General features: G+C 35.7%; 11 protein-coding genes and 1 long non-coding RNA gene across 15 annotated transcripts in view; 8 read left to right on the top strand and 4 right to left on the bottom strand.

The window, feature by feature from the left end:
• Nucleotides 1-13,307, bottom strand: part of abhd17b (abhydrolase domain containing 17B, depalmitoylase) — an 18,822-nt gene extending 5,515 nt beyond the window's left edge. The window contains exons 1-2 of the mRNA XM_056457782.1: nucleotides 12,976-13,307; nucleotides 9,441-9,908 (exon numbers count right to left, since the gene is read on the bottom strand). Coding sequence (XP_056313757.1) covers nucleotides 9,441-9,907 — 467 coding nt within the window. The 5' untranslated portion in view covers nucleotide 9,908; nucleotides 12,976-13,307. The remainder of the gene's footprint in view (nucleotides 1-9,440; nucleotides 9,909-12,975) is intronic.
• A 187-nt stretch (nucleotides 13,308-13,494) lies between these two features.
• c5h9orf85 (chromosome 5 C9orf85 homolog) lies at nucleotides 13,495-22,193 on the top strand. Its single transcript, XM_056457781.1, has 4 exons — nucleotides 13,495-13,805; nucleotides 16,055-16,161; nucleotides 16,274-16,387; nucleotides 17,901-22,193. The coding sequence occupies exons 1-4, from the start codon at nucleotides 13,704-13,706 to the stop codon at nucleotides 18,061-18,063; spliced, it is 486 nt and encodes a 161-aa protein (XP_056313756.1). The 5' UTR covers nucleotides 13,495-13,703; the 3' UTR covers nucleotides 18,064-22,193.
• Nucleotides 22,194-25,200: 3,007 nt separating this feature from the next.
• On the top strand, nucleotides 25,201-42,599 carry gda (guanine deaminase). The gene is made up of 14 exons (XM_056457780.1): nucleotides 25,201-25,394; nucleotides 25,629-25,717; nucleotides 25,926-26,097; nucleotides 26,609-26,696; nucleotides 27,078-27,183; nucleotides 28,759-28,786; nucleotides 28,884-28,991; nucleotides 32,563-32,670; nucleotides 35,391-35,488; nucleotides 35,603-35,670; nucleotides 35,931-36,077; nucleotides 39,557-39,675; nucleotides 42,033-42,060; nucleotides 42,160-42,599. The coding sequence occupies exons 1-14, from the start codon at nucleotides 25,269-25,271 to the stop codon at nucleotides 42,225-42,227; spliced, it is 1,353 nt and encodes a 450-aa protein (XP_056313755.1). The 5' UTR covers nucleotides 25,201-25,268; the 3' UTR covers nucleotides 42,228-42,599.
• Nucleotides 42,600-56,205: 13,606 nt separating this feature from the next.
• zfand5a (zinc finger, AN1-type domain 5a) lies at nucleotides 56,206-68,060 on the bottom strand. Of its 3 annotated transcripts, none has more exons than XM_056457777.1 (6): nucleotides 67,560-67,866; nucleotides 65,390-65,548; nucleotides 63,267-63,369; nucleotides 63,062-63,165; nucleotides 61,420-61,551; nucleotides 56,206-57,621 (listed from the first exon to the last, which is right to left on the bottom strand). In XM_056457777.1, the coding sequence occupies exons 2-6, from the start codon at nucleotides 65,544-65,546 to the stop codon at nucleotides 57,473-57,475; spliced, it is 645 nt and encodes a 214-aa protein (XP_056313752.1). In that variant the 5' UTR covers nucleotides 65,547-65,548; nucleotides 67,560-67,866; the 3' UTR covers nucleotides 56,206-57,472. The 3 variants fall into 3 exon arrangements, with proteins under 3 accessions (XP_056313752.1, XP_056313754.1, XP_056313753.1); XM_056457779.1 differs by lacking the exon at nucleotides 67,560-67,866 and adding an exon at nucleotides 67,905-68,060 and having other exon boundaries at nucleotides 56,207-57,621; XM_056457778.1 differs by having other exon boundaries at nucleotides 56,207-57,621; nucleotides 63,267-63,366; nucleotides 67,560-67,858.
• A 14,673-nt stretch (nucleotides 68,061-82,733) lies between these two features.
• Nucleotides 82,734-103,236, top strand: tmc1 (transmembrane channel-like 1). The gene is given in 23 exon segments (XM_056456783.1): nucleotides 82,734-82,767; nucleotides 84,392-84,481; nucleotides 84,484-84,563; nucleotides 84,566-84,635; nucleotides 86,509-86,529; nucleotides 86,604-87,066; nucleotides 89,108-89,293; nucleotides 90,179-90,269; nucleotides 90,353-90,434; nucleotides 90,520-90,626; nucleotides 91,213-91,311; nucleotides 91,860-92,002; nucleotides 92,405-92,549; nucleotides 94,059-94,253; nucleotides 94,331-94,510; nucleotides 94,655-94,807; nucleotides 96,568-96,696; nucleotides 96,770-96,837; nucleotides 96,940-97,179; nucleotides 99,358-99,483; nucleotides 99,566-99,644; nucleotides 102,303-102,414; nucleotides 102,614-103,236. Coding segments are annotated over 23 exon segments (3,090 nt in total). The 3' UTR covers nucleotides 102,811-103,236.
• A 5,183-nt stretch (nucleotides 103,237-108,419) lies between these two features.
• tmc2b (transmembrane channel-like 2b) lies at nucleotides 108,420-131,711 on the top strand. The gene is made up of 20 exons (XM_056456910.1): nucleotides 108,420-108,555; nucleotides 109,706-109,747; nucleotides 110,383-110,806; nucleotides 112,760-112,909; nucleotides 119,020-119,110; nucleotides 119,187-119,268; nucleotides 119,349-119,455; nucleotides 119,619-119,717; nucleotides 121,757-121,899; nucleotides 121,998-122,145; nucleotides 122,222-122,416; nucleotides 122,501-122,680; nucleotides 124,329-124,490; nucleotides 126,397-126,525; nucleotides 127,042-127,109; nucleotides 128,836-129,075; nucleotides 129,341-129,466; nucleotides 130,533-130,611; nucleotides 130,701-130,821; nucleotides 131,278-131,711. Exons 1-20 carry the CDS (start codon nucleotides 108,513-108,515, stop codon nucleotides 131,514-131,516), a joined length of 2,868 nt encoding a protein of 955 aa, XP_056312885.1. The 5' UTR covers nucleotides 108,420-108,512; the 3' UTR covers nucleotides 131,517-131,711.
• Nucleotides 131,712-134,846: 3,135 nt separating this feature from the next.
• LOC130229134 (cytochrome P450 1A1) lies at nucleotides 134,847-145,997 on the top strand. Its single transcript, XM_056457776.1, has 7 exons — nucleotides 134,847-135,011; nucleotides 135,753-136,591; nucleotides 138,942-139,065; nucleotides 139,639-139,728; nucleotides 142,351-142,474; nucleotides 142,580-142,666; nucleotides 145,111-145,997. The coding sequence occupies exons 2-7, from the start codon at nucleotides 135,761-135,763 to the stop codon at nucleotides 145,391-145,393; spliced, it is 1,539 nt and encodes a 512-aa protein (XP_056313751.1). The 5' UTR covers nucleotides 134,847-135,011; nucleotides 135,753-135,760; the 3' UTR covers nucleotides 145,394-145,997.
• A 4,024-nt stretch (nucleotides 145,998-150,021) lies between these two features.
• Nucleotides 150,022-170,404, bottom strand: si:dkey-96l17.6 (uncharacterized). Its single transcript, XM_056456909.1, has 10 exons — nucleotides 170,336-170,404; nucleotides 169,735-169,850; nucleotides 168,152-168,340; nucleotides 155,337-155,529; nucleotides 153,588-153,768; nucleotides 153,289-153,499; nucleotides 152,279-152,439; nucleotides 151,759-151,961; nucleotides 150,211-150,289; nucleotides 150,022-150,121 (listed from the first exon to the last, which is right to left on the bottom strand). The coding sequence occupies exons 2-10, from the start codon at nucleotides 169,832-169,834 to the stop codon at nucleotides 150,074-150,076; spliced, it is 1,365 nt and encodes a 454-aa protein (XP_056312884.1). The 5' UTR covers nucleotides 169,835-169,850; nucleotides 170,336-170,404; the 3' UTR covers nucleotides 150,022-150,073.
• Nucleotides 157,986-158,648, bottom strand: LOC130228479 (uncharacterized). Its single transcript, XR_008837767.1, has 4 exons — nucleotides 158,552-158,648; nucleotides 158,410-158,459; nucleotides 158,244-158,327; nucleotides 157,986-158,080 (listed from the first exon to the last, which is right to left on the bottom strand). It is a non-coding gene; the product is annotated as an uncharacterized LOC130228479 (long non-coding RNA).
• Nucleotides 170,405-172,632: 2,228 nt separating the features above from the next.
• anxa1a (annexin A1a) lies at nucleotides 172,633-177,687 on the top strand. The gene is made up of 13 exons (XM_056457774.1): nucleotides 172,633-172,737; nucleotides 173,164-173,266; nucleotides 173,523-173,607; nucleotides 173,687-173,781; nucleotides 173,863-173,976; nucleotides 174,495-174,585; nucleotides 175,217-175,296; nucleotides 175,484-175,540; nucleotides 176,482-176,575; nucleotides 176,672-176,767; nucleotides 177,078-177,136; nucleotides 177,239-177,361; nucleotides 177,496-177,687. Exons 2-13 carry the CDS (start codon nucleotides 173,192-173,194, stop codon nucleotides 177,547-177,549), a joined length of 1,023 nt encoding a protein of 340 aa, XP_056313749.1. The 5' UTR covers nucleotides 172,633-172,737; nucleotides 173,164-173,191; the 3' UTR covers nucleotides 177,550-177,687.
• A 1,874-nt stretch (nucleotides 177,688-179,561) lies between these two features.
• Nucleotides 179,562-228,077, top strand: mfsd3 (major facilitator superfamily domain containing 3). Of its 2 annotated transcripts, none has more exons than XM_056457771.1 (6): nucleotides 179,562-179,647; nucleotides 184,226-184,958; nucleotides 197,295-197,442; nucleotides 209,435-209,535; nucleotides 217,017-217,126; nucleotides 222,557-228,077. In XM_056457771.1, the coding sequence occupies exons 2-6, from the start codon at nucleotides 184,268-184,270 to the stop codon at nucleotides 222,758-222,760; spliced, it is 1,254 nt and encodes a 417-aa protein (XP_056313746.1). In that variant the 5' UTR covers nucleotides 179,562-179,647; nucleotides 184,226-184,267; the 3' UTR covers nucleotides 222,761-228,077. The 2 variants fall into 2 exon arrangements, with proteins under 2 accessions (XP_056313746.1, XP_056313747.1); XM_056457772.1 differs by having other exon boundaries at nucleotides 179,577-179,638.
• Nucleotides 199,332-204,322, top strand: LOC130229132 (uncharacterized). The gene is made up of 2 exons (XM_056457773.1): nucleotides 199,332-201,095; nucleotides 204,128-204,322. The coding sequence occupies exons 1-2, from the start codon at nucleotides 199,871-199,873 to the stop codon at nucleotides 204,142-204,144; spliced, it is 1,242 nt and encodes a 413-aa protein (XP_056313748.1). The 5' UTR covers nucleotides 199,332-199,870; the 3' UTR covers nucleotides 204,145-204,322.
• Nucleotides 228,078-288,358: the final 60,281 nt, after the last annotated feature.

Below are 288,358 nucleotides of genomic sequence, written 5' to 3'. Positions count from 1 at the left end.
CCTCCAGAAACTGTATTTGGATGATGGAAGCTTTCAGTGGTGCTTCAGACTGAGCAGAGCCCAGTTTGATGAGCAGATGTCCGGTGTCGGCAAGAGGATTTCCCCCTTGGGACACCAACAACAGGCACTATATCATAATCATGCCCCTACAAGAGCAAGCTTGGAGCGCTGAACCCAAAGTTTGAGAAATAACAATAGTAATAGCCTACTTATATTAACCTTTATTTTTACATCTACTGAATCATAAGAAAAAAGAAAATCGTGATCTTGATTTGAAGTGAAAAAAAAAAGCCATGATTCTCATTTTAGCCAGAATCATGCTGCCCTAGTGTTGTCAGATTGAAAATACAGTAAAAATATCGGTATAAATGAAGAGCGCTTTTAAAAATGCAGTTTTAGAATTGAACACACAAATGTAAAAGCGGTCTCAAATAACCACATTTTACAACAAAGGTCTGCAGAAGAGATTCACTGATCAATACACGTTTCAGTACCTTGAAGCAGATGAGCAACAGCAGCAAAAATACAGCAGTGAGTGCCACTCATGTCACCTAAAAACTGCAAACTGAAACTACAATTCCCCATGGGCTCACAAAAAAAAAAAAAAAAACAGTTTGCTGGTCTAACGGGTCCAGATTTCTGCTGCAACATTTGGATGGTAGGGTCAGAATTTGATGTACACATGAGAGCATGAATCCATCCTGCTATTTATAGATGGTTCAGACTGGTGGTAAAAGTGGTGCAAAACTGAGATGCTTTCTAGCCACACTTTGGGCCTTTTATTTCCAACCAATCATCATTTTTAATGATTTTTAAGCCCTCCTGAGTTTTGTTGTCGAACATTTCAATTCCTTTATGACCACAGTGATTACATCTAGTGATGGATACTTCCAGCAGAACAACATGTCATGTCAGAAAGCTTGAAATGATAGTTTCAGAAAGGGAACTTTCCTTTTAAATGACTTGTTTCTTGAACATGTATTGAGTTCACATGTGTTTGCTAAACTCAAAAGACCTTTAGGATTTGATTGAACAGGATGTGCCGTTGACAAATGATGCTATAAAATGGAAATATGGACCAAAATCCACGAAAGATATTTCCAGCACCTTGTTAAATCTATGCCAGAAATTACAACCGTTCTGAAGGTAAATTCATGCTGGCCAGGTTTACCTGATAAAGAGGCTGGTAAGTGTTTGCATTGTGTGTTCAAGAGTGAGGAACAGTGAACTAGATCAGTGGTTCTCAAACTTTTAAACCCGCGACCCCCATTGTAAGATCGTCAAGAACTCGCGACCCCCCACTACCAAAGCATATACAAACAATAAAAATAGCTTTTTTAAGCTGTTCACAATATTTTAACTATATTTACTATAGATTACAGGGCTCGAAATTAACATTTTTTCTTGGTAACACTGGTGCTTCTAACTTTAAAAATGTAGGCGCACCAGCCAAAATTTAGTGGCTCCCACCAATTATCGCACTGTTACTACAAGTTTTATAAACAGATTTATTGCATTTGAAAATCAACACTAATCAAAACTAACAAGCAAAAAAATAAATATGCATGCGTGAGGAAAATATGTCTCAATGAAATCCCGTTATCACAAGAAAAGACATTTTTATAACATAATTGAGTGACCAAAAGATACACGGACGGATATCCCAAAAGATATCCCAGACTTTACAGTGAATGCTAGTTATTTTCATAGCAGACTTGAAGCCAATGGAGGTCTTTTATCCACTCTTCAATAAGTATAGCTGGTGGATTAACATTCAGCACATGATCAGTAATCAGATGTGCCAATATTTGTAGCTTTAGGTGTTTCTAAGACAAAATCTGTCAGTGTTGTTTTCATTCTCTCGTCTTCAGCGCTTTACATTTTCGCGGTTGTAGCTCCTGTCATCTGAAGACAGGGGGCGTTGACTGAGTGATTGACAGCTGATTTTAACCAATCATTCGTGTTCAGTTCTTAGCGCAGTGGGCCAATAAGAAGAGCGTGAAGGCGGGGCAAGCGTTGAAGGCTTTGTTTACTGCGGCAAGTTGACATGACAACAGTTTTAAACTGTTCCTGAGCGCTGCGTTCCAAGTACAAAGATGCATTCTGGCCGAATGTGTCCTAAATACTTTATGAATCAGTAATATCTTTTTAAAAATCTGAAAATATTAGCTTTCACTTGTAATACTGAAAAATATTTATTATAATCACTGAAAATTACACAATTTTTAAATAACTCTCGCGACCCCTTGAAATTATTCTGCGACCCCCGCAGGGGTCGCGACCCCCAGTTTGGGAACCACTGAACTAGATGACATCAGTGAAGCACTTTAGCTTCCTGCATGAGAGTCAAGAATTAATCAATTACTGTCTGCAGTGAAAAGCCATGCACAAAGACGCTTTCCAGAAATCCAGTAAGAGGTTCAATTCAATTGTCAGAGTTTCATTTCTCTTGTAGAGGGAAGTGGGCAGGAACATTTGTTCTTAAATCAGCAAACAATGTGACTTTATCTAATTGAGCTCTGGAAACATGTAGATGGTGGTGGATGACTTGGTTTTCCTAGGGGGCAGTGTGTACACATTCCATGCCTTATTATAAAGCGCATGATCGCTTTAGTCAGCTGACTGCGTTACCACAAAGCACTGGGTGAAGAGATCATGGACCTGAAATATAGTCAAAAATTACTCCTGAATCGTACATATAGTGATACGAAGGCTATATTAACATTTTTAAACAACGGATGCTTCATGTACTGTGTCCAATGTGCATTTATACAGCAGCCTAATGCTCTATGAACGATGCTTTCAGTTCTTTTGTTCATTCTAGAATGCAGTCTTGGTGGCAACCAGAAGGTGACAGAACTGGTTTGAAATTACATAAGCAAAATAAATATAAATATTTACATCTGGTACAACTAAATATTTATGGGACGTGTAACATTATGGTAAGAAATAGGCCATTGAGACAGATACGATCATCAGTTTTGTCCTCAGGAAGGAAAGAAATAATTCACATGACTGTACATTACTCGGTGTGATCATGTGAGAGTAGGTGGAATGCATTTCGGTAAAAGGACAGGACTCAAGTTTTGTCTGAAGTGACAGATACCACAAAGCTGTTTTCATTCTCAAAGGAGCATTCACCTACAATTGAAAATAGTTCTATTTGAATCATTCATTGCCCTGATATTTTGTTCCAAACATATTAGCGGTTTCTAATTTTTAAACTCTTTTCTAATTGACAAGTTGAAACCTAAAATTTGTACACTTATCTTGTCATATGAGCCCTGTATACACAGACGCATCTGTGGCAAGCCATGCAAAAATGCATGGCACACATATCCAAATCCACACATGACCTCATACAAAGTACAACTTCACTGTGGACTTAATTCTTACATTTCTTTTATATTGACAATTTTATTCATTAAATAGAAGTAGCCACAGCAGAATGAACCGCCAACTTATCCAGCATATGTTTTACGCAGCGGATGGCCTTCCAACAGCAACCCAGTACTGGAAACACCCACACACACACACTATGGAAATGCCAACCGACCCAGCTGGGGCTCAAACCTCCTTGCTGCGAGGTAACAGTGCTAACCACTGAGCCACCATATTGTCAATTTATTTGTTTTGTTTTTTTTACCATGTTGCTCTATTTCTTGTCTCCTTTTATGAGCACTTGTTTTGTTGTACTTCCATGTATAATGGCAAATAAAGTCTATTATATCTGATGAATTCAACAAGGATTCTCACAATTAAATATTATAATGATATCCATTACACAGTCTTGGTGTAAATTTACTTTTCATTGGGGTGAATGAAGTCTCTTGGTAATAATATGCAAATCACCACACACCAACACACACGGTCTGCTCTGAGCTAATCATAACTGGAAGTCGCACGGACCACACAAACCATATCTGACCCATTTGAATTCTGCAATGAATGCTGCATTTTAAAGCTGATAATGGTTAGACCAACTCAGCTAAAATATTAGACTATACGTCTTATGCAGCTTTAGCTCAATGGCTCTGCCTGGCCAAGCTGTGGAACACAAAATTTCATTGGGTATTTTTTAACAGAGGAGAAACTCCTTAATGTGCCCAACCTGTCTTCATGTTCAGCTGAAAGTAAATTAACAAAAAAGCTGCTAATTCCAAGACACTTCAGTGGACCCTTAATAGAACTCAAACACTTAAGCAGTTTCACGTATTGCTTTGATTTCATTTCAAGCCATTTAATACAGTGTCACCTATAAGGATCACCACTTGCTAGCATGACAACAAATCATAGCATGACAACGGTTTTGATAAAACAGCAACCAATAGCAGATTACCTTCATAACTTAATATAGCAGCTAGCCGATGGTAAGGCAAAATGATAAAGGTCCAAACATAAAACCCTGCTGTTTGGCACCACCAGGAAGTTATTTTTCACTTCCTGGGTAGACAATGTTGATATGACCGTAATCGGGCCTGTCCCTCTAGGACTCAGTGGGAATCAGTTGCTAGGCAACCGATCAATATTTGACTTGGAGAACAGGCTTCTGGCACCTCCCCCCTCACCTCTCAGAGGAATCTGCACTCAGTGGAACACTGACACCAAATTCACACACACACACACACACACACAGCTCCTCAGACCAAAAATACTCAAGCACAATGGTCATTATGTCACTTCAGAAGGAAGCCTTAATCAATACGTCTGCTACTGCTTGTTGCTGTGGTGTTTTCTTAATGACATCACAGTCATCATCTTCCCAAGAGGAAATTCAGTCTCAGACAAAAGCCTTTTCCTTTGCTTCTTCCTTCAACCGGAATGGTCTCAGACTTCTGGACATGAAAGACAATACACATCATGGCTATATTGAAGACAAAAGCAGATGGTTCTGTTTGACAGAAATTAGCGACATACTAAGCTTGGTTGCATACAAACTAGCTTATTGCAATGGCTAGCTGTGCTAACAGATGGTATCATCCGGACCAACCCCTTAGATACGAACCAGACCCATGTCAAGTCATTCAGGCTGTGCCAAACATTCCACTGTGGTTTTCTGTATCCATATGCTCTTCTTGTAAATGCTTAACAAAAGTGTGTGTGTGTGTGTGTGTGTGTGTGTGTGTGTGTGTGTGTGTGCGTGTGTGTGTGTGTGTGTGTGTGTGTGTGTGTGTGTGTGTGTGTGTATACGCGCATCAGCCCCACCTGATGTTTCAACACTGACTCACCTGGGTGAACAGACAGAAAGGTGTGGCTGTCCAACTAACATAACAGTATAAACAATATCATACCAATATGCTGGCAAAGTTGAATGATACCAGACTGACTCTACACTCAGAAAAAAAAATGTAAATATTCAAGTTTGATTTGGAAAAATCACCAGGGGTGAACAATAAACTGGTCCATCTTGGTTATCAGCAAATACAATATACTTTAAATATTGGCATTTTATACTTCACTATTGTTCTTCATTTTAACAGTAAAATCAACTAGCACCAATTCTAAAATTTTTAAAGGATACACATCTTTAAAACATTTTTCAGAGTCTCTCCAGATAAAAAACAAAAAAACGTCTCTTAATATTTAAAAAAATTATAATAATAATATATATAAAAACATAACAAAATAACAAAACATTTTACATATCTAAATAGATGGCGAAGATTGCATTTCTGTATGTTTTATTGATCATGTGACTGATTGTTGTGATGACTGCGCAGTTTGTATAAAAGTACTAATCTCATAAGCTGATTCTCACATAATAAGTGTAAAGATAAATCAACATTTAAATGTTTTAACAAACAAAATAATGTTAACTTTGGATATATTTTGTAAAAAAATATCAGTAATCAGTACAAGCAAACAAAACTGTGTTCTACCTGATGTAACAATTGCTTTTTTGTGATTCCAAATCATACATCACTGGCCAGTGAACAAAGGGATGAGCAAAAAAAGCTTTTCCACATGCCTCGCTGAGTCAATCAACATGGTCTGATAAGCACTCTCGTCTATTGAGATCAGATGGAGAATTTCCAAGGCAAATATTTTCAACAGACATCTAAAGCCAGGTGCTCTTTATGCTAGCTGTTCGGTGGATTATATTATTGAGTAATACAACAATACCTAAAAAAATCTGTGCCAGTAATTTTTTTAAAGCTTCTCACTTCAGTGATGCCAATTAAAAGGTTTAAAAACAAGGAATTCTGTTTGAACACTGTGATATTATATATGTTAGTTTTTTTTCCTGATTTAACTCTTTCTAATCTGAAATCTCAAGAACCTAAAATCATCCATTTGAGTGTAATTTAATTTGTAAAAAGCAGGCCATGCTGGCCATCCCAGACAGAATTAGATTAAAATGCCAATTATCCTCCAGAAATGGTGAGGAAAGCAGTGAATAGAATGGCAGCCTACCAAGCTTTTGCTTGAAAAGGACAAAAAATGTGTTTCTAGCAATAGAGGAATAATCCCAGCAGGAGTTAGTTATTTTGCAGGAATAAAAGAAGATTTGGATAGGTCAGCCTACTTACTCCCACTAATCTAAAAACATACAAAACACCTTACGCAAACATACACACGCAAAAGACAAAAAGGGAAAGTCTTCTGTCAGACTGGTTTATCTGCACTTTAATATGAATCATGTCCTCATGTGGGACGATCCGACCAGATGCATCTTCCATAGCTGATATGGCAACGCGTGGGAACATCGAAAGTGACCAGAAGAACAGCGTGGGACTGCTTCATGAGGTTCAACCCAACCCTCAGGGATATGACTTGTCAAACAGCATGGCCTGTGTTCAAGAGCATCAGCTGTGCTTTCTGACACCACATGCATGCATGCACACAGCAGCAGTATGGGCACACGGCTGTTCTACACGAGGACCCAAAACATTCACATGGTCACAAAACCTCTGAATGTTTAACTCTGTCTTGAGTCTTACATGAACAATGATGTTGCAACATCCTGCTACATTGAAACAGTCAAACAACTGAAACCAAGTTCTCATGACCAACAAACACGGATGACATGAATACATGAAAAGACAGGAATTTGGAGCACATGATACAGTGAATGGCCTTGAGATAGTTTCTCCATGTTCTCAGTGTCTCCAATATCCAGCAGTCACACTAGAAAAAAACATTTCTGCTGAAGTGTATTTTTGAGAACTACGAAGAAAAAAAAAAACTTTCCTTTGCTGAACACTTCAAAAATCTAAATAAAATCACTGTCTTAACCATAATATGACTATAGACAGGTCCACTGCATGATTCTTTCTTAAAAGGACATTAATGCCTTTACATCCAGTATTAAAACTCCTGTGAAGTGCTTTGAAATGTGGATTTTTTTTATTTTGGGGTGGTGGGGCATAGAATAGCTCCCCTTTAAAAAAAAACTGCCAATAGACCTTCATTTTTATCACAGTTCTGCCAGTGAGTGATTGAGCTCAAGCAGATCAAATTAAAAGCCAATGAGAAGCATCTTGTAGGGGCGGGGCATGTCAGATACTAGAGAGCATTTGATTGGTCAAGAACATTTCGATTAAGGTGAAAGTGACAAACTTCAAGGTTTGGATGTTTATATCAGTTTTATATTTTCTAAAACTCAAATTGTCAGCATTTTGGGGCAAGTGGTCAAAAGAAAGGTGAATTTATGCTAATATCAGGTCATAATGGCAATGCATATTGACTGGGCACTTACGATTGAATCACTGAAAACTCAAGAGGCACAGGACAGGCAGTTGGGGGAAGGGGTCCGAGGGATATAGGAGATATTAAAAATAACCACATTCCCCTTGAGAATCACAAGTACAAAGGCAAAACGGATACCAAAGTGACCATACAAAACCTACCACTGAAAAAGGAAATTAGTTGCTTGGGGGAGGTTCACATTTTGGATGTACAAAATTACACAGGCTTATTTTGAAACCCACCATTTGGTGGATTGCTGTGTACAAGTGTAGTCTGAGCTTGACCTGACATATTTGTGCTTTTCAAACACATTCTTGCACTTAATAAGATGCAGAAAAGACTAAAAGAGTAAAAGAACATTAGGTCTTGTGTTAATAAAAGTCGTCAAGCCCCTCTTTTAAACTTTTAAAGATTAGTTACAGCACTCCATGTCCATGAAGAGCACGTTAAACAAAGAAGTTCAATGAGATTTAACAAATAAGTAACAAATAAGAGATGACAAATAACCCCCATGGATGTTCTTAAGAGTTTAAAATGGCTAGACGGTATGTATCAGAATAGTTTCTTAAAGCTGGACTACTGTTCTTTTATTATACAGTGACCCCGCACTATAACACAGTTCACTTTTCGCTGCCTCGCAGATTTTTTTCATGTAATTTGACATGTTTTTTTTTTCTACAGTGCATTGTGTTCTGCATCCTGACTGGCTGTAGATCATTGTCAATCAATCTCCTCCGTGCTGTGTCTCCTATACAGTACAGAATGCGTTCAGCTTGCCAAATTTACATAAATCTTCGATCACTAGCAGTGTGACTTTGAAGCGCTGTACTGTATGTTTGCAAGTTTTCTCCCCACACTGTCAACGAAACGTTCTGCACCGTCAAAGGTACCTGCGGTGGCACTCAAAAGGCAGAAGAATATGCTAACCATCACACAAAAAGTAAATAAATGAAGATCAAATGGTTTTGATTTTTGGTTTCATTCTAAAATACTGGACTTATTTTTCTATAAAGGTTTGTACTTTGAGAGTGTTTAAACAAGAGAAAGAAAAGTGTGAAAATGTTAAAGCATGTCTGAGAAAAGTGTATAAAGTATGTAGTGAGGGGGTTTTACAGCCTTAAAACATCTATAATAATTGTAAAGAAAAGAGAGAAAAAAAAAAAAAGGCTGATTAGTTTTCGGATTTTGCCTACTGTGGGTTATTTTTAGTACGCAACACCCACAAATAACAAGGGACAACTGTATTCATCAATTAATCTTAAAAAAAAAAGACTATCATGGTATGAAAAAAAGCAGTAATATTTTCACAGAAACAGAAAATGTTTCTTGAGAGGCAAATCAGAATATTAGAATGATTTAAATGCTGAAGATTTAGTTTGCTATCAAATAAATAGATTATTTTTTTTATTTTATTTTTATATTATTTATATTGATATAATATTTAGAAAGGCTAATAAATCATACAGTCTCCAAACTTTGGAATGATAGTGGATTCAAACTGTTTTCCCTCTATTCATACGATAACTGGCCAGGTTTGGTGGACAGTTTTTGCACTATTCTGGGGAAACATATCCAGGACACACAGCGAATGGCAAATTAACATAAGTACTAAAAGGAGTTACTCTTAGAAAATGTGTGTGACAAAAACAAAACCCAAATAAAAACCCAATTGCAGACAATAGTGGAAGACATATTTATCTGAACAATCTCAGGAAGCTTTCAAAATGAAGTGGTTTTAAGCGGACTCTTACCTTGTTCGTAGTGCATGCCAGGCTGCGTCCACGTCAGCATACAGATTCTTCTCTGAAGGCTTCCCTGAGCTAGCCCCATAGCCCGAATAGTCATAGGAGAACACATTACAGTTGATCCGGGAGCCCAGGCCAATGTAGAAACTACTCATCTGACCCAAGTCTACAGCATTACCATGTGAAAACAACAAGGTGTAGCGAGCATTGGGGGAACATCGTACAAACATACAGGCGATTCGGTTCCCTCTAGAAGTCCGGGTCATGAAGCATTCAATAGCATCCTTCTCCCGGGCTGAGTATTGCCAATCAGCACGCTCCGAAAGATGGAGTGTCCAACGGCTGCCGCTCTCATCACACATCAGGGTGTAGGTGGGTTCCGGTGGAAGGAAGGCCAACTTGGAGGCTATTCTGCTTGGGCATGGTGGACAGCAGAAAAGGCAACACAGCTCACTCAATGACAGGTGATTCATCCTTAAATTGAAAAAAAAAGAACACGGCAGATTGTTAAATGACTGGGGTGAATGCCCAAAAAAATAAAATAAATAATGAAACCGCTGTATCTTTAAGGAAGAGTTAGAAATGAAATTCTGCCTTTTACTTGCCCTCGGACTGTTTTAAACGTGTGACTTTAGTTTGAGAAACAAAAAGAAAATTATAGATTGAAAAATCTAAGTGTTTTTTGTTTATACAATAAAAGTCAGTTTCCAATTTTGTTGTAAACCCAACTGACTTTCATTGAATGAGCAAAAATGTACATTTTCTAAATATCTCCTTTTGTACTCCACAGAACTTTTTACGTCAGGCAAATTTGAACAATTAAAACTGTCATTTTTGGATAAGCTACACTTTTTAAAAGGCGAAGCATTAAGTGTAATCTGAATAGTAAAAGACATAGAAGGCAGCATAGTAAAATAATTACAACACACCACTGTAATCAGCTTAAAACGACACACCACATATGCAAACAACATATTTACTCAAGGACTGTATTAATTACCGTCAAAAGACTGTATTAGCTTACTTTAAATAAGTAAATATGCAGACATATTGCTTGAAAGGACACCAAAACAGAAAGAAAAGAAAGAAAAAAAAAAGATGTAAATCTACTCCCCGAGGCCATCTGAGATGCAGGTGACTTTTTTTTTTTAATCAGTAGAACAATAAAGATTATTTTTAGCTGAACCGGTTTCTTGGAAATTTCTAAAACGCCAATCAATGGCTATCAAGATTTCAAGTCAAAAAAGTATACACAGACAAAACTAAATTATTATCTATAGTTCATGATATTGAGGTTTCATGAAGCGAAGTTACTGTACTCAGCACCACAGGCAGTGGATTTAATGCAATAATGTCGAAATCATGCTCAGTTTCTTGCAAAGACTGATCATTTCTATTGTCAAGAGTCATGGGTATTAATTTAGTTTTCCTGTAAAGGTTTTGTAAACTATTGAGAGCTATTTACTTGCATTTTATTAATTGCCACAACCATGGCTTCACCTAAAAATCTACTTTATTACTGTACGGATTACAATTAAAAATTTCCTTTTAAAAAATATATTTTTGGATACTTTGTGACAAAACTCAACAAAACTCAACAACGTCTTAAGATGTTAATATTAGGTTAGATTTATGTCATGATGTCGAGTGACCAAAATTCAATATCTAGCCAGCATCTAAGGACAACATTATTTTGACATCCAATAATGACATCAAATGACGTTGATATTTGGTTGATTTCAGGTTGTGTTGGAAAATTATTAAAATCAAATATTGAGCCAACATCTTAAACCAACGTCATACTGAGGTCAAATATTGATATTAATTCATCAGCTATGGCAACCAAAATCCAACATCTGACGGACATCATAGTAGTAATGGCCACACAATGTCAAGCTGTAACAACATTAGACGATGATATTTGTTCCCTTTTAGGTTGCGTTGAAAAGTAACCAAAACACACGTGTTCGACATGTTCATTTCCACCCAAAATGCAACATCCCACAACAGTGGGGTACAAAGTCAATCTGACATCATGTTGACGTCCTGTGCCTGCTGGGATATATAATATCTAATAATTCAGTACAGTGAGCGAGTATGATCTTAAATTGTTTTATTCTATGTCACATAAGTAAGTGCTAGAGTGTGTGTATTCACAACAAACAAAGTTGTAGTTTTTACGCTGCTCTGGGCAGTGTAATAAAACACACAACATAAAGCGTCTTTGGTGGTTCCCTGTTTTCTATCAAATCAAACTGGGAATTGAGGCATGGCAGCAAAGGACACAGATTGTGTCACTACTTAAAATAGTTTCTCTCTCTGGATATGAAACGTTTGGGATAACAGAAGTACATAAGTCTGTAAAATATGTATAACATTCTTTCAGAAATTTTAAAATGGAAAAATCTTACATATTTTGCCTTTAAATACGCACTTTGTCAGGATAAAAAAAAAAACAACCTAAACTGTATCTGGAATAAAAATAGATTTCATTAACAAAAAAGGTTCAATATCCAGGCCAGTTGTGCAGCACGGGCAACAGTTTCTATCTTTGTGCTAATTGGATGCCATTGATAATAACTCTCCAACTTTGCCCTTAGGATAGTTGACGTGTGTTATCATCGATCAGCTCACTTTATCTGTGAGTCACAGCAGATGAAAAACCACCTCATTATATTTTTATTCATTCGAGATTTTAGTCTTGAGTTTAGACATCTTTGGAATATCCAAAGTTACACAAATCTGGAAAACGTATCATAACCCATCCACATCACTGCTTTCTAATATCCAAAAAAATGAGTCTATAATTTCCTGGAAGGCATTTATATGCCAAGCAGGTGACATCACAGTGGTATAGTACCAAAAGAGCAGTTTAACAGCTCTCTGGCAGACCGCAGTTTGGAAAAAGATTAAAAAGACAATACAAATCAGACCTAGATCTGGCCTATGATAATCAAACCCCCGCTTTCAGTTTCATTAGACAGGAAACCATCTTGTTGTTTAGGGAAATTTGGACTTTGAGGGAAAAGCAAAAGCAATACTACACAAAACTACATATAACACAGGGAATCCCAAAGGACTGGCTGAGGTGCATATTAAAGTCAGATACAAGTAAAATACAAGAAGCTGTTGTTTCACTTACTACAAATGGTTTTATTTAATAAATTATATATATATATATATATATATATATATATATATATATATATATATATATATATATATATATATATATACTTAATATAATTATATACATTTTTTCTCCATATATAGTTCTTTCTCCTATATATAGAAATAAACCTCAAAATTAGACTAGACAACTGCCCCATAAAACCCTTTATTCAAATAAACAGTGACATTAGATCCTTCTAGTTTTTTTTAGATATAACTAGTAATCAATAGTAAGTGTTTGTTACTAAAAACAAGCTTAGTTAACATGCTAATCGTGTTATTTTACGAGTGTGACAGTTTAATTGTAAAGCTGGAACGAATTATTTGATTAGCATGTTCAGCTAATTAGCTAATTAAATCTGTACTCTACCTGTTTTAGAAGGTCCTGATCCTGGAAACGGATTTGTGAAGGCAGAAATGCTTTGATCTGCTGAAGTCACTGTATATGCAGAGGAAGCAAATAAAAAATAGCCTTTAACCGATCACTCCGTCTACCAAGCCCAAACAAGAGTCCCTCAAAGCCTGCCTCTGGTCCGTCCGATCTTGTCAACATGTGGTCACTGTTGAATTATCAAACAAAATCAAAAGCTGACAGCGTTAATATGGGGGTGACGTTATTAAGTGGACCGGGATTTCTACTCTGATCCGTCCGGTACGGGTGATCTCATCTCACACCAACGCGTGCCCACTGCTGGCTTTTCTTCTAATTTTCTTGCGGAATGCCGGATATCAACGTCAACACTGAACGCTCTAATGGCCAATCAGATTAAGGGTTAGATATGCTCGACCAATCACACGCGTCTCTTCTGAGCACGAAACCACAATAACATGTTGATTAATGAGTTTATATCATTGTTTATGTATAACTCTAGATGTTGCTATGTTAGTTTTATCACCGGGATTTAACCACAAGAGCTCTACATTTGTACCGTTTGTAGTGTTTTGTAAAGTTAGTAATCTTCTAGGTTGACAGGCTTTAACCAATTGCTATTTACTTCCGCTGTTTTCGCATTGCGTCAATAATAGTCCGTTAACGTGGGAAGCCACGCGGTTTCTTTTTTAGGCGTTTTAATATCTTGGAGGCACTTTAGCTTCAAGATGAGCTCTCAAAAAGGAAACGTTTCCAGATCGCGAGGACAGAAACACCAGAATGTTACTGCCTACAAAAATGACAAGTATGGTGCAACCGCACAAGTTAAGGTAAGCTCGTGCTAACAAAAACATAGCCATAGTGGAACCAGATTGTCAGTTTGTTTCCTTTAAGATTGAGGTAAAGATGCTTTTATATTCGCACACTTATTCATATTAACAGCCCCTATATTGTTTATTATGCTACTTTGAATATTTGGTCTGAAACCGCATGCAATTATGACTTTAAAACAACATTAGCCCTATTTGATTGCCTGGACAATGTTGTACTTTGATAATAGTTGGCTGCTAATGTGGTTTTACTATTTAAAATGTTCAAATAATACTTTTCTGAACATATTATTATTAAGAAAGTCCAAATGTGCGAATATTTAACCAACTCTACCTCATCCTTTAAGCTGTTGGACTGTTCAAGATATATAAGCGTATGTGACTCTGGATCACAAACCCAGACACATAATCATCAGTTTTAGGAAAATTTCATTTATACATAATCTAAAAATTGAATAAACACGCTTTCCATGCATGTTCAGTTTGTTGGGGTCTGTTACAACCCCTTTTTGTCTAGGGGAGTGGGGTTGCTTATTTAACTGAGGAATTGGTTTTTGGCTGAACTCAAGTAAATTGTGTTACAAAGTAAAAATGGACAACAAGATTTATTGAACAAAATGATTGTGATTTATTTACAAAAAGTGAGGGTGAATCAGTGAGTGAGATATTTACAATACATACAATGTCGAAGACAAAAGACTGACTATGGGTGGTGCTAAAGAAAAGAACCAAACAAAACCAAATAGTCTTGCTAATGTTCACAACAAATCCCCTATAATCTACTTCAATAAACAAAAGATATGAAAATGTATAGTATTTAGCTGAGGTGCACTTATTTGGGACATTCTGCCAGAAATGTACATTATCTGTCCCTGAAATAAAACGCATAAATACAGTGAATAAAAAGTATTTCATCCCATAAGTTTCTAAAATGGACTGAAGGCTGATTTCTGTAAGTTGTTCTGTAAAGGAATATGTTATTCAATTGGTTCTCAGATTTTTGTTCTTTACTAAAAACACTTTGTACGCAAATGTACAAACCCTGTCATTGTCCTTGACCTACAGCTTTAATAGTTTTGTTGTGCTAAAAACTGTTATTTAGAAAAAAAAATACTTCAGAAATGGCAAGTTTAATATGTTATCATTCACATCAATTGATTAAAAACATGAAATTACATAAATTCTACAAATAAATACTACAAATATATAATACAAATAAATTTATAGTTGTCCCCATTGCATTAAATTTAACATAAAATGCATGCATTATACGTTTAAGGCTATGACTCTGAAGTGACCTCATTTGACAGAGACGAAGTTGACCGTGATCAAGGATGTGTTCTATCATTGAATTGTATGATTTTATGCGTGTTTTATATGGGTTTGTTTGAGGACAAGTTTAATCAGGACCTGTCAGGTTTTTTTATGTGAAAATGTACATTTCTGGTAGATTGTCCCATTTAAAATATGTCTGAGGTTCAATAAAATCTAAATATTGAGAAATTCAAGTTGTCCAAGTTCATAGCAATGCACAATATAAATAAAAATTTGGGTTTTGATATGCTAACTGTAACTTAGAAAATGTCTTCATGGAAGATAATCTTTACTTAAAGGGTCAGTTCACCTATAAAATTAATTTGTACACTGACCATGCTATTTAAGGTTTGATCCCCCCAAAGGACGTCATAATGAGATGTATGGGGGGTCCCCTTGAATCTGAGTTCACAAAACTGATTTTTTTTTTTTTTTAGAAAATAGGTGTTTGCTTCTACATAAAGCCTAAAAGGTAAATTAGATGCGTCATCTGTATAATTTGATTTTAAGATGAAAATAGCTAATCCGGTTACAATACACTCAATAGCCTATCCCACAAAACACTGAAAACTTATATATATATTTTATTAATAAATTAGATGTACTTTAAATAAACATATTCACTGAAGATTCACTGAAGCATGTATTACACAAACTAACATTACTGAAAACGTTGACACCTCCCTCCAATGTATAATTCGCACACTGCATAAAGGCATCTAATTACTTTAGGGAGAGAAATTGATGAGTAAATTGTCATGTTTGAGTGAACTTTCCGTTTAATCTCCTAATGTATTTTAGAAAATAAAAACAATTTCTGACCTATTTGCATATTGCCAAAAATGAAACAACATGAGACATAAGTTTTGTGGTCCAGAATCACATATTTTGTTCGTATTATTTAATCTATTTTTCTTTCCACACGGTGTGTTCAGAAAGCCAATTCTAAGGTTCATGATGGTCTCTGCCAGCACTGCAAAGATGTACTAGAGTGGAAAGTCAAGTACAACAAATACAAACCTCTTACACAGCCACGCAAATGGTAAGATGAAGGTGGATTTACAGCATAGCAACAGACGTTAAGCAAATAAACTCCTCCACAATAAAGGTCACTGCATTAACCTATTCTGAAATAATGTTTCTGTCTTTTCTAGCGTAAAATGTCTTCAGAAAACAGTGAAGGACGCCTATCATATCATGTGTAAACCATGTGCATTAAAGTTAGAGCTTTGTGCCAAATGTGGGAATAAAGAAGAAATTGTCATTCCGTAAGTCGATTGAAGCATCTTTATGAAACATTAGATTGATCATGGTGTTTTGCACTATTTTGTGGTCTGTGTGTATACATTTACAGTTTTAAAGGAATAGTACACCCAAAAATAAAAATGTATTCATCCTCAAGTGGTACCAATGCTTTGAGTTTCTTTCTTCTCTTGAACACAAAGAAGATATTTTGAAGAAAGCTGGAAGCCTGTAAGTAATGACTTCCATAGTAGAATAAACAAATGTTTTAGACATCAATGGTTACAGATTTTCAGCTTTCTTCAAAATATCTCCTTTTGTGTTCAACACACAAATCTAATAAAGATTTGAAAGATGTAAAGAGTGAGTAAATTATGTTTGATTTGATGATTAATAATTATATTTTTTATTTTGAGGTGAACTATCCCTTTTAAACAGTTTTTCCCTTGTAAATTAGTATGTTTTTGATTATTTTTTTCTTCTAAAAATATATATGACTTATGTAGTTTCAATAAGTACAGGTTAGAATAAGTTTGCTGTTTAATTATTACATTAATCTGTAATGCTGACGATGTATAATACAGATCGACATTTAAAATTCACAAATGTATTTGAAACATTGTTTACAAACTTTGAGAATGTAAAACATGCCCTGCAGTATTGCTAAATATTTAGAACTAATTTATGTATTTATCATAAAAAGATTTTAAAATTTGCTCAGTGCAGCACATGTGCCATACCAAAAATTGTGAATTTATTGTTTTTCTGTAAGAGTTTTCCTAATTAGGTTTCAGGTTACTATTCGGATACTCCTTAAACGATACTTTTAGACAATTAGGCAAATTAATTGCACTGACTTTAATGTATATTGAATAAAACCTTTGTATACGCATTACAAGGCATATATTAGTGTATACATTTTGCAAATGTAAAGATAAGAATAGCAATTCAAGCCTCAAAACTATAAAGTTTTAATACATGTTGTTATGCTGTACATTAAAATGTGTGCTGGATTTTTTTCTTCTAAGCAATTTGAATGTTATATTATATTTTAACATTGATTTAATGACCCCCCCAAATATCTTTCAGTCTAAAAGCAACAGTTTAAATGCCAAAATGTATTTTCATAGTAAGCAAATGTCAATATAAGTATGTTGTTTTATTTTTACGCTGAATGAAGATAGAGCATTATTTCATTTATGCTGTGACATTTTATTTAATTTTTTTAACATATTCAAAACAATGGCACTTTAAATTCATTTAATGTTTAAATATTACACCTGATGGCAAGAATCACTTATCAGTGCAGCACATGTGCCATCTTGTGGACATATACGGTAAGTGGCAATTTTCCATGTAATATAATTCTTTGATTGTTACTGAAACCTTGTTCTGTTTTTCCTCTGAATTACAAGACAATTAATAAAACTCACTGGAATGACATATTTCATACATCAATGTATACATTGAACTTTTAACAATGATGGGGGGGGGGGTTGTTTTGTTTTGCTGCCTACCTGACAGCTCTTTGTTTTATAGGCTTGACCAGAATGATAAAGAAGAAGAGGTAGAGGACATCAGCGAGCCAAATAAAGGAAAGAGGTCCAAAAAAAGAGATGAAGATGAGGATGATGAGGATTTTGATGGCATGGGTATCAGCGACGATGACTGTGATGGTGATTCAGAAGCTGAAGAAAATTAACATTACCATCAAATGTCTAAACTTAAGACCAGAGAATCTGAGGAAACCTAATGGAGGTTGGACTCACCTGTTCCCCTGAAAGACTCCAGCAGGTGTTTTCCTTTTGTCTTCATGGACTGTTTGCTTTCTGAACCACTTGCAAGGAAGGATCCTGCAGGAACTGACACAGAAACCTGAGGCAGAAATCTTTTTAAGTAGATTTTTTTTAAAGATGACATTCAGGTTATTTGTTATGAACGATTGATTCATATTGAGAAGCTATTTAAATGAAAAATGTCTCATATTCAAATGAAACTCATTTGGTCTTCAGATTGTTTTATGCAAGTAAAAAAAGCTTAAGTAAATAGAAAATAGTAATGAAATAGGCAATTTTTAAGGAACAAATAACCAGTGGGAACAAACAAACAAAAAATAATAAGACATATATACATACAAATATGCAAATACATGCATTCCACACATGTATATCCATATTCGATATATCCATGTATCCATATACATTCATATATAGAATATAAATTAACCATCAAAATAAATGAATAAAAACAAAATATAATAAAAGGTTGCCAAACATTCTCACAATGATGCATAACCTCTAGAATTATGTAAATGTTGAATTATAGATAATTATATTGTCGTTGTGGAGAGAGCCAGCCATTTACTCCATTTCTCTTCAAAGATCTCTAATTGTAATCGAAGTGCATGTCATTTTTTTTCCATTTCCTTAACTTCAGCTATAATTTTTTCATCCATTCATCTTGGGTCTTCTTTATACCATTTCCAGGTTATAGCTTTTTTTACTTGTTGCCAAAAATATCTTAAATAGATATCTATCCTTCTCTTCAAGTTTAATAGGAATATCTCATAGATAAAGTACTTCGAATGGTCTAGGAATATGAAGTTCAAAAATATCATTGATGGCGGAGAGCACAGTTTCCCAAAAACAGTTAATTCTTAAGCACTGCCAGAAGAAATAGTCATTTTTTTATTAAAAATAAAAAAGTAAACAATGTGACATACTGCTTGATTAGCTCTGTTTATGAAGAAAATAACTTTTTTCCTCACCATTTACAATTCTTCACCATTTACTCACTCAGGTGCTAAATTTTTATGAGTTTCTTTTTCTGTTGAACACAACAAAAATCAGCAGACATTGGGCCCGTTTCAGAAAGGTTTCAGTAAACTCAGAGAATTTTAACCTTGAAATGAGAGAAACTGAGTTTTCCATTTCAAAATGGCAGGTTTGTCGATCTCGAGAAAGCAGGGTAAGTCAAGCCTGTTTCTGAAAGAGAGGTAACTTTTACTCGGAGTCAGTTACTGTGGTAACTTACTCTGTGAACCTAACCTGGTCAGGAGCAGGTTTTATTCTCTAAACTCTGAGTTTCTGTCTCCACCCCCTTTTTTTTAAAGGTTTTTTTTTTTTTATTTCTCACATTAGCTTTACATTTCCACCCATTGATATTAATGCTTATTTTGGAGATGCGCATAAAATGATTGATGGAAACGTCATGATGCACATAACTTTTGAAAATACGCATAAAAAACACGTGCATAACTGAGCAGGATAAACGTTTATTCGATAGAAAAGATGCACATGAACAGCAATGAAAACACTTTAACTGAACAAATTACAGTATGTGCAATAAAAAATGTTTGTTATAAGAGATCATATGATGAAAATGTGTGTGAATGGACAAACCAGCTGGCTGAGCACACTGTAACATCTTAAATGTTGTTTTGGTTATTCTAAAATGCCTTAACCGTTTCAGTATTAATGTTATTATATTATTATAATGAACTCCTGAGCGTCTGGAGCGTGTCAAGAGCGTCTGTTCCCCGCGTCTCATGGCTTCAAACGCCCCCACGCATTCATTGTGTGTCAGCATTGTCTTCTGAGCTGCAAGTACATTTAATAAATAAAGTAAAGATTGACGCAGCTTCTTCTCCTGCAGTAAATTCTGTTTTTACTGGTGATATTTGGCACCAGTTGATCAGGAAGTGATGATTTTGTCCTCTTTGATTCGTTGGACGGAAAACGCTGCTTTATTTGCATCTTTTATGCGTTATTCCAGGTTTGCACATACATTTTATTAATATATTTGAATGGAAACATAGCTATTGCCTACATTTCATTCACACAAAGAACAAAGTCTTCTTTCTAAAAACTATTGTTTAGTTCTGCTTACATTCTAAATGTCATATCAACCTCTGTGACTTGATCAATAAAAAAAGGCAGACACAAGTGCAATTTTAAATCTATTAAAACTGATCAACGTGTATAAAAGTGGGAATGTGTAAAAAAATTTGTAAACGTAACGCATAACATTACTTATATTATACTTAAATATTTAAATACTTTATATGTAAAATAACACATTAACTTGAGGTGTTTTCCCACGCTGTCTCTGTTTCACTGATGCAGTGGGGTTGCTTTTTAAAATATATGCTCATATTTGCTTTAACTTTGCATGAGCACATCAAGTTCAGCTGGAGGCAGAAATGCTGATCTCTTTTCTTCAGATGTTGCCATGGTCACTCGTAATATCTGTGCTCCATTGATAATGCCTTTTTATAGTCACGGTGTGTGCACTTAACCCTGAGTTGGTCTACTCAAAGTTGATTGACCCAACTCAGATCTGCTATTCTGAAACCAAAAACTCTTGAGTTTTTTAATCTCTCGGTAAATAAACTCGAAGTTCAAGTTTAAACTCCGAGTTGGTTGAACCTCCTTACTGAAACAGGCCCATTGACATCCATAGTCAACCATACTATTATGGTAGGCAGTGGCTACTGGTTTCCAACATTCTTCAGATTTGAATATCTTGTTTTGTCTTCAAGATATTTGTGAGCAATATGTTCATGTTTGAAACACTTTAGCATGGTAATATAAGCGGTCACTAAATATTTAATGTACAATGTAAAAACATTTATATTACTAATACAGTGCATATACTGTGTAGCTGCATGTATTTCCAGCTCCAGCTTCCAAAAGGTTTGGCCATTTTGTAAAAATGCAACATGATCAAGAATTGTTAAATTTTTTATTATATTCATTTAATTTTCAAAAACACAAAGAAAAGATTTCCAGTGTTACATATATCGTAAATGAAAACAACAAATGTATTCTGATAACCCAACACTCAAAAGTGAAATCGTGAAAATTTTAGCTCTTTCACCTGAAAAGATTCAGGTAATTCAGAGAAATCATAAAGTCTGGGAAAGGCAAGAATCCAAAGCTGAATCTGCACAACCTTTGAGCCCTTAGATTGCACTGTGTAAGAAAAAGTCAAGCTGAGGTGGTAAATCGAGTCAAGTGGAGCTTTATTGTCATTCCGCTACATAAGTGGATCTAGGACCATGGTGCTACATAAATAAACAAAAATATAAACACAACACTGGACCTTAACTATAAAGCTACTTATAACCTATACATAACTAACAAACCAAAATATATCCTAATGGTCTCAAAAGTCTGCTGCCGCATCAAGAAATGCAAGTTACTCAAAGAAAAAGCAATTGATCAGTTCTATGCTGTGCAGTGATGCCTCTGTTTCCCTGGGCCAGAGCTCATATACGCTTTCCAAAAAGACAGTGGAAATGTGTGCAGGGGTCAGAAGACTCCACATTTGCTGTTTTTAAACTCGAAAACCAATCTCAAGTTCTCAATTTTAAATGACCATCCAGACATTCATGAGCAAACATCTGCCATGGTGTGGGTAACTGTAATGAGCATGATTTTTATCATTGGCATGGAGCTATTTATTGGGATAGTACATTTACTGCCATCAAGATGTCATTCATGGAAAGTCTATGTTTATTACATGAAGTCTGATTCTAAATTTAATGGCATGTTTTCATAAAGATGGAGTGAATGTACCTGTTGTCCAACTCTTGTCTTCTATTGAAAATGAAGATGAAAATCAGTGACTGTGGAGTAGCTGAACTCTTATTTCATTTCAGATTTGGAAAAAATGTTGCTTCATCTGTTATACTCAATACCCAAAACATTAATGATGTTAAACGCCTCTCATTTCCATCTTTTTTTGGACTGTGCTGCAGCCATCAAAAATAAATTTGATTTAAGCTTGCAGACATCCATTTATTTGGTCAATAAAAACACTGGAAACCTTTTCTTTGTGCTTTTGTCAATTAAAATCGAAGAGATCCTGAATTCACAGATTCTTGATATCGCATTTGGCAAAATGTCCTGACTTTTATGTCATTACTGTTGTATTTATTTACTGTAAATGCACTTTTGATCTTGCCCCTAGCCCATAACCACCCTTAACCACTAACCCAGTGTTTCCCAACCCTGTTCCTGGAGGCACACCAACAGTTCATGTTTTGGATGTCTCCCTCATCTGGCCCATTAACTTCAGGTTTTGGAGTCTCTTCTAATGTTTTGATGAGTTGTTTCAAGTGTGTTTGATTAGGGAGAGGATGAAAATGTGTACTGTTAGCGTGCCTTCAGGGACAGGGTTGGGAAACTCTGCACTAACCAATTTCTAACTTCAACCATATTCCCACTCGAGCACAATAAGCATATTGTACCTAACAGTTCATCTTTTTTGATGAAAGTACATAGAGTAGTAGATAAAGACATGCACAGTAATATAACGTGTCACAAAAACATGTCTGCAGAATAATTTATCTGAATGAAGAAATGGCTATTCAAAGGTTGAATCACCATGTGATCGGAAAGATTATGCTATGAGATCACAGTCAACTATTTTGAGATTTTCTGGGGAATCTCTCGTGATGTTTAAAGGACTTAACAAGAACAGCCTGTTTGAGCCTTTGTGCAGCATCTGAGCCACCTGTGACACACAAATCTGGAGAAGTTAATAATGCAAGTGTTGGTAAAACAAACAAATATAGACTTTTTGGTGAAATATTTGAGGAACTGCAACAACCTTTATCCCTGGGTTTATGTAATGGAGTTTAACCACAGTTATGAAGCAAGAGGGGAGACCAGCATCACATGTCTGATGGCTTTATCATAGATGTCCAAATCATTGTGTTTTATAATGACTTCATTTCTATTGTTTTATATTGGCTAACACAACCCAAAAGGAAAATCAAATGCTTTCAATTTCATTCATTCTTTTTATTTTCAGCTTAGTCCCTTTATAAATCTGGGAGTCGCCACAGCGGAATGAACCGCAAACTTATCCAGCATATGTTTTACCCAGTGGATGCCCTTCCAGCTGCAACCTATCACTGGAAAACACCCACATACTCTCATTTACACACATACACTATGGCCAATTTAGCTTACCAAATTCATTTGTCACTGGGAAACACTTGTGGGGGAAACCAGAGCCCTCTGAGGAAACCCACGCGAACACGGGGAGAACATGCTTCAGTTTATATATTGAAAAAAGTTTACATCATGAAAAGTTGTTGCTGGATGTGCACAGATCTGATTGTATTCATCTTAATTTAATAATGGACAATACACACTATTTTAATCTGTATCATTGCCTTGTGGCCTCTAACATATAAGAGTTTGATGACTGTTCGCTGACTTGTCAGGTGAGACTGTGATGTCCCAATACTGGGTGATTCCTGTCATGTGTTCCAAAATGTTGCACAACTAGAATATAGGCAGTTCTTGTAAGTCAGATTTCTATGTATTTTATCATTTTTGAGTGAACTGAGTGCAGAACAGTTATCTCTGGTTAATATAAGAAAAAATGTGTGACCCTAGACCACAAACTCTTTTGTTGAACAGTTATTTTTTAGGGAGAAGCCAAAAATACATTGCATGACTCAAAATTATAGATTTTTCTTTTATGCCAAAAAAACATTGGAGTATTACATAAAGATCAGCTTCCATAAATACACTCTTTCTTTAAAAACACAAATTTCTTTTCTTATAAGAAAGTAATTACTGATTTTTTGATTGTCAATATGCATTAGTAAGGACTTAACTTGATTTGCAGGTTATTTTAAATGGGTAGTTTACCCATAAATGAAAATTTTGCTGTAGATTACTCACCTTTTACTTGTTCAAAGATTTTTTTATTCTACTTTTTGTTTCTGTTAAACACAGAAGATATTTTGAAAAATGTTGGAAGCCTGTAACAATTAAAACAAATAATATGGAAGTCAATGTTTTCCAACATTCTTCATTATATTCAGTTCTTCTTTATTTCTATAGCGCTTTTACAATGTAGATTGTGCCAAAGCAGTTTAACATATAAGTTCTAGTAAATTGAAACTGTGTCAGTCCAGTTTTCAAAGTTGAAGTTCAGTTCAGTGTGTTTTTTTACTGCTGAAAGTCCAAACACTGAAGAGCAAATCCATCGATGCACAGCTACACAAATCCCAAACCAAGCAAGCCCATGGCGAGGAACAACACTTCACCAATTGACGAAAGTAAAGGAAAAAAAAACTCGAGAGAAACCATGTCAGTAAGTGCGTACTAAGGAGAAAGAAAAATCTGAAACTTATTCTTAACATTCTCTCCTGCCAGTGATTATTCATCCAGTAAACGGGAACACCTAAACTTGACTAAAATAAAACTTGTCATTTTGTCTATTGTACTGTGCATTGTGAAACCTTTTGAAGAGGTAACTGTGGAAACTTGTTTATAGATGTGTTGTCTTTTCAATGTAATGTGCTTTCAAAATCTTCACAAACAATACAAGTCCTTGTATGACTTTAGAACACATAAGTTTCGGTAATCACTTGCAATTAATAAATAATTAAACTACAAAGTAACCAGAACTTAATTCATTTCCAAATGAAATATAATTGTAATTATTAATCACCGCACTGTTTAAATGAATATCGACAGTTCATATTGTCTTATGTAAAATGTATTATTTTAAATATATTGATTATTTGTTTTAGAATTATTACAGTTCTACTAGTGTATGACACCTGTACATGCATCATGTCGCCTCTGATAGTGAAAAGCACAATTAATAAGGTAAGAGCCTAAACACACACGCACACACAGTAGTGTCGTGACTGTAACTATTAATTAATAAATCAAAACCACCAGCTAGTGGTGCAGGATCACCAATTACAGAACGTCCCTTTGGACTATAAGAGTTTGATTGGATGTATTCCGTGACGCGTTAGAGCTGTTGTAATGATTACCGGTTTATGACAATGTAGTCCTCCTAGTAATTTTGCAATGCCTTGTGTCGTATATAAAAGTTCAGGCAAGACGCATATGAAAATTTGTGGCAATAATGAACCGGAACGAGACAACCAAGCGCATTGCGCAGGTCTTCAGAGGGACATTTGTTCACTCCACACCGCAAACAGCAGTGGAAATACTGCACAACTCTGTCTTAGGTGTCGACGATGAAGGGAAGGTATGTTTATTACGTAATTTACACTATATGCAATTTCATTTTCGTTATCGATTTTTATTTTTGTCACAAGGCTTTACAACTGTATTATAGCTTATATAACAGACAATACTGCTACACTGTACATATCAGTATGATTTGTATTATTATTATTATTGTTATATATTATTTAACTGGTCGTTCCATATGCTATATCTCAAAACATTTGTTTATAACGGTGATTTTCCTTCTAAACAGATAGCATTTGTTGATAAAGATCAAGATGTGACCAGACTTTCAAAATTATGGGGTTTTGAAACGTCAGACATAAAACAGCTTGGACAATAGTGAGTACAATTATGGTTGTCGACAAAAATGTAGTTCTTTGAGCAGGCTGCATATAGTGCTGAAAAAAACACACTTTGTGAAGCAGTTTTGCAATCATCATGTCAAAATGTGTGAATTAATGAGTACAGGGTTGAAAACTTTCCATATCCATTGCTCTCCGCATTGCCAGTGCTTATTTTTGCTAATTTTTGTATTTATTTTCTGCAGTGAGTTCCTTATGCCAGGAATGGTTGATACACACATCCATGCGTCTCAGTACAGCTATAGTGGCACTGCTTTAGACTTGCCTCTGCTCAAATGGCTCAACACTTACACCTTCCCTGTGGAAGCCAAGTATAAAGACTTGGATTTTGCTAACAACATCTACACTAAAGTTGTGGTAAGTTCCTTTAAATGAACGATAAATCTAAATGGAAAAAATATAACTCTAAAATTAATTAGTGTAGCGTTATTTACCAAGTAAGACAAACCATTGACTGATGCTTTTTTCAATTATGAATGTAGTTACAATCTTTAAAAAATATATTTAGATTATTAAGAGATTCTTGACACTGAAAGGATGGTTTGCTCAAAAACTTTTTTTTCAAATTCTGGTTCCTCTTCATTTATTCCTTTAGCAGACACATTTATCCAAAGCCACTTTTATTCAAATGAGGATAGAAGATCTTTAGAGAACAGAAATATATAGATCCCATGACACACAGACAAAGAGAGAGAAGAATACCTGTGTGAGGTACACTCAGAACTGCATAATGTTTCCCCAAATTTATGTTTATAAGAAAGTGTCTGAGTGCGTATGGAGAGGAAAGAGTATGTCTGTCTCTGTGTGTTTTCCATTGCAATACTGTAGGTTAAAAATATGTAGGCTAATCAACTGTTTTGTGTTTTAGAGAAGAACTTTAAAGAACGGCACTACCACTGCTTGTTATTTTGCCACCATACACACTGATGCCTCACTTCTGCTTGGAGAGCTTGCAGGTAAAACACTTGCAACCAAACACACACACGTATATTGACAGATTATCCCTTGCTACTGGCTGAAGCGTTGCAGTGGCAAACACAAACACATCCTTTCTCTAACCTTTGGAGTTTGTCTTTCTTTATCCTATCTTGACTGTTGTTCCCACCAGTCTGTTGAGTAACAGCATTTATATTTGCCATTTCAAATGATGTAATACTATACAGTAAGTGCATGTGAGGTGTCATTCTGTGAATAAGTCTGCCCAAATGTCTTTAATGTTATTAAATAAAAGCTCTTTATCCGTCATGTTAATGCATGTAATCCTTATCTCACAAGATAAAAATTCAGTCATTGATTTTAGAGTGTGATATTTGGTATTTTTGCTTCTTTTTCACTAGTCAAGTTTGGACAGAGAGCTTTAGTGGGGAAAGTTTGCATGGACTGCAATTCTGAAGTTCCACAGTACAAAGAAAGTCCAAGCGACTGTAAAAGAGAAACTGAACGGTGAGTTGAGGACTAAAGTGTCAGTCTCCTTCTAAACAATTAACACTCTAAAGAATAGACTTTGAAGATTCACTCTCACACAAGCTATACTTCATAGAATGATGCAGAGATGACATCAAACCCTGGAATAATAATTCTCTGTAAAGTCCATCAAAATTTCCATAACTTAACTTGACAATACTAGAATGTTTTGCTATTTAATGTAAATTAGACATACCTAAATGAAAAATAGGATTTTTTATTTGAATAAAAATGTATTCCTAACACGTCCCTACACAGACATATACATGTGCCTGTTTACACATGTGCCTGTTTTATTTGTACAATATGTCATTTAAAGTGGAAAACTTTTTTAAGATCATTCATATATTCTTCATCTAAGAAATAAATACCGATAAAGTTTTGGGCAACCAAACATAGTTCTTTCTATGGCATCACTGTGAAAATCTTTGGAGCCATTATTTAAAAGTATAGAAAGAGTTCTATTTAGAACCGCATTGACCTGAAGAATCATTCATGTTAAAAAGGTTCTGTTTTTTTTTGAGTTTTTGGTTGTATATTCCAAACTTTATGTGTTTTAAATCTTCAATGTTCTAAATATCTTTTATAAATCCTTTTTTATACCCTCAGTATCTTTTATATCCTTCTATTTAATATATATATATATATATATATATATATATATATATATATATATATATATATATATATATATATATATATATATATATATATATATATATATATATATATATATATATATATATATATATATATATATATAAATAAATAATATCAGAGCAACACGGTGGCACAGTGGGTGGCACAATCACCTCACAGCAAGGTCGCTGCTTCGAGCCCCAGCTGGGTCAGTTGGTATTTCTGTGTGTAGTTTGCATGTTCTCCCCTGTTCACGTGGGTTTCCTCCGGGTGCTCCGGTTTCCCCCACAAGTCCAAAAACATGTGGTATAAGTTAATTGGGTTAGCTAAATTGGCCATAGTGTATGTGTGTAAATGAATGTATATGGATGTTTCCCAGTGATGGGTTGCAGCTGGAAGGGCATCCACTGTGTAAAACATGTGCTGGATAAGTTGGCGGGTCATTCCACTGTGGCGACCCCATATTAATAAAGGGACTAAGGCGAAAAGAAAATGAATGAATGAATGAAAATAATATGAATGAAAACAAAAACAAATAAGGTTGTCTATATAAAATTATTATGACATTATGATGACTATATAACATTATTATACACTTTTGTAGCATTTTTATATGTTTCTGTTTTTCACCAAAATCTTCTGCTGTTGTTAAAAACTAAATAATCCTAACCTAGTACTATTTTTTTTTTTACTTTTTAAATTTATTTTAACCATTTTTAACACAAAAAAGAAGAGGAAATGTAAGTAAATAAAGAATGGAACAAACAGGTCACCATAACTTAGTGTAAACAGAATAACTGATTTGCTTTGAGATTTTGTTTTTACCTGATACTAGGATATAAACATAATCTAATGCCCAAATAGCATGATCAATGATCTTGAAGATATGATCCTGCTTCCTCTTGTCTTTTTCAGTTTTATAAAGGAACTTCTCAAGAAGGAGGTAAACAGGGTTTATTCTTTTTAATTGAATTGTAGTACTGTTATGCTGATCACAGTAGCTTTAAAGCAATTCTGACTTAATTATCTGACTGTTTTAGTACCCGAATGTAAAGCCTGTAGTCACTCCTCGATTCGCTCCCTCTTGTTCTGCTGCACTGCTCAGTGAACTGGGTGAGATCGCCAACAACAACAAGCTTCACATTCAGGTTTGTCCTCCTTCATTTATGTTAACTTGATAAACTGGATTTTTTTAAAGGATAAAGAAAAAACAACTAACACAGTACAAACCATTGCTCACATGACAGAAGCTGAGATATGTGATAACTAAGAGTTTTTGATTGACACATAATACATGTTATGGTGTTAACGTTCACTTCTTTGTGTTTACAGTTCTTGTAAAAGTCAATAATGAAGTAAACTATGGGTGTGTTCAGGTTTACACACTTCTTGTTTATTGAGAATTCTGAACATTCAAATACTGAGGGCTCTATTTTAATGATCTAGGCGTATAGTCTACAGCACATGGCGCAAATGCATTAAGGCCATGTCTGAATCCACTTTTGCTATTTTAAGGACGGAAAAACGCGGTGCATGGTCTAACAGGGTTGAGCTTATTCTCTTAATGAATTATGGGTGTGTTTTGAATATACAGTGCATGCAGAAAGTATATATAGCGCTTTAATTTTTCCAGTTTTTTGTGTTACAGCCTTATTCCAAATTGGATTTAAATTCATTTATTTCCTCAAAATTATACACACAATACGACATAATTACAATGTGAACAAAGATTTTTTGAAATTGTTGCAAATTTATTAAAAATAAAAAACCTGAAAAATCCCATGTACATAAGTATTCATAGCCTTTGGCGTAAAGCTCTAAATTGAGCTCTGGTATATTCTGATTCCACTGATCATTCTTGAGATGTTTTTAGCAGCTTAATTGGAGTTCACCTGTGGTAAGTTCAGTTGATTGGACATGATTTGAAAAGGCGTACACCAGTCTATATAAGGTCCCAGGGTTGACAGTGCATGTCAAAGCACAAACCAAGCATGAAGACAAAGGAATTGACTGTAGACCTCCGAGACAGGATTGTCACAAGGCACAAGGCTGGGGAAGGTTACAGAAAAATTTCTGCTGCTCTGAAAGTTCCAATGAGCACAGTGGCCTCCATCATCCGTAAGTGGAAGATGTTTGGAACCACCAGGACACTTCCTAGAGCTGGCTGGCCATCTAAGCTGAGTGATCGGAGAGAAGGGCCTTAGTCAGGAAGGTGATCAATAACCTGATGGTCACTCTGTCTGAGCTCAAGCATTCTTCTGTGGAGAAAGGAGAACCTTACTGAAGGACAACCATCTGTGTAGCAATCCAATCAGGCCTGTATGGTAGAGTGGCCAGAATTTGCCAAAAGACATCTGAAGGACTCTAAGACCTTAAGAAACTAATTTTTCTGGTCTGAAGAGACTAAAATTGAACTCTTTGGAGTGAACGCCAGGCATTACGTTAGGAGAAAACCAGGCATCGCTCATCACCAGGCTAAAACCATCCCTACAGTGAAGCATGGTGGTGGCAGCATGATGCTGTGGGGATGTTTTTCAGCAGCAGGAACTGGAAGACTAGTCAGGATAGAGGGAAAGATGAATGCAGCAATGTACAGAGACATCCTGAATGAAAACCTGCTTCAGAGTGCTCTTGACCTCAGACTGGGGCGATGGTTTATCTTCCAGCAGGACAATGACCCAAAGCACACTGCTAAAATATCAATGGAGTGGCTTCAAAACAGCTCGGCGAATGTCCTTGAGAGGCCCAGCCAGAGCGCAAACCTAAATCCTATTGAACATCTCTGGAGAGATCTGAAGATGGCTGTACACAGTCCCTTCCCAGCCAACCTGATAGAGCTTGAGAGGTACTGCAAAGAGGAATGGGCAAAAATTCCCAAAGACAGGTGTGCCAAGCTTGTGGCATCATATTCAAAAAGACTTGAGGCTGTAATTGCTGCCAAAGGTGCATCAACAAAGTATTGAGAATACTTATTTACATGTGATTTTTGAGGTGTTTTATTTTTAATAAATTTGCAACAATTTCAAAAAATCTTTTTTCACATTGTCATTATGGGGTAGTGTGTGTAGAATTTTGAGGAAATAAATGAATTTAATCCATTTAAAATATAAGGCTGTAACATAAAAAATTTGGAAAAAGTGAAGCGCTATGAATACTTTCTGTATTTAATGCACTGTAACTTGCATTAAACCAATCTCATCCCGCATTCCCTTTAAGAGTCAGTTGCGTCCATGCATTTGCTATTTACAAGGCAGACTTTGTAAGAGGAAAAAACTAGCGAGAAAACAGTTAAACAGATCATCTGCAGCGCTAGGATAAAAAACGAGCTTCCTCTATTTGGCCTCTTTACTTTCTCTTTACTTTACTTTTACTGTTTACTTTACTCCTTTACTTTCGTGGATAAGGAAACGGTGTTGTACGCACTCCACTGAAGACATCCATCAGCCTACATATTTAATTTTGTTTGTTAAGTGCAAAGATTTGTTTCAAAACAATTTCAAAATTCATTTCTTAATTCCAGCAAACTAAGAAATTAACAATAATAAAGAAGGGTGAAGAAAATTAGGGTTGCGTCAGTCTGAAAATAGCAACAAATAGCGCCAAACACGTCATGCGCCTTATTGCACCGGGTGTATGATATGGCCCTGAATCTTACTAGGACACGGTTGTGGAAAAGAAATGTCATTGGAAGAAAATATATTTTTCCAATCATTTACATTCTATCTCAAAGATCTCAGATCGAACTAACACTTCCTGTTCAATTTACCAATTTACAGAGTTCATAGACTTTTATGCTGAAATTTGACATTTCTGAAAAATGTCCAGAGAACCAAGAGGACCTTCTAAAACACTTAGCAGGGCTTAATCTATTAATAAAATATTACAAAGACCAAATGCTGTATACAGTTTGTTAAAAATATACTCTGCACAAAGGCAAACAGATGAGCTCATAATATAAATGCATGCAGAGCGCTACTGATGTTACCCGTTAAACATTTTCCTCTCATTTTGAAAAAAATATTTAAGAAAATGTTTACTGGATTTGGTCTATTTTATAGACTATCACTTTTCACCGTAGTATTGGAATTTTTTTGTTGTGAATTATAAACTCTTATTAACGAGTGCTGATAAATGTAATCTGAAATTCCACATTCAGTAATAGTGAATATTCAACAGTTAAGCTGTTATAGTTTTTATGATAGCCACTACTTCACTATACTTTTACTTTTACTTTATTTATTTGCACAAAAAATACAAAAACATTGCAATAAAACAAAAACAAATTAGCCATAATGTGCAGGAAGAGGCAAAAAGCCCAAAAGGCTTATTTAGAGCCTCTACCTAAATTATAATAAAAAAGGGACAATGACAAAACAATTGCATTACAACAAATGCCATGTTACAGTTATTATAACAGTAGTACAGTTACAAGTGAATAGTAATACGCACAAATGAAATTACAAAGTCACATAGACACACAACCATAAAATAAAATGAAATCATACATATGATAGAATTCTTACAAAATTTCAGAACATTAAAGTGATTCCTTATGCATCTCTTAAAACCTCTTAAAGAAAAACTCTTTTTTTTTTTGTTTGGGATAAATCATTCCATAATTTAATACCCCTAAATATAATCGAGTGTTGTGCTCTTCTTGTATGACCTTGCGATAAAGAACTACGACTAACACCTGTTTCACAATCATTAAAACTACAGAGTCACATCAGTGAGAACAAAGAAGAAGTGAAGCTTGTGAAGAGATTGTTTCCAGACTGCAGATCTTACACTGATGTTTACCTCAAGCACAACCTGCTTACAGACAGGGTAAGAATGTCCGGTATAAATTTAATACCTTTACACTACAAATCTACTACATTCAAATACTTTTATATTAAAGATTCATTATGTTGTGAGCTGTATTGTTGCAACATATAAACAGCTTTATAATATAATATAATATAATATAATATAATATAATATAATATAATATAATATAATATAATATAATATAATATAATATAATATAATATAATATAATATAATATAATATAATACAATACACTCTCAGAAATAAAGGTACAGGAGCTGTCATTGGGGCAGTACCTTTTCAAAGGGTACATATTTGTACCTGAAGAGTCCATAATGGTACCTTTATGGTACTTTTTAGGTACATTTGGGCACTAATATGCACCTTTGAGGTACCACTGACTCTTTGGATACAAATATGTATCTTTTAAAAAGGTACTGCCCCAGTGACAGCTCCTGTGCCTTTATTTCTGAGAGTGTATAATATGATATGATATGATATGATATGATATGATATAATATAAGATAAGATAAAATAAAATGACATGATATAATGAAATATAATATAATATAATATAATATAATATAATATAATATAATATAATATAATATAAATTTTTTAAAGTTTTTTAAAGTTTCTATTTCACAGTTTCAATTGATTATTCACATAAATCTTATTTGAAGATGCTATCTCAGCAGTCCACTGTAAAAAAATGAATGACAAAAAGTCAAGTCAACAAATATTTATATGTTGATTTAACTTATTTCAATAAGTTAATCAGGTTATGCAAAGTTTAACTTAATATATTTAGTCCGTTTGATTGATGCAAGTTGACTAAAAAAATTCATCTGATTCAACTAAAAATATTTAAGTCCGTAAGATTCTTTTACAGTGTGAGATGTTTAAAGCAATTCTTATTTTAAAGTGTAGTAAACCTTCATTAGTGGTTTAAACCAAGTTTGCACATAAAAAGGAAACAAATAGAGTTATATATGCAGCTTGTTTGGCCATATAGAGTTTCATGAGTTTCATTTAGGACATTTATGTGAATAAACAGATTTCATGCTGAGCACATTTAGTAGACCAATAGTTTTTAAGAGCTTTTTTTTGCAGTATTTTGCTTTTTTGTTGGTTGCCCTGTGGTTGTAAAGGCCTGGCATGAGAGCTTCAGAATCATGTGCTTTGTAATATGAGTTTGTGATCAAGAGTTCAGTACAGTGGAGTGCATTGTCATTTGTCTGAGTTTTCACATTCCCTGCACTGATGAATTCTGAGTACAAGATACTCTACCTCGATCTAGAACCAAGTGCAACCAAGTCTTATTTTTGACTTAGATCTCTAATTAAGGCTAATATTCCAAAATAAGGTTATTTATTTGTATTTATTTCATTATTTATTCACCCTTATATCATTTCATTCATGCGGAACAAAACGTTTTGATTTTGGTTAAGAGCAGATTAGAACAGCCAACTTTAAGGGAGAGACCCTTATGTACAATTGCAAAGCACTTTGTGTGTATGACCATACACAATTTTGAAAAAACATTTTTATGATCATATACAATAAATGTGTTATATAAATGCACATTACATTACATATTAAAAGCGACCTATTATGTAAAAATCGCTTCTATAAGAGGTTTAAACTTAAATGTGTGGCGACAGTGTGTGAATATAGCCAGCCTCTACTGGTAAATATGTATTTATTCTATTTTTTATAATAACACTTCATAAAAACAGTGTACAGAAACACTTTGGTTGACATTCTTTCTTTGTATGTGTCATCAGAGGAGAAAAGTCTCACTAATTAATGACAATCTATCCTTTATTAGCATAGACAGCTGTCCGCCATTAGAGTTTTCACTGCACCTGCCGAAGATAATGTCAGTGACTAAGAGGCATTATAAATGTGGGGTTTTAGGATGAACAAATGAACACTGTAGTCTCCATAGACTGCTTATTTTTAAATTATTTAAGATGGAACTTCACATAACCATAGATTTTACAATATTTTTAAGTCATAAAAGTTCAAAAGTCTTGAAATTTTTATTCTTGTTCTTTTAATGAGTATCAATAGTACATTTTTCAGCAGTAGTAGCTGGAAGAGACATGCCTGATGCATATGGCACACAAAAGTGGAAACACTTCAGAAGTTTTGAAGTCATTATCTGATGAATGGATGCATTTTACAGGGTTTCTGTTTGATGTTAGTCATATTCTTTAATGGTCCACCTGATTAAAAGCTTTCTTGATGACAAACTGCCTATGGATGAAAAAAGCTGTTGACATTCAGAGCTTACCACGATCAACAAAATGCTGTTTTTTTAAAAAGTATGTGTAGTTTACAGCATAGACGTTTCAAAATGCATCTGAATGGCAGATTAATGCTCTTGACCATAATTGGTTATGTGGAATGTATATACTTGTTAGTTGGGATTAGCATACTTTCTTATTGGACAGAAACGTTTTATTAAAATAAATGTATTTTTTGGGCGTTTTTTTACCTCTATTGTGATAAGATAGTAAAAAAAAGCCAGCGAGCCGGGATTTGATCTCATGACATCTGAAGTACAATTACGCTACCTTGGAAGTCTTATTTTTGTGGGTTTTGAAACATGCTGTTCACACATTGCCATTTAAAAAAGCCCCTTATTTCACAAAAAGCCCCTTAAAGCTGGATTAAAATGAAATAATGTAAACTGATGAGGATGTTAACTGTGATGGTGTAACTATTGCAGACTGTAATGGCTCATGGGTGTTACTTAACTGATGAAGAACTGAAGATCTTTCATGAAACTGGATCTGCAATCTCTCACTGTCCTAACAGTAACATTTCGTGAGTATTTCTTTACTATTAGCTTTTAATAGTTTATTAGTCTTTAACTACTAATACTTATAATCAATATATTATAATAAATGGGATACATTTATCATCTTGTTCTTCTCCCAGGATTTGCAGTGGGATGCTGGATGTGCGCAATGTTTTGAACCACAAAGTGAAATTAGGATTGGGAACAGGTACGTTTTTGTTTGTCTGCCTGTTTTTTGCGTTTGCATTACTGAATCACTGCTAAATTTGTAATTGCTATGCCATTATTTGCTAAAGATAATAGGTTATAAATGTAAACTCACACCACTTGCCTATTTAATGTAGTATATATACATATATAACTATTTAATGTGTTGCGTGTAGATAATTAGATATGCATAATCCATTTGTCATTATCTTCATGATGAAGCTGTGTACTGATTTCCCATGTTATGGTTTTCATATCTAGATGTAGCAGGAGGATACTCTCCATCCATACTAGATGCTATGCGAAGAACTCTGGACACATCTAAAGCCCTGACCATCCAGGACCCTCAGCATCAGACTCTGACCTTTGAGGAGGTCTTCAGACTGGCCACACTTGGAGGCAGTGAAGGTAGTAATTTAACCCTTAGTGTTTACATGCACACAACCATTAAATTTATAACTCGAAAAAAGTTTATTAGAGTTTATTAATAAATTAGTAACGAGAAGTGGCATTAAAATGTAGTGTCACACTCTCTGTACATTACACATTTTCTTTCATTGCTAAATGTCAGCAGGAAACATGGCTCATATATTATTCTCTCAAGATGCAGTGTTTTAGCACTTCTACTGCATGAGATTTTTTTTTTAATAAAAAAAAATCAAGAAAGTGTTTTGCGGTATATTTCGTACTGTCTTAAATGCACTTAAATATGCAGCATGGAAATGGTCATGTCACGTCACACATGCACACTTCAATAAACCCACAGAAATGAATGAATGAATTAGTTCACAGTTCCCTGAAGTGCTTTAAATGTGCATTTTTTATTCGATGTTTGGGTAATCTCAAATACAACAAATACAGGGCGGGACATAGAGTAGCTCCTCCCCTTTTTGAAAAACAACCAATAGTTGATAATGAGAATGGTTGACATTAACCAAATGAGAAGCCTTTGAAAGTGGGTGGGACATGTGAGATACTATAGACCATTTGATTGGTCAGAAGATTTAATAAGAAACTGGTTAAAAGTAGAAAAATATGTTATGTACACATATGTTCTGTACACACTAGCTTGTGGATATCCTTAATGCCGAGTTCAGACTGCATGATTTTTGCCTTGCCAGCGGTTTTATGAGAAATTGCCAACAAATGCCTGAAATCACAGGCAAATCGGTGCTCGTTCACGTGAGTACACACAGTGTAAACTATCAAAGACACAATCTGAGAGAATGGCCAATGAGTTGCCGACACCTGTGAGATATTTGCATGCTAAATATCTGGACCTGTTAGCGATTCAACTCATGCCATGTGGAATGTGTTCTGATTGAAAATAACATTGGCGATGACCTACAGCCAATGAGAGAGCAGCATCCATTAGTATGGGTATCTGCAGGCAAGCGGGAGGTTGGGGGAGTTGTTAAAAGCACTTAGTTTCGATCTATTTGGACCCAAGAAATGGAGGAAAAACTAGTGGAAATTTGGCCGGAGCACCTGTGTCTGTTTGACGTGTCATCTGAGCAATACCACAACCGGGTCGAAAAAGAAAAAAGTTTGAGAGAAATTGCTGATTCCCTTCAAACACCAGGGACCTCATGTACGAAGGCTTGCGTTGAATTCATACTAAAATATATATGCACATTTACAGCTTTGTGCGTACGCAGTAAAAAATTCAGATGTATGAAACACTGCGTACGCGGAATCCCACGCATATTCTCTTTGTACATCCTAATTAACGTGAAACTGAGCGCACGTGCACGAGCGCAAAACCCCTCCCTGCCTCCTCCCCCTAATGAATATGGTAATGACTTTACTTTGGCAAAACCAAACAAAAAAGTAATGGCAAAAGCAAGCAAAAAGAGAAACTTTGAACAGAATATGAATTGGACATCCTGAACATCGCACTGCGAGTGAATTAAAAAAGAAATGGTCCGATGTAAAGGTGTAAAATTTTGTAGTGTCTATTTAGGCTAAGTGCAAATAGCACACCTCGTTGGAATGAGCTAGTTGGGTGATTCCCACCCATCACCGTTTGATTGACAGAGACAACATAATTAAAGAAAGCGGCAAATAGCAGCGTGAGTGGCGTAGCTCGTAAAGTGCATGGCAACATGTTTTGACACGATCAATCATGAACCCAGTTTGAATCCAGCGTCTGATGAACTCATTCTTCTTTCCCCCACTACATATCAGATTTTGCCTTCTCTTCATCACGAGGAAGACAAGTAGGAATCATTACTAAGTGTGTGTATTGTGTTAAGCACATTTGAGCATCACATATTATTTGCACATTTATTGAATGGAAATGTTTCCGATTCACGTATGCAAATTCGTCTTCAGATGGCACCTTTATAGCAATGTGCGTGCAGTCGATCACTCCGATTACATTGGGAAAACCGGCGATCGCTGCAAATTGCACTTTAATATTTGGCTGGTCAACTGCATGGTATGGAAACCTTATATACCTGCTAGACATGCAGATGATCCCGTCCCATACACGGCTCAAAGATACTTTGTAGTGTGCAATTTAACACAATTGCCTCTAGGAGTCGCCAATGGAAATAAAACAAACACACACAAGAAATGCACGTACACCAGACATGAAGTTGGCGTGGACCAACGCATGTTCTCATGTTAATTTCATCGTTAGTAAATCCAAACGTGAGTGTGACATCTGGCGTACGCAAAGTTTTTGTTCGTACACAGCGTTGATACAGAAGGCCCCAGGTGAGCAAAATAAAAACATTTTCTACTTAAAGGTTTCTTTGTCATTATGTAGTTAATAACACAAGATATACTACGTGACTTCATGTTGTTTCTGTGTTACTTCTCACGTATGTAGTTTGCGGACAGAAACAAAGTTATCAGAGATTCTCAAAAGTCATGCAGTGTGAAACCCCCCTGTCCCAGATCCATCTTGCAGTGTAAACACAGCACAGACAGAATGCTAGCCCAGATAGTCATGCAGTGTGAAAACATCTGTGACACGACTACTTTAAAAATCGTGCAGTCTGAAATTGGCATAAGACTGACATATTGTTACTAACATTTAATGGACTTTAATGCATTTACATGCTGTACAAAAACGGTATACGGTGCCAAAATCTAGCTGTGAGGATTGGTTGATGTAATAATGTAATTCCAATCATGTTCATCTTCTGAATACAAAGGTGTTTTAGATGAAATCAGAGCACTCCCTCATCCTCCGTAGACCACCATGGTCACTCAAAGTCAGGAAAAAAGAGGCCAAAACTTTGTCAAAACATTCTGTGTGTCTTTAGTGGTTCATATGTAATCATATGAAGCTTCATGAACTATTTCATGCACCAAAAATTCTGAAGAAACATTTTTATTCACCATTGTGTCGTATCATCAGGATGCACGTTTACTACTACTGTCAATACGATGCTTGCGTGTTGCGCTGCTGACTCTATTGGCAATAAATACATCATATTGCTATTGTAAACAAGCATATTGACATGGGAGAGAAAATATAAAGGAAAAGAATCATATTGACAATGTTTTTGGTTCTTTTTCTTGACTTTGAATGTCTTGTGTGAGCATTACTGTCTGTGAAGAATGAGAAAGCTCTTGGATTTCATGTAAAATATCTTCATGTGTCTTCCAAACATGAACGAAGGTCTCAGAGATTGAAACGATATGAGGATGAGTAACTAAGAATGCAATTTAAATTTTTGGGTGAACTAACCCTTTCATTTGTTTATGCCCTTTCGCTGATAAAGCAAAGTGTGTTGACCACATATATTGATGGCTCATTAAGTATAATCAGGATACGCACATGCATGTAAACCAACTCGATGACAAACATGTTATGTAATAATAGCGCAGTACACTATATAAACCTGCCTGGCTGTTTTCCACTATGCCTACAGCGCTCTCATTGGACGATCAGATTGGAAACTTTGAGGTGGGGAAGGACTTTGATGCCCTGCGAGTGAATGTTTGCATTTCTGATGGACCGATCGATGTGTTTCCTGGAGAAGGCCCAAAGGTTTGATGTGCTCCTACTGATCACCCTAATTCCATCACATACTTAGAGAAAAACAGAGAGTGCTTTAATGCTTTTAGGCTCTGTTTACACCTGGCATTGATTGACTGATCACAAGTAGAGATGCGAGACACATTTCTGTTTGCATCTGATGTTTATATCCATTACATTTGAACACTTTCCTGATTCCTTTGAGGAGAGAGTGTATGTATGAGCATTCTCTGATATTTGAGTATTTTTGTTTCTGCTCTAATTGCCACAAACAGAAACGACAATGTATGCTATGGGTCAAAATTAATACTAATAAGAGATTTTTGGCTTTAAAGTTTTGTCCAAATATATGATTTCAAATGATAAAGACACTTTTCAAATTTAATTTGTTTGATACCATGCATGCATTGATTTTTAGACATTAAAGGGCACCTATTTTACCCCTTTGTGGTGATTATAGCGGTCTTTTACTGTCTTTATTATAAACATGCTCTGTTTTAAAAACGTTTTAAACTTATAACACTTATAAAAATCACAGAGAGTTCTAACAAATATTTTAATCCCAGTTTCTTTGCAAAAAAAGGTTCTGTGGACAAGTGTTTACATGTTATTATAGAAACATGGCATCTGTTATTCAATTCAGTGGGCGGGGAAAAAAGCACTCCTATGTTATGTTGCGGTGGGCCTTAAAATCACTTGGATTTGGGTCCTATTTTAACGTCAGGAAATTTTAAAAAAGAGACTTATATCAGAGGTTTACATCACTCCAATATGACAGTGGACAAACTATACGTACAGACAGTTCTGTCCAAACAGCTTACAAAAGTTGATTTTCATCATAGGTGCGCTTTAAAACAGCTTGTTATGCTGCTTGATGTTGCAAACTGATATTTTCGTATTATACTTTGTATGTATAGTCATGAACACTTGTTTGTAGGGCAAGCAGATTGACCGTTTTCCGACGTTTATTATTCCTAGTCATTTCTCCCAAAGGCAACTGAATTGGAAGTTCTAAAACAATCGAGAGCACTTCCACATTGCAGAATACTAGATGCCGAACTGGTCACTCTAGGTTGGCTCGTTTGTATCTATTGAAGAATGAGACAGGGTGAACATGTAACTATTAAGCCTCCCTCACCATAAAACCATATTTTGTTAGAATGTGCAATTTTAAAGACTACTAGACAAGGATTGTATGCTGAGAGTACTTTGATTCACGTTTTTTTGTTTGTTTGTTTATGATTCATACATTTGTTTTCCTCAATGATTCACCAGTACCATCACAAGTCATTTTAACATCTCCTTTCCCTATCCCACCCAAACACTGTTTCAGACCTACAGTTACATATAGGTTGAGATCATAAATCCAATAAACACAAATAAATAAATCTAAAAATAATTACAGATTCGAATAAAAAAATTATATTTAAAAATGTGTCTCATCGCAAAGACATCGAAATAATGCCAAATATTTTCCCCATGCACCTTCTTTGATAAACATCCAGGTGGTTTGTACATGTAATTGTTTTTCATATGCTGCCACCGTCCCCAATTTTGTACTCCATTCTTTTGTTTATTCTTTTGCGTTGACAGACCAGTGGTATAGGTGTCTAATGTCATCATACACAATAATGTAGCCATCTATTTTACAATCATCCACTGGCTAGTAATTCATGTCTTTAGTAAAAATAAATAAAATAATAGTCTTCAATATACATTCTCCAAAAACTCCCATAGAGGATTCCAGATATGCTAGAAATCATCAGATGTCTGATGTAAGTCAGAAGTCTAAGGGTAAGAAAATGGCAATCTGATTCATCCACATATTGACCGAGGGAATGTTTAGAGAGGACCACAACAAAAGATTACATTTTCTTGCTAGATAAGTACGTACCCCCATTCTTGAAATGATAGTGAATCTGCTGACCGCTGTTTGATAGATGTTTTTGAAAATGCCTCTCCAGGAGGCATTGAAGTTTTTTTTATCATATATCGAAGTCAATATTCATAGTAAATGTTTGTATAAAACGTAAACTGTGAAGTCTCTTATTGATTTATGGTACTTTTGTTATTATTATGTAATGTGCTTTTTATCTATTGCCATAATCTTTCCATAAAATAATCATAAGTTGTTGATGTGGCAATAAATTAACAAACAAACAAACAATTTCAGATGATAATAAATCCATTCTGCCTAGCTTAATTCAACATCACATCTCATAATGTTTAGTATAGTTCTTAATGCCAGGTGTAAATGGGGCCGTTGTGGTTAAACGGTCAATATCTTTCGCATAATTTACAAACATTTATTGTGTAGTACTGATAAGATTGTCCAATCTGATGTGCGGATTTTGTTTCCACCCCAATAGGTCATTCTGGAGAAGTTTTTAAATTTAGGTAAATTGCTGATTTTTCTTTCTAAATATTATCTTTTTAATGTAGTTATGTCAGATCTCTTGTTTTATCTTAATTCTTTTGCGTGTTTGTTTTAAACAGGCGATGATCGGAACATTACTGAAGTCTATGTGGCTGGAAGGCAGGTGGTTCCGTTTCCAGATACTTAGTTGTCTGTTTCAGTTGTTTTTATCACAAATATAACACATCTACTCAAGACGACAAGCTTTTTACTCAGATTTATTTAAATACAATGTTGATTTACAGCATAGGTGGTTCACGTCTTGTTAAATGGCTTGCTTTAGCAAATATGTTTTGTATTTACTTGTAAAATAAGAATAAGACTTGCCTGGTGTTCAAATACTTTTTATTTTTGTATACAATGATTGTTGTCCATTTACTAGTTGTGTTGAAGGAAAAAAAGAAATAGAATGTATCTGGTAATATTTTAGATTACTTTTATTACCTGATTTTTTGATTCAATTGATTAATTAATTTTAATCAATTTTAATTGCAACAAGCAATAAAAGATAATGATTTAAGATGTTATTATCATCATTCATTGGCGCAGTGGGTAGTGCCTCTTGCCTCACAGCAAGAAGGTCGCTGGTTCGATCCTCAGCTGGGTCAGTTGGCATTTCTGTGTGGAGTTTGCATGTTCTCCCCGTGTTTGTGTGGGTTTCCTCCGGGTTCCTCCGATTTCCTCCACAAGTCCAAAGACGTGGTACAGTTGAATTGGGTAATGTCTGTAGTGTATGTGTGTGAATGAGAACGTATGGGTGTTTCCCAGTGATGGGTGACAGCAGGAAGGGCAGCCGTTGCGTAAAACATATGCTGGATAAGTTGGCGGTTTATTCTGCTGTGGCGACCCCAGATTAATAAAGGGACTAAGCCGAAAATAAAATGAACGAATGAAAAAAAATTGTGACAATCTCTCTCTCTCACACACACACACACACACACACACACACACACACACACACACACACACACACACACACACACACACACACACACACACACACACACAGAGCTCTCTTCAAAGACCCTTGGCTGCCGGTTTCACCTGTTCTTTCACTGTTAATGACAGTTCTCTCAAGTACAAACACAGCTTTCAATTGTACTTTGAACATACAGCACTTACAATTTAGTACACTGCAAAAAAAAAAAAAATAATGCTGCAAAACCTTTGCCAGTAGGATGAGGGAAATAATTTTATTTCTTAACTGAAAACAAGATTATATTACTTACTTTACTGGCAGAATGTTTTGTTTGTTTTTAAAAAACACTTAATTTTTACTTATTATTTCTGAAAAACGAACTTTTTTGTAGCCTATAGAAAATGCTTCCTGTATGCCTCCTGCAATTAAGAATTAATACGAATTTTTAGATATTTTGACTAGAAGCATTTTTTGTAGTGTAGATGCTTTTCTGATTGATATTAATAGATGGACTTTTAATGTATTTTTGCTATAAATAAGAAGTCAACATTTCAGGCAGCGTCTCGCCATCTGAAACTGTTTTAAAATCATCTTGATTATTTTGTCATTTTATACATATTATTTTCTGTCCAATATTAAATCAGAGACTTGGGAATATTTTAACTTCATTCATTTTCCTTCAGATTAGTTCCTTTACTCATAAGGGGTCGCCACAGCAGAATTAACCGCCAACTTATCCAGTTGCAACCCAGTACTGGGAAACATCCATACACACTCATTCACACACACACGCGCGCGCGCACACACACACACACACTACGGCCAATTTAGTTTATTGAATTCACCTGTACCGCATCTTTTTGGACTGTGGGGGAAACCGGAGCACCCGAAGGAAACCCATTCAAACTCGGGCAGAACATCCAAACTCCACATAGAAATGCCAACTAACCCAGCCATGTTTTAACTTAAAAAAAACAACCTGTCGCTTTTTACAGGCTTTAAACTGTTTATCAAAAGCAAAAAGTAATAAAATATCATCTGGAATGTGCTCTGTCACTGACATGTATGTTGTTTACGCAGAATCCTAGGTAACATGTATTTCTATGTAATTTGTCAGCTGTTCTTAAATAATTTCTAACCACAATGAGGCGCTAGAGACTGATTTATACTGAACAACTCTGACTTCCGTCTACTGGCCTACAGTGATGATGTCTCATTTACATTAATCACACTAATCATTTAGACACAAACCCATAAAATCTGAATCGATTTAGTGAGTGTGAGTCATATTTGACTCATATTTCCCAGTGTTCTCATATCTGACACATTATCAATTAAAACGTCTCTGAATGTGATGGTTGTTACATAATTTTCTGCCGGTGTGTTGTTTTGTTTCTGAATGATTTGGAACAGTTACAGCATTATTTGTAACATGTTCTATCTGTGGCGATGCGGTGGCGCAGTAAGTGCTGTCGCCTCACAGCAAGAAGGTAGCTGGTTCGAGCCTCGGCTGGGTGAATTGGTGTCTCTGTGTGGAGTTTGCATGTTCTCCACACGTCCGCGTGGGTTTCCTTCCGGGTGTTTTGTTCAGAATTTAACCTATGAGGGACAGTTTTAGTATGTTATTATACTTTACAAAGAACATTCGATTCAAGGCAATAAAAGAAGAAGAATATCTCAATAATATGATGATACCTAGTTAATGTAATGCAGTATAAGGCCTAAATTAGATATTTTGCTAGTCATAATTTCATAGACAGAGATTTATGATTAGAAGCATATTTCATAGGTCAAAGTTTAATTCATTAATTTTCCTTCGACAGTCCCTTTATTCATCAGGGGTCGCCACAGTGGAGTGAACCGCCAGCTATTCCAGCATATGTTTTACAGTGCAGATGCAACCCAGTACTGGGAAACACCCATACACTCTCACATTCACACACATGCACTACGGCCAATTTAGCTTATTCATGTCTTTGGACTGTGAAGGAAACCCACGCGAACGCGGGGGAAAACATGCAAACTCCTCACAGAAATTCCAACTGACCCAGCCGGGAGTCGAACCAGCTACCTTATTACTGTGAGGCAACAGTGCTAACCACTGTGCCACCCTGAAACCTTCAAAGTTTAATGAAAAATAAAAATAGAAAAGTTATTATTGATATATCAAATTAAAAGCAATACAAATAATATAAAAATACAATATTAAGTACTGCTATTTTATTGGCTGTTTCTCTTGACATGTTTATTGTTAAGATTTTGGCACCATTACCCTTCCATACAAATCTTACTCTACATTATAGACTCAGATTGTCACTATGACAAATATCAACAGACTATAAATCAACATTGAGCTATTTTAATTCGCAGTGTTATCCCTCAGTGTTATTCCCAGTGATTCTGTTTTACAGCAGTATATGTGGTAAATAAAACGCAACTTTCTGTGACAAGCGAAACTGTCAGTTTTTTTTTTTTTTTACCCCTAGCCCAAGGGCTTGAAATACAGACATCCAGCAAACAGCATAAAGTGCAGCTGTCAGAGAGCAGGCAGACGGAGAGAGTGTATAAACACGGGAGAGAGAGAAAGACAAAGAGGCTCACAGTCGAGAGAGAGAATGAGACTGAGCGGAGAAGAACAGGCATGAGTGAAGCACATGTGAGGGGGCGGGGCCTAGAGCACAGACGCGGCGGCAGCATGTGAATGAGGCAGGACTGTGTGTGTGTGTGTCATAGGTGGTGACGTCATAAACCCCACACAATCCCCGCCCACTTCCTGCCTTCAGAAGTGCTGAATCAGTCAGAGCTGGATCAGTCTGGATGGGAGTTTCCTGGTATAGACCACAGGAGTATGGCAAGCCTTGTTGACGATATCATTCCCTGGATACGAAATTTTGATGTCAACAATTCAGGTTCTGGGTCAATCTTGATATATCGCTTTGAATTAGTACTTGTAAGAGTGGCTGTTTTGATATCAGGAATTACATTTCCACTAGTTAAAATATATAAACAACGATGCCATCGTCAACAGAAATCAAATTGTTGATATCAAAGCTGACCCTGCTGAGAAAATGATAATGGGGTATACTCGCAGGGACTTTTAATTTTCAATAAATAATCTCAAGCGCTACTGGTGAACTGTTGCGCTGTTATAAAATCACTGCCTTTAAGATCTGGTTTCTTCAATAATCAATGATCTTCACTGCTTGATTGATATACGATAGAAAGTGGGTCTCAGACCGGACAAGAAGCACTGCATGAAATTCAATTGTTCCATGCTGTGTTTTTAAAATATTATAATTTTTTTATGAATTTAATGAAATTATAATGAATTTAATTATTTTTTAGTTTGTGGGCATGGAATTGCCCTCAGAATAACTGCCCGAGACAATTTCACATCATTCATTCATTCACAAATGTCTTTAAAAGTTTATAACAATGATGCATAAATATTCGAAATGATCTGTCAGTAAAACATAGGAAATCAGTAGGATACGTCGAATATTTTGATGACACTTTTCTACATTTCTAGAGTTTACACTTAACTGGTGATTGATAATAAAGCGAGTTTGGCATGCTGTCCCGGGAGAGAGCCCTGAGCTCCCTCTTATTTGAAAGGCGAGAGGGGAGTTTGGGCTCAGTTAGGTCTCAAAAACTCCCCTGCTTGAGAATGTGTTAGGAATAGCTAAGAGGTATAGCTGGCTAGGAGTTTAACTTATGATGCCACTTTGACTTATGATGCCACTTAAGGGCTTGAACCAGTGGCATTCTTGCTGTGAGGCAACAGTGCTAACCACTGGGCCGCAGGGCCGCCCTCAGGAGAAGGGGGAGGAGTAAGGGTGTAAGGAGGGATTCTTCAAGACGAAGTTGACTGTAGTGAAAAAACTCTGGTTATTTATAGTGAGTTAGTGTTCATCTGATTGGCGCAATGTGTGAAGCTGATGCAGGACGAGCCGTGATCAATCATAAGCACGTGATCCTCTCAAAATTAGTTTATAAATAAACCGCACAGAGATCAGGCAGACTGAGATGACAGATGACTGAGTGAGAGTTTTCCATTTTATAACAGCAAGCCTTTGTTGTATTTGTGAGTTTACTGTTTTGAATGATGTCTTTTATCTTTATGACCAAAATCACAGAATATCTGAAGGTTTTTACTGCTAATAATAAAACAAATGAGAATATAACAGGGTATCCGCAGGGTCTTAAAAAGTCTTACATTTCAAAAATAAAATGTAAGGCCTTAAAAAGTCTTAAATTCACTGAAATATTGAATTGTAGGTCTTAAATCATTCTAAATGGGTCTTAATTTTCCAATGTCCATGTTTAGCTCCCCAATCAGGCCAACACCCGCAGTATACAGTCACCGACAACACATCTCAATAAAACTTTGAACAAAGCTCTATTTAACAATATGGTTCCTCACAATAACATTTGTAAGTTCTCCATGCATTTGTAGACCATATGGGGTGAGGACACTGACCTGGAAAGACTGTTGTACATTTAGGTTATTGTAGTTTTTAAAGCTTGTCAAAGAAAAGTATGTATGGTTTGCTTGTTTTGACACATTATTTAAGTATTATTGAAGTAATTAGATTTTTTTTAATGGGGCAAGTAGAAATCCTTACAGTTTTTCCCTGTATAAGTCTGAAATTTCATTCATAATGGTCTTAAAAAGTCTTAAATTTGACTTGGTGAGACCTGCAGAAACCCTGATATAAGCATACCTGCTTGTTTGCCGCCATCACTGGTTGAAGCATGTTTGCAGTGAGTATTGTATACTTAATATTCCAACGTTTAAGTCAAATTGATAAATGTTCATTATCACAAATCGATCCTCACAATAACAGACGGGTGTGCAGGCAGTAGATCACTGATTCATGTCTCACAATGTAAACAACTGAGCTTTTTTATCCACTCAGACTTGTTTCCAGGCAGACTGGTTAAGATTGCTGCACACTTAACTCAAAAATCCTGTATATTTAAACCAATCAGAGGACGACTAAGGGTGTGCAAAAGCATTTCCAGTAAAGTGTGCATCAGATGTTTATCCAATGCTTGGTGTGACATCTGAGGCTGAGACTAGACAGCAGTGTGCAATGTCAAGTTAGCAATGCTATGACATTGTGTGCATGGATTGATTTCTGTGAGTATGTCCATTGTTGATATTAGGAAAATACATTTTAACTAGTGGAAATTGAATTCCTGGTGCTAAAAACGGTCAACATTGCTAGTAAAAATTACATCCCAGAATTAGCATTTTAACTATTGAAAACAGAATTGTTAATATCAAAAAGTCATACCATGGAACTGATTAATTGGTAATATGGCTTGCCATACACACGCTACTTTAAATATTTTTGACTGGCATACATACACACAACACACTAAGACCCAACACTGTCATTAAAAACTGTTTTTCCACAAAATATACTACATGAAGGCGGATGAATCCTTATATAACACTAAATGAGTCAAAGATGTTACTGTATCTTTCATAATCTGCTTTCTCCATATCATTTGACTTACTGACTGACTGAACACAAGCTACTTTGTGAGTCACACCCAGACACACAAGTTGTTAAAGGGTGTTTTTGCTCTGTACTGTTAACTGATTACTGTCTTCCTGACTACGCCTCGAGGAACAAATGCTCAGCACACAGCAGGGAACATCATGGAACCTTCCGGTGAAGTTGAGAAACCGAGAAGATGTAAGTTTGTGCTTTCCTGTGAACTGGAGTTGAGCGAGGTGTTGTTTGGTGGAGAGGGACTGTGTGAGATCACAGGCAGACCTGGGAACACTGAAGTCCACTGCTTCTGTCATCAGCTCCTTTGTCTTTGTGACAGCCAGGCTATAGCCACTCTACACTGTACACTCCAAAAAAATAAAAAGATTATGGCTCTAGATGGTCCAAAGAATGTTACTATGTTTAAATTAAACAATTCACTTATGTTTGTCTATTAAAATCAAAAGAGTTAATAAACAGCTCGCTTAATTAACATGAACGAAAGGGAGTTGTGTTACTTCTGCAGTACCGCATTTCGCTCAATAGGTCTACATAACATTCATAATTTAGCTTTAATCTATTTCATTATTTAAGTTCAATAATTAAATAGTTTAGTTTAAAGCTAAAATTTAAATGTTATGTTGATTAAATTAAGCAACATTACCTTTATGTAACTATAAGTTCACTAAAATAAATAATCTTTCTTTAAGGTAACTTAACTCAGTTAAGTGGAACCTGCTGACATAAAAAAGAGTGTACACATTTAACAAACAACATCACAAACGCTGGAACTTCCGTTTACTAATTTACAATTCTCCTTTACACTTCGTCTGTCACTTTGAAATGCTGATGGAGAAAAAACAGGAGTCTTTAAAAAACATTGGAAGTTTAAGAAGAAATGACAAATTATTATGGATCATTTGATATTCAAATACTGAACTTGAAAATTTGAATTTGATACCCTTAAGAAAAAACAATATAAATAATTCAAATGTAAAAAAATATATATATTTAAAATAGTTTAATAATGCAAACTACACAGTAAAAAAATGGCCGTGATTTCAACAGTAAAAAAACTATAAAAATGCTACAGTAAAAATCCATAACCTGGTGAACAGTATGTTTCCTTAATATATAAGGCGAATAATTGTAAATGGACTTTACCAGTATTCCCAGCATAGCACATCACTTTTTATGCTCTTTGTTGACATTACCATGGATCTTTTTAGTTGTTTCCCCATCAGTTATGTACATTAGAGATTTATGTTACATCTAATGTTGATAAACAGTGTTTATTTAATGACTTTAATTTTATGCGTGTTACCATACTGGTGTTTCGTAGCTGTGTGAATGACACTGAGCACATTCTAAATAGTGATACACTTTTCTGCTTGAGGGAAATGTTGTTTATGATGAGCATTGGTTCATTATGTAACTTACTCATCACCACCTGCACATGGGTGTGCTAATGTGTCTGTTAGCAATTCAAAATACAGACATATTACATCTATAAATTAATGAAATACGGTAGTTTACTGTAAAAATGAGAAATTACTTTTACAGTTTGTCCCGTATTTTTAAAGGTGAAACATTGGCAACCACAGCTGCCTTTTTTTCACCATAAATTTTATGGATTTTTTTTACAGTGTAGGCATGGACTGGTATAAGATTCTGATGGTATGATAACCTTGGATGATAATGTCACAGTCTCATGGTATCACGGTATTGTGATCACTGCTCTAAAATATGTAGTTTTTTTAATGTCTGGGTAAAAGACAACAACATTTTTACCTATTGAACACACTATATAATTATTTTAAGAAACATTAAAATATTTTGGAACAGTAGCTTTTGATGTAGTGGTTCCTTTTCAGCTAGAGATACTATCACCCTAAAAACTAAATTAAATAGTTGCAAAAAACACGTAAATAAAAAAACTTACATATACAGTAGAAACAGTACAATATAAAGTTTTGCAGGTTTTAAAACCTTGATGGTGTTTTTTCTGAACCGCGGTAAACCTTGTAAACGATTATTGTCCCATGCCTACAGTAAACATGGTAAAAGTGCACATCAGCCATTACATTTCACCAACAATTAAATTTTGATTAAAAATTTTTTTTTCTTGATTAATCGTTATACAATATGCTCATATTCCCTACTATGTTAAGCCTAATTTTCACTTCATTGTTTGTGAGACTTGTTTTCCAATTAAAATAAGCATCATTTAATTAATATTAATATCAATATCAATTAATACTGAAATGTCTGAAAGTGTTTATTATGTTTATAATAATTTTACTAAACATATACATTTTAAATCCAGACAAGCTGAGAATATAAAAAAGTACTGTATTAAAATCTAAATGTCCTCCCTCTCAAGACTCCCCAAAATCTACAATGTTGTATGATTATGATGCCCATTCCCATTTCATTCCTTCCAGCCCAAGTTCCATAATTGCTTTTATACAAAACTCTTTCTCTCTCTGTCGTGGTTTTGAGCATTTCCCTCATCTCCCAAGCTGAACCCGTGACTGAGAAGTCATTTTTCAGTCTTTGACTCACACAAGGATAAATGTGAAGAATACACCGAACTCTGTGAAAGAACCTGTCTGCTCCCCCACTGAACAATTCTTATGTCCTGCTGTTATTTCAGCCACAGGTCATGTATACTTCTGCTCTCGATACAATACTCAAGGGCTGTGTCTGAAAACTGGAAAATGCAGCCTTCAAAAGGACATATTACAAGATGAGAAGATGCGAATCCTACTTTACACTCTCAGAATAGGACTCTTTTCACAAGGCTCATTCAATGGTCATCAGCATCTCAAATCCTTTAAAATTTGTAACATTTAGATTTTTTTTAAACATATGAACATTTATATGTATTATTATATGTAATATATCATCTTTGCATCCAATTACAAAAAACGAATTAAAGCTTGTGCGAGGAATTTTAAAGTGTGTATGGGGCAGGACAGTAAATTTGGCTGCCGTTATTAGTCTCACACCATTTTTTCTTTTCCTTTTTCCCAAAGCCTTGACAACACCACTGTGGAGCTTTTCTTTTATTATTTCAGCAAATTATATATAAAAAAAAATTGTTGTACTGTCCCATTCACTTTGCTCTACGTTTACCCAATGAAGACTTCCATTACTGAGAAACCCAGAAATGTGGAAAAAGGTCCATAAAGGTAAAAAGCTATCACCGAGGCGGTACCTTTTAAAAAGATTTGATACCTGTAAAATAGTGGCGTCAAACTCAGTTCCTGGAGGGCTACAGCTCTGCACAGTTTAGCTTTAACCCTAATTAAACACACCTGATCAAACTAATTGAGTCCTTCCGGCTTGATTGAAGCCTGTGTTGAAGCAGGGTTGGATGTAAACTGTGCAGGCCCTCCAGGAACTGAATTTGACACCCTTGCTGTGTAGAATAAAAGTAAGAAAATGTGACAGCTTGTGTATCTTTATTTGACTTCCTGTTTCCTGAGATAGCTCCATCCAATAGATTTTTTTGAATGCAGCAACAGTGTCCTTCACTACCTTTAATGTCCAACAATCCAAAAAGATGGCATCTGAAATCTGCATTTGGTGGGCATTTAGTGTGTAAATGTATGTATTTGACCACCTATTTCCTCTTCTGATTTCTAACAAGATGTTAGTATTGTAGTAATTCAATATTTTAAGCCTCCACTGCACGGTGTCACCATATGGCAACATGATACTTGTGTTCATTTCCCTGCAACTGTTTCTTAAAGACCAACATTATTGTTATTATTTTGTTGGAAAGAGAAGACCTTAGAGTAGCCAATGATGTGCTTTAGTTAAGTAACATGACATGCAGTGTTTTTCTGTAGCGCAATTTCTGACAGACTGGCGATTATTGTGAGTAGTTGCTGAATGCAAATGTAAACATCAATATGTCAGATCCACAAAAAAATCTGAAACATCACCTTCAGTAAGTTATGATGATATATTCACAACAACATTTTTTAAAAATCAAATTAGTTTCTTGTAAATCGATCAAATGTATATGTTACCAAATGGCAGCACTGTGCAATAGTGGAACGTGCAATATTGCAAGGGGTTAGCTAGCTAGCAAGGTCAGCTGTGAACTTTTAAGTTGTAACAATAACAACATGAATGCTAGTAATATAATGTTGATTAGTTAATGACTTTGCATTATGGATAAAATCTAGTTTTAATGGTAATACTACTTTTGAATAGATATGAATACAGGGAACTGGCTCTTCCTGCAGATGAAAGTGAGGATGAGATGCGTTTTAGTGACCATGAGAATGATGCAGACTGGACATTTGATAGAGACAGTTCAGGTAAGTTAGCTCAGAGGCAGGTAAGACAGGTGTAGTAGAGTATAATAAGTATAATATATAAATATTTATAGCTAGTAGCTACATTATTCTGATGTATCTGGATATAGTAGACTTGTTATTTATTTGCTGTAATATTTACTGGAGGAAATATTCATACCATGTTGTATACATGATAATACAATATTATGTTTGTTTTTAATAATATTCAGCAAAAAAGAATGAAATAAATGAAAACTGTGGTAATGAGTTGTTGGAATAAGGTGCATAAGGTATGTATAAGGTGTCATTTATAAGTTCTGTGTTAAGCTTATAATACTGTAACACCAATTAATTCATTTCAAACAACTAAACACAGACACTGACTGCAAATTTACTCCCTAATAAAACAGAGGAAACAAGCCTAAGCTTTCAGACACAACCCTATAATCATAATCAATCTTCTTTCCCTGTCTAGTCTACATATGATCGATTTTTAAATGTAGCAAAGATGTTTCCTTCTACCTATGAACAAATCCTGTGTGCTGATGACTAAACTAAAAACAATATGGCATCCGAAAGCTTTGTTTGGTGGTTATTTTATGTGTTTTTGACTAACTTTTGATTCAATTGATGTTTATTTCTACAGCGCTTTTTTAATGTAAATTGTGTCAAAGCAGCTTAACATAGAAGATTATAGTAAATTGAAACTGCGTCAGTCTAGTTTTCAGAGTTTTAAGTTCAGTTTAATTCAGTGTGGCTTAATTTTCACTGCTGAGAGTTCAAACACTGAAGAGCAAATCTATCGATGCGCAGCTCCACAAGTCCCGAACCATGCACTTTTGCACAACTTTTGATATCAGTTAGTACTGTAGTAATTAGGTATTCACTTCATTATCACTGAAGCTAGCTCGCTTTATCACACTCTAATAAATGCTGGGTTATTTCAACCCAGTTTTGGGTAAAATGTGGACAAAACCAATCACTAAGTTGTAATTTTACTGTTTTTGTATGTGTGATCATGTGGTTTTGATTTTAGGTTGCCTTTTAAAATCTGGCAAGGGACAACAGATGAAAATTAGCCCCCGTGGCTAACTCTGGCTTATTTACAGTCTTACTGTTTATTAATGAGCATTGTCCCTGTTAAATGAATAAATTACAAAATTACAAATATAGAAAATCCAACAGTTGGGTTAAACATTTATTAGAGAGTTTTAATCTAATGGTTGGGTTTGTCCATATCTGACCTAAAGTTAGTTTAAAATAAAAGGAATAGCATACTGTCCTGTTCTAAGCCTCAGTGTGCCCTCAGAATACCTTTGTACCCTCTGCCTTTCTGCCCATCTATACGCTATTGCGTAGTCAACATCTGTCACCAGCCGTCACTGTGATGTCAACAGAGCAGATTAACGTTCAGCCCCTCGAAACACTAACTGAGAGACTAGTCAGAGTCTAAAACAACTGCACAGCGACACACAAAGTGATGTTCCTCAAAAAAATGTATGTGAATGTTCTGCTTGACACTGAGGGTCCCCACCACCTGTTGTCGCTCCTCAGAGGGGTGACACACACCTCTCCAGCTGTTCCTGGGATTGTCAAATCTGCTTTGTTTGCGAGTACAGAAGTGCTAAAGGTTGTCAGGACAGCTGCTGCCAAAACAGGATGTCTTTGAGTCAGCAGCCGGGACAGGTGTGCAAAACAAATGACTTCTGAAAGCCATTGAGCTGTCAAAGGAATCTAGAGTTTGGGCCTTCCGGTTTAAAAACAAAACAAAACACGTGGCTCTGAATTGTTGGCCGCTAAGTTGCTAGAAGTTTTGAGGAAACAGCTAAGGATGTATATATTTTTAAGTCAACACTAATACTCTTTATTCTATTTTCGATCTACTTAAAGGGCACCTATGATGAAAATCTGCTTTTGTAAGCTGTTTGGACAGAACTGTGTGCAAGTATAGTGTGTCCACAGACATATTGTTGTGATTTAAAGACAAGTCTTTTGTTTTATCTCTTGACATTATTATAGGATCTAAATTCCTCCCATTTTGAGGCCCACCCCAACATGACGTAGGAGTGTGGTTTCCCAGCCCACCAAATTAATTGACAGCCGCTTATTAACATGTCTTCGTAGAAACACGTATAATCATATCAACAAGACGGGACGTGCGCAAAACAACTGGCATTAAAAGATCTGTTCAGCTCTCTGTGATCATCAGTCATCATCAAATGTGAGCAAGAATGAGTTTTAAAAGTTTAAAACAGTGCATGTTTGTAATAAATTACAGCAATTTTACCGTCTTTACTTTATCACCACAGCCGCGTGTCAGTACAATTATAAAGGCGACGCTTCAATCCCGGTTTGTGGACGATAAATTGGGTTTATTTTGTACATTAACACAACTGATATCCATACAGCAGTAGATAATAATGTGTATCCTGTCACATTAGCTGTGCAAAAACAGTGCATGTGTGTGCGTGAACTTTGTAACGACATTGTGTGTGACTTTTCGAAAGGCTTGAATTAACTCCACAAAAAATACATCAAATACTCTTTGGGAAAGTTCTTACTGTAGTATTTCTCTCAAAAGTTGCGCGAAATCTTCCTTCGTGTCTGTCACTGTGCTGTTTATCTGTCGCAGCCTAGGCGGAGAGTGAGGCACAAGCCTCATTCACACTACAAGCGACTCGCAGCTGCAAATCAGCAAGCGACCGCTCATTTCAATAGAGAGTGAGCGATTTCCGGCGACGTTTCTCCATGCGAACGACAGCACTCGTTGGCGACTAGGTGTGGTGAAAAAAATTGAGAATTCTTCAACTTTTTGCAAATAAGGAGCAACTTTCTTGACCGACAGCCAATAGGAGCACTAGTAGAGCTCACGTGATCCTCACTCAGAAGGCGGTTGTTTTCATGCTGTATATACCTACACAGACCGGTGTTTGCAGCAGGTCGCCACCCAGAGCGACAGTCAGCTACAAAGTCGCTGCAAGTGTGAATGAGGCAACACTGACAGGCACGTGAGAATGGTGGGCGGAGAGAACCAGCATTAAAGGCACAGGCCACAAAAACAACTACAAGATGCTGAGAGCTGAAAATTATAAACTTCTGAAAGGTAATAAATAACCTGATGGGTGTTTTGAGCTGAAACTTTAGACACATTCTGGAGACACAAAAGATCTTAAATCTTGAAAAGGGGGTAATATAGGTGCCCTTTAAAAAAATATGCTCAGTGTAATCCATTAGAACAACTGGGACCTTGACTTTTTATTACTAACAATCTCTATTCTATTTTCTACTCCGTCTATAAAAAGGAAAGCTTCGGGCATCTGTCAATCACTCACTTATAAACAACTATATGCACAGTGATGAACATTTCCCTCCAAACAAAAACACAAGCAGCAGAACAGGATGCCTTATTTTCTCTCTCTGTATATTTTTATTTACAATACTTTTTTCTTTAATGCCAGGTAAAAGGATTAAATGCAATAATACATAAATATGAACAGAGCAAGGTGTTTTCCATACAAATTTGCATATAACTAAAGGCTTAAAACAAACCTCAAACAGATACATACTCTCAACAGATACATTTGCTTTTAAGAAAACCTCACTCCCTACAGAAGACGTTTATATACACAATACATGCACTCAGACTCGCTAACGTTAACATATGCAGACACACACACAAAATGACAGGTGCATTGTGGGTGCATTTCAAAACAGACGAAAAGAACCAACGTTTCACAGACTCAGGTCTGAATTAATGCGTATACTATTGCGGTGTTGTAAATGCACCTAAGGAGGAGGGTTAGCTCATCTCACTTTGACAACAGCAAGGGCCTGTGCGCAAAAAATTCCCCCCGTACGCACAAATACACTCACACAGAAAAGGTCTGTACCACCTCACAGCCTTATTTTAAAAAAGTCTACATGACATTCACACAAAAGGAACAAAAATAAAACTCCCAGACCTCTGATACTAAAACGAAGACCAAAAAAAAAAAAAAATGGAGGTTGTTGAATCTAGAATGTGAGTTGATAACAACAACAACAACAACGTAATAATAATAAAAATAGACTTCCGATGAGTCTCAAACGTTCTTTCAAAAGGTATGATGTCACAGTAGCAAGTTCACATTCTAAAGTTAATGCTAAATGAACGGCATTGACGACTGGGCGGCCCCACATTCCTGTAGAACTGCAGTTTAACAGACCAGCACATGCAGCGCACATCGTCAGGTAGAGCTCTGACGCACCTTCTGACAAATCTGCCATAATTCATAACAAGGCTGAAGACTCAGAAACTACACGGCCACGGTTTGGCACAGAGTATCTGCCACTCCCATTGCACGAGGGCGAGAACAGGCAAAAAAAAAACAATAATAAGAACAGCTAAAAATTCCTGAAAGGTGTCCTATGCTTTAGGAAACAAAAGAATATGCGAGAATAACTTGCATAAAACACCACGGCGAGGAGAGAAAACAAATCTGAAAAGAAATTAATACCTATTAGAAAACAAACAAACAAAAATAATCTGCCATATCGTTCATGCATGAGCCTCAGACGGTACAGTTCTCTCGTTTTCTTCTTAAGGTGATCGAAAAACACAAGTCCGTTTTTCAAGTCCATTTAATCCACCAGTGTTCTTGGAGAAAAGGGTAAAAGCTTATATTCTCTGGATCTTATCGGCCACCACTATAGGATTTTCCTTGCGGATCTTGGCGGCGGCTTCCGCCTTGTAATCGTACGTGCAGTTGTGCTTGTCTGAGTACCGGTGAATTCCACAAAACAGATTACCACATCGACAGTCAAAACCTGCAAAATAGGAGAAAACGTAAGGCCTCTGATCGCAAGCTATGTGTTCATCCACCTATTTTTATGCGCATTTTGAAGATACGCATAAAACACGACTGAAACGGCAAGATGTGCATCAATTTTGAAAACTGTACATTAAAAATGTATGTGCATAACTAAGATAAACTTTTTATTCGATAAAAAAGATGCGCATAGACTATGATGGAAACACTTTTACCAAACAAATTCCAGTATGTGCATCAAAAAAAAAAGTAATGTGGTTTTAAGTAGCTATGTTTCCATCCAAAGTTGCGAATTTAATTTGTGTGCATAACTAGAATATCGCATAAAAGACTTGCGAATAAAGCATCGTTTCCATCCAATGAACCAGAGAGAACAAAATCTTCACTTCCTGATTAACTGGCGGCAAATATCAACAGTAAAAACTGAACTAGCTGCTGTAGGAGAATCTGCGCGAATCTTTTCTTTATTTAATAATTGACTTGTGCCTCACAAGACAATGCCGACATGCAGTGAACACGTGGTGGCATTTGAAGGCATGCGGAGCACAGACGCTCTTGACAGCTCTGAAGGTAATTAATAATATAATAACACTAATAGTGAAATGGTTAAGGTGTTTTAGAATGACCAAAACAACATTTCAGATGTTTTACAATGCGTTCAGCCTGCTGGTTTGTATATTTACACACACTTTTATCACCACATGATCTTTCATAACAAAATCACATGACCTTTTCAAATGCACATACTGGAATTTGTTCGGTAGAGGTGTTTCCATCATAGTTTATGCGCATCTTTTCTTATCGAATAAAAAGTTTATCCTACTCAGTTATGCGGTTTTGTGCGCGGTTTCAATTTTAATGCGCATCTTGCCGTTTCCATCAACCATTTTTAATGAGCAAATGCAAAACGCACATCAAAATGGGTTAATGGAAGTGTAGCTAGAGATCATGTGATGACAAAAATGTGTGTGAATGGAGAAACCAGCAGGCCGAGCACATTGGAAACATGAAATAGTTAAAAACATTGGAAATAGTTTTGGTCATTCTAAAACGCCTAACCATTTCAGTATTAGTGTTATTAAATTATTAATTACATCTAGAATCTGCGTCCCATGCCTTCAAACCACGTGTTCACTGCATGTTGACATTGTCTTCTGAGGCACAAGTCAATAAGAAAAGATTCACGCAGGATCTCCTACCGCAGCTAGTTATATTTGCCGCCAGTTAATCAGGAAGTGATGATTTTGTTCTCTTTGACTCATTGAATGAAAACGCTGCTTTATTCGCACATCTTTTATGTGAAATTCTAGTTTCGCCCATAAAAATTTTATTTGCGTCTTTGGATGTAAACATAGCTACAGACATACAGCGGAGATCAAAATTAGAGAACAATCTACAATTTCCTACATTTAAGATCCATTTAAGATGCTTTGGCTTGTTTAAAGTCATCCTAAGAGCAGTTTTAGGTATATTTTATGAGTTACATATATTCCGAAGCACAGTATAAAAATTGAGATAATTGAGAAAGAACACTGATCAAAATTAGAAACACTTTCAGACACCTCCCAGTTATTAGTGTTAATCGTTCATATGGTGGTAATTTCCTTTATCCCACAAACCCTATTTATAGGGATAGTTCTGCCAAAACATGAAAATTCTGTAATTTGCTCATCATCCACTTGTCATAAACTTGTTTGAGTTGCTTTATTCTGTCGAGCACAAAAGAAGATATTTTGAAAAATGCTGAAAACCAGTAATTCAATTCAACTTTTTTTCAATTCACCTTTATTTGTATAGCGCTTTTACAATGTACATTGTGTCTACGCAGCTTAACATAGAAGTTCTAGTAAATTGAAACTGTGTGAGTTCAGTTTTCAGAATTAGTTCAATTTAGTTCAGTGTGGTTTAATTTTCACTGTTGAAAGTCCAAACACTGAAGAGCAAATCTATTGATGCACAGCTCTACAAGTTCCAAACCAAGCAAGCCAATGGTGAGGAACAACAGTAACCATTGACTTCCATGGTATTTGCTTTTCCTACTAGGGAGCTCAATGGTTACAGGTTTCTAACAAAAGGTTTTTTAAAAAAAACGTCTTCTGTGTTCAAAAGAATAAAGGAACTCAAAGGTATGTAACCACTTGAGGGGGAGTACATTTTCATTTTTGGGTGAACTATCCCTTTGATTGGCAGCTTAACTTTACACTTTGGAAGAAAGCGGGCCATTCTCAAGTGACTGAAACCTTCTGACAGCACTCTCCAGATGAAGGTCAAATGGATGACCCTTTCAACCCGTAACAAAAGTCAGTTGTCCAAAAATGTGATTTCTCAAATGCTGCATCTTTAAAATGTCACACATTCAAGTCGGCCAGAAAGGCAAAGGAAATGACATCATTTCAATAGGCAACCAGTTCAGAGCTGAAACTGTAATTGCTCTTCTGTTCATAACTGATCAGGGTAAGGATCTATCCAGGCATATAGCATCTTGACCTGAATGTTACTGCTAATTTGTGACTGGATTACCTTCAGAAATGGTAGTTGTAATCTTATATTGAGCTAAAATCATTGCTGTTCTCTAATTTGTGCTTTTAACACTGTTCTGCTAGCTTGGTATAACCACTAAATTGAAACAACTAAAATTACTTCAAATTTGGATGATGAAGATTAAATTATTCATATTTACAATGCCTATAGAAAATCCTCAAACCCCTTTGAAAGAATTACTTTATTTGTCACACAGCCTGAAATCAAATCACATTCCAAGTAACTTTTCCAGCCTTTGAAATGTTTTTTGTAGCCTTCTAACCTGTGCCTTTCTACAACTTTTACCTGAAGGTCTTTTGAAAGAAGAGTGAAATGTGAGTAAAGGTATAGATTTTCACAGGGTATGATGATGGTTTTTCTATAGGCACTGTAGCAAAACACCTTAAGCTTTCATTTATAGATCATATATTTTTATTTAATGGCATGTCAGTAACGAACGCTATTTTCATAGCAAAAACAATTCATTAAATAAAAACGCACAACAACAAACAGATAAATAAAATAGGATACGATTTTTAACATTAATATATGATAAAAATGATAAAACTTTTACTGGTAAAACTTGCTGTAGATCTCTCCAAGTGAGTTTACTTTAATAAAAAAAACTTCTGCCAGTCGAATAAAATGGTTCACAGTTCGAGGAATTTTGCAGAACAAACACTGACTGGGGTCTTCACCTTTATGCAGTAAAATCATAAGTGAGTGTTGTATGTCCATTTCCACGAGGTCAAAATCACTCAAATCAAATCTTGTCTTAAAAAGTTATTCAAATCAGTTGCAATGTACAATATATTATTCGTCCATGTATTCCACTCCTATTGCCACTTATTTAATAAATAACCATTGATGATAGGTCTGATCTCTGTGGGACGAATTTGGCATTTGTTTAATAGTTTAAATCAAAAGTTAATAGAGAGAGTTTTGATTTTATTGCCATGTCAGCTTCTCTGGCTATTTCATGGCAAAACCTGATCAACTGATTTACAACATTTTCTAAATATCCCTTTTCTACAATAATAATAATAATAATAATAATAATAATAATAATAATAAACATCAACAGCAATAAATAATACATGAGCTAAAAATCTAAAACCGTTTTTTAAGATTTACTTTTGATAAAAATTCTATCATTTTTGAAGGAATCTCAATTCAAAATATTTCCTTTAAAGACTCTCCTTAAAATGAACAAACTGTTTGCCAATTTTGATTGTATACATCCTGAACATCAAAATGAAAAATCCACAAATCTCACCTGTTAGGCCGACTCTCTTACGACAGGTAAAGCATCTATTTTTCTTAGGTTTGGAGGAGTCTGGGCTCTTGGCATCATCATTGGCCTGAGCCACTGGGATGGGGGAGTAGGAGGAGGTGGGCTGTGTTATAACTGTGGGAAGAAATGAGAGTAAAATGATTGAAATGGAACAATTGGAATGTGGCATGGGTGCATTCTGGAAGCAGTCTGAGGCCGATTTCTGGGCTTTAAAAGGAAATGAGTATGGTCGCAATTTTAAAAGGGCTGATCTCTAAAATAAGCTCCGCCACAAACCCCAAAGTTCTTAACACTGCATAAATTCAAGACTGTCATCAGTAAACAGCTCACACTGAAACTGGAGCAGGGCCAAAGATGGCTTTGCTTGCTCTTGGGTCTGGGCTGACAATGGAAGTGTTATCGGTCTCAAGAATCATGGCCTTAAAATACTTCTAAAGACATATTGAAACACTTCAGCAATCAGCAGAAAAGTCAATTTTGGTACAAAGAGGAACGAACCAAATGGAGCTTATTGTCTAAAGGCCCACTGACCACAAAACCACACTGCTTCACATTTGAGATTCACATTGAAGATAGATAGTCTTGTAAATAAACACACCTGTACTGCACACCTGAAGGGTTGCAGATAAGGCGGTAAGACAATGGAAATGTTATATTGGTTGATATTTTTTTTTACATTTGGTAACCTGAAATTCCATTACAGACACAAATTGTTTCATAAAGAAGAGAAATTCAGCAAGTGTATTTTTAGTACCTAAAAATGATATAAATTAATTATATATTTAACAATTAATATTTTTATGATATTTACAATAATAAGACTATTATTATTATAATATTTTTACAATACCTTTCTCTGAAGAATTGACCATAAATCAAAATGTATTAAACTGACAATTTTTTTTTTATTGTAATAATATGATATATAATAATATACAGGATGGGCCATTTATATGGATACACCTTAATAAAACGGGAATGGTTGGTGATATTAACGTCCTGTTTGTGGCACATTAGTATATGTGAGGAGGCTTGTAAATAACTGAAAGAATAAAGTTAAGTTTAAAACCAAGCACACCATTGTTTTTCTTGTGAAATTCCCAATAAGTTTATTAAGGTGTGTCCATATAAATGGCCCACCCTGTATTATATATAAATAAATAAATAAAACATATTCTGAAATGTAGCCTATTTCTAAAAAGGCCAACTCTTACAGATTAAACTTTATAGAAAGTAATAACTTAGTAACAAAGTGTAAAAAATAAAATAATAATCATAAGTTTAAATTTAGTTAGAGCACTAATTCATTTTATAATTAATACAAGTTAGAAAAAGTACTTTAGATTAATGTTATTTAATGAAGATTATTTAATGTTAAACAAAATATAACTAACAAGATCAATTCTAAAACAATTATTTTATGTACAGTTACTTACAAATTTAATAGTACTCATAATAAACAAATAAAAATGTCAGAAAAAGTACAATTAAAGTGTGCAGCAAATCATTTAATTTTAATAGGAATGCACAGCAATGATAATTCTGGGCTGACACTGAAACTTCTGGATGAACTTGGCCAAAAACCAAAATGTAAATACATTTGATCATATTTAATTGCAATTACCTGGTTCAGCTGTCTCTGCTTTAGGTGAGAGGGTCTTTTCCTCTCTAGAAATACTCATTTCAGTCATTTGCTGTGTCACCGGTAAGGAGCTTGAAGGAATACTTCTACAAAAAAACAAACAGGTTGGGTCAGCGGACACACTGGCTTTTCCTGAAACACAGGTGATCATTCAAACATTGAGAAGCAAAAGACGTGAATAACTCACTCTCTCATGGTATCTGTGCTGAGTGCAGGTAAGGTCTCTGCTTTGTTTATGCTGGCTTCGAGTCTCTGTAGAGCGGAGGCCTCTGCTGAGGGACTGCCAGCTGCTTCAACAAAACACAAAGACACAAATCACACAGGTGCAGCTGTGTTACAGTGTACAAAAGGCCTGTGACATAAAACAAGTGCTGCCCATAAAACAAGAGTAGCTTATTACAGTTTCAGGGAAAGGCCCAACATTGGGCTTGAGACCAAAAGACTAGGCTTGAAAACTACCATGTTAACACTAGTGCATTTTCATTTAGACACAGTGTTTTATAATAAAAACAATCTGTCCACACTGGCATTTCTGAAAATATATTCATCCACACTACATGGCTGTAGCACAATATTGCAGTCTACATACTATTGTTAAATTAAACAAATTATAACAGTATTATTTATAAACTAAAAATGTTATTAGCTAGTATTAAATTGAGAAAATGAACCTTTAAATTATTAACAAAATGTAAAAAATGAAATGAAAATTCTGAGCTTTGTACCTATATTATGTTATCAAATATTATAATTTTGTATGGCTTTTCAAATTTAATTCTTAACATAAAATGATTTCAAGAAGCACAAGCCAATAAAATTACGTGTTATTGATGGGAATGAGTGGAGAGGCAGCATTTTACCAGCATGACCATGACAATACTGCGAGCTGCAGGAACAAGTACTACACAGAAATATTCTGTCAGGACTCTGCTAGCTTTTCCCATGAGCATGTGTGCTTTGTGCATAGATAAGTTTATAAGTTCATGACTGAAATATCCACAGAGGGCAAAATATTGAGCTAATTTGAGATCTTACACTTTGGTCGACACAGCAACAAACCAGCATTTGCATAGTGCATCGAAATGAAAGGGTTTCATAGTGCAGCTCTTTCTGTGTCTGATGTGAAAACCACTTCAGACTGTGCAGTGACTATAGTTGGAAGCGGTGTAAAACCAGCACACTGAACTGCTTTTTTGGGTCATATTTTTGCCCTGTTTTGTCTTTCAGAGAAAAAATAAATAAAATAAAATAAAAAAAATAATAAATTTTTTTTTGGATGATACGTATTTGCAGATGCATCCCTCATTTTTACCATTATTTGGAAGTTGCAGATTTAAAAATGTATAATAATTTAAATAAAAAAAATGTAATTACAAAAATAAAACAAATTATAAAATGCCGTTAGTTATAAACATCCCATCCAAATTTAATTAAAGCTCTCTTCCTGAACGAAGACAACTGTTGTCATAATAGTTTAGCAAACAAATGTTGTACTGTGAATATTTTATGGAAACAAAGTTTTGTAATTCACCCGTGCTCCAATGTCCATTTAAAACACCATCATTTGGCAAAACAATCAATTGGTGCAACCGGACATAATAAAATAGTTTGACTGCAGGCTTTTGGGGCAATGCCATGGTATATTGTGTGAATGCAAGATGCTCGGCTGAGCATCATATTTGGTCATACAACTGGAATGAGATTTTGTGTAAACTCAAACATGAATAAAAACTAAATAATAAATAATAAATAATTTATTAAAAATAAATAAATAAATTTATTTATTTAAAAAAATAAAAATGAAAAAACTGTAATGGTCATATGAGTGGGTCTTGATGAATCAGGGAAGGATATGCAATGATCCAGATCAGGTAGGCCAATGCAGGAAGTCATGCCTTCATTTTCATAAGTCTGCATTTTGGTCCAACATGGACTCACCTCACCAGAGTTTTCAAAACAAAATGGGGTCTGCAACATTTCCAAAAGTCTCAGTTTCCAAGGGTCAAAAACCTTAGAGTACTTTGGATGCCCGGCATACCCATAGCAAAGGTTGTTCATTATAAAATGAAAACACTAGTATAAACATAGCCTCAGAGTAGCATGCCATCTCTGGGTACTGGTGGGGTCTGAAATGCCTAACAAGCAGTAACTCTTGTCTGTTATAGCAATTATAATATCAACGTCTCCAAGAGATGCAATGAATGAGAGCCCTTATACCATAGTATAACCATGTTGTTTGTGTGGTCTGTAACCATAGAGAGCACTACCCAGGAGGTTAGACAAGCAGGTTAATGTTTCAGAGTGACTTACCCAGGGGGCTCATGGGACTGCGATCACTGCTTTGCTGTCTGTTCAGGTGCTCCTTATAGCACACCGAGCACATGCCATTGGTCCTAGGGTTGCCATAGAAACCACAGCCTGTGGTACACAGTATAGGCACGGGGCTCTGGTTTGTCTCTTGGGCCATTGCTAATATATCACAAAGGAAAACGGAGACAGGACAAGAGTGGTCTTGTTAACAATGGCAGCATTGTGTTCAGCTTACATGCATGAGGAGAGGAGATCATTGTTTTAAAGGTGCATTGAGCAAGTTTTTGTTGTAAGACTAGCTGTTAAATTGTCTGGTCTGTTACTAGTGGGGGTAATGTTATGTATAGATGGGTCAAAGACAGGATGTCCCATTTTGGTGTCCACATCATAGTAAGTTTACAAAGTTGGTTTTAATTTCATTGAAAGCATGTTAAATCCAAGTGAGGTGTCTCAGCAACTTTTGAAACGTTACATTTAAAAAAATGGGGGAAAAGTTCCACTGCCGATGTGTGTAGCAGATAAATGAATGTAAAAATATTTGTTCTGAACCATCTGTACTTATTCAAATATATGGAAGTATAGGCTATGATGCAAACACACATTTGGGTATTAAAAACTTCTTGGTGACAAACAGGTGCAACTTTGAAGGTGGTTTTAAGAGCTAAGTTTGTTGCCTGTCATTTTATTCTTCTCTCTCAAGGCTGCATCCGTAGTCTGTCTACATTTATCATCTTAACACTTTAAAAAATGGTTAATAAAATCAACTTCAAAAATAACCACTACGAAATGTATACAAACACCTTTTTTTTCCCCCAAAACAAATTGGAGGAAAGTAATTTAGCCGGTCATGTGACCTCAACATGGTGGCACCCATGATGCCAGAACCTGCTTCATGTAGTAAAACAAAGGAACTTTTCTCCTAAGTTGTCTAAATGTACATGTCAATAAAATCTCACAAAAAAATGTCATTTATATCTTCGTGCGTTTAACTTTTAATTAGCAAAATGTTACCATGTGCAGCTTTAAAGCTGAAGGGTTTAAACGTCTCCAGAGCCTCTAAGCCTGAACACACAGAAATACCTCTATAATTAAAAGGCCTTGTTTTATCTCAGCCAAAAATAAAGACACAAGCTCCTCAACCACCCTCATCAGGACAGAGTAATTACAGTCAAGTCAACCAAATGACCAGACTAATACCGACTTCAACGGCATCTATTCCCAACCACATCCAAACGGAAGTAAACTCTCTTCTAATCCGTCTGTCTGACTCCCTGAATAGTCTACACATGAAACGGCACGACAGAAGATCTTCCACCTAACCATGACTAACCAAACGAGTGGGTGTCCAGCGTGATATGCAATTTCAGGAGGCAGTAAAGGTGAGACATTACATCTCGAATCTCTCATTTGTAAGCAAAAGCAGCACACAAGCAGTTAGGACGTTTTTCACGTGTTCAACCATGCGAGTCAGAGCACCCACACCAGCTGACAGACACCACTGATCAATAACCGCTAGTCAGTAAGTGCTGGCGGTTAACATAACTTTAAACCGAGAATTACATGTCGCCAAATGGTCCATTTACAGCACAGTCCTGTCCGCGATGTAAACAAATGGCAGTAACGTTTACGTTAAGTTACTCCAAAACATACCAAGCTGACTATCTAGACAGCATTTTGGGGCGCGTGGGTATCTAGGTAGGCAGTCGAATCTCTAAAACTAAACGGGGTGGATTTGAGAGGACAGGCTGAACTAGAACAGCCAAAAATAGCAAGACATTAAATATCATGACACATCCAAACGCTTAGCAAACATCACGACTACAGAGTAGCATTGGCTTTGTTTAATCTTCATTCTTTGTCCTTTTGCTCCAGGATTTCCTCTCCAGACAATCTGTCCATTGAACAAGCCTGAAACAAAAAGCTAACAGGCTTAGCCAGTTGTTTGTCCAAGTAACTAGTACCACATAGCAACAAACGCGCACACACACAAAAACTAAACGAGATTTCCTTGAAACACGGGCAGGATTGAACAATAAACAGTCCACAGTACATCAAAGATATGGTTAATCCGTTTGGTTGTGATTTTGTTTCAAAAACCACCGATGTACCTACGTTACTTAAAGGAAGTAACGTTAAATAAATAAAAATCATAACAAATCAATCGACGTACCTACAAAGTTAAAATAAAGTTAGAGATTGACCGTGTCTTTGTTTTGTGTCCAGGCGAGTCACGTTCTGGGGCTTGTGATGTTCGTGAAGGTGCTGCTGACAACTTGGTTCACTTTTCTTTTTTAGGGAACCACCCGTCAAACCAATAAAAAAGAACCAAAATCCTCGAACAATCCTGGCTTTTATAGATCCAAACGACCGGTTTAACCCAGTGAGGTACACGTTCTGAATCGATAATCGTTAATCTCTCATTTTTTCGGGGTCAGCCAGTCTTTCCGTGATCACAGCGTCAAATCTCTCGCGATTACAGCAAATATAAAATTCAAACAAACGTCGTTGCGCTTACCTTGGAGGCTTTTATAATCTAATCGGTCGGTTAAAGAACAGAAACTCTTCGAAAAGGAGTTTGTCGTCCTCTCGAGGCTTTGTGTCGGTGATGTAAATAAGTGAATTCCTCTCCCCTTCGCTGCTGAGCTCTCTCTTCTTTCACTCTGTTTGTTTCCTTCTTTAGTAAAGGGGAGTTGCTGATGATGCCGTCACACAGTGGGAGCTGTTCATTGGTCAGTCGACTATCGGGGGCGGGGCGTGCCCTTCATAGAGGCAATCCTCTTTAAAGGATTGCCACCTACACTGATGACGAAATCATACCTTCTTGATGAAAGGCTCTGAGTCTGAAGACTGAAGGCACCCACAAAGTAAACAGGTTCATGAAATGGAGACGTTTAATAGGTATTTATTGTGTTTTATGAATGATATACTTATTTTATTAGCCACCTTTGATGTGGCTGACAATGATCAGTTTGTTATCCTACATTTGTTTTTACATTTCGCAGCTCTTTTTTTGCATTTGACACCACAACATTTGGCATGTGTTGTTGACACTCTAATGCCATCTTTACACTACAAAGGTGGCAAGGGAACTGCATCTCAAATGGTGCATTTGCACAGTGATGGATGTTAGGGCGTGTTTACAGTTGACAGGCCCTCTTTACACTTGGTAGTAATGCATACAAAATGTTTTGGTCAGTCATATAGACCATTTTAAAGGAGGTAAACGTATTTCCTGTTTTACATTTTAATTTTCTGTAGCTTCCGACAATCTAAAAAGAGCCACATATTATCAATAAAGTCATGATAGCTGTTGTAACATTAGATTATGATTGAATTGCCTCTTGTTACAGTTATGAAATAGTTTGATAACAAGCAGGAAATGTTCACGGGCCAATGACATGACCACATTAAAGTGATCTGTACCAAATAGAAAAGGGAGCCATTTCTTTTGTCCCCTCTTTGACCACTATCTTAGAGGGCAGTCTATGTGTAGACCTACAGTATGTTTGAATTTGGTTTTCAATTTAAATTCGCAATATGCTTGAACATGAAAGGAGTGAAACAGAAAATGAGAGCCACAAAACTATGACGAATACTGTGGGTTTGTGTGAGATTTGGGACTTGAATGAGAACACTGAGCTCTCACATTCAAACCAAATGAGACGTGTTTGTTTACAGCAGATCTTTATTTGTATGTGAGATGGAGTTCCTATCAGCACTGTTACGTCTCCTTTACACACTTTTTAAGCTTTTAACTAGTTTTAACTTAACTGAAGTGCCATAATGTACGCACATACAGCATGATTGAGGTACAGTTGGGTAAATATTCACACATTTGGACTTTCTCAATAATTATATATTTTCATTAAAGTATCATTTGAAAATTGTAAATAGTAAAATCATATTAGCAGCCAACGACTATCAAAGTATAACATTGTTCACAGTCAATTAAATAGTGCTAATGTTGTTTTCACGTCATAATTGTAAAAATTTCAGCTAAAAAGCCAAGGAGCTATCATTACTGTAACTGTATTGAACAACATAAATGACTAACATTCGACAATTTCTTATTTTTGTGCTGATGTGTGTTTAATGTAAAAAATATTTAATGATCTTGCACCACCACCTTTCAAACTGTGTGTGATTGTCTTCAAGGACAATATAAGACAGACTAGATCATTGGTTAGAAGTGATTGTTCAGTTAAACCCAAGAGATTTGTTTTTTCAGTCAGAGCAGCAGAAAGATGGAATAAAATACCAGTGCATATCAGAGAGAGTACCACTTTTAATCATTTTAAAACTGTTCTTGAAATTTGGCCTAAAGAAAATCCAATATGCAACCACCGATTTTATTTTATTTTCATTGACTATGATGTATTGTATGTATTGCACTGTAAGTTCATATTTTTTAGTGTTAAACTTGTTATAACTTCCTGCCCAGGGACTACAGATGTAAATTAGCTTTATAGCTAACTCTGGCACAACATGTCATGTTGTATATTGTCCCTGTATAAATAAATTAAATAAAAATAAAATAATTGCATGTGGTTTCAGACTAAATATTCAAAGTAACATAGTAAACAATATAGGGACTGTTAAAATGAATGAATGTGCGAAAATAAAACCAACTTTACCTCAATTAAAGCATGCAGGTTTAGCCAAATCACACCACATTATTTTGGCTGTTTGATAAGGTCCAACAAAAGATAGAACATACAAGTTATTTTTTTGTTTTTGTATCTTAAAGTTTGGACTTAAAGTCTGTATGAACTAGAAGTCACTAAGACTTTTATTTCAGTATTTTAATAGGGGTAAAGTTGGTTTAATATTCACACTTTTGCCTTAATAATGTATTTTCGTTAAAGTATTCTTTGAAAATTCTAAATAGTGAAATCATATTGTCAGCCAATGACTATCAGAGTACAACAGTTCACAGTCAAATGAATAGTGCTGATATTGTTTTCAAGTCATACTTTCATGTTAATTTAGACTGAATATTCAAAGTAACATGGTAAACGATATAGGATGCATGTCACAAGCTGTCACTGAATGAACGTGTGAATATAAAACTAACTTTAGCTTAATATGTTAATGTGCTTCCACCTGAAACTGAATATTGAGTAGGGGACGGAGCTTTCTTTTTTCCCATCATTCTCTCAAAGCAAACTAAAGACTGGTGGGGATAAGAATATTGTGGCTGAAGCCGTCAAATGTGGTAGCAAATGGTCAGATTTTGATTGAAGATTACCAAATGTATATAATTCATACAGATGAATTGCTGAATTGTTTTCCTAAAGAATAACAATGTGTGCTAGCAAAATAAACCGTGTAAATTTTGATTTCGCATGAAAATGGGAATGGTATGGAAATCTGAACTACGCAAGTGTGAACGAACCCTTTGCTGTTGTGAACACAAACTGCTGTAGGGTTTAACTTTTTCTAAGAAGTTCATTCATATCCTCCTCACCTCTGTGCCTGGAGAGGTTGACAGCTCATGTGTTTTTCACTGTATTCATCACTTACAGTGTCAGTCAGCAAATGCTCACGTGAACTGTACAGACCGTGAGTCTTCAAGCTTATGTGAGAGAGAGAGAGAGAGATTCCTTTCGGTGGTGTAACTCAACTCTGTGTGTCCTGAGGGTGGCTTCGCACATGAGCAGAGGCAGACACCGCCTGGTTGTTTTTGAGAAGAAGAGTTTGAAGGGGTGGAGGAGGGGGACGAGTTTAAAAACGGCAAATTTTAGGGTAAATAAACCTGCCTGAACTAGTTTGAGTTTGGGTTAATCACACTGTATGTGTGTGTGTGTTCGTATACATGTGATGTGTGTGAGCAAACATGATGTACAAGCTTAATCTATGGCACGTTTCACCTTTAAACTAGTCTTTTTGTTGTGTCAGGGCTTAAGTAGAGATTTCAGCCCAGAGAACAAAGCAAAGAAACACCATGTGATTTTTGCACTTTTATTTCACTGCACAGATAACAGTAGATCATCCCCAAAATAAATATGTGCAATAAATGTTGTCTTATCTGTATTGATCCTTGAGCACACAGAAGCTTGTTGCATTTATTATGCATTTTGCAGAAACTTTAAGGATATCTGTTTTGTGATATCTAATACAATATGATTTTCTTATCTACATATAACAGCTCTTCATGGACCAGTTAGGCGTTTTGCATGTGATTTGGATACTGTTCTTGGAAAATGGTTCAGTTATATGTGCATTTGTTTCATCATTAATGAAACATGGTGAACAGGAAGATATTGTTTTGTTTAGGCCAGGGGTGCCCAAACTTTTTCTTATGAAGGGCCAAAAACCAAACTTGATTGGTGGGCCAAAGATAAACTGTATTACATTAAAGTTGCCATGGTAAATTCCTAATTTATTGATATTTTTAAAATTGTGTAATCATATAAATAAATAAAAAAATAATAATAAAATAATAATAATAATTATTTATATATATATATATATATATATATATATATATATATATATATATATATATATATATATATATATATATATATTTTTTTTTTTTACATTTTACATTGAACTTCTTACAATGAAAACATAATCCTATTTAGAACACAATAAAGTTCAATGCCAGTGTCTTGTGCATTGTCCTCTATCCGTCAAGAAACTGTATTTTATTTTGACATAAAAAAACTGATTAATTTACAACATTTAATTGAAACATTTAATTTCAGTTGTTTGTAGCTCAACAATTAAACAAATAAACAAAAGGTTATGTTAACCTTTAACCTGCGCCTCATTTTTGAGCATTTTACAGAAAACGACTTACCCAAATATAAATGTCTGTAGCTCTTGAACCCTGTGGTCTATGTTCACTAGTCTGGTTTTGTTTGAAACTAGACATTGGCTAGTTTGGATAGGCTAGTTTAAGTAGCAAAGAAACAATCTCTGTTGAAGGCATTTGCCCCAACCTTCCCCATCATTCTCCTTCTCTTCTCAAATGGGGTGGTGGGCCAAATCAAAGGGCCAAATCCAAATCACGCGCCCTAGTTTGGGCATCTCTGGTTTAGACCAAACTGTGAAGTATAAGATAAGGTGAATTTTTGCTCTTCCTTTTATGATTTAACATTTTATAAATAAGTTTGCAATGGACTGAATAGAAGGGTGACACGGTAGCTTAGTGGTTAGCAATGTCGCCTCATAGCTAGAAGGTTGCTGATTCGAGTCCCGGCTGAGTCAGTTGGCATTTCTGTGTGGCGTTTGCATGTTCTCTCCGTGTACGTGTGGGTTTCCTCTGGGTGTTCCGGTTTAAACCCACAATGCTTAGCATCAGGATTGGATAAACACTCTGAACATCCTAATACTCTAGTAATGGCAGTATTGATCTAATGAGAATTTACTGCACAAAAAGTCATTTGGTAAACCAAATTCTGTATTATTATGGAATGACATGATGATTAAAACAAACAACTAAGAAAAAAAGTTTTACTTGCCACTTGAATCTATTTTTTTTTTCAAAAAAATTTGAATTTTTCAAATATCACATAAGATTAAATATTTGTCAGCTACTTTTACTAAAACTGAAATAAATATGATTAAGAAATACAGATATTAACTAAAATACTAAAACTTAAATAAAAACAATATATAAAAATAGCAAAACCAATATTAACATTGATATTAAAAAATGTCAATAAAAATGATAATACATTACCTGGTCAATTTTTAATTGCAATAAATGTAGTGACATTGCATAAGAATGGTGAAACAATGGGCATGACAAATGTACACCATAAGCAATGTGGGCTTAGTCCCTTTATTAATCAGGAGTTGTCACAGCAGATGCCTTTCCAGCTGCAACTCATCACTGGGAAACACCCATACACACTCATTCACACACATACACTATGGCCAATTTAGCTTACCAAATTCACCTATAGCGCATGTCTTCGGACTTCTGGAGGAAAGAAGAACCCGGAGGAAACCCATACGAACACGGAGAGAACATGCAAACTCCACACAGAAATGCCAACTGACCCAGCCGAGGCTCGAACCAGCGACCTTCTTGCCGTGAGGCGACAGCGCTACTCACTGCGCCGCCCATGTAGTATCTTAGTGATACCAAAATAACACAGAAGGGAGGTGATCCAGTAAATCAATGCCAGATTAGTAGCATTCTAAGCTGACAGAACATATTTTAATTCATCAAGATGAGCTGTTTTAACCCGTTTTGATCAAAACCATTATACTGCTACTGCACAGCTTTAGTTTGACAGCTTCTTCCTTGTTTCAAGCATGCTTTCTTTTTCAAAACCTACTGCCTCCTTAAAGGGAAAATTAGCTTAAAAGTACCCAGCATTCTGACAGTGTTCTCAGTTCGCTTTTACATAAAGATATTTTTAAACATGACTTCAGCACATCAAGGTATAATCTGACAACATATTAAATTTATCAACTTAAAGGCAACTGAATCTTCTTATAATTACAAACTGTACAGTTGTATTCACAGTTCTGTTAGTCAAATTCAGAGGAATGTTGTCCAGCGTACTTGAGTGTGAAGATATGTAATCCTCTATCAGCAACGTGATGTACACAAACATGAACTATGTGACACTAAAAAGCTGTCTTCACATTCTAGACGTACATTCATCTAGATATAATCATAGGCTTAGTATTAACATGCCCTGTCACAAGAGTTTGAGCAAACTGACACAGAGGACTGCAAAACATAAATGAATCATCCTAAAATACCTTCTAGTACCAAGAATACAGCCTGAATGAAAACGTGAGAGTAACAGGGCACCAGCCCTTCTTTAAATATACACTTCATCCACCCAGAGTGTATTAAATATCCTGACTGGGGATTCTTCAGAGTAATGGAATGCAGCTAATAGTCAGATCACATGATTACCTGAGGGTGGCTATGATGACAACATTAAGGACGTAACGTGGTTAGAGGCTGACTCACAACAATCACACATCAAACCAAAGCTGCCAGCTCATAGTTTTAGTCACGTCTGTTGACGCTAAACAGCACTTTTTGTTCTGATTAAAATATGTATTGTACTAGCACTGATCTTAAAGTCTGAAGGTGTGTAGTGCTTCGCTCTTTAAGCAAACTTGAAGATATTTATGAGGCACGAGTGGAAAAATAGTAACGTTTTATGTTTCTCTGATCAAAGGTGTGTCAGTGGATGAGAGAAGTAGACATGCTCAGAATACAGTTACGGCTTCTGTCGATTCTCAGAAGGAATCCCCTAACGGTGCTGCTAAATTTAGCCGAGGAAAACAATCCAGCTCTCGTACAAGTCCAGAGATAGACCGCAGGCCAACAGAATGACACTCACAGGAGTCTAGTGGCACATTATTTGCATATAGCCATATATAAACATTAATATCTGCTGATTGACTGAGAAATGTTCAGAAAAACTGGGTCAAGCAATGAATGTAGCTTGACATCATCTGAATTCCCCTAAATTACTCGTTCATTTCAACAGAACAAGCTCGAATGCGTATCTTTAGTGACATCGGGTGGTCATGATGTGAATTTCAATGAATACGAACGCTTTTGAATTTCTATTTAGTGGTTTGGAGATTCTTTCACATTTCTGTCAACATCACTTGTAATCTACACTTTCTTACAACAGTTTCAATGAGATATAGTCCAGTCTTTCAGTCTCTTATACTTTTGATTTATTTATTTATTTTCGAAAAGAAATTGCATACATAAAAATTCTTTAACATAAAATACATTTAAACATGGTCGAAAATGAAGTGGGATGAAGCACAAGCTTATTATTTTCCCACCCCATTACCACACACATCATTCGTCTATTACTTAAAGTTATTTCTTCTTTTACTTATCTCTTCTTTTTACATGGGACACGAGCTTTGCATTTTGGCATGTGTTTGATACCCCCCACCCCCCCAAAAAACATAGTATTGCAAACAGAATATTTCATCATACTTTTCTCATTCAATCCCTTATACACAAACTTTTTAAAGTTATCTTTGTTTTCAACCTCCTAGAATTTTGTTAAATTTTGATTATATCCCCCTTGTCTTTCTTCAAAAACTTTTGTATGCACTTCGGAAGTAATTTATTGCTAGCTTTAAACATCAATTGTGCTGTTTTAAATTTAACCAGAGCATTGAACTTAAGTATCTTTAATTAAAAAAAATAAAGGATTTGTATGCTCCAAATACCCCACATTTTCCATCAGACTAAATACTTTTGCATTCTGCATTGTACATAAGGACCGTAAGTTGGATTCATATGTGTTTCCCCAAAATTCAACACAATAACCCATATGTTGTATTTTTGCTCCTTAAGACACCCACGTTGGCTTTTTCTAAATTAATGTTAATATACTGTATTCTGAAAACATAACATCAGTGCATTGTACAATGTGGTTTTATTTTTATAAATTTTTTTTGCAAACATTTAAATGTTATATTTCAAAGCACAATATTGGCATATATTCGTACATTAGAAATAACAAGCTTGCACGCGGAAAAGACGCAATATGTGAACGGCACGCTGCTATAATTAATCCAGTGTGTGTGCGTATTAGCCTCGGTGTAAGTGCTCGGAACTTTTAACTAGGGCATAGTTGGCAACTTGGCATAACTTTAATTGCAGCAGTTTCATTTCGTTCCGTGCAACAGAAATGCGGCTTAGAAAAGCCTTTACGATTAATTAACTGTGACGAATTAAAAAGCGCAGTTAACAGTGAAATCGGCTAATCATTGCATCCCTCTTAACGATATGAGTGCATTATACAAAAGGCCTTTTCTACAAACATCCAAATGTTTTAGGCTGCTCGTGCCACTCGCTTATGGTGATTCACAATCTGTGCAGCCTTCAACCGCAGCTCGTGCTGTGTTGAACAGACGCATGTCACTTCATAACTATAGCGGCTGTTTTTTGACTGAACTAAATTTATTTTTGATGTCTTGGTCACTTTATTTGAAGGGCCAATTGAATAGCCCTGTACTAAAGTATAATCATAAGAACTTTACATGGACGCCTTGCAGTAATCAATTGCTCTGATTTAAAAAAAAAAATTATGTGTAATAACAAATATCTTTTAATATATGTACAATGATATTTAGCTATATATTTTTATAAATGTGCAGTAAAAATTAGGGTCTTTTTGGCCATATTATACAGATAATTCCAGACAGAACCTAGTTGTATTATCACAGTTTTTTATTTTTGATTGCTTGTTGTTTTGCATTTTGGAATTTGGAAAATGTATTTGGGCCAACTGAATTCATAAATTCATACTGATTTAGCTTATGCGGTCCATGATTTATCAGAAAAATCAGAAATAAACATTAACATTTTAGCAAAACCATACATTTTACTTCCTGTGCCTGTGGTAACCTTAGCATTTTTGCTGTTGGTATGTCCATAGCAGTGGGAAACACATAGTTTGCGTTCTTGCTGTGTTTTTTCCTTTGACATGTAACGAGACAAATATTACTGAAAAATGGCCATTAATGCCTTACACCCCTGCGTTACATCATAGAAAAATTAGTTACTGAAATGCAATATAGCTAATTACTCCCAACACTGTTCCTTTGTGGTCAGCAGAAGAAGAAACTCTGGTTTGAGAACAAGTGGAGGTCCATCCCTTTATGTTTTTATAATGTACTTCAGAATATTCAGAAGAAAACTCACAACATTAAAAAAACTTTTTGAACAGCTTTAAACGGGACTAGAAGTGACCTCAACATTCAGAAAGTATAGGTTGTTCTCTAATTTTGATCTCCACAGCACATATCTTTAGGGATAACATTATAATTATCATCCTTGGTGTGAATTGGCTTATATACCCATTATTAAATATTGCTGGGATCATTTAGGCACGACAAAGATAATAATAGAAATTCTTAATAAGATTCACTATAAATATGACAGCATATAAAGATCTTTTTATAGAAGCTAAAGTCTGCTCTTTTCTCACAACTCTAATATCTCTATTTCGCTGCTTCTTCCATTCTGTGCAGCTCACTCCCACAGGACACCTCAGGCATATATGAGTAAAATCTATCTTCTTCACATTAATTTCTCCGGAGACGCCTCTAGAAGTTGTTTTTATCATACGGGAGCATTTGCTCTGCTACATACTGTACATTGTTGAATTGCATTCATATCACAATATATATCGCAGACAAAACAAGACATCACAATGTCAGATTTTTCCAATATCATGCAGTCCTAGTTGGCACTGTATAGCTCCTAAGTAGTATAATAATACTCTGTCACATTGTGAGCCAGATTAAGCTGGTTTTAAGTACATGACCATCTTATTTAAACAGTTATGATTTGGTTCCAAATTAGGGATGTTTAGAACAAGACAGTTGGCTGTTTCAAAATCAGGCATTAGAGGAAATAATCAAATTTTTATTAAACTAATTAGAATAATATTATTAGAAATATATACATTTTCATCATATTTTGTCTGTCTTCCATAATCTAATAGCAGGTTGATTTTTTTTTTCAGTTAATGTTTGCTATTATTATTGTAATGAGATTCTTTTGTGCACACAATATCAAGTATATGCTAATATATACTTTTAAATGTCTAACACATAATATATTGCTCATAGTAATGTAATATTCCACTATACATGACACCTGCTCTCTGTGAGTGGCAGTGATACCACTGAAACCACCTGTGAAAGTTTTTATAGACAGTCAAATCCCTAAAATTTAGGAATAATTTGGAAATTGTGTATTAATCATGCAGCTGTAACTAAAAATAATGAATTGAAAATATCTGTCATGCACCTCATAATATATTTTTGCTCCATTTTGGTTTGTCAGTCTTAGGTCACCGTCAATAATAATAATTGTTTAATAAAAACCTCACTGTTGAAACAGCCTGGAACCATTTTTAACAATCTCATTTTGCATTTTTCAATGATATGATTTTCTTTTCATCTCTTTTAGAAAAGAGAATCATCAAGGAGATTTGTTCCTTTGAACGGTACGGTTATACCTTTTCCCGACTTAGCTGACATTCACAAGTGCATTAACTCAGCATTCCTAAACGTAAAGTTGTCTTTGTAAAATTGTTACATTTTCAGATGAAGAATCATTAAAGAAACCCTTAGATTTCTTTGAAGAAATGAACACCCATTATTATAACCAATTCTTCAGGTTGATTGGACTGAATGATAATACAATCAAAACGCTGAGTCTCTTTTTCCAGATGACAGTTTATAAACTTAAAAATCAGGTGTGGAAATGGAGGAAATGAAGACAAATTTCAACAGTCTTATTGAAGCATTCATTTATTTAGACCAGAGGCTGTCACCAAAACATTTAATCGCAAAGGCAATGAGTAATAGTAGCTTTAAATATGAAGAAGAGTGAATAAAACAATTTTGCATTGCTTCTCTTATGTAGTGGCCATTTTTACCATATGTTGATTAAAATAAAGTCATGGTGGTGAAGAACTGATATAAAACTAAAATAAAAGTTGATACTTCTTATTGATTTTAAAAGTCTGCACAATAGGACCTCTGCGCCCACCCACCACAGAGGGGCTCATTTGCAGACATCACCAACTTCCACCCCCTACTATTAGTATTATTTATTATTATTTAATTTATTTTAATATTTCCAAATTCCAGCCAAGTTTTCATGACCCTGTATTTAGACTATCATCTGACAACACAGACCAAACTCTATTTGTATCTAATAAAAAGTGTGGCCGAATGCATATTCGCATATATAGAGAACACGAAAATTATGCACAAAATGGCCTGCTGGCCCAACTGGAACTTGAACCAGAGACCTTGAGGCAACAGTGTTTACAGAGTGCTGCACTATATGCACCATTCATGTAACCTATTAATGCTTAATGTAGCCTATCACTAGCCTACATGTGTTTCTCCATCAGCGCTCTTTTCTGTTCGTTTTCTCTCTTGCCTCCATTAGTTACATTTAAAATGATAAAGTAAAAGTCATCAGATGTTATGAAATGTGTAGTTGGCAAATGTTTATATATATATATATATATATATATATATATATATATATATATATATATATATATATATATATATATATATATATATATATATTTAATGTGTGCCATGTATTAATTTCGTTAATAAAGGAATAAATTTATATGTTTGTTTTCATTAATTAGCATCACTAAACATAAATACTCTTTACAGTTAAACAAATGCTCTTTACAATCGCTGTTGTAAATGCTCTGAATATAGTGGCCAAAGCTCTTCTTGGAGGATGTTTATTAAAATACAAAAATTGCACTTTAACTTAGTCGCCACAAGAGGTCACCATCATGTTTCACAGTTAGGTGACCGTGTGTTATCACATTTTTTCTTTTGCCAAATGAAATTCATTCACTGATGTTGTTCAGATAACACAACATTTTTTAGCTTATGTTGATTAAAATAATGTCAGGGTGGTGAAGAACTGATATAAAATTAAAATATTAGTTGATTCTACTAATTAATTTTAAAAGTCTGCACAATGTAGGCCCTCTGCGCCCACCCACCACCCACCGCAGAGGGGCTCATTTGCAGACATCACCAACCCACCCCCGCATTAGTATTATTTAATATTATTCAACTTATTCTAATATTTTCAAATTCCAGCCAAGTTTTCATAGCTCTGTATTAGACTATCATCTGACAACACAGAACAAACTCTATCTGTATCTAATAAAAAGTGTGGCCGAATTGAGTTCATATTCCGACAAGTGGGCATGTATGATTTTTTATTGAAGCCCCGGAAAGCCTGACAGAGTGATGGCATTTACAGAACGATATTCTCACAGACTTTCCTTCAGTTTTAGTCCCTGAGCTATCAGGGGTCGCCACAGAGAAGGAACTGCCAATTACTCTGGCATATGTTTTACCGGCGATTGTGAATACACTCTCTCTCTCACACACACACACACACACACACACACACACACACACACACACACACACACACACACACTGCATGTCTTTGGACTTTTGGAGAAACTGGAGCACTCAAAAATTATGCACAGAAAGGCCTTCTGCCCCAACCAGAACTTGAACCAGCGACCTTGAGGTCACACTGTTTACAGAGTGCCGCACTACATGCACCATTCATGTAACCTATTAATACTTACTGTAGCCTAAATCACTAGCCCATCAGTGCTCTTTTCTGTTGTCCATTCTCTCTCTTTTGCCTTCATTAGTTACATTTAAAAAGATAAAAAATAAAAGACATCTGATGTTATGAAATATGTAGTTGGCAAATATATACATGCATTTTATGTCTGTCATGTTAATTTTGGTAACTAATAAAATAATTAATTTATACGTTTGTTTTCATTAATTAGCATCATTAAACATAAATACTCTGTTCAATCGCTGTTGTAAATGCTCTGAATATAGTGACCAAATCTCTTCTTGGAGGACGTTTAATAAAAATACAATTATATAAAAATTGCAGTTTAACTTGGTCATCACAAGAGGTCACCATCATGTTTCACAGTTAGGTAACCGTGTTACCGCATTTTTTTCTTTTGTCAAATGAAACTCATTCACTGAAGTTGTTCAGACAACACATTTTTTTGGGGTTATGCTTATTAAAATAATGTTATGGTGGTGAAAAATTGATATAAAATTAAAATATTAGTTGATTCTGCTAATTGATTTTAAAAGTCTGCACAATAGGACCTCTGCGCCCACCCACCACAGAGGGACTCATTTGCAGACATCACCAACTTCCACCCCTTACTATTAGTATTATTTGTTATTATTCAGTTTTCCTAATATTTCCAAATTTCATCCAAATTTTCATTGCCTTGTGTTAGACTATCATCTGACCGCACAGAACGAACTCTATCTGTATCTGTATCTGTAGCATGTATGATTTTTTTTTGTTGATTCCCCAGAAAGCCTGACAGCGCGATAGCATTTACAGAACGATACTAGCGCATGTCTGTGATGGATGCCCTATTCTCACAAAATTTCCTTTGGTTTTAGTCCCCGTTATCAGGGGACACTCTCTCAAACACACACTGCATATCTTTGGACTGTTGGAGAAATCGGAAGCACCAACACTCAGATAATTCTGCACAAAAAGGCCTCCTGGCCTAACCAGGACTTATGACTAGGGCCAGATGGAATCTGCGGATGTTTTTTTGCTATTTTTGCGGAGATTTTTGGTAAAAATCTGCGCAATTATTTTGGGACTATCATAACTGTGAAATAAAAAATAATATCTTTTAAACTTTTATTTAATGTTTAAAATGCAAATCCAATTAGATTCACTTTATTTAGTAAACGAAGCAAATCTCTCATATAATATCTCTACTAAAAGACAGAAAATATGACTTTACAAACTGTATTGTAAATAAATCAGATGAACATTTTCATATTAGTCAATAATATTACTGTAATTATTAAAAAACTGAATAAATATTTATAAATATTCAAAGATTTACACACATTTACTCAAGTAAATAAACAGAATTAATGATGGGCTAAAAATCTGTGGAAAATCTGCAGAATTCTGAGTGCACAGATTCCATGTGGGCCTACTCATGCCATGACCTTGAGTGCCGTCCTTGATGCGCCATTCATGTCTCCTATTTAATGCTTACTGTATATGACATGGGTAACACTTTACAATAACAGTGCCTGATTAATTCTGTACTAATATGTAAACTACTATAGCTTTTTTATGAACTAGTAATGAGTTAAGGCATGCACTAACCTAGTTTAAACTGTTCTGTTTGATGTAGCCAGAACACTTTTCTATTGTTTTTCAATGTAAACATACACTAGACTTATGTGCACAACTATAAACACAAGAGTTCATGGGTAAGAGTTAATGATAATGTGCCCCTCCAAGAAAAGTCCGAGATCATGCTATTACATTTAACTAAAACTAAAATGTTAATCAATACTTTAATTAACAAACATGAACTAACAAGTAACTGAGGTGGCCATTATTCACACATGAACTCATGTGTTGTAGTTAAAGTTAGTTTATGATTAGCGCATAGTGGCACATCTTAACTCATCATTGGTTCATAATGATGTAATGTTGAATTGATATATTATTATATTATTATTCATGTACTGTTAATGTAAAGTGTTACCCTTTGGTTTTCTCCATTGGCCCTCTTTTCTCTTGCTCTTTCTCTCTTGCCTCCATAATTCCGAGATATTAATTTGCAGGAATCAGGAAGACATTGTAATCAAATAGACTCCCAGAGCTTCTTGAGTGTCTGCATTTGTTGATCGCGGCTTCCCGTGTTTCCATGAGAGTCATTGGAGCCGTTAGTAATCACTACCAAGAGTAAACCGGGTGTCAGGCCAGGCCAGTACTAACAACCGAATGCCACTCCGCAGCACAACTGAGCAGCAGACACGTAAAGCCCAACACGGGAATCGCGGTTGTACGCAAAAACCCGAGAAGAACTAGACACGCCGCAATGAAGCACTCTCACTTCAGCTATCTGAGCTCGAGAGAAAATTCAGCGCCTCATAAGAGCCCGCATCGAATGTTTAGAATTTTTTTAATCGAATGTTTACAATTTTTTAATCGAATGTTTAGAATCAGAATCGAATCTTTGGAACTCGACGTCACTGACTGAGGCCGGAAGTTAACGTATGTTTATATAATTTTATAAGTATACTATTACAAAAATAAAGAGGCCGGAAGTTAACGTATGTTTATTTATATAATTTAATAAGTATACTATTACAAAAATACAATTACCACACTACAATAAGTACTGATTTTACATTACTGCCAGTGCGACGGTTGGTTATAGGGTTGGGGTAGGCTGTAATAAAATAACATAAAAGTGTAATTTAATAAATTATATTAATAATTCTTGTTAACCGGAGATGATCCAAAGATAAACTCAACTTAATTCTTATATTTCACTAAGGAGAATCACCACACTGTTACCATGTAAGTTAGGCTACAAACCAGCCAACAGTGCAAAAGAGGGCTGTTTAACTTTAAATGTTTGAAAAACGCTCACTAAGGTTGAAATTAGAAAGTTTATGCATTAATAGCAACACACGTTTACTTTATTTATTTAAACGCTATATTGTGTTTTTTTATTTAACCTCAAATGGAGTTTAAAAATGCGTACATTAAATGTCTCTGCATCTTGAATCGAGTTTAGGCTATCAGTTTGCAAGTAAAATATAGCTGTACTGTGTCTGAGATGAAAATCAAACTATTAGTACACAGCCACGCAGTTAGCATTGCCGATACAGCCATATCACAGTGCTACTCATGTGATATAAATATTCATTCATTCATTTTCCTTTGGCTTAATTCCTTTATTCATCAGGGGTTGCCACAACGGAATGTACTGCCAACTTGTCCAGCATATGTTTTATGCAGTGGATGCCCTTCCAGCTGCAACCCAGTACTGGGAAACATCCATACACAGTCATTTACCTATAGTGCATCTACTTGGACTGTGGGGGAAACCAGACACCTGGAGGAAACCCATGCCAACACGGGGAGAACATGCAAACTCCACACAGAAATGCCTACCGACCCAGCCAGGGCTCGAACCAGCAATTTTCTTGCTGTGAGGTGACCATACTAACCACTGAGCCACCGCCCTTTTTAAAAGACATTTAAAGTGTCAGTATCTAAAATCATTCTCTTAACATAGTGCTTTTACCATAACTGATTTTACCACTGCTTGCAAACTAAAGTAGTATTTACTGCTTTGCATTAGTACACTAAAATAATACTGAACCCAAGATGAACCCAACTATTGGGTTAAATTTAACCTAGTTGTGTTAGAGCAAAATTTAGCAACCCAGCATTTTACAGTGTAATGTTTGTTTAAGTGAAAGTTCAGCTCACAATGACTCTGCTTTCCCTGAACCACTAATCTATTATCATCTCTTCGCTCTTTCTATAGCCACTCATTAGACTATCATCCTCTATTTTGGCTTGGTTCTGTTTGACCCCCATTCTTTTTGAAAAAAAGAGTCATAATTCCGTTCAATAATTCAAAGGGGTGAAATGGAGAGGCTCTAGAGTTTCGAATGGTTATTGTTCCTGGTTGAGGTCCCTGAATGCTAGTAAAAGTGAACTCTTCATGCACGCTATCATCACCGGCAGGCTCTGTTCAGTCAGGCCATGGTCTACTGCTGCGACATCATCATCATCACGCACACACACGGGCACAAGGTCAACCACATGCAAGGCTACTCAGGAGAAGGATGCCACGGCATAAACTCATCGCATCTGAAAGTGACGGTAAAGATCATTTTTATTTTCTATGTGCATTATTTATGCATGATGCTGATGATTTGTTTAATGCATTTTATTCCCAATGTAAATGCAAAGCACTGCATGTTTGTTCATGCATCTTTGTGAGATATTGAGCTTTTTATATTGATAAAAAGAGATATCCAAAACACTCTTTGTTATAACATTGGATTCGAATATTTAAAAGAAAAAATTAAACAACAATTTTGACGATGACTTCATCCACTGTTCAGATTTTTAGAAATGCATGAAAATAAATCATGCCGCATTTGCATATGTAAACAGTAACATTTAAAAAAATGTTTGCAATTCTTAATGTAATCAATCACACAGGTATGTATAGTGATATATTAGTTATTCTTTATCCATGAGCCAAAAGTTTTAGCCATGAGTGATTAAAATAATAATTTCAACATTATAATATTATAGGCATATGCAATAAAGCGAAAGCTCATTGTCGTCCTCAGTTAAGGGCATAGATTCGCTCTTGACATTGGTGGGGACATACATCCCTAGAGCGCATGCATGGAACAGCACAAATTCAGTTTCACTTTTTTAAAAACACGATTAAAGCTGCAAAAGTCATTTTACATGATTTTACTGCAGTCGGGCTTTGAGGAGGTATGATGTAGAGAAATTTAGAGAGGTGTGTGATGCAATTTACTGTTTTATCCCGATTATTGTTTTTCATAATCATGGAGGCCAAAATCAAAACTGAATTTTAATTAATTGCACTTCCTTGGTATATAGGATTATGGTGAACTAGTATTAAGTCGATTAAATTATTGATAGGGACATTTCAGTAATTGGTGGATATTGGTGGGGACACGTCCCCTCCGTCCATGCCAATTCTACACCCATGTCCTCAGTATTTAAAATCGGAATATTGGCTCTGATGAAATTGATTGAATATTTTGAATAGTCACTTCATGCCGGAATGTAATCATGATATCAATTTAATGCAAACCTACTTCATGTACAGTTGAAGTCAGAATTATTCGCCCTCCTTTTAATTTTTCTTCTTTTTAAAATAATTCCCAAATGATGTTTAACAGAGCAAGGAAATATTCATAGTATGTCTGATAATATGTTTTCTTCTGGAGAAAGTCTTATTTGTTTTGTTTCAGCTAGAATAAAATCAGTTTTTAATTTTTTAAAAAACATTTTAAGGTCAAAATTATTAGCCCCTTTAAGCAATTTTTTTTCGATAGTCTACAGAACAAACCATCATCATACTATAGCTTGCCTAATTACCCTAACCTGCCTAGTTAACCTAATTAACCTAGTTAAGCCTTTAAATGTCACTTTAAGCTTTATAGAAGTGTCTTGAAAAATATCTAGTCAAATATTATTTAATATCATCATGGCAAAGATAAAAGAAATCAGTTATTAGAAATGAGTTATAATACTATTATGTTTAGAAATGTGTTGAAAAAAAATCTGCTCTCCGTTAAACAGAAATTGGGGATAAAAATAAACAGGGGGGCTAATAATTCTGACTTCAATTGTATTTTCAATACGCTGTACTAGTCATCATCACATATGAACTTTAAGTCTGTGCATGCAAACTTATGAACATTGCTTTCATTTTCTTGCCCTTTGACCCCTTTGAGAGGACAGTTTGCACTGACACTAAAGATAAAGAGCCTGTATTGTGTCTATTGTACAACACAACTAAGCATGTAATGACCCGGTCAGCACTTACCGGTCTGGTTACACTGTGGTCACAAACAATACAGGAGACGCTCAACAGCTGCTGGGAACCCTACATGTTTGACCTTTGAGGACTTCATGATGTCTTATCATAAACTTGTTACTTTTTAATTTCGTTTCACTTTTTTCATTTCGTTTACATTTGCAGTGAGCATTGAGGTGGATGAAGGTAGGAAGGTTTTATTTTCTGCATGCATTTTTGATGTATTTTTATGCTGTAACGGAAGAAATATCTTCTTTTAGGAAATGACAAAAAATCCAGTGTTTATTATGTGAAAGTGGAGGAAAATTGTGAGAGAGGTAAGATAAAGCACGCTAGTCGAGATGGCAAACGGAGGAGGGAGAGAAATGGTGAAACTAGGAGAAAAGCTTCAGAGAAAAGAACAAGTGAAGGGGAAAGTAAAAAAGCAGAGAAGAAACATGAGAAAGGCCACAGAACGGCAAGGAAAGCGGGAGAGAAACATGGAAAAAGGCAAAGACGAAAGAATGCAGATGAAGAGGAGGCTGAGGATGAACCCAGCAAAGAGAAAAAGAACATGAAAAATGAACAAAACAAGACTTTAAAACTGGAGGAGAAGGAAAAGGATGTGAAGAAAATGAAAAGGAGGCATGTTAAAAATGAAGAGGATGAGGCAAATCATGGAAAGACAACACAACATTTGAAGGAAGAAAAGAGAAGAAAGAAAAGAAAAAAGCCAGAGACTACGTAAGTTTGTTACATTTTCAGTCTTTTAAGTGAACTTCAGTCAGTTGCATTTCTGTGTGGAGTTTGCATGTTCTCTCCGTGTTGGCGTGGGTTTCCTCCGGGTGCTCCGGTGTCCCCCACTGTCTAAAGGCATGCACCATAGCTGAATTGGATGAACTACATTAGCCATTGTGTATGTGTGTGAATGAGTGTGTATGGGTGTTTCCCAATACAGGGTTGCAGCTGGAAGGGCATCCGCTGTGTAAAACATATGCTGGATAAGTTGGTGGTTCATTCCGCTGTGGCGACCCCTGATGAATAAAGGGACTAAGCCAAAGGAAAACGAATGAATGAACTTATCCAAGTTTGTTTAAATAAGTTTTAGACAGTTAAATACACTGTAAAACCCAAAAAGTTAAGGTAACTCAAACTGTTTGAGGAAACAGATTTCAACAAACCATTTAAGTTCAAAAACTAATCCAGATGAGTACTGTCAACTTAATCCATTTGAGTAAATGAAGTAATTTGAGCACAGTAAAACCTGATAAATGAGAGAACTCAGAGTACTGTAAAACCTTATAAGTTAAGGTAACTCAAACCATTTGAGGAAACCGATTGCTTCAAACCATTTAAGTTAAAAACTAATCTATATGAGTACTGTGAACTTACTCCATTTAAGTTGAAGTAATGAGGTATTTAATTAACTCTTTACCTTCAACACTGAGTTCAAAACTCTTTTCAAATGAGTAGGATTAACTTTCAGTCAATTCAGATGAAAATCAGCGATGTAGCGTGAATTTGCTAGTGGAGTGGAGATGCATCGGTTTCTCATTATTATTTATAGCAGAGTTTTCTTATCCTATGAGAAGACCCTGCTTCTTAATTATTCATGAAAGCATGTGCTTTCTGAAGGCAAGGCAGACCTGTGAGACCCAATGAATGGGTGAGACTGTGTCCGCGCACGGCATAGGTTGTTTGTGTTTGTTTTCATGATCCATGGGGTTTGTTGCATGTTTTTCCTCGCGATACTGTCAGCGCCGATACAGCAAAGCTGTTGGTTTGCAGCAAGCATTTTTGTCGAAAGAGCTGTACGAGAATTGGAGAATGGCGGACTTTGTCTTTTATCAGTTGAGTTTGTTACCATTCAGACACATCACCTATATCTGTGCTGCTGTGTTCGCCTATGCTTAAAATCCTCCAGATTACCAGCAGGAGTAATGGTTGGAATAGACAGGGAAAGAGACCTGCTGCACTGCTATCCACTGTGTCTGCATTCAGCCCTGGGATTCAGGAGGAGAGAAGTCTTCCTCATTTATGGTGTTTATATAAACCTGATTATCTGTGGTTTGTGTATATGAAATTACGAATAACAAATGTAGCAGGACATTTAACTACTTACTGTTTATTATTTTGCTTTTTAACTTTGTAAACTATAAAATCTTGGGTCTCCTCACGGTTTGTGTCTCATTTTGTGAACCAACTGACAGTTGTTCGCTCACCTTTTTTTCCCCTGCTCTACCGGCCATGTCCACTCCTCCCTCTGCCCGCAGAGCTCCACACCCACCTCGGACCATTTTTAAAAAAAATTCAGAGGTAGACTTAAACCGAAAGAGGGGGGTTTCATGACCCTTTAAGAACATCTCTGACTTTGGAGTCACTTCAGAGGTCGCTGAAAACCCACTTATTTTCTTTCCTTTTCATCATGTGTTGTCAGTTTATGTATTTTGGCTCCTTGCATGTTTGGATGTATTATGTGTTTTTATGTACAGCACTTTGGTACCCATTGTGGTTGGTTGAAAGTGCTCTAGAAATAAATTGAGTAAGTTTATGCACATTTGTCAATACATTTTTTTTCCTGAAAGTTTTGTTAATGTAATTTGTTGAAAAATTCCTATCTGCAGTCGGTAAACTGAAAAAAATAAGTATAGAAACACTATCACTCCTAGTACATTTCACAAATTATTACCAAGAAACATAAAGTAACACTTAATTAAACATTATATCTTAAAAAATGTACATAAAGTGATCTTGAAGAAATCATGATAAAATTTGTCCCTCCCAGCTCAGAGTCAGAGTCTAAATCTGAGTCTGAATCTGAGTCAAAGAACAGTCCGGCAGTGGGAGTTTTGGGTTCTCTGACTCCAGAGGAGCTGGAAAAGTTAAAAGAAGCTGTGGAGGAAAGAAAAAAGCTCATCACAACACTAAGAGGAAAACCCTGGCCCATGAAAAAGAAACTAGTGGTCCTCAGGTACGTTTTGCTGATACACATGTGGATGCCTGCCTTATAGACATGCCACCAGTGCTGCATTTATAATATGGCATTTTAAACATGTGTAAATATGTTCTTTGCCTATGTTACAAAAGAAAGTAAATCTGACCCTGGATGACACCCAAAAATGGAAATTCTGTCATAATTTACTCATTTACCTCATTGTTCCAAACCTGTTTGCAGGGTTCCCATGGGTTATCTAATTTCTGGAATATCAAGGAGTTTTAAAATGTTTATTCCAGATATTGACAGACATTTTTCTTTTTTTGGTCCAAGTCATGGAATATCATTGGCCAAGCCATGGATTTTTTGCTTATCATTTTAAATTTGACTTTTCATTTATCAAAATGTAATTTTTTCCCCCATGTTTTTATTGCATTATAATACATATTTTTGCAGTATAGCCTATTTTAGGTGGAGCAAATTTGAAGATGTAGCTAATATAATATAGCAAATATAGAAAATTGAAAATATAGCAAACTATAGCTATAGTTTGTTTTAACTAATAATATAGCTGATTACTGTTAGAGTTAAAGCAATTCAATAGAGTTAAGGGGTTTAGGCAATTCAACGTACATGCGGTCTTTAGCATGGTGTCCTAAACAGATGCGATGTAAAAACTTTATTATAGTAGGCCATGAAAATTCAGCCTTCTAATCCTTGAACGTCAGGGAGAATTCAGGAATATTTGACATTTGGGTTGAGTTTTGTAGTTTGAAGGACATAAAATATATTTGGAAGAGTAATGGTTAGCCAATGACTAATAAATAGTTTACCAGCATTCTTCAAAATATCTTCTTTCATGTTCAGTAAAGATTGTGAAGGTGTTATAAGTGGTAATTGTTAGTTTTTTGTCTGTCTCAGGGAGTCGCAGGAGTTTGTGGAGAAATATGAAGGTGCTTTGGGGAAAGGCAAAGGCAGAAAACTTTATGCCTACAAGGTCATGATGATGAAGGTGAGGAGATATGACTATGTGGAGTGTGAATATGGAGTCTTACAGCTTCAGAGGGATCATTATTTATCTTTTTGTACTCTAAGAAATGGATGAAGTTTCAGCGTGATTTTGAGAACTTCAAGACTGCCTGCATCCCGTGGGAGATGAAGATAAAAGAAATCGAAAGTATGACGATTCTCTGTTTTAGCTTCCTTCTCTTTCTTTCTGTGTTTTTTTAACTGCGTTAACTTTTTTGAAAATCTTCTTTTAGGCCATTTTGGCTCTTCGGTGGCCTCATACTTCATATTCTTGAGGTGGATGTATGGCATCAATATGATTTTGTTTGGACTGACATTTGGGCTGGTCATGGTTCCAGAGGTGAGAAATATCAGATCCTGCAAAGTTTTAAGTTACATACTATATTAATAGCAGTACATGGGCTAGCTCCAGATTACATTTGTGATCTGGTGACTTTTTCTACTAACTGTCTTCGTTCTGCATCTGGACTCACTTTGTATCAGCCGTGCTGTAGATTAAAAACCATGGGAGATAGGGCTTTTTCTTACTGCGCACCTAAATTATGGAATGCATTACCCACAATTATCCGGAATGCCATTTCTCTGGATTGTTTTAATTAGCTTCTTAAGACACATCTTTATAGCAAGGCATTTAATTTGTGATCATCACTTTCACTTTTATGCAATTTATAACATGTTGCTTTTTTATTGTTTTATTACTCTAGTGTGACTTCTGGGTTGTCACTGGGATCTTGTGCAAGCTTGTAATTCTCTGCATTTTTATTTGTTATTGTATATCTTGTAGCGCTTTGAGTTTAGGAAATGTGCATCATAAATTATTATAATAATAATAATAATAATAATTAACACCACTTCATTTATTTTCATATCCATAATACAACCAAACTTTCTTGGATTTATTTTTATTTTTCTCATTCACTGTCTAGGCTCTTATGGGAAAACCATATGGCAGTTTACCAAGAAAGACAGTGCCCAGAGAGGAAGAGGCCAGTGCTATGAATTTTGCAGTCTTATGGGATTTTGGGGTAAAGAAATAGATTATATATTATGTTACAATTCAAACTGTAATAATGGTATATTACTATAAAGTCAGCAAGGATGCATTAAATTGATCAAATGTTACATGAAAAACAGTTACAAGAGAATGAAAAAAATACTGTACTTTTGAAAGTTAAATTCATCAAAGAATCCAGACAAATAAAAATATATATCACAGTTCCTTAAAAATTGGCACAACTGTATTTTAACATTGATCATAACAATAATTATCTGTTATTTGAGGATCAAATCAACAAATTACAATGTTTTCTAAAGGGTAATATGATTTTGAAGACTTCAAGACAGCAACTGAAGACTGCTGAAAATTTTGTTTTGCCAAAAAAAAAAAATTAAATTACATAATTATAAAAAAAGATTTTAATAAATTCATTCTTTTTGATAAAAAAAATGTAGCCTTGAAAGCATAAGAGACTTTATTAAAAATGACAAAAGCATGCAGATTGTATATACTACACATAATAAATAATACATCTTGAATCATACTCTAAAACGTGTTTTTGTTTTGTCTTTGTAGGGCTATGCTAAGTACTCTGTCCTCTTTTATGGCTACTATAACAACCAGCGGGCCATTGGGTGGCTGAAGTTCCGCATGCCGCTGTCCTACTTCCTGGTTGGAGTGGGCACAGTGGCCTACAGCTACATGGTGGTGATCAGGACGTGAGTGAGGACGGTCTGCTCTATGTTTAACCTTCATTGTAAATATATCTGTTAATTAACAGTTGTTTGAGTGTATTTGAACAGTAAGCATGTGAAGCTTGGTTTATTTACACTATTGGATTGGTTTATGGAACCTTAATGTCTGATCCATCAACTTTTGGTGCTGAAAATTTTAATTAAATGTAACTTTTTATGCAACTTAATTGAAATTATATATTGTCAAGGTCAGGTATGTAAATTACAGTACAAAAAAACTGGATAATGAAATGCCGCTACTTTTTCTGTTGTTTTATAGATTTATTGTTTCTACTTTTCATGTCCATAAGCGTCTTTTCATAGACAAAAAAACAAAAAAAAGCAAAACTAATTATTTCTGTATTGTTTCTCACTCTTGCTCAACAGTATGGCCCGCAATGCAAATGAAGAAGGTGGCGGAGATGACACCAGCTTTAATTTCAGCTGGAAGACATTCACAAGCTGGGATTACCTTATTGGAAACCCTGAGACAGCAGACAACAAGTTTGCTTCCATCACCACCAGCTTTAAGGTCTGGTTTTCTTCATTTTCTTGATGCTGGGTCCATTCTGTGAATAATGAATAAGTCATATTAATTAAAGTAAAACTTTATAAAAAATGTTGGATAAATAAAACATAATATACATTTAAGAGTATATACAATCAAAAAAGCACTGGCAGAAATTGCTCCTTTGCTAGAAGTCTCTAATGCTCTCCAAAGCTAATTAAATAATATTAAATATAAAAACTGTACAAATTCTTTTTTTTTTTTTTTTTTTTGAAAATGCTTGTTATTTCTGTGACAGCAAAACTGATTGTACATCAGCAGCCACAATGGTGACTAAATTATAAAAGTCTAAATATTTATTAATTCATTAATTTTCTTGTCAGCTTAGTCCCTTTATTAATCTGGGGTCGCCACAGTGGAATGAACCGCCAACTTATCCAGCAATTGTTTTTACGCAGCAGATGCCCTTCCTACCGCAACCCATCACTGGGAAACATCCATACACACTCATTCACACACACACTCATACACTACGGTCAATTTTAGCACACCCAATTCACCTGTACCACATGTCTTTGGACTGTGGGGGAAACTGGAGCACCTGGAAGAAACCCATGCGAACGCGGGGAGAACATGCAAACTCCACACAGAAATGCCAACTGACCAACTGAGGCTTCAACCAGCAACCTTCGTGCTGTGAGGCGAATGTGCTACCCACTGCGCCACTCGCCTCTAAATATTTACATAAAGTCTAAATTATTATAAAATAATAATGAGTTAGATATTGAGTCATTGTTAAGACAAAAAATGTTTTATTTTCCATGATGAATTTTTCTGTCATAACATTTCATTTTATTTACATTACTATCTTAAAATTAGTGAGGGAAAGTGTATTCGCTCATTGGAAATATGTGCCCAGGACTACATTTTTGAGAACTGACAAAAATGTACCTTGGACTATTTTTTCTTGCAGTTATTGTTTTTACAAATCCACTAGAGGGCGTCATGTACATTTTTGACAGTCAAAAATGTTACTGGTGCGTATTTTCAAATATGTGCCATTCCTCTTAAATCCACCAGAGGCAACTGTATATATTTCTGCACAAATAAACATCCTTCTCATGCATAAAATATCAGCTTGATATTGACTGACCAGCACACCCCTTCCCTAAACCCAACAGATGTGTTTTCTGGGTTTTTGGGTTTCGTTTTTTCTGGTCTCTGAAACCATCCTTTGTATGACTTGCACTCTGATCTGCACTTCTCCGCCTCCCAAGTCTAGCACTGTACACGGTGAGCTACTGAGCAAACCAGTCACACCAGAAAAAGTGTTCTAATGGAGGTAAACAGACAGCAATACTACCCTGTAGTGTTCATTTTATACATAAAATGCAGCACATATTTCTCGGTTCTCATAAACGTACACCATGGCACATTTTCCCAATGAGCCTGAGTTAATAATAATACAGGAACTGAGGCAACCACTTTAATCTGGCCTCTCTTGGCTTCATAATAAATTCAGCAATTTAACAGGAGGCCATTGTGGAGGAGCAAGAGAGCAGAAAAGATGACAACATCCACCTGACAAGATTCCTCAGAGTGCTGGCCAACTTCCTGGTGCTCTGCTGTCTGGCAGGGAGTGGGTACTTGATCTACTTTGTAGTACGCAGGTCTCAGAAGTTTGCACTGGAGGGCCTGGAGAACTACGGCTGGTGGGAGAGGAATGAGGTCTGACTTGTGAAGCAGAGCAGAATGATAATCCTCTGCTTCAATGGCAAAAAAATAACCTCTGCATTAACCCGCAGGTCAACATGGTGATGTCTCTGTTGGGAATGTTCTGTCCGATGCTTTTCGATGTGATCAGCACTTTGGAGAACTATCACCCACGCATCGCCCTCCAGTGGCAGCTGGGACGCATCTTCGCTCTTTTTTTGGGGAACCTGTACACGTTTATCATCGCCCTCATGGATGCCATCCAACTTAAGGTACAGCTTCACTTAACAAAGCACTCACAGTCCCATCTTCTGTCTGTCTTTTGTACAGAATACTAGATCCCACAGAATCTGTGTTAAACGAATCATCTTCTTTATGAGGGTGATTTATCCTCCTAACTGTCACTTATTTTCAAGAGGGCAGAAGAGGAGATTGTGAAGAAGAATATGACAATCTGGCAGGCCAACTTGTACAATGGAACGGTGCCAGACAACTCGACTGCTCCTCCGCTCACTGTGCATCCTGCTGATGTTCCCAGAGGGCCTTGCTGGGAGACAATGGTGGGACAGGTACTTGAGAAGTGTGCTTCACTTCAGTTCAGATTTAATTGTATTGCTCTTTTCACAAATTGGAACACAATATGTCCCATAGCTGCTTTGCAAAGTATCAAATAACACGTAAGAAAGCACAACGTGGCAAGGGAAAACTCTAAGACATTTTGGTGAGATTATGAAAAAGCCAGTTGCTGGAGATTTCTCAGCTGCACATCCATGAGGAAAATCTCCTATTCCAGCAAGTGCCAAAAATTCCAGCAGCCTGATCTGTTGATACAATGCAGAATGGATCAGGTCATACCATTAATGCCAAATTCTGAATGTATCTGCAGAAATTGCAATAAAATCTCACGGCAGTTTAAAATATTTTGATTTTGTGACCAATTCTTGTTATTTTCTATGATCTCGTTCATCCATTTTTGTGTGGTCATCCTCCAGTGGTTTGGTGGCACACCTTCTTAAAAAACGTATGTTTTCATACAAATAAAATGGTATAAATTCATACAAATTAGCCACTTTCTAACAGTACATAGTTACAGTTTCTCATGCGATTGTGCAGGAAATCAGACTCATCAGACCAGATGAGATTTTTTCCAGTCTTTTGCTCTCCATTTTTTGAGAGCTTAAGAGAATTATTGCTCTATTTTGCTGTTTTTTTATCTGACAGGAGTGGCATCACTGTGCCCTTCTCTGCTGCTGTAGCTCATCTGCTTCAAGGTTTTGTGTTGTATGTTAACAGATGATGAATACTAGCTCTGATAACGTTGTAGATGGTTGTACAGTATATGAATCCCACCAGTTTCTGAAATACTCAGATCAGTCTGTCTGACACCAGCAAACACACCAAGTCACTCAAATAGTCTTTCTTCCATATTCTGATGCCCGGTTTGAACCTTAGCAGATCGCGTTGACCTTGTCTACATGCCTAAGTGCATTGAGTTGATGTCATGTTATTTGTTTGTTGGATATTTACATTAAGGAGCAGTTGAATGGGTGTGCCATATGGTGCATTCCAAATATGATATATCACCTTCCGAAGGACACTTAGGAGTGAAAACAATTATGACTTAAAACTGAGGATTAAGGATTTCGAAGGGCACAACTAATGGACACTTCAGGCCCCCATGATCCTTTGTGCCGGGAAGTTGTTTGGTGTCGGACATTGTGTTCCATTCAGAAATGCTTATCCCTATGCCCAAATCCATTCGAAGCTGTCTCTCCTAAACCTTTGGGTTGGCCTTGGCACCTTACTGCACATCTAGTGTCACTGAATGTAATTGCAAAAATAATGTCTGAACAAAGAGGTTTCCGAAACTCTTTCCAAATATGAACAGCAGAATGTTTTTGTTTAGCAAAATTATGCTTTTTTATAAATAAATTTGTGTTTGTGTTTATATTCACAAATTTAGGTACATTCAAATCTAATTTAAAGCGTTTTTAAACTGAACAAACTTTGAGTCTCCATTCTACCAAATAATACAAGTTTGAAACACAAGCAAAAATAAAGTTTTAAAATCAATTATCACCCACAAATAAAAACCATTGACCCTCCAATTGTTCCAAACCTGTTTGAGTTTCCTTCTTCTGTTGAACACATGACTTTCATAGTATTTGATGTGAAAAAAACATTCCAACATTCTTCAAAATATCTTCTTTTGTGTAAAAACAACAGCAGATAAAAGAGATTCACAAAGGTTTGAGGGGGAGTAAATGGTGAGTATATTTTCATTTTGGGGTGAACTATCCATTCACATTAACATTCCTTGTTTCTACAGGAGTTTGTTCGTCTGATAATTTCTGACACAATGACGACTTACATCACTCTGCTGATTGGGGATTTCATGCGTGCCGTACTGGTGCGGTTCCTGAACAACTGCTGGTGCTGGGATCTGGAGTATGGCTTTGTGAGTGAGTGTCCACCATACATAGGAACATATGCATCACGGCTTCCCTAATTAAGTTTGCTTTCTTCATTAGCCATCTTATTCAGAGTTTGATGTTAGTGGGAATGTTCTGGGGCTGATCTTTAACCAGGGAATGATCTGGTAAGTATTATCACCATATTATGTCGCATGCGCTTTCTCCTTTTTCAAAACTTAAAAACCATCATATAATCAAATCTTTGTTAATCTGGGTGTTTGTTTCAGGATGGGTGCATTCTACGCTCCATGTCTTCCAGCATTAAATCTTCTTCGGCTTCATGTGTCCATGTACCTGCAGTGTTGGGCAGTGATGTGCTGTAATGTGCCTCAGGAACGGGTCTTCAAAGCTTCAGGCTCCAATAACTTCTACATGGCCATGCTGCTGGTCATTCTCTTCCTCTCTACATTACCAGCCATATACACCATTGTCTCCATTCCTCCCTCCTTCGACTGCGGGCCCTTCAGGTTCTGAAATCAATTCTTTTATATGCATTAGGAAAGTAGTGTTTGACAAATTAATCACTTCAATCACATCTTGAATCACATTTTAAGGTTTAAAGTAACAGGTGATGAATAATAAGAAGTTGAGGGATGTTTCCAAATTTTGCAATTGGTAAATCTTAACACTAGGGTGCAGTAGAGGGCAGGTGTAAGAGTTTCTCACACCCTCTTTTCTCCTCATGGATGTTTTGAAAATTATTTTAGGATTTACAAATACATGGAGAACAGAAAAAATCTAAATTTAAAGAGAGAAATAATTATAATGGGTAATGTTACATAGTTGTATTTATTTGTCTTTGTCATTTTGATATTTTCAGTTATAGATTTGCAAGATTGTTGGTTTACATGCTAGTTACAATTAAGAGTTAAACAGCAGCTAAAGTGAACATTTTTGACACAGGCCTTGTGCTCTTCTGAGAAGTGTTTTTTAGTATCAAGTAACTGCTGTTTTTAGTAATAGTTTGAAATTAGTTATTAAAAAAAAGAGAAAGATTTTACTTAAAATGATCATTTTCCCCCCAGCTAAATTTAGGATTTTATGCTTTGAATTTAATCATTTAAAACATACAAAACGATCACTACATCGTTTAGTGGATTATTTGTATTTTTTTAAATCACTTAGATGTTTCGATTTTTGTTTATTTATTTATTTTTATTTTTATTTTTTTACTTTTTTGGGGCATGTAATGACAGTCAATGGCAAATTGAGATTTTTGTATTCAATAATTAGTTAAAAATAATAATCATAGCATTCATTCATTTTCTTTTTGGCTTAGTCCCTTTATTAATTCGGGGTCACCCCAGCGGAATGAACCGCCAACCCATCCAGTGTGTTTTTACGCAGCGGATGCCCTTCCAGCCGCAACCCATCCCTGGGAAACATCCACACACACTCATTCACACTCATACAATACGGACAATTTAGCCTACCCAATTCACCTGTACCGCATGTCTTTGGACTGTGGGGGAAACTGAAGCACCTGGAGGAAACCCACGCTAACGCAGGGAGAACATGCAAACTCCACACAGAAATGGCAACTGACCCAGCCAAGGCTTGAACCAGCAACCTTCTAGCTGTGAGGCGACAGCACTACCTACTGCGCCACTGCGTCGCCCAATAATCATATCAAATTTTGTCAATTTACAGAATTCAGTTAGAACCTATGAAGAAAATCAACTTTTGGAAGCTGTTTGGACAGAACTGTGTGTAGATATAGTGTGTCCACAGTCATATTGCGGTGATACAAACCCAACAAGTCTCTTTTTTTTATTTCCTGACATTAAAATCCCAGTGATTTTGAGGCCCACCGCAACGTGACGCAGGGGCGTAGCAACCACGGGGGACGGGGGGATACGTCCCCTGCACTTTTAGAGACAGAAGAATGTAAACCTTTGGATTTCATACAGCTGTCCCCCCCACTTTTAAAATGTCCACTACACCCCTGACGTGACGCCATGTTTATATAATAACATGTATACACTTTTTTTTGCAAAGAAACTGGGATTAAAACATATTACAAGTCTCTGTGATCAACTGCATCTTAATAATTAATTATATTAAGAATGTTTAATTATTAAGAATAATTAATTCTAAGTTGAGAATGTTTTTCAAATATTTGTAAGAGAGTAAAATCGCTATGTAAATCTTAACTGCTATAATCACCACGACTGCATGGTGTCAGTAAACGTGCATATGTGTGTACTGTAAATGGCATTTGTGTCCGACTCGTCGTTTCAGAAAGAAAGGCTTTAATAGACTTCACCACAAATATATCAAATAAACTTAGGCTACTTGGTATTTTTGACTAATGACCTTATTTCAGCTTCAACCGTGTCTGTCTCTATAACCGACGGCTGTTTATCTAACGTAACGCATGAGAAGCAGACACGCAAGTTGGAGCAGTGGACGGGGAGAAACAGCTCATTTAGATTTAAAGCCACAGGCTACAAAACAGCTACATTGTCCACACCAAAATGGGCGGATTCAATATTATATTATAAATAATCTGATTAGTATTTTGAGCTGAAACTTTACAGACACATTCTGGAGACATATCTTACATCTTGTAAAAGGGGTAAAATAGGTGCCCTTTAAGGGTTTTTTGGGCAAACTGATCATGGTCTTGTATATTGTTCATGCAGTGGGAAACCCCGCATGTTTGATGTGATTCAGGAGACTCTGGAGACAGATTTCCCTGCCTGGTTCAGTAAAGTATTCAGTTATGCCTCAAACCCCGGTCTGGTGCTGCCATTCCTTCTGCTTTTGGTGTAAGTGGAAATAATTACATCCATATACTGTACTTCTGTAAATATGTGGTATTGAATATGTACTTTTTCCCTGTCAATTTAGTCTCGCAATATATTACCTGCAGTCCACTTCTAAAACATACAAAAGAGTAAACATGGAGCTGAAAAAGAAACTTCAAACAGTAAGTTAAAACGTTACATTCACAATGGGAAAATATTAAAAGAGAAAATTATGTAAAGGCACCACCAGGTGGAAGCACTAACATTGAGATGCAAATTCTGATTTCAAACACAATTTTTGTTGAATAATATTTATTATAATTTATTATCTAAATCATGAGTGCCCAAACTTTTTCTTATGAAGGGCCAAAAACCAAACTTGATTGGGGCTAGTGGGCCATAAGTAATTCCTTAATTTATTGAATAAAATGTAAAAGTAACTAGAAAACATTGCTTTATATTAACTAATACAGCATATACATTATATAATGAACTTATTACAGTAAAAACAAAAACAATCTAATCTATTTTGCTTTGATTTGCTCACCGATGTCTTCTGCATAGTCCTCTGTCCGTTGAGTGACATTATTTACATTTTTAAACATTAGATTTATTTACATTTAATTAAGACATTTATTTCAGTTTGCTTTTATTGTAGTTCAGCAATAAAATAAACAAAAAAGGTTACGGCAAATTGTAAATGATCTCTTTTAAAGGCATTGGGCGCCATCTCTCCATCATTCTCATTTGGCCCGCAGGCCCTACTTTGGGCATCTCTAATCTAACTACACATTTAAGTGCTTGGAAAAAAATTCAATCATGATTAATCGCATCCAAAGTAAAAGTTTGTTTTGACATAATATATGTGTGTGTGCTGTGTATATATTTTTTGTATATATAAATACACACATGCATGCATATATTGGAAAATTGTTTTAAATATTTAGATATAATATATATGTATGTGATACAAATTATATATAAATTAAAATATCTATGTAAAAAATATTTTGTATTGTTTTATTTCTATGTATGTTTGTGTACCACACATACAGTCAGAATTATTAGCCCCCCTTTGATTTTTTTTTCTTTTTTAAATATTTCCCAAAGTATGTTTAACAGAGCAAGGAAGTTTTCACAGTATGTCTGATAATATTTTTTTCTTCTGGAGAAAGTCTTATTTGTTTTATTTTGGATGGAATAAAAGCAGTTTTAGATTTTTTAAAAGTCATTTTAAGTTTAAAATTATTAGCTCCTTTAAGCTACATTTTTGTTTGACAGTCTACAGAACAAACCATCGTTATACAATAACTTGCCTAATTACCCTAACCTGCCTAGTTAACCTAATTAACCTAGTTAAATCTTTAAATTTCACTTTAAGCTGTATAGAAGTGTCTTGAAAAATATCTAGTCAAATATTATTTACTGTCATCATGGCAAAGATAAAATAAATCAGTTATTAGAAATGAGTGATTAAAACTATCATGTTTATAAATCTTTTCTCCGTTAAACAGAAATTGGGGGAAAAAATAAACAAGGGGTCTAATAATTCTGACCTCCTCTGTACATAGAAAAACAATACAAACATACAAAAACAAATAAGTATGTAAATAAATAAATCTATACCTCAACTCAAAAAAGTTGCATACCCACCTCCGTATATACACACATTAATAAGTAAAAACAGAGAGACCTTCAGTCTAAGCCACCAATAGTAGCTTAACGTTTTAATCTAGAGTTTAATCTTCAGCAAAGGTACTCTAAACCTTTTCCCCGAAGGTAGCAACTCATACTTAACTCATTATGCAGAACATGTGATATGTCCCAAATGATTTGTTTAGCATGTCGTAATGTGTCCTGTTCATAAATATGCTGCAGTGACATCTGTTCTGATACACCTATAATTTTCCAAGCAGTGTGAATCAAATGGACTTCTTTAGTTCTCAGCTGCAAAGACAAGTTGCCAAACCAGGCTGTGATGCCGTATCTTATTAAGCTCTCAAAAACAGCCTGATAAAATATGATCATACATTTTTGATCCACTCCATGAATTCTCAGACGTCATAAGAAATACAAACGTTGCTGAAGCTTACTGCAGAGATTGTCTACATGTATATTCAATTTCAGTGAATTATCAAAGAAGACACCTAGATATTTATATAAAGTGACCTGTGTGATGGTTTGATTATTGATGGTCACAGGCCTATGGAATCTAGTAAAATATTATTTACTGTCATCATGGCAAAGATAAAATGAATCAGTTATTTGAGATGAGGCATTAAAACTATTATGTTTAGAAATATGTTGAAAAAGCCTTCCCTCCGTTAAATAGAATTTGGGGAAAAAATTCAAAATAAAACAAATAAGAATTTCTCCAGAAGAAAAAATATTATCAGACAGACTGTAAAAATGTCCTTCCTCTGTTAAACATCATTTGGGAAATATTTAAAAAAGAAAAAAAATTCCAAGGGGGCTTTCAACTGTAATTGTATTAAATTGTATACTCTCAGAAATAAAGGTACGCGAGCTGTCACTGGGGTGGTACCTTTTCAAAAGATACATATTTGTACTTGAAGGGTCCATATAGGTACCTCAAAAGTATATATTAGTACCTACAAATTTTAAGAGGAACACTTTAGTATTTTTAGGTACTAATATGTACCCTTGAGGTATTAATATGGACCTTTTAGGTACAAATTTGTACCTATTGTAAAGGTACCACCCCAGTGACAGCTCGCGTACCTTTATTTCTGAGAGTGTAGCACTGAACTTTGGTCTCTTTGCTTCTGTTAAACATCAGTAGGTCATGTATAGTCATATATCCAATTTTGTATTGACAGCAAAATGAGGAAAACAAGAAAAAGAACAAACTTGCAGCCTTAAAAGCGGCCAGTGACTTGGAGCAGGCAAGAAAAGCTGGAGAGCAACGCAGAAACAGCATCTCAGATTTGGGTGAGAGCACACAGGACGGGTCACAGCTCCCATCAGTCAATGCACTAGACAGCAGCTTGGAGCTGATGCAGGGAAACTTTCCATTAATGTTAAAGAGTCAATGTGCTGTGCTTAGACAACGGACCACAGTCTTAAATCAACATGCCCTTGCTTCTGTATATAAGCAGTTAAAGGTCTTATCGTGTCTACTCTTTCTCAGGAGTGAATGAAGAGAGCGGCAGTGTAGATGAAACAGGCCATCAAAGACAGACTGGACACAACGGACACTTCATTCATCCTGGACCTCACGTCTCCTCTTCCCACACATCCAGACCCCCTGTGTCCCGTGGCCACACATCATCTGGACATCTTCCAGGTCACCCGCAGCAGCCACAGAAAAATTCGAAGAAGAGATAAAAATCACACATAGATTTCAGTGTGTTTGTCACAATAACAACATTGAGCACTTATTTACATGAGCATTTTATGTCTGACTGATACTGTAACATAGTGTAAATCCTTTGGGCAAGCCTACAGCACGTCAGGTATGTGTCAGTGAAGCTCCAGGTCTTGTTGGCTATGTAACCCTAGAATGATAAGTCTTATCTCTGTCACTGTGAAACAGAAATGACTGCTCTTGTTACACACAAGCCAAATGCAGGGTCAAGCTACGAGGCTCTTGATTTGTTCCTTAAATTGACTTGATGTTTTATATATATTTTTTTAGCTTTAGATTTGCTTGATTGCCGTTTATATGCCAGATGCAAGCAGGCATTAAACTAAAAGCAGCTAAAGTGAGCATTTGTTTTTTATTATCATGAAGTAACTGTTCATAGTTTTTAAGAATAGTTTGAATCAGATATTTTAGTTTTCATTTTCATATTTTTAGCATATAGTTCAAATAAAATAATTATAAAATATTTTATTATAAAGTACTATTTATTCATATTAAATTAAAATATTTTGTCAGCCAGTTGTCAGCAGTATTGTGGAAAGTTACATTAGAAAGTAATGCATTACAATATTGAGTTACTCTAGTTGCAATACTTAGTTACTTTTTATGAAAAGTAATGTGTTACGTTACTTTTGTGTTACTTTTACTGACCTGGCTGAGGCCTGATCTGTTTCATAACTTGCAGGATTTTTTCTTCTTCTTTTTTTTTTTTTTTTAATGGAGGACTTCTGCAGTTAACAACACACTTTACTTAAAAAAACACATAAAAAAATAATAATGTAGGATAATCTTATCTTCTGAAAACTTCCTCACCCTCAAACTATACATGCCATATATACAGATTAATGAAAGTGTAAAGCAATGTGTTCGCTACTTTTGTACTTTTTGTCTTATTAGTGAAGTAAAATCACTGTCCGTTGAGACAATCCCCTTTTCCTTTTCGTTGATTTGTTCAGAATTATGAGAATACTTCCATCACAGAAATGTAAGGCTTTGCCATCTTAGTTTCTGGCTGTTCATGCATTCTCTGATTGAGTGTGGGATTCAACGTGACTATGTTTATTTTAATTCAGCAAATGATTTTTATAAGCTAATTAATGAAACTAAAAAGTAACTCAAATATTATTGCTTAATTTTAAAAAGTAATGCGTTACTTTACTTGTTACTTAGAAAAGTAATATTATTAAGTAACTTGCGTTACTTGTTATGCGTTACCTCCAAGACCATTTTTGTTATTTTCAGACAAACAAATGGTTGTAGGGAATCCTTGGATTATGTTTAAAATAAATATATATAAATATATATAACTTATCATTTTGGATGTTGCAAGGCACTAACAAAGTTAAGATCAATGTTCGATTTCCAGCTAAATTAACAGATCCATGAATAGATAAGAATGTTATGCCAAACACATAAATGTCAATGAAACACTGTAAAAGGCTACATATTTTTTTTTTTTATGCAACTGCTTTAAAACATAAAATAAGTCAAGCGTACCTATTTTTACATTATTTGACTCAATTGAAATATTTTATCATAGATGTTACATAAAAAGGTTGACACTAATTGTGTAACGTTTCGAGTACATGGCTCTTCATCAGACAGTGTTCATTACTGTAAGGTGCTCGTTTTTACTTTGTGTCAGCCTTTTTAATGGAATAAATTAGCATTTTTGGAGCTTTGGTGTTGCCGCCTTTTTAAATATATAATTTGCACTTTTCGCGTTTTGGCTGAGCACCCAGTTTAAAAGTAATATGCGTGCTTTTGTACATTTTATCCTAGATGTAATAGAAATTTAGGACATATATTTTGAAACATTGACTTTGTATGCTTTGTTCTTCAAAAAAAAAAAAAAAAGAATTACATTTTGACAAACTGACTTAATAACATAATACACGAGGAAGACCATGTGACTCTTATTTACAGTGGAAAGTGTTTAGACATCTGCACTATGCCTAAAAATGCATGAATGTTAATGCATTCTTTAACAAATGACCAAACAAAGGGCATTTACTCAAGAATAACAGCGGAAATACAATTTTAAACAGAATAATTCACAAAAATAAATTAAAACCAAAATAATCTAAACTTAAATTCTGTTTTATATAAAGACAAACATGACACTTGGCAGAAAAGCTGTGTTAAAGTCATTACAAAAGCAAAACTAGTTCTAAAATCATTTGTTTGCAGATTTCAGTTTAACTCAAGTGAGCAATTTTTTTGATACCACCAGAAACCCCAATACCTCTATAGATCTGAGCACTAAATCATTTTTGAGCCAACTGACTGCGTTGACAGATGGAGATGTTGTCACCATTTCATTATTTCCTCATTGTCAAATCCATGCCGCTTTTATCTTGATCAACGTGTCAGGTATCCTACACATTTCCATGCGCTGTACTGTATTCTGAAATCAGCTCTCAGCTCTAGGGGTGTCTGATGTCTCGGATTCTTTTCCAGCAACCACAAACTTGGCAGCGAAGATGCATGTGATTCACTTATCATTGCTCGGCCCACGCTGCTCTGTTTGGGGTTATGCTGTGTACCATTTAAGGAAGGACATTGTTTTAAACCCACTAGAGGATAACAAAATACTATTTGAGCACAAGCTTAGTGAATAAATCGAAGAGGTCTTACTGTCTTAAGAACCTTTAAATAATCCTGTATCAAATCTCTACCATTATGTATTGGATAAGAGGCAAATAAGTTTCATTAACATTGCAAATGGTAATGCATAATGCATGGACAGACTTCGTTAAGTATTAATGGTAGTAATTTTAGATTTTGTTTATTTGTTCATTTAGGGAGCCATTGTTAAATGAAGATACTGCTCTATATTATGTTCTTGTGTAAGGTAAATGGAATACATCTATAAATAGGGAGTTCATTAGACTCATAACAGTATTAACGAATGATTTATCTATTGAATTATTCAGTTAGTCAGTTGTACTTTCAGTGCATTATGAAACTTCTGGTGAACCTTGATGAGGACTGCACAACCACTTTTATATGCTAGAGTCAGACATCTGATCTGTTTGAATGTAGTTCTGTTATCGGATGTTATAGTAGTAGTAGACCTTCCTACATAATTAACTCAAAACAATGAATAGTATTTGGCCGCTGTGTCTAAACAAGAAGGTTAGTGTCCTTAAATGTGCCTGAACTTTACATTTCAACATTCCTGTTGCATTTACACACTTTTTGAAAAAGCATTTCAACATGTCTTAATAACTAAAATGTAAGTTAAACCATCTTGTAGCTCGAGTATGAATTTAGAACCTGAAAACTTGAATCAGAACCAGAAAAACAACTTGTACTAAACTCAAAAGATTAGTTATTAAATATTTAAAAATACATTTTATTTAAGGAAGAATAATGAGCTTTTCACTTTAGTTTTGAGTCATTGATGCTTGCAAAATTCAGAAAATGGGATTATAGTCATGTTTAAAGTGTTAAAAAATAGAATTGATTTAATTTTGCTACTTTCTTGTATTGTTATTCTTATTATTTGAAGTCTAGAATAACTCAAGATTGCAGCATTCAGGTAAACTCTAGAGCAGGGGTTGCCAAAATTTTCATTCCATGACCCCCAAAATAACAATGCCAATGACTCGCGCCTATATAAACACGAGCATATTGACACAAAAATGCGCAATAGTCTAACAATCATATAGTTTTTTTTATAGTCATTTTTTAATTTAATATTAACCTAATGAGACTAGTGTGCACAATGTTTTCAGCACACGTCTATTCTTGATTTAATTTTGGAGACCGCCGATCAGAGATCATTCTCAATGTTCAGTTGTGGCCTTTATTATTATGTGATTACAATAAAGCTTCCAGAAAGTTTAACCTGGTGCTATAAAATCAATCTGCTGTAGCTAATGCTATTGCTGTATTGTTAATTTAATGTAAAAACATTGAAAAGTTGATGGCTTTTTGTTTGCATGTTGTTGTTTTTATGTAACTATTAATTACTATTTTTTTAATCTTCTGTGGGTTTTGGATTAAATATGGTAATTCTAATACTTTAATCAAATTTATTTGACTTTTGGAAATAACCAAGGGACTCCCTGTCATTGTCAAGTTGTGTAACTCGTTTGATATCAAAAAAAGTGTAACTTTCCTTTCCCCATATACATATATTAGTATGTGTCCTGTTTTAAGTTTTTTTTTTTTATGAGAAAAAAGCTATGATAGTTTTGACATTTGATTTACAGAATACACACACTAAAATGTCCTTTGGTTTAACAATAAATTAATATTATTGTTATTTTTTTTTACAAAAATATAATAATTATTATTAAATAAGCTGATATACTGTCAGGCTAATAATTAAAGATCACAGCACAGCCCCAAAATACACATTAATTGTGATTTAAAATCTTTATATACCGCAATTATTCAAACTAATATGTTTTATTCATTTTATAGGAAAGGATGTCTAAAAATCTAAATTATAGTAACATTTTGTATGATCACTAAATGTTTACATTAAATCACGTTGTATTATATATTAGAATAAAAACAGGTTAGAATAAGTTGTATTCCTTTATTTATTTATTTATTTATTTTCGTTTTTACATATTTAGATCACTCTCTCCATGCCAGATAAGTAAGATCTAGCCCTGGAGACCAGATCCTGTCAGAAAATGTCTGTTTCTCTGGGTATCCAGACAACAAGCCAGCAGATACCCAAGCCTGTTAACCAGTATAACGGAATTAACAATCTCTTATCAATATAGGAGTTGACTGAGAAAGCCAGAAAGGAGCAGAGAAAGTACTGATGATAATGAAAGAGCAAAGTTTATTTAATAATCTATAAATATAGCAAGTGTTATTATACCACAAGTAACAGCAATGGAAAGTTACTGCTTCACAACATTGTCCAGGGCCAATACAGAACTTTAAATGGAGACATTCCCTTATCACATATTCTTGAAAACAAGTGTTGCTTGAATCCAATCTTGTCATAAGTTTATAACAATATGAAGAAAAGGAAATAATAATAATAATCAACTCATTAACTAATAATCACTAAAATGATATAATGATAGTTATATAAATGACTAATGACCTTATGATTAAATAAAATAATTAAATAAAGAATAAATTAAGTAAAAATAAAACCCAACACAAATAAATGGTTGTTTTCCTAAAACAAAACAGGCTTGCAACAAGTTTTCTACAAGGATTCTCAAATCCTTAGTTAGATTCTTCAACATGAACACATCTATTATAAATGGATGATGGCACACTATTTCACCCACACTTTGATATTTTGCTTTGATAAACATTATTTGAAACATTAAGACATACACTTTGCTTGCATTTAATGTATTCATTTTTATATGTAAAATCAGTTTTGTAAAATTCATTTCATGCAGACATCAGAATGGGACATTTCGTCTTTAATCCTTGCATTTAGCTATCATGAGAGACACTTTGATTATTGTAATCTTTGATCTGCCCTGTATCCTGGCGTTTTGTTTCCTGGCTTTCGCAGCTCGGCTTTAGACCTTGACTACCATTTACTGTAGTCAAGGAGTCATTTGATTCCTCCTGTAGGAGCAAAGCACCTGTTAACAGAGACCCACTGACAGTCAGGTGTGCCATCAGCACTAGATGCTCCGCAAGTCTCAATAGCATAACTTATACTGGCAAGATGCCTCGCAGAAAAAGTGATATTGAGATAACCATGGACGATGGTAAGTATATTTATATTTTCTAAGAGATTCATTCTATTTGGTATGTTGAATAATTTTTAGTGAGTGTGCACAGCTACTTTCAGACTCTTACATGTGAATGTGTTTTTGTTAAATTATTTTGCTGCTTGTTGAAAGTACTTACTTAAAATGAGCTGAATCAACGCAATTCTTGAGTTTTTGGGGTAGACTTAAGTGTTTTTTACAAATTTAAGTCGATTGAACATAAAACCATTAAGTTAATTTTATCAGTGTAAGTTGGGACAACGTGATGGACGTGTGTTGAACCCAGCATTTTTTTACAGTGATTTGCAACTGTTCAGATAGTGTTTATATTCTGATATAGTGCAATTAAGGATTTTAGTGCTGATTATTATTCGTTATTACAGTGCTCAGCATGATTAAGTACATCGCATTTTGAAAATTAATATTTGTATCCATTTCTCAGTGAATATAGACAATGTATTTTGGTGCATTTAAACAAAACAGATTTATTAAACAGATATATTTATTAAAATCATGTTAGTCACCAAACATATTTGGAAATTGAAAGATAATACAACTAAATATTACAAAAAAATTACAGCCTACAAAATGTCAACAATTTTTTTAAATTTTTTTGCTTCTTGTGATTTTTCCTCTTTTTTAACTGTTAAAATATTTTTCTATAACATAGAAATTTGGGTGTGCTAGTTTTTGGATTGTTATCGAAAGTTAGTTTGTTAGATAAGCTCCAGATTTGGCTTCAGTACTAATTAATCTAATGTATACGCACAAATATAATATTGTATAGCTTCTTATTAAAATATGAATTTAAAAGATTTGTGAGGGGTGTACTTATATATGCTGAGCACTGAATGTGCTTCAGTTTTTGTGATTGAATATTTGAATAATTATTCCTTTTTAGAAAGTCAGTATAATATAATATAATATAATATAATATAATATAATATAATATAATATAATATAATATAATATAATATACGATAAATGCTTTAATGATTCATATCAGTATGCATTAATGTAATATATTTTGTCATAAACTCCACTTAGTTGACAGGAATTTAGAGTTACTGTCTTACTGAGTAATTTCACAAATTAAAAAAATGCATAACCTGATTATTAACATCATGTTTGTATGTGTGTTTTACAGTTGGGATGGAAATGGATGCAGAAGTTGATAGTGGAAGTGATGGTAAGATTTGAAGACGGTTGAAATTATAATCTTTATTCGTTATTTTATTGTAAAAATATTAATGAAATATCATTTTATTAATATTATTTATGCTAGTGTTACTTTTTAAAATAACTTATTTACCTAATTTACAATATAATATGTGATTATAAATTTTAATCTATATAATAATGTGATTGGGCGACGTGGTTGTGCAGTGGGTAGGGCAGTCGCCTCACAGCAAGTCAGTTGGCATTTCTGTGTGGAGTTTGCATGTTCTGCTTGTGTTCGCGTGGGTTTCCTCCGGGTGCTCTGGTTTCCCCCACAAGCCCTTATAAATGAGCTATAGGTGAATTAGGTAAGCTAACTTGTCCGTAGTTTATAGTGTGTGTGTGAATGAGTGTATGGGTGTTTCCCAGTGATGGGTTGCAACTGGAAGGGCATCCGCTGCGTAAAACATATGCTGGATAAGTTGCCGGTTCATTCTGCTGTGGTGACCCCTGATTAATAAAGGAACTAAGCCGAAAAGAACATGAATAAATGAATAATAATGTGATTAAAGATTTTTTTATTGTTATTATTATGATATTAATTTTATATTCTTTAAATATTTCTTGAATTACAGTCAGTTTATCTTCCTATCCATTTCTTTGCAGTGGACTCAAAAAGAAGAGCAAAAGGCAGGAATAAACCGAAGCCTGCAGCGCGAGGAAGGAAAGCCAAACCAGCAGACAGTGTGGAGGAGAGCGAAGAAGAGGAGGATGAATCTCCGCGCAAGAGGAGAGGCCGGAGGAAGAAGCAAGAAGATGAGGACGAGAGTGAGGAAGAACAGAAAGGAAGAAGAAAGAAAGCTGTCAATTCCAGGAAGAGAACAGCCAAGAAAGAAGAGTCAGAGGAGGAGAGCGAAGAGGAAAAAGGAAATAAAAGAAGAGGAGGGAGAAAAGGAGCAACTAAGAAGGACAAAGAGGAGGAGAATAACAAGGAGAAGAAAGGGAATAGCAAAGCCGGAGGAAAAGGAAGTAATGATAAACAGGATGATAAGGATAAAGATAAGAAAAAGAACAAAGGCAAAAACAGCAGGTGCAGTATTCTCTAGTCTCCCTCTTCATGTCACACACACACACACAGAGTGCCGTTCAACAACCTCATTACCTCAGAATTTTAATTAAAACAGCCATATACATCTATTGCCATAAAATAATTTTAAATGTTTGTTCATATTACATAATAAACTTGAATATTAGCAAAAGGCAGCTACGAAACTAAGGCTTATAAGCACATGTGTCAATAATGTCTCTAAGTGATTGTACGTTATTTAGGGGTGTAGCAGTGTAACATCTAAAATTGATAATTGCAGGTATTTTGATTTGGTACACTTTAAAGTTGCAAACAACTACAGTATTGTTTTAAACGCAAAAAATTATTAATAAATAATATTGATTTGATGCTCATTGATGGCATACAGGTGTCTTACAGTAGCAGAGCGCAAGTAAACAAGATCATTTATTCTTTTTTACTACTCATTATAGCATGACATAAACATGATTCGTGTTTATTTCATACTGTAATTAGTAGTATAGAGGAATTAGTGAACGTGAATGAGTGTCTTATAAATCCAACCTGAAGTCTTAAGGAAACGTAACTATTTTTACATTTTGTCAGTTTAGTGGCTAATTCTAGTTCAGTTGTATGAAAATGTTAGATTTTAAAAAGGAGGCGTGGCACCCAACCCCACCCCTAAGCCCAATCATCATTGGGAGATTATCAAATTGTACTAAATTGTACCAATGATATTGTACGAATTCATACAAATTATCCACTAAAACAAAAAAGTTACGAATAGCCGTGAGATCGTGTTGTACAAATCATGCAATTGTACATTCAATATTTCAGCTGCAGAACGATATCAATAAAATAGTTTATAAACATTATGCGTTATATTTACACTTGGCAAGTTATTCGGTGTCCTCAGGTTGCTATAGTGTTTAACTTGCTTTTTAAGAGTTCCCACTTAGATATGCTTAGCTTTTATAGCACGTTTGGCATGCTGTCCCGGGAGAGAACCCTGAGCTCGGAGATATTTGAGCCCAAGGCTCCTGCCCGGTCAATTAAGCATATCTGGAGATCCAAGATAGATCTCGAGAACTCCCCCTTGGAAAAGGGAGGAAAAGGAGGAGATGGGGTGGGAGGGGGGTATTCTTCCAAAATGAAGATAGAGCAGTAGGGAGAAAACGATCCATTTATTGTAAACTAGGATCACTCTGATTGGATTATTACTGATTACAGATGAGCAGCCAGTCATGCTCAATCATATCACATGCTCCTCTCGAAATTAGTTTATGAAATTCACTTAGGGAAAAGGATTTCTGAAATATTTAATTATGTTAGCCAATATATTAATTATATATAACCATAATGATGTATAATTATGTTACACAATATGTTTTCCTAAATATGTCATGAAAACAAGTTATGAAACCTTAAATGATTACTTTTCAACAATGAATTGGAGTAGAAAGAAAATTTAAATGTTAATATATTGCAGTTTACAAATACTGCATGTATTACTGCGCTGAAAATATATCAACATACTTAACTAAGACTGGAAATATATTGCGTACTACGTACCAAAACACCATTTCTGTGTATACTGCTAGACCCCTGACATAATTCATTTTGAAGATTAGTCATTCAGTAAATGTATCAGATACAGTACATTTGACTGACTTACTAAATAATTAAATCTTTAAACACAGTATTATAGATCACAGCCAGCCATTTGTTTCAGCATTCAATGAAATTCTGTACTATTCAGTCATCAGCACTTCATTTTTGGACACTTTTTTTTTTTCAACGCTTTTGATCAAACTTTTGCCTTCCAACTGATGATCTGGAAGTGCTTTTCATGCCCATCCTGTTCACTTGACCTCATTTCATTCACCAAACCAGCAATCATTTCATTATGGATTGTACTGTATAACTGGACTTTAAGGACTGACTGGTTACTCTGGGGGTCTGGGCTTTGTTCTGCAGCAGTTCATCATCGGACAACAATTCAGATGACGAGTCTATGTCTGAAGGAGAGATGGCCCGACTAAAAGAGGAGGTGGAAGAAAAGAAAAAGCTGATAGCAACACTTAGGAACAAACCCTGGCGCATGAAGAGGAGACTCAAGTGCTTGAAGTAAATAGGATTTTCTTACTTGCTGTTTGTGCTGTGAACCTGCTGGCTTTTGAGTCTGTTAGAATTACCTCACCTGAAGTCCATTTATTTAGCTTGGGTTTCATGTTTGTTTGTGTGCGTCATTAAAACTTATAAGTTGCTGTGCTTCTGTTTTGTTTCATCTCTTAAAAAACTCTTATTGATTATGTTTATTATGCTGCATTTCCCTTACACTTGAAATTTCATTGAATTTATGCCCAATTTCATGTCAGTTTCACAAACAATCACAATTATCACTAAAACGTTTTTACTGTCTCATGAGGTGTTTTATAGTCAAGCAAAAAAAGCAATATTTTGCAAAACTAAAAATCTTTTATTGCATTTACAAGGTAGATAAATATAAGTCACATGTTCATTTCTCAAAAGAGGCCTTACATGCCAAAAACAGTTTATCTCTTCACACAGAATTCCTTATTCTTCTGTGAAATCATGGGCTGCATCCGAAATCGCATACTTCCATACTATATAGTACGCTAAAAATAGTATGCGAGCTGAGTAGTATGTCCGAATTCATAGTATTTGAAAAAAAAGTATGTGAGAAGTGCACCGATGACCTACTACTTTCAATGAGCAAGAATGTAGCAACCGGGGGAGACGGGAGGGATATGTCACCCTCACTTTTAGAGACAGACCATTTAGAAACAGGTGATTAATAATTATATGAATGTAAACTTTTGGATTTTATACAGCTCTCCCTCACTTTTAAAATGTCCACTACGCCCCTGCCAACGAGATTCTGAAGTGTGCATCCGATGGGCGTTACGCTATCCAATGATGCCATGCGAGAGAATTCATGAATGGGAATGAAGCGATGCAACTATGGGTAGGTCATTTTATAATGACAAATGGTGGATTTAGTACATCCAAGTTTCATTCATACTACTCACATTTATGTTGTATAGAACATCCATTTTTAATGGTCATGTAGTAAATTCAAATTCAAACGTAGTACATACTTGAATAGTAGGGGATTTTGGATGCAGTCATGCTCTATAACCCAAACATGCCCAAATTCTGTGTTTTGTATAGTTTCCAATCAGACAATCCTGGACAAGCTAATTAAGCTCTTACTAGATTTGCTAGAAACGTCCTGGAAGGTTTATTGAGGCAAGTTGGAGGACTCTGCAGGACACTGGCTCTCTGGGACTGACTTTGGGCTCCCCCTGCTCTATAAGCTCCCAGATACACCTCATATTTGGCTGCTCCCAAGTATAGTTGCCTAAAAAACACCTCATATGATTTTAAAACTGTGTAATTGTATGCAATTTCACATTGCACAATATGTATTGCATTATATGCAGCTAATGTATCACATTTATGTACAATCACTATTGTACATACAATGTACACACTATTGTACATTAACCCCCGTGATTGTGAAGCGCTTTGGGTGTATGGCCATACACGATAAATGCGCTATATAACTACATACACATTACATTACATTACTATGTACAATCAAATATAATTTTTTAATAAATACTAAAAACACATACTAAAAAACTGGACAACAGGGCAATATCATCCACTATCAAGTTTTGGGCTCAACATTTTTGAAAGTCCACACTACAGCAGAGAAGCTGTGTATTCAGATTCATCCATTTTTGACAGCATTTGGAAAAAGCTAATTTTTTTGTAACATCAGTGTTTAGGGAAGCCCAAAAGAGAGAAAATGTGCATTCAAACAAAAATGTGTGTAAACCCCTAATCAAAACTAATCAAAATCACACACGAAAAGCATCACTGTAAAAAAATTTTGGGTTCCACAAAATTGTTTGTTGGGACAACATGAAGGAACTAAGTTAACTTATTAGTTCTACAAGTTTAAGTGGATTGAACATAAGACAATTTAAGTTGTCCCTCCCCAAAACCTCAGTAATTGTGTTATTTCTTCTCAATTTAAATAAGTAATTTGAACAAACAGCCAACATCTTTTTTTGAGTGATGTTTGAAGCATGTGTGTAGTGCGGAGTGGCTCTTCAGCACTTCAGCTCTTCAGCACAGCTCAGTGGTTAGCACTATTAGTCTCACAGCAAGAATGCCGCTAGTTTAAGACCTGACTGGGCCAGTTGGCATTTTGTGTGGAGTTTGCATGTTCTCCCTGTGTTCACATGGATTTCCTCTGTTTGCTATGGTTTCCCGCACAGTCCAAAAGCATGCAGTTTACAGTTGAAGTCAGAATTATTAGCCCCCCTGTTTATTTTTGTCCCCAATTTCTGTTTAACGGAGAGATTTTTTTAAACACATTTCTAAACATAATAGTTTTAATAACATCTCTAATAACTGATTTATTTTATCTTTGCCATAATGACAGTAAATAATATTTGACTAGATAGTTTTCAAGACACTTCTATACAGATAAAGTGACATTTTAAGGCTTAACTAGGTAAATTAGGTTAACTAGGCAGGTTAGGGTAATTGGGCAAGTCATTGGATAATGATGGTTTGTTCTGTAGACTATCGAAAAAAATTAGCTTAAAGGGGCTAATAATGTTGACCTTAAAATGGTTTTTAAAAAATTGAAATCTGAATTATTAGAATTTTATTCTAGCTGAAATAAAACAAATAAGACTTTCTCCAGAAGAAAAAATATTATCTGACATACTGTGAATATTTCCTTGCTCTCTTAAACATCATTTGGGAAATATTTAAAAGAGAAAACAAATTTCAAAGGGGGTTTAATAAAAAATTCTGATTTCAACTATAGGTGAATTTAATAAACTAAATTTACCATAATGTTCGAGTGCATGAATGAATGCAAGAGTGTATGGGTGTTTCCCAGTACTTGGAAGGACATCCAATGTGTAAAACATGCCAGAATAGTTGGCGGTTCATTCCACTGTAGCGACCTCTGATAAACAAGGGACAAAGATGAAGAAAAATAAATAAATGAATGAATAAATTCTAGTAAAATTCCAATCACTCATCACAGCTTCTCTCCTATTAAATAATCAACATATAAATGTGTAAACACAAAATTGCTAATAATTGACATAAAGAAATTCAGCCATATTATTCATGGTTTTCAAATATTGTTTTAGAAAGCATGCCTTTATGTCATTTTTGAAAAGCTTTAAAAAAGCTTCGGCATTATAGAACGCACTCGATTGTACAAGAGATAAACCACTTGACATTGATACAGAGACTTAACCCCTGCATACATTACCTAGTGGCCTCGATCTGAACCTTTACCTCAGATTGCCCACAAAGGCAGCACTCACTTGGCAAAGCTTCTAGATGGCTGTGAGATGTGTTACGGTTTTATGAGCTTGACGCTGTTTTATGCATGCTGTTTCCTGAGGGGTGTCTCTGTGTACGTGTTTTGGTAGAATTCCCTTTCAGAGATCTTATGTACAACATGTCGTAAGGACATACAATATGGAAACACTACACATAGGTTTTTTTTCTTTCAGGTTATTTACCTAACTGGTCCACATTAGTAGCTGAGACACACTCTAGTACTTTTAGCGCACGATCAGGTACACTAAAATGATTTTTCATGTACTAATAGATAATTATTATATACTATTATTATATACTAACTAATAAACATTGTAAACACAAACGTGTTCCTTTTGAAAAGGAACCACCCCAGTGACAGATTTTGAACATTAATTTTTGAAAGTGTTGTACGTTAGGTGGGCGACATCATGGCTCAGTGGTTAGCACTGTCACCTTACAGAAAGAAGGTCACCGGTTCCAGTCCCTGCTAGTTCAGTTGGCATTTTTGAGTTTGCATGCTCTTCCCATGTTAGCGTGGGTTTCCTCCTGGTGCTGAATGGAATAAGCTAAATTGGCTATAGTGTACAGCAGTGTTTCCCAACCCTGTTCCTAAAGGCACACCAACAGTACACATTTTTAATGTCTCCCTAATCAAACACACCTGAATCACCTAATTAGAACATAAGAAGAGACTTTAAAACCTGAAGTTAATTAGTCAGGTAAGGGAGACATCCAAAATATGTACTGTTGGTGTGCCTCCGGGAAAAGGGTTGGGAAACACTGGTGTACAGTATGTGTGTAAATGAGTATGCATGGATGTTTCCCAGTACTGGGTTGCAGCTGGAAGGGCATTCGCTGTGTAAAACATATGCTGGATAAGTTGGCGGTTCATTCTGCTGTGGTGACACCTGATGTATAAAGAGACTAAGCTGAAGGAAAATGAATAAATAAATGAATGTAAAACTTAAACTTGTTTACATTAAACTGTTTTCTTTTAAATTATCTGCAATTATTCTTATTATTATTAATATTATTGATACAACCTTTTTTAAGGTGTTTTTGTTTAAAAGGTATAACAAAGAAGACTAAAATTTGATAAATAATATTGAATTAGAACTAATAAAAAAAGCTAAACCTGGAGAACACTCTTCAATCCTCAGTCCCAGAGTGAAGAGTCAGCACAAGGTTTAGAAAAATTAAACAATAGAATTCATTTAATAGAAATATAGAAACTTTAACAGAAACTAGATGTCAAACTGAGTGAGTATAGCCTAAAACAACAAACAGAAAGCAGCTAAGTTTAGAGGCTTAGCTTACCTAATGCAAAAATCAAAGATCAAAATAAACATAAACTTCCCTGAGCTTACTCTCTCAACCAAATTAAATACACAAAATAATAAATAGTAATGGAAATGAAGGCACAATAATGTTAATTTGGTATTAAGGATTAATCCAACTACCACAAACACTAGTGAACAATATCACAACACAACCATAAGTGAACAATATCACAAAACCAACTGTTACAGAGAGAGAGAGGGGTAAGCAAGGTGGAGCACAACACAATATGCAAGGCCTACACATAAAATTATGTTTTGGCTGGAACACCCACACCATTAAGAACACAATCCAGAGTTCAATAAAGTTACTGTCCCACCTTTCCTCCACTTAAGCAGTGTCAGTCACAGATGACCCCTTTGATATGCTGGTTTGGGAGTTTAAAACCTTCAAGGCCCAATGTAACAAACACGGGTTTGAGGAGGACATGTTGGACAGGAAAGTTAGTGGATTGTGGTCTGTGTAAACAATACTTGGCTGAGCACTACTACCAAGGTAGACTTCAAAGTACTGTATAACCCACAGTAAAGCTATTTATTTATATTTTTAATTCTTATTATTAAGTTCAGTATAATAACACTGGTGTCTATATTGTTTACACATTAAAGTATTAAAGTGCTCATCGAAATTTTTAATCTTTTAACACAGTTTTAAAAAGTATTTTAATACCATTTCAGCAGATTTCAATGCAAATCAGAATCTAAGGCAACACTGATTGAAGCACACTAACTTTCATTATAAAATGGGGGCAAAAATCATAATAATCATAATTTTCATAATATTTTCTCTTGCATTCAATCAAATATGAAAGATAGGGTTATTAATGACACAAAGGTCAATAAATATTGGCAGAATTTTTAAGTTTACATAAACTACCCCTTTTCAAAAACATCCATTTGGATTATATTTCTAGTTAGTGAATTAATACTTCCTGCGTCCTTCCCATCTGCACTATTCACATTCATTATGCATTGATGAGTTAATTAATTGGCTGTGAGCTCAGGTTACAGGTTACAATGAGTGACGGCTGTGAGTGAAACATGATATTTGTCCCGGTGTTGTTTCTTGTGCTTAAGGCGAAATGCTGAATGATCACGCTGCGTAATGGAAGCTGCGCACATTGGTAACTCAGTGGAACGGTACGTCACTTGTTTAGCAAATGTGCGATGATGTCACACTTAAACACACGTGACAGGGAGAAATACTTGTGCCATGCTGAAATACGGGTCACACTTTTTATGATGGTCCATTTGTTGAATTTAAGTTACATTGCAACTAATTCTCATTAGATTATAAGTAGACTGTTAGGTTGGGGTTAGGGTTAGTGTAAGTTGACATGTACTTGCAAAGTTTCTTATAGTCATTTAAATGTTTATTGAAGGAGCAGTATCAACAGATATTAAGCAGTCTACTAATACTCAAATGGACCATCAAAATAAAGTGTTACCGAAATATGAAATCATTTAAAGTCACTCCGCTAACACAAATGTCTATGTATCTCCATTGTAAAGAGAAGCACAGGAGTTTGTGGAGAAGTTTGAAGGAGCTTTGGGCAAAGGAAAGGGGAGGAGGCTGTATGCATTTAAAGTCATGATGACCAAGGTACAGCACTATTTTTACTATTTAAGTTTCTTCCTAAAGGCAATAACTGAACATTTGTGTTGTCTTTGCTTTTCAGAAATTAATCAAATTCAATAGAGACTTTGAAAACTTCAAGACAGCTTGCATTCCCTGGGAGAGTCGGATAAAAGAAGTGGAAAGTCTGTTCATCTCTGTTATTTCTCCCTGATGTTTCTGTATTTTATATTCATTTCTCATCAATGTCATCTGTTTCTTGTAGGTCATTTTGGATCATCTGTTGCCTCCTACTTTATTTTCTTGCGGTGGATGTATGGACTAAACCTCGTTCTCTTCGGCTTCATGTTTGGACTTGTGGTTATTCCAGAGGTGAGATGTGATACTGTTATTAATGTTTTGTTTATGGAGAATGGGAGTGTTTGTCAAAGTGTGTGCAGTATTTGTAATGACCGCAGTATTGATGGAGATGCTCAGGTTTTAAAATGTTCATTCAAAAGCTATGTTAACACTCTCTGTGTTGTTTTCTTTATAGTTATTAATGGGCATCCCTTACGGCTCTATTCCCAGAAAAACAGTCCCCAGAGAGGAGCAGAGTTCGGCCATGGACTTCTCTGTGCTATTTGAGTTTGGAGTAAGGGTTTTATACTAGCAGATTCTTTGTATAATAACTTGTAAGTTTCTCCTCATTATGCAGTGCTCAGCATAACTGAATACAGACCAGGGGCAGACTTAATGATTTGGGGGCTCTAAGCAATTTCATATGGGACTCTTGTATTTTTAAAAAACAAACCGCATTTTAAAGAGTATATATATATATATATATATATATATATATATATATATATATATATATATATATATATATATATATATATATTTTTTTTTTTTTATTATATGTTTTAATATTTAAAGCAACCTTTATCTTCCTAATGTAAAATTAAAAGCAATAAATTCACAAATAAAAAAAAAAAACAAGTTCACAAAGTACAGCAGGGGTGTCTAAAATCAGTCCTGGAGGGCCGGTGTCCTGCAGATTTCAGCTCAAGCTTGTTTCAACACACCTGCGCAGATGTTTCTAGAAAGCCTAGTAAGAGCTTGATTAGCTAGCCCAGGTGTGTCTGATTGGGGCTGGAACTAAATCCACTGGCCCTCCATGACAGAGTTTGGGCACTTGATGTACAGTTAATTAGCCATTTTTGTTATTAGATTTTTTTAGTAATAATAATTTAACAAAACACTTTAAATCCCAATCCATCAAACTAATCTTTTCACCATTTTACAAATGCATTGAGTAAATGCTGTTTGTGAATGGGCGGCCGTTTCACTTGGAAATGTTTTGTGAACAGGCCCTCGATCTCTAAACCAGCTCTCAAAGCTCATCATATGACAGCGGTTTCTGTCAGACAGCAGGATCGTGGAGGAAGCTGCATTTCGTTGTTTGTCATATTTCTACTTTTTCCCCAAATGTTCTCAAAATTCTCACTGTTGCACACTCTACCTGATTCTACTCTGATCGCTGGCTGACTGTTGTCAGTAAAATTTCTGTGATTGTGACCAACAGTAAGAACATAATAAATGGTCCATTTAAATTATTACATTTAAAACAGAGGAGAAGCAGATCGGTACCAGGGAAATACCTCACACTCGTGGTGCTAAAACATTTGCCGTTGATATGCAGAGGAATGATCTGCTCTTAATGCTGCAGGTGAGAGACAGCTGTGTGGCACTATGCCGCCTTCAAGTGCTCTGTGGCAGGGTTGAGATCAACGACATCACCTGCAGCTTGTTGCGAAGAGTAATGTTAGGACGGCACAGACAAATGAAAGTCTTTAAAAATCTCAATTAACACCTAACAACATTTGCCAATCGCTTTTTTGAAAATGTAGCTAGGGGAATCTGAAAATTCAAGTTGGCAACACTAAGTTGGCTGGCAGTGGACATGGCAACGTTCCATTTTTCATGGGGATCCCCAGTTTTGAAAATAAATACCAATGTTAAAATCTTAATGGTTATAGACAGATTTTACAACATATGATAGAAATTGTATAAAAGAGCTATATTATTAATATAGGCTTCTTGGCATTGGTAGGGGCCTCTAATTCCCCAGGGGCTGCTTACCTCGCTTATTGATTAAGTCCACCCCTGACTACACCCCATTTTGAATTTTTTTTATTTGTATCCATTTCTCAGTGAATATGGCAATGTATTTAGTTGCATTTAAACAAAACAGATTTAATAAACAGATTTATTTATTAAAAATATATATTTTAGTCACCAAACATTTAGAAATTGAAAGATAATACAATTAAATTCAAGCAAAATATTGCTAAATTAAATTAAATCCTACAAAATTTCAACTAAATCTTTCACATTTTTTGCTTCTCTTGATTTTTTTTGTCTTATTTAAATTTGTATTTAATATTTTTCTATAACATATAATTTTTGGCTGTACTAGTTTTAAAACTGTAATCGTAAGTTATTTTGTTAGATGAGCTCCAGATTTGGCTTAGTACTAAACTAATCTAATGTACTAATCTAGTACTGACTAATCAAATGTATATGCACAAATATAATATTGTATAGCTTCCTATTAAAAAGATGAATTAAAAAGATAGATTTGTAAGGGTATACCTATATATTCTGAGCACTGTATCTTTGATATTTTTACAGGGTTATTGCAAGTACTCCATTCTGTTTTATGGTTTCTACAACAACCAACGAACTATTGGATTCCTGCAGTTCCGGTTACCTCTGTCATACCTTCTGGTTGGTGTTGGGATATTTGGCTATAGTCTAATGGTGGTTATCAGAACGTGAGTCTTCTGACCACATCTAGAGCTTTATGTAACAAGGAGTTTGCTTTAATTACTGACAGTGCAGAGTTTACTTGCTGATCATCTGCATATTTTAGAATGGCCAGAAACGCCAATGAAGGAGGAGATGGAGGAGATGAAGGGAACTTCACCTTTTGCTGGAAACTGTTCACTAGCTGGGATTACCTGATAGGAAACCCAGAGACAGCTGACAACAAGTTTGCCTCCACCACCACAAGCTTTAAGGTTAATAGTGATGAAGAAAGGCAATGTGGAGCTAAATTGATCAAATCAAACTTTTAACTGAGTTTTATTTCCTTAGGAATCGATAGTGGATGAGCAGGAAAATCTAAAGGATGAGAACATTCACCTGCGCCGCTTTCTCCGTCTCTTAGCTAATGTTCTCATCCTGTGCTGCTTGGCTGGCAGTGGATACCTCATCTACGCTGTTGTTAAAAGATCACAAGACTTTGCGAAAAGGGACAGAAATGAATTGACATGGCTTCAAAAAAATGAGGTACCCCCTTGTTTTTCACTTTTCATTTATGTTTTAACGTAATGGCATGACTTGTGAAAATCTGTTTCCCCTTTCTTCGGTCAGGTTGAAATTGTAATGTCGCTGCTGGGCTTGGTATGTCCGCCTTTGTTTGAGGCTATAGCTGAGCTTGAAGACTATCACCCTCGAATCGCATTAAAGTGGCAGCTGGGCAGAATCTTTGCCCTCTTTCTGGGCAACCTGTACACTTTTCTGTTTGCCCTTTTTGATGAAGTCAATGGAAAGGTATGATATATTTTCCAGTAACCATTTTGTTCTGCTCTACATTAGCAAAGTGTATGTGGAAAGGCAAATTTATTTATTTATTTAGCAGGGACAATGCTCATTAATCAACAGTAAAACTGTAAATAAGCCAGAGTTAGCCACAAGGGCTACTTTTCATTTGTTGCCCCCTGCTAGATTTTCAAAGGCAACCCATTATCATTATCACATAGAATAACAGTAAAGTTACATACAACAAAATTATAAAACATGTAATCAGAATTTCATAAAAAGTTATAGAAAAGAATTACACATGATTGCAAACTTGATTTGCATTTAGCCATTTTAACTTTAACTTGTATTTAAATGTTGAATACTTTGTAATACCCCTTAAATCAATAAGAAGTGTGTTCCAGAAATGACTGACAAGACTGAGAAGACTGACCGTGCAAAAGTTGTACATCTAAATTGCACAGCACAGTCTCCTCTAGTAATAGATCATGTTGCTAGGCCATTGTTATTCTTTTGTGTCACAATCTCACATAATGGAGGTGGATCATATCCATTTAAAAATTAAAAAAATCAAACAAGCATCAGCCAAATATTTCATATTATCAGAGCTCAATAAATAATGTTTTTGTATTGTTTTGTATCATGTGCAAATGATCATATGCATTTGTTTATATGGAAAAACATATCTTTTTCACCAAAAAGGTTCAAACTGATTCTAATTGGTTTTACAATGTGGTCACATGTTGATTGGTCAGTTTGTATATCTCAGTATTTTGGTCACATGGTCAAGAAAAAGAAAAATATGTGGTAAACTTTGCTCGGGCCTCTTTTCTTGCTCTGCTCCTCTCCAGCTCTGCATCTTCTCTGACTCTACTGCTATCTAGGGCCTACTCTCTTCGTCTCTCTCTCTCCCTCCCTCTGTCTCTCTCTCTCAGGTAACTTTATTTTACATTTCCAATTAATGCATGGTCCAATTAATATCATATGTTTTTATTATTTCATGTTTTATCATTTTATACAGTTAATTTGTAACTAATTCAGTTGTCAGCATAGCAAATTATTGTCATTTAAATAATTTCATTTTCAAGTATTTGTGAATTACTTTTGATTAAACATCAACACTTAACTGTTCCGCATTGCAATACAATAAAATCACATAATAGCAATGCTCTCCCACATTTTTAGCTATTATAATTTTCCTGATTTTTGTTTTTTGGTATAAGCTTGCAGAAGGATGGTTTGACTACTAATGTACAGTTTTTCACCATCATGCTAATAACTTTTTAGTCATTCGGCAAAACTACAGTTCGAACTGCTGTAGTTTAAAACCCCATCTGTGTAAAATTTTGCAAAAAAAATAAGGTCCATGCGTGTTGTCAAATATGAGGAAGCTTTTAATGTGTGACCAACTCGATCCTGTTACAAAGTCTGTATGGAGAAATCTTTAACCCTCAATTGAAACTCTCACTTTGTTGAAATCTCAGAATTTTGCTCTTGAAAATTCAGTGAGCAACAGTTAATGTTATGCCTTTTCTTTTATTAAATACAGATCCCGTTTCTGCTACATATGAAATACAATCAGGCTTTGGTAAATCATAATTATGACATAACTCTGTATAATCACCTAACCTTTTATATCTCTGATATTGTGTGTTCACAGCTGGAAAACGAGAAGCAGATCAAAAATCAAACCGTCTGGGCTCTTAAAGAATACTATGCCAATTACACCTTACAGTACAACGTCACAGAAAACATTCCCCCTCCAAACATCGCTCCTGCTGATGTCATTAGGGGGCCTTGCTGGGAAACAGAAGTAGGCATTGTAGGTACCAGAGGGAGCAGCGTTGTCATTAACAAGCTATCATATTTTTTTGGGCCATGCCATAATTGCCATCATTTTGAGATGACAACATGTGATCATTTAAAGAATCTGAGTTAACATGAACTAACAATGAACAGCTGTATGTTTGATTAAAAAGATTTACAAGATTAACAAATACTGTTGCAACTGTATTGTCTCTTATACATTAGCCTCTTTCACACATGCAGACCTTTCCAGAAAATTACCAGCAATTTTCCGAAATAGGATCATGTGTGAACAGGCCCTTTTTGAAAATACCGTTCCAGCAATTTTCCGGAAAGAGAAGTTGTAACATTACTGGTAATTTGCCGGAATGCTGCTTTGTGTGAACACAGAAGGAAAATTGCCGGAAAGAGCGCGTTCATGTTTAGAAATTTTTTGGATGTTTACTGGTATCACTATGTGAAAGAGGCTATTGTTATGTAGGGGATAAAATACATCCAGGTGGTTGTTATCACAGAATAAAGCCCAACAGGCTTGATAGGTTATCTGTGCGTTCACTCCGAAAGCAGCAAGAGTGTCGTAGTAGCCGGAAGTCATTCATTTTCAATAGGAGCTTGTGGCGATAGGCGGCGAGGAGCAGCGCGGCGGGTCTTCACCTGTGGGTATCAAGGAGAGTTGAAATCAAATCAGCTTTATGGTAATGAGCTATGACATGATTCGGCGGCAAGCAATCCGAATGTAGAAGTCCACTGCTTGAGAGGATTCCAGAGAACACAGCCCTGTGAACTTTAGTTCCGACCACAGTTGTTCCCAAGGGTTTGATTATTGCAGTCACCAGATTTCCAATTATTTACAAAGTTTTCCTACAGGGACATACATTAAAAAAAGTTACTGCCGAGTTACTGATGTGCATTAACATTATATATTTTTTTTCTTTAAAAAGCGGTAATCTCATGCAACAGTACAAAACAGTATCTCTGCCTCAGAATATTTTAGACATATGGACACATATTGGATAAGTGGAGCAAAGCCACACCACACGCAACAACTTGATCTTCCATTGTTATATGAATTTTATAAAAAGTGTGCAACATTTTCACACTAGAAAGCGTGTTTTTATGCAGGAATGTAACTCATTTGCTGATATACTGCAATGACCCCTTTAAATTCAAGATCAGTGTAGTGAATTTTGACGCTCTCGCTGTAAAGGCAGACAGCGTTGTCGCTAGGGCCGGCCAGAGCGAACTGTGATGTTCTCGCTGCCCTCGGTGTAAGTGCACAGTAATGAGCTTTATTCTGCGAAACAACAATGGTACAAGTTGTACATTATCCCATTTTTTACATGCCACAAAAGATAAAAATTAGACACATAATCTAACATTTTTTTTGAGCTGTAATAGTTTATTATTTCTTCAATTAAAGACTAAGTTGACAAAAACAAAAATGCTCCTGATTGGAGCATACACTGACCTTTGTATTATTTAGTCACATGATGGTGCCAAAAAGTCTAAAAGAGTGGTGTGACACAAGCATATACTGTATATGGACCTGCACTTATTCACTGATGGCCAAACTGATTGGAAGAGTTATTAGTTTCAGCAGTTGTTGTCTTCAGACAATAGCATACTTTGGAATGTCACAACTGACCAATTAAGTATTCCAATGAGCCTTGTAATAATGATAGTTAATGCATTAACTAATGTTAACTAATTAACCTACAACCATGAAGGATTTCACAACTAAAAGACTCCTGCAACCTGAAGAAAGACATTTTTAGAATTTAACTAAAAGGCTTGATAAAAATATAGAAACTGTAATCCAATCAACAAAAACAAAGTAATAAAGTTTGTTCATATTCTTTTGGGTTAATTTAGAGAAATTCATGTATCAAATATAACATATGTACTTTCTCGTCTCCTCACAGGAGTTTGTGAAGCTCACTGTATCTGACATCCAGGTGACATATCTGACCATCCTGATAGGTGACTTTCTACGAGCCTTGATTGTTAGATTCCTCAACTATTGCTGGTGTTGGGATCTGGAAGCTGGATTTGTAAGTTAATCCCCACATCCTGTAGTAATTCAGGTTACTCGCGTTACACAGTGTAAACAAACTCCACAAAACATAATGACCTAACTCGAGAGCACATTTTAGTTGACTCTTTAGCCTTTTTTTTACAATGTTAAGATGATCACATCAAGAATAGGACAGATGGTAGGAACCTGACTGCTTGTGGTTGTTTTATTACCTTATATTTTCATCAGCAGTTATTTTTTGTGCTCAGAAATGACTGATTCATATGACTTTGCCCTGCCACCCTAATTTTCCTGTCACTCGATATAGGTAACATACTACTCACTCGTCCGAGGTCAACTGAACACCATGAGAAGGTGGCAGGATAGGTGATAGGGCTGCTTTACAACCAGAGTCACAGAGAGACACACTACACCATTCAGGGCACTTAATTACAGTGAGAGAGGTATCGTTCACTGACATCTCTTTCTGGGCTGTTTTGTTCACAGATATTTATGCATATGCATGCATGTGTTTGTGTTTATGTTGCTGCAGCCATCTTATGCAGAGTTTGACATCAGCGGTAACGTACTTGGGCTCATCTTCAACCAGGGAATGATCTGGTAAGATCAGGGGCATATTAGACAAAGATTATTAATTACGCCAGACAAAAGAAAAACAATGTGACAGGTAGACTATTGAAGATGACTTTTGAATGACCTAAATGATGTGTTGTGCTTTGATGATAAGAGTAGTTTTTTTCTACAGCACTTTATGCAATGAAAATAGTCAAAGCAGCTTTACAAAAAAACAAACAAAAAAGGCTAACTTGGTCATGTGAAACATATTAGCCAATCTCATAGAGGCTTTTAGTCTCATTTGCGCATTGGCATAGAGGCCATGTTAGCATTAGCCATTATGCTTTTTAGGCTGAAAGTTTCAGGTTTGCCTTCAATAGGCATTGATAAGACTTTACAAAATAATATACGCACACCGGCCACTCTGTTAGGTACACCTTTACACCTTAATAGTACCGGGTTAGACCCCCTTTTGCTTTCAGAACTGCCTTAATCCTTTGTGGCAAAGATTCAACAAGATACTGGAAATATTCCTCTTTTGAGATTTTGGTCCTTATTGACATGATGGCATCACACAGTTGCTGCAGATTTGTCGGGTGCACATTCATGATGCTTATCTCCCGTTCCACCACATCCCAAAGGTGCTCTGTTGGATTGGGATCTGGTGACCGTGAAGGCTATTTGAGTACAGTGAACTCATTGTCATGTTTGAGAAAACAGTCTGAGATGATTCGTGCTTTATAACATGGCGGGTTATTCTGCTGAAAATAGCCATCAGAAGATGAGTACACAGTGGTCATAAAGGGATTGACATAGTCAGCAACAATACTCAGGTAGGCTGTGGTGTTGACACAATGCTCAATTGGTACTAATGGGCCCAAAGTGTGCTACGAAAATATCCCCCACACCATTACACCACCAACACCAGCCTGAAACATTGATACAAGGCAGGATAAATCCATGCTTTCATGTTGTTGATGCCAAATTCTGCCACTACCATTATAATATCGCAGCAGAAATCGAGACTCATCAAACCAGGCAACATTTTTTCAATCGTCTATTGTCCAATTTTCATGAGCCTGTGCATATTGTAGCCTCAGTTTCCTGTTCTTAGCTGACAGGAGTGGCACCAGGTGTGGTCTTCTGCTGTAGCCCATCTGCCTCAAGGTTGGACATGTTGTGCATTCAGAAATGCTCTTCTGCAGTCTTTAGTTGATTGGTTAATTGAGTTACTTTTGCCTTTCTATCAGCTGGAACCAGTCTGGCCATTCTCCTCTGACCTCCTTCTGTGCGCCCACAGAACTGCCGCTCACTGGATATTTTCTCTTATTCAGACCCTTCTCTGTAAACCCTAGAGATGGTTGTGTATGAAAATCCCAGTAGATCAGCAGTTTCTGAAATACTCAGACCAGTCCATCTGGAACCAACAACCATACCACGTTCAGTGTCACTTAAATCACATTTCTTCCCCATTTTGAAGCTCGGTTTGTCTTGACCATGTGTAAATGCCTAAATGCATTGAGATGCTGCCATGTTATCGGCTAATTAGAAATTTGCGTTAAAAAAATTGTTGTACCTAATAAAGTGGCCAGAGAGTGTAAGTTAAGATGTTGTTAAGAATTTTGTAATATGAATTTGTAAAAAACTTTTAATACAATAGTGTCATATCTTAGGTTAAGATTTGATAAGTTTTTGCAGTACATCCTCTGGAGCTTAAAAACAGCATCTATGTGATGGACTCTGGGGATAATTTCACATGTGTGTGTTTCAGGATGGGTGCCTTTTATGCCCCTGGGCTGGTGGGCATAAATGTGCTGCGTCTGCTGAGCTCTATGTATTACCAGTGCTGGGCAGTAATGGCCTGTAACGTTCCCCATGAGAGAGTGTTCAAGGCCTCACGCTCGAATAACTTCTACATGGGATTACTGCTGCTTGTCCTCTTCCTCAGTCTCATGCCTGTGATCTACTCCATTATGACCCTACCACCGTCTTTTGACTGTGGGCCCTTCAGGTAAATCTTGAAGTTATAAAGTGCTTTTGAAAAACAACAAGTATTCACGAAAGATCTGTACAAGCTTACACAATTTAAAACAAAAGACAAATAAAACAGACTTAAAACCCAAAGAGTAGAAATGACATTAAAGACTAGATTTAAAAATAAAAATGGTTTTGGATTGCCTGATATGGTCTAGTTTTTTTGTCAAAATTGAAATAAAAAGGTCAAAGGTATGACATGCTATGTCATGTTTTCATTTGAAATCTGTGTTTCTCCGCAGTGGCAAAGATAAGATGTATGATGTCATCACGGAGACAATAGACAAGGATTTGCCACCGTTTATGGCCGACATCTTCAGTTATGCATCCAACCCAGGCCTCATCATTTCTGTAGTCTTGCTCATGGTGTGAGTAAATACCTAATGTAAAAGTATACATAAAGTCTACTTGGAAATCAACATTTACAATGTTTATTTTGCTAGCTCACATTGTTATTCTTAAGGTCAATAATTAACTGTGCAAGTAAATCCACTGAAAAAAGTTGTTTTGGTAATCTTCAAAGTCTGATCAATTGCTTCTGCCTTTGGAGTGGCGGTCCTTTTGTTGAAGTCAACTTAAGGACTTCTGCATTAACTGTATATCAATATTCTAAACCACGCCCTTCTTACTGTTAGTTTGCTAGTTAGGGGTGGTTCTTTTTTTTTCACAAAACGTGGACCTTTTTGCAGTTACTTGCCTCATTTTCTATTTAATTGTGAGGTTCAAATGCTGCATTTTAGTGACATTTTGAGCAATATTTTTTGCTTGACGGCCGGTCATCATAACCACACTTTTTGATGTTCTAAAAAATTTCTTAATGATTTAGAATATATAAATATGAATATAATACTTATTTTTAAAATACAAATTTATTACATCATATATCATTAGAAAAAAAATAGGAATCTGTTAAAGTTTTAAATTAAAAACTGTAGACTATTGTCATTTATAAGGCTAATTACATTCAACCTTCTTCAGTCAGAATTTGGGAAGCCGAATTTGTAATGGCATAACTTCAGAACATGAAGTCACTGTGTGCTAAATTTGATGTCCCAAATTCTGTGCTGGAAGCCAACACAGGATTCTGTTTGGTCTCAAAGGTTATTTTCACAATTTATTATGGAATAGCAGTCAAAATAGGACAAATAAGCTTATGATTCAAATTCTGGACCTTTGTCAGTGCGGGGTGGGTCTTCCGAACCACCCGAACCCTCCCTGGCTAGAGGCCCGATGAGGAAATGATGCACAAAAGAAAGCCCCACCCCCTACTTAATATTCTGTTTCAGTTGGAAGTAGATTAACATATTGAAAAAAGTCTCAGGAACTTCTCTTTCATGTAGACTTTAATGATGAATGATTACCTGTTACTTGATTTTAATACAATTTTATTAAATTAAATTTCTCTCATTTTTGCCTTGTTTCTCTGTTTTGCAGCTTGGCTATTTATTACCTGAATGCTGTCTCCAAAGCCTATCAAAATTCCAACTTGGAGCTAAAACGCAAAATGCAAATGGTTTGTCAACCACTTTTTTCCCCAAATAAATGTTGTTTGAAATCATCAGTGTGAGTCATTGTTTACTTGTATTATGCTCTAATATTTAGCAAAGAGATGAGGAGAAGAACAGGAGAAACAACAAGGACAGCACCAATCAGGTGATGAAGGACCTGGAGGATCTTCTGCCCAACAAGTCCTTGATTCCCCCTCCATCTGCTGAAGAGACTGGTCAGTGGGCTACAAAGCTTGTTTGGCAACTCATGACTAGGGCCAGGCAGAATCTGTGGGCTTCTTTTGGTATCTCTGGACTATTTAGTAAATGAATTCTATTTCTGTGGAATGGTTTTGAGAGTATAGAAGTTGAAAAAAATCCCACATAAAATAACAATAATAAAGATATCCTTGCCTTTAATTTTCACAATGTGAATCCCAATAGAAATACTTGTTTGATAAACAAAGCTACAGTAGTTCTGTCATAATACATACACTAAACGTTCGCATATTATTCATTAAAATTCAGAAAGTAAGAACATAAGACACACTAACATAAATAAATAAATAAATAGATAAAATAATGATTAAAAAATAGCTTAATTTGAGGCGCAGATTCCTGCTGTGTTTCCCTTTCTTGTGTAGATATTCATGTAATTTTAACACATGGTGTTTCTGACATTTTTATTACAGAGAAACCAGCTGAACAGCCTAGCAAGTCATCAAAGGTAACAGGCAAACCAGGCGCTGCAGCATCCGGGAAGGGGGTTCATGTTCAGAAAGATGTGTCTTTGGCTGCTGCTAATCCCAGGGCACCAGTAACCCGAGCGCCCGGTCCCAGACAACCTGGCCCTTTGCCAGGCAATCCTCGTGGACCTCCACCAGGTCAAGGCATGGGAAGAGGGAGAGGGGGACCACCACCACGAAGATAGTGCTTGTAGGATATACAGATGGTAAAATATGCTTCTCACAGCCTTTCATAGTACTGCCATTTGCTGCATCTGTAAATGCATTCGCAGCTTTTGGATGCTAAAGCGGTTGTTTAAACACAGGCTTAGTTGCAAGTTATCAGGCGAATGTATACAATGTGCAAGTAATAGATAACTTTGCCTTTGAAGTGAGCTAGACCTGAGGGTTGCAGTTGTGTAATGTGTGTAAAGAAAAAAAAATCTCACATTCACAGAAGCAAATGTAATAACTTGCTATTGTAAAATGTGTCCACAGAAATCATTAAAGGACACAAGTGCAGTTTATCAGAGTAATCCAAAGTGAACAAACACAGTGTCTTGTTGTGACACATAAACATGGATATGATACAAACTCCATAACATAACAAATGTTACAAAACAAAAGCTACATAACAAAGTTAGATAAAACTAATAAAGGAGACATGAAGGCTTTAACTAAAAATGCATTCACATTATCTCACAGTTACTGTAATTGTACCACATGACCACCTTACCACCTGACTGTCATCAGTCTTTTTCAGCTTAATCAGTTATTTTTTTAGGAAAGTGATGCATACGAAAGTGATGCATAAAGTACAGTAAATAATAAATAAAATAAAACAATATATAAATATAATGACATAGAAGTAAATAAATGATAAAATAATCTCTTCTCCCTTCCTTATGCATAACATTTTGGTTTTAATCAAGACTTGATCCCAATGAGATCAACAAGATCTGTGACTCAGTTCATTGTGAACACCTGAAATAACTGAGTATATAAGCAGCAAGAGTTAAGGAATCATTACACTGATGAAGTCGAAAGGGTTGTCTTCTTTTTATTGCTGTTTTTCGTTTAATGAATTATTGAGTGCAGACCTTCTTTGGTACTTGGTAAGTCATTTGAAGAAATTTGGTCACAGCAACAAACTTATCTGGAATAGCGCGGTGACTTACATTTGAAGGATATTAATGCATTTGTTTTAACTTTATTTGTTCATCTGACCTTTTTTGTTAGTAATAACTGAAAAAAACTTTTATTTTTGAAAAATAATGTAAAGCTCTTTTACACCAAAAGTGAAATGTGCGAAAAACGAAAAACAAAGCAAAACCGTAAAACCTCACGCCAAAGGAAATGCTAATTCATGTCTGTGTAGGTATTGTACAGTTCAAACAATCCTATCTGAATTGCATGAAGAATAGAGAGCATGAAAAAAGATCAACGCTCTTCAGCAGTGCGTAGCCCCCAGCAGGCACAGGACGTCAACATGACATCAGATGGTGTCATTGCATTTTGTTTGGAAATGAAAATCGGGTTGATTTCAGTGTCCAACCTCCAACCTAAAATCAACCAAATATCAATGTCTAAGCTTGACGTTGTGTGGATGTTACTACTGTGATCTCTATTAAATGTTGGACCGTATTTGGCATCAATATGACAATTGTTTAAGATATCGGCTTGACGTTGGATTTTGGTCACTTTCCAACACAACCTAAAATCATCGCCATTTGATGTCGATATTGGACATCAAAATAATGTTGTTCTTAGACGCTGACTAGACATCGAATTTTGGTCACCTGACGACACAACCTAAATTTAACCTAATATTAACATCTTTTGGCGTTGTATGCCTGCTGGGCTATTATCTGAGTTTTTGCATTTTACAGATTTTGTTCATTTTAAGGGTACTGAAGAATAGTGAATATATTTTTGTGCATGTTCACATTTAAGCTAGAACTACTACATCTTCACTTACTCCTGAACACTGGTACAGGAGAGCCAAAATGTAATAAATGGGAAAACAGGAAATAAAAAGCAATGGGTTACTTTTACTAGTTACTTGGAAAAAATAATCTGATTACTTGTAATGCATTACCCACAATACTCTCACAGACTCATTTGGCCGCTATGTATAGATGTTTATAGTTTTGCCAGAGAGTTATATAATGCTAAGTCTGAAGATGTGAATAGGTCTGGGGTGAACGTCATGTGTTGTCATATCAGAATTACAAGATGACGTGAATGCAGGTAAACACTAGGGGTCATATGACAAAGAACATGCTATGGGAACATTAAACAATCAAACTAATCAGAAGAAGACACATGAACCATGGCACATGATTCATGACAGGACAACATCAGGAGATGCATGATCAACAAGGAAACAAAACTATTACATCTATGTATTTAGAACAAAATTAAGCTGCACAGTTGTCTAAAGGTCAAGACTGTGCTTTTCTGTGTATGACACAGTGCTAAAGCCTTTTTAGATTATTATGCATTTAAGAGGCATGTTGTGTTAATTATATAATTAGAATTTTAATATATTTTTGTACATATATATTACTATAAAATGTAAAAAGTGGTTTACTTTCACATTACATAATATTTCTCAAAAAATGTTTAAAGCTTACCTTACCTTTAAATTCCTTTATATAATAGCATGCAATCAAATGTAAATCACCATGCTACAGATAAGTTTGGTGCTGTGACCAAATTTCTTCAATTGACAAGTACCAAGAACCAGTGTGACCCTGATAAAGGCTCACAGCCTAAATGTTTGTTTTTTCTTTACTTCTGTGATTCATTTATTAAATTATTGATTGTGGACCACCTTTGACACTAAAATACCATGCAATTGAACATGTCATGCAGGAACATTGTTATCAGTTTTTTTTTAACATAACATGGAAATTGAGCATTTTATTTATTTCTTCTTTCACTTTAATAGTATGGGTTGGGTGTGTATGCAGTTTAAGTAATTGCAGTAAAGGGTGTATTGTTTAATTTATCTTTTAAATGAAATAAAAGTAAGTAAGAAGATTTCTTTATTGAGATTCATTTCTTATGATCCTTTTTTGTCTAGATAATACTTTAATTATAACTTTTGCACTCTATTAATTTCACTGAACAATACACATAAAAATGTATGAATATGTCTGTTTTAAAAGATCAATAATTAATTAATTAACTAATGTATTGTGGTATGTAAACTATTGTTACACTGCTGAATGATGAGTAAGTTTGCATTATTAATATTTATAGCCTGATTTTAAAATTTATTTCTTTTTACCAATTACAATTTTATCGAAAAAAACGGTAGTGAAAAGCTACCTCTATGCATTACTGATGAAAACAATTATTAGTTTTATCTATATTTTAATAAGTTTTGTCTTACTCTGAAAAGAGTAGCCAACTGCACCTAGTGGAGTGTGTGTTTTAGGACACTGCCATCGTGTGGAAACACGCACTGTTTTTTTCCCCCTTTTCCGTTCATGAGTGCGCTAGCAATTTGTCTCACAGACTCAGTGTATTTACGCACGCGATCATCTCGAAGTTCTCCACTGTTTTCTTCTTCTGTCAGTCTGTGGTTTTTGGAGTTACTGGATTCGTCTTCGCGTGCAGCACTTCTTCAGCTGGAAAAACTTGTGTGCACGAATTTGATTGAAAGCACGGAATTTGCAAAGGCTAATATAAAGGTAAGATGTATGTCTTAATGACTTAATATAATGACTTAACATGACTTATCCTTTTTCATTCTCCTCTATATTTAAAATCCAGTTTTAAAAAAATTATCAGAAATAAAAATAGTTATTATATTATATGACTGTATATTACTTTTTTTTAGGTATAGACTGTACTTAAAAGACGGTCATATACAGTCATATCATAACTACTATTTTTATTTTGGATAACGGTTTTCAATAATCTTCCAACAGACACTGTACTGACTACTACTCAATGTGCGAGTACATTTTTTACTAACCCTAACAATCTACTCATGAGCTAATTTAATCAGAGTTAGTTCACACATAGTTTCAAAGTTACTTGAATATTAAACTGAATAAAGATTTGCATAGTTTAGCATTTAAAGCTATTTAACAAGCTATAAAACAAAGACCTTAAACAAATCAATTGCAGAACATGACGTTGCAAGATGCGACCATACAAATAAATACTCATTTCATTACAGCAAGGGAATCCTCTGTCTTCATTTGTGTATGTAACAGATAAATTTTCAGTTCTTTTCCAACCTTTTTTGTGCATTTCACAAGCTCTTATCTAATATGAATATCATCAAACATATTATTCAGACCAGTTCACAGCATTTTGGTGGACACACTCGAGAGTTTTCAATAGAACAGTATATTATGCTTGATGGTTCTCTTGAATAATGTCAGTAAATAACAACAAGTAATTTCCTCTCTTTTTTTTTACAGTCTATGCCATGAATCTTGAGAATATCTCCCGCACGGCTACATCTGAAGTGACTCTGATTTTGTGTGCTTTTGCACTGCTCCTGCTGGCTCTTCATGGTCGACGAAGAGCACCAGGCATCCCCGTTCCCCCAGGTCCCAGACCGTGGCCCATCGTGGGCAACATTCTCCAGATGGAAGAACAGGTACATTTGTCATTAACAAACCTGAGGGTTCGGTATGGAGACGTCTTCCAGGTGAAAATGGGTTCTCTTGTGGTCGTCGTCTTGAGTGGCTATTCTACAATCAAGGAGGCTCTAGTACGACAAGGAGATGCATTTGCTGGACGCCCTGACCTCTTTACCTTCTCTGCAGTTGCTAATGGCACCAGTATGACATTTAGCGAGAAGTATGGGGAAGCTTGGGTACTTCACAAAAAGATCTGCAAAAATGCCCTGAGAACCTTCTCCCAAACCGAGCCTAAAGACTCAAATGCCTCTTGTCTTCTAGAGGAGCGTATTTGTGTGGAGGCCATGGACATGGTGGAGACTCTGAAGGCACAAGGAGAGGAGTTTGGGGACTCAGGGATTGATCCAGTTCAATTGCTAGTGACCTCAGTTGCCAATGTGGTTTGCACTCTTTGCTTTGGGAAGCGGTATTCCCATAATGATAAAGAGTTCCTTACCATCGTCCATATCAATAATGAAGTGCTGCGCCTCTTTGCTGCAGGGAATCTGGCAGACTTTTTCCCCATCTTCCGTTACCTGCCCAGTCCGTCTCTGCGAAAGATGGTTCAGTTCATTAACAGAATGAACAACTTCATGGAGCGCAACATCATGGAACATCTCGTCAACTTCGACACGGTAATAATGCTTAAAAAAACCAACAAACTGTTACTGTAGGAACATGCTTATTTGTACAGAGCTCAGAGATTGTTGTTGTCAGAAGCATCAGATTACGTTTTCTCATGACACGAAGATGAGAGGTTATCAAAATCTCTGAGGGAAATTCTTCATATGTTCAATCTACCTTGGCCAGCTGTGCTGTGTTCTGGTCCATCTCAAAGACTATCCACATAATGTAATTGTCAGGGTGGTCTGTGGACATCTGCAATCACCATCATTGCGTAGCAGTTTTTAGGTCAGCTTAAACAGTGCATGCACAATAGAGTTTTCGCAACTGGAATGTTGAGGTAGAAGAGCACTAGTGCTGAATTTGTTCATCCACAGCTGAGTAAACCCAAATGGCACCCTTGCGATCCGGCACCCCATGGCCATGGAGGTTCACTTTCCAGCAGCCTTGATCAAACATTATTTTGGAACATTTTTAAGTGAAACAAATGTAAAGAAATTTAGACACACGATGAAATATAATTACAACCAGGGATGGCCAAAAATACATTGAAATGTATTTTAAAATAAAATACCAAATACCTTAGTTTTACATGTATCAAAATAAACTACAAAATACAGCAGCCACTTTTACAAGGGAGTATGAAATTTATTCGCAAGCATTCCATCAATAGGCCAATTGGATCAATCCCTATACCATTAAAATGACTTAGAGAAGTGAACAGTGTTTGACAGCAACTGCGTTTCTCTGAGCAAGTTAAGTCAGCTTCTCTGCCAACTCATTCACCTCTACTCCTGTACATGAGGAGGCATTCATAAACCTTTGTTTCTCTTTAATTTTAATATAAAATTTGTACAAAAATACAATGACTAATGAATCAAAGAAACATTGACTTTCATCGTTTCTTTGCCTACTTTTAAAATTTAGGTTGGGTAGGTAATAGTACACCGCCTTTTTTTTTACTACACTACTGGAGACAGCAAGTATTGTAGGAATCGCCCCTGTAGGACTTATTTTTAGGTTGTTTGTCTTATAGTCTTGGCATCGACATCAGCAATCCATCCAAAACTACTATTATTCGTGCAGTATACTCATTCTCCCAAAAGTTCTTCTTTAACTGGAGGAGTCTTAGTTTACCCCCTTAGTGAACACCAGTACACAATCTTTAGGTGTTTTTTTTTTTTTTTCTAAACTTCCTCTTCATTTCCACCTGCAGCACTGAGACTGAGAATGATTTTGTGCTGTAGCCTCTATATTCGTGTTTTTGGACTGACATTTTATTTTATCTTATTTCTTATACCAAGATGCTAATGCATTGTACACTATACTGCTATTAAATATTACTAGTCTTAGCATTGTGCATTCTATTATTTTCATTGATTGTGGACTTGCTCCCAAATCAACCCATGCCATTTGTCTGTTATTTCAATTATGTGTGTTGCCTATTTTTTCCATCCATACTCCAAGCATTGACCACCTTACTCAACATTAGTCAATTTTCTGGTCTGATCTCAAGCCTAGGCAAATAACTAAGAAAGCACCCATGGAAGGCTACATTTTTATGATGTCATCGTGTAGATTGTCTTACAAAGTATTTTACAGTATTTTAAAAATACAAAAATACAAGACACTGAAGTATTTTGATACAAAACATTAACCCACTTTCATAAACGCTATCACAGTGTTTCCCAACCCTGTTCCTGAAGGCACACCAACAGTTCACATTTTCAACCTTTCCCTAATCAAACACACTTGAATGAACTCATTAGAACATTACAAGAGACTCCAACACCTGAAGTTAATGGGTCAGATAATGGAGACATCCAAAATATGTACTGTTGGTGTGCCTCCAGGAATAGGGTTGGGAAACACTGCCCTATCAAATACAAATTACAAAATACTATTTTGTATTTAAAAATACGTGTTTGAAATACTTGTATTATAAATACTGCCCATTCCTGATCACAACCCTCTCACATGATAATGTTTTAAAACCCACGTTTCACATATGTTCCACACATATTTCACATGTGACTTTAACACGATTGCACATTTGAAGCTCATGTGGCTTTTTTGTGAGGGTAATGCGTTTGGCTGAATACACTGTATTAATTCATAATGTGCTCCAAAATATAACCAGACATAAATTTCTCCCGCAGAGTGCCTGTGAAGGGAGTTTTTGTTGATACAAAGTTAAATATTCACATGCACAGTTGAATTTGGGGTAAACAATGTTGGGCAAGACAAACATACTGTACATACATTTACAGAAACAAGATGGATGTAAATGTGACATACATGTTTAGAGTTTATTCTTTTTAAACATTTACACATCTGATTCTCTGTGTTTTTTCTGTATAGAACTGTATCCGAGATATCACTGATGCCCTTATTGCGATGTGTGAGGACAGACAGGAGGACGAGGAATCAGCCATGCTCAGCAATTCCCAGATTGTCCACAGTGTCATTGACATCTTCGGAGCTGGTGAGAGACCCATATCGTGCCTTTAGATGTAGAACAGACAGTGTTTTTCACTTCAAATCCTCAAATTATGAATATGAACAACATAGCTGTTACATAAGGTAACAGTTCATAACCTGTCCTGCTATATTTCATATCAATTTTAGACTCTTTTAGCCAGAATGCCTTCCAGGGCTGCATAAGATGTTATTGCGCTAATAGCTTTGCTTGTTGTAAACATGCATTTACATCCAGAACCAGATGTTTTTGCTGGCTCTATGTTGCAGTCACAGAGGAGGCACTGCAGACTCTTCTACTAGAGTCAGACCTTGAGTTCTTCTGAGAATTTGATTTAGATGCATGTTTTTCATCTGCTCTTGGCTCAAGCTGTTCATTCTTGTCTCAGTTTATGCATCTTGCTAGTTCTAGTTCATTAAAGAGTATTTAACAAACCCCCTGAGGAGCTCAAACTACTAGTTTTCATTCTTGTAGCCCGAGAACGTTGTTTTTTTAACCCAATAAAACATCTTAGTTGCTAAATGTGATGTGTCTTGGGGACTGCTTATGTATTATAACTATTGCTTTTCCCCCTTGTAGGTTTTGACACCATCATCACTGGTTTGCAGTGGAGTCTATTATACCTGATCAAGTTTCCAAACATCCAGGCTAAAATCGTCCAGGAGATAGGTGAAGACTCAACAAAACAACATTGTGTTTACTGGAAAAAAAGTTTCCCATCATGCATGTCCCTTTCTTAAACTCTGCAGCATCTTGGAGAAATTGGATCTGCATTAGCTGTGAAGTGTGGTTTGCTTTGAGACAGAAACAGGAAACCAAAAATTATACACAATTTGATTCACGGTTTTGAAGGCAGAGTTTAAAAGATTTAGGACCTTAGGAGAACTAAGCTTGTTCTTCATGTGGTATCTCTCTATTTTGGTCTTTTGGAAAAGCAAGAATTTGCCATAAACAGGAAATTATTTTGTTTAAAAGAGATATTATCTACAGGGTTACTCAGAAGTGGCTGCAACCAGAGACATCTGAAAGAAATTTATGGTGATCTGTTGAACTGATGAAGATGAAATGCATATTATTTAGATTTTTCCTTGTAAATTGAGTGTATTAAGCCTGTTTCAGACTTTCAGTTCATTTTTTAGCAAATGTAAACAGCAAAATCACACCAAGCACAATTTTTGTCATTCTTTTTCTCAAGCTACATATGGTAAAATACAGTGTTGGGGGTAACGCGTTACAAGTAATGCGCATTACGTAATGATATAAATTTTTTCAAAGTAACGAGTAATATAACACATTACTTTTAGAAGTAAGTGATATTAATTGAGTTATTCAAAAGAAAACCTAGGGCTTACCTTGCTAAATTGGCTTTTACAATATATATTGCCGAGTAAAAATTACTCAATGGGAGAGCGTGCTGTGAGGGAACAGACAGTCATCTCGCACTCATCATCATAATCAGGTCTCTTTTTTCACAGCAGATGAGTCCGTGTACTATTCTAGTAACTGATATGGGTTTATTTTGAGTCAGAGAGGGCATCTGGTATGTTAGTACTTCATGAATTTACAAACCATTTCACGACAACTCCGTTCAATTTAACGAAGTGGTTCAACTGGTTCACTTAGAAGATACAGTCAAAACAAATGATTCATTCGCGATTTGCCCGTCATTACTACAGACAGTCAGAAACAATGGCAGAAACAATGGTAGGTACATTTTTGCAATGGATTCTTGTAATTTTGAAGTTATCGGAGAAAAGAAGTAGATTTACGTGTGAACAGGGTTGAGGAGTCGCGGAAGAAAGTGAAGAGTGGGGCGGGGTGGGGGTGGGGGTGTGTGTGAGGAGTGGGATCGATAAAATGAGGTGCCGGATTAGATTTCTGAGGTGGCGGCTCCGGCTTGTCTCGACACAAAATAAGCCCTGTGTTTAAGTAAAACTCTTTGACAACTGCAAGAAACACACAACATCGAAAAAAAAACAAAACAAAACTAGATGTTACTAGTTTTCAGTTACTAAAATCAGTTCAGTACTAGAATGAGTGCGAGCACTAGTGCTGAATCGCACTCATCATCATAATCAGGTCTCTTTTTTTCACAGCAGATGAGTCCGTGTACTATTTTAGTTACTGATATGGGTTTATTTTGAGTCAGAGAGGGTGTCCGGTATGTTAGTACTTCATGAAGATGCAAACCATTTCATGACTACTCCGTTCAATGTAACGAAGTGGTTCAACTGGTTCACTTAGAAGATCCAGTTAAAACAAATGATTCATTCGCGATTCGCCCATCATTACTACAGACAGTCAGAAACAATGGCAGAAACAATGGTACAGTAGGTACATTTTTGCAAAGGATTCTTGTTATTTTGAACTTATCGAAGAAAAGAAGTGGATTTATGTGTGAAGAGGGTTGGGGAGTCGTGGAGGAAAGTGAAGACCGGGGCGGGGTGGGGGTGTGTATGAGGAGTGGGATCGATAAAATGAGGTGCCGGATCAGATTTCTGAGGTGCCAGATCCAGCTTGTTCCAGCACAGATTAAGCCCTGTGTTTAAGTAAAACTTTTTGACAACTGCAAGAAACACACAACATCGAAAAAAGAACAAAAGCAAAACTAGATGCGAAGCACTACACTCGCACCCCACCTCTACCTAAACAACAAACGATTGACGTTAGTTCACATTTTTATATTTATTATATATTATAATAATAATAATAATAATTATTATTATTATTATTAATAATAATTTTTACAAAATATTTATTATGTTATTTTTTTGGTCAGTATTATTAGTCTTCTTAATTTTTATTTTCAATTGACCTCAGAACAAACCACTGTAATCCAGCAACTTGCCTAATTAACCTACTGTAGATTGCCAAGTCAATCAAAATATACTGTAGTTAAGCCTATGAATTGAACTGTAAGCTCAATGCAATTATCTTGAAAATAACTATAAAATGTTATGTACTGTCATCATGGCAAGAACTTAGTATTTAAAACGTTGTTTAAAATCTTCTTTCCAATAAAAATAATTTGGAAAATATTTGAAAAAGAATAATAGGGTAATCATTTTACCTTCAACTGTATAAAAATGATGCTGCAGTATACATTATAGGACAATTTTGAAGTTTTTACTCAAATTGATGTTAATAAATTGTAGGATACATTCAAAACTAAATTAAGAACATCTAAAAATAGCATTAGTGTGTTTTAAAATTGTTTCTAACTGAATGCAATTAAAAGTTAATATTTCTTCATTATCAGTTTTGTTCATTTATTTTTTGCTCTTTTCCTAGATAACCAAGTTGGAATGGATAGATTACCACAGTTTAAAGACAGGCCAAACATGCCTTACACAGAAGCTTTCATAAATGAGGTGTTTCGCCATGCGTCCTACATGCCTTTCACCATACCTCACTGGTGAGTTTATGCTTTTCTCTATCAGTTCATAGCACTACTATAACCTTATAACTACATTAATAACTGATACCAGCAATCCACATTCTTCTCCATCATGTTCTCCAGCACAACTGAAAACGTTACATTGAAAGGATACTTCATCCCCAAAGACACATGTGTGTTTATCAACCAATATCAAGTCAATCATGACATGTGAGTATTACACTCCCTCCACATTTAAAGGCTTTTCTAAAGCTCTCAACTGTAAAGCTATGTCATTTATAATATTAAGTCAACAATAATGAATGGATTGCTGTCTGGTAAAGGATTTTTAACACATGGCATTTAACACATGGCTAGCTGCTGATTATCCCACTTATTCCATGGTCATTTGCTAAGTTAAAACCAAGCAGTTCCAGAGCAATATTTAACAGAAGTTATGTAAATTATGATGTTCGATCTCCCAGTCCCTGCTTTGAATCAGTCACAGGCAGAAAGAGAGGAAGTTTGTGCATGAGAGATAGATTGATTGTATGTAAATTACAGGGGCATATCTAATAGCTCATAGTAATTTGTGATAGCTATCTCTTCACCAATATATCTGAGCACATTGTTATTAATTCCCATCGGCTCCCTGGTGAAGCACAAAGTTGCTGGGTTCCATTTGGCATTCTTATAATACAATATAAAAGTATGTTGTTGTTTTTTTGTGAAGAAAAAATACATACTTTTGAGTGTGTAAGAAGAGTATGCAAACTTTGGGATATACTACATCCTCATTAATAGACCGTTATGTTGCTTAATTACCTTTCAAGGTAACCTTTAAAGACCTTTCAATGTCTTAAGGTCTTTGGATAATTATGCACTTAGAAGTTAATGTTTACACAAGTTTTTGTTTAAGTTCACATTGTTGTTGCAGATGAAATATAACATGGAAAATGCTTGGTATTAATCAATATTTAATCAAACAACTTTACCGAAGCCTCTCTACTTGACTGTTGGTCTCACAATTCTGCCATGTTTGTAGTTTGTACTTTTTCCTCCGAGTTTGTAGTTCTAATTGAATTCATGTCCTACATGAAATTTATTGTGGGCAATATTAGTGGTTAGAGTATAGAGCGTTCTACACTTTGAATTTCTAACTGCAATAGTACACCATCTGGGAACCTTTGGCATACTCTTTTCAACATATTACGGTTTGGGACATACTAATTCTATTTTCCAATACTATTTAGGACAGATAGGATGCGAATTGGGATGGAGCTATAGTGTCAGGTCCTCAAGATTACACAGATGAATGAAGGCTCTGGCAACTGTGAATAATTTGCTTTGTTTGCTATATACTCACCACTTTATTAGGTACACCTGTCCAAGCTAATTTCTAGTCAGCCAATCACATGTCAGCAACTCAATGTATTTAGGCATGGTCAAGACGATCTGCTGCAGTTGAAACCAAGCATCAGAATGGGGAAGAAAGGGGATTTTAGTGACTTTGAACGTGGCATGGTTGTTGGTGCCAAACAGGCTGGTCTGAGTATTTCAGAAACTGCTGATCGACTGGGATTTTCACGCACAATCATCTCTAGGGTTTACAGAGAAGGGTCTGAATAAGAGAAAATATCCAGTGAGCGGCAGTTCTGTGGGCGCAAATGCCTTGTTGATGCCACAGGTCAGAGGAGAATGGCCAGACTGGTTCGAGCTGAATCAGTCAACAGTAACTCAATTAACCACTCGTTAACAACCGAGGTATGCAGAAAAGCATCTCTGAACACACAACACGTCCAACCTTGAGGCGAATGGGCTACAGCAGCAAAAGACCACACCAGGTGCCACTCCTGTCAGCTAAAAACAGGAAACTGAGGCTACAATCTGCACAGGCTCACCGAAATTGGACAATAGAAGATTTGAAAAACGTTGCCTGGTGTGATGAGTCTGGATTTTTGCTGTGACATTCGGATAGTCAACGCCACAGCCTACCTGAGTATTGTTGCTGACCATATCCATCCCTTTATGACCACAATGTACCCATTTTCTGATGGCTACTTCCAGAAGGATAACACCATGTCATAAGCTGAATCTTCTCAGACGGGTTTCTTAAACATGACAATGAGCTCACTGTACTCAAATGGCCTCCACAGTCACCAGTTCTCAGTTCAGTAGAGCACCTTTGGTTTGTGGTGGAACGGCAGAATAGCATTATATTTGCAGTACCTTGTTAAATCTATGTCACAAAGGATTATAGTAGTTCTGAAGGCAAAAGGGGGTGCACCTATTAAAGTGTGTATAGAGTGTGTGTGTGTGTATATATATATATATAACTTACAACTTTACTTAATGCCAATTGAGTAACTACATTTTTGTATTTCCCCTCCAAAAAAAACGTTTCACGTCATGCATGTCCCTTACTTAAACTCTGCAGCATCTTGGAGAAATTGGATCTGCATTAGCTGTGTGGTTTGCTTTTAGACGGAAACAGGAAACCAAAAATTATACACAACTTGATTCACAGTTTAAACGTCAGAGTTTAAAAGAGTTTAGACTGAAGGAGAGCTGAGCTATTTCTTCATGTAATCTATATATTTTATATTATACATATAACTTTTGGGTTATTTGCCAATTGAGTAACTATGTTTTTGTATTTTCCCTCCAAACAAAAGTGAGATATGGGATGATGCAGAGTCCTTTCAACCTGAACGGTTCCTCACCCTCTCTGGCCACTTAAATAAAAGCTTGACTGAGAAGGTCATGATATTTGGCATGGGAATACGCCGTTGTCTCGGAGACAACATTGCCCGTCTGGAGATGTTTGTGTTTTTAACCACCCTGCTGCACCGTCTGCACATAGAGAACGTTCCGGGGCAGGAGCTCGACTTGAGCTCTACATTCGGCCTCACCATGAAGCCCAGACCATACAGAATAAAAATCATACCTCGTAACTAAACTATTATGCTCTCAGTGTTCCAGATGGATCTACAGAATAATTGCTAAAGTCACAGCACCAAGCTATTGTTGGCATCACTGGACTGCTAAGCTAAGCTAATCCCTTTTCTCTTCTCTACCTCTGGTTTACCTGTGTTATGGTTAATTTGGCACACCATGTACTTGAATGTTTGCTAGTTGATGAGCCACTAAATGAATTAGCCACTAAACTGTCAAAACGTAAAATACTTACGTTTTCTCGTGAGATCAGGCTGGTATTTGTGATAATGCATGAAGACTTAAGCATAAAGGATTTGGTTACTTTATACTTTTAGCACAAATTTTGAATTGTAAAAAAAAATGCATTTTTAAAACTGAATTTCAGTGGCACTGAAGGTTAGGGTGTTTTCTATATGTTGAAAGGCTGTTTTTATGTTAGATTAAATTGAACCAGAAAGAACGGCATTGCTGAATTTGCATTAATCAACAAATATCTTTAACTTTTCAAATGTACGTCAGTTTAATATATTGACTGTCTAATATATACGACTGATTAATTATGGATTAATCATATTAATAAGCTATGTTAACCATGTTTTGTAACTTGACAGAATGGAATAGAATAAAGGAGTTTAAATGACAAAAAAAAGTGCATTGTGTATACTTAATTTTAATCGTTTGTGATGTAGCGATTCATTCCATCAGCCCAATGACGAAATACGATGAATGGTCGAAGCTTAAATGCCTGTAAGCCAAACCATTTAGGTTCAAAAACTAATCCTAATGATTGGTGTGAACTTAATCCATTTGAGTAAACAGAGCAATTTGTGCACAGTAAAACTCAATAGATGAAGAGAACTCCGATTGCTACCAACCGTTTGAGTTAAAAAAACTAATCTATATGAGTTCTGTCAACTTACTCCATTGAAGTTGAAGTAATGGGGCATTTAATTAACTCATTACCCTCAATGCTGAGTTCAAAACTCTGAGTAGAATGAGTATAATTAACTTTCAGTAAATTTTGAGTTAACTACACTCATTTCATTTGATAAAGTTGACTGTTGGGTTTACAATGTAGGAATGGGTCACATTTGTCGTTCATGGATCAATTTAGAGTTTTCATTTATATTTAATCCCATACTCTTCATTTATATGTTCAATAGGGACCCAATGTCGGATGTAGGGCTAACTAATACCTCTTAGTACCGTTACCTCCTGCTCACCCCTACTAAAAGTGTAGTTTATTTAGTAATTTCCATACAACTTGCTAAATCAGCGATAACCAAAATCCAATAGTCTTCGAGCTGAAGTGTCGACTGCTTCATACAGTCTTGTGTGATTTGTTTGGATCATATACAGCACACAATATCAACGCAGTACCAGCCTTCACATAATCTACAGAATATAATGATTTCAGGAGAATCTAGAATGAATCAAAACTTTACACTGTATTTTACAAGTAAACGTGTATCATGCCAATTAAAGGATCAAACAATGAAAAGCCAATATAGAAATGTACAACATTAATTACTTTAAGATAAGTCCAAGTGTTAGAGATTGATGTACACTGAAAGAAATTATTCAAAGATGATTCAACCCATATAAATTGTTTGCAACAATTTTGCAGAAATACATTTTTTCAGTGTACTTTGCAGCATACAGTATAAGTCTGGATGTAGAGACTCACACACTGGAACGAGGTATCCTGGCTACAAGATTCCAATGGCATTTTTGCACCTTTCCCTTAAATACTCAACTCTGAACAAACATCCATAAATTCAAGACAATAACAGCTTCACAAAGACCCTTGTCTGGTCATGAGTTGATGTGAAGACTATTTTCCCTGAAGTGGAGCATCTGGCAAAAATCTTATCAAAGTGAAAAAACCCAGATCAACAGAAACAAGAACAAATGTGAAGTAATATAGTTTGAGACCACGTAACCAATCACACAGAGACATTTAAAAATACACCAGACATGAAAAAGAAAAATTATAAATCCACAAGAGACACCATATTGAGAACTTGGATGTTAAATGTGGAGTGAGCTGCTCTGGTGGAGAAGGTGAAGTAGAGGGCAGAGAGGGGTGTTCAGGGTTGGTGAAGGAGTTGGTTTCCTAATTGATGTTCTTCTCAGATTAGAAAGTTTATTGTTGTATTGTCTGAAAAATCTCATGGTCTTGCCTCATGGCATTCCATCATTGTTCTCGGGGTATGAGTTTATAGAGGGATTTAGCTTACTCATATTTTTTACAGTACATCTCAGAAAATGACATGCTGGTATTTGTTTTCACTGATCACGTATTAATTATTTTTTACCTACTTTTATCTAGTAAGTTTTTTTCCTATAATGCCTTTTTACTTTTTGAATGTTTGTCCAGCCGATTTAAATGTTATCAGCTGATATATATGGACCAGTAGGGTAGGCTCAGAAGGCTGTTATCATCCATCCACATGGTCAATCAGCTATAATCACATACGGCTGCAGCCGGATGTTAACAAAAATGATTTATATTATAAAAAATTTTATTGTATTTTATTATGTCTACCCCCACCCCAACCCTAAACCCAACCATCACAATAATGTAAAAACAGATCTCGATCTGGAGGCTTCTCCATTAGTATAGCTGATTAACCATGTGGATGGATGATAACAGAAGGCCCCTACTGGCCCATATGTATCAGCTTATTGGACCTAAAAATATGTACAAAGTTATAAATCTCGAAGTCCTCTCCAATTTTTTTTTATGTGAAGCTGCTTTGACACAATCTACATTGTATAAGCGCTATACAAATAAAGGTGAATTGAATTGAATTGAAAATTATGTTTTTGAAAAATCGTTTTTCAAGAACTACAACATATGTCTTGTTTGGACTACAAGCATAGTTTATGATATCACAAAGCAGCCCAAACCCTGGCTACTGAGATTTGAATGGTTGGGAGGTGGGAAGGGGTTTCAAAACAACAACAACATTACCACAATAATATATATTATTTTTAAATATTACTTTTCTAAAAGTTCTAAAAGGAAGTGGTGCCATTGAAAAGTATTTTTGGTTACTCATAGAAGCTTACAATGAACATTTCTTAAAATACCACTTTCTTAGTACAAAAAATAAATAAATAAAATTAAATAATGTTTTAAAAAAAAAACTTTCCCCACGATAAAGAACATTTTATTGAATGAAAAGGGTTCTTCAGGGAGCAATCTCTGCAAAAAAAGAACCATTATTTTATTAAGCAAAACCAAGTGTTGTTAAGCAAAAGAGACCTCTTCCAGAACAACAACAAAAATCGTCACAACTTTAAACTATTCAATAGTAGCTTATGGTGTGCCTTTAGAATATCTGCAGTACATCTACATTTATTTCACTGCAAAAATTTTAAATAGCCCAGTCTACAAGTGCGGTTTATTTATAAACTAATTTTGAGAGGATCACGTGCTGGCACCTCATTAGCTCCGTAATCTGCCCTATTAGATGATTATGGAGGCATTATAAATAACCAGAGTTTTTTCACTCCAGTTATCTTCGTCTTGAAGCTTCCCCCCCTTCCACCCCTACATCCCACCCTTTTTCCGATAGGGCAACACGGCGGCCCAGTGACTAGCACTGTTGCCTCACAGCAAGAACGCACTGGTCCAACCTTCTATTGTGCCGGTTGGTGTTTCTGTGCGGAGTTTGCATGTTCTCTCTGTGTTTGCGTGGGGTTTTCCGGGGTTCTCTGGTTTCCTCCCACCATTCAAAAAGCATACACCATAGCCAATCGACTAAACCAAATGATCACCTAAGACAACCTTAGTTTACACTTTTCACATGGCGACATGCAGGGGAGTTATCAAGACCTACCTGAGCTCGAACTCCCCTCTCGCCCTTCTAACGGGAGGGAGTCCCGGGCTCGAGTATATTACGAGCTCAGGGCTCTCTCCCGGGACAGCATGCCAATTACGCTTTATTGATTATCAGCTAAGTGTGAACTCTAAATTCTTATTATAGCTTTATATTTCGATTTACAGTCGATAAAACAACACTTTACGTTTATTAAGATTTAATTATCCTCAAACCATGAGAAGGGTCATTGATGTCACTGGGGCCATCCTGTATATTGCAGAGATTTGGATGCGTGACTGAGTGTCAATCCACACAATTTACTCTCTTTTGCCTCCTGTATTTGCCAAGTGAGGCTTCATTCACGCTCATTGCCTTTTCACACATTAGCAGCATAAGTTGGCCAAGTGACTTCGTAATTGGTGCAGGCTCCTCTGATCCCCCCGCTGGGCACTGAATGTGCCTTACTGGTTTGCATGCGATGGCCTGGGACACCTTTGCCCTCTGCGTTAGCCAGACACGCACATTTAGATAAAGGGGTGACAAGGGACACAATCTGATTTACGATGAAAATGAACAAGCAACACATTAGACACAAAAGTTTTTTACATGTAACACTTGGACTAGTTAACCTCATCATAACTCCTTGGTTTCTTGAGGGTTTCATAACCGCATAAAAAAACCCAAAGTGAACTGTCCCTTTAACAAAGGTGTAAAATGATGTTCGGCAAAAATGGTGAAAGAAAGGTGGGAAAAGCACAAACAAGGCTACGACTGCTATTATAGAAATATATCAAATGAAGGATAAATTGTTATGCTGTTTTTATTTATATACACACACGCACACTCACACACTCATATAAATATAGGCATATTAGACATCTTCTTCCACAGGTTGACCCGATTTTAATTTTAAAATCACCTGTAAAGAAAGAATGAGAATTGAATGTAAATGAGAAATAATGACGTTCACATTATAATAGGAGTAATTTTATTAAATAATGTAGATACCTCTTTCAGCTGAGCTATTTCTTTGCTGTCTACATTCCTCTGAGCATTGTTGGTGATGGCTTTCACTCGAGTTGCATAGCTGAAAGGATTCATAAGCACACATGACTACATATTCCTTGTAAACTTAAATTTCGATTTAAAAAAGATCAATTAAAGGGATAGTTCACAAAAAATTACACTTCTGCTATCATTAACTCAACACTTGACTTCTTTCTAAAGCAGTTTGAGTTTTTTTTTGTTCTGATGCACACAAAAGAAAACATTTTGAAGAATGTTGGAAACCTGCAACCACTGACTTCCATACATTCTAAGAAATGCTGGGTTATATAAACCCAAATTGGGTAAAATATGGACTAACCCAAACTTAAAAAATTTAATCCCATTAATTTAATTTAAAAATATACCTAGAAGTTTGTTTAGTCCCTATCAGAGGCGGATTTAACTAATAAGGAAAGTAAGCGGTCGCTTAGGGTGCCAGGAAATCTGAGGGCTAGATAAATATCTAGATGTATAAATTATACCTATACATTATATATATATATATATATATATCTGTTATGATCACCAGCGATCTAGCGGCTGCATATCGCTGGTAAACACACAGAACTACAAATTCGCCGTTGTATGGACTACAAATCCTGTCATGCAGCGCTCACTCACACCAGTTTCACAGCTGAAGCTCATCATTCATACGTTACCCGGACTATAAAGACAGTAAAGTACTATAAAGTAGTTTTGTAAACTTTACAACACGTTTTCCTTGCCTTGTTTTGCTGTGTTAGACCCTTGCCTTGTTTTTTTTGTTTATTCCTATATGCTGCCTGCCTTTTGACCTTTCACTTGTTTATGAACACGACTCTGGATTTCCTGTGTACATCTGTTTGCCCCTGTGTTGACTGTTGCTTGTTTGACCATTTTTGTTAATAAACCCAGCATTTGGACCCGACCACCGCTGTCAGCGTCCACTTCACATCACAATGACATTGTTTTCTATCATATTTTGTACGTTGAGGGTCTAAAATTTTTTATTTGAAAGTAATTACCTTTTTCCCCCACCTTCAATCATGGACCAGTTCAGCAGTCAAATCAGTAAAGAATTAGTTATAAAAATGAAATAGTTAATTTATTATTTTTAGTTGTGAATTCATTTGAAAGAAAACAAAAACAAATTGTTTCAAATGTTTTACAAGATGCTTTACATGTTATTATTATTTTGCATTTAGATAAAAAGTAGAAAAGGAGATCAAATGATATAAGAAAAAAACTGCAAAATAATAATAAATAAAATTAAAGTATAAAAAGGTGCATTTTTGAACTTTTGGGCCATATGGCTGGAATTGCTTAGGGCCCCGAAATCACCAAATCCACCTCTGGTCCCTGTTACACCTAGAATTAGGATGAAATGACCCCTCATTTTTTGGAGTGTATAGTATTTGTTTTTCCTATTTGTGTGTCAATGGTTACAGCTTTGCAACATTCTTCAATATATCTTCTTATCCATCTTCTCATTGATTTTGTGCATGTAAGGCAGCTGCAGTTGGATCTCACATGAGTGAGGTGAGCGTCTCGTCCAGGTTGCAGTCAGAGGGAGAGATGTTGAGGATCATGAGGGTCTTGGCATTGCCCCCCAGTGAGTCCTGCATGAGCTGGGTCAGCTTGTTATTACGGTAGGGAACATGAGGCTGCTCCATTGACAACGCTGAAATTACATCTCCAAGAGCACTCAGGGATTTGTTGATAGAGTTTGCCTCCTGGAATGAAACCAAAAATGTATGGAATTTATTTGCTTTGAAAAAAAGTCAAGATCTTGAGATGCACTTCAAAATGTATTTGCCTTTGCAAAATAGGAATATTTAACTCAGAATAGTAAAATATCAAAATAAAGACTTCCTGGTTGTCAGACTTTGTGTATGTTAGGTGTATTCTCTTGATACATGTTTAATTGGGAACAAAATAGCTCTTTTATCTACTTTTCTTCTGTATTTTGCATACATCTTGTGTTCTAATTATTGGCAATTTTCCTAGGTGCACTTGAAAGCAGCTTTTATATTGTATAAGTTTAAAGCACCTTCAGTTGGTCGTCCTTGGCTCCAGTTTTTGCTGCTCGTTCACTTCCTGCCAAGTCCACCAAACTAAGCTTTCCAAAACTCACACTCCCATTGGTCAGATTACGGCTCTCGATCATAATGCCAATGATCAGGTGGGAGCGGGAACTTTCTACATTCATCTCTGCAAGAAAGTATGATCAAATCAAAATAATTAAAAATTAATATTACTGCAAATGCTACATATGATAACTTGTGCAATTCATTAATAAACAGATTCTTTTTGAATCACCCTGTATATCCAGCCAGCTTACTTTGGTCCCATGACAATTATCTGGTGTTTGTGCTGAGTTCTACTGAGTTTACATTTCGACTTTTTTAGAAAAGCCGTACAAATGGAGATACTTATGTTTAATTATCTATATGTTTTAGTTTGCAAATGCTTTTTGATGAATTTGTTATGAGGTGATAACTTGTAACATAAGGATTTTTTATAGTGTTGTGTGAAAATTGAGTCTTCATTAATTGATAAAAATACCAAATGTTTGCAGATATTTAAGAATCATGCAGTGAACATGTTCATCCAACAAAATGTTAAGGTTTAGAATCTAATTATTACATATTAAACTACTTGACATTATTAAAAGTACATGCTGAGTGACTGATGTTTGTTAAGTCAGAGTGCTGACTTTCATTTTTGGTGATGTCAGTCTGTTTGTGTGGAGTCATCAGATGAGGGTCAGGGTGAAAAGTGTATTGAACTTGAACTGCAAAACCTAGTTCAACCACTGGGTGTCAATCTAACATACTGCACCTTTAAATAATATTCATGCTCTTTATAACTTTAAATCACTAATTCAGATCTGTTTTCAAAGAGCATTACAGATTTAAACTCAAGGACCTCCTCCTTGTGTCGAAGTTTGGCATCAGTGCCTGGTCATCATGTTCTGACCATGCATTCATACTGAGTTTAACTGAAGCAATTAATCCAAACCATTTAACAGGGACTTTTGAAGTTTCATTAAGCACGTACTTGTGGCCGCAATGTGGCGGTTTGCAGAGCCCTGCTCAAATAATGCGAAGAGTTCGCCGGCGCTGGTTGCGTCCTTTGTCTCAGCTCCCTGGGCGAACACTAGCCCCTTTCTGTCCCTCTTAATTTCGATTCGCTTGTTGAAAGCTTCAGCTGGGCTCACAAAGAGATCCTGCAGGCGGTCATTGTACAGTTCCAGCATGTAGGCTGAAACCTGAGGATGGACAAAAGAAAGACGTTTAAAGACTAACGGTACATCTGTCCAGCTCAAGACACTAAATGTTAAAAAAGTGTAAAAGCACCTTAAACTCAAATTTAGACTCGTTATCCTGGATGATCTCAAAGATCCTGGTGAATGTTCTGGGAATGAGTCCTGGGTTCCTTCGATCTTTGTCTCCGACCATTGTGAAGGTTTTCCCTGAACCCGTATGGCCGTATGCAAAAATGCACACATTAAATCCATCAATCGCACACTGGATCAACCTAGAGATAATGTACATCTTAGCATGTACATCCTGCTGATATATATCTGTTATAAACAGGGGTGGATTTAGTGATTTGGGGGCCCTAAGCAGATCCAGGCATGGGGCCCAACAGTCCTTCAATGCACCATTTTTAGTTTTATACATTTTTTTTATTCATTTATTTTGCTGATTTTTTTTATGTCACTGAATCTTCTTTTCCATGTTTTATCTTAATGAAATCTCTACATTTTAAAAGGGTTTTTTCTTAAAATTAATTCACAACTAAAAAAAACTAATAAATTGAAAATAATAAATTGTTTTAAAAACGGAATCTTTACCGGACTTGAATGCTGGGCTGCTCCATGATTGGGGTGTAAGAAAAATTTGCGTAGATGTTATAATTATGTTAAAATGTAATTTGTTCGATCCTCACCATACAAAATACAAAGAAAAAAACATGTTATGTGTATAATTTATACTTCTAGGCATTTATTGGGGGCCCCCAAATTTCCTGGGGCTCTAAGTGGCTGCTCACTTCGCTTATTTGTTTATTCCTTCCCTGGATATAAATCAGATGTTTTATATTTGGTTCATAACAAAATGTCAGAATTGAAACCTGGCTTACATGCCAGGAGTTCTTACTTGCTAAACGATTATTGAATATTAAGACGGAACTTCACAGAATGACTTGTTGGAGTGGAGCTCCTCAACACTAAATAAATTGTAAACAGTTTGAGTAATAGGTTGGAGTTAAAGATTTAACATGTTCTGTGGTTGATGTTGAGACTATTCTCTGTCTTTGAGGCATTTCATAACTTATTGTATCTAATGTTCTTTCGGCTGTCAATGCCATAATCTTGGAGTGTAAGAATAGACCTAGTATTTACACAAATACCTACACTGTAAAACCCAAAAGTTAAGGTAACTCAAGCCATTTGAGGAAACCATTTGCAACAAACTATTTAAGTTCAAAAACTAATTCTAATGAGTACTCAGGACTTAATAAATTTGAGTAAATGAAGCAATTTGAGCAAAATAAAACGCAATAAGTGAAGAGAACTCAAACCAACTGAGTACTGTGAAACTCAATAAGTCAAGGCAACTCAAACTGTTTGAGGAAACCAATTGCAACAAACCATTTAAGTTAAAAACTAATCTATACGAGTACTGTGAACTTACTTCATTTAAGTTGAAGTAATGAGGTATTTAATAACTTGTTACCTTTAAAACAGAATTCAGAAGTCTTTTCAAATGAGTAGAATTAACTTTCAGTCAATTTTGAGTTACACTACACTCATTTCAGTGGACTGTTTTACAGTGTACATTATGCACCTTCACTGAAGGAGAAGTTCTGAATTATATAGTTGGTTGCACTACAATTATAATGAATTAAGAGCTTCAAACGTTAATTACATGGAACAGAGTGCCCAGGATATTATTAACAAATTCAATCTTTTTGTGTTCCACAGAAAAAAAGAAAGTAGCAGTTGTTTGAAGTGACTTTAGATTTTCTGGTGTGAACTATTTGTTTAACTTACCACAAAAAAATTTAAATGTATAGTGTGTGTATTCCAGTATCACTCTTACCCACTGGACTCAATGAAGACCTCTTCCTGTGTACATTCTGTGTTGAAGATCTTGTCAAACTGAAACTCGCGAGGTCCTCGAGGGGTCTCCAGGATCACAGAGTAATCATCCAGACAAGCAACGGTGATGTGGCCTTTTTTTGCTTGCTCCGCACGTGTTAGTGGCCTTATTCGACAGAATACTCTGATCTTACCTGTATAAGACCAAACAAAGTCAGGCTTTTCACACTGCTTCTAACTTCAGGTCATCGTTGTTCTAAACACTACTTTTAACCCTGGGTAAAGAAGCATTTCACATCACCTGGGGACGGGGTTATGAAAACTTGCTCTGGAGCATTGCAGGGCGAAGTTTGTTTTTGAGCCTGCTGGATCAGAAATTTAGCAGTGATACTTCTGTCATGTCAGGCAATGCATATTGTATAAACAGGTTGTCCGCAAATGGCACTGCAAATATGCATATATGAATGTTAACCCGGGGTTTAGGAATAAACAATGTGAGAGAATACCCAGGCTTAACAGTTTACCCAAGGTATGGAAAGCAGTGTTAAAAACATGATTACAGATTTCCTAAGATACCATTTATCCGGGGTCTTTGAAGTAGGTTTTACAATTTTAAGTGTGTAAAGCAGTGTGAAATTAGAAAAAATTAAAAATGTGAAATTAAGCCCTTCTTTTTACCTGGAGTTATGAAACAGATAATAGAATGATAATAACCCATGGTTAAAAGCAGTGTGAAAAACCTATAGTTACCTAGCAATAAAGCAGAAACATACAAAACATACAAAAATATTACACTTATTTCTTTGATTTGAAAGCTGAATTTTCTGCATTATTACTCCAGTAACATGATACTTCGTTTTAATAGGCTGATTTGCTATTTAATACACATTTATTAAAAAGTAATAATAATAATAATAATAAATAATAATAATAATATTAATAATCATTATTATTATTATTATTATTATTATTATTATTATTATTATTAACAATTGAATAATTTATTAAGTATTCTTTAATAAATCGAAAAAATTCTAAATTCCGCTTCACAGGTTTTGGCACACACTTCCTATTACCCTTGCACTTCACTGGCTTCCTGTTAGTTCACATATTGATTTTGACAAATAAAAAGCAGTGCATGGTCTAACACCTGACTACATTTGTGACCTGGTAACTCTCACCACACTCCCACCTGCAGTCTTCGTTCTTCATCTGGACTTACTCTGTATCAGCCACACTGTAAACTAAAGACCATGGGTGGTAGAGCTTTTTCGTACAGTGCACCTAAGCTATGGAATAGTCTACCTATCAGCATCAGGAATGCCGCTTCTCTGGACTGTTTTAAGAAACTTCTCAAGACTCATATTTTTACCATTGCTATTAATTTAGGTTGATTATTTTTATCAATTTAATCATTCAATTTTATTGTTCATATTTTATTGTCTTATTGTAGTGTTTTTACATTTTTCTTTATTGTTCTGCTTTGTTACAGTTTGCCTTGTATGCCTTATAGCGCTTTGGGTTTGAGAAAAGCGCACTATAAATAAAATGTATTATTATTCATTCATTCATTCATTTTCTTTTTGGCTTAGTCCCTTTATTATTCCGAGGTCGCCACAGCAGAATGAACCACCAACTTATCCAGCACATGTTTTATGCAGCGCATGCCTTGTCAGCTGCAACCCATCTTTAGGAAACATCCATACACACTCATTCACACTCATACACTACGAACAATTTAGCCTACCCAATTCACCTGTACCGCATGTCTTTGGACTGTGGGGGAAACCGGAGCACCCGGAGGAAACCCACACAAACGCAGGGAGAACATGCAAACTCCACACAGAAACGCCAACTGACCCAGTCGAGACTCAAACCAGTGACCTTCTTGCTGTGAGCCGACAGCACAACCTACTGCTCCACTGCGACGCCCTGTATTATTATTATTATTATTATTATTATTATTATTATTATTATTATTATTATTATTATTATTATTAAAAAGATCCAAAGAACATAATTAACCTGAAATAAAATGTTTTTGTAACATTATACACTTTATTTTTTAAATTTGGATTTCGAAATTATTTTTTATTTAACAATGATGCTTTAAATTGATCAAAAGATATGATAAAAACATTTATAATGTAAAAAATGATGATGTTTTATTCATCAAAAATGCTTTTCCACAATAATAATACAATTTATTTATTTTCAATATTAAATCATTAAATCAATTTAAAATATATTCTAACAGAAAATAGCTATTTCATATAGTAAAAATATTTCAAAACATTACCATAGTATTGTTTTGCCACACTTTGGATCAAATAAATGCAGTCTTGGTGCGCAGAGAAGGCCTTGCAAATAATTCAAAACCCTATATGGGCAAAAAATGCCTGTAGTTTTCAGTCTTTTTGGCACTCATTTATATCACTATTGGATTCGAATAGAAATGATCAAAATAGTTAACAAGAATTTCTGGGAAACCAGTCAAGGGTCTTGGAGATATTTGGCCCAAAGCCTCAAAATAAATTATACATTGCCCAAAAAGGGCTATTCCAGTTCATGTTGTGTCTGGCAACAGTTGTTACATAAACTCATTTCTGTCTTTGCTCATGGTGCAAGGATGTGGTATACTATGCCTTTCATGTCCTCCACCATGTTGTAGTACTTCTTCCTCAGGGTCCTTTCAGCTGTGTAGTTTTCAATAATCTTTTTGTTTTCATCTTTCATTTGCTTCAACTAGACATACAGATAACATAAGAACATAACATCAGGAACCTAAGGCCATAAACTGAAAAGAAAAAGCAGATTCAATGCAGTTCAATCAGTATGAATCAATTTAGTCAGTTAAATAATTGTTGAGATTATAAAATTGAAGATATATTTGTCTTAGCGGTTTCACCTCAGCCTGCAATAATAACAGCTGCTGCCCAACACTTTTCTCAGAACTTAATAATCCATTCTTCCGGAATTCTTCCTCAAATTTCTAAAACATAAAGGGAAAACATTCACATATCATGTGAGAATGAGTGCTAATTAAAACGAGTGTGTATGAATTTGTAAAATACTTTGACCGCTTCATCCATCTCTGCTGTCCATGCCTCATTTGCATTCGTTTCTAGAAATAACACAGAACGAACTTACAATATATACATCTTTCCAAAAAGAGACAGTTAAGGAGTTACATAGCTACGAATTTCCTATACTTACCAATGACAGTGGGCTTAGCCCCCGATCTAATGCACTCCAAAGCTAGCTGTCTGACCTCATGATTAAGCAAACTGGCCTGGGATCCATTACTCGTTTGTGGCTCTGTCCTGAGTTAACATGAATCAATTAGGAGATGCTTGTATGTTCATAATTTGATAGATTTAAAGAGCCCATATTATACATGAAATAGGGTCATATTTAGGTTGTAAGGGTCTCCAACAACAGTCTAATATGCATGCAAGGTCATAAAACACTTTTATGGTCTTATAATCTGCATTTATTTTTACCTAATTATCCCAACGACTCCCATATGAAACGTTCAGCGATTCATTTGTTCCCAACCCCCTCCTCAGCGCGAAGCTAATCTGCGCTGATTGGACCGATGACAGCCTGCTGCGATTGGTCGACAGTGACAGGCTTCAGCACGAGACAGAGTGAAATGCCCAGCTGGTAATCAACTATATAAAAGTAGTCACAGTGCACATGCGCTTCATAGTGTAAGGCTTTTTTCACACACACACACACAACCCTCCTCAGAAGAACTGGGGGAAACGACGCGAGTCTCTCTCTCTCTCTCTCTCACACACAGACACACACAACGCTCCTCAGAAAAACTAGGGAAAGCGACGCGAGTCTCTCTCTCTCTCTTTCTCTCTCACACACACACACAACGCTCCTCAAAAGAACTAGGGAAAGCGACGCGAGTCTCTCTCTCTCTCTCTCTCTCTCTCTCTCTCACACACACACACACACACACACACACACACACACACACACACACACACACAACGCTCCTCAGAAAAACTAGGGAAAGCGACGCGAGTCTCTCTCTCTCTCTCTCTCTCTCTCTCTCTCTCTCTCACACATACACACACACACACAACGCTCCTCAGAACTAGGGAAAGCGACGCGAGTCTCTCTCTCTCTCTCTCTCTCTCTCTCTCTCTCACACACACACACACACACACACAACGCTCCTCAGAACTAGGGAAAGCGACGCGAGTCTCCTGTCTCCTAGCTTACGATCGCCATAGCAACGACAAACGGCAGTGGAACGCGAGCTTACAAAAGCCTTTAACGTTAAATCCGTAAACAAAGCGGCACGCGTCGCGTTTTTAACGTGGCTTACATGTGATAAGAGAATATAAAGAATAACCGCGTGTACTGTACCAGGTTAACAAGTAACAAAACACAATAAATACATAATTTGCAAGCTAGAGTAAACGAGGCAACAATTTTAATCGCACTTACTTACACTAGTGAATAAACCTCAACTACTGACTCTTCACAGTTTCATCTTTGGGTAGAGACTGTCAATATTATCCATCTGAGCACAGCGTGACTTCATTGGACCGGCGGTGTCTGTGTGTGTGTCTAGTGTTTTTTCTGTGTTAGTGGGCGGGGCCGCAGGTTTCAAATCTCCCTGGTTTGCGTGCGTAACTACTGGCGAGGCTTGTGTTTCGTGGCTGCGTCATCGCGAAACACCTAATGACTCGTTATCAAGACGACTCGTTTGAAGCACTATGAGTCGACTCTTTTATAGATGAATCAATAGTTTTAAACACTGTACACTTACAGATTTAAGCCTTAGCTGGATATTTCACTTCACTTAGAGCTGTGTTACACACTACATGGAAGGGCATTTTCAAAAACCCATAATATGGGCTCTTTAAGCAATTTTCTGACTCAAAAGAAACAATGCCATGATCGGACATTTTCTGCTTCACATCCTCTTGGTCCTCGTGATTCCTCTGGTAGGACTCTTCCACCGTTTGGTCAAGGCTTTCTTTAATCTCAGACAGTATTTTCTTGTTGTCTTCTGCCATTTGGTCAAACTGCTGCTTAGCCTCTGTCAGCTCAGCGTAAACACGATGAGCCTGGAATACACAACCAAAGAAAGCTGTTGTTTTCAGCTCTTTGTGTTTTTTAAACCTTTATCTACTGTTTAACAGAATCATTTGTAAAAGGTTTGCAAAGTTTCAAAAATTAAAACCAGCACTATCACTGCCATTCATATTACTGTTTGCTCAGCCTTTAGGGGTTTGTTCACTCAAAAATGAAAGATCTGTTATATATTTTTCACCCTCATGTTGTTTCAATCCACAAATTAAGATATTTTTCAATAAACTGTAATCATACGAAGCTCCAAGAACACTTTTGTGAGCTAAAAGTTCTGTGAAAATGTCTTTGTTCAATTATATCTTCCATGTGAGGTTAGCGTGCATGTTTGGAATGACACAAGGCTGAGTGATTATTAATAGAATTTACATTTTTAAGTGAACTAAAACTTTAAATTCAGATATTACAAAGGGCATATCATTTCAGACATGTGCTGTAAAGGCAGAGGTGTAAACAGTACAATACGCTCGCTTGTACGTGATTTTTTTAGCATTGGGAGAAAACACATGAAAATCCCTGAATCTTTTATGGCTGTGGCTTGTACCATGTCAAAGTAACCTCTGAGTTTACAGTCATTAGTAATGTTTTATTTATTTATTTATTTTTTTAAATTGGAGAGCTGTCGGCTTTAATTCGTAACATGTGCAGTTAGATGAGTAGCTCTATCGATCGATCTGAAGTTGACCAACCAAATCACTTGGTGAACAGTAAGCCCTCTATGCACAACAGGGCCATCAGAGATTATATTTTACAGAGAATTGCTTAAGAGCTACAGTTATCAGGTGAGATGTAGCGCATACATTATAAAGTAGTTATGATTTATAAATCATAACTACTTTATAATTCACACACAGGGGTGACCAAATACATCCTGATGCATCCTTAATGTATCAATATTAAGCTCTGAGAGAGAAAGGGCAAGCGAGGGATAGAGAAAGTCTTTGAAAGCATCCTCATTTTTAGTTTGTAATTTCATGCAGTTGCTTCCAAGTTCTAAAATCAAAATTCAGGTTCTAAAATGGTGTCATCACTGCATTGGGCGATGCAGTGGTGCAGTAGGTAGTGCTGTCGCCTCACAGCAAGAAGGTCGCTGGTTTGAGCCTCGGCTGGGTCAGTTGGCGTTTCTGCGTGGAGTTTGCATGTTCTCCCTGCGTTCGCGTGGGTTTCCTCCGGGTGCTCCGGGAAGGCTAAATTGTCTGTAGTGTGTGAGTGTGAGTGAGTGTATGGATGTTTCCCAGAGATGGGTTGCAGCTGGAAAGGCATCCGCTGCGTAATAAAAGCTGGATAAATTGGCGGTTCATTCTGCTCTGGCAACCCCGGATTAATAAGGGGACTAAGCCGAAAAGAAAATTAATGAATATCACTGCGTCTGAATGATTATAACATTGTGATGTGTGTTTGGACAATCTTCCAACCATCAAACTTTGCATCCTTTAAACCCGCCGTAAATGGTAGACCAAACTCAACAGACTTGATCTTTTGACCTAAGGAGGGCTTAGAAAGACCAAATCATTCAATTCAACTTTTCAGACCCTTAGTATATTATGTATAAAGTATATTATGCTTTATCTGTATGATAAGTGAAATTTACAAACTAATTTTGAAAGGAGCACGTGATATGATTGATTGCAGCTATCTGTAATCAGCAATAATCCAATCAGATTGATTCGAGCCTACAATAAATATCCCGATTTCGCCCTACTGCTTTATTTTCGTTTTGGAAGAATCCCCCCTTCTACCCCATCTCCTCCTTTTCGAGACCCACCTGATCTCAGACCCCCTTATACGGATATTGACCAGCGGGGAGCCCTGGGCTCAATTATCTCTGAGTTCAGGGTTCTCTTCCGGAACAGCATGCCAAATCTGCTGTGTGAACTCTTGAATAGTAATTAAAGTGTTTTTGATCTTGGACGAATGTAAAATCAGCAACTCACTCACTGTCCTTCGGTTTAGTCCCTGATTTATCAGGGATCGCCACAGTGGAATAACCTGCCAATTACTCTGGCACATGTTTATGTGGCTAATGTATTGTATAAAATATACAGGACAAAAATAAGTACTTCTTAAGTTGCATAATGAGCCACATTAAAGCATGATTTTATGTCTGTATTACTGACGAATCAAGTTTGAATTCTGTCACATCATGTTTTTTGGAGACTTAGCCTACCTTATTTTACAAATGAATCAAAAACAATAATTGAAATATATATTTAAAACAACATCGAATAACCTGTTGTATGACAGCACTAAGGAGTTGAGCATATGCTGACTGTTCAACAGGATCTGCCGCACGCTCTTGTCCCTCCATGAGCATCGAGATCTCTCGCTCCCTCTTCTGCAGGTTATCCTTCAAAATCTCCAGACGAGCTGGAGCTCCATCTAGTGGGCCATTTGACTCGGTGGAGTTCTGTCAAGGTTATTACTTAGATATTACATATGCAAATATGCCTTATATCAATGAAAGCCAATGATTGGCAAATTCTCCATGCCTTTCTTTCTAACTATCTTCAGAATTAACATGTTCTTCAGTACTGGAATGTGATATTTTTATTCATTTCTACCTGTTCTTCAGAAGCATTTTCTGAATCATTCTTCTCCTGCAAGGTCTCAAGCATCTCCTGGACCTTCCCCATCTCTGCCCTGGCCAAATGCAGCTCCTGCAGTGCTTTTAAAGAGAAAGATTACTCAAACCTCCTCTATAAATAATTCATACCTTTTTAATCACACATGTCTTCTCAAATCTATCAATATTAACCTATACATCTCTCACTTGATGCCTGGTGATTGTGAAGGAGATCCAAACGAGAGGAGAACAAGTCCATCATCTTGTTCTGGAACGATTTTTACAGATGCTTTTAGCCAATTAAATAGCTAATCAAATAAAGCACTGTACACATCACAATAGCTCATGTTGCTTATATAATACCATAACTGGATACCTTTTCTTTATCCCATAAGGCCAAGTCTTTTTGGTTCTTTTCCTGAAGCATTCTGTGTTGCATCTGAAGTCTTTCATTCAGCTCTTCCAGAGTCTGACCCCAGGAGTATGATACAAGACAATCAACATAATATACAAATGTATTACTATACAGGACACTAATGATTACATCATGTTTTAGGTTCAGGACTGAGCTTGAGTCGAGGATTAAATGCGTTATGGGAAAATCAAGAAAGCACATTGTGACTCACCCTGAGTTTCTCTTCCCAGTATGCATTTTTCCTGACCACCTTTTCCTGGTAAATGTCTAGGACTCTCTTCAGAGTGTTAAGCTTATTTTGGTAAAACGTCTTCATTTTATGAGCTGTTTTATCCTACGCACACACATACTGTGAATATACTTAAGCACACATAAAATCACTGCATACTTTCTGATTCCAAATAAGTTTCTCACCTGATTAACACGTGATGCAGTGAGAAAGTTCTCCTCCAGTTCTTGAATCATCTCCTGATGTCTGCTCTTCATGGCAATCATATCGTTTGTTATCTGTTGAGATGGTAATAGTCATATACAGCCTACTAAAATACATGGTAGTGAAGCAGTTTCTGCATGTGTATTCTCAGAATTGTTAAAAGATCACATTAAAGAAGTTAACTATTGAAGCTCACGTTAAAAAAAAAAAACACTTTTGAGACTTTTAAACCTGCAAAATCAGTTATTTTTGTGTAAAAATGAATCTAACTTCTTAAAATTAAGGTTCAGCCACTGGAGTCACATGAGCTACTTCAATGTTTTCACTATGGGCCTTTGAGTGATGCTGTACACTGTAAAAAAAAATTCTTGCTGACTAATTTTTTTGTTGTTGAATCAAATTAACCTTCTAGAGATCACTGGCATTAGTCAAACTTACTAAAAAAATAAGTTAAACAGAAGTATGACAGAAAAGAAATCAAACCTGATAAACTAATTAAAATGAGTTAAAATAAGTTTTCCTTTTAATTTTTCTAGTGTAGTTGCATAGGATGTCAATGGAAATGAAATATCGGATTTCAGATGCCTTCATGTCTGTGACCATATTTTCATATCTTTACAGTAAGAATAGCTTTTCTCACTGCTTCATCTTTTTGTTGTCTGTTTCAGCACTTTTTTTTACAGATTTGTCTAAATGTTGCATGACGTTGCAAAGTTTCTTTTAGAAAGTCCTAAAAAAACTTTTAATCAAAGATCGTGAAAGAACATCAACATGATGGACATTATTAAAGCAGTGAATCAAGTTCAGTTTCTCACAAAAAATAATAGTACATTTTAGTTAGCTAAATTACACATCATTAATGACTTATTCCATACAGAAATCTGTTATATAGCCATATATGAACATAAAGAAATATTAGAGGTAGTATATTTGAAGATATATATATATATATATATATATATATATATATATATATATATATATATATATATATATATATATATATATATATATATATATATATATATATATATATATATATATATACAATATTTTGAAAAATGTTGCATATGACTAGGGCCAGACAAAATCTGTGCACATTTTTTTTTTGCTATTTCTGCTGAGAATTTTGTAAAAAAACTGCAGATTTATGAGGAATGATTTTGGGAGTATCGTAACTAAAACCTTAATATGAAATAAAAAAAAGAATACCTTTTTAACTTAAAAGATTACAATGTAAATACAATTAGAACCACTTATTTGGTAAACAAAGCAAGTCTATCATATAATATATCTACTACAAGACAGAAAATATTACTTTACAAAGTGTATTCTAAATAAATCATGTGAACATTTTCATATCACTCAATAATATTACTAATATTATTGAAAAATAAAATAAAATTATTATTAAAAAATAAAATTAATAAAATTAATTTAAAAACTGAATTAATATAAATTTACACACATTTAAACAAGTAAATAAATTTTAAAAATCTGTGGGAATCTGCGGATTTCTGCACAAGCAGATTCCGTGTGAGCCTATCTATGACATTTATTTTATATACTGTATGAGAACTCCAAACATGAACTTGTTTGCCATATATGTAATGTGGATATTTTACCATTTATCATATTTCTTTATGGGATGAGGTCAAAAAACATGCAACCTCTAGAGGTCATGACCTTCGAAATGAGATGGTAATTCTAACCACTCTAAATATGCAATTCATGTATGCTTTGGTGTTGATTATTAGGCTCTTAAGCCTTATCGTTGGAGGTAAAATTTTTGGGAAATCAAAAGTTGATCAGAGAATCAGTATGAATTGTGGGTTTGAGTTGTTTTACAATGGGTCTTGCTTTCAGAAGAACCAAAAGGCGCATGACGAGACATTTAACTTCACCCTGAGGCTCCAGCTCAGCAGAGGGAGTGACAAACATGTGACTAATGCGGAACACTCCCAAACTCTAGCATTACAAACTGCAATTTGTGTGCTGGACCAGAACATACTCCCGAGTAAAAAATATTGCATAAGCATAAGGAGTGATATCTACATACTTGGGTTATGCAAAGCTTGGCAGAGTCATATGGGATAAACATCTTGACATCCACTGGAGTCTCATCTTCTGGATGTCTTTTGCTTGCACACATTGAAGATAGCTTGGGTGCTGTGATTGTAAATAAAATGAAAATGAAAGAACTTCTGTCTGCATTTATGAATCTTGAAACTTTACTAGCAGAACCTACCTTTGCGTTTTGTTTCATGGGGCTGGTCTGTGCCGATCCAGCGCCTGAATGCGTTCCATTTGACTCTACCTTTCCTCAGCCATGAGACCTCACATTTACCTGCACCTTCAAATATTAACATGCAGTTACTGTGACACTTCACTCATCAGGCTGTCATGGGGAGTCTGGAGATGTTTTTTTTTTTTTGCCCCCAAGGCCTTGATTAGCTCTTTCTCTCGATGCCCAAACTTTTTTTTATGAAGGGCCAAAAACTAAACTTGATTGACGCTAGTGGGCCGAAGGTAAATATTTGCCATGGGTAATTTCCTAATTTATTTAATAATGTTTAACAATGATTAGAAAACATTGCCTTAAGTATTTTTTTACATTTTAAAAACAAAACAATCTCATTTATAACAGAATTACACTCGTTTTTGCCTTGATTTGCTTACGTATTTCTTCTGCATAGTCTTCTATCCATTGAGTAAGATTCATTTACATAATTTTACAACATTTACAACATTTAATTGAAACATTTAATTAATTGCTCTAAATAAAATAAAACAAACAAACAAACAAACAAACAAACAAAAAAAGTTAGGTCAAATTATAAATGACGATCTCTGTGTTAAAGGCACTCGCTCCAACCCTCTCCATCATTCTTATTCTTCTCTCAGATGGAATGGTGGACCAAATCAAAGGTTATTATGGGCCAACTTTGCCCTGCAGGTCCTACTTTGGGCATCTCTGCTCTAGACGGTGGAATGGATCAGGTTTTTTCTACAATTGATGTGTGCTAAACAATAGATTGCATTATATATCATATACGATTAATTACACTGTAAAAAAATCTGCTATTTTGATTCATTGTTGAAATGATTAACAGTTTCTGTATTTTGTGTTTTCCGTTTATTTACTGTTGTGAATTGCATTATGGAACCTTTTGGTGTTAAAAATTCAACTCTACCGTTTAACAAAGTGACTATTATTGACAATTTAGTAGTTTGAAATAATATGATAAATAAAAAACAATATATAAAGAAATCAGTCAGTAAAATAACAGAAAATCTACTGGCAGTTTATTACACAGTTTTTGTATCATAATTTACAACAACAGCTCAGACAATATATCACTTTAAACTATTGAAACTGTTTATAAAAGTCACCTTTTTGTAACTTTTGAAGGTTAGAAGTTGCTGGAAGAAATATCAAGGCCATATAATGCAATTCAAAAGCATAAATAAATAGGGGACAAATAAAAAAAATTATCACAAAATACTAAAAACTGCTAACTTACAGATTTTTTTTACAGTGAGGCCATTTGGGGATTTACCTTTACTGTACAACCAATTAAACAATCCTCTTTTATGCAAACATATTAAGATTTTTAATTGAAAGGATTTTAATATGATGATTTTTTTACACTTTTACAAATACATTTTTTTAGTTTTATTTTTTAGTTTTTTTATTGGTTATTCTCTTATTTAAACTACATTACACCAGATTTAAGGTCTTAACGTTCATTTAAGAGATTAGCACAAAGTAATTACTGTATGAACTTTATTAGATAAAACGTTACATCCTTATTTTTTATTAATCTTAATATTTACACGATATCATTGAATAAAACTTTTATCACTGCTTAAAAATGACTGTACATGACAAAACACATTTGCTATGTTTAACTATACATAGGGTTTGCGTAAATACAGAAATCACTTATTGTTTCTTCTTGATCAATCACTTATTGTCTCTTCTTGACATTTTCAGTGGCTTAAGCATCACGCTGAATCGTTTGTTCCAGTTGTGTTTGCTTAAAAGACACAAAAAAGAAAAAAAAAACTCTGTAAATAAATTATTAAACACATTTTATAGGTTGAATTAAGTTTAAGTTTAAGCAAAAGTTTAAATGAATTAGCCTATGATTTGAATATTGTTGACATGATCCTGTTCTTTTGATTATTATTGATTAGGTTTTAGTTTAATGTTATGCAAATATTAGACAGTATTTAGGGCTTAAGCTATGTTTAGATTCTGGGAGGTTACAGGAAAGTTAAACTCACGTCTGTTTTTATCCTGGTCTAGGAGTGTGTTATGAATGCTACATGGTCTACGCCGCTGAACCTCTTCTCTCAGGTCAGGAACACTGCCTGGCAGCTCCTCTGATGACACATTTGGATGAGAAAGAACGACACGGGTGGAAACCACTGGATCATCCTGATATTGAGAAAGGTCAGTGGTCTCCCAGGCACCTATAATGAAAAAAACAACACTTTAAATGAACTCAATTTAACTGAGGGCAGGATTTCCATCCAATACATTTGTTAGCACCAAAAAAACTATTTACACAATTAAATACAATTGAGTTGGTCAAACTCATTTTTATTTAACTTAAACTCAAAGGTCTGATAATATAATTTATGCCTGTTATGTCTTACATTTTGAAGTCTCATAGTTTTATTTGAAGTTAATAAACTAAAAGAACCATTTTAAGCATATTTAATGAGTTACATATTTTAAAGCATGATTGAACATGTTATATTAGGATGAGGAATGCTAAATTGTGTTTATTTCAGTAGAAAAGCATTAAACATTTACAAATTACAATCCTGGTGTCCTCTTATTTCATAGTGAAGATGCCTTATAGCCAGCAAAATACATCTGAAATGTTTCAACCAGTGAAAGTAAAATTTCATATCAGATGGATCACTTTACAGATCACTTTAAAATAAAATAAAAAAATCATTTAATGGCTATAATATGCATTACTTTAAAAATACAAAAGCTAGAAAATCTAGAAGATCAATCTACAAGTATAAAAAAAACTCTAATGTAATGTAATTTAATGTAAATTGTAAACAATGTCATCAGATTAGTTGTTCATTCATTTATTTTCCTTCAACTTAGTCTTTTATTTCAGATGTTGCCACAGCGGAATGAACCGCCAACTATTCCAGCATTTCTTTTACGCATCGAATCCCCTTTCAGCAGAAACCCAGTACTGGGAAACACCCATACACTCTCACATTCACACACACACACGCTCATACACTGCGGACAATTTAGATTATTCAATTCACCTATAGCGGATGTACTTGAACTGGGGGAAACCGGAGCACCCAAAGGAAACTCACGCAAACATGGGGAGAACATGCTAACTCCGCACAGAAATGCTAATCACCAAGCCACATATGCCTCCCATCAGATTACTTGTTTTTTAAAAATGAATCTTCTCCTGCAGTAACTTTTAATAAAGTTTTTGTTCTAAAATTAAGGAACAATAGAACATTGATAAAGACTGATAGTACTACAGAACATTTATAAAGACTGATAGTACTACAGAACATTGATAAAGACTGATAGTACTACAGAACATTGATAAAGACTGATAGTACTACAGAACATTGATAAAGACTGATAGTACTACAGAACATGTATAAAGACTGATAGTACTACAGAACATTGATAAAGACTGATAGTACTACAGAACATTGATAAAGACTGATAGTACTACAAGTAGAAATACTCATGAGTAGATCAGGCAATCCCTTTATTGCTAAATATACATAAAAACACTATAATTTGATGATGCAAGTGACGTATTGAGATGAAAAAGAAGGAGTGGGTACATGTGATGTTTACTTACGTTGTTTTGCTGCTGGGGCAACAGTGTGGTTACGTAACTTCCTGCCCATGAAGTTCAAAGACATGGACACATTTGCTGCTCCAGAATTGACATACATCATGCCAGAGGGTTCGTATCTGTTGTGTTTGGAAATAGTACGAACCACATGTCATGACAATATATTGAAACACTGTTTGCAGGTTACACTCAGAGGTGACACATGATTCCTTCACACACAGAGACATGCAAATTGAGCAATGCAGTTCAAGAAGGTTAATAAGCTAGCTTTAAAACAAAATACAAATAAATTAAGAAGTACAATCCATATTTCCTATCCATCACCACTCGCATTGTATTTAACTGTTGACAGTTACAAATTTTAAAAGTATTTTACTACCAAATGTTAACAAGGATTATGGTTTAGGGTGTGAGCAATCATCTAATGAATGTACATGCTCTATAATCTTGTCACCTCTGGGCATAACAGACAGACACACTTGCATTGATAGCTTTTGTTGGAACAGAGTGATAAGATTAACATAATCAGTGAATCAGTCACTGTCTGCTTTGTGAATCTGATTAAAGAAATGATGAACAAATAATTAAATCAGAGAGGGATTACCTGAGTTCCTGAGCTGTAGGAAGACCTGGCTGGCAAACATAACAGAGAAAAACTGGAAAGATGCTTGTTTTTGTGAGGAACCGAACTCTCAACACTTGTTAAATATTAAGCTTGATGGATGAGGTTTCAGGGGGGATGGCCGACACAAACTGAAGACTATCATCAGGTTTCCCGTGTGTGAGATCGAGATTGTAATGAGATCTATCTCTACAGGACAATGCTAATGGAAAACCTGCATTGTGGTGGTCTGGATTAAATGGATTAAATGTTTTCAATCAATTGAGAATCACAAGATTCAACATCATGTTCACAAGACAAGTCATGACCCTGCATAAATGAGTTTTGTTTTAAATGTATATTTTATACGCACCATATACAGTTTATATATAAAATAAATATAACATAATAATTAGATGTAAAAATAATTTAATGTACTAGATTATTTTAAATCGTACTGTATTCAAGTCACATTTCCTAATAGCCTACAGATAACCATTTAGTCTGTGTGTATCTATGCTGTTTGAAAGCAAATATAGTCTCATTCAAATATTAGACTTATCAATGATGTGGAAAAACGTTATGTGTAGCATGAACTAAATCTATCAAGTGAGTTACTACATGTTGAAAATTGCGCTAATGCACTCCAATCTATATTTAAATGACACTGAGCAACTAAATCATCATCAGATGCACCAGCGGATGTTAGTAAGAAAAGTTTGAAGATCATAAATCCCACGACTGATGCGTGCACGTCAAAAGAATTCCAGAGACTAGACCTTTACATGGTCAATAATGTAGGTGTGAGGAAATATTGCAAAAATGTAAAAGGTAAAAAACATGTCAAGACCTGTTTGGGCAGTGCTAATCACAAACCTGCATTGACAAAACAGCAATTACAGGCTGTACTTTTCCAACAGTCGAACTTATGTTAGGAATGAGAATTGATATGTGTGTAGCCTGGTTGTTATCAGTTTGTTGGTGTGTACAGAGGAATGCACAACTACAACCTCAGGAGTTGCTCTTCTATGTTTGCCATCAAAATGTGTTGTCATATCCACTGAATCACAAGTTTGTGCAACAAAGTACTGACAAATGAATGCAGTAAAAAGGTTCAGATAATTTGCTTGCAAATATTGCGTAAATGCCTCCATTTTGCATGCTTCAAGGCATGTAGCCAGAGCATTCACAAATTTTACAGTGTGTACTTTTGGCAAGAAGGATTTCAGTTTTTATCTTCTGTAAAACAAATGCATTCATGCATAGAAGTTGTGTAATTTTAATTCTTAATGAATAAACATAAATTCTAATTAAATAAACTTAATTGTTTATAATATTGATTCAGAGTTTAATAGATTTATTATAGTTGTGTAATTTTTTTCTTTTTATTAATTGTTTTATTCTGTAGATTCTAACTTTGTTGATTTTTTATTCATTAGTTTATTTCTTTAACCAATTAAAAAACAATTGGGATCAAGCTTTCAATGCATTCTCCAAAACCAAAAATATCTACCAGCAACTGCTGCACCTTGTGATTGTGTTCTTGCGCATGCAATAAGAAAACATGACATTAATTATTGCTTTACACACGGATGCACTTCACTTAAATGGACAGATCTGAAAGGATTAAATGTGAAGTTAAATAATACAGTATGTAAGATGTCAGAGTATGTAAAATTATAATTTCAATTAATTTATTGTGCAATTTAAATATAATCGGCCCTAAAATGACCTTGGATTTAATGAAAGCTCAAAATACATTCAACAATGCAAAGAACGCTCAATAAAATGTCAGGCTGTAATCTGTAATGGCTAGACAATGTCTGGCTTTTGTTTACTATTCGTGGCATGCTGACTGCCATGCCAGTGCAAAACAATATAGGCAAATGGCAGGGGGGTTACTTAAGTAATTATTAAAGTGAAAAGAGATATAATCTGACTAATAAACTATGTTTAATATGTGTGTCTATGACCTCTGTAAGATGTTTAGCAAATTAATTCAGCGAAGATTAAGTTATTCTCTTGTCAAAGGATAAGTGTCTGAATCCATGTAAAATGCTACAGTTTTGATAATGGTGCTGATTCAACTGGAGTCTTCAACATTTCAGTAGGGGTATAGATTTATTTTCATATTTTTTATACATATTTATTTGATATTAGTTCCCCCCTTTCATTTATCAAGGTGCCTGATTAAAACCAGGAAACAAATTACCGACTGTCTCTGCAGCCACTGTTTTCTTTTTGGCAACGTTGTCAGTGAAACGCTTGTTTAATAGGGGAAGGAGGAAAGTATTCAACGCCCAACTGCAGCGCAACAGTTCAGCGGGTGTTGCTAGGTGTGGTTCTGTGAGTATAAATACAGCTCAAATCTTTTCTCCTCCTCGCTTGCTGTGTATTCGCTCTTGGTAAGTGGGGATTCTCTGTTTATTACCCTTCATTTAATAGCCAGCGTTGTCAGTTTGTTTAAAAGATATAGAATTGTTGCATAGTTATGACAGAGTTGTTTTTATTTACTGAAAAAGGATATGCAAATGAGAAAATATTGCTAAAGAAAGTTATGCTACAATGTTACGCAATACTGTACATTTCAAGACGTTTTTTTTGCACACTTTAATCTCTAAACCTCGGCTTTATTAACTGTTTTGTTATTCTCAGTAGCTCTTCAAATGTGTGACTGATGCTTGTCAGACTTTACTGTGCTTTTTGTTACTCATGTACTTCCTATAAACTTTTATAAGATTATTATTCTCTTTAAAAGTGTAGTTCTGTGATTAGTTTTCCTATTCATTTTTTATATGTATTTTGCCATATTCTAATACATATTCCAATAGGTTTAGCTGTTGAGTTCCAGTTGTCAACATGTCCTTCGTCAGTTCATTTCTCGAGCAGCTTGCCTATCAGGGCATGCAAGAGAGCACAGTACAAGACATCACAGTAAGTTTGCTTCAACTTTCTGGAAAATCTGAGCAGAACCAGACTGAATGAGTCAGCGATAGGAATGTACACCACTCCCCATTTTAACCACGTTCATCCTGTTCACCATGCAAGAGCTTCGTTATTTTTTATTTTTCCTTTCTAATATTTGTTTCTTGGTCTTTTTATTGAATCTGATTATTTAACTAGTATACTGTGAATGAGGAAGTAAAGGTTGTTTTTTTAAAAAATCATCTAGTGTCTATCATGTCTTTAGGAGGGACAAGGAACAGTGAAGCCCTATGCTCAGTTTAACGCAGCTGCAGATGCAGCCGTCCTGGACAAAGCTATCAAAGCAAAAGGTATATGTATCTATATGAATTCTGAAAAGTGTTCGTATATATAGATGATTGCTCTATTGACAGTCAATTTTGCTCTCAGGTGTGGATGAGCCCACAATCATTGATACACTGGTCCACAGGAGCAATGCCCAGCGCCAGCAAATTAAGGCTGCTTACCAGCAAGCCACTAGCAAGGTATCGTATTTTCTGCACCTGAAATGAACACAATATTACTTTCCATATTCTCGCTCATTTAACCTGTCCTCCTTCATGCAGCCTCTAGATGTCGCTCTGAAAAGTGCCCTGAAAGGTGAGCTTGAAGATGTGGTTCTGGGTCTGCTGATGACTCCAGCTCAGTATGATGCCTTCCAACTCAAATATGCCATGAAGGTAATATTATATTTGAAAATTAATAGAACTGTGCTGAAACGTTGTTTAAGAAATTGGTTCTGCGATTGTGAGATATTCAAAATGAATCACTATTATCACATGAATCAGTTCTAGCTTACGTTTTAACAGTAGTTGCCGCTGTATGCTTTACAAACAACCATGCTCTTCTGACCTCCGATTGCTTACACATACCTAAAAAGTTAGGAAAGGTTTACGTTATTACAAAAGTGTTCACAGTGAGCTGTGTTTACGTTCATCTTCTGATTATAAAAGAAAACTTACTTGACTCAGCTGAATGCATCATCGCTCTTCATCATGAGAATTTGAGTGTATGGTTAAAAACTAGCCTAGAGTGCCATCTGTTGTTAAAAACTAAGCTCAATCAATCCAAGAGAGAATCACACTATATTTTGATTTGATATTATTATTATCAATTTTCCACAGCTCTGGAATTTAAATATGACTTCACTTTTTTTTACTCTATCTACATATATAACTGCTATTTTTTTCATCTCCAGGGTGTTGGCACAGATGAAGATACTCTTATTGAGATTTTGGCTTCCAGGACCAATAAAGAGATCAGAGATATTAAACAGGTTTACAAACAAGGTGAGTGTTTAAACAATATTATGAGCCAGTAATCCTTTAAAGATGTTTGTGTCTTGTTACAGGGCACACATTCAGCAGAATTGGCCCAAACACACTTAAGAATAAAGGTTCTTTTTCAGCATTCACGATTACATAAAGATTCTTTAAAACTTAAGGAACCTTTGCAATCTGAAAAAAGTGTCACAATAAGAAATAAACAGTCCTTTTAAAGTAATTGTTCACACAAAAGAATAATTGAACAATGTTGGAAGCCAGCAGCCATTGACATCCATAGTAGTAAACACTTTGTGGAAGTCTGTTACATGTTTCCAACATTCTTCAGAATATCTTCTTTTGTGTTCAAGAGAAGTGAAGGGTAAGTAAACAATGACCTTTTTTTGAAGAATTGATACATTTATAGTTGGAGGTTCTTTGGGATCCCTGACATTAACTTCAGAGTGAAAACCCTCTTTTGAAAGTAATCCTGTTCACACCTGCATGAAAGTTGCTAGTAATCCTGAAGATCTTGTTTTGTTGGTTCAGGTTTGTGTAATTATTGTTGGAACCAAAGTCTGAAGGAGCAGAATAGGACAGCTCCTGGTTTTTTATTGGTTCCGTATTTTTAAAATGAATATATGACTTTCATTTATAGATTATAAAAAGGACCTGGAGGCAGATATCAAGTCTGATACAAGTGGAGACTTCAGGAATGCCCTGCTTTCCCTCTGCAAGGTTGACTTTTCTTAAATAAGATGATCTGTTTTAGATTACTCTGGTAGAATTTCTCAATTCTGCTTCTCCCAGTATTGCATATTTTGGATGCCTTCCATATCAGACACATTGCATTCTGCAAGTAAAGTGATTCGTGACTTGAATCAGCACAAAGCTCTATTGCTCAACCTTTTATTTGAATTGACAGGCTACCAGAAGTGAGGACAAGATTGTGCAAGATGACTTGGCCGACAAAGACGCAAGGGTAATTAATTACATACTATATTATAGGTCCGGGTTCCCAAGGGTCATTAATTTTCTGCAATATCATGGAATTTTGAAATACTTTCCAATTATCAAAATGTGTTTTTGTTTGTTTGTTTGTTTTATTTGTTTTTAAGGTAAGGTTGTTTTTCACTGCTATTTTCATTTTTAAACTGGCATTTAACCTGTTAAACTGGCTGTACGTGTTGATATACTGTCTGTAGCTGTTTTTTTTTTTTGTCTGCTAAGTGCTCAATCAGTCCCTCCTGCATTTTGTGGGGAAAATTTATGATTAGTGGGGCCTAAAATGGGGGGTCTTTTCTTAAATTTGAGGAAATATTTTTGCCATTTCTTGTTGTGGCTGAATGAATGTTGTGATAATATCACGAGATGCTTCTAAAACAAGTCACAAAAATACACACTTCGTAATAAAGGTACAAAATCTGTCACTGGGGTGGTACCTTTTCAAAAGGTACACTTTTGTACCATACAGGTAAACATTAGTACCTTTAGGGTCCACTTTCGTACTTTTAAGATGAACTTTTGTACCTTTAAGGTTCACTTTTGTACCTTTTTAAGTATTATGAGGTACACATTTGGACCTGCTAGGAACAAAAATGTTCCTTTTGAAAAGGTACCACCCCCACATTTTGTGCCTTTATTTCTGAGAGTATATGGAGGAGTGTGTGTGTGTGTTCACAGTATCACCCACTGGATGATCACTTTCTTTATGCAAATTTAATAATATTTAATATAAAACAATGTGTTTCCTGGCTGGCCAAATTATGCAGTATATCTGCACCAATTACAAAAATTGCAAGCTCATCTGAATTTTGCACCATTTCTTGATTTTGCTTTAAAGTCAGGGAGTTTTGAGAACCCTGATAGGATATTGTTGGTTGTTGTACATACATCTGTGTTGACCTCTCACTCTGTCTGTAGGCCTTGTATGAAGCAGGAGAGAAGAGAAAAGGCACAGACTGTTCAGTGTTCATTGACATACTCACTTCACGCAATGGTCCTCATCTGAGGAAAGGTATGGTTGACCTCAATCTATACTACAACCAAGTGCAGCTGTCTTCCAATGCCCTTTGCTAATTATAATAATGTATTGTGTTTCTTTTATATTTAGTTTTCCAGCAGTACACCAAGTACAGTAAAGTGGACGTCGCCAAAGCCATTGATCTGGAGTTAAAGGGTGATATTGAGAGCTGCTTGGTTGCTGTTGGTAAGACTCTGAAACCTTCATGAGTGTCTGTATTATTAAATATAAATAATAGTGAAATAAAGTTTACTGCAAACTTCTGGCAGCAGACACTTAGATGTACTGTACCTTTCAAGTCTTAAATACTTTATTATAGTATGAGAAGAATGCTTTTTCATGTTTACTTTTTACTGTAAGCTGCAATTAACAGGAATGTAATTTGTAAGGCAGAGCTCTAAGCAATGAAACAGAAACCAAAGTCTTTGAATGATGTTTTGAATGACAGAAATATTTTCATGCTTTCCTATGAGTGACTTGTCATCTGTTTCAACAGTGAAATGTGTTGCAAACAAACCTGCTTTCTTTGCTGAGAAACTGAATCTAGCAATGAAGGCAAGTGTAATTTTATAATTCAATTTCTGTTACTTGAGTTAAACTTTTAAAATAACAGCTGATAATCTGCCAGTATCATTGAGTTTGACTTTATTTTCACAGGGCTCTGGTTACAGAGGCAAGATCTTGACCAGGATATTGGTGAGCCGCTCTGAGATTGACTTGGCCAAAATCAAGCAAGAGTATCAGAGCAAGTATGGCAAGAGCCTCTACCAGGATGTCCAGGTAATTATGTCTCATTAGACATTTTGTTTTGTTACACATTATTCTCCTCAATATATAAACTCAAAAAATAGCAAGTGTTATTATATGATCTTGCCTGTGAATATTATGTGAAAGATTGTGCTTGTTTGTTTTAGGATGACACCAAAGGAGATTATGAGACAATCCTGCTAGCATTGTGTGGAAATTAATTTGTGCCAAAAATAAATGCATACAGACGAAGATCCACCAGATATCAGTATATGAAATGAAAACCCAGTACAGTACAAGCAAATACTGTATAACAAAATGAAAAACTGTTTTGATAAATAAAGATTTATAAGAAAGAATGTATGTGTGTGTGTCTGTAAATTGTGTATATGTTTATAATGTGAGATGTAAAAAAATATATGTAATAAATGCTCTGCAACATGGTTTATAAACACCTGCATTACATAGAAAAGTATTACCATACTTTACTCTCTTAATATTCATAAGATTGTAATTAAAAGCGTGTCCAATCTTTATTCATGTTTTTGTTTCCTATCGCAAAATTTGCTGGATAATGTTATCTCACCCGTCAATATTATTTTAGATACTTTTTGAAATGTGTTGCACATTTAAAAGAACAACACTTAGATTTATATACAGTTGAAGGCAGAATTATTAGCCCCCCTGTTTATTTTTTCCCCATTTTCTGTTTAATGGAGAGAAGATTATTTCCAACACGTTTCTCAATCTAATAGTTTTAATTACTCATTTCTAATAACTGATTTCTTTTATCTTTGCCATCATGACAGTAAATAATATTTGACTAGATATTTTTTCAAGATACTTCTATACAGCTTAAAGTGACATTTAAAGGCTTAACTAGGTTAATAAGCTTAACTAGGCAAGTTAGGGTAATTAGGCACGTTATTATATAACGATGTTTTGTTCTGTAGACCTTCGAAAAAAATAAAAAACTTAAAGGGTCTATTAATTTTGACCTTAAAATGGATTTAAAAAAATTTAAAACTGCTTTTACTCTAGCCGATATAAAACAAATAAGACTTTCTCCAGAAGAAAAAATATATTCAGACATACTGTGAAAATTTCTTTGCTCTGTTAAACATAATTTGGGAAATATTTAAAAGAGAGAAAAAAAAATTCAAAGGGGGGCTAATAATTCTGACTTCAACTGTATATACTGTACATAAAGTAGGAATTACATTACAAATTTGAAGCATGGGGTTTTTCAAAATGCATGAATAAATCTTTAATTTAGATTTTCAGATTGCTACATTATATATGTGTGTTTTATTAGACAATCACATTTTTCCCACATTTTAATTCATGCCAAATTGGAACATTTCAGTCAAATGTAGGAAGTAGGGTCCATCATGAACTGACTGTAAATAAAATAGTGTGTATTAGTACAAGCTCTTACATAAACATGTTTGGCTGGCACAGTAGGAATGTAAGGGAAGAGATTTTGACTATATGAGCAATTTCAGAGTTACGGATGTGACGTTTGCAGTATAAACACAAAATAAAGAAAATATATGTTAACATTACATTGACATATCTCTTTATATTTTCGAAATCTACTTACCACAGAGTTATGGGATCAGGAAAATGTCAATCTTTAAACATTTTTTATATTTTAAATGGGGAAAATAATCATGCGTTTTGGATGTGACCAAAAAAGTTTGCAAGTTTACAGCATAGCCTACTTTGTATAATGTAAAATTCTATGAATTAAACTGCACAACCCAAAAGAAACAATGTTAATCAAAGGGATAAAAGTCGGCTCAGTATAGAACAAACATGATTGATTTGATTTGAAATGTTTGCATTTATGAGGAAAAGCATTGTTATGGATGTGACACCTCTCCGTTATGGATGTTACAGATGTGAAATTGCCGCTTATGTTACTTTGGCGAATCAAATATAATTGAAAACATTGACAGAAACAGTTCTGAGTAGTTTTAAAGTCCTGTAAAATACTTGCTTACACAATAAAATGCATAAACGCATTTATTATTTTGGTAAAAACTTTTTTTTCTCTGGAGAAAAAAGAATACATCATAATACAATGTCATGTCCACAGGAACCTCGTCTTTCTATCATTTTTGCTTTTGGCTGCAGTACAGTTTTTATTGACTGGTGGCGCTGTTGATTTGTTGGCTGTGAACGCTGTCAATAGCTTCATGCTGATTGGTTAAAGTAGTCTATTACGTCACGCGCTCCCGCGGAAGTACCGAGTTGGAAAATAGAGGTTATGCTGCATCGAGCACCGCGGGTGAAGGAGATTTACATGTAAATACAGTAAGGCATTTGCTGTACTTCATTTGTGTAATTTATTCATTGTAACATATATAATTTTAATAGTTTGCTATCCTAGAAAAGATCCCCTCAACTAGAACATATGTTGTTGACAGTAATGGAATGTTTATGACAATGAAATCGTTCTTGTGCTTAATGAGTGTTATTATTATCTTTAGTTTCTGGATTTTCAGAATGCTTAAAGAAGACTTTGAAGGATATCATTCAGGATATCATCATTTCATTAGTTATTTCATATATATCCACCTGTGATATTATGTTATGAATGAATGATGTGAAATGAATGAACCACTGTGTGTTATTGCAGACAAACCCATTGTTTTGACCAAGAACAAGTCAGCTTTGTTCTATTCTGACACATTCAGACATTGAGACGTCTAAAATACGTATAAAAATTAAATGCTTATTTTATTACACATACTCTGCTCAGCAAAAATGAGTACATCCCATTTTGAAAATGAATATTTTTATCCATGACTCAGTGAATATGGATAATATATATTGGTGCATTTGAACAGAATCATTAAACAGATATATTTATTAAAATAATATTTTATTCACTGAACATCTATAGAAATTGAAAGATAATGCATTTAAATTCATGCAGAAAATTGCATTTTTTTACAAAGTTTTGCTATTTTTGAAAATTTTATTTAATATTTTTCTGTAACATAAATTTGGACTACTAATTTTTACTGTAATGTATATGCACAAATATAATATTGTGAAGCATCTTATAGAAATTCTTAATTTAAATGAGATATTTGTGGGGGGTGTACTCATATATGCTAAGCTCTGTATGTGTCTGTTGATGTCAGTTACCATACATAAATGTTGTTTGTATTATTAATTTGTATTATTATTAGTATTATTCGACTTAAACTCCACCAAACCTTCCAGTTTAATTCGTACAGTTGAAGTCAGAATTATTAGCCCTTCTGTAATTTTCAAATTCTTTTTCAAACATTTCACAAGTGATGATTTAGGTGGAGAAGATTCTTTCCCAACACAATTTAAACATAATAAATAACAAATTTATATGAACTATTTTAGTTTGTCTTTGCTTAATAACAGTAAATAATATTTTAATTCATTCATCTTTATTTCCATAGCGCTTTTACAATGTAGATTGAGAAGTTCTAGTAAATTGAAGCTGTGTCAGTCAGTTTTCAGAGTTGAAGTTCAGATTAATTCAGTTCAGTGTGGTTTAATTTTCACTGCTGAAAGTCCAAACACTGAAGAGCAAATCCATTGATGCACAGCCCCACAAGTCCCAAACCAAGCAAGCCAGTGGCGAGGATCAAAACTTCACCAATTGACGAAGTGAAGAAAAAAAAAACCTAAAGAGAAACCTGGCTTAGTTGGGCATGAACATTTCTCCTCTGGCCTAACTTCTTGTGCAGAGCTGCAGTCTAGGCGCCAGGGGCTGGAGAACACTGGACTTCCATTTTACTTTTTATTTTACAAAATAACAGTATTCAGCTTGAAGTGTATTTTAATGGCTTAACTTAGGTTTTTTAGGCAAGTTATTGAATAACAGTGGTTTGTTCTGTATCAAATCAAAAAAACTAAAAACTCCCCCAAAAATTATATATCGTAAGGGGAGGTAATAATATTAATCTTAATTTAGCCAATCTAAAAGAAATAATGCTTTCTCCAGAAAAACAGAAGGAATTACAAGAAATACTGTGGAAAAAAAATCTGTGCTTTCTTAAACATCACTTGGGAAATTAACTAATAAAAATTTCACTGGAAGGCTAATAATATCACCTTCTACAATATACTCAAAATGTTTTACAGTGGAGTTTTGTTCATATCTCATTGTTCATATCCCATCCTGGTTTATAACATTTTTTTGTTCCTTACAGTATGGTGAAAAGTCATTTGTTTTTAGCTGTTCTTAGTTTTTTTATGTTGGAGTGGAAATAAGATCTCTATAAAAACCTTTAATAAGCCATCAACATGAATTTTGTTTTTTTGAATTTTGAAAGTACAATAAATTAAATTCATTTTATTGGGCAAGCATTTGTGTGCTGCATGCAAAGGTTGTTTATCAAATCAGATGGGACCTTACTATATTCATCCATAATCTAAATCTATCTAAATACTAATGCAGGAAGACAAGAAGAAAATGCCTACAGCCAATAAAAATAATAATTTCTGCTGGACTTTCAGTCATTTGTGATGTAAAGGTTTGCACCTTTACATCGTTTTTTTTTATTTATTTAGCTGAGGAAGATATATTTTTATGAGCTTTATTTTAATATGATCATTACATACATTTTTAAATGTGATATAATAGCGTTTTTGCAAGGTATTTTGTAAGAAATATCATTATCGCAACACCCATCAACAATATCGCATGTCACACATTTTCTCAGTATAGTGCAGCTCTACTATTAAATCAATATGGAGGTAACTTTCCAGTAGGGCTGGGCGATTTGACCTAAAATCAAAATCACGATTAATTGAACATTTTAATTCGGTTACGATTAATGAACGATTATTTCAATTGGGCTGCCTGATATTGCAAAAAGAATTATCATGATATCTTGTTTCAAATCATTCGATATTGATAATTATTGAATATTTTTAACAATACATTTAGGAATATTAGGATTTTATATTTAATCACTTTTTTTATTTACCAACATCACTAAGGCAAATAGTTTTAATAGTTAAAACCAAAAATATTTTACTACATATCACATCTCTTGATAATAAAATAAACATAAGTGTAAAAGAGACTCTTAAACTTGATAAATAAAATGTTACAAAGTGTGCGCAATGGTAAAGCGTGAATACTGAACAATCAAAGCAATCTTTAAAGTAAATCAACATCTATAAGGTGTGAATAATAATGATACAGAAAACCTCAAACTCTGTCAACAAAACAAATTATGATAATCAAATTTGAGCTTTCAAGTAAAAGAACTAACCATCATTATTCAAATACATACTGCAACATTACAAATTGTGAAGTTGAATGACTATGTTACTCCTACGCTAAAAAAGCCACGCTAAAAAGTCACATGTGCGCCCCTTGCACAACATGTGCACCTCGCTTCCATTAGGCTTTGTGCAAGTCGCGCGCCTCCATTGGAAATGATAAACTTATACCCTAGGCTTATTGGCATTGCTTCCAAGGTACGTGCTCAGCAGCCACATTTTAATAAAACTATAGCGCTTCATACTGATTTTTTTTAATCGATATGGACAATAGTGTTCCGTCAATAAATATCGATACCCATTTTATCACCCAGCCTTAACTTAATTTATTTATTTAATTTTTTTTGCCTTCATAGTTTACTGACAGGTTTTGTACAGTAAATATGCTCGCATATTACAAGTCTGGGATTTTTGAATGAAGGGTGCATTACTTGATTTTAAAATAATTGAAAGAAACACACACTTTATTTTCTATGAACATCAGTGTTGAACAACTGACATTAAAACACACATTGCCTGAAAATAACAGTCACTTTTTTTCTTATAAAACAGCGGAAATTAATAACTTGCACTTTTGGGAAAAAAAATAATTGTTTTCAATGTTTTTCATGTTAAAAGTAGAAAATAAACAGTATCACTTCTAAATAAAATAATCATGTAAATACAATAATCCTGTGTATCCTGTAAATAATACTTTAAACAGTGCATTTTTTGCATCTTCTGTAAACAAATATTTTAATGTAAATAATAGTTTTATTGGAATAGAAATATGCCGCCTCAATGCATCTCTGGCGCAGCTTCCAATCATTGTTGAATGTAGTGCAAACATGTGACGTGTAATTTTTTAAGAGGTGGTATTTGCGATCGCACGAAACCCTATCAGTGCATTCCACACAGAAGTATAAATCAACCTTAACAGAGCGGGGTCACAGGATTCCACAGGAGGTAGGGAAAGTAATTTTAAAAATTGACCTGGAAAAAATTTTATCAATTATAGGTTCTGAATGTTGATTTCGATTACTTTTCGATTAATCACCCAACCCTACTTTCCAAATCCATATCATTTAGTCACAATTCGGTTACGATTAATGAACAATTATTTCAATTGGGCTGCCCAATATTGCAAAAAAAAAAATCATCACGATATCTTGTTTCAAATCATTCGATATAGATAATTATTGAATATTTTTAACAATACATTTAGGAATATTAGGATTTTATATTTAATCACTTTTTTTTTTAAATTTACCAACATCACTAAGGCAAATAGTTGTAATAGTTAAAACCAAAAATATTTTACTAAATATCTCATCTCTTGATGGCAGCTTCCAATCATTGTTGAATGTAGTGCAAACATGTGACGTGTAGTTTTTTAAGAGGTGGTATATGCGATCGCACGAAACCCTACCCGTGCATTCGACGCAGAAATATAAATCAACCTTAATAGAGCGGGGTTACATGACTCCACAGGAGGTAGGGAAAGTCATTTTAAAAATTGACCTGGAAAAAATTTGATCAATTATAGGTTCTGAATTTCGATTACTTTTCGATTAATCACCCAACCCTACTTTCCAAATCCATTACCATTCACTCAACTTGTGTCTCTTACAGAGTACAGCCATGAGCTGAGGCTCCCCAAACCGGCCTTTCTCCATGATGAACGACAAGCTGGTGTTCCTGGGTCTGCTGTACTTCATCCAGGGCATTCCTTATGGCCTGCAGTCATCCCTGCTCCCAGTTTACCTGCGTGGTGCTGGTCACTCCCTCACCCGCATCAGCCTCACCAAAATCCTCTACTTCCCCTGGGTGCTCAAAGTCCTCTGGGCCCCCCTGGTGGACCGGACAGGCACCAAACGCTGCTGGTTGGTGGGCACAGTTGCGGGTTTGGCCATGACCTGTTTGTTAAGTGCCACCATCTCACCTGATGTTCAATACATGAGTGTCGCAGGCTCTTTGCTTGCAATGAATGTGCTGGCATCTGTACAGGACATAGCGGCGGATGGAGCTGCAGTTCGGCTGCTCAGGGGGCAGGGAGAGGTTGGTCTGGGTAACACGGTGCAGGTGGTGGGCTATAAAGCCGGGTCTGTGTTTGCTGGAGGGGGGCTCCTGGCTGTGATTGATGTTGCAGGCTGGGGATGGATGTTCGCTCTGCTGGCCTGCGTTTACGGTGGCGTCGCTTTGTTCGTTTGGGGAGCCCCGGTGTTGGATGGAGAGCCGGCGCGGGGACAGGGAGAAGGACGGAGAGGGTCAAAGGATGTCATGCAGCCCTGGAAGGTGTGGAAGAAGCTGTTGTCCGTGCCAGGAACACCATGGACGATGTTCTACGTCCTCACGTACAAGTTAGGTAAGATGTTTGGGATAATTCAACATCAATTGAGATTTTGGAGATGATAACAATTACATTTTGGTGAATAATTTGACACATGCCTACTGTTTTGTAATTGTTTATCAGATTTACACTATTTTCAAAGACAAACATTTAAAATTGCAACCACAACAAAAATAACAATAATAACAACTAGATATTTGAGGTTATATAGACCATTTTGAGGGATGTAAACATAAGCAATGGTCCTAACGTATTTCCTGTTCTACATTTTTAATTTCTATAGCTTCCAAGAATCCAAAAAGGTCCACATATTGATAAATAATGTTATGATGTCTGTTTAATGTTAAGTCATGATTGAATTGCCTCTTGTTACAGTTATAAAATAGTTTGATGACAAGCAGGATATGCTCATGGGCCAGTGACATGACCACATTGAAATGGTCTATAGACATAGTAGTTGTTTATATACATACATTTTCAGAAAATAAAATAAACTGAATTAAATATTATAGAACAAAACAAACATTAAAACAGTTAACAAACACTTTCAGAATAAATCAAGAGAACATGAACATTTTCAAATGGTCACACACACACACACACACACACGCACACACACGCACACACACACACACACACACACACACACACACACGCACACACACACACACACACACGCACGCACACACACACACACACACACTTATTCATCTTCACTAAACTATTTATACTATACTATAAGGAGAAAATGTACAAACAAACAAAAAAACAAATACTATTTCAATGTTATATAGAGTATATCTTTATATACATAAGTTTTGTGAAAAAAATCCTTTATACTATAAAACAAACATTAAAATATTTAACTTACACTCAACTGATAAATCAAGAGAAAATGAGTGGTCTTTTAGTTGGTCTCTTAGTGGTCACAGGCACAAACACTTATTCATCTTCACTTTAAGCATCACAACTGTAAAAGTGTAATGCATCTTTACATTTTTTGTCCCGTGCAGTCTTTTGTAAAAACAAAAAAGAAAATCTGAATAATAATGATTTTTTTCTCATTCAGTGTAACATGAAGCAAAAATAATTTATATACCAAAACATCTTATCAGTGTTTTCACTTATATATTTATATACTTTATTAAGTTCAGTTCAGAATAACTTTGCGGTTTGATTTCAACAAAAATATTTTGTTGAATATTTGCACATATTGTATTTTCAGGAAAGGTTATGAAACATTCGATTTTTTTAACTTGCATTTGCTACGTTTTCTAATATGCTATACACTTTTTCAGAACAGTGAAATGACAGAACATTATATATTTTTGAAAAACTAATTTCCTTTTGTAATTCTGTAAAAAAAACTGATCAGGGCAGTTAGCCAACTAAGGTTGCAAGTTCCGTCTTTACTAACATAATTCATTGATTTGGCATTTCCCAAATCCGTCTTTCCATCGAACATTTGCAAACTGCGTTGCAAACCTTTACGCATGCAACTACACCTCTGAAGCTGTAGTTAGAAACATAGTTTACAATTGCGCTCCTTTCACAGAAAAAAAGAAATAAACAATACTCTACATAATAATAATAATTCATCATCATGATTAATATTATTATTAAATTAGGATTTAAATTTTTTTTTATAAATACTAAATATTAAATTTAATTTCTTAATAAATAGCCTCATTATTTATTTATTTAGATGATTTATATATGATATTAGAATACGTGTTAGCTTTTGTAAGTGATTTTGTGTTTAAGAATAGAATATATAATGTTCTCAATATTTGTAAAGAACACAGGCTCTATATTTGCCATTTACATATATGTCAATTAATATGGAAAACGAGTGCATGTTTTTACCAAAACTAACATTGTATTATTTTCCCAAACGATGCGTCGTAATGTGATAGGTCAGCCGCGAGTTACAGTACGTCGTTGTTTGGGAAACGCACCCCAGATTGTGGATGTTTTTATTTTTGTTTTAAGGTAATGTGCTGTTGTGCCACAAGATGGCAGTCTTGCTCCTTTTCCATGCTTACTGTCACATTATTCCCAATGATTTAGAAGCTGCTAAACATCAGAAAACGATAACGAGTTGGGATATCTTGTTCTTCAGCATGTCTGTACCTGAAACTAATATTGAAATCTTTTATTTACCTTTAAAATTTTATCCACAAGCCTACCTTCTGTGCCATGATTCAAATCAAGATATAGACATAAATAACAACTACTGAATCACTTTCAATGAACCGAATTTGGTGTTTGGCACCAGAAGGGGATTATGCCCAGATTAGTGTCTTTGTGTCTGTGCTGTTTTCATTGAAAACTGAATTCAGTTTTTTTTTGCTGCACTGTTTACATGAATGTGTATTGTTTGTGTCACTTCATTTGAGAGTAATTTCAAATCAGTTCATCTGTGAACCAAGCTTTCTATGTTGTGTGTGAATATGAGTATGTGTCTTCTTTGGCAAAGAGAGAGAGGTGGCACTGTAATCGGATGAACTCCAGCAGACAGGACAAGCGGCAGCCCCCCCTCTTAATCTGTCTTATAAGGTTTCTCCCCATGATCATCATTATAAGCACTACTAAACAGCTCCCCGTATGACACCAAACTGGTCTACTAATATTAAACAACTTTCATTTAAAAGCGTGTTCAAAATATATAATTTAAACACAACCACTGGAAACATATGTACACTTCTTGAATTAAGTTTAGTTTCATGTTTTACTTTTTATATAAAAATATATTGTAAATCCCACAGTGAAGACAACATTAACAACAACAAAAAAAAAATATATATATATATATTCAAAATGCATCTTAATATCCTTTACAGTTTTTTTTATCATGCAGATTACATAGTTTGCTGTTATGTTTTAACATTCACATAGTTTAATTGATTGCAAAAGAATGTTTCACAAATGTTATGTTGCTTATCTTCTTGCTTTTTTGGCTCACAGATTGCAACCACAGTGTGTTACGTATAGTCTCAGCCCAAGCTTTGATAAAGGGTGACTGGGGGGACAGTGGTGGGACGGAGGGGGCTGTGATTGAACCAGACGTGGAGCTTCCCTGGGAAGAGTCCAGCTGGAGGCGGGAGTGCACTTGTGGGGGTTAAAGTTGGGATCTGCATAGGACTAGAAAGCCACTTTTGCACTGTCTCTCTGTCTCTCTCACTCTCTTCTCTAACTATATATACACAACACACACTCATACACACGTCTATCGCCTGATGCTGCCCTCCCTCTGTCCCACACAGCAGGAGCCAGGGAAAGAAGGGGCGCGTGGGGGGATGGAGGGGTGACGCGAGCAGGAGGCAAATATTTTCCAGAGGGAACGCAGAGGACTGCAGGGGGGATGAATTAATGAACACCCACCACATGGTCAGCTATAAGAGAGAGAAAGAGAGATGGTGGCGTGCAGGGGGCCATGGGGTATGATGGGAACATGTGATGGAGAAAAGACTGAATTCCGAACGAAGATGAGTAAAGTATGCAATGTCTTTAAGCTGACCTACATTGTTTTCCCATTGTCCGGACCATTGTGTAATTAGGGTGTGAACATTAAGATGCATTCTGTTTAGATATGTGAGCTTACGTCTTTGAATAGGAAGCATCTCTGTTCCCAATCCATGCCATCATATCTTTCGCATAACGAATGGTGCAAGTGATAGTTCTCCATACTTTTGTTTCATTCGAACAATTATGTCATTGTGTCCCAGAATAGACCTTTGCGTATTCCAACCTCAGAGGTCCGTAGAGACTTAGTGCTGGGCTTGTTGTTGGTTGAGCAACGTTTACAATGGAGTTGTGTGACTTGCTCATGTACACGCAGATGCAGATACACATGGCACAGTGATCTACATGAACTGGGAGGGGTCCAGGTTCCTCAGGCTGTTCTCATGCTGAAGACTCTGGGGACTTTGAGATGTATCAGGGTGCTGGTTTTAGTCAGCACCTCACACTCTTTGGCTTTTGAAGTTGTTCTCCAGTTGAAGTTCATTTGTTAATTTTCCTTCGGCTTAGTCCCATATTTATCAGAGGTCACCACAGCGGAATGAACCGCCAACTGTTCCGGCATATGTCGCCACTGGCTTGCATGGTTGTGGACTTGTGGAGCTGTGCATCAATGGATTTGCTATTCAGTGTTTGGTCTTTCAGCTGTGAAAATTAAACCACACTAAACTGAACTAAACTGAACTTCAACTCTGAAGACTACTAGAATTTACTAGAACTTCTATGTTAAGCTGCTTTGACACAGTCTACTTTGTAAAAGTGCTATAGAAATATAAATTTAATTGAATGTTTTATGCAGCAAATGCCCTTGCAGCCTCTACCCAGTACTGGGAAACACCCATACACTTTTGCATTCACACACACTCATACACTATATAGCCCAATTTTGTTTACCCAGTTCACCTATAGGTGTAAATCCACACAATCATGGGGAGAACATGCAAACTCCACACAGAAATGCCAAATGACTCGAACCAGCGATCTTCTTTCTGTGAGGTGACAGTGCTAACCACTGAGCCACCGTGCCACCCCAGTTGAAGTTGTGTATCATTAAATTGCATTCTCATATCACTTCAAACATTGCTTTATGGTAGCTCTTGCACTGCGCAGTATGGTATGGTTCGACACAGCTTGGCTTGCTTTAGTTTCCATTGCAGTTTAGTACCACTTAAATGGGTGGGATTATTAGGTACTTCCTGAAAAACGTTTTTATTCTAGGTCGTAAATCATCTCGTTCCTTGGCTACCAATGAGAGGAATGTTTGAAACTCTTCTGCTGATCTTGATGCTGCTATTTCAGTTGACTTTTTCTTGTTGTGGTATAAAAATGGTTTAGTCATGTGAACCAACAATACAGCAGTGGCTGCTGCTATTTAAACAAACAGGCTTTAGCGTATCATGTCACAAATCCAATGATACTGGTAGTGACTATTTTTTCAGACCAGTCAGTGATCAGCAGTGTGCATACGGGGCGTAGCGAACATTTTAAAAGTGGAGGGGACAGCTGGATGACATCAAAAGTTTACATTCATATAATTATTAATCACCTGTTTCTAAATGGTCTGTCTCTAAAACCATCACCCCCAGTTGCTACGCCCCTGCACAGTACATCACGTTATGGTAACGGTATGACTCACTTGGAATCTTATCCAAAGTGATATTAAAAAAGTGGTGCTAGAATAGCCCACAAAAGTGAGCTGTCCTGAACCAAACTGCATCGTAACACAATGGAACAGTGCCTATATAGTTCCAAAACTGCTGGTGGAAGTGCCTGCATTTTGCCATTGCACAATAGGATCTAGGAACTATTGTAAAGTTTTACAAGAGAAAATGTTTTTCAAATAGTTTTTAGGGGACCTCTCTTGTTGCTAGGGTATTTACAAGGTTTAGCACCACAAGAAGTTATTCACAGTTCCTAGAACTATTGACAAGTACACTGAAAAAAGTGTTGCGTGCAAAACTGTTGCAAACAATTTATTTGTGTTGAATTTAAACAAACAAATTAAATTGAGCAATGTTTAACTTAATTTGTTTGTTTAAATTCAGCCCAAATAAAGTGTTTACAACCACTTAACGTAAAAAAATTGAGTAAATCTAAGGAATCATCCTTGAATAATTTTTTCAGTGTACCTGCTTTTTAGCATGTTTATGCTAGACAATTTTAGAAAGGCATTTGGAAGAACTAACTTATCTCTTACATCTGATCAAGGTATCTAACACAAAAGGAACTACAGTGGCACTTAATACACTAATTAGATGAATTCATGCAAACATGGCCACAGGATTCCAAAATTTAAATGCAGACTAAGAGAAGGCTAATTGATTTACCTATCATTTATCACATTTGTCTGCTGTGTTGTGTGTTTTTTTTTTTTTGCAGCCTTGATGGCCATCAAACAGTTTTTTCTCTTTTGCATATGTTATGCGAACACGGGGAGAACATGCAAACTAGTAATGCCAGCTGACACAGTGTATGGACTTGTGTTACTTTATTATTATTATTATTATTATTATTATTATTATTATAACCCTTTTTTAATTGTTTTTTTGTCTAAACCATGACCATATCAGGTAAAACTAGAAAATTCGAATACCTGTTACTGTGTCAATAACATGTGTGCTATGTCTGCAGATATGTGAGCTATTGTTTGTCTATTATCATAAAACTCAAGACAAAAAACAATAACAGTTCCTACCATGGTGTCCTCCGTTTTCTACTGATTTTGTTGTACGTTGCGCTTGACATCACTGTTGGTTGGCTTACGGCACTTCTATGTCAATGTCAATGTCAATGTCAATTTTATTTCTATAGCACTATTTAACACAACCAGAGGTTGACCAATGTGCTGCACAGTACAAATCAAAACAGATAAAAACAAATGTATATATAAAATTATAAAATTATTGCTAAAACAGACACTTTTCACTGATAAAATGCCAAATCAAAGAGATAAGTTTTTAACCTAGATTTAAAAACAGACAGGGATGAAACAGATCTGATACAAAGGGGCAGAGCATTCCACAACCTGGGACCAGCTACTGCAAAAGCACGGTCACCTCTGCATTTCAGCCTCGACTTAGTGCAGCATATTTTTGTAAATTGTTTGCGTTGTGAGAAAATGCAGCGTTATATTTATTTGTTTGCGTTGTGGGAAAATGCAGCATGTTTTTTTAACAAATGTGTGTGTGTTGTGAGGATTTGTAAAAACGGATGAAAATCTTTTCTTAATTTGCTGGTGTTTTTTGTAATTGCACTTGTTTTCTTCAATCGCAGCACGTTAAGCTCTCTCGGCCACCGTACATTTGTATTATAACTGTAAACCTAATGCATAAAATAAAGTACTGTTAATATTAATTAATATTACATAATACCGTAAAATGAAAGTGTAACTAATCATTTTGTATAAAATATCAGCTAGAATTCAATTCAATTCACCTTTATTTGTATAGCGCTTATACAATGTAGATTGTGTCAAAGCAGCTTCACATAAAAGGTCATAGTAAATAGGAACAGTGTAGTTCAGTTTGTAGTGTTTAAGTTCAGTTCAGTTTAGCTCAGTTCAGTGTGGTTTAAATTACCACTGAGAGTCCAAATACTGAAGAGCAAAACCAACGATGCGCAGCTCTATAGATCCTAGAACAACTGTAGTGGATGTGTTTGTGTAAACCCACTATGAGAAAACCCACTACCTTTTCGTAAAACCCACTACCTTTTCATAATGTTAATGAAATATAAGCTGAGTATTGAGAACTCGAACAGAATGTTATTGACACAGTAACAGGCATTAGAAATATTTGGTTTTACCTGATATGGTAAATGGTTTGAACAAAAACACAATTAAAAAGGCTATAATGCAATAATAATAATAATAAAGTAACATAAGTCCATACACTGGGCCAGTTGGCATTTCTGTGTGGAGTTTGCATGTTCTCCTCGTGTTCGCGTGGGTTTCCTCCAGGTGCTCTGGTTTCCTCCACAGTCCAAAGACATGCGCCATAAGTGAATTGGGTAAACAAAATTGGCCGTAGTGTATGAGAGTGCATGTGTGAATAAGAGAGTGTATGGATGTTTCTCAGTACTGGGTTGTGGCTGGAAGGGCATCCGTTGCTAAAACATATGCCTGAATAGTTGGTTTATCCTGCTATGGTGACCCCTGATAAATAAGGAAGCCGAAGGTGAATGAATGAAGTCCATACTCAAGTTGATAGTCATTAATAGGGATCTAAATGTTTCCTTTTATGGTAATCTTTATTAGCTTTTCAGATTTCAGCTTTAGAATATGGCAAAAATTTAGACCTTTGATCGGGTTAGTTCAATCACCACATATTGTTGCACATTTCTTTCTTTATTTTCTGTCATAAATAATCCATGTCATCCTTAATCTGTTGTCCATTTTTCAGTCTGTTCCCCATTATCTATCATTATCTATCTATCATAGTTTACAGAGTCAAACTAATACAGCATCTCTCTCTCTCTTTTTCTATCTCTCCCCCTTTCTCCTCCCAGTGCCTCCCTTCTTTTGCTTTTCTCCACTGTGTTTTTGTGGATGTCTAATGAAATCCCATGTGAAATGGACAATTGTTGCTCTGAGATTATTTATAGACATAAATAAGCAGCCTTGTTGTTTGTTTTCAATCCCTGCTTAAAAAATAATTAGTTTGAAGCAGCGTAGAAGAAAAAAAAGACTGAGGCAAAAAGCTGAAGCGCATGTCTAGAGCGCACATGGAAATGATCTTTCCCGCCGTTTTGTATACATTTTAACTACCACGTTGACAGTATGAACACTATTTCTTCTGCAGTGTCTCCTTCAGATTCACTTTTAGTTTTTTAATTGTGCTGTTTTAGTGCAGATTAATAGTATTTTCATAAGGATTAAGAAAGATTTTCTTTACAGCAATGGAAAAATTAAGAAACCACTTGAAATTCTCAGTTTCTCTATTTAATGAATGAATTCATTCATTCATTTTCTTTTCGGCTTAGTCCCTTTATTAAACAGGGGTCGCCACAGTGGAATGAACCGCCAACTTATCCAGCATATGTTTTACGCAGCGGATGCCCTTCCAGCTGCAACTCATCACTGGGAAACATCCATACACACTCATTCACACACATACACTACAGACAATTTAGCCTACCCAATTCACCTATACCGCATGTCGTTGGACTTGTGGGGGAAACCGGAGCACCCGGAGGAAAGCCACGCGAACACGGGGAGAACATGCAAACTCCACACAGAAACACCAACTGACCCAGCCGGGGCTCGAACTAGCGACCTTCTTGCTGTGGGGCGAACATGCCACCCACTGCGCCACCGTGCAGCCCTATATTTAATTATGTTTAAGTAAATGTAATTTTTGTTATTTTCTGCAATCTTCTGATGACATTTCTTTTAATTCTATTATAAAATAGTATTTAGAGCATAAAATGGCTTATGGACAGAAATGACAATAACATGCCATGTTGTTAGACATGTTTATATTTTTAGACACAATGCCAATGTTTTGAGTTATCACTGTTTGCTGGAATAACCCTGATTTTCAATTACAGCAAATAAAAAAAAAAGATTTTTCATGACAAAATAATGTGCTAGAAATGTTTAAAGACATTATATCTCTTGATGTATGTATGTATGTACGTATATATATATGTGTGTGTGTGTGTGTGTGTGTGTGTGTGTGTGTGTGTGTGTGTGTGTGTGTGTGTGTGTGTGTGTGTGTGTGTGTGTGTGTGTGTGTGTGTATGTATGTATATACCCCACAGTCCAAAGACATGCGGTATAGGTGAATTGATTAAACTAAATTGGCCCTAGTGTATGTGTGTGAATGAGTGTGTATGGGTGTTTTCTACTGGGTTACAGCTGGAAGGGCATCCGCTGTGTAAAACATGCTGAATAAGTTGGCAGTTCATTCTGCAGTGGCGACCCTTGATGAATAAAGGGACTAAGCCGAAGGAAAATAAATGAATGTAATTGGCCTTGTGTGTGAATAAGTATATGGATGTTTCCTACTGGGTTACAGCTGGAAGGGCATCCGCTGTGTAAAACGTGCTGGATAAGTTGGTGGTTCATTCTGCAGTGGCGACCCTTGATGAATAAAGGGACTAACCCGAAGGAAAATTAATGAATATTAACCTTTTACTAACACACACCTAATAAATCCAGTGTATCCAGGAAAACAGAATTTTCAAGTGGTTTCCAGCTGTGGATGGGAATGATCGAGCGGTCATGTGGCTTGTGGTTATGCTATATTATTTCAAATAATACTGTCAGTTATGGTTATGCAGGAATTAAATGTTGCAAAAAATAAAAAATAAAATAAATAAATAAATTAATTAATAAATAAAATTGTCAACAAAAAAAATAATAAAATAAATAAATAAAATAACTAGAACTGGCTGTTTTGACATTTAAAACAAAAACAATATAGTAAGCAAACGAATAATTTTTAATGTTTAGTGTCATTACTAAATGTGCTTGGCATGCAGACTATACTGTATGTCTCCTTATGTAAAACTGCAACCTTGTTCCTTGAACGCATCGGACCAGGGTTGCATAGCTGCTTAATATGAAGAAAAGATGTGCTGAATGTGAAAAACGAGTCCCATTGTTCATTGTTGCCACCACATTACAGACTTTACAACACCCTTTACAAATTTAGTTCTACTGTCAGACTCAATCCCCCACAAAGAGAGCGACGTCAAAGAGCTCACGTGGCGCTGTCAGCGACCGTAGCAGAACTCCGGCAGAAGCGTCTGATTTTTGATTTGATTTTCTGTTTTTGTTTCTCACCGGTTTCATCCCGGGGACCCCGGAAGCGCAGTTTCTGTTTGACGGCGGTCTCAGAGCTGTCAGTCAGCGGGCTGTCTCGCTGTCGAACTGAAGGCAGACTCCATAAATAATGACAATGCCGTTAAATAATACACGGCGGCGGGTTACCGAGGCCTCCGTGCTCCCGCTATCATGCAGCGACGCAGGACTCGTCGCAGTGTAACGGCAACCATTTCAATAGCAAATGTGTTTTTGTCACATTTGTCTGAGTTTAAGTGACTAACTTTCAGAAAATAATAAAAAGACTGGAAGGCAATGAAGGTAACTGATTGCGGAGTAAAGTGCGAAAAACATGGCCTCTGCTCAGCTTATGATTTATTGGACTCTCTGATAGCAAGCTATATTTATATAGTTCACCCCAAAATCAACATTTACTCACTATTTACACCCTCAAGTGGTTTTAAACCATTGTGAGTTTTTTTTTACATTGAACACACAAGAATATATATTTTGAAAAATGTTATAAAAACCTATGTATCCATTTACTTCCATAGAGGCCTAGGAAAAGCAAATACTATGTATGTGAATAGCTGTGTCTCATTTCAGAGGCTGCATCCTGCGATAATGCATTCGAAGGGCACTGCGTCATCGCTGTCAATTTTTTTTTTAAAATTCAAAGACTCCTCAAATTCAGCCTTGAAAATTCAGCTTTCAAATTCAGCCTTAAAAAAATAATGCATCCGTCATTTCCTAGACGAAAGACACAACCACCCTGCTGAAAAATCCAGCTTGAACCAGCCTAGGCTGGTTGGCTGGTTTTAGCTGGTTGACCAGCCCGGTTTTAGAGGGGTTTTGGCCATTTCCAGGCTGGTTTCCAGCCATTTCCAGGCTGGTCTTAGCTTGTCAGGCTGGAAAATGACCAGCCTGGTTTAAGCTGGACATAGCTGGTTTTGGCTGGGCTCCCAGCCTGGCTAGGCTGATCAAGCTGGTTTAAGCTGGTCATCTCCCAGCCTGACCAGCTAAGACCAGGCTGGAAATAGCTGGAAACCAGCCTGGAAATGGCCAAAACCCCTCCAAAACCAGGTCGACCAGCTAACCAGCCAAGGCTGGTTTAAGCTGTTTTTTTCAGGACCCTTTATGGCCTCGAACATCCCAAGATTCATTACGTGCTGATAACGGCAGGACGTTTTTAAAAGAAAACTCCAGATTAAATGTAGGAATTAGGTTTATTTTAGTTGGATATCTAAACACATTCATTCATTCATTTTCTTTCGGCTTAGTCCCTTTATTAATCTGGCGTCGCCACAGTGGAATAAACCGCCAACTTATCCAGCATATGTTTTACACAGCGGATGCCCTTCTAGCTGCAACCCATCACTGGGAAACATCCATACACACTCATTCACACACATACATACGGACAATTTAGCTTACCCAATTCACCTATACCACGTGTCTTTGGACTTGTGGGGGAAACAGGAGCACCCGGAGGAAACCCATGCAATCACTGGGAGAACATGCAAACTAATGTTACCAGATTTAAGCATTTTTCAAAATATCCTCTTGTGTGTTCATCAGAAAAAAGAAACTTAAACAGATTTGATAAATAACCCTTTGTATTTGTTATGATCTGTGGAGAATATTAGGAATAGTCTACCCAAAAATGAAAATGTATTCAACTTTTACCTACCCTCAAGTAATTTCAAATCTTTACGAGTTTCTTTTGGAGCCGAATAAAAGTAATTCTTTTTCTTTTTATTATTGTTGGTAACCAGTATTCTCACCAGTTGGTAAGCTCTTCTCAATAGCCATTCTTTTGTGTTCAACAGAAGAACTAAACTTAAACAAGATTTGAGTAAAAGAGATTTTTATTTTGGGTGAATTGTCCCTTTAACCCCAGTTTTCAGAAAAGTCTGATGCAATGTGATAAGAGAGCAACACATTTTCAATAATCTGGTCAATTTTTTTGTGTCTGAAGTTCAGAGTTTTCTAAGAAAAAAGAGCATTTACAATGACCGAGCTGCGTCTGTTTGTGCTGATGTAATCCTATGTTTTTTGTGCAGGTGAACAGGGGGCGATCACCATGTTTCCTCTCTTCCTGCTGGACCACCACATGACAGCCAGAGAGCTGGGGGTCTGGAATGGGGTTGTTGCCATGGCCTTTTCCATCTGCGGCTCATCAATTGGGGGATTTTTGCTCTCTCAGTACAGGTAGGGAGTGTGTTTTGTTGTTTTGTAATAAAATGATGGTGAAACTGACTGCGTTGAAGCTGCAACACCCTTTTCCAGCCAAGTCACGCTTTGCCATTAATGTTGCAGGAATGGTGTTGGGAGCCTTTGTTCTTTGGATTTCTCCTTGCACCTTTTTCTAAACCCCCTCTTGCTTTATCGGTTTCTTTAGCCCACCATCGCTCTGTGAAAGAAACGTGGCCCTTTTCTTTTTCTCAGTGTTTTCTCACTATATCTCTCCACCCATCTCAGCCCCAGGCGCGAAAGAGGGAGAGGGAAAGAGATAGAGTGTGTGTGTGTGTGTGTGTGTGTGTGTGTGTGTGTGTGTGTGTGAGAGATAGAAAGAGAGATAGTAATGGAAGTAAACACAGCCTTTTGTGGGAGTTGAGAGTAAAGCAGGCTCAGGTGTGAGCTGAAAGGCCTCCAGGATGCATAAGGTTGAACTTCTTGAATAGAGATGTACTTGTTGCTGATATGATGCCCTTGTCTACTGAACTGAGTTTCTTTTTTACCAGTTATGTCTTGCAATAGTTAATGTAGGAGTTTGGTTACCTAAACTGTTCCAAGAGCAGTCAAAGTGGCTTATCTACCTCGAGCAATATTGGTCCACAAGCCTGTGCACAGAGGCACGTGGATGGAGGATTTTGGAGAACGACAGGTGCAGTGCTTTCTGCCTTTATTCCATTCCAGACTTGAGGGCAGACATTTTTGAAGGCAGAGTTTAAAGTGAAGTGAAACTCCATAGTGGCTGTCCTGTGTGACCCTTTCTTGAGGCTGTTTTGCTTTACGTTATGACTTAATGAAACATTGCATTGTAATGCAGTTTTACACAATGATAGAATGCATTATATGGGTTTTTACATTGATACTTACCTAGGGTATGTGGTGTACTTTGGTTAAAATGATGTAATGTTTGTATATTAATAGACTGAAAGTAACGTCACCCATAGTGTGCTGTCTATGCTCCACAAATGGCCAAGTTGCACTGAGAGGTACTGTACGGTTAGGAAAGCTTTTGACCCATTTCCACTGAGTGGTATGGTTCGGTACATGGCCGTTTCCACTGTCAAAAGGTACCAAAAAGCGATCCATATCATACCACTTTTTGGGTACCCTTTCAAAAGGGTATCTAGCACAACAAAAGGGTACCAAAGGCAGAGCAAGACGTGCAGCTGAACGCTATTGGTTTACAGAGATACGTCACTAGCGCGTGTACAAGCCAGAAGAATGAAAACAAAGGAACCACCATTTTTAAAAACACAGCTAAGACATTACACCGTAATAATATATACATATAATAACAAGCCATGATCGACCCAAGCTTAAACAAACCTTGTTGTCATCTTGATGAATTGCCCCAAAGCCAAGAAAAAGAGCAGAATATACCCGGTAACCCGTAGTTTTTAAAACACCTTCTAAAGCGCGAGTGTCTTTGCATTCTCATGTGCACTTGCTGTGCGTCTATGTTTCAAATAACGAACATCTTGAGCTGAAGATAATAACGTGCACATAATTATTGAAGCGCTTCTGATATCCATCCTTTCAGAAACTGACAGACACGAGGGTGATGCGTGAAAAAACAAAGGAGAAGCCCAAAAAACAAAGGAGCAAATGATTCTTTCAGCAACCTAAAAGATGAACAAACTGACATGATTACCAGGTATCATCACCTTTTGGACTATTATGAACTCAGAATGACTGAATTGCTACATGTGCTGGTGAACATTAGATACAGATAAGAGGTTTGCACTGACTGGGCTATATGTTGTGTGTTGTTTTTTAACCCAAATGTATGTTGTGGGTAGTTTTTCTGTAATTGGTAACATATCGGAGACTGTAAGGGTCTGTTTATTGTGGCGAGTATACTAATTCAATGTCGCCATGGTCCCAAATTCACCCCAGCTGCCTTCTCGTCACAGTGGATCAACCACAGCTGGGAGTCATTAAGGGAAACCGATATAAGCAGCGTCGGGACAACCAAGGGTGAGCTTCATTCTACCAATGACTCCCGAGCTAACCTCTGTGTCTCTCTCTCTCTCCCAGCGGACTCAAGCAGCTAACTTGCTGAACCACCGACCAACCCATCACGGCCCCACTCTCTATCCCCGGAGCACCTGCACGCTTCCTGGCCAGAAGAGCACCTTTACACCCCTATCCACTGCACATTATACCTGTAAATAAATCACCCTCCGGGGAAAAGTCTGTACTACAACCCTCTGTGTGAGTGTTTTCCCTCTAACTCGCCACAACTGGTGGAGAATGCGGGCAGAAATAGAGTGGAATTAAAACACAAACAGACTTACCCGGTGAAAAAAAAAAAAAACCCTGCTGTTCTGACTGTTCCATTGTGTGTTACAGACGAGGCATCCGCTCTCTCTCTCTCTTCCTCGGGTGCTTTCCCGGAGACAGCATGTCCATGGAGGAGGTCATACGCCACCTAGCGGAAGTCACAACTAGACAGCAGAAAATCTCGGAGCAGCTTGCCGCAAGACAAGAAAGACTGGAACATCAGCTCCTCCAGGCGGCGGGACGGGTACCCCTCCCTGAGGTGAAGATAAATGCACACCAACATTTAACCAAACTCAGCGACCTGGACGATATTGATGCCTACCTTCACACTTTTGAGGTAATCGCAGAGAGAGAAAAATGGCCAGAAGAAGAATGGGCGAAGCTATTAGCCCCATTTCTGACCGGTGAAGCTCAACGAGCATATTATTCCCTAGAAGCCCCAAAGAATGATGATTATGGAGCGTTAAAAAAGGAGATTTTGGCCAGAGTGGGGCTCTCTGCGATTAGTGCAGCCCAGCAATTTGCCATCTGGACATATGATGAGAAAACTCCGGTGCGCACCCAAGCTGCCCAGCTTTCACGTCTCGGCCGACTCTGGCTATTAGGGGGGGACCCCTCCGGCGTCCAGGTCGCTGAGAAAGTGGTTGTTGAAAAATTGTTACGAGCATTACCCAGACGGTTACGCGGACTCACCAGTATGAGAAATCCGGGATCTTTAGCCGCTTTGGTGGAAGCTGTGGAGCTGGCTGAGGCTCTTGTAGCCCGCGATGCTGGAGAGAGAGCGGCTCTGCCACCCCGAAAGGCACATCCACCATGGCGACTCGTGGAGGGCACATCAAGACCAGTTAGCAGACCGGCGGTCCCCAGCCCTTTGGATGAGCCGATGCCCACGGAGCCACCAGTGCACTCGACCCCGGCCTGGCTCGCAGGATGTGTTGTACATCGTACCATCCCCCCCGAGGCCCCCTCCCGAAAAGTCTCTCTTGATGGGAAGATGCAAACAGCCACATTGGATACGGGGAGCGCCATCACACTGGTACATCCTGGGGTAATTAGACGAAGAGGAGAAAGCAAAGCCCGAATACCAATAACTTGTGTACATGGGGATACACGCTATGTACAAGCACAGAGGGTTACGATTGCAGCTAAGCTAGGTAGCTGGCCCGTTGAAGTGGGGGTGGTTCCAGATCTCCCTGTACCCCTCCTCCTGGGCCGAGACTGGCCGGGGTTCGACGAGCTCCTAGCACTGCATAATACTCCAACGGGGCATCCTAGAAGACAACCAAAGGCTCGGGCCCGGCGGGACCGCCAGCCAGCATTACTGGCCACCGAAAGCGACAAAGGGGGTGAGTCTACAATTTCGCCTAATCTATATTTTGATCTTTTTCAACAGATCACTACAGGAGGCGATTTTGGGAGGTCCCAGCGAGAGGATCAAACATTAAAAAATTGCTGGCCACAAGTAAGAGCTGTAGATGGGAAGGATCGATTTCCCACCCCTCACCCCCTCCCACACTTTGTAGTCATCAGTGGTCTGCTATACTGCGTCGCAGAGAGGCGGGGGGAAAAGAAAACCCTGTTGGTGGTTCCAAAGAACAAAAGGGAGACGGTATTAGAGCTGGCACATACCCACCCAATGGCAGGGCATCTAGGAGCAGGAAATACGGTGAAAAGAATCCGAGACCGATTTCACTGGCCAGGACTTGAAGGAGACGTGAGAAGATACTGTCAAGCCTGTAATACCTGCCAACAAACGTCTCCCCACCGACCTCCCCCCAGCCCTCTAATACCATTACCCATCATTGATGTACCCTTCACCCGCATTGGTATGGACTTGATAGGGCCTTTGCCGAAGTCGGCCCGGGGGCATGAACACATCCTTGTAATCCTGGATTATGCCACCCGTTATCCCGAAGCAATTCCCCTGAGGAAAGCCACATCAGCCGCAATCGCAAAAGAATTATTTTTGCTGTGCAGCCGTGTGGGAATACCGGCGGAAATATTGACTGACCAGGGCACGCCCTTTATGTCCCGGCTGATGGCCGAACTCTGCCGCCTCCTGAAGGTTAAACAACTGAAAACATCAGTATATCACCCTCAAACTGATGGACTCGTCGAACGGTTTAATCAAACCTTGAAACGCATGCTCCGCAGAGTGGTGGCAGAAGACGGGCGCGACTGGGACATCATGATCCCGTACGTGTTATTTGGCATCAGAGAGGTACCCCAAGCGTCCACAGGGTTCACTCCATTCGAACTGTTGTTCGGCCGACAACCCCGTGGCTTATTAGATGTGGCCAGACAGGCGTGGGAACAGGAGCCAGCACCCCATCGATCGGTAATTGAACACGTACGGGACATGAGGGAACGCATAGACAAAGTAATGCCTATTGTCCAAGACCATTTGCGCGAAGCCCAACGCGCCCAGCAACGAATATATAACCGGCCAGCCCAACCAAGAGAATTCCATCCGGGTGACCGAGTGATGATTCTTATACCCACCACCACATCAAAGTTCTTAGCGTCATGGAAGGGTCCATACACGGTGGTTGAGAAGGTGGGTCCGGTAAATTATAGAGTACGTCAGCCGGGACGAAGGCGGGAAGAACAACTCTATCACATAAATCTAATGAAACGTTGGATAGCACCCCCTGGCACCCTGGTGGCCTTTACAGAGGAGAATACACCAGTGGTCCATATAGGAGAACAGCTCTCGGCTGCCCAGAAGGGGGAGCTCCAGGCCCTGGTTGGTCAGTTCAAGGATGTGTTCTGTGAAAAACCGGGTCGAACGTCAATCATACACCATGACATTATTACCCCACCGGGCACCATCATCCGGCAAAGGCCTTATCGAGTGCCAGAAACTCGCCGGCTGGCTATAAGCACAGAGATCGAAAAGATGTTGAAGTTGGGGATAATCGAACCTTCACGCAGCCCGTGGTCCAGTCCTGTAGTAATGGTACCGAAGCCCGATGGCACCCTCCGCTTCTGTAATGACTTCAGAAAGCTGAATGAAGTGTCCAAGTTTGACGGGTACCCCATGCCCCGGGTGGATGAGCTGCTGGACAGACTGGGTGGAGCCCGATTCATTTCGACTCTGGACCTCACCAAAGGTTATTGGCAACTGCCCCTTAGTCCGGAGGCCAGGGAAAAACCGCATTCTCTACACCCGGAGGACACTGGCAGTACCGGGTTCTTCCCTTCGGGCTCCACGGGGCCCCAGCCACATTCCAGAGAATGATGGACATCTTGCTGCGGCCCCACCAGCCATATACAGCAGCTTACCTCGATGATCTGGTTGTCCACTCGGAGTCATGGGAAGAACATCTATCCCGCCTGCGGCGGGTGCTGTTGGATCTACGAAGGGCCGGACTCACAGCAAACCCCAGAAAATGCCATCTAGGTCTAGAAGAAGCCAAGTACCTGGGTTTCCATATAGGAAGAGGCCTCATTCAACCCCAACAAAGCAAAGTCCAAGCACTGCAAAACTCCCCACAACCAACAACAAAAACCCAGGTACGTGCATTTCTGGGGTTAGCGGGCTACTATAGATGTTTTATCCCTAACTTCTCATCCTTAGCCAGCCCGTTGACAGACCTGACCAAGAAGGGACAGCCGGAGAGGATAAGATGGAGCCCAATAGCAGAAAAGGCGTTCCAGGCACTAAAGACAGCACTCACATCTTCTCCAGTACTACACGCACCAGACTTCAGCTGCCCCTTCATCCTTCAGACGGATGCTTCCGACTCGGGCCTGGGGGCGGTCCTCTCCCAGGTCCATGACAAAGAAGAACACCCCATAGTATATATAAGTCGGAAGCTGACAACAGCAGAAACCAAATACGCGACAGTGGAAAAGGAGGCCCTGGCAATCAAGTGGGCAATCCTGGAGCTGAAGTATTACCTGTTAGGAAGACGGTTCACCCTTGTAACAGATCATGCACCCCTCCAATGGATGGCTACGGCAAAGAATAATAATGCTCGGGTAACCAGATGGTTTTTATCGCTCCAGGATTACCACTTCAACGTTCAGCATCGAGCCGGGGCCTCCCACGGAAACGCGGATGGACTGTCACGTTTATGGTCAGGATGGGCAGGTCTGTCAAAACATTCACCCCCTCCTCTCTTAATGTGTTCATATTTTCATAGGAAATCTCGGACCAGGACGACACTAAGGGGGGGGGAATGTGGCGAGTATACTAATTCAATGTCGCCATGGTCCCAAATTCACCCCAGCTGCCTTCTCGTCACAGTGGATCAACCACAGCTGGGAGTCATTAAGGGAAACCGATATAAGCAGCGTCGGGACAACCAAGGGTGAGCTTCATTCTACCAATGACTCCCGAGCTAACCTCTGTGTCTCTCTCTCTCTCTCCCAGCGGACTCAAGCAGCTAACTTGCTGAACCACCGACCAACCCATCACGGCCCCACTCTCTATCCCCGGAGCACCTGCACGCTTCCTGGCCAGAAGAGCACCTTTACACCCCTATCCACTGCACATTATACCTGTAAATAAATCACCCTCCGGGGAAAAGTCTGTACTACAACCCTCTGTGTGAGTGTTTTCCCTCTAACTCGCCACATTATGTTCATATATGTTGCATTTATTTATTTATTTTATATAATTACAGACGTTACAGTAGGCTAATTATCTTTGATCTGCAGTTATAATCAAATTACGTTCATAGAAAGGTTAGTAACAAGTATTTGTGTATAAAGCATCTGTTTTGTGTGAAGTGCTTCTTGTATGATATGTGAACGACCTGTACAGCTTTGCTTCGACATTTCCTCGAGTGAGAATGACGCTGACTGAAACCATTGGTACCCTTTTGGCAGTGGAAATGCAAGCCTGATAAAGGTTTCCTCTACCGTACCGTACTGTACCACTCAGTGGAAACAGGCCAAAAGAAACTAGAACCAGTGACCTTGCATCTAAGGTGACTGCTAACCCAGTGCCCACTGAGCCACTATGCCACCCCGAATTCCATTTATAGAAATGGAATTTTGGGAGATCAGAAATGTATGTTTTTGCAAAGTTGATACCAATTTTGCTGCATTCAAAATGTAACATTAACCTGTGAAGGCTTGTGACCAATTGATTTGTCACTGTGCGACCTCTTAGCTTAAATGAAAGAACAGAAAATATTAATCTGCAGGATTGCAGTGCTGCAATAAAGTGGTGTAGTTTGCATTATTTTTATCATTTTGAATATAAATTGAATTTTGCTAAAAAAGGTGTCACATTATGACAATTGCAGCATCCATACAAATTGTGCATGCCCAAAGTCTAGCGTCAATAAGGCTTTAGTTAGGGGAAATATCTACGGGTGATTTGACTTTAAGATTTTATGCTTAAATTAGAATGCTTTAAAAATTCTGGTGAAAGGAGGGGAAGTGTAGTCCCAAAAGATGCAAAAATGTTCACAGTGAATATCTGCTTTCTCTCAAATTTTCTTACCTGTCCTTTGCTCACTCTTTTTTTCTTCCTCTTTCTCTCTAACCTGTGTCTCTCTCAGTCCCTTTCTGTTCTTCTTTCTATTTCAGTCTCTCTCTCTCGCTCTGTCTCTGTGCTAAAGGCAGTGTTAGTGAATGGAGAGGAATGTAAAGTTTCACACGCAGGGGGCTCGTTCATTCGACACAGTCGTGCATTCAGGCCTTGCTTCCCACAGATTGGGTTTCTGCCGTTGTCTGTTCAGGGCCACTAAAAGCTAATTTGGACACTTATCCCGGCCCCATCTGAAACGCTTGAGTGGCCAAAAACTGACCCCTATACACAGATCGCCATCAGCAATCTGAGAGTACGAATCTTATCGGGACTAACTGCTCGTGTGATACTGTACGTCTGTTTTAAACTCACTTTCGATCTCTAACACCCTTTTCTCTCTCTCAATCTCTCTCTCTCTTGAAGTTGCTTGTTTTTCCTCTTAAGACCCTGTCTGTCTTTCTTACAGCTCTCTTTCTTTCTGTCTCCTCTCATCTGAGTGAAATATGAAAGAGTGTTATTGAGGGGATGCAGGGAGGGTGTTTGCATGAGAATGATGGCAGATTGGCTTTCTGTCTGACCGGCGGCTGTTGTGGACTGGATTCATCTAGATCTAAAAGACTGGTTTAAGATGACAGACGATTCCTTACTCCTCTCTTAAAGTCCAGTTGACCTTTACCCGCATCTCTTTCTCTCTCTATTCGCTTTCGGTGCAACAGGCCACAGAGTTTATTCACATGCAGTGGACTTTTATGTGAAAATGGGATTTGTGCTTTGTTGTGAAACCTTAAAGACGAGTCAAACTTATTGTCATGCAATACATTTCGTCACTAGAGCTGAACTTGAGCCTGGCTCTTAATCTTGTGGTCTGACCGCTTTAGAAAGTGTGTTCACTCTAAAATGAAAACTGTCATCATTTACTACAGTGAGCACTGGTGTAGGGCACACCTTTCGTGCACCCATATGTACCACCTTTTGCTAGTCCAACAACCAGAATTTGAAAAAGTGTGAGTAAGACCGAATCTTCTTTCCTAGACTAGCCTAGTCAGGATAGAGGGAAAGATGAATGCAGTAATGTACAGAGACATCCTGAATAAAAAAATGCTTCAGAGTGCTCTTGACCTCAGACTGGGGTGACGGTTCATCTTTCAGCAGGACAATGACCCAAAGCACACCTCCAAAATATCAATGGAGTGGATTCACAACAACTCTGTGAATGTCCTTGAGTGGCCCAGCCAGAGCCCAGACCTAAGTCCTATTAAACATCTCTGGAGAGATGTGAAAATGGCTGTACACTGTCGCTTCCCATCCAACCTGATAGAGCTTGAGAGGTACTGCAAAGAGGAATAGGCAAAAATTCCCAAAGACCGGTGTGCCAAGCTTGTGCCATCATATTCAAAAAAACTTGAGGCTGTACTTGCTGCCAAAGGTGCATCAACAAAGTATTGAGCAAAGGCTGTGAATACTGATGTACATTTGATTTTTCAGGTTTTTAATTTTTAATAAATTTGCAACAATGAAGAAATAAATGAATTCAATCCATTTTGGAATAATACTTTTTACTATTTCCCCAAGTGTATATAACATATAGGTTACTACTGTAAGAAAATATCAGAATTCGGTACATACTTTCAGCATTATCTTTGCTTGAACTGACTCAATCTAATTCTGTTTCTAATCTATTTCTAATTCTTTTGAATCATTTTGCACCCTTTAGTTTGTCCACAAGATGTCAGCACTCAAGTAGATTTGTTGCACAATCGCAAACCCCCCCCAAACAAACAGAGTGGTGGATCAACAATTGCATAAATGACAGCAATAATCATTGATTGACAACGTTGTTGTATGAGTTCATAAGTGTGTGTGTAAAGCTAAAAATGGATCAGCTACTGTACAAAATTCTATTAAAGTTTTTTAAAGTTTTTTTTTTTTTAGCGTAGACATGGCAAGTTATGCGCCAATTCAGATACACTGTGACTTAAAAGGTATGACGTCTGGCTTAAAACTGCTCTGTCAAAATCTCATAATGTTTCACCATGGCAAACAGTAAGAGGTGTTGATATTGCCATTTAAGGCAAATATGTTCATAATTCTTCATAAGAGTTGCTGAAATCAAGAATACAGACGTCTACATTTTTTTGTACAACTGTCATAAGTGTTAAATTATCGTAATTGAGTTTGATGGCTTATGATTTATTGTTAGTTTACATCAGGGGCCCAAACTTTTTCTCAGATTTCTCAGAAACCATTCTCAGATGGCATGGCAGGCCAAATCAAAGGTTACCATGGGCCAACTTTGGCCCCCGGGCCCTAGTTTGGGCATCTCTGGTTTATATCAATTTGTTTTGATATGTATGTGTGTATATATATATATATATATATATATATATATATATATATATATATATATATATATATATATATATATATATATATATATATATATATATATATATATATATATATATATATAATATTTTTGTATTTTATTGCTTATTATATTTTGAATAATAATATAAATAAAAAAAATGACATTGTTTTGTGTGTCTATTTTTAAAAGAGTCAGTACAGGCAATGTTAAATTAATAGTATCAATATGTACATTTTTGTTCAGTATTGTAAAATCCCCAAATTATACCAATGCTACAATTTTATTTTGCACATTAAATTTCGTATGGATTTGTAGGGCGTGTAAATGATATAATTCTCTTTTAGAGGCAATTATGGTAGGTGAAAGGTAATTTAATAAAATTCTCTGTTCCTATAAGGGGCATTACTTGTGTGAAGATTTAAACTTAATTGTTTTAAAACAATTTAAAATAATTTTTGTGCATTTGTGACAATTGAAATATTAGATGTGAAAAGCAGCAGTATAACAGCCATGACTCTAGACCCTGTGTGTGATTGACAGACCCCTCCGGGTGTTCTGATTGGATCTGGAGAGATTGAGGTGTGTGATGGTCACTAATTAGCAGGGGGTTAATCAGCCCGTGGCTGTGGATCTTGTCGCGTTATTGATTATGTTGTGAAGGAGGTTTACTCAGGGGATTCTTAACTGCTAATAGAGAATCAATTAGAGTGTGTTAGAAAACACACTGCATGTAAGCATGTGTATGAGAGTGTTTCTCTGTCACAATGTGGCAGTCCTGTGTGCTTGACCCTCATTAATATCTTACAGCCATTGATCTGTAAATGATTAGCCTTCAGTTTGTTGCAGTGTGTTTCCTTTATATTGTGTATTGTAAGTTGTTATTATTTAGCACTAAGAATGATTATCTTTTTTTCTTATTTTATCAAAAATACAATGATGATGTGATTTATGATTATATTTATCTGTTGTTATACTGTTAATTTAATGGGAATATATTTAAAAACTCTGCATACCTGGTTCCAGGTTTGTGAACTCATTTATCTCTGCATTCTTTCAATTTTAAAGGTCCGTACTGGCCCAATACACCCATTAGTGGTTCTGTTCTCTCATCATGGAATATAATAACTTCTTCATAGATTATGATAGAGACATTTTTCTTTTTTCCTATGATTACAAATATGTGCATGAACCAACAAAATTAATTACAGCAACCTAGACCATACAGAAATTTGAGTGTACAATTTAAAAAAGCACCTCTTTTTTGGAGGTGTTTATTATAACACAGACAACGTATTCAATTATTTTAATCACTTTTAACAGTGTTTGAAAATGTAAAGGGTTTTCTTTAAAATGATACCAAACGTTTGCGTTTACACTACTGCTTGTGGATTTGGGAAGCTTTTAAATTAGGGTAGGCAAAATCCAGGCGGAAAGCCCAAAATAGCGCTCGACTTTACGTGTTTAATGTATTTGATTCCTTTGATTTCATCATTTCAGTTTTCAGTGTCACAATATCATTCCGAAATAATTCTGATATGTTGATTCGCTGCTCAATTTCATATTAAGCTATCAAAAACATTTTATGTAAAGTGTGATAGATTTGACCGTGTTTCTAATAAATATCTTAATGTATAAAAAGTTGAAAAGAACTGAATTTATAAGTATATTTATAAACAAATTTCTGTAACATAATAAATATCTTTACTTTAATGTGTTCTTTCTAATAATGTAATAAAATGTAACAAATGTATTCTGAAATTATGTAATATTGCACAAAATTACATCAATTTAAGCTTTTAAAGATGTATTTTTTTATTTTTTTTTGTTCTCAGTATTGGCCTGTTGATGAGACGTGTGTTTATGATGCGGACAATAGGCATGGTCTTCCAGAGCTCACTTCTCGTAGTGCTGGAGCCCTCACCAATGATGAAAGGTACATGCACATGCACACTGTGTTCTTTTGCTTTAATTAATGAATTAAATTATTATTATTTTTCCCTGTTCATTATTCAATATTATAATGCTGCTCACAAATTACACATCTTTAAATTGTCCATTGTTTTTTTATAAAATAGAAGGAAAACAACTTCAATAATCATTTCAGTGCATTCAAAACATGTTTATTACTCCCTCGTGCATCTTGTGGGTACAGTATGTTCATAAGAGTCAAATGACTCACCTGTATGTATATGTGTGTGGATATATATAGAAGTGAAATTGACCTCTTCTCCGCTGAGCTTTCTACTGTTCCCCTGCATTTAAGCATCCATAGGCCTGTCTCCGGTTTCCAGTGTTTTTTCACTGACAGGCTAAAGTGTCCATTTCAGCACCTTGCACTGAGTAAACAGGTGTTAAGCCAGAGTGAGTCTGAATTAAACTCTCAGCACTGCATTAAACAACAGAAGGTGATTAAAAAGGGAAAGACGACCAAAATAAAGTGAAAACCAAAAAAATGTATTCATTATTTTAAACATTTTGATTATTTTATTTTTTTATTAATCATAATACAAGGTTAATTAATACATTTACACTCTTTTTACAACAGAATTGTATTTGGTACTTAAGGGAAATCTGGAGAATGTTACACGAAACAATAGATTGTTTGCACATGACGTCACTGCGAGACTTAGATGGAGGGCAGGAAGTGATACTTCTGCATAGGAATCGCTATCAGAACATCAAAAATTTCTTTTTTGTTGTTTAAATTGGCCAAAATGAGAAATGCCAAACAGCCCTTATAGACTTCCAAAAGTTTTTGCTCATAAAGAGGGAAAGTTCAAGAAACTGGCTGAAAACGGAAGAAAATGCGGCATGTAATCAACATTCATTCAATACATCCATGTGTACAAACCTTTTTTGAATGGGATAATTTGTTTGACAGCACCAATAAAGATAATATACAGGCCTAGCTATGTGTATAAATATGATAATTTGTTATATAAAAATCAGATGCAAGCACCACCACACGTACAAAATCCAGGAGAATATAAATAACATACCCTGCCATGTAATTGCTACTATGAAATCTCCATGTTGTTTTGCAATAATCCAAGTCTTTACTGACGTTTTGGTGGAATAAACAACCATAACAGTAATGTCTGTATGTCCAGCAGCAGCGGTGGATGTTTGTTGATGGTAAATTCATCGACAGAACAAAAAAGAAATGCAACCCTTGCGACAAAACTAGACGCACTTTCACCCTTACAAAAATATATAAATAGTATTGGAGAATTTGCAACCACGCTTTTGTATGCTGTCATCTGTTATTTCGAGATGCCTGGTAGATATCCACATGGGAGAAAACTACAGTAATTTACAATAAACATGTTATTGAACCACAGAGTATAGTGTATAAACTCTTTGTTAATGTATAAACTCTTCGGTAATAGTAAACTGATAAACTGTAATAAATACTGTAACGTTAGTGTAAACTATATGTTGGTGCATTGTGATGGTGTATAATTATAGCATAGAGAACTGAAGCCTACTGAATAATTTGTTTATTACTACAGTTTTGTCGTACCACAGCAACAATATGATTACTACGACAGTTCCATTCAAGTGATTATCTATAGTATGCTTCCAAACACTATAGTAATTCCTATAGTATTTTTCAAGTAGCGTAATAGCTTATACAGTATCTACCACCTCGATGAAAGGCTAATATATTTTAGTTCTGTAGAAAACTCAGCCCTCATCATAATATAAGGATCATGCCCAAAATATATGGTTGTTTTCTATTCATATCTCCTTTGAAATATGGTATAAATGCAAAAATGCGGACTTTCCTCTATGTCTCCTATTTAGTTTTTTACTTTCTGCCCTCCATCTGAATATCACGCATCACCAGAACCTCGATTGAAAACATCCTTTATTCTCCAGATTTTACTTAAGTACCAAATAGGGCTGTGCGATTTGCGGAAAATAGTTAATTGCGATTTTGTTTAACAGATATTGAGATTTCGATTTGATTTACGGTTTAAATTTGTAGTCAAGCTTCAGCTCGATATTCTGTATCGTAAGTTCTTACTGCTAAAATGCAGTAAGTGTTAGTTAAAAAGAACTGAAAAGATCTTAAGTAACTCCAACTTTTATTCAAATTTGTATATAAATACTCATTAAACAAATTTTTCTCTTGAGCAAACTACTGAGTTATGGCGTTAGTTATCTCCTGGTGCCTTTATGATGTTTTTTCATATGGTGTGACAGCTGCAGACAACTCTGAAATTGTACTTTGCTGTTGCTTGCTACTAGATTGAGTGTCACTGACAATACTTTTTGTTGACTTTTTAGCAAGACTCTCCTCATATGTGGTGCTTTTTTAGCTGTTGGTTGTTGTATTTCCTCTTGCTGTGGCAACAATTTTGTGACAGCTCTTACAAATTACCTGTTTTTGTTCGGTGTCTGTGACTTTGAAACCAAAATATTCCCATAATACCGACATGCTGATATAAATTCGTCTATTAATGCTTCTGAAGTGGCAGACGCTAGGCATGGATCGATATAAGATTCTGACGGTATTATAACCTTGGATATAAATATGATGGTTTCACAGTATTGTGATTACTGCTCTAAAATATATTGTTTTTATATGTCTGGGTAAAAAACAAAACATTTTTCCCCTTTGATCACAATATATTTTAATTTGGGAAACATTAAAAATATTTTGGATCAGGAAACATGTCAGGCTAAATAATTCAAATGATTCATTGACTTCTGCTGTCTTCATTGGTTTCAAAAACACAGATTTTTTTTTTTTTATCAATTTAAAATGTCATATTTGGATATATTTTCTGCCAGAGACACTGTTGTCCTAAAAAAACAAAGAAATATATATAAATAAAAAAATCTTACTCATACCTTAGCAAAGGTATAGCAGAAAATTTTGATGGTTTTAAAACCTTGACTTTTCCAAACCGCGGTATACCTTGAACACAGTTATTGTCCCATGCCTAGCAAACGCATAGTTTGGTTGCGCAATTTTGATTGGGCAGAATGAAAGTTTGCTCACTTAATTGGCTAGTAAGACTGTCACACACAGACTGCAGTCACACATTTGCTCTGGGTGGGGGAAATTATATAATACATATATATATTTCATATCACAGCCTCTTGCGATTTAGCTAATCGCAGCGTTTCAAATCGTGATCGCGATTCAAATTTGATTAATTGTGCAACCCTAATACCAAATAAAATTCTGTTGTAAAGAGTGTAAATGTATTAATTAAATTTGTATTATGAATAATAAAAAATAAATCAGGCAGTATCATAAAAATTTCTGATTATTTATGAATTGACAATAATAGGGTCTGCTCACATACTTGGTTTCATTTCATCAGTTGCTTAAAGTTGTTTTTTTTTTTTTGTTGCCTTAGGTTTAATATAAAATCCAATGTACCAAAGACTGATGTCTTACCAAAGCCAAGCTTTCAGTATTGATCCAGCATTGGATCAGCGTGCTGCCTTTTCTGAGAAATTATCTTAAACTTTTATTCTGTGAGTCTCCTGCAAGACTCCCATAGAGCTGTTCTGATAACCATCTTCACAGTCTTAGTTCTTGGATTCAGCACAAAATTCAAGCAAAATTTTATGCATGAACCATATAGAAGTGATCATACAGAAGTTATGTCAAACATACTCACTCCCTGTTCAACTTGCTTAAGTGGATTTGCGTTTCTGTCTCTGTCTGCAGAAGCTAACTCTATTTTACCTCGAGTATTCTCACGGCTCGCTTTGATAAATGAATAAACCCATATTCATACCCTCTGCCTGTTTTTCTTTTTTTTTTCGCCTCGCGCTGTCTCTTTCTCTCACAGGTGCTTTGAATGTTTATTTAATGAAAATGAAAAAAGAAAGCCGGGAAACTCTTGCGTTTTAGCTGTTTTACTCTGTATTTTTTGCCACTGTATTACTTCTTCCCCAGGATGTCGTGGCTTTTTAGTCGAGATGTTTTTGTCAGCGAGCTTCTGTTTGACAACTCCCTCATCTCTCTGTCTTTTTTATTCTCTCTCTCTGTCTTTCTTTTTGCCGCTCTCCCGAACGAAACGGAACAAAGCAGCTCTGCACCCCATCTAACCCCCCTCAAAAAAAAAAAAGAATGATAAAGTTCTGCAGAAAATATTTTTCAATATTGTATGAGACTGGATGCCTCAGAAGAGCTGATTTTCCTTCCTGTGGTTCCTGGATAAGTAATGGAGAAGTCTTGTTAGGCAGAACTAAACATTTCCAGTGAATAATTCAGATGGAGCTGGATGTGAAAGCTTCATGATTTTTTTTGTGCAAATGGGCCTGGGTAATGATTGATTTGAGATTCATGATTTTTGGAGACTTTAATTGTAGACTGTGTCATGCTTTGAGTGGACTTTACTTGGGTGAATAAAAAAGTCCGCTTCAGAATGGCCAACACGGCACCAATTTCTAGGTGCCAATTGGAGCAACATATACTGTGGAATCATATTTTCAATATAAACCGATAGTTTGATACTGATAGTTTGAGAGGGCTCAGTGCAATAACAAGTGAGTACAGTAATGCTGTTTTTAATTAAGGTATGACAGTGTTGAGTTGAATTGAAGATCAAGCACACTGCAAAATACACTAAAGAAAAAAACTCATTGGATGAACTCAGTTTCCAATAATCCAATAAATTTCTTTAGCACCAACTAAAAAAACTACTTGCACAATTAAATGCAATTGAGTTGGTCCAACATGATGTTATCAAATAAAAGTTAAATACATTTGTATTTTTATTTAACTTAAACTCAAAGGTCTGATAATATCATGTCTATTATGTGTCGTAGTTTTCGAAGTCTTCTAGTTTTATTTGAAGTTATCCTAAATGAACTAATAGAGCTATTTTTAAGCATATTTCATAAGTTACATATACAGTTGACTGATCTCAGAATTAATTTTAGGACAGTTATTGCTCACTGAGCAAAGTAACAAACTGCATTTTTGCTAATTAAGCTGCCAACACCCAAAGCATGGGTGCTTCTGCAAAATGGTGAAAACTCAAAGCATTACTTGAAACTCTTCTAAGTCTTCAAACTAAAGTAAAGATTAAACTCTAACAAGTCTTTCTATTAACTTTGAACACCTACAATTACTTTTATTGTCAACATTTCCCTCTCTTAGTTCAATCCCATGCAAAGCATGCTAGGATCTACAAATCCCCTAACCAGGTAGCTGGACCAACACAATTCCTTCATGTTGTCCCATAGGGATGTGAACCTACACTGGTCTCACGGTTCAGTTCGGTTACGATTATCATGCCATCGATTTGGTTCAATTCGATATCCCCGTGATGGTGCATTGATGATGCTTCCATACACAATTTTATATTTTACTTCACAGCACAAGAATTCTTGTATTCAAATTATAAAATATTTTTATTTGTAATACAATTTTGTCCTTTAATACAAACAGTCAGATACATGAACTGTACCTTTAAAAACTCAAGTACATGCACAGAACAACATGAGCATTTATAGCAAATAAACAAATGTAAATATTAACATGCAAGTTTTTACACCCCATGACTGGTCAAGCACTCAACAGAAAGGGCTGCGATTGGCTCTAACGCTCTGGTGCTGTTCACTGATGAGTAAATGGCAGCGGCGATCACAGATGAGCTGATCCATGATAGGAGAAAATTCGCTCTGCAGACACGCGCTAATGTCTGTATTCATAAGTATCGCTGTAACAGCTGAGAGGAGAGCAAAAGTTACCATACGAGAGAGAGAAAAAGAGAGAAATGGAGTTTACAGCTTTCATTTTCTCAATCGCAGTGAAATAGGGGCTTCTGCTGTAACTTCAGTGTCAGTGAAAGACTGTCCAGCAAACACACATGCAGTGAATTGTGCCGAGTTTCTGCGTTTTTAAATGGTTGCAGTGTTTTAATTACTCGCACTTGCCTCCCTCGCCATAGTAAGCTACCGCAATATAACGCATATGAGATAAATGAAATCATAACGTAATAACCAGTTATAATTATTATTGAACCAATACCGAATTGTCCACGTCTGCATCGTCGTGCACTGAATAAACAATTAATTTTGACACTCCTTTTTATGTCCCAACATAAAACGGTAACGTTAACTTAATAGTTTACAATTTTATGGTAGACTGAACATTAAACAAATAAATTAGCCAAAGAATATACAAGAATTGTGTTATTTCAGCTCATTTTAAACAGGTAGTTTGAAATTATTTATGAGTGTAGATGCACTATATCATCATGCACACGTTCAAAAACTCTCAGAATTTTTTTTTCTGTCATTTTGGTGACTGTATGTTTATATTATCAGAAGAACATTTTTACACAACATAAAAAATGGAAAAAATGCTTGTGGTCATTTTGTAGTGATTTTCTGGGGAAAATGATCGAGGCAGTGGTTAGGGATAATTTTTAAATTTAAGAGCTACTGTTATTTCATTATTTTTGTTTTGTGCTTTTGTTTTGTGTTGTTTGTGTTTTTATTTTGTTTTTGTTTTGTTTTGTTTATTTTCTTTGTTTTTGTTTTGCTTTTTGTGTCTTTTGCTTTTGATTTGTTTGGTTTTTGGGGATATTTGCTTTTCCATTTTGTTGTTTTGCTTTTGTGCTTTTGTTTTATTTGTTTATTTTTTGTTTTTACTTTGCTTAGATTTTTTTTTGTGTGTTTATTACTTATATTTATTTTATATCCAAGATAGGTGGATTTAGTTAAGCTTTCACAGAAGAGGGGAGTCTAGTAATCTCAGTAACTATGTTTGTTTGGTTTAGTTTGTGCACAAAATAAGACAAGATTGAAAATTAATGCAGACAGAGAATGATTGCGGCTCTTTGCCCGTTCATCAGATCATTTACACTGGAAATGGGTCAACAAAGTATTTTAGACACCGTTTTTGACCATTCAACTCACTTTAGAACACTGAGAATGAGTACATCCATTGCCAAAAAGCAATCTTTTCTCCTCTCATTTCTCGCATCATTCAACCCTGCAGTGGGCATTTAAGTTGACTTAGGGCTGGGCCGATAAATGATATTATAACAAATCGTGATATTATTTATGTCAATAATAATAAGCTCTGGATTTTTTACTCTAAGAGCCAATCACCCAGCAGAAATGGGAATCAATGGGAATCTAAAAGTTTGTTGATATTAGTGATTTTTGGCCACTGAAAATTTATCGGCCAAATATAGGTTTTGACTTTTAATGGACGCTCTAATTTTTGTGGCTTAAATCGGGAAGCATTAAAAACTTATATCGAAATATATATTGCCATCATTCAATATGAAATATAATTAACGAGATCGCAGTTTTGTTATATCGCCCTTTGCTCCCTAAGTTGACTGCAATCTAGGGCTTTTTATATTTTGCATGTATGTAATACATGTGTATTGCATCAATGTGTATTATATCCTTTGTGTTCCTCAGTTATGGCGGTGCTGAGTCTGAGTTTGCAGCATTTCATCGCGGGTCTAATCACCACTCTGACTTTCACCACGATGATGAACTGCACACAGAGAGCCGAGGAAAGCATACAGGTATCAAACGCCACACTCTTTCACTGACCACAGCTCTTCATGTTTCCTGACACATCAGGATAGATTGCTTAACGCCGTAACACGTGTTCACCTGAGGTCAACAGCATGCCAAATCAGTTGTGCTCCCCCTTCAGTTTCAGCAGCTCTGAAGACAACAAAACCTGCATCTTACGGTTTTTGATAGTTGTTGACAGGTAGAGCCTCAGAACAGGCTGTTAGCTGCAGAAAGCCTGAGAGTGTTTGCTGTCTGGCAAATATGTGAGCACATCACAACAGTCAAAAGCTCATTTATCTGTCAGTCAATACTCAGAACCGAGCAGATTTCGTACTCTTTAGCTCTGCATGTCAACCTATTTCAACTCATCAATCACCTGCAAAGCATGAACATCAGAAAGTATATTCACATTTACAGATTTGACATTTTGATTTCTTTTATTTATTTATTTATTTTTTTAATTTGTCAGGGTTATGTCTTTGGTAGTAGCAGTATCCCAGTGGTTCGCTTGCTCTGGCACATTGAACAGTGAACAATGCAAGTTGTGTTATTTAATGAATCCTGATGAATCCCAGTCTTCTCTATGGTTTCTAAACCTTCTTCACACCTAAGGTGTAAGCAGTTACTGTACGTATTCTACTTTCTCAGCAATTTGTATGTACGCTACCATTCAAACCATTCAAAAGGTTGGGGATATAAATAATTGTTTGAAACCCTTAACCTATTTTGTAATGCATTTTCAGTAAATAAATTAATAATAAAAAAACTGACCCCAAAATTTTGAACAGAAATATTCATTTATGCCTCTAAATGAATATTCGAAGGGTATGTCTTGATGAGAACTGTTCAGAAGCTCCTTTGGCAACATGCACTTTCTTCTTTCATTCATTGTCCTATTACCCAGCAGTTTATCAGAAAAATGCCACACAGAACAACAGGAAAGCAGTTCTTTGACAATAAAAAGTGATGATTTGGCCAAAATTATTTGGCCAACTCGGAGTCTTGATCCAGACCTGATTGAAAGTTAGTCTGCCAGCTGCATAGAGTTTATGTAATAATGGAAATTACTAATGACAGATTAGCACCAATTACCTGGAAGGGTTCTCAGACCCTTTCTCTCAGGCATTTTAGAATGAAAACAATCCACGTGCACAGTGACGTTTCACCTAGCGTTTCTGAAAAGATCTCTGTACAAACTACACCGCTGAAAACACACATCACGTGACCACAAACACTCTGTGGACGTCTGAGCTCCAGGCAGTTAGTGGGTGCTTTGAGCACACCTCCCCAGATGAGAGCTGTGCACGTTGGACAGTTCATCAAGGATCTACCGCTGGATGTTATCTGACTATAGTTGTTAAATGTGATATTTAATTCATCTCGTCTCTATCTAATGACTCTTTGGTCTATTGAATCTATTACTTGTTCTCAGGTAACATGTTTTGGCTGAGTGTATTAAAGTTTGGTGATGACGTCATATAGATACAGTTAAAGTCAAAATTATTAGCCTCCCCTTTGAATTTTTTTCTTTTTTAAAAAATTGCCAAATGATGTTCAACAGAGCAAGGAAATTTTCACGGTATGTCTGATAATATTTTTTTCTTCTGGAGAAAGTCTTACTTGTTTTATTTTGGCTAGAATAAAAGCAGTTTTAATTAAAAAAATATTTTAAGGTCAAAATTATTAGGCCCTTTAAGCTATAAATTTTTTTCCATAGTTTACAGAACAAACTATCGTAAATTGCCTAATTGCCTAGTTAACCGTATTGAACAAGTTAGGCCTTTAAATGTTACTTTAAGCTGTATAGAAGTGTCTTGAAAATATCTAGAAAAATATTATTTACTGTCATCATGGCAAAGATAAAATAAATCACTTATTAGTGAGTTATTACTATCAACTATGAGTAATTACTCTTTACTGTTAACTTAATACTTAAACTGTTATGTTTAGAAATGTGTTGAAAAAATCTTCTCTCAGTTAAACAGAAATTGTGGAAACATATAAACAGGGGGCTAACAATTAGCTACACGATGCCTTAACAATTTTGGTGTCTGTTAAGTTGTGAATATCAAAATGAAAACAGGCAGTTCCATATAAAATGTTATTTTAATGCTCATTTTATTATTAAGATAGTGAAACAATGTAGCCACGGGGATGTTAGTGATGCTATAAAGTACACTGTTCCTTTTGAATATGTACCCGACGTGTCCTCTGCAATTTGTTTTCCATATCAAACTTGAGAAGTCTGAACTTACAAAGAACAAAGAAAGGATGCAAGACTGAACTTTGTGCACTTAATATTGAGAAAAAGATTCAATTAGATGCAGCCATGCAACCATATCTCCGTTTTCACCCATCCACACTGACACGCAGCAGCAGCAGCAGCAGCAGCATTTTAAATGGGGGCAATGTAAACGGGGCCTTATAGTTTTCTCCAATTTAAATTTTTTTTTTTCTAAGATATCTCATTTATTTATTTTTTTGTTTTTATATTCTGTTTCATACAATATGTGCCTCAAGATTCTGTTGTTTTACTTCTGTTAGGATAATTTCAAAAAGACCAGGAAATGTAGGTAACAGATAATATATTATATACTAATTGTGATATTCTCCACATTGTACTGTACTTCTACTCCAGGTGCTGCTTAATACCTTTACAGTGGAACAAATATCAACAAAAACAGTCTATTCTTGTCTTCACAGCAATCAGCGCTCTAAGTTGCCCCCATATCTCTCTTTTATTTGTTGATTTGTTTTTATTCCCTATGTGTTTATTTATTTATTTGTGCATCCCCCAGATGATAAATGGTTGTTCTCACCGTTCATCGATATCTCTCCCCTCCCATGTTCTCTTGTTTCATCCACTCGTTCATCTTTGACATGACTGTATTGTCCCGTTTTAATGGGCCTGCGCTACTCGCACGTGATCTTTCACTGCTCTCTCTGCTATTTGTCACTCCATCAACTCAGCACCAGCTGAATTAACGACACTAACGAAACTCATTTAAACAATAAGTGAAGCTCTGCTATGTTTTCCCTCCATCTCTAAGCAATTAGAAAACTTCAGGAAAATAATCAGGAGGATGATTGCGAACTGTGGGTTAATTTGCAATGTCCTTAAGAGATACATACGGTAGCAAGAGCAGCTTGTGTGTGTGTTTGTGTCTGTTTGTTTTAAGGTGGTTTTAGATGACAGAAAACCGATACTGTGAATGTTTGTGAAAAGGCCCAGGAGGGAGAAACTGAACACCTTAAACAAGTTTGTAGGAATAAAGGTACTTCACTTAACTTTAGTGGCGGGGCCATGTGAAGGAATGGACTTGGCTTTGCTTTCCTATCTGAAGGACTGAACTATTGAGAAGGAGTCAGACAGACATCCAGACAGGAGATAAAGAGAGAGGCGGTCAGACTCTGCTTTCATCCTGCTGATTTGATGTGAAGCAAAGTAAAAAAATTGATAAATAGACATCAAGTCATTGTTTATTAAAAAAAAAAAAGCTTTGTCAGAAACAACAACTGTGCATGTATTATGACAAGTTGCATTTTGGCAATTATGACTGTAACATGAGTTAAAATCAGGCTCATTGTTTTTATTAATTTATATTACTCTCATTTTCTGCTCTTCTCTCTATAATTTAAGAGTGCCTTGTTCTGTAAAAAAGATACTTAATATACTTAAATTGGCATATCATATTGCATATCAGGTGAGACTGGAGGTAATTGTGATTTTGTGCTTGACCTAATGCATATTTAATTATAAATTTACTTAAAGTTGATCTTTAAAATGCTTAAAATAATAACATTGTTTAATTGAATCGGTCGGAAATCTTGTAGTGAATCTTGCCTTTATACTGCCCATTGTGCAATGTTAAGTATTATTTATAAAGGTTTAATATTTAATAATTTTTCATAATATAATAATATAAATAATATTTTGAACAACTTATATTTTCAGTTTTAATTGTAATATTAATTTTTGTTTTTATGTTTCCATTTTTACTGAATAACAGTATATATTGATAATGTTTTAATTACATTAATTGATATTTAATCTTTTTATATATATGCTGATAAAGTGATATTTATTTTTATACCAGAGTGTTTGTTATTTTGAATTAGGTCTTATCTTTGTATTTTAATTTTAAACATTTTTAATAGATAATTAAGTAATTTTGATGTTTTTTAGTATTTTTTAATCTCTATTTAGATTTATTTAGCTTTGTCTTAGATGTTATGTTTTTATTTTAATTGTCTTCATCTAAAAGTTACATTTATTTATGCTTTATGTCAGTATGTTTGTTAGTAAAAGATAACAAAACTACAATACCTGACAAAAGTCTTGTCGTTGATCCCAGTTGTAAGTATTAATAACACTATAATAGTTATAAAAACTAGCAGAAAGTAGGTTTTGCCGATAAATAATCTGTCAAACTGCATCCCGATCATGACAAATAGTGCAGAAGACCTATTGGAACCAACATGAACCCAATATTTTCACAGAAATCAGTCAAGTTTGGGGAAGGAAAAATCATGGTTGGGCTTATGTTTAGTATCGGGCGTGGGAGAGATGTGCAGAGTAGATGGCAACATCAACAGCCTGAGGTATCAAGACATTTGTGCTGCCCATTACATTACAAACCACAGGAAAGGGCAAATTTTTTAGCAAGATCTCATACTTTAGCCTCCACATTAAAGTTTCTGAAGGCAAAGAAGGTCAACGTGCTCCAGGATTGGCCAGCCCAGTCACCAGAAATAAACATTATTGAGCATGTTGGAGTATGACGAAGGAGGAGGCATTGAAGATTAATCCAAAGACTCTTGATGAACTCTGGAAGTCCTGCAAGAACGCTTTCTCTGCCATTCCAGACGACTTTATTAATAAGTTATTTGAGTCATTGCAGAGATGTATGGATTCAGTCGTCCAAGCTCATGGGAGTCATACACAATATTAATTATTTTCCTACGGCACCATGGCTTTATATTTTTTTACTGTACATTATTTCTGTTAAGTGACAAGACTTTTGTCTAACAAAGTTTAGACCTTACTGTCCTAATTAAATAATTAAAGATCAAGGCATGATCATATTTTGGTAAAATCAGCATAACCTAGAGGTCTTTGCCTTTCATAGAAGCCACTTCTGATACCAAATGGTCAACTAGATAGGCGACAAGACTCTCTCAGGTAGTGTAACTATGTAACTATTAATTAAGTTTTTTAAAATATTTATGCAAAACCGTGTACAACAGTGTTTTGTACAAGCATTGCACAACTGTAATTAATCATCATTAATTGTTAACCAATGAGTATTTCTTTTTTGTTTTTGTCCACAACCAATTTTTAAAAAGTCCAATCACCTGTATCATGTGTATTTACCTTTTGAGCTATTTAGAAACATTTTTAAAAATTAGGTTTATTTCTGTGTGTCAACCTTCAGGCTACCCACTACAGTTTTCTGGCCACTTTGGAGGTTCTTGGGAAGCTGAGTTTTAGTGCCCTGGCTGGAGGAATGGTGGACACTGTTGGCTTTCCCATAGCTTTCATCCTCTTCCTCTTCCTCACCTCCAGCAGTGCCCTGCACGTGTGGAGAGCCACAGAGACCGGAGTCCTGAAGGAGCAGCTCAAAGAACAGCCAAAGTGACCGATGTGAGCCTTTCACAGTCAGAGGAATGACACAGGTCACCAATTAACCAGTGATGCCAACGTGTTCTTTTTATTTGCAGTTATTTAAGACACAACCAGCAATGAATATGAAAAGAGGCACACAAACACTCTCTATATCTCCAAAAAAAAGCCAGTATCTCTGTGAAAAACACTGCAATAGTTAAACAGCAACACTGCGCCTCTGCAGTCAAATAGCTTTAAAGGCTCTTGCTTTTCAACAACAATGGCAAGCAGACTAAGCTGTGGCAACTATGATTTAGTCTGTCTCAAGGAGAACAGTCAATCATTTTAAGAAATTAGTAAGCTAAATGGTTAATACATTACGTTTGCTATAATGGACAATATTATTCAGAGCAATTTAACTGTTTATAAATGCTTGATAAGGGGTGTAGTCTAGTTTGGTTTAGTTAAACACAATAGCCATTTATATGTTTCTTTAAATACAGTGTGCATTCATCTTAAAATTACTTTTTTGGGAATCTGATGCCCTCTAGATGTTTTCCTTTTATAAAACATCAAGTTTATTGACCAATAAACAAAATACAGCTTTTTAAAGACTTTAGATTGAGTTATGGTACTGTGCTAAGTAGCGTGCTTTTTGTATTCTCAGTGCAATATTTATATTAAAGGGGTCATATCATGGAATAATGAATATTGCTGTTTCAGGTTCAGTGTAGAAAAATATTATACATTAGATATTTATAAAAATATATAATTTAAAAAATATATAAATGATGATAAACAAAATTACCAAATACATTCCTGAATACGCATAAAAGAAGTGAAATTATTTCACTTGATAATGCAGTGCATCTCAAACATTGTGTTAAAGGGATGGTCCAGACTATATTTTAAGGCTTGGTTGTGTTTATAAGATGCAAAGCAATGTGGGCTTATGCTTCATTTGTAAAAATCACGTAATTAATCTTACTTTGATTATATACTGCTACTCTGCTAACATGAAAGCGACTGTCATATTTCCTACTTCCTCTGAAAGGTCCGCCATCAAAAGGCTCTGCTTGTTCAGCCAATGGTTCAGCAATGATTTGCGGATTGGCTCCATATCACCTGGAAAAGCGTCACGCCTCTGATAGCATGCGATTTTGCTCAGTGTAAACACTGTCAGTCAGAGTAGCTGTTAGCCATATCAGTTTGAGCCTGAATCAGACAGAAAATAACACAGAGGACACAGCTAAACCTCACGCCTGCTCTGAAACGTTCACATATCTTTTGCGAGTTTGTTATTTGAGATGTACTGTAGAGCACATGGAAAGCGTCCACATAGAGAGATACTGCAGCGCCGGTGAAGATTGTGGTTGTTTACAGCGGTTTGACGGATAAATCTGAATTTGTAGCTAAATTGTTAATGGTGTCAAACAGCATTTCTCGTTGTCTACATCCGTGTTTAGGTCCTTGCTACAACATGCTGTCAACACTAGAAACTGTGCATGTATTAATTCAATTAATAGCAAATCAATTTTAGCAAATAAAAATACTTACAGGTTGTGGCTCACAATCCACAGCTTCGTCTATTGTGGTTGAAGGAGTTTTTAGCCGAATCCAGCACAGAACTGGAGAGATTCTGGAAGCTGTCATTTGTCAAATGCTAGCTATATATTTTAAAATAATTTTCTGGAACATAATTAAAATTAAACTGTAAGCACGTCTCTCTTTTGTGTTATGTCCTTCCTGTATTTGGAATCCCAAATACAGAAATGGAACAAGCTCTGTGGAAAAGCAGCTTTTGAACGGCATTACAGTGTCGCTGGCCACACCCCTTTGCTGCATGGGTTTGTGATCTCATTAGCCCGGATGTATGTTTTTGTAGTCCCCAAACTTCGTTCGCGGTAGGCTTTGCTAATCTAAGCCAGTTGCTCCCTTTTTGAGCGTATTACAACCAGAGATGTTGTTTATGTTCACACAGCTACATTACACATGAACTAAAGTTTAAAATATGAGATCGTAGTGGACCACCCCTTTAATGATTCTAAAAATATCTGAGCTAATGTCTGTCATCAGAAAGATGTTATATAATCATCTCCCAGAATTAATCTCCCGCAAATCAAATTTAAGTAAATTGAACATAAAACAGTTAAGTTATCCAAATAAAATCTCAATGTTTGGGTTGTTTCAGCTCATTTTAAAAAAATAGTATAAACAAGCAGTAAAAAAATTTTTGCACCCAGCTTCAAATTTATGGCAACATGGCATCAATTGTGTTTGCCATTTAAAATGCAATTATTATGAGCTACAGTGGTTTTCCTGCTTGTAGAAACTTTTTATTTCTTGAAATAATGCTCTAGTGCTTTTACAGTGCTTTATTCACAAAGGTTTTGTGTTTTTGTTCTGTTGCTGCAATCAAACAATTATGTTTACTGCTTTATCAAACTACAGGTACTCATTTAAAATGAGATGAACACAATTCTTGAGGGTATTTTATGGACAAATTAATTGTTTTATGTTCAAACCACTTAAATTTGTAAAAACAAATTAGTTAATAATTCATGTTGTACTTACAGTGTGGTCGTTTTTTAGCAGCTATGACTCAGTTTGTCCTTCTTAGGATTATTTGTAAATGTTTGGAAAGAGTTGCCCCACATCAATGTGACTCAACTGTTTCTCAATGCACAGATGGTGTTTGCATACAGTATGAGTGTCTTATAGGTACAACATCCAACAACTCATCCAGAGAGATCACAGCTAATTCAATTACGACTGAACTAAATCAGGTTTGTTTATGATGAAGGAAACTTGACTGACACTGTAAATGGACCTCAGGGAAAAATATGTTTGTAAAAGGATATGACCCCTTTAATGTCTGTTAAATACTGTACATTGACAGTTAAACTCATCAAGCTCATTTTTGAGCTGACACTGTATTATTTGAAATGTTGAATTTATTTGATGTTTTTGTATCATGAATTGTTTGCATTTCCTATGCAATGACACATTTATCCATAATTATAACATAACTTTCAAGGCTTCTGCTGGTCTTAAAATTTAATTCGCCCTTTCCCAATTTCAAGTTGTAAAGTCATAGTTGAAAGGTTTAAATTCATGAGGTCATGGCCAAAAAATTGAATATATTTCTTAGTTTTTCTATTTTCCAATGCAAATATCTAACATCCTGAGGTCAAGCTACATTTACTTGGAATTCGACATGAGGAAAATAAGGATTGTTTTCTGAAAAACTGAATTTTAATTTTAAAACATGAACAATTATTTGCAAACACAATAGGATCTTTTTTTTTTGTCCTGGCCCATTGGTAGACATTCATTCTTGTTTTGATCACATACTTGCTTCTCTTTGTAATCAGTTTCATCTCTTAGTAATCTTTGTAAAAAAAAAAAAAAAAAAAAAAATGTGACATTTTACCTAATGTCATTTTGCTTTGCATGTAAATCTTGACTTGAGGATCTTTATACATTTGCACTGGTTAACAATAGAAAAATACTGATAAAGAACATCACATCAGAAAGTACAATGCAAGTTATAAACTATTTGGCAGCAGATTTAAAAACCTAAATGCACTGGAAAAAAGCTTTCATTCATCCAATTAAAAAAATAGGATTAGGGTAATCGTTCACATCTAAATTTTATCACTTGACCCAATGAAAAATAAATAATTTGATAAATAAACTTTAATCAAAACAAAAATTCACAAAAAATGTTCAAATAATCCAATAAAAAAAAGGGTAATGCTTTCACATCTAAATTTGATCACTTGAGCTAATGAAAAATAAATCATTTGCCTTAAACAATATTGTTCTAAGTCCATGAAAGTACAAAGCATATTGACCTTATGCACTGACCTATATGAGTAATCTTAAAATTTTACATTGGTCAAAACAAATACTTCTTAGTAGAGCTCTTAATCAAAAACATTTATATTCAACCATGCTTTGAACTTAAATTTGATTAATTGAGAAATAAAATACTGAAATAAAAGAGACATTTTTAATTGAATTAATTACTTATAAGTTTTCCAGTGTGCTATGTTCTTTGTAAAATGAAAGTAAAGCACATCAGTATTTTTTTTACTTCTTCAATGTAAAGTGTGTCATTGATATAAATTATTGTGTACTCTTATAAATTTACATTTAGAGAACACATCAACATATGTATCTGGTATCTATTTGAGTTATCCGTTAAATATTCCTACATAACTGGGCCTTAAAGAGGTCTATAAAAAGTTTTACGTTTACCTTTAGAGACCTGTCAGAAACACAAACTTTGCTGTAATCGTGCCTCATGGTTTACAAGAAGAATAGTGAAATAACAAACCTTAATCCAGAAGTACTGGTAAAGGAAATTCTCTGAGCCATTTCTTATATTTTTGAGTTTTATTTTTAGTTGTCTTTTTGTACAAATGTTTTTATTGATTTATTTTATGTAATTGTCTGCAAAGCCAGATCATATGAGAATATTGTTAAGACTATGTACGATATGTGTATGTGTAGGATTTGCTATAACTCTTTACGAAGCCTTCAAGCTACATACAGTACTTATACAAATGTCATTTTAGAGTATTAGAGGGAATATAAATTGCAAAAAAACATCTAATGAAAATGCAACCGCACATGTTTAACACAGTTACACTGTTTTCCATTAAATATATATGTATATATGTGGAAAATATGAGACCACTTGAAAATAGTCAGTTTCTCTGGATTTACGTTTTATTTATAGTTATGTTTGAGTAAAACATTTGTTTAAATCCATAAACTACTAATGACACTTCTACCAAATTTTAAAACAACGTTTCCATTTAGAGCATTTTTCTCCACAACAAAAAGAATGCTTTTACTTTCATTTTAGGCAGTGCAGTACCAATAATTTAACTTCAGAAGAGTTATGACTTGGAATAACCCATGTCATTTTCTAAAAAGCACTGAAAAATGCTTCTTCATAGAATAAAACTAATATTAACAATATACTCAAACCCATACCTAATAAATCCAGTAATGTCAGAGATCCTTTTCAAGTGGTCTCTTGATTTGCTCCATAGCTGCAAACATGCACTATAGTATAGTGTACTGTTTTAATATAATATTATGTGCGGCGCTTTTCTTTCTTTTTGTTCATTATTTGAAAAATAGAAACAGCCACATCAGAATAAGATTGGTCAAAATTTCAGCCTTTGATGAGATAAATGAAAAAGGTATGGCCGACTGATGATATTTTGTCATTAAATCTTCTGATGAGCAAAGCCCTTACCAAACAAGGACCATTTTGCCATATTAGCTCTGACTATAGGAGACTCAAAAATAAAAAGCTATTACTGTACCCAGAATGTGCCTGTGCTTTCATGAGCTTATCAGACAAGAATTAAAAGCCATTAGGCTGTGTTATTAAGAGAACCTGTGCCGTACAACTTAACCCCAGTCTTTTTTTAAAAAATCCAATATTGTGTTGTGTGCATTTGTGGTTTAGACACTACTTTAATGCGAGACACTGCAGGTGAAAATATGAACTAATGGTTATCCCTGTACTTTCACAGGTTATTGGTTACAATAAGAACAAACATTGTTGCAAACAAACATGCAAGCTTTTTTTGTATTACAAATTTTCTCAAATGTTGAGTTTAAAATACAATACAAATGAGACATTATTTAATTAAATATGTGCTGATTTTTCAAGCACAAAAATCTGAAAGGCTTAGGTTTAAAATTCTGGCCTATTTTTTGACACTTCTAATAAGGAAAATCTGATATATGGCCATACACACACACACACACACACACACACACACACACACACACATATATATATATATATATATATATATATATATATATATATAGATACAAACTTATTGCTAGGGCCAGACAGAATCTGCGAAAATGTTTTGCTATTTCTGCGTAGAATTGTGTTAAAAATCTGCGGATTATGCAGGATGATTTTGGGAGTATCATAACTAAAACCTTAATATATGAAATAAAAAATAATACCTTTTTAACTTTTATTTAATGTTACGATGCAAATCCAATTAGATCCACTTTATTTGGTAAACAAAGCAAGTCTCTCAAATAATATATCTACTAAAAGACAGAAAATATTACTTTACAAACTGTATTGTAAATAAGTCATATGAATATTTTCATATTATTCAATAATATTACTGTAATTAATTTAAAAACTGAATAAATATAAATTTACACACATTTACACAAGTAAATAAACAGAATCAATGATGGGTTAAAAATCTGCAGAAATCTGCGGAATTGTGCACGCGCAGATGCCATGTGGGCCTATTTATTGCTAATATATTTGCCCTTTTACTGATTTCTTTTTTTTTTGCATGTTTGCCACACTTTAATATTTCAGATCAAACCAATTGAAATGTTAATCAAAGATAACACAACAGTAAATCACACTTCATGCAGTTTTGAAATTAAAGTTCCTCCTGTGGATGAGTTTTGGCCCATTCATTTATGTAGAAATGTTGTAATTCAACCACATTTGACTATTTTTGAGCATGAACTGCCTTCTTAATGTCCTCCCACAGCATTTCAGTTGGGTTTAGATCAGGACTTTAACTAGGCCACTCCAAAGTCTTAATTCTGTTATTCTTCCACCATTCAGGTCACTAACACTTTTTTTTTACACAGGGCTATGTAGTTTTGGATTTTATTTTCCTTTAATAATAAAAACCTTATTTTAAAAACTGCACGATGTTTTTACTTGTGTTGTCTTTGGCTAATTTTTAAATTAGTTTGACGATCTGAAAAAATAAAGTGTGTCATACATGTTAAAAAAAAACAAAAAGGCAAACTCTTTTTCACACCATGCAAATCTCAGTAGTTGAAATTAGTTGAAAGTTTTGGAGGGAAGATTCATGGCGAAAAACAGAAAAAGCCCTTTAATAATGTGACACAGGTTGATGGAGTGCTATAAAAGAAACTCTTAAAAGTGTATGTTTAATGTTTGCTTCTATTAGATAAAAAAAAACAAACAACTGAAAAAGCTAAAAAAAAATCTCAAAATTGACAAGTGCATGACAAATCTTTTTTTTTGCGTGTTTGTCACACTTTAGTATTTCAGATCAAACTAATTGGAATATTAATCAAAGATAGTAAACACATCATGCAGTTTTGAAATGAAGGTTTTTTATTATTAAGGGAAAACAAAATATAAAACTACATAGCCCTGTGTGAAAAAGTATTTGCCCCCTAAACCTAATAACTGGTTGGCCGTTACTTAACAGCAAAACTGCATATAAGCTTTTTTTCGGAGGAATTTTGGCCCACTTATCTTTGTAGAAATGTTGTAATTCAGGTTTAATAGAGTGTTTTCAAGCCTGAACCTCCTATTAAGGTCATGTTACAGCATCTCAATTGGATTTAGATCAGGACTTTTACTAGGCCACTCCAAAGTCTTTATTCTGTTTTTGTTTAGCTATATGTGCATTTGCTCCTGTACTTTGGATCATTGTCCTGCTACAGAACCCAAGTTCACCTCAGGTTGAGGTCACTAACACTTTTTCACACAAAGCTATGTAGTTTTGGATTTTATTTTCCTCATTTAAGAACTCACTGATGTGTTTGAATAATCTTTGATTAATATTTAAATTAGTTTGATGATCTAAAACATTAAAGTGTGACAAACGTAAAAAAAAAAAGAAATCAGTAAGAAGGCAAATACTTTTTCACATCACTGTATCCCAATGGTTGAATTAAATGTATGCAAATTTTGAACTATGCTTTTCATATACAGTATGACATATTTTATATATGTGTATTTATATATGTGTATTTTATATATTATAGCACTTAACTTTTCCCACATTTTTTTATGTTACAGCCTTATTCCAAAATGGATTAAATTTATTTATTTCCTTAAAATTTCACACTCAATACCCCATAATGACAATGTGAAAAAAGATTTTTTGAAATTGTTGCAAATTTATTAAAAATTAAAAACCTGAAAAATCACATGTTCATAAGTATTTATAGCCTTTGCCGTGATGCTATAACTTGAGCTCAGGTACATTCTGTTTCCACTGATCATTCTTGAGATGTTTCAGCAGCTTAGTTGGAGTTCACCTGTGGTAAACTCAGTTGATTGGACATTATTTGAAAATGCTTACACCTATGGACAGGCATTAGATAAATGTTTCCATTAGATAAAAAGACTGAAAAAGCTTAAAAAAAATCTCAAAATTGTCAAATGCATGACAAATTAGTTTTCCCCTGCAGTTTCTCGCTTTAAAAACCTAGAACAGTGAAACACTAACAACCCTGAAGCCTTCGCACAGATGGAGCCTGGAGACCTTTCCCATTGAGGTGATGTAATAACTGTGGAGCCGTATGCTAAACCATATCCTCAGCTTTTACCATGACACTGTATACTGAGAGATGATTCCTGCCGATCTGTCAGAGGGATTAGGAGCACTTACGTAATTGATGAATAGACCTGCACTTCACTCTTTCACTGTCACATTATTTTCTTGGGTGGTTTAGCCAGAGAGAAAAAGGACAGGGAAGAAAAGAAGGGAGCGTCTTCTTCACACTTCACCTTCACAAAAGCGCATGAGCTCAAGAACTGGTCAGATAGACAGTGTATGTGTTTACATGCGCAGATACAGCAAGCTTTTGTGTAGTTGGAAAAAGTATGTATAATAGATTAAGTATTCATTACTTCCTGGGATACAGTTTAAGGTTTCTTCGTTTTTTTTTGGTTTGTTTGTTTGTTTGTTTTTTAGCCAAATACAGGCTGATTGCTTTACATGGGGTACATATCAACAATTTACTAAACTGTGCTCACTTTAGTCAAATCGTGGCCACAATTTTAGTCTGCTTATTAATTAATTCCCTCATTTTAGTAAATTGTGGTACAAAAAATTAGTTCAATATGTGAAGGTGGACAAGAAAACCAATCTTATTTTGCTCAAGTATATTTTGAGAATATATAAAATATACATTGTATGAGTCAAAATTATTGTTTTTTTTTTCATTTAAGTAAAAAAACATTAGAATATTAAGTAAAGATCATGTTCCATGACATTTAAAAAAAATTTCTACTATGAACTAATTTCTTTTATTAATAATGAACATTACTAAGTATTTAGTTTAGACAGATTTAAAGGTTATTTTCTCAGTATTTAATTTTTTTAACCCTCTTATTGAAGATTTTCAAATAGTTGTATGTTGACCGAATATTGTCCTATCACAAATCAAACATCAATAGAAAGCTTATTTATTTGGGATAAATAAATTACTTATCAATAATTTTGTTGTTCATGGTCACATACAGTTTTGCACACACAATTTGATTGCACTCTATTTAACAGTCCTGTTCTGAATGTGCATTATTTCTAATTACTGTATTACATAAACAGGATAATTACTACTATAGGTATAAGGTACTGTGCCTAAATCTACCCCTGAACCAAATCTTAACACGTGTACCTACCAGTATACTTAGGAAAGTATATATGCTGGCATTAAATAAAGTGCAGTGCTGTTTTATTCCCGTTACTGTGATTGTTGTACAATAAATCAATTAATTGTTTAAACATGGCCATGGTTTACTAAAATGTAGGAAACTAATATATTTTGTGTGGAAGATCTTGAATTTGGTCAACTTATTTAAGTAAAACTGTAATGTTTGTCATTCACATACAGTAAATGTCATTATAAATGACACAAATGTACATTCTTGTCATGTCTATAAGGTCTAACACCTCCTGAATTGTGTGATTTATTTATTTTTTGTTCATTTAACGTTTTAGACAAGCTGGCTATGCTTTCAGCAAATGCCAGAAAAGAAAAAAAAAAAATAAATATATTTACATTTACATTTACATTTAGTCATTTAGCAGACGCTTTTATCCAAAGCGACTTACAAATGAGGACAAGGAAGCAATTTACACAACTATAAGAGCAGCAGTGAACAAGCGCTATAGACAAGTTTCAGGCGTGTAAAAGTCTAAGAAGCAAAACATTAGTAAATTTTTTTTTTTTTTTTTTTTTTTTTTTTTTTTATAGAGAGAGAGAGAGAGAGAGAAAGAGGGCTCAGTTAGTGGTATAGCCAGAGAGGCAATTGCAGATTAGGAGGAAAAGTGGAGACTAAACAGTTGTGTTTTTAGTCGTTTCTTGAAGACAGCAAGTGACTCGGCTGTTCTGATGTAGTTAGGGAGTTCATTCCACCAACTGGGCAGATTGAATGTGAGAGTTCGGGAAAGTGATTTCTTCCCTCTTTGGGATGGAACAACGATGCGACGTTCATTCACAGAACGCAAGTTTCTGGAGGGCACATATATCTGCAGAAGTGAGAGCAGATACGAAGGAGCACAGCTAGAGGTCACTTTGTAAGCAAACATCAGAGCTTTGAATTTGATGCGGGCAGCAACTGGAAGCCAGTGCAAACGGATGAGTAGCGGAGTGACATGTGCTCTTTTGGGTTCATCAAAGACCACTCGTGCTGCTGCGTTCTGAAGCAGCTGAAGAGGTTTGATAGAACTAGCTGGTAGCCCGGCTAGCAGAGAGTTGCAATAGTCCAGTTTGGAGAGGACAAGATACACATATGTGTATATGTGTAATATATATATATATATATATATATATATATATATATATATATATATATATATATATATATATATATATATATATATATATATATATATATATATATATATATATGATCAAAAAGAAACATGATCACACAAGAAAATGATTTAGTTAAACGTGCTAACTTAATACAAATTGTGGGAACAAATTTCCTTTTGGGCTTGAATATATATATATATATATATATATATATATATATATATATATATATATATATATATATATATATATATATATATATATATATATATATATATATAGTTATAAAATTGTGACTTACCAGAAATGACACAGGCTTCTCTCAAAAGATATAAGATGTAAAAGAGGCATCATTATAGAAAAAAAACTCTTTAAGTAAAAATATTTCTGTAAGTAATTATAAGTCAGAATTTGGCAGAGGTAATAGAGGTAATGAATAATTTCAGGCTTGACTGTATTTCCTCATATGTCATGTGAAGCTGCAAAATGTTTTATTTTTGTAGTTTGGTGGTTGAAACTTCTGCTCATGGTTGTGTAAAAATGTTCACTCTTTCAGATGTTTTAAACTACTGCATTTTCCCTTGCTAAAATTGAAACCTAAGCTGGGCATGGCATTGTGGTCAGAATTTCTTTTGGTACAAAAGTAAAAAGTATTGATTATTTGATTAATATCGCCTACTTTTTTAAAGCTGTAGGGCAATTGTCATTGTTTTCTCCTTAACCTTATTTTTTTTCTCCTTAGTTTTATCTCCTAACCTAAACAAGAAACCTCCAATTAGCTTTGAGCAAGAAATGTGGCCAAGAATCCAGTCTACAGTCAGCCGAACGTGACCACCCACTGTTTTTCAGGTAGCAAAGCTGTTGTAAATTGAATTGTCTTACCTAATATCAACAAACAATAGGTATGACATGAAACAGACCTGAAGTTGTTTCTTGCGCTTTTCCCAGGCATTGAGTTTCCATTTTCTGGGAGCAGAAAGAAGCATTAGAGCCTCAGGTCTTTGGGAAATAAGCTGAGAAGAGAAGAAAGGACACAGTGTAGAGTGAGAAGTAAAGGGACAGTTTGTCTCATGGTGTCGATTGGAGACAGACCCCCGACTGGGTTCGAGAAATTGGGAGGAGTTGTCCAGCTGAGTGAGTGACTCCAGAGACTGTACAGTCACCAAAGCCCATTCTGCTGATCTCTGTTTCAGCCTGTCTTTGCATGTCTCATCCAGACCATGCACAATACAGCTTTGACTAGGCCATTCCTAAATGTTTATCTTGTGGCCAGTCAAGCATTCAATTAGCTTTGATTTTTGACATTTTTTTTTACACAAATGTCTGCATAGTTTTCGTTTGAAGAGTTCAGATGCAAAAAGCTCTAAATATTAAATTTCCTTCTAAAAAGAGCATTTCCTCATGTATACAGAGGGGAAAATAAGTATTAAACAATTCACCATTTTTCTCAGAAAACATATTTCTAAAGGTGCCTTTGACTTGATAATTCCCCCGGATGTTGGTTACAACCAAATAAATTCATGCAGTGAAAGGGAGCTGTAGAAAGACAGTGAAAGCCCAGACAGCAGCTGAAATCTCTCAGTAGTTATTTAGCAACCCTCTGCCCGTCGTCATTGTAAATTAATATTAGCTGCTTCAGTCCAACATCTACATTACCAGGATGATGAAGATGAAACCAGGGTGGACATTTCAGCAAGACAATGATCCAAAACACAGCTAAGGAAACTCTCAAATGCTTTCAGAGAAAGAAAATCAAGCTGTAGAATGGCCCAGCCAATAACCTGACTTGAAACTAATAGAAAATACCAAATAAAAGTCAGATTTGATAGACGAGACTCACAGAACCATCAAGATTTTTACACTCCATTGAAGTCTGAGAAATGTAAAATGTGAAAAAGCTGTTTCTTACTGAAATAGGTATTTAAGTTGCTTGAAAACTTAACTTCCAATTGATTTTCTCCTTAATAATTTGGTGCATGGCATCAAATGGTTGTGCTCGCTAAGCTACATGGTTGCTATTTTTTTACTGCAACATAACTTGGAATACCACATCATGCCACATCATATACAGTCTTTTGGTTGTAATATCTGTTTAGGTGGAGTAAGAAAAGAAATTTAGGTCCTCAAGTGTCATTATATGGTAAAACCACATGTGAAATGTGTGTAACACAAATGAAACACAATTGAACATTGAAATGTGTGTTTGTTGGTTGTTTTTCATGTGAAAGGCTACATTCACTCACATCGAATTGCATGGGAAAATATTTCCAGAAATTTTCTGTTTCACAATTTTCACTTGTGTTTCATTTTTGTTCCAAATATCTCACATGCATGTGATTACACAGGATAAGCTCTAGTGGTTTTCTGAATATTCTGCTATCGGTATTGGCTGAGAATTTCAGTATTGATGCATCGGAAATGTAAGGTTTTATCATTTATTGCATATTGTAATCTTTATCTGTTAAACATTTTAAACAAAATCACAACAAAACAATTTTCGTTTTGGAATTTGAAACAGCTTGCCTAATTATGCTTTCAAGAATATGTAAATTTCCTCTGGTCTATGGGAATTAAATAACAGGTGGATGTGGCTCTCGAAGCTTTGTCCATAATGTCATTTTTAAAGAATATAATGTTTTTAAAAGAATATTCTGTGTACCAAGGAAATGAAAAATCATGATTTAATCAACATGTGAATGATTTAATCATGTGGAATATTTAATGATTGTAGAATTTTCATCTTTTAGGTGAACTGCAGTACTAATTTAGCAGTCTCATTACAGCTGTGCTTGTGCCAACTACTGTATAACCACACCGTCACAACCTGACCAAATCTCTCACCTGATGATATGCTTAGCCACTGTGTTAAACCCCTAGCTTCCTGATAAAGTTGTGCGATAAAGTTTCCTTCGTGAGACAAGAGCTGATTTTGCAACATGTTTTAATATCGACTAACAAAAGTGTTTTGTGGAGCCCCCGAAGGGAAGAGGTGTTGGCTTTTTTCAGTGCAGTTTTTTGTAGGCAGGCCGGCAGAATGCGCTGGTGGCTCTTTGTCTGCCAGGGAAACCCTAGCCGGGAGGTGCAGGCTAAGCGTGGAGCAGTGGCATCGGATAACCACGCATTTCCTCTCCTGCTATTTACCAGCCTTTTGTTTGTTTGCCGAATGCGAAATATATACATGTCGCCCGATCAGATCTGCTTTCCACACGTTGCCCCTTTCTTTGTTTCGTTTTTTATTCATCATCTTCCTCCTCCTCTTCTCCTCCTCTTTCTCCTCAGCCTTTGCAAACTCTGTCAAAAGTCTGTCAAAAGTCTGTGCGCCTGTTCTTGAATATTTCTGACTGAATTTGATAACCCTCCCAGAACTGTTCAGATATCATTTACATAATGCTCTCTATTATTTAGGAGGCAGAACACTTGCATTTGTGTGCCAACATTGCAAAAAAGGTGTTGTTATTTGTTAGGGAAGAAGAGAGCTGGGTAAGCTTGAGATGACCTAAAGGTCGTGTTGCCGCTCTACAGTATATGGGACAGTCACTATGCTGAACAATAGCAGATCTGAGATCATCTGTTCCAAATTCCCGAAATATTTCCTCACTGCTAACTGAACTAAATGGTACAGTGGGACCCAAAGTGGGCTGAAAATCTGTACTGGTTAATTGCAGTCAGTTTTATTGTTCGGTCTAAAGAAAACAGCACAAGGAAGTAGTACAAGGAAAAAGCTGCTGTGATTTGGATTGGTTTTCTGCACCCACCGCATCCATTTCACCATCTTAGATTGTTGTTCTTGAAATAGTATATTGTTTTATGAATAAGATATTTAAAATTATCCTTCAAAGGTGCTTTTAATATACATTTTCTATAAACAATGAAATAAGTACTTTGGACTTATCTTATTTTCCTCTAAAAAGGGACCTTGTGCCCACCTAATAATCATATTCTGCTATTTTTACCAAACTAACTTTAATCTGCATAAATATTCATAAGGAAGCTGCATGTGTAGAGGCTCAGTACTCTGTCAACAAGGGTTGTGCTTCTTACAGAATTGAATTGAGAATTGCTTTTAAATTTCTGTTCAGTTCATTTGAATTGAGTTGTTGACAATTTTTGAAAGTTTGGGAGTCTTTTGTAAGGTCTTTTGTAAGTCTTGGAAGGATAGATAAATAGATAAATAGATAGATAGATAGATAGATAGATAGATAGATAGATAGATAGATAGATAGATAGATAGATAGATAGATGGATGGATGGATGGATGGATGGATGGATGGATGGATGGATGGATGGATGGATGGATGGATGGATGGATGGATGGATGGATAGATGGATGGGCAGATGGATGGGCAGATAGATAGATAGATAGATAGATAGATAGATAGATAGATAGATAGATAGATAGATAGATAGATAGATAGATAGATAGATAGATAGATAGATAGATAGATAGATACTATGGATGGATGGATGGATGGATGGATGGGTGGTTGCACAGACAGACAGACAGACAGACAGACAGACAGACAGACACTTAGACTGCAGCTCTGCACAAGACGTTTGGCCATAAGTGAAATGGTTGTGCCCAACTGAGCCTGGTTTCTCTCGAGGTTTTTCAATTCTTCACTTTCGCTAATTGGTTTTGCCAATTGGCCAGTTTCCTCGCCGCTGTCGCCACTGGCTTGCATGATTCGAGATCTGTAGAGCTGCGCATCGATGGATTTGCTCTTCAGTGTTTGGACTCTCAGTAGTGAATAATAATAATATAGATAGATAGATAGATAGATAGATAGATAGATAGATAGATAGATAGATAGATAGATAGATGGATGGATGGATGGATGGATGGATGGATGGATGGATGGATGGATGGATGGATGGATGGATGGATGGGCAGATGGATGGGCAGATGGATGGGCAGATGGATAGATAGATAGATAGATAGATAGATAGATAGATAGATAGATGGATGGATGGATGGATGGATGGATGGATGGATGGATGGATGGATGGATGGATGGATGGATGGATGGATGGATGGATGGATGGATGGATGGATGGATGGATGGATGGATGGATAGATAGATAGATAGATAGATAGATAGATAGATAGATAGATAGATAGATAGATAGATAGATAGATAGATAGATAGATAGATAGATAGATAGATAGATAGTGTTCAAGATCCTTCTATAGACCTGATTGATTGTAAGAGGAGAATATACTGTTAATGATGGCCTTGATGAATATTGCTGTAACAAGCGTGTTAGAGAGCGTTTAACTGATGACAGCTCTTGTTGTGGATGAGGAACGCTGGTTGATTCTGATGTGTTTATCACACACTTGTGCTGGTAACGGGATGGGGTTGCGGAGGCAGGTCTGATCTGATGTGTAGGATAATGGTAATGTGTCTGTGTTCGCGTTTGGCTGATGGGTTGGGTTGTGACAAGCTGCCAGCTCATATGGCGTTGAAGCAGAGTCACCACCGCCTCACCCCTGGCTTCACTCCACTGCTCTCCCTCCACCTCGTTTGGGCCATTACGGCGGTGGCAGCAGAAGCCCTCAGACCTCCCTCATCCCCCTCTCTCTCTTTCCCCCTCACTGCTCCCACTGTTCCCCCTCTCTCCCACCGCCAAGTCCTGTCCCCAAATCACAGCGCTTCTCACTTTACTCCTGCCTCTCGATGACATCACAGCACATTCTTTGCTCAGAGAGTGGAGCGGGATGTTCATCGGACCACGGCAGCGTGATTCAAAATACTATTTCTGTTCGCTTCGTCAGGCCCGCCATTGTGGCGAGGCCAGCTCAGGAAATGACGGCCCAAAGGGTGCTTTTCAATGGCATGTTCATTAAACGTAACTGCTGCAAACTAGATGTGACATTTCACAGCTATTTTATAAGTTTGGTTATTCTACATTTAATGGGGTAGTTCACCCAAAAATTTGATTACCTCATCATTTACTCTGCATCATGTGGTTTTAAATGTTGAAGATATTTTGAAGAAAAATAAAGCTCTACATTTAAAGTTTAATTTTTTAATTTTACCACATCATATAAAAACATAAACCTCTTGTTTGAGGACATAATACACATTTTTTATGTGCAGTTTTTCCCAATTCGTTTATGAAGAAGCACTGCGCAGGACTGGATCACAGTTAAGAAGGTAGTTTCTGGTTTCATTCACCCAAAAATGCTCTGTTTGCATGATTTGATTAATATCATCGTATCCAAATAGTTTATAAATAATATTTCAAAGCTCCTCCTTTGTTTATTGTTTTGAGAAAATATCTAAAATCTTTTTTTTTCAGATAGGTCTTTGCAAAATGAAAGTTTAAAATGGCTTGAACAGTTTTATTTATTTGTATTGTGTATATACCTAAATTGTTACAGCTTTTGTTTGTTTTATATTGGTTTATTTATTTAATGTGATTATATTATATCTGATATTTGTAATTTTTTTTTTATATAGCTTAGGCTATTTTATCTAGATATGACACTATTGTGTTGAGCCTACAAAAGTGGACATGTAATTTGTAAAGTTTTACCTCCAAAATAAATAAATAAAGTAAGAAAGAAACCCAGCTGCTCGTGGCATTAACAGAGCTGTGAAGCGAGCACTTTCACACATACACACATGCATTTAAACGCGTATGTTTCATGCACAAACACACCTTTTAAACTTGACAAAAACTCTGGACAACCTTTATGGCTGCTGTGTCTTTAATATGGTTTAAAGATTATTATGGGTTATTGAAACATCAAGGAGGAAATATCATTTATAAATTAAAACTTACTTTATTATTTTATGCAACACCCTTACATTTAAATGGGAAAAGTATGGGCGATCATAACCAAAAAGACCCCTAGCCTATAAGGTGTTTTAGGGAATAGTCTATCTTAAACTGACCGGCTAGCCTATGTTTTTGTTTCCCTTATTTATTTATTTATTTATTTTGGCGCATGTACTCCTTTGCGATCGAAAAACAAGTGCAATGGCGGCACACCATCTTTACCAGAGTCGGGCAACTTCCGCTGGCCTAGAGGAAGTCCCTCTTTGGCCCGATCAGTCCCCGGAAGTGACAGTGGAAACGTAACTGGCCCTGGCTCACCCTAGCATGCTCACTTTAGGCGCGATAGTGGAAGCGCGGCTAATGTGTCCCAGAAACTAGCATTTTTCAAAATATCGTCTTTTGTGTTCAACAGAAGAAAGAAACTGAAATCGGTTTTAAACAAGTGAAGTGTTTAGTGTTGTTTTTGCATATGTGGAGTAGAGACCAAAGTGTAGCAAGAGTGTATTTTTTAATAGATGGCTAGCTCAAACAACTGTATTACAAGCTAGACGTTAATCATTATGTACTGTTGGGGATGTTTTCATCCACTCTGGGGGGATTTTGTTTTAGCTAGCAGAGTGATTTTTGGTAAAAAAAAATCTTATTTTGACACATTTAAAAAAAAAATGCTTTGAAAAAAAAAAAAAAAAAACTCAACAATACACTCTGGGCACATTTATGAAAACATCCACTGAATTTAATTGCTGTAAAAGGGCATCAGATTAATATTTTATAAATTTTTTACCTTACCTTGATGTGAGAAAATCAAAATATGCACCTCAGATCTCAGAACTACATGGAGTAAACAAAAACAAAGACTGTGTATTTATGCACCATCAAATGTGGTTATAATGAAGGTCAATGGGGCAAAACAGCCTCCAACAGTAAATTAGGGAGAAAAAATTAAAATCAAACAATACATCAAAGCCAATGTTGTTACTAATTGTTCACATGTTCAAGACTGTGATAAAAGGTAAAAGATTCCACATTTATTCCAGTCCACAATTATTCTTTATATTGAAAATACATCATTTTGTGTGTGTGTGTTTGTGTGTGTGTGTGTGTGCGTGCGTGCGTGCGTGTGTGTGTGTGTGTGTGTGTTTTTACCAAATCAGTGACATCATTTGTGAACTTGGCAATTGAAGAGTAAAAATCTTGTGAATAAAAAAAATTGTAGTTTTGATCAGGACTGAGGTTGATTAACAGATTTCTGCAAAAATATTTAAAAAAATATTTATCCAATGTGTTTTTACAGAAGTTTAATTCAGTGGATGTTTTCATCCCTAACATAACAAAATGTTATAAAATTTGAAAAGTGCACAAAGGTTAAATTTGGTCATCGTATTTCATTGTTCATAAAAAACAGACAAGAGCTGTTACTGTAATGGTACCTTTCTAAATGTACACATTTGTACCTAACACTCATATTTGTACCTCAAAGCTGCATTTTAGTACCAAAAATACAAAAGGAAATATTTTTGGAATTTTTTCTTGAAATTTTTCATACCTTTATCTGCAAGTGATTCAAGTCATCTGTTTACACAGTACAAATATGGAAGCTTGTTTCTGACTGGATAAAATAGGTAATTGACCTATCAAAAAATAAAAATGTATATAGATATACAGTAAGATATAATTACAGTTGTGATTTGTAAACTTAGAATTGTAAAATATAAACTAGTAAATCGAACAAAAAAAGTCAGAATTGCGATTTATAAACTGTTCAAATTTTAATTATCTAATTAACAATTCAGACTTTTATGATAGTCTGAATTTTAATTAATTTATTTTTTTTACATTTTTAGGTAAAAGTCATTTAATCTGTCATATTCAGTGTCATAAAACGATCTGAGCTTTGTCACTGTGTCAGTGTGGTTTTCCATTGGGCCGCAGTGATTGCTCTGTCAGTGAGCTAAAGCTACTCAAGTTTCTTCTAATCTCAAAATAGCACCTGTAGAAAAGGTTAGGGATTACCTGTGTCACAATACAGCCCAATTAGTCACAATAATGTGTCATTTAAACCTCTATTATTGACTTCCAAATCAGTGAAGGACTTGAATGTTATCTCCTGTTATAAATCACTGCCCATAGATGTTCACAGGTGTAAATTAGTATTCTGAAATAGTTTACACCTTCATTAAAGTGGTTGGTCTTTCAAATAGAACAAAACATTCTGTTCTGCTGCAACGTCCTATTCTGAAGATGTAAATGGACCTTATTGTGTATTTGTTTAACTGATAGTGGGTATGTGAGAGAAATGTAGTGCTTGACTTTCTAAAGCGATGACACAGAGGACATACCAAAGAACGTGGAGATGCCGGGCATCCTGGGATATACGTGTAATTGGATACTGATCCACAGACATGTTAGAATGATGAGATGGAGGTCTCAGTGATTATGGGATGGCCTTGCCAAAGTCGCTGGTTTTATTTCATTGGCATAATTGCCAATTCAAAGTCAAAGGCGATGAAACATCAAAACAGTGCGGCATGACTTGTGCTTATCCTTTAGCACTGTATTTATGAATTTAAATTATTCTATTCTTAAAAATTCATGATGGTGTATTCATGAAGATGTTTGTACTGGATGTTGTCATCTGCATATCGAATATATATATATATATATATATATATAGAGACTTTAAGACAATTAATGTGTGCCTTAAATTAATTCACGCCTCCTCCTGAAGTAACTTGCAGTTTGCAATGCATTAAAACAGTTTTTTCCAGCCGCAGCTGCGCTTCATTCTCAAAATGTATAGTGTGTCTAAAGTGATGTATACAAACTATATAGTATACGATACAATCATCTAGCGCAGCCGTCCCTTCATAGTAATTCTGACCAATCGAAAAGCAGTTTAGGAAATACGTTCAATAACATCTGGCCAGTGAGTGATGTGGATTTCGTCATATAGGTGCATTTTGGTTCTTTTCAACTGGTTTGGATAAAAGTAATCAGTGTGGTGTGTAAAGAACCCCAAAACGGCAGAAAAATCCTACAATGTATCATTTGTTGCCCTTGGTCCAGACCAAATGAACCGAACCACAGATGTGAAAGCACCCTAACAATCTGAGCTAGCAAAATAAACAAAATTTTGATTTCATCCAGACTTTAAAAATGCTTTGTGCATAAAATCTATACAGGATAAGACACTGTGTGGCTTTGTTTCCTCAAATCAGAACATGTTGGGGCCAAGCATGGCTTCAGTTGTGTAGTGTCTTAGAGCTCTGGCAGTGTTCTGTCTCACTGATTCGATCAGGCTGCAAGAACACAGAGAACTGTCTCTCTGTGACTGGAGGTGTGAGGAGTCCGAGGTCTGCCTGAAACTACAAACCATGTCCACTCACCAAGAACACAAAAGAGAAGCACTTCTCTCTCTCTATATAGATCTGATCCACTTGTTAAGTTGTAACATATGGAATACTGTTTCACTCATTGACCACTGTTTAGTCATTGGTGTCTGTTACAGTGTCTCTGGAATTGTTGGATCCCAGTCATTCTAAAATCACAGTGACAGATATACTGTAGTTATCGGTTTACTTATTTTACAGCCGCACTAGTCATTTAAAAAAAAAATAATAATAGACAGAATGCACTTTAGATAAGTATTAATAGCAAGGCAAGACCCCTATAATTGGGAGTGAATATGTTGTTTTCTTTTTTTTTCTGGGAAGATACACACTGTAAACCCTAATACGTTGAGACTACTCAAATGATTTGAGGAAAGTGATTCCCTCTGTTCGTTTGAGTAATGGGAAATCGACAAGTCAATTAATTGAGTTGACCAAATGTGGTCTTAATGTTTAATTACAGATAACTTAAAATGGCTAAAAGACTTCCAAATTTTTCAGCTTCTTTATTCTTTAATTACTCCCTGGGCCGTTTATATAGAAGATGATATTTAGCTGCACCATGTTGGTGTTTCGTAACATCTAATTTTCACGAGGTGGGTCGTTAGCCCAACGCGCATCCCCCAACCTGGAGGAACAGGACATACACACATACACTATGCACAATTTAGCTTACCAAATTCAACAATAGCACATGTCTTTGTATTGTGGGGGAAACCGGAGCACCCGGAGGAAACACACGCCAACACGGGGAGAACATGCAAACTCCAAACACAAATGCCCACTGATCCAGCTGGGACTTGAACCAGTGACCTTCTTGCTGTGAGGCAACAGCGCTACCCACTGCGCTGCTGTGTCGCCTCTGTGTGTATATGAATTAAGAAAAATGTTTTTAAGCATTTAAATATCTACTTACTAATTTCACTTTTCTCTTTCGTCAGATGGGTTCAGATAGTGCCTCTGTCCTGCTGTGCTTCAGCAAAATTCAGCAACACAAGTAACGACCACCTTGTGTCATGTAACATGTATCAACCAATCAGCGCGGTTGTCAAGGCAGAATTTCAAGCGCAACCAATCATTTTAAACAGAGACATGGTGAATTGATTAACCTCCTAGGGCTTTAGTGTCCACATACGCGGACAGCACATTTTAGCTCTTAAGTGTCTATTTAAAATACTTTGAATGTTTTATATTTTGTTACAGACAAACAGTGTCATCCTGCAACTGTTTTGCAGCATATGAAAGGTCCCAAACACTACTTTTAAGTGTCCAAAATGGGAAAAAAATTTGTTTTACTCTCTGATAGTCAAAGCAAGTTAACAAAAAAAATCTGTTAAATATGCATTAAAACAATTCAGGAAAAGTGTTTTGTGTAAATTGGGACCACGAGTCCACATATATGGACATCATTTTTCCCTAAAAGTACATCAAACAATGATACTTAGGTTTTTATTGTAATTAGGTTCTAATAAGCCCAAAATAGCAAAGAGAAATAAAAAATGCATGTAAAAAACACCTTGGGCCTTAAGAAATTAAATAAATTAAAATGTTAAATTCAGAGAACTTATAATATTAATTAAAAGTTTTTTGCTGCCTAATGAGTACGTTTAAGTTTTGATGTCAAAACTTGGTATTTTAAGTAATGTCAAGTTATATTAACTTAATGTCTTTAGTAATGACAACAGAGGGGTTAACAGTGCAGTACTCAATTTCACAGAGGAACTGTGGATTTCAAGGGAGCCAGTTTCTACAAATAAACTCATAGCCATATCCTTAAAGAATGATCATGTGACTTTTTTATGAGATCATGTAACATGACCTGTAAATCTGAATACTTTTTTTTCTGAATTTCCTGAACACACACCCCATGCGATCCTAACAACATTGTTTTACAAAAAATTAAATGGGAATTTCTTGTGAAACTGATGCGCTTCCATTTAGCAGATTTTCAGTTCGCAATTGCAATCTGCGCAGTGTGAAATGCAGTGTGCCACATGATGTGTACATCAGACTTTTAAAAAGTAGACAGCTTTTGGAACTGCTTGTTCTTCTTTTTCTTGTTTAAAATATCTTGTTCTGTGAAAAGACACCAAGTAAAAGCAAGCAATTATTGGACTGTATTATTAATGTAATGACCCTGTTGAGTGTGACATATCTGTACAGGGGGCTGGTTTAGGAGATGTGCTGCTTAAACAAACTGATTTGGACAGTAGTGCTCGCCATTGATGGGAAGGAGCGTTAATTGGGCTAATCAGAGGGTTTTCAGTGACCTGCTCGTTAAGAGAGGGTGCCGGCCTGCTCTTAATGACAGTGAATAGGCTGACAAAACTTATAAATGTGAATCACTCAGCTGCATCACTGGACCCAACAGAAAGGACGGCTGTGAAACCCAAACATTAGTCTGTGTGGTCAGTCTTTGGTCATCTGTCTTGTCTATCCGTTTGAGGAAGCATCAGAGGTTTGGGTGATGTTATGGGTGTCAAGAGGCCCTCATGATTTCCACAGAAATAACCCTTCGATGAGCCCTGTCACTTTCGATTACATTTACAAATTCGGACAAGACAATCTCCTTCAGTGTGACGGTGGCTCAGTGGTTAGCACTGTCACCTCACAGTAAGAAGGTCGCTGGTTCTAGTTCTGGCTGGGTCGGTTGGCATTTCTGTGTAGAGTTTACATGTTCTCCCCGTGTTGGTGTGGGTTTCCTCCAGGCGCTCCAGTTTCCCCGACAATCCAAAGACGTGTGTGAATGTGGGAGTGTATGGGTGTTCCCAGCAGTGGGTTGCAGCTGGATGGCTGTAAAAAATATGTTGGATAAGTTGACGGTTCATTCCGCTGTGGTGACCCCTGACGAATAAAGGGACTAAGCTGAAAGAAAATGAATGAATGAATGAATGAACAATCTCCTCAAAATGCTCTAAAAAATAGTATGGATTTTCATTCAAATGTGGTAATAAAGTGATCCAAATTGGGGACTGGAAGGTGACTACAGTTTTATTAAGATAATTGTTTGATTAAAGTAATTGTTTTAAATTAAATCATTACATTTTCAGTAGTTTAGTTCTTTCCCTCATTAAAGCCATCTTGACTTTTTATTTGATTTGCTTCAAATCAAAGTTTGTACTGATGTTGGTGTATTCTGGGAAATTTTTTTGCACCTTGGTTTCGAGTGTGGTCTGAGAAATCTCAGTTTCGGGGGGTATCTAGTCCTTCCCCTTGGTCCTACACCTTCAAGCTAAAGAGAATTGGGACTGGGTAAGGGGAAGGACTAAGGCGTAAAATTGGGCAAAACTCTAGCTTGGCTCTATAAGGTTCTTTCTGTGAGCCAATCAGCATTTCGAGCGCACGCACGAGGACCAATCAGGATCAGCTTTCTTTGTGATTCTGCCGGATTGATCTGTTGACACCAGGAAAGACCAGAAAGAAACACAAAATTGAGAAAAACCTGAAACTGAAAATAAATGTCATAGAAAGCAAAAATTAAACTTTCTTAAAAATCACCATATTGTTACAACACCATTTTTTATTTTTAAATTAAATGAATAAGCAGACTGATTTAATTTCTTAAAAATATATCATCAATTAATGATCTGCCATATAGAACCTTATAATTCCAAGCGGAAAATGACTTATTAGTATTAGAAGGTTCCATCTGCATTTTACTATTTTTTTTTTTTACCTCCATTTGCAAATTTAAGGGAATTCTGATCATTTACATTTAAAGTACATTTAGGGTCTCCGTCATGTGAATGTATGAAAGAGAACCGTTAACCCCCCCCCCCCCCCCCAAACTTGGTTCAGTCCCCATGCGCACCATACCCTTGTACCCACCTGCTCCCCAGTTCGCGCGCACCTTCACCCAAACTCTTCAGTTCGCGCGCACCCCCAAACACGCGGTTCACTTCGCGCGTACCCCCGGATAAAATCTCCCGGATTTTTAGGATCCGAATGTTGGCAGGTATGACTGTTACACACATATTGTTTGCTATAAGGAATGCAAAACCTTTAAAGCTCAATATCTCAAAATCATTTAGAACGTTGACAGAAACTTATAATTGCAAGGTGACAAAATGCCCTGCCCTCTGTGTTTACCAATGATACCAATGATAAGTTTACTTTTTTCAACACATTTGACCATTCAATCTATTCCACAGATTTGTCTCTAAATTCAACACTGATACCATCTGTGTCTGTTTATCACATACCTGGAAAGACATTTCTCTGCACTCCAGGTAAGTGGTGAGAAAAACAGCAGTGCATTAGGCCATCGAGTTTATTGAGTTTACAAGTGACTCGTGATTCGTTGCTGAATAAGACAATGTTTTTGTCTGGTAATGAGAGAGAAAGTGTGTTTTTGTTTGTGTCCTCTGTTTACCCCTCTCTCCTCTCATGGCCCTCAGCTCTCCTTATATACAGGACACATACTCTCATTAGGGTCCAAACTGATCTGTGATGAGTTTAAAAGTGCAGTAGTGCCTTGATTCATTAGATTCATATTTTTTAAAAGGATGTCTTACAATAGTATGGTGAAATGGAGAAAAGAAATCATTTTTAAAACAATTAAAATTGTACAGTTCATATATAAGGTTTGAAAAACTAAAAATACTAGTGTAAATTTGAAATTTGTAAAGATGTTATCTATTTATTTATCAATATTTATTTGTCATTTTACCATTTATTTTTAAATTCAAGTTAATTTAGGTTCAGCATGAAATTTAATCAATACTTTTTTTAAAATTACTTTTGTTAAGCAAGGATGCAGTAAATTGTCCAAATGTGAGAGTAAAGACTTTTACATTGTTACAAAATAAAAAAAAGTATATATATTTTTTTATTTTACAATTTTTCTAGTCAAAAATTCTTAAGGGTATTAGTTTCCACAGAAATATTAGGCATCAACATAAATTATAATTCTAAAATTAAACCAAATCTGCACTAAATAAAACGTTTGCTGTTTCTTCAAACTACTTATTTAAAATAAGCTGAAACAACACAATTCTTGAGGTTTTTTTTTGGGACAACTTGATTACTTCATGTTCAATCCACCTACAATTAAACAAATAAAACTAAAATAATTTAACGTAATTTCTTCGTATTGTCCCAACACAAATCGATTGAGTGAAACCCTGCATTTTTTTGTTGCAGTTTGTGTATTAAAAAGATTTCTGAGGGATAATGTGGCTGAAGACTAAAGTAGAGATGATGAAAATTCAGCTTGGCTATCAAAGGAATTAATTAGTTAATTTATTCATTCATTCATTCATTCATTCATTCATTCATTCGTTTTCTTTTGGCTTAGTCCCTTTATTAATCAGGGGTCACCACAGTGGAATGAACCGCCAACTTATCCAGCATGTGTTTTACACAGCGGATACCTTTCGAGCTGCAACCCATCACTGGGAAATATCCATATACTCTAATTCACACACATACACTACACACAATTTTAGCTTACTCAATTCATCTATACCACTTGATTTTGGACTTTTGGACTTTGGGTGGAAACCGGAGCACTCGGAGGAAACGCATGCAAACACGAGAAGAACATGCAAACTCCACAGAGTGGCATCTGATTAGTTTCATGTTAAATATCATGCGAATGTCCGCGTCTGGTGTGTGATACTTTTAACTGTCATGTGCGCGCCGTTTTGCGGCACCGAGTGGCGCTTTCGGTGTGCGACCTGCTTAAAGCACGCTGAAAGGCACGTAGAAACGGTGCAGTAAAGGTGCAGTACAACAAAACAGCCTCCTGGTGCAAAAATTTATAAAATATAATCTTATAAAAGGTATAATAAAAAATCTGATGGGTGTTTTGAGCTGAAACTTTACAGACACATTCTGGAGACACAAAAAACACATATTAAATCTGAAAAAAGGGGTAACCTATGTGCCCCTTAAGCATTATTTTAGGCCCACACGAAATCTGCGCGCAGAATTCCAAAGATTTCCGTAGATTTTTAGCCCATCATTGATTCTGTTTATTTACTGGTGTAAATGTGCATAAATATATATTTATTCAGTTTTTAAATTAATTACAGTAATATTATTGAATAATATGAAAATATTCATATGATTTATTTACAATACAGTGTGTAAAGTCATATTTTCTGTCTTTTAGTAGATATATGAGACACTTGCTTTGTTTACCAAATAAAGTGGATATAATTGGATTTGCATTGTAAACATTAAATAAAAGTTAAAAAGGTATTACTTTTTATTTCATATGTTTAGGTTTTCGTTATGATTGTTTACACAATTCTGCACAGAAATAGCAAAAAATGTCCGCAGATTCCGTCTGGCCCTACTCATTGCTTAGAAAAGTAACATTATTACATAACTCGCATTACTTGTAATGCATTACCCCCAACACTGCTGATTGCTATTCTCACAATGATTTATAATGTTGACTTTGAGATCAATTAAAAATATGCTGGTACATTGCATAAGATTGACACTGTAAAAACATTTTATTCCATGCCAACTATCACAATAAATAGTGTTCACATTGAGAAAACCAAAAACATTACCAAAGACATGCAGTACCTACCAACTAATATTCATCTTTAAAATTGATGCCGTGTCACTAAAAATTCTGTGGTCATAATTAATTTATCTGGCCTGTCTTCTGACCACTGCCCTTGCTGACATCATCAGCTTGTTGACTCCTCTGCTCAGTGCAGCAGTCACACCAGACAACGTCATCCTGCTTGAATTGCTATTTTTTGCACATTTTGCGCTTGCGAATGCAAAAGACGGAGGAAGCGCTTTTCTAAATTCCCACGCGTGTCGTTTTCCCACAGACAAAAGAGTGTTTCATGTACTCGCACTGTAGTTGGGGATGTTACCCCTGCTCATACTGGGTCAATACATTGTTGATGTAAAACAAAAGGATAAATGTGATGTCGTGTCTAGACAAAATGCAAATGAATGTTGATAAACCTTTGTTAGCAGCGTGTTTTCCGAAAGCTTGCAAACAAACTGTGCAATCTTATTTATGAGTTAATTGCTCAGTTGTGACAATCTTGAATATTATGTAGCTTTTTTGCAGCTTGTTCCTTCATTTCTGTCTCTGAAAATTCTGCTGATTACCCATGGCGCCTAGAAAACATCTCGTAGTCAAAATAACAACAGCATGTTGTTTTTAATTGCTCTGAACTTTACCCTTTATTTTTCAGTCTGTCACTGTGACACGACTAATGCTGCTTATCCCTCAGCCGCGAGAGGAGGATGTGACAGCATCATCTGCTATTTCTTTGGCAGCCTGTCTGTCACTCTCAGGTTTCACTATATTGTCTCTTTGTATCGTACAATCATCCACAAGCCATTAGAGTCGGCATCTCTGTCCATCATCTGCCTCTATCTGTTTTGATCGGAGCTTTTTGCACAGACAGCTTTTAGTTCATGCGCAGGGGCTTTTTGCTTCTTATAGCTCATGATAAATCTACTTCATCTGGTCTGGTTGGGCACTGATCATGACTGAAATGATGGCAAAGCAAAGTCAACAGCAGCTGTTCTTCCTCAAGCTGTGAGCTGTTGATGAAGGGTCGTGAAATGTTAAGGGTCAGATTAATATTAAGTTGTGTGTGTGTGTGTTTTCTACAAAACATTATCACTCGAGTGCTGGAAAATCAGATTTTTTGGTAACATTTTACTTGAAAGGGGTGTTCATAAGACTGTCATGACAGCTTTATAATCATGTCATAAATTTGAATGGGATTTAATGCATGCTTATGACTAGGGCTGCACGATATTGGAAAAATCTGATATTGCGATATTTTATTTGTCTTTGATAAATATTGTAGAAACATCCTTAACATCCTTAACACAAGCCACTGGCTTGCTTGGTTTGGGACTTGTGGAGCTGTGCATCAATGGATTTGCTCTTTAGTGTTTGGACTTTCAGCAGTGAAAATTAAACCACACTGAACTGAATTAAACTGAAATTCAACTCTGAAAACTAGACTGAACTAGTTTCAGTTTACTAGAACTTCTTTGTTAAGCTGCTTTGAGACAATCTACATTGTAAAAGCGCTATAGAAATAAAGATGAATTGAACTGAATTAAATATTGTCAGAATACAGTTTCACAAATTGGTTTGAATGGCTCTATTTGAGAGTTTTCTGGGGAGTCTAACAGTATTCAGGTTCTGAAATTAAATAATAAATTAAAAATATACTTTTCTTTCTTAGTTTTGTATCGTTTCTAGTCCAAATTTAAAAAATTTCTTTGATCAAGTAAAAATAATGTTTTGTTTTCACTTTTCACGTTTCACAAGAGTTTTTCCATAAAATAAGCTCAATGTAAGAAAAATAATTATATTTTTGCTTTGAAATGTAGATATTTGGACTACACTGTAAAAAGTAAAGGTGCTTCAAGTAACCTGTTGAGTACTCAAGGAACTTCAAAACGTATTTTAAGTGCCTTAAAGCTCTTTCTCTCAAAAAAGGGGTTCCTTGAGGATCCACTGACAGTCTTTTCAGTACTTGCAGGACCCTTTTGCTGTAACTGGGATCCTACAAGCACTTTTTGTCAATACTGAGGTTCTGGAGTCACTGTTTCCTTACACTAAGACCTTGAAGCACTTTGAAAGTTATTGGAGGAACTCAAATTTCAAAAAAGAGTTACTTTAAAATCTATAAACTTTTATAATGGTTCCGGGTGGATCTCTCTTCTAAAAGCTAGCACTTAAAGGAACCAAGAGATTTTTTTTGTCATAATTAAATAGGACAATTGTGGAGACCAGAAAATTAGATGTATGAACTGCCCCTTTTGAAATGGTGCCTAGAGGTTCTTTAGAGGGTTCCGCCGGCGTGACAATGTGACGAACCCCAGAAAGTGTCTCCATTGTTTGAATAATTAAATACAACTAGATATTAAAGTTTGAGGACAAACTTTATGGTGGCTTGAAAAGCCGAGTCTGAATTAGCATGTTACTAGCATGAATTAGCAAGTAACTAGCATGATTCTAACATAAATTAGCATGTAACTAGCATTATTCTAGCATGAATTAGCATGATACTAGCATGTTTTTAGAATGAATTAGCATGATTCTAGCATGAATTAGCATGTTACTAGCATGTTTCTAGCATGAATTAGCATGTTACTAGCATGATTCTAGCATGAATTAGCATGTTACTAGCATGTTTCTAGCATGAATTAGCATGTTACTAGCATGTTATTAGCATGATTCTAGCATGAATTAGCATGTTTCTAGCATGAATTAGCATGTTATTAGCATGATTCTAGCATGAATTAGCATGTTACTAGCATGATTCTAGCATGAATTAGCATGTTACTAGCATGATTCTAGCATGAATTGGCATGTTACTAGCATGTTTCTAGCACGAATTAGCATGTTACTAGCATGATTTAGCATGTTATTAGCATGATTCTAGCATGTTACTACCATGTTTCTAGCATGAATTAGCATGTTATTAGCATGATTCTAGCATGAATTAGCATGTTACTAGCATGTTTCTAGCATGAATTAGCATGTTACTAGCATGATTCTAGCATGAATTAGCATGTTACTAGCATGATTCTAGCATGAATTAGCATGTTATTAGCATGATTCTAGCATGAATTAGCATGTTACTAGCATGATTCTAGAATGAATTAGCATGTTACTAGCATGATTCTAGCATGAATTAGCATGTTACTAGCATGATTCTAGCATGGATTAGCATGTAACTAGCATGATTCTAGCATGAATTAGCATGTTACTAGCATGTTTCTAGCATGAATTAGCATGTTATTAGCATGATTCTAGCATGAATTAGCATGTTTCTAGCATGAATTAGCATGTTATTAGCATGATTCTAGCATGAATTAGCATGTTACTAGCATGATTCTAGCATGAATTAGCATGTTACTAGCATGATTCTAGCATGAATTAGCATGTTACTAGCATGTTTCTAGCATGAATTAGCATGTTACTAGCATGATTCTAGCATGAATTAGCATGTTACTAGCATGTTTCTAGCATGAATTAGCATGTTACTAGCATGATTCTAGCATGAAGTAGCATGTTACTAGCATGTTTCTAGCATGAATTAGCATGTTCTAGCATGATTCTAGCATGAATTAGCATGTTACTAGCATGTTTCTAGCATGAATTAGCATGTTACTAGCATGATTCTAGCATGAATTAGCATGTTACTAGCATGATTCTAGCATGAATTAGCATGTTACTAGCATGATTCTAGCATGAATTAGCATGTTACTAGCATGATTCTAGCATGGATTAGCATGTTACTAGCATGACTCTAGCATGGATTAGCATGTTACTAGCATGATTCTAGCATGGATTAGCATGTTACTAGCATGATTCTAGCATGAATTAGCATGTTACTAGCATGTTTCTAGCATGAATTAGCATGTTACTAGCATGATTCTAGCATGAATTAGCATGTTACTAGCATGTTTCTAGCATGAATTAGCATGTTACTAGCATGATTCTAGCATGAATTAGCATGTTACTAGCATGTTTCTAGCATGAATTAGCATGTTACTAGCATGATTCTAGCATGAAGTAGCATGTTACTAGCATGTTTCTAGCATGAATTAGCATGTTACTAGCATGATTCTAGCATGAATTAGCATGTTACTAGCATGTTTCTAGCATGAATTAGCATGTTACTAGCATGATTCTAGCATGAATTAGCATGTTACTAGCATGATTCTAGCATGAATTAGCATGTTACTAGCATGACTCTAGCATGGATTAGCATGTTACTAGCATGATTCTAGCATGGATTAGCATGTTACTAGCATGATTCTAGCATGAATTAGCATGTTACTAGCATGTTTCTAGCATGAATTAGCATGTTACTAGCATGTTACTAGCATGTTTCTAGCATGAATTAGCATGTTACTAGCATGTTTCTAGCATGAATTAGCATGTTGTTAGCATGATTCTAGCATGAATTAGCATGTTTCTAGCATGAATTAGCATGTAACTAGCATGATTCTAGCATTAATTAGCATGTAACTAGCATGTTACTAGCATGATTCTAGCATGAATCAGCTTGTTTCTAGCAGGAATTAGCATGTTGTTAGCATGATTCTATCATGAATTAGCATGTTACTAGCATGACTAGCATGTCACTATCGTGTTGCTAGCACCTTTCTAGCAAGATTAGCATGTCAGTAGGATGTTAAAACTGTTAGCGTGTGTTAGAATAGCTAGTCACAGTCTCTGGGACAGTTGCTAGGGTGCTGAAATTGGTTGCTAGGGAGTGGCTAGTAAGTTTAAAGGTAATCAGTGATTGGCTGCTGGCTAGACTGAGTTGAATTAGGCCAGACTCTAGTCTGTAGGACAGTCTGATGCAGAGTTATGAGCTCACAAAGGTTGATCCAATGTTAAGTAAATGGGAGTCTTTTACAATGGAAGTCTATGGGACAGTTGCTAGGGTGCTGTAAGTGGTTGCTAGGGAGTGGCTAGTAAGTTAAAAAGTCATCAGTTATTGGCTGCTGGCTAGACTGAGTTAAATGAGTCCAGTTAGAAGTCTGTAGGACAGTCTGATGCAGAGTTATGAGCTCACAAAGTTTGACCCAATGTTAAGTCAATGGGACTTTTGGGATTTTTCTGGGTCGTTTTTCGGAAAACCCAAGGTCGGATCAGTTAGAAAAGATATAGCAACCCGAGTCAGACCAGTTTGAAGGTTTGACGAAAGTTTGAAGTATGTAGCTTGAAAGGCCTAGGAGGAGATACACTTAGAAATTAGTCTCAGAAGAATAAGAAGAAGAAGAAGAAGAAGAAGAAGAAGAATAATAATAAGTTTAAGATAGATAACAGTATGCTGGCTTTTCAAGCCACCATAATTAATTTTGTTACATCTTCAAACATCCTACATTTTTGTGCCCAAATCTTTTAAATTCTCTTGAAATGCTTAGTCACATGCCTTAAAAACACATGCAAATGATAAACTTTCACTCTATTGAATTTAGCAGTGACTCTACAAATCAGAAGTGTTCTGTGCCTCCTGTTAACTATAATTCAGACTCAACATCTTGCGATATGACTATTGGGGATGTGCACATGGTGATATCGATGCTAAAACAATATATTGTGCAGCCCTTCTTATAACTACTATCATTTAGTGGAATTTGCTCAGATTTGTCCTTTTAAATGAAGAAATTCCATTGTTTAGTTATGAAAACTTGGCATAAACAAATACATCACAGTCAGACTTTATCTTTGTCATGACAACTTGCTATTACCAAGAAAACATAACTTGTCATAAATCTGTCATAAACATGATTATAATGAGGCCATTATAACTGTCATGAACATTTTTGATTACTTTTTTCATAGGAACAGAACAAATTTATAATTAAAATGTCTCATTAAATGTGCCAGTGCTCTTGTCAAATAACTTTATAACAGTCATTATTATTTAATGATGATTTAAAAAAAATTATTACCATTTTTACAACTGTAGTTGAGGGCAAGAAAATTGTGAATGATGGTGTTGTAAAATTCACAACACAATTATAACAGCCTCTCAATTATCAGTGTCTAATGGACACTGCCTTGAAGTAAATGTTTAAACGTATGGTATATGGAATTTGGTTACATTTTTTTTATGCTGCTTGATCATCTTTTCACATCGTAATGGCTCTCATTAAGTTTAGAGGTCTACATGTATGTACTGTATAACACCTATGGAAGACGTAGTAAAAAAATTACTTTGTCCAATCAAAATGTTCAGTCCGAACAATATGATAGGCTGTTCTACCTGCCTATCGAGATGTGGCTTTACATACAGGTGATAACATAAGTTCGTTTCTACTATGCAAACTGACAGGATGCATGTCCACTAAAGCAGATGTAAAACAGCTGCACTTTTCCAAATATGCTCTGGTGAACACTCTTCTGCAGCAAGGATAAACCCAAAGCATATTTGTTCACAGTCTACATATATTTATTAATACAATGAACATATATTAATAAAACTGAGAAATATTATTCTAATTTTGGGCGGCGCGGTGGCACAGTGGTTAGCACTGTCGCCTCCCAGCAAGAAGGTCATTGGTTCGAGCCCCAGCTGGGTCAGTTGGTATTTCTGTGTGAAGTTTGCTTGTTCTCCCCATATTAGCGAGGGTTTCTTCCGGGTGCTTCGGTTTACCCCACAGTCCAAAGACATGTGCTCTAGGTGAATTGGATTAGGTAAATTGGCCATAGTGTATGAGTCTAAATGTGAGAGTGTATTGGTGTTTCCTAGTAGTGGGTGGAAGGGCATACGCTGTGTAAAACATATGCTGGATAAGTTGGCAGTTCATTCCACTGTGGCAACCCCTGGTAAATAAGGGACTTAGCCAATGGAAAATGAATGAATTATTTTAATTTTAATGACCTGTTTTCTGTGTTATTATTTTGAAATGTTATTTATTCATATGATGGCATAGTTGAATTTTCAGCATCATTCCTTCTGTCTCCAGTGCCACACAGTCCTTCAAAAATCTGATTTTGGTGCTTATGAATAAAATAAAATAATAACCATGAATGAGTCCTGGCTGGTCCAGTTGGCATTTCTATGTGGAGTTTGCATGTTCTCCTTGTGTTAACATGGGTTTCCTCCAGGTGCTCTGGTGTTTAATGTGTGACTCTATGGGGGTTTCCCAGTCCTGGGTTGGAGCTGGAAGTGTGTCTGTTGTGCAAATTATATGCCGTAAAAAATTGGTGGTTCATTTCGCTGTGGTGAATGCTCATATTTGTACACAACCATTACCTCAGTGATTTCACCCCTTAACACATTTCTATGTGATCTGTCTGAAGGTGTCACACTTAATGCCACATTGTAACAGCCCCTATTCTCTCTTTTTCTCATACGTCTCCTTCAAACAATGTCAAACCTTTAGAATTGGAACAGAAGGTTTAGGTGTAAGTCTGGGTGTGTGTTGTGAATTATGAGTGCATTAGAGATACAGTATGACTGGCAGCCTTTTTTAATGAAACATCTGTGCTCATAATTCTGCTGATTGAAAGCTCTATCATCATCTGGCCCTTCAGTATTATTTAACACAACTATTCAAACACGTCTAGTATCCATTTAACACTCGATCAAGACTTTGCAACAGCGTTTGAGAATATTCCATCTGTTTCAACACGAAATGTGAAAGTTATCAGTTGGAGAGATGATTTATTTGTGATGACGTTGGATTATTGATCTGTTTGTAGGTGGATTGTTTCACTGACTGACCGTCTCTTGTCATCTGAGAGCAGAGATGGACAGATGGTTGTCATTGTGTGAACGCCGCTTTGCACATTCTCATAATGGCAGGATTGAAACGTACGAAGCATATGCACTGCCCAGCAGGATGCAGCCACTGTAAGTAATGGCCATACATCTGAACCCCCAACACTTACACATACACACGTGTGAGGAGGGCATGCACACTTAATGTACACATGCTCAACGAATTGCACAGCCTCCTGAGACCAGAGGACTTGTGTGGATTCACATTTGGTGGATGACATTTTGTAGCTCAACAATAATAGTGCAAACGGATAAGGCAAGAAACTGAGGGTGAATAGTGTATAAAATAAACTAACAGAGATCACCATATTTCACTAGCTGATAGATTATGTTAGGAATTGAAAAAAAGTAATACAAGCTTTTTAAACGTTATGCTTAAATATGCAAATTAGATATTAATTCAGGAAGCATGCACTACTTTGCATACATATCTAACAAAATAAATAAATAATTTAAAATCTGAACACCAAATGATGTCAGTTTTCTTTTGTGTATAATTTTGGCAATAATCAAAAACAGATGGGTTAAAATTAGATTTTCCTTTTATGCCAAAAGCTAATCACTTTCCTGTTCACTATATTTAAAAACTCAATTTTTGATTAGTAATATGATTTGCTCTTATTTTGTAACTTATTTTTTTTAGAGGGCACCTACAAAATCAACTTTTAGATGCTTTGGGATAGAAATGTGCGTAGGAATATTGTGTACAGCCATATTAAATTGGTATGAACATACAAAGTCCCTTCAAGGCAAGTCATTTCACTCGGCAGCCATCTTTGAAATGCGTCTCGGACAGTATGCTCAGGCATTCTGTCTGAATGGGGAAACATCAAATCCTCAAAAACTGCTTGTCAAGCTTATGATTACATATTTGGAATCACCAATATTGATAATCAACAACTGTGTCAAAAGTTTCTTTTCTAAATGTTTGAATCAAACAAAATTTGCATTTTTTACAGGTTGCTTGAGGTAATGCACATGCACACACTGCAAAAATACTTTTCTTAGTTAGTTTTTTGTCTTGTTTCTAGACCAAATATCTAAGATTTCATATATTGAGAAGCATTTTCTAGGCAAGTAAAACATATTGTCTTGTTTTCAGAAATTACATGACAATACTAAGTAAGTTTTCCTTAAAACAAGCAAATAATCTGCCAGTGTTGTAAGCAAAATAATTTAGTTTTTCCTTTTGACATAAATTTTTTTTCTTACCCCATTGGCAGATTTTTTGCTTGTTTTAAGGAAAACCTCACTTCATTTTGGCATATTATTTCTTAAAACAAGACTATATGGTTTATCTAGAAAATTCTTCTTAATTTAAGAATTTTTAGAAATTTGGAAAAGAAACAAGACAAAAAAATCTAACTAAGCATTTTTTGCAGTGCACTCGAAAGAAATGAGATCACAACACCAACCTCATTTTTGGCAGTGTTATACATTATTATCCTCTGGATAATGATCATCAGATTGCACTGGTCTTCTGAAGTAATTCACAACTTGGTCTTGATGGTGAACCTCCTCCAGAAATGACAGCGACTTTTTGTTTACAAGTTTATGGGTGTTTGAGTAGTTGCTGTCATGTGATGTGCGTTTGACAGGACAGACTGCACCTCCCGTTCATTTATTTAAAAGTATAGATTTGAAGCTTTATGTGGACATATTTCTTATGTCTGTGAAGAAAGTATTCACTGAGATTCCAGTGTGTTTGTTGACCACAAAAAAGTCGTAAAAGCACAGGTCAAATCTGAGCTTCTCCCCCAGAGAAACGTCAGTCAAAAGCGATTGATGATTGGCTCCTGTACTAGTAGGCGGGGCTTCATTCACCATATTGATCATTACACTTTTCCCCATTCAAAACTATACGAGTGACACGTCTTGTGCATTTTAGAGTCTTTAATACATAAGTCTTTTTATTATTATTTATTTTTTAATTTTCTCAAATTAAACCAGGATCCACAACCCAGCAATTTTAAGGCCATTTGTACCGCAACCTAACAGTGTGGATTTCTCCACAATGAAAAAAATTATTCAAAGATGATTCCTTGGATTTACTCAATTTTTTTATGTTAAGTGGTTGTAAACAATTTATTTGGGCTTAATTTAAACAAACAAATTGAGTTGAACATTATTAAATTTAATTTGTTTGTTTAAATTCAACACAAATAAATTGTTTGCAACAGTTTTGCATGCAACACTTTTTTCAGTGCACCCACTGATATTGATTGAAATAACTATGTCTCTATATTAGCACCTATTATCATGTTCACAAAACTGTATTTGCAAGGAAACTGGGATAAACTGTATTACAACTAAAACCCAAAAAGTTAAAGTCAAACCGTTTGTGGAAACCAATTGCAATAAACCATTTAAGTTAAAAAACTAATCCTAATGAGTACTGTGAACTCAATCCATTTGACTAAATGTAGCAATTTGAGCACAGTAAAACCCAATAATGTAATTGTAAATCTTACAGTAAAATTAATATACTAATCGATAGCTACTTAGTGTCAGTGTCAGTCAGCATAGAGGAGTCCCTGTTTGTGAATGCTAAAGCATGTTTATTTTACAGTAGCTAATGGATCTCCTTACAGGATATACTGTAGAGCTGTTTACTTGTATAGTGGATATCCTGTCACATTTATTGCTATAGATCAAGCGGCAACCTCCCGCTCTCCCTCGGGAAGCCAATACGGAAGTAACTGAAACTGCAATTCATCAAAATTCCGCTAGTCCTGGCTCCATAATAGAGCAAGTTGCAATTGAGCCCACTGTTAGAATGGCCAACTTTACAGCAGAAAAATAGGTGTTTACAGCCTGGTACAAAGAACGATTGTGGTTCATATAGCTATTATTACCCTCCATGACAACTGTGAGGGGGGTGAATTTTTTTTATAACTCATCCATTTCCTTTATATTAGGTTAAATTAAGTTTGCATAAATAAGGGCGTGGCCACTTGAGTGACAGCTAGGTCTGGCTGGTCGCCGTCACTTCACCTCAGCTGAATCCGGCAGATTAGCCACTGATCTCGGCATATTCGTCGTATTTTTGTGTTGTTTTGTGTGGCTTTACACAGTCAGCTGCCTTTTGGACTTATTTCTTACAATTATCAGATGATATGGGATGCTGTGTGCACTTAATTGTGCTCACAAACCATTCACGTGGCCTCGTTTCCCATGTGAGTAAAGTTATATACTTATATACCATCTCTATAAATGTATTTGTTTTATTTTAGATCATTTATCATTAATATTTTTCTTTAGACCCGTAAAGCACTCCAGAAAGTGACAGATTGATTAGCTGTAGGCTCTAGAACAGTCATCTGAAGCGTTATCATACAGTGTTATGCTGGAGTTCATCAATAGTCTTGCATTTACTAACACACACTATATCTGAAGTGTTTGGAAGTAATTCGCGTTTTCCTCCTGTAGAAAAACGTCATATAGAACAATGTTTAGTGGCTCAATGTATTACTACAGTGTTTTTGAAAGTCTAATCACTTTATTGATATAGTGTACAGCCAAGCACATGTGGTCAGAACACAAACGAGTCGCAGGTAATAAAGTATCAAGCGTTTCTCCCAAAGTAAAGTCTGTCTGCCAGGTCTCAGCAAAGTGCCAGCAGGCGTCTGTAGCTCCGCCCACTCCCCGCCTCTTTGCCCTTGTTTGGTATCCCGCCGTGGGTGCGATGATGCGCGAACAAAATGGCGACGGTTGGCCGCGCCTACTTGTAGCTTCTTTTGTATGGAATAAAATCACTGTCATTAATATTTCGTGCGTAAATAAAATTCACGCATCCGTAATTATAAAATCGTAAAGGAAAACGGAGCGTACTCGTAATTTTACGAGGGTAAAATTTCAAAATCTGCGATTAGAACAGACACAGATACGACATTTTGTTTTTCTGTTTGTTTATGACTGATAAATTTACGATGGGTGTACTTTACACACACGAATTACAGTTTCACCACGGACACGAAGTCCTGATTACGAGTACGAATCAAACAGCGAGACTTCACTGTCAAAATTACGTCACCGCTTCCACAGGCATTAATAAACAAGCGAGATTCATCGATCACAACGGCGCGCCTGCTGGACGTTCGAGCTTACACACACCGTTTCAGATAAGATTTCTGTTATTCCCTCTTTGAGGAATGTCCGTCATGAGCTGTAATAAAGGTTGAGACTTAATGAGGTCCTATTTCGCTGTGTTTCTTGGACATTTAATGAATCAAAATGAAGAACGGGCCGAGGATAGAGAGCTAGCATAATGTCAGTTACATTACAGGCAGCGAGCGCAGAGTCTCTCTGTGAATCACTGAACGGTGTTCAACTATAACAGGACATCTGTTGATTAAGTCACCTTTTTTAAAGCCAGATCGAATGTTGATCTATTATGTAATGAAGATATCAGCAAAAGGCAGTTTAAATATTTGAGGGTTTGTGATCACCAGAAGTTTGTAACGTTAAACATTTATGAGACTATAAATCAAAATAAATAAATAATAAATATGTTAAATATGTGACCCCGGACCACAAAAGCAGACATGAGGGGCAATCATCTGAAACAGACCTGTATGTCATCTGAAAGCTGAATAATTAAGCTCCTCATTGATGTATGGAGAGGAGATGATATGATCAGATATATATATATATATATATATATATATATATATATATATATATATATATATATATATATATATATATATAATCTTTAAATTTGTACAAAGTAAGGTATTAGTAACTATTGATATAAATGTTTGTTATGTTATTTGTTATTATCTGTTTGTTATATTACTTGATTAAACTATTAGTTACATTATATTGTATTACTATAATTAATAAACTATTACCATAAACATTTATATTACCATTTAGCCGTATACTATTCGGTGTGTTTCTCTCTTTCCGTGTGTGTTTGTTCTATATTGGTGATCGTTTAATTACCACATTATATTTAGCTTATTCTGATTTATTTAAAGTTAATTAATTAATAAGAGTGAAACTTTTCTTTGTTTTATCTACCTATACTGGATGAATCTGTCTAATTTAATTTGTGTTCTCTGGTGATCTTAGAGTATTTGAGAGTTATTTAAACAGTTAAAGGTGACTTAATCAACATATGTCATGTTATAGTTCAGTGATTCACTGAGAGACTCTGCGCTCGCTGCCTGTAATGTAACTGACATTATGCTAGCTCTCTATCCTCGGCCCGTTCTTCATTTTGATTCAGTAAAATGTCCAAGAAACACAGCGAAATAGGACCTCATTAAGCCTCAACCTTTATTACAGCTCATGACGGACATTTCTCAAAGAGGGAATAACAGAAATCTTATCTGAAACGGTGTGTGTAAGCTCGAACGTCCAGCAGGCGCGCCGTTGTGATCGATGAATCTCGCTTGTTTATTAATGCCTGTGGAAGCGGTGACGTAATTTTGACAGTGAAGTCTCGCTGTTTGATTCGTACTCGTAATCAGGACTTCGTGTCCGTGGTGAAACTGTAATTCGTGTGTGTAAAGTACACCCATCGTACATTTATCAGTCATAAACAAACAGAAAAACAAAATGTCGTATCTGTGTCTGTTCTAATCGCAGATTTTGAAATTTTACCCTCGTAAAATTACGAGTACGCTCCGTTTTCCTTTACGATTTTATAATTACGGATGCGTGAATTTTATTTACGCACGAAATATTAATGACAGTGATTTTATTCCATACTTTTGCAGTGTTCAGAAACCTATGGGTGACATCACGAATACTCCGTCCATATATTTTACAGTTTATGCTATAGATGCAGTAGCGCAATTTGTAAAACATGCATGTGTACATGTGTGTGTGTGTGTGTGTCAATAGCACACAACAAACTTTGTAACAGCATTTGTGTGGGGTTCATTTATAACTGCAGAAAAGCTGGATAAATTCACCAACTACATCAAATAATCCTTCAGAAAACTTTTGGTTTAGTCTTAACTTTTGTATTTGACTGGGTCTCTGCTTCAACAGTGTCTGAGTTGCTGTCCATTTTTTGTAGTCTGTAAAAGCTCATTTCTCCCTTTGAATTGAACTTTGAGCATATTACATTTAGAGATGCTGTTTATGTTCACACAGCCATATTCCACATCAACTGAAGTTTAAAATATGATATCATAGTGGACCACCTCTTTAAGTGAAGTTTAGATATAGACGAATTTCAAGAGGATCACGTGCTTATGATTGCTAGCGGCTGGATCCGCATTATCCAATTCTCAATGCACCAATCAGATAACTCCTAAGCTACTATAAATACCCTGGGTTACACACCACCGCTATCTTCGTTTGAAGAATCCCCCCATCCACCCCTACTCCTCCTTCTTCCTAGATGGGTGACACGGTGGCCCAGTGCTTAGCACTGTTGCCTCACAGCAAGAATGTCTCTGGTTTTAGGCTTTACCAAACCAGCAGGCATTTCTGTGCGGAGTTTGCATTTTCTCCCTGTGCTCACGTGGGTTTCCCCCGGGTTCCCCGGTTTCCTCCCACCGTCCAAAAAACATGCAACATAAGTTAATTGACTAATCCAAACCGGCACTATAGACATGCTCCTAGTAAATGGTTATCTCTCAAGAGCAATTACTGGCTGTTCATTGGTTATTACAGCGGGGGAGTTCTCGAGATCTACCTGAGCTCAAACTCTCCTTGCCTCGCCTTGCAACGGGAGGGAGCCCCGGGCTCGAGGATTTTATGAGCTCAGGGCTCTTAATCATCAGCTAAGTGTGAACTCTTGAAATGTTATATACAATCAGGCAAAATTATGTTTGAACAAATCCCTCATTAAAAATGTTTGATGTTCTGCTGAAGTGGAGATTAATACCTCATTGCAGGAAAAAAATCCGCCCTTAAAAATATGTATTGTAATTGATATCTACAGTCACAAATTGATAAATTATGAAGAAAAACAATTTTCTTTTCATTATAGGCAAAAAACGAAGAAGTAAAAAGCGATGTTTTTTCTGCAGTGTCTTTCTAACAGACAGCCTTGATCTGCACATCTCAGTTTCTGAGTTGATGTAGAGCTCAAACATTTGTAGACGCAGATGATGAAAGCTGCAGCTTTTATTTCAGGCACATTTGTTATCGTTCAGTCTGATACTGAAACTGATTTTCTCCTGCAGTACCTTGAGCTATTGTTCTCGATGGCATTAAAGTTTCCTTCATCAGATATTTATGAAGCCTATAGTGCATCAGTTAAATGCTCCCCTAGGATTACAACATCTACTCACATGTAAATGAAGAAGCAGGTTGTATGTCAGAATCTGATATCTTTTATAGTTCTGCCAATGAACGCACGTGAACTTAAGTTGTGCAACAGTTTTACTGAGGCAACTGTTTTGTAGCATTGTAATATTATAGATTTTAAATGTATTTGTGGTCCAACAATGCAATGTTTATTATAGGTAAGTACAGTTTTGTGAAGTAACCTTCTAGAAGTAGTGATGATGTTAACTTACATTTTTCAGTATAGTAGTTCAGGTGAATTAAATAAACAAAATTGGCCGTAGTGTATGTGTGTGAATGCAAGAGTGTATGGGTGTTTCCCAATGCTGGGTGGCGGCTGGAAGGGTATTCGCTGTGTAAAACATATGCTGGATAAGTTGACTGTTCATTCAGCTGTGTGGCGACCCCTGGGACTAAATAAGGGTCTAAATAAGGGACTAAGCTGAATGAATGAATGTCATCAAAAACTCCAATCTGCCCTCTTTTAGTTTCTCACTGTGTAAACATGAATCATTATAGTGAATTTGTTTTCAGGTATAATTTGTTCAGTACAAAAAGTCATGGATTAAAAGCACTGCATGGCATTTAATAATACATTATTTTGTTATTTTGTTAAGTGTTGATGTTTTTTTTTTTGTAATTTTAAGCTAGTATGTTGTCTTAAGATGTATTCAAGTATTTTGTTGTTGTTTAGTGTAAACTAGCTAGCTGTATAAGTTATACGCACTTATACTTTTTATATTGTGTTTGTTTTGGTGTCTGCATCAAATGAAATGTATAAATGTGATTTTTTTCTTACAAAGAAAGTATGTTAAATAGGGAGAAAGGTTGAAATTACTAGGTATGGGTGAAATATCAATATATCCCCATTCAGTCTAACAGATATATTTATGTAAAAATATAAGTTATATAAAATAAAATTTTACCCCACCCCTAAACCCAATCGTCATTGGGCGATAAACAAATCATATTAAATTGTGTGAATGAGATCGTACAAATTCATATGAATTAGCCACTAAAGCAAAAAGTTCCGAATTGCCATGATATAGAGTTGGATATCTACCATAGCTGCAAATTGCTCGTAGTCATCAGAATGTCAATAAGGGAAGAGTATTTTCTTTTTATTCTGCATGGCACAAATTATGCAAGTCATTAAAGTCAGTAGCATACACTGTCAATAATGACAAAATTGTTTGCAGTTACAGAGACAGTTTCAGATTCATATTCCACTCACTGTCCAAGGATCATGCATACGTGTGAATGTATTCAATAGGCTGATGCAGAATTTATGAGAAAGCATGGCTACGTATCAACACGTGTGCCAGTGTAACGTCCCCCAACATGAGGCCTTTACCGCCCTCTCTCTCTCTCTCTCTCTCTCTCTCTCTCTCTCTCTCTCTCTCTCTCTCTCTCTCTCTCTCCCTCTCTCTCTCACTATGTGCTTCTATGCCGAGCGCCTAACTGTAGCTGACAGGCAGCAGCTCATTAGAGAAGACGCTCATTTTGTTCCTCTGTCCGGGATTCTGCTGAGGGGAGGGGGGGCGGCTGGGACCGGCTGCCCCAAACAATGCTGCTGTTTGTCCACCACAGGACAGCCTTACATCCATAGCTCAGGATTGGGTCTGGTTAGGGGGGGATGTGATGGGGGAGTGATAGTGTGTGTTTAGGGGGGCCGTTCTGTACTCTCCTGCACAAAGATATAATTAATGAAATGGGCAAATGGTACGAAAAATTGGCTCTTGAACATTCGGTGCTTTGCTGATGTTACTATAGAAACGTTTTTGTGTGTGGCCGCGTGCATGAGATGTTAGAGACGGATGAGTGACTGGGTTTTTTTTTTTTAAGTATTTGTCTTTTACAGACACAGACAACTCTAGGTTAGTCTGTGGAGAACTCAGGGGGAATGAGGGAAGCAAAACATCTTTATTTTGATCTATTCTGCTTTGAATACTGGGTTGTCAGAGTTAGTTAAGAATTGTATAGGTCATACTCTCATTAAATGTACATAAATATTATAGATTTTATTTTCATTTCAAATTAGTGTTGATGTACTGCAGGATTTAAAAGGCAGAAGATCATTTCAGAGCTTGTTTATTCAATCATTCATAATTTTTTACTTACACCATATATATGGAGCTAATAATATGCCAAAACAATCTGAATTTGAATTGTGCTAATTTGAATTATTGACAATTGTAATTAAATAAATCAGAGTTTTTATATGCCGTTAAAATTTTTTTGAATTTGAATTTCTTCATTTGAATTTCTTAATTTGAATTTCATAAAAATTTCATGACAACTGAAATTTTCAAGGCTGAATTCGCACTCTGTACTTTGTCCATAACTAGTAATCAACCAGGGGCAAGTGTATCTACTCTTACCTGTCGATCATCCCTGAACTACTTTCTGCTCAATCTGAATTTTATGATCTGAATTTCTAGTTTTGAATTTTAGAATATTGAATTTGATGTTCTGAATTTCTTCATCTTAAAAACACGAAACTGTATTTTTACAAACGGAACATCTGCAGTCTGTAAATTCAGAACACAAAAATCGTGTCTTAGATTTCAGATGTTCAATATTCAAGTTATGAAATTCAAATTCAAAACAATTTTAAACAGCATATAAAAAATCTGTTATATTAAATTACAATTGTCAATAATTCAAATGAACACAATTTAAATTCAGATTGTTTTGACATTATTAGTTCCATATTATATTAATAATAATAATAACAACAATAATAACATTTTAAGCAGACTTCTGCTGGAAAGCGATGAACAGTCAATAACAGTGATTTGTTATTTCCAATACACTGTAAAAAAAATAAGGCAAGTACAACAACAACAACAACAACAACAAAAAACATAATCCTTGTTTCCTTTCTCTTTTTCTTGTTCACTAGCATCAGCATCAGAATCAGCTGCACTGACCTAAAATTATTTGTCTGTAATACAAAAAACATTTAGTTGGGTTAACATAAGATTATTAGTTTTCTGGAGAGGTGAACTACGAATGCCTGAAGTTGAATGAACAAAAAAAAAAAAACAATCCTTATTTCCTTTTTCTCATGAACTCAACTTTTTTTCTTCACCTTTAATTGATAGAACAGTAGAGAGTGTAGATAGGAAAGCATGGGGAAAGGGGAAGGATTGGCATAGAACCTTGAGGCGGGGATCAAACTCAGGTCACCGTAAACACTGGTGCCATGTTTTGACGCACTCACCACTACACCATTGGCGCTGACGTCTGTTCAATTTTTAAAAACATCAGTTGCACTGACCTAAAATGTCTGAAGTTGATTGAACAAAAAAAACTCTTGTGGAAATTGGTACTAAGAAATAATACATTATCAGAACAAACAAACATTTTTCCCTGTTTGTCCTGCCATGTTTTGATTCTTGTCTTGTTTACCGTTATTGTTGTTTTTACCTCCTGTCCTGTTTCTAATTCTACGTTTGTCTCTGTTCTATTTTTTTTTTTTAAATTGAACTAGGTTTGTTTATTCTGATAATGTATTATTTTCACAAGAGATATTTGAGGTCAGTGCAACTGATGTTTTCAAAATTTTATTGAATAAGAAAAGTGAAAGGAAATAAGGTTTATGAGCTTTTTTGTTGTTGTACTGGCTTAACATTTTTTACACTGTACAGTCTTAGTGATGTTTTCATAAATTTGCCGTTACATGGATGGGAAGTTGTCAAAAATTTAAATGAATTTCATGTAAAATTTTCTGTACTATATTCAAAATTGTTTAACATATCTGTAATTTAATTATTTAACTGATTCCACTGTGAAATGTTGCTGAAAGCTGTTACTGAATTATCAAATTGTAGAATACAAGTAGATGACTACGTAAATGCTACTTTAAGTGAAGTTTAATATATTAAACTAATTTCGAGAGGAGTACACGCTCATGATTGATCCAGCTAGCTCATATTAGCAAATCCCGATCCTCCAATCAAAGAGTCCTGAGTTCCTATATATATCCTCTTTTTCCCTCTACAACTATCTTAGTCTTAAAGAAACCCCCCTCCTCCCCTTCAGAATCAGAATCAGAATCAGTTTTATTGCCAAGTGTGCTTCACACACACAAGGAATTTGTTTTGGCTACAGAAGCTTCCAGTGTACATAAAGTGACAAGTGACAACACAAAATAAATATTAAAAAAATAAAATAAAAATGATAAACATTAAACAGATGCGGTTAGTGAAGAAACCTGGATGTTGAGTTGTATGTACAGATTGTTATAAATATACAGGTTATAAGGTGCTGTGTACAAATGCGAATGTAGAAAGTATTGCATTGTATATTGATATAAGGTGCTGTGTACAGGTGCGTATGAGAAAGTATTGCACATATTTATTGCACAGTATGGGAATATTTAACTGTTCATAAGGTAGACAGCCTGAGGAAAGAAACTTTTCCTGTGTCTGGCTGTTTTTGTGCTTGGTGCTCTGAAGCGCCGACCAGACGGTAACAGTTCGAACAGGTAGTGTGCTGGGTGTGAGGGGTCCAGAGTGAATTTGCGAGCCCAGCGACCAGCAAGAATTACAATGGCTCTGGCTCCTTGCTGGAACATCTGCGTGGGTTTCCCCCGGGTTCCCCCGTTTCCTCTCAAAGCCTAAATATGCTCTACATTATAGACCAAATAAACCTAAGTCTTTTTTACTAGACGTCTCACTCTCAGTAAGTTCACCTTGGCCTTAGCTGCGGGGAAGTTTTGAGATCGTCCTGGGCTCAATCTCCCCTTGCCCCGCAAAGAGAGGGCGCCCTGGACTCGAGGATCCCTTGAACTCAGGGCTCTCTCAAGGGACAGCATGCCAAACAAGCTTTTGTAAGTCATGAGTTAAGTGTGAACTCTTGAAAAGAAACTAATTAACAGAACAAGTGAAAGCTAAATTTATCATGCAAAAAATTGTATCTGCACACCAGAATATATAGTTGAAGTTAGAATTATTAGCCCCCACATATATATATGTGTGTGTGTGTGTGTGTGTGTGTGTGTGTGTGTGTGCGCGTGCGTGCGTGCGTGCGTGCGTGCGTGCGTGCGTGCGTGCGTGCGTGCGTGCGTGCGTGCGTGCGTGTGTATGTATGTATGTATGTATGTATATGCATGTGTGTGCATGTGTGTGTGTAATAATATACTATGAAAAAATGTTTAAATAAAAAACAAAAAATAAGTAGCCATGCATTTATTCACATTATGATGAATAATTATACCTGAAGCCATTTGTTTTCTGATTTAAAAAAAGACCTCGCACTTAAAAGGTTGCACATATTAGAATTTTACAGTCAAGACTACATTTGTGAAAATGATCTATTTTTTTCAAAGGATTAATTATGATTTTGAGTTCATTACACTTTAAATCTTAAGTTTATGCATTTTCATGGTACAGAAGTTAAATGAACTCATATTTTTAAGTGATAGGACCAAAATGCAAAATTTTATGTTATGTTCAGTCAACTTTACTTAATTGTTTAAGTAAAGACAACATTAGGGTTTACAGTGTACAATAACTTGTCTTATTACCCTGTCACTTTGTATAGCTGTATAGAAGTAATAAATATCTAGTCAAATATTATTTACTGTCATCTTGGCAAAGATAAAATAAATCAGTTATTAGAAATTACTTATTTAAACTATTATGTTTAGAAATGTGTTGAAAAAATCTCTCAATTAAACAGAAATTGGGGGAAAAAAAATAAACAGTGGGCTAATAATTCAGGGGGGCTAATAATTCTGACTTCAACTGTATGTTGTAACATGCAACCTATGCTAATCTTATTTAAGCGTATGCTAGTGTTATTTAAATTTTCGTACACACACACACAAGCACACACACACACACACACACTATATTTCTCATTCACACACACACACACAAACGTGTTTCTTTATACTCGAAATGCTTAATATGTGGAGCTGAGAGCTGCGCATTGTGTTCTCGATGTCCCTGAAAGGCTCTTTGCCCTGCGATTAGCAGTGATTATAGCCTCTTCACCTCCTATTGCCAGCACACTGAAGATTTTAATTTGTAGTTTAATTAATTTTAATGACATAACCCTGGCTCAAAGCACACGTCAAGAAATGAATTGAACTGTACAAGAAAACAAAAACATCACGAGTTGGTTCTTCAGGGTTTAATGCACTCTGTGTCTCTACACATCTTAAATGAATCAGATAATGTTCATTTATACGTGGAGGATATTCTTCTCGTCTGATGGCTGTCAGTGTGCATAAATGGGTTTTAGAGGACAGCATCAAAGAGATGTAAAGCAGACCTTTAATTAAGTACTCTATGAGTCAACCAAGCAGCCAAAAAAGAGAGAAAGAGAGAGAATTTTTTTACAATACCTGAAACGAGCTGCATTATCTAAGCTGTTGGCTGTTATTATCTTGGCTGTAGTGGAGAAGCGCTCATTCTGTGACGTGTTGGTAGCAAAAGATAATCGATAGGAGATCAATTAGTGGCGATGAGAGATGGACAGATGTCAAGGACAAACCCTGAGAGCCGGTCGATTAATGAGGGCGAGTTTCAGCTGGGGTCCAGAGAGGGTGTTTGTTAGTGTTGATTTATTGCGTAATGACTGCAGTCACCCTGAGTGTGTGTTAGTGGAAATGTACCCTACTGTTCAGTTAGATCATTGTTTCTGCTTTATTTACAGTATGTTTATGATCTTTGTCATATTGAAAAAGTAATTTTCTGTAGAAAGTGACTGATGAGTGATTGTTAAGGCCTCTGGTTGTTTTGAAACTTTTTTTAAAGAGCATCTGAATTGGTGGTGTTGTAATGTAAAAGGAGTCATGAATCGAGGAATCATATTTCACCTGATCTTTTGGAACAGAAAGCCTGTCATAAAGGTTTTTATTTTAAATTGAGATGTATACATCATCTGAAAGCTGAATAAAAAAATAAAAAATAAATACATATTGATGTGTGGTTGATTAGAAAATAAGACAGAATTAGAAATAAAGATACAAATATTTGAATTATAAAAATCTGAGGGTAAAAGAAATGATATTGAGGACCTTTAAAGTCATTCAAATTAAGTTCTTAGCAATGCATATTACTCATCAGAAATTAAGTTTTGATATATTTTTGGTAGGGAATTTGTCTTCATGGAACATGATATTTACTGCTAATTATTATTTACTAATGATTTATTTCTATATATATATATATATATATATATATATATATATAATTATTAACTATTAATATATCGTTGGCTGTGTACAGCTATATCTTGCAACTTTGTGGTTAACTATCTGACTGATTTTGTGGTCAGGAACACATACTGTATTAAAAGTCATTGTACTTTAAAAGTATCCAGTACATTTCAGAACTGTCCTTTTTTGTTCAATAACAGCTTTTATTGAAATTAAGCAGCCAAAAATGACTTGCTTTAAAATTTGTTTTAGCAGTGTTCCCTTCACTAGAGTGGGGTATGACTTTGTGTATTGTAACCCAGCATTTTTTGTTGTTGTTTAAAAGATGTCTAATAGACACGCAATTGGGCCATCGGTGAAAATATAATAGACTTTTTAGAAACCAAAATAGACTAGTCATTACAGTAGGTAGGCATGGAATGAATGATTACATGTGTCAAGTCTGTTATCTGTCTATTTGATAACTAGTCTATTTTTGGACTATTGTTTCTTTTGTTACTTTTGTCGACATCCCAAATGTACTGTAACTTGCTTAGACAAGACATCTATGTTTGGACATCTATTAGACATTTTTCAAACACAAAATTCCATAGTGGGATATAACAATGTTTTATACTTGAAGTAATTGTGAAGTAATAAGTAATAATTAATAAATTGAAGTAGTAAACAAATACAAACGTGGCAAAAATGCATTTTAAGTTTAGAGTTTTTTTGTCTCACCTTCCCTTGCCTCGTAGTGTTTTAGTCCAAATGTCTGCTTTCCTCATTTGCATCACCCTAACACACATCCACTGAGAGAGAACAATGTCAGTAGTAAGACTTATTCAACCTTAAAGGGTTGGTTCACCCAAAAATTATGTTATTAATTACTCACCCTCTTGTCTTTCCAAACCCCTGAGACCTTTGTTTGTCTTTGGAAAAAAAATTAAGATATTTTAGGTGAAATCTTAGAGCTCCCTCATCCTCCATATCAATGGTCCCGGCTTGGTCAAACCTAGAAAGGTAACCACAAACACAGACACACACATGCCTTAAGTGGTTCAATCAATTTTACCAAGCTACAAGAAAACCTTTTGTTTTCACATAAAAAAAAATGTAACTTTATTCACCAGTTTCTGCTCCTTAGTGTCAGTATATTGCACTCGTTTATGACCTGGATGCCTGTGGGCGACTTCCTCTGTTTGAAATAAAGCACAGGCGCATGCGAGGTATATCAGACATGTGTGATATGTACTGTATGTCAGATCCACGTGATATGTGAATTTGTGCGCAGTCGTCGTTGCTTGATATTCTATCGTTTGAACCACTAAAAGCATAAAAAGTATTTTGTGGATGTTTTTTGGTATTTTTATGAACTTTGAACAAGCCTGGAATTTTGCCTAACATAGCTCTCAGATTTCACCTACAGTAAATATCTTAATTTGTGTTCATAAGATGAATAATTTTCTTTTTAATACAGATACCAATAGTCTGATACAATGGTAGTGTTACCTGATTGATGGATAGTAATGTCTACAACAGAAGTGACTGCTGCTTGAAGTTGTCTGCCTTACACACTTTCTATCTATGCTCTCTGGCCACTTTTATTAGGTACACCTTACCAGTACTAGTTTTGCCTTCAGAACTGTCTTAATCCTTCGTGGCATAGATTCAACAAGGTACTAGAAATATTCCTCAAAGATTTTGGTCCATATTGACATGATAGCATCACACAGTTGCTGCAGATTTGTCGGCTGCACATGACACTGCGCATTATCCTGCTAAAAGTAGCTCTCAAAAGATGGGTACACTGTGGTCAAAGGGATGGACAGGGTCAGCAACATTACTCAGGTAGGCCAAGTGTGCTAATAAAATATCCCCCACACCCTTACACCACCACTACCAGCTACTGAACCGTTGATAAAAGGCAGGATGGTTCATGGTTTCATGTTTTTGATGCCAAATTCTGCCCCTACCATCCAAATGTCGCAGCAGAAATCAAGACTCACCAGACCAGGTAACATTTTTACAATCGTCTATTGTCAAATTTTGGTGAGTCTGTGCAAATTGTAGACCCAGTTTCCTATTCTTAGCTGACAGGAGTGGCACCCGGTGTGGTCTTCTGCTGCTGTAGCCCATCTGACTCAAGGTTGGACATATTGTGCATTCAGAGATGCTCTTCTGCATACCTCGATTGTAACAAGTGGTTATTTGAGTTACAGCTCAAACCAGTCTGGCCATTCTCCTCTGACCTCTGACATCGACAAGGCTTTATCACCCACAGAACTGCCGCTCACTGGATATTTTATCTTTTTCGAACCCTTCCCTAGAGATGGTTTTGCTTGAAAATCCCAGCTGATCAGCAGTTTCTGAAATACTCAGACCAGCCCGTCTAGACCAACCACCATGCCAGGTTCAAAGTCACTTAAATCACCTTTCTTCCCCATTCTGATTCTCGGTTTAAACTGCAGCAGATCCTCTTGACCATGTCTACATGCCTAAATGCATTGAGTTGCTGCCACGTGGCTGATTAGAAATTTGTGTTAACCAGCAGTTGGACAGGTATTCCTATAAAGTACCTAATATGTACACAAACAGTATGCTTAATAAAGTCAAAGTTAACTATTTTTGTGCCCTTTAAAATTAATGGTCTTGAGAGATATAATGTTTATAGTCTGTTAGACAAAATGTAATCCCTTGAGGAAGTGTCTTTTTGACAACATACTGATTTGAAATATAAAAGTAGTTTAAAACTTGTTTTCAGTAAAAGCTGTTTTTTTGGACTAACAAGGAAGTTTTCAGTCCTGAAACTTACATTATGTTTTCAAGTGACCTTATGTATATCAAAATATCAATGAAAAATTGATTTCTTAATTCATGATCCCGTAAAGTTGTGTACTTTGGCCAGAGATGAGTATGTGTGTATATGTGCGTGTGTGTTTCACCCTCCTCTGTTCTTCTCCTCTCTCTCAGCCCCATGAGCCAAAACAACAGGCTCCAAACAGCTTGAGCCTCTCCTTATCAGCGGAAAAAAAGTGCCCCATTTTCACAGCTTTGAATCTGACATTTTTGGCACATTAAGTATTGGACATTAATAAATTAAATGTAATGAAGTGACATGAAAGCAGAACAAGTCAGATGGTACAATGCAAAAAAAAAAAAAAAATTGAAAGGAAGAAAAACTTTCTTTAAGCTGCAATTAGCTAATACTTTTTTAAAGTCATCCGAGGGTGTTTTTCATCTTCATTTATTCAGGCATATAGTGAATAATTAAATGGCCAGAGATGTAAGGAAGAAATACAAGTGAAGTTTGTGCCAGTCAGTTGCAGTTTGTGGACATAAACCAATGATCATTTTAAATTCATTTTATTTGTCGTTTATCTTAATTGGTCAACCAGTGGGTATTTTGCAGCATTGAAATAATCATAGGCAAATTCTGGGTTGGATTAATATTTGCTTCTCTTTTTAACTCAACCGGAAGTGTTTATGTTGATTGTTTATTACTTTTAACCTTATTTTTTTACAACCTGAGCAAAGTGAATCATTCCATTAAAAGGATGAGCGCGCTTCAAAAGAGCCCAGCTATGTAAACAATAAGCAGATAATAAAGCATAGAAATGAAAAGAATGAGTCAGATTCATCAGATACAGTATATAAAATAAAGCAGGGATATTACAGAAAGTAAAACCAGAAACATTTTAATTGATTGCTTGTTAGAAATATTTGTTATTATTTTTTCATAAATAAGCATTAGCTGAATTATATTTGTAAAAAATTTAATTAATTTTACAACTTGTAATGGAACTTTAATTTTCTTTTAACCTAAAAGTAAATTAAATCAATTCAATAAAAATGAAAATAATAAAAAAGCAAATGATATTTCATTCATTCATTTTCTTTTGGCTGAGTCCCTTTATTAATTCGGGGTCGCCACAGCAGAATGAACTGCCAATTTATCCAGCACATTTTACGCAGCGGATTCCCTTCTAGCTGCAACCCATCACTGGGAAACATCCATACACTCACACACAATTTAGCCTTTCCAATTCACCTATACCACCTATGTCTTTGGGGGAAACCGGAGCACCCAGAGGAAATCCACGCGAACGCAGGCAAACTCCACACAGAAACGCCAACTGACCCAGCCGAGGCTCGAACCAGCAACCTTCTTGGTCATTAATATTAATTATTACATTAATTATACATTAATATGTGGTCATTAAATCTTTAAAATCAACACGGCTGGTTCTGGACTTCTAATCACTATATACAGTTAGAAACATCTTCTTTTGTTGGTTCAGGAGGTCGCAGATTCATTTGCAAATGGTTTGTGTGTGAAGTACAATTGTCTGAAAATGTAGGATGACAATGATGTTTGTACTGAGCAAACAAGCAGTTTAAGATGGAGAATTTGTGTTTAGGAGTGCGTTTTATTATTTTATCATGAAGCTTGGGATATACTGTACATATGTGCTTTTTGCAGTATTTTAATTCTGTTTATTGGCAAACATGCGTATTGGCGTGTTTATTGGCATATTTGCCGGAAATGCACTTATGATTTTATGATCTTTGGACAATTGGATGTCTTGTAAATGTAAAAACATTTATAACCTAATATACTGAGCACTATTCACAGATATATAGCAAAGATAAGCATATCTAAATTGTTAAAAGCATTTAGAAAATGTCAAATATTTTAGAAAAAAAAATGTTTTTAACAATAAAAATCTACACTGTATAAAAATCTGTTATTTTAGGGTTTTTTTTTTCAGGAGCTAGGCTAAACCACAGCCTTTTAATTAAAGACATTTACTGTAAAATACCAGACGTTAAATTACAAAAATCTATTAAAAAATCAAATAAAATTTCTGTTATTTTGCCCAGCTGCCAGGAAAAAATGTAAAATGTCCGATTTTTTAAAGCAGTGTAATAAAGTAACTAAACACAAATTTGCAATTTAAACTTTTTATAATAATAACAATATGATTAATAAGAATAATTTTTTTTTTACATTTTTCTTTATATTATATTATTTATAATTGTCAATTATAACCTTCAAAGCTATACACTGTAAAATATTGACCTAAATTATTGCTAATAATTGCATTACTTTCACAGTAAGGTGAAAAATTACAGTAACATGTTGTGAAATTCTGGGAATTTATTACAGTGTATGCTTGATCGTCTAATAATAGTAATAATAATAATAATAATAATAATAATAATAATAATAATAGTTGTTTTTTCCTCTAAATGTAATAATTCTCAATAAAACATGATCATTTATTATTACCAATTATAATATGTGGTCATTAATTCTTTACATAATCTTATATAACTCGTTTATAACTTAATATACTGAGCACTATTAACAGATATATAGCAAATATAAGCATATCTATACTGCTGAAAATGTCAAATATTTTGAAAAAAAATCATATTTTTTTTTAGAAATAAAAATCTAAAACTAAACACAAATTTGCTATTTTAGCATATGGTAAAAACAATATGAATAATAAGAATTAATTATGTAATTATATTTTCCTTTATATTATATTATTTATAATTATCAATTTTCAGAGGTATATGCTTGAACCTCCAATAATAGTAATAATACTAATAATAATAATAATATTTGTTTTTGTTCCTTTTTATGTAATGATTTTCAATAAAACATGATAATTTAATCATTCATCCATTTTCTTTTCGGCTTAGTCCCTTTATTAATCTAGTGTCGCCACAGCGGAATGAACCGCCAACATATCCAGCATATGTTTTATGAATCGGATGCCCTTCCAGCTGCAACCCATCTCCGGGAAACATCCACACACACTCATTCACACACATGCACTACGGACAATTAAGCCTACCCAATTCACTTGTACTGCATGTCTTTGGACTGTGGGGAAAACCGGAGCACCCGGAGGAAACCCACGCAAACACAGGGAGAACATGCAAACTCCACACAGAAACGCCAACTGACCCAGCTGAGGCTCGAACCAACGACCTTCTTGCTGTGAGGCGACAGCACTACCTACTGCACCACTGTGTTGCCATGATCATTTACTATTACCAATTATAATATGTGGTCATTAATTCTTTAAAATGTTATTATCCAATTTCATCAAGATTTATTTGATTGAAGAAAAAAAAACAAAGCACAAATTGAATCATCTCTACAGTTATGAATAGTTTATGAAGCTCTATAAGCATGGAGTGTTTCAGTCAGCAGCACAGCGAGGGTGTAAGTTTAAGAGGAACTGGGTCTGAGCCTTTGGGCCTCTGATGGAGAAGCCCAGAGCAGAAAAGGACAGCAGAGATCCAGAGGCAGCGGAATAGCGGACTGGACCAGCGGCCCTCCTCTGGGCACAAGGAACAGGCTAGAGCGGCCCTTCAGAGCCCTGATGAAAGGAAGTGGAGGGGCGGAGAGATCAGGTCAAAACAACAACAACAAATAAACAAACACAACACAGAAAAGAAAGAAAAGAAGAAACAGAGGCTCCAAGGTCCTTTCGCTAATTACCAGCACTTGCATTTATTAATAAGGTCTAATGAGCACTTTCTCAATAGTTTGTTTTCCCCTAATATGAATATTTCCTTTTCATTAGCGTGTTACATGTGTGTGGATTGCTTCCAATGATCACACCACTGCCTTTTCTTTCCCGAAAGCGCGTCCGCATGTGTTTATGTCAACATTAAGTGCGAGAGAAAACACGTGAGAGTTTTTAGATTATAGATCTTTGCTTTTTGTTGTTGTTTTGTTTTTCTTCAGATTGTAGGTCTGTATAATGTCAGAATAGTGTGGGAATATATTGAAGGGGGGTGGGGAGTCGATCCGAGAGCCAAGTTCAGGCAGATGGTTTGCCTTTAAACTGGCTGATTGGAAGCATGTAGCCATCATTAAAGGTACTAATTTCAAAAACAGTCCATATTGTACACATGCTTAATTAATCAGCCCCTGGCTCGCTCGCTAAATCAACATGGCTGGTTCTGGACTCTTAATCACTATATACAGTCACAAACATCTTGTTTTGTTGGTTCAGGAGGTTGCGGATCGGTTTGTGTGTGAAGTGAAGTTGTCTGAGAAATTAGGATGACAATTATACTGAGCAAACAAGCAGTTTAAGACAGAGAATTTGGGTTTAGGAGTTAGTTTGAATATTTTATGATGGAGATTGCAGCTTGTGGGATATACCGTACACATGTGCTTCGTACAGTGTTTTAATTTTGTTAGTTTATTGGCATATTTTGGGGAAAAATTGTTATAGAAGTCTGTTTGCCAAAAATTCATAGTTTGTTTTTTATGATCTTTGGACAGTTGGATGTCTTGTTAAAGTGCAACATTAAAAATGAAAAACTTTTATAGCCTAATATGCTGAGCACTATTCACAAATAGATATCAAATATAAGCATATCTATATTGCTGAAAACATTTAGAAAATGTCAAGTATTTTGAAAAAAAATGTGCATTTTCATACATATAATATATTTAAAAAATATTTTTGTGATGTCAAAGCTATATTTTTAGCAGTAATTTTGCCAAATACTATAGTAATAATAATAATTATAGTAATAATAACAATAAAAATAACAATACAATTTTATTAATAATAATAACACGATTTAAATAATTCTAATATAAATAATAAAAATAATAATAACAGGGGCGCAGTGGGTAGCACTGTCACCTCACAGCAAGGTCGCTGGTTTGAGCCTCGGCTGGGTCAGTTGGCATTTCTGTGTGGAGTTTGCATGTTCTCCTCGTATTCATGTTAAAAATGTAAAACATACATATTCTGTGTTTTGTACTCAGATACCTCACTAAATGCAGTGATGTCTAACTTTACTGTAGTAAAGTGATGATGACACTTTCATTGACATGAATACTTGCTTTTGAGGAATGAGCTATCCATTTTGAGCAAGTGACACGATTTTGCAGGTTATCAACAAGGTTTTGCAGTTTGTTCTAATTGTTTTGAGAAATGCATTAACTGTTGTGCGAATGTTAATAGTGTTATGAGAGATGCACCAAAGTGACTGAGAAAAACTGTAATTTAGGGACTAAGCCAAAAAGAAAATGAATTATTATATTATTATTATTATTATTATTATTATTATTATTATTATTATTATTATTATTATTATTATTATTATTATTATTATTATTATTATGTAAAGATTGAACACTGTAATTTTTTTGTTAATAATTTACTATAATAATGTTAATAATTAAAATTAATTAACTAATTGGATAATTAATGTCAACAATTTAATTTTAATGAAGTTTGTCTGGGTAATTTAATGAACAGAATGTAAAATAAATAAATAAATAACAGCATCAAAATAATCAATATATAATATTAGTAAATAAGCCCATATTGGTGCATTTTGTTCACCAGGTTTGTCCCTGTGTGTGTTTAACCTTAAAGTGATCAATTCAGATGAATACTTCTTATTCTCCCCTTCTTTTTTAATGAATCTTTAAATGAATCTGCTCTTATGAATCCGTTTTTCTCTGGAATACAGACACACATTTCTGTCTTTACTCTTGTAAAACATAACATGCCAACAATTAAATACTTGGACCTTTTTTCCAGTAAGCAGACAATTTATGATGCTGTAAAACGTAATACAAAATGACTCATACACTATATGAAGCAACGTGCAACAGCTAAACCGAATGTGTGCATCACTTTGGAGAAAGTGAGATAGCAAGTGGAGTAAATCATCTTTGTTGGATGAGCAGACTGGAGCTGCTGGTGTGTCCAGTCATTAAATCCAGTCTGAGAGAGAGTTTTCAGCTTAATCTGTTGTGTCTCTGCCTGCAGGCCGCTTGTAATTAGTGATGAGTTGATTGGTAATCTGGCCTCTCCTGGTGCTTTATCTATGGCAAGTTAAGACGCCCGTCTATAATCTGGTCTGCCCAGTCTGTGCATGTATAGCAAGTGAATTGGCTGAATTTTAATCTCTAGCCTCCCCCTTGTTAGTGTTTTGTCTGTTGCTGTGTGTAATGTAATGATCTTTGTGAGCTTTGGACAGTGTGTCTGGTGAGAGCATGTGTGAATCCGGATTATTTTCTCCATGTAATGTGAATTCAGCAAGATATAGTTGACTGAATTGTTGAAGCCTGAAATTGTAGAAACAAATCAGATTTTATTTACTGTGAATCTTGAATGAATTAAGAAATTTGTTTTGAATTTTATTAAGAAAATAAATAGGGCGATGCGGTGGCGCAATGTGTAGTGCTGTCGCTTCACAGCAAGAAAGTCGCTGGTTTGAGCCTTGGCTGGGTCAGTTGGCGTTTCTGTGTGAAGTTTCATGTTCTCCCGGTGTTTGTTTGGGTTTTCTTCCGGGAGCTCCGGTTTCCCCCACAAGTCCAAAGACATGGGGTATAGGTGAATTGGGTAAGCTAAAATTGTCCATGTATGTGTGTGAATGATTGTGTATTAAAAAAATGAATGATTATAAAAAATAAAATAAAAAAAAACATATGCCAGAGTAATTGTTGGTTCATTCTGCTGTGGCAACCCTTGATAAACCAGGGACTAAGCCGAAGAGTGATATATATATATATATATATATATATATATATATATATATATATATATATATATATATATATATATATATATATTTATTTATTTATTTATTCATTCATTCATTCATTCATTCATTTATTTATTATAATTAAAAATGTTAGGCAATTAATGGCAGAAAATAAAAAGAAAGAAAGAAAGAAAGAAAGAAAGAAAGAAAGAAAGAAAGAAAGAAAGAAAGAAAGAAAGACTGATTTGGATCCACCTCAGACAGTTTTCTCAGCAGGACACGCACAAATGTAGCAGAGCTGAAACGGTGATCCCAGAGAGCAGGGGTGGATCCTCTACTACACTATACAGTATAGAGCAGCAATATATTGAAGCTGAATAATGAGGTAACTAATATACTGTGCTTGTGTCACGCTAACCTAATTACAGCTCAGGCTGCTGAAACACTGATATCACCTCCAGCTTCATTATTCCGACACCTGCTGCATCTTACACACACCTGAGTGTTGGGTGTCTTTGACTCATAAAAGTAATGTTGATGGAATCTTTGAACTCTTTAAAGTCTTTAATTAATAGGATTGGTACATACTGACAGTCTGGTAACCTGCTTATCACTCTGCCAGTAGTTAAAATGCAAATACTATATCAAAGTTAATATTACAGCAAATGTTATATGTTTATGTGTTAACCTTTCTGAAGTTAAAATATTGGAATTGGTGGGTTTAATATACACTACCGGTCAAAAGTTTGGGGTCAGGTGACATTTATTAAATGTAAAAAAAATGTTCAATTGTTAATTAGTTATTAAAATACACAAAAAACTGCTTTCTTATTGTATGTGGTTTCAAATGAAATTATTACTCCAGTCATTATTGCTTTTATTACTACTACTACTACTACTACTACTACTACTAATAATAATAATAATAATAATAATAATAATAATAATTAATATTAGAGTGATTTCTGAAGCATCATGTGACTGAAGACTAGAGTAATGAAGCTGAAAATTCTTTAAAATCACTGAAATAAATGATTAAATTAAATTATAAAGTACTTTTGCACAGTTATTTTTTAGTGCAATAACATTTCACAATTGTACAATTTGTATTGCATTTTTGATTAAATAAATGCAGCTTTAGTGAGCAGGATAAGCCTATTTTAAAAATATTTAAATAATAATATATAAACATATACAAATAATACATATATAAATGTCTGAATAGATGGCACGTTTTTGCTATTTTTGGCAAATAATTATCTAAATGATAGCATTTTGACATCATTTATACAAATAAATTAATTTACTAAAATATTCATGACTATTATATATTATTATTATAATATTTATTGATATAATGTGTAAACATTAATAATAGATAATTAAACATTATATATATAATTTGTTTTTAAACAATTTTTTTAAAAACATTTTTTTAAATATCTCCCAAATGATGTTGAACAGAGCAAGGAAATTTTCATGGTATTTCTGATTATATTTTTTCTTCTGGAGAAAGTCTTAATTTCGGTTAGAATAAAAGTTTTTTTAAACCATTTTAAGGTCAAAATGATTAGCCCCTGTGAGGTATATATTTTTTTGATTGTCTGAGCAAAACATCGTTTTACAATAACTTGCCTAATTACCCTAACCTGCCTAGTTAACCTAATTAACCTAGTTAGGCCTTTAAATGTCAAGCTGTATTTGTTTAAGCTGTATAGAAGTGTCTTGAAATATATCTAGTTAAATATTTACTGTCATCATGGCAAAGATAAAATAAATCAGTTATTAGAAATTAGTTAAACTATATGTTTAAATAAAAACTATTATGACTAAAAATGTGTTGAAAAAGTCTTCTCTCTGTTAAACAGAAATTGGGGGGAAAAAATAAACGGGGCTAATAATTCAGGGTGGCTAATAATTTTGACTTCAACTGTATATTTTTTTAAACACTCTTACTCTCATTCTCACCAAGGCTGCATTTAAAAATAGAGTAATTGCTAGCAATTTACATTAAGGTTGAATTAGTTGATGTTAGTTAATCTATTTAATAAAACGAACAAACAATGGACTTAACATTTATATAAGTGTTTATTTATCTTTGTTAATGTTATTAATCAAAATAAAGTTGTTCATTTTTCATGTTAACTCAGAGTGTATTAGCTAATAACAATCATTAATTTGGATTTTAATAATGCATCAGTAAATGTTGAACTAATAAATGCTGTACACATATTATTCATTATTAGTTTATGTTAGTAAATACATTAACAAATGAAACCATATTGTAAAACACATGTGTCAACCTCCATTCCTGGAGGGCCACAGCTCTGCACAGTTTAGTTCCAACCATAAGTGAACACACCTGATCAAACTAATTAAGTCCTTCAGGCTTGTTTGAGTGTGTTGAAGCAGGGTTGGAGCTACTGTAAACTGTGCAGGGCTGCGGCTCTCCAGCAACGAAGTGACACCTCTGTTGTAAAGTGTCACCAATATTTTGATGATTTAATAAACATTCAAAATAAACTATTAATAAACTTTTTCTATTTGCTTTATTTCAGCAAATTTTTTTAGCAGTGATTATACAGTCTTCAGAAGCACATTATTCTTCAGAAATTATCCTAATATGATTATTTGATGTTCAAGACGCAGTTCGTATGATCAACACCCCTTAAACAAGTTTTGCTAAATTAATTGATCATTTGGTCATGAATCTCTTCTTTCTTTTCCATTTTTTAATAAGAAATATGACCATACATGAAGGTCCATTATAGAAATTTAACTTTGCAAACTCATAAGCAAATGAACCGCACTGACAGAAATTAAAACATCCCTTTGGCAGATCCTGAGGACCTTCAGGAATGTGGCTCCATGTGTCCTTTTCTCTGCACAAATGTTACTGCTCCTGGTCTGAGACTCAGAAATGCTAAATATGCCCTGGTGAAGGGAGTCTACTGGCATTTACAGGTTTAACACTGCATGCACTCACAACAGACTCGTTTACTGTCTTTGTTCATATTTAAATGGATATCAGACCACAAACAGCACTGTTGTAGACCTCTGAAGGAATCTGCAGGATGAGAAAGGTGTGATGTTTTTGTTTTGATCTTAGCATCTGATTCTGTCATATGAAATTTAAACAATGCAAAAATCTGACACATGTCACTACTGCATCGTTCTGATGACAGTTTCATGGTTTATACAAAGTGAAACAAAAAGCCCAAATGCGCCCATAACCAAGTAAGATCTGAGAGCTGTCATGTTAGGGTGCAAATAATGCTAATCAGATCTCTTCAAGAAGGGTTGCAGAAAACAAACTTAATATTCTGCAGTAAGTCCTTTTAGTGAGGTGAGATGTAGTTTTTTTGTGATAAAGGCAAAGATAAATGTGAATGAAATGTGGAGACAAAAGGTATTTATATAGAACTTAGACATTTACCATTGTAATTTATGACAGTTGAATATTATTGGGTTACTTAGATTTAGGCCGTACTTAGTAAAATAAACTAGCAGTACTTGGAAATGTGTTGAAGTGTCTAGAAATGTGCACATTTTTGCGTAGTATTTAGTATCAATGTACTAGTGGTATATTCTACAATTTCAGTATGACTAAACTTGACCCTGGACCACAAACCAATTTTATGTTCCATGGCTATATTTGGGGAACAGCCAAAAATCGTTATGATTTAAAAATGATTGATTTTTATTTGAAGTCAAAAATCATTAGAATATTAAGTAAAGATTATCTGCCTTTAAATTTCCGACTGTGAATGTATCAAAACTTAATTTTTTTATAACTAATATGCATTTACTACATACCTGCCAACACTCTGGTTTTTCCTGGGAGTCTCCCGTATTTCAGACCCATCTCCCGTCACCCTCACGTTTTCTTATGTCTCCCGGAAAACTTCCCGTAAACTGTAAACTTTGGTACAGTATCTGATCGCATCGGCTGCCCGAAACCCGGGGCAGTTACAGTACAGTATAGCTGTGTTATTTAGACACCTCACCTCCGACACCTCCCCACTACTCAACCCCCCCCCCCCCCCCCCCCCCCTTTTCAACCACGATCTCCTGGATTTTCAGAGACAATTGTGGGCAAGTATCATTCACTAACAAATGACATTTGTGGTTTGTTCAAACTGCTTTATAAAATAAGCTGAAATAACACAATTCTTGAGTTTTTTGGGGGACAACTTAATTGTTTCATATTCAATCCACTTAAATTTTTGAAAACTAATTAGGAAACTTAATTCCTTCATGTTGTCCCAACACAAAATGACTGTGTGGAACCCAGTGTTGGTAAGAACTTTATTTGGATGATATTATAGATTATTTTCTCAGTATTTCATTCATTCATTTTCCTTTCAGCTTAGTCACTTTATTCATCAGGGATTACCCCAGTGGAATGAACTGCCAATTTATCCAGCATATGTTTTACACAGCGGATGTCCTTCCAGCTGCAACCCATCACTGGGAAACACCCATACACTTTCATTCACATGCATCCACTACGGACAATTTAGCTTACCCAATTCAGCTATAGTGTATGTCTTTGGACTTGTGGAGGAAATTGGAGCACTTGGAGGAAACCCATGTGAACACGGGGAGAACATGAAACTCCACACAGAAATGCCAACTGACCTAGCCCAGGCTTGAACCAGCAACCTTCTTGCTGTGAGGCGACAGTGCTAGCCACTGCGCCACCGCACCACCCCTCAGTATTAGAATTTTTTAAATTCCAGATTAGCCAACAATATATCTTTGCCAAATATTGTCCTATCCTAATAAGCCTAACATCAATGGAATTATTATTTATTTAGCTTTCAGATTATGTTTTAAACTCAGTTTCCAAAGATTTACCGTTACGACTGGTTTTGCGGTCCAAGGTCACAAGTTCACAGGTTTAGGCCCGCTCTTTGTAGACTGTGTTTGTTATTACCAAAATCAACTGGTAGTGTTTGCGGTCATTAATTTGCACATAATCAGTATGTAACCCCGCCAGTCCTACACCACCCAACCTGCTCCGAGCTGGTATCAAACTGGCAACCTTTCGCATGAGAGTCAGTTGGTCTAACAAGGAGGCTACAGACCATGGCCTCTAGCGTCTGTCGCTAGAGCACTTTTAGAGGTCAGAGGAGTGAGGTTTACCTGCACAGCGCTTACTAGCTGGTCTCTGTTACACTCACACCCCTAAACCTCCGTTACAAGTAGACCACCGACACAATTTTGACACAAAATTTCCACCTGTGCTTTTATGGGATTTTTCTCTCACACTAAAATGCAGGATTCCACACAATTCCTTCATGTTGTCCTAATACAAATTGATTAAGTTAACTTAATGGTTTTCACAAATTTACGTTCATTGAACATAAAACAATTAAGTTATCCCACACAAATCCTCAAGCATTGTGTTGATTCAACTCATTATAAATAAGTAGTTTGAACAAGTAGCCAAAGTCATTTTTGTCAATGAGTGCTGTTTAGTATACCTGGCCCTCGTTTTTTGCTTTGAAATAAGATTATTTTGCTTACCACGTTGGCAGATTATTTAGCTTGCTTTAATGAAAAACATCAAATTTGATATATAATTTCTGAAAAAAAGACAATATTTTTATGTGTATAAAATGATTCTTAAGATAAGAATTTTTAAATAATTGGACAAGAAGCAAGACAAAAACTCTAGGTAAGAATTTTTTTTTTGCAGTGTAGTTATATATTTTAAAAAAAAATCCTAATTCTGAATTTTGGAGTGATTAAATCTCCTCTGTAAAAGTCTTTGTCTATAATTTGTGAAAAAAAAGAAAAGACAAATCTGACTTCACCCAGTATTCAGATTTGGTAACACTTTAGTTTAGTAAACTTTCAGTAAACATTTAGTTTACTGGCTTATTACCTGCCTATTATTAAGTTATTAACTGTTCATAAGTAGTTATAAAGTATGATCTTATTTTGCATCCCTAATCCTATCCAAAATCTAAACCCATCTTCTACCTTATGAACTATTAATAAACAGCTAATTAGTAGTTTATTAAGCAAGTAATGTTAGTTAATGGTTTGTTAATATCGTAAATTGTGACCTAAACTAAAGTGATTCATCAGATTTCTGTGTAAATTTGAAATGTATGCAAATACGTGGAATTTCATTAAAATAATCCCTCATTTAAAATAATTTCGAAATCTTTAAAAAAAATTACTAAATGAAACTAATAAAACATAAAATAAAGTTAAGATAGGGTTGAACTAAGGATTCATACTGTACATGCGGCTTATAGGAACATGTTAGACCTGCAGGGCAAAACAACCAAGCAGAAGATATAAAGAGAAAGAAGTGTGTAAAGCTTTTGAGTTCAGCGGAGTGAGCTTTATGTGGAGGAAAGTCTAGACGTTGAGGAGAGTGATGTGCTCCACACTCCAGCAAGCCAGCAGTGAAACCCTTCTTTCAGCTCAACCCTTTCATAGCAGGACTCCTGCATTATCTGTCTGTCAGCCGAGGCCTGCGGCGAAACTCTGAGCTCATGAATGGGGGAGGAGGACCGGGCCGGCCTAAGCAGAGCATAGTAGAGCATCTCTGGAGCATCTCTAGCCCTGTGGCTTCAGGACTAATTCAGCATCATATCAGTAGACTCGTATTTAAGCCA

The sequence above is a fragment of the Danio aesculapii genome, chromosome 5, assembly GCF_903798145.1.
Source record: "Danio aesculapii chromosome 5, fDanAes4.1, whole genome shotgun sequence".
Classification (NCBI taxonomy): Eukaryota; Metazoa; Chordata; class Actinopteri; order Cypriniformes; family Danionidae; genus Danio; species Danio aesculapii.
The sequence above is the reverse complement of the archived record's forward strand: the minus strand, read 5'-3'. Positions and strand labels throughout refer to the sequence as shown.

Bases quoted from the DNA above. Each gene is read 5' to 3' on its own strand.
- LOC130229134 (XM_056457776.1), top strand. From the start codon at position 135,761: ATGAATCTTGAGAATATCTCCCGCACGGCTACATCTGAAGTGACTCTG. The intron at 136,592-138,941 runs GTAATAATGCTT...TTTTCTGTATAG, and splicing joins ATCTCGTCAACTTCGACACG to AACTGTATCCGAGATATCAC. The intron at 142,475-142,579 runs GTGAGTTTATGC...CATGTTCTCCAG, and splicing joins CCTTTCACCATACCTCACTG to CACAACTGAAAACGTTACAT.
- tmc2b (XM_056456910.1), top strand. From the start codon at position 108,513: ATGCCTCGCAGAAAAAGTGATATTGAGATAACCATGGACGATG. The intron at 122,146-122,221 runs GTTAATAGTGAT...TTATTTCCTTAG, and splicing joins CCACCACCACAAGCTTTAAG to GAATCGATAGTGGATGAGCA. The intron at 129,076-129,340 runs GTAAATCTTGAA...GTTTCTCCGCAG, and splicing joins TTTGACTGTGGGCCCTTCAG to TGGCAAAGATAAGATGTATG.
- c5h9orf85 (XM_056457781.1), top strand. From the start codon at position 13,704: ATGAGCTCTCAAAAAGGAAACGTTTCCAGATCGCGAGGACAGAAACAC. The intron at 13,806-16,054 runs GTAAGCTCGTGC...CGGTGTGTTCAG, and splicing joins GTGCAACCGCACAAGTTAAG to AAAGCCAATTCTAAGGTTCA. The intron at 16,162-16,273 runs GTAAGATGAAGG...TGTCTTTTCTAG, and splicing joins CTTACACAGCCACGCAAATG to CGTAAAATGTCTTCAGAAAA.
- gda (XM_056457780.1), top strand. From the start codon at position 25,269: ATGAACCGGAACGAGACAACCAAGCGCATTGCGCAGGTCTTCAGAGGG. The intron at 27,184-28,758 runs GTGAGTTGAGGA...TGTCTTTTTCAG, and splicing joins TGTAAAAGAGAAACTGAACG to TTTTATAAAGGAACTTCTCA. The intron at 36,078-39,556 runs GTAGTAATTTAA...CTATGCCTACAG, and splicing joins CACACTTGGAGGCAGTGAAG to CGCTCTCATTGGACGATCAG.
- LOC130229132 (XM_056457773.1), top strand. From the start codon at position 199,871: ATGTCCATGGAGGAGGTCATACGCCACCTAGCGGAAGTCACAACTAGA.
- anxa1a (XM_056457774.1), top strand. From the start codon at position 173,192: ATGTCCTTCGTCAGTTCATTTCTCGAGCAGCTTGCCTATCAGGGCATG. The intron at 173,977-174,494 runs GTAATATTATAT...TTTCATCTCCAG, and splicing joins AACTCAAATATGCCATGAAG to GGTGTTGGCACAGATGAAGA. The intron at 176,768-177,077 runs GTAAGACTCTGA...CTGTTTCAACAG, and splicing joins GAGCTGCTTGGTTGCTGTTG to TGAAATGTGTTGCAAACAAA.
- mfsd3 (XM_056457771.1), top strand. From the start codon at position 184,268: ATGATGAACGACAAGCTGGTGTTCCTGGGTCTGCTGTACTTCATCCAG. The intron at 184,959-197,294 runs GTAAGATGTTTG...TTTTTTGTGCAG, and splicing joins CGTCCTCACGTACAAGTTAG to GTGAACAGGGGGCGATCACC. The intron at 217,127-222,556 runs GTATCAAACGCC...GTCAACCTTCAG, and splicing joins GAGCCGAGGAAAGCATACAG to GCTACCCACTACAGTTTTCT.
- zfand5a (XM_056457779.1), bottom strand. From the start codon at position 65,546: ATGGCCCAAGAGACAAACCAGAGCCCCGTGCCTATACTGTGTACCACA. The intron at 63,166-63,266 runs GTGAGTTATTCA...GTTTTTTTGTAG, and splicing joins AGCACAGATACCATGAGAGA to AAGTATTCCTTCAAGCTCCT. The intron at 61,552-63,061 runs GTAATTGCAATT...TTCTTCCCACAG, and splicing joins AGCAGAGACAGCTGAACCAG to TTATAACACAGCCCACCTCC.
- si:dkey-96l17.6 (XM_056456909.1), bottom strand. From the start codon at position 169,834: ATGATGTATGTCAATTCTGGAGCAGCAAATGTGTCCATGTCTTTGAAC. The intron at 155,530-168,151 runs GTGAGTTTAACT...GGTCTTATACAG, and splicing joins AGACCAGGATAAAAACAGAC to GTAAGATCAGAGTATTCTGT. The intron at 152,440-153,288 runs GTACGTGCTTAA...ACTTTCTTGCAG, and splicing joins CCGCCACATTGCGGCCACAA to AGATGAATGTAGAAAGTTCC.